This window comes from Colius striatus, chromosome 9, assembly GCF_028858725.1.
Source record: "Colius striatus isolate bColStr4 chromosome 9, bColStr4.1.hap1, whole genome shotgun sequence".
NCBI classification, from domain to species: Eukaryota; Metazoa; Chordata; class Aves; order Coliiformes; family Coliidae; genus Colius; species Colius striatus.
Genome location: NC_084767.1, coordinates 28,047,336 through 28,335,693, shown reverse-complemented (window position 1 = coordinate 28,335,693; position 288,358 = coordinate 28,047,336).

Here is a 288,358-nt window from a genome sequence, read left to right as displayed (position 1 = left end):
TTGAAGACTTGAAGCTCCAAATTAAGAGAATTTTCATGCTCATTTTCTGCTTGTAGATTAAAAATTTTAAAAGCTAAGGGCTTTATTTAAATTCAGTGGAGAAATTCTGATTTTGTGGGCTTTGGGTCTTGGTAGAGGTACTTAATTCAGTTAAATAAAGTTACATTTGGTATTTGTGTAAGGAATTGCACTCATGATGATAGGAATAAGACCTAGTTTTTCATCATGTAGTAGAAGCATTCTTTGAAACATAAATATCTGTAATGAAAATTATTACTGAAGTCAAGAAGGAATAAGCAACTTAGTGCATCTGTTTTAAATTAATTCTTCCCATTTGTGATTATGCAGATGAATATTTGAGAGCATTATGAAAACCTAATGAACCTAAGACCCCAATAGTAATAAAATAGTAGTTCTGTTTAAAGAATAATTTTATAGTTTATGGGGATAGCCTGTTAATTTGAAAGATTGCATTTAGTTTTGTTCATTTCCCTGCTGGCTGAATCCAAACTGTGAGCATTAATTAGTTACCAATGTTTTGAAAGGGGAGAGTAGTATTTAGTTTATTACTAAATGCTTTTGAGTGTAGAATTAAATCTTGAAGAAGTGTGTCAAATTTTCAATCTAATGTGAAATCAGTACTTTAAAAATCTATCTAATAAATAATATTGAGGAGCTTTGTTAACTGTCTCAGCTTTCACCTGTCACAGATTTTCCTCAATCTGCCTTATTACAAGACTGAGGACTAAGTCTAGAGCTTGATCAGCTTTTCTGCGTCTATCGGTTAGTGAAATGTCTGTGAAGACAGTTCCCTTATGGTACTGGTTTAGAAAATTGGAGAATATGCACTTGTAAAGAAGTATTGGAGATGATAAGTGAAATCCACTTTAAATAACCACAATAAAAAAATTATATCCTTTTCCTTTAGTAGCTAATTTAAGTTGCTTTACTGGCTCTTACACAATGATAAAAGGTTTTCCATTTTTTCCATGTCCCTAAGTACTTTGCCCACAAGCATATAAACTAATATTCAATTACTGCCATACTTATCTGGTGCTAGAACATTCAGTATTCTGTAGCCTACAGGAAAATGTCATAGAGAACTGGAAAAACACAGAATCAACTTAAAAATAGCACAATGACTCATTAGAAAGATGAGAGCTGTTTATATTCATAGTTATGAAGCTTTAAAATAAAATAGGAATGGTTGAGATAAAAACTAAACAGTGTAAAAAGACCAAATCAAGACACATTAATTAGTTTTTCTTGAATCAGAAAAGTAGACTTTTGTAACTGAGAAAATTTGAAGCAATTGAAAAAGCTGTGATTTTGGAATACTAAACAATACCTTACAAATACTTAGGAGTTAATTCTAATAAAATTGAAGTGTATTTTAATCCTACTTAAAGCATTGAAGAAAACTTCTGTAGTCTCAGAACAGACCTTTGTTTCCATTGTCAGAATCAAATGATGCTTTCATACTTATATAATGTACCATAGTTTCAGCTATCCTTTAAAATGGACTTATAACAGTTTTGATATGTCAGAACGCATTTTAGTACCTTCTGTTATAGTGACAGTTTTCCTTTCACAGCTTGGAAGAAAATGTCATTGAATGAAAGATATACTGGTTCTTTGTTTACTTGTTGGTACTGGAAAACATGAGTGCAAAGGTGTCTACAGATGAAATGAAAAATAATGTGATGTTTCAATGGCATGTAATTGTGAGCCGGAATAGGAATGCTCCTGGATATTGTGCCAACTGCTAGTATCAACTTTCTGTGCAGAAATTTATTTTGAATTTCTGATAATAGGATTTTTGAAATGTATTGAAATGATCTGGAGTTCTTAAGTTGCATCAGTGATTTTTAGATTTGGGTATAGGTAACATCAGCTACTTGGGACCAAGTAAAATTTGTTTCCTGTCTTCAACAATTTCACTTTAATTACACTATTTCATATGCTATCTAATTATTAGTTATCTTCCTTCTAAAATTTGGTTTTAAGCTTAAGCAGTTCAAGAAGACTTGATTTAAAAACTAAAACTGATACAAAAATACTTAAGCACAATGAATACATCTGATTTTGTGCCAAAAAAATAGCTTTTTACTATTAAACTTAATAATTTATTGGAAACTTATTTGATAATTTATTACTGTCTTGTATTTATGTGTATTTTGTAAATACATGAGCTGAATACATAGGTCTTTCACATAGGTCTTTTCTAAATGACTTCCCAATGGATTTTCAAGTCTACTTTTCCCCTTCCAACCCCTACCATTCTATGATTCTATTACAATATCTGATTAAATACGTATTACTGATGGTGACAAGCTGTAAAGATCTAAAGAAAGAATGTTGGTGTGAAAATATGAAAGCTTTATCGACAAAAAGGTTTTCTGCATCTAATAGTTAATATGATTACAGTATTACACCCATATTCATGCTCCACTTGCCACATACAGCTGTCTGCCTTTGAAAAGGAAATATTCTGTCAAGGTTTCCTTTTATCTTGATTTAAGCTGCTCTGTGATGTTCTGAACAAAACAATTTTCTTATGAACCTTACTGAAAAGTCCAGTGAATCAGAGAGACTTATAACTTGGCAGCTTTATTCTCTTGTTCTGTTAATTCCCTCTGTGAGCCATTATAGGATTCTGGACACCTGTGGAGCAATTTCTTATTTAATGGTAGCTATCACCATTTAGCTGCCACTGTCGCCCTTTTAACTTAAACGCTCTTTGGTATTTTTGATTGTCTAAGCATATTGCTTCAATTCTATAGTGCCTCATGCTTGGAGCTTGTGATGTTGCTTGCTAACAAAGATGGTTTCTCATATGTGTTATTGGTAGTGAAAATAAATACTTTTACAAAGAAGAGACAATATTCTGTATGCTTTGGAAAAACTATCATTTTTCTAGTTAATGAAGCCTTTGTTTCACAAGTCATGTCAGTCAGACATTAGATAATACAATAGTATTATCTAATTATCTAATTATGAGTCTATTTCTTCAGCTAGTGTCTGCCATAACTATGTCATCAACATGTAACTCAGGTCAAGTATTTAAAATTACACTAGTGTGCAAAGCTTGTGGGGAGGAGCTCCTCTGAACACTATTGTGTCCTTCACTTCTGTGTATTTCAGACTGTTCAAGCATTTTTGACAAGTCTTTTTCACTCTCTGTAACAGGAGATATCTGTGAAGAGTGTTTACAACAGTCTGATTTTAGGTAGCTAACCAGAGTCCTGGGATTTTGCTGCTGGGGATGTCTACTTCTATCTTCAGCTTTATTGGAAATGATATTGGCTGCCAATTTTATGCAGGCTGAAAGTCTAAATTATTGAAAGAGCTTGGGGATAGTGGAATGGAACATGTTAATAAAATTGCCAATCATTCTTACACATAAGGCCATTAAAAACATTACAGATGCATACTCTTTCTGTCAGAATTGTTGTCTCTCAATTGTCTAGGATAATGGTCCCAGATAATAGAAGCAAAAAAGGGGTAATCGAGGTACTAGAAGAATGTGTGTAGAGATATAGGAATGACTTAAAACTGTTTTCTTTCCAGGGATAAGTTACTCCAAGGAGCAGTATAGTAATGTTTGTGTGATGTCACATTTGCGTCTCACCATATAGGTCTGTCTTTCTGCTTGCATGTGAGCTCAAGAGTCTTCTAGGGTAATTCTGAAGGATCTACACTGCTGTGGGAATTAATGAACAGATAAGATGACCACAAAGTTGCAAGTACGTGTTGCTGATTGACAAATGCTTTCTTCACATATCATTTAGACTTAAATACACTTTAGAAAACATTTAACTGTCCGGTTTAGTGATTAAAATACAGGAAAATTGTTTTAATAGTAAACCTTTTGAACTAAAAAATATCAATTTGCTTGTGTGATTCAAATGAATTCGATGCTGAAAGTCCTTGTTATCGGGACTCTTCTGTTACACTGTTTCATCACTGTACCTTTGACAAGTGTAAGTGCCTCACAAGGCCTGTAATCATGTAGTGGGATAGCTTTTCAAGATAGCTGTGTGAAACCTGTCTGTGTCTACAAAGCTCCTGGATTTTGTAGTCTCAGTTATTGATTCTTCTACATCAATTTAAGTTGAAATGGTTAATGTCTTACTATGTCTTACTCTAGCTGTACAAAATTCAGTGTCATAGTACTGCCAATATACTTTCCAGTGGGGTGCCATAGGTACATCTCCAAATGATGAAAATTATGGCATTCAGCTGGCACTGCTGAATGTTAGCTGTAGTCAATAGAAGCGTGGGTATGTTGCTCTTCATTAAATTGTAAAGAATGCCTCTGCTGTAGTCAGGTGTCGGAGGCAATAACATTCCTGTATTGCTGACTCACTGACTTTTCTATGTTGTTTAGTGGACTGTCAAAAAATATTAGCATACACTGATCTAAAAAGCAGCACACTGAAGAGATTATTCAAGGTAGGAAGCTATTTCATGTTTGGGGGAATATGTATGCTTTCAACATTGGCAGTTTTGTGGAAACTAAATATAAACACATTCCTTCTAGCTAGGAGGAATGTAATGCTCTGTTTTCACATAGTGGATAATCTTAGATTGGAAGTTAGTTCAAGTCCTATAATGTTCTAGGAATGCCAGATATTTGCCAGGATTTTGTGACTTCTTCCATGCTCATTTTGAATGTAACTTGGATGTATTTTTAAATTACATGTTGATGGTATTATCTAGACCAGCATTGATATGACTGTGATTGCATATATGACTCTGTATACAGGTTTTTCCATATATTTCTATATGGTAATGGGATGAAGCTGGAACACAAAAAGTTTCACTTAAACATAAGAAAAAACGATTTCACTGTGAGGGTGAGGGAGCCCTGGCACAGGCTGCCCAGAGGGGTTGTGGAATCTCCTTCCTTGGAGGTTGAGACCCACCTGGACATGTTTCTATGCGACCTGATCTAGGTGAACCTGCTTCTGCAGGAAGGTTGGACTAAATGATCTCTGAAGGTCCCTTCCAACCCCTACCATTCTATGATTCTATGAATAGCTAGAGCCAAGATCCAGGTGTTACTAGATATAACCTGAATATATTTGGTAATATGAAAAGAGTTGCACTTGCTCATAGGAGGTAAATAGTAAAAAGTATAAAGCAAAGATGTTTAGCAATCGTTCTCCACTATCTTCTCCTAATCTGCAGCATCTATCTGCACATGTATGTACAAAGGAACAAAAAGATTACACTTGAGTTTATACAGTGATTTAAATGCTGATTTTTTCTAAATTATCTCCTGAACTGGTTAAGGTCATATTTGAGATAGATTATATTATTTTCCTTGTTAGTTAGGAACAATTTTATGGAGTGTTTATGTTATTATTGACAGATATGTATTAGATGTGTTCTTTAGCAAAGCAGGAAAAAATGGATATTGCTCCCACAACTGATGAGCCAAGAAAGCAAGTCAGAAGGATAAAGGAGGACTGTATTTGTTTGGAACAGATTTCATTGGAATGATACTAGAAGATACTCACCAGCCTTGTGAGGTACAACAAATTTGTGGTACTTAATTTGTTTTGTGAAACAAAAGTGAAAGCCAAGGGTCGTCTTCAGATGAAAAGTTTAGGGTATGAATACCAATAACTTTACAGATTATCTAATCCTTACATTAATTCTGGGGAACACACAGTCTTTCAAAAGTGTTTCTGTATTTGATTTTGACAGATTGCACATTTAATTTCTGGGGAGGACATTGGGTTCTCTGGGTATCCAGACCCCTGAGCCAGAAGATGGGGTCAGGGAACGGAATGAAGTGTCCTTAGTCCATGGGGAAATTGTTTGTGACCTGCTGCTCCACCTCAACACAATCACTCTCTACAGCTCCCTGAAAGGAGATTGTAGTGAGGTGGGAGTCAGTCTCTTCTCCCAAGTAATATGAAACAGAACAAGAGAAAATGGCATCAAATTGCCTTGGGGAAGGTTTAGATTGGACATTAGGAAGAACTTCTTCACTGAAAGAGTTATTAAACACTGGAACAGGCTGCCCAGGGAAGTGCTGGAGTGACTAGGCCTGGGGATACTGAAAAGACACGTATATGATGTGCTGAGGGATATGTTTAGTGGTGGGCTTCGCAGTGTAAAGTTAGTGGTTGGGCTTGATGATCTTAAAGGTGTTTTCCAGCCAAAGAGAGTCTATGATCTAACAAAATAACAGAACATCAAAGAGTCTACACTGCAAAAACTAATGTACTCTTCAAATGTCATTTTTGTTACTGGAATTTGGATTATACTCCTTAACACCAAAGTAGTATTAAGAAGCAGACATTAATTTGTTGCAGCACTGGACACATGGGGGATCACTCCACCTAACATGCATACTGTATATTGCATTTGTTACAGTTTATATTACCCTGTTACATACATAGGTATTGAATTTCCCAGAATGGTCATACATATTCACTCTATTTCCTGGAACTAATTATCATAGGGATCCACCTCTTTATGCATGCTCAGTTTATTGGGTCAGTGGTTGTGGTGTTATCTCAAGATCTTTGATGACTGCTTCTCAGCTGTCGTCTTGGTGAACTTCAGAGTTTTCTGCTTTCCATGGTCTGCCAGTTTCTGTTATATTCCAGTGTTTATCTCTTCATCTTGATACTAATTTTTGCTGGTGCCTCCCATGATGGGGTAATTTCTGCTTGTTCCTGTTCAGGGTTCACTTTGTTCCTACTCATCAAGAGTTTCAGCTAAAGTCTTAACTATCACATATTTGAAAACTGCAAAATGCATAAAAAGTCTGATAGTTTTTCCTGCAGAAGCCAGTGATTCTTATATCCTCAAGCAAATGTTGCATAATCCATAAAAATTACTAGTGAACTTGTTCTTGAGCTCCACAATTTCACAGGATTTGAGAGGTATTGATAGGATGTATTTATATATACATACAGTGGTTGTGTACAGTGTGCCACTCCATTATTAGGAACAACACTTGTGCTTTACCAGCTTGCTCCTCCCACAAAAGTAGAGGGTAGCTGTAAGCTCGTTGCTGTAGGAAGCAACCAAAGGAATTTGTTGTATGTTTGATTCACAATGGAAGCAAATTCAGATTTGTCAAAGGAACTACTTATGTGCTTAAAACATGGGGAGGGAAACAGAATATGATAAGCAACATTTGCTGCTCCAAGGCAAAATTACTTGTGTCTAATTCCTGCTAGTATTTAATTACAGTGTTAAACACCAAAGGAGTAAATTACTGACTCAACAAATTTGTGCTGAAAAACTGTCAATGACCAGTCCAGAAAATGGAAACTATGTGGTCAAGGACAAAGAGTTAGAAGAGAGCAGACTTATCAATTTTTAAATCTTTCTAGGTAAGAACTGAAGTGATGTACACTGAGTAAATTGTGGAGGTAAATTTTTACTACTAATAGCTAACACTTTCGAATTCTACTGAGTATGTTCAGAATATATTTTTAAAGGGTTTCCTTTCTAGAAAGTTTCCTCTAAGAGTCACAAAGTTCCACATAGTGGATATATATACAGCATAGACACTATTATTGACAGTTGCTTAAAAAATAAACACAGAATGTCATTGGTGATAGAGTAATTCTGTCAACAAGAAAGATAACAGTAACTTTGTCAAGGAACAAATGTCAATATAGTTTTCATTTCCATGACAGGAAAAACTATAGAAGAAATGAGCATGACCCAGAATGCCTACTGTCAAGAGAATGCCTAAGTATTTGTTGGGCTGAAATGAATATGTTGCTTGGCACTCTACAGTGAGAGTTTTGAGAAGTCATTAGGGTTTTGGTTTTTTTAAAATTTAAATACTTGTGTGTATGTATTTGATATAGGCATATGCTTTTTCTCATATGCATAAATATCATCTAGGATTTTTTCTTCTTAACTTTATCATATCATATCATATCATATCATATCATATCATATCACAATCAGTTATGAATTTTAGTACTTTTCTTATTCCCATTGTACAGCAAGTTTTGCCACAGCAGAGATTGCCATACTGAAGAGATACAAGTATTCATCTGATATTTTAAAAAAGATGTTTGATTGCCAAATCATATGCTGAGCATTACAAAACTTATTCAAAGTCCTCACATTGCAATCACTTGTAGCTACCAAGCATTTAGAGATCCTAGAAGGCCTCACTGAAGTTTACAGAAGTTTTTTTCATTGTCTTCAGTAGATTTTAAATCAGGTTGAAAATGCTGTCAGTTTTCAAAAGGAGTTAATCCTTTCATCATGCTTCAATCTAACAACCAATGATCAGAAATAAATTCCAACTTATTAAAATTTGACATCAAAATTTTGGAGGTATAAATCCTTGCTATTATCATAAGATAGATTTACGTCATGATTGGTTAGGACACTGATTGAATACATATAGTTTAATTTAAAGCTGATTGACTTTAACAACAAAATTTAAAAAGCCTTTATTAATATCATAATGATAGAAAGCATTTAATTTAGTCAAGAATTATCTGATACAATTATCTATAATTTACATTACCAATATCCAAATGACAGTAAATTAGATTTTATGCTCTTAATGTTTAAAAAGCTTACCTCACTTTAAAACCAGTTTGTTTTATTTTGAAGTATGGATCTTTAATGTTAATCTCCTTTTAAGTCTTTGTTTTCTGTATAGGTCTTATTTGTTTTGCAATGTGTTTGTGGAATGTTAATCAATAGCAGTATTTATGGGTGTCTCTCTGACTTGAGGATCTATCTATAGAATATCCTGTTTAATATAATGATATAAAAATGTGATTTATAGTGATCTGTCTCATAGTATAGACCAGGAGGTTAGGTTGTTATTTTCTCTTCCATGTTCACAACTACCAAGAGACACTCATGGCTCTAGATAGTTTGCAGCAACAGTATTGCATTGTCTGGTTTTAATTGCTCTTTTTTAAAATGTGAAGTATAAATTTATCCCATTATTAAGGAAGTGTGCAGCATATCTGATTATTTTATTCTGTTAGTATTGCTCTGCATCACAGTTGGTGATAGAAAGCTGGAGGAGAAGGCCAAGGATAAAGATTAAAAAGCCTTGGAGTAAACCTGAAAAGCTAAAGGTGATAACTAAAGTGAAAGTCCCCTCTGAAATCTAAGGGCTTCATTACAGGGGGTTTTTTTTGTGATTCATTCTGTGAATCTGCATTATCATTTTTCTATATGTATTCAAATATATGTAAGTAAATTTGGACTCTAAAGCATAAAAAACCGGTATTTCCTGTGACTAATTTCAAGTGTGACTACCACAGACTACTTAGAAAACTAGCTGTGACTTTTCCATTTGTGTTTTTGGTGGTTAAATTTTTAAGCTCTCTCAAGCCAATTTGTAATATAGTTCCAATTATTTAGTGATGCTACATTAACTGCTGTTTGCAACTCAAATGGAAAACCAAGAAACTAATAAAATAAACAGAAAATCCATTCCCAAAGTTGAATGAAGGCTGAGTTTTAAATGTGGTTTTGGTAAAACCTTGCATGTAATACGTGCATTGGTAGATTGTAGTCAGCAACTAGGATAGTCCATCATGCTCTGTTAATGCAAGCGTGTTTCACTGATGTGATTTCCTATCATTTTGGAGGATATCTGAAAGTAAAGTATAAGCAGATATAGGCTTCATTTGCCCTACTCGTCTGCTATTTTCCATTTAAAGCAGGGTGTTAGATAAAACCTGTCTAATCAAAATGGTGTAAAAATTGTGCCTTTAAATCTAAATAGAAGCCTGCTGCAATCAGCAGATGCCCACCTTTAGGAAAAATGGGTTACATATCTACCGTATAACATGTTCCTCTATCGCTATCTCATTGTGATCTTACCAAGAAAACAGTATGATTTGAATTATATTTACTGTTTTCTTTGATGCATTTGTTAATGCTGCATTTTCATGCTCTTGTCATGATAGATTCTAGAGGTAAAATATCTATTCTCTCGAATAAATGATAGAATACTTTTCTAATTCAGCAGGATTAGGTTGTTTAATACAAGGCTACTCCTCTGTAGTTACAATGGCCTACAAGCTTCATAGTGAGAATCCTAAAACAGATGTATGACTTCCCAAATTTCATACCTTTTAAATGGACAAATAGGAAATGAAATGGAGCTCTTGAAATAATTGTCAAAACTCCCCTAGTGAGCTGGATGCAGCTTTTTGCCCATTATTTCAGTTAAATTAACTTCAGTTTTTAATAAATTAAAATATTGGTTTTTAAAAATTTAATCATCAGTAAGGGGAAACAAAAGCTCTAAATACTAAAGCAGATTCTCAATTTCTCTAACTCCATGCAGCTTTATGGAAACAAGATGTGCATGTCATTAATAGTACTGAATAATTAAGCCATGGAAATGGCATGGAAAAAAAGTGAAAGGCTTTCAGAATTATAATCTGAGGACATGATAAAATAAAATTATAAATTATAATTATAAATTATAAAATTATAAATTTCTTTGGTGAAAGGAGAAATTGAGCCATAAATGGTAGTTGTGCTCATGAAAACCATCAGTATCAGAACTTAATGATATACTGGAAAAGTTAGTTCAATTTTTGTTAAGTGTGCAAAACTTCCATGATAAATAATAAATAATAGGGACGATCAGCAAGCTCATAATATTTCCCTTTTTATCCATTTTTTTAAAGATTGTTAATAAGGTTGCTGACATTGCTCATCTGGAATTCTCATGCTAAAGATAGACCCCAGTTGTAATGTTATAGGAACTAAGAGGCCCAAATAAAATGACGTAGCATTTAGCTGTGAAACTGCCAATTGTTTCAGACTAGTTGCCTTATAATACAATACTTTGTGTGACAACATGCAAGTTATGATTTACTTAACATAATTACCTTATTAGATGTTGAGACCAATTAATTTGAAATAGACTCCATTCCTGTGTTAACTTTTGACATAGGAAAAACTGTAATTGCCTTGTAAACTATCAGCATTTGGAATATTTATATCTAGAGTGAGCTGCAACCTGCTTTGCGTTTACCCTTCCATGGGAAACAGAGATTGAATAATTTTGTCATGTTGATTTATCTTAGGAAATGTTATAAAAGCACATAAAAGATTATAGAATATAATATTCATATAATATAGTCTAGATGGATTAGTACAGATGCATAGACCATTTAAAAACATTTTAATTTTTGCCAACTTTGTTATGGCTACTTGGATTCATTTATGAGATTCACTCCTTTTTGCACAAGTGGCATTGGTTTTGCATATCTTAAATTTTTAAGATCTTGTTTAAAACAAAAGTGATGAAATTAGGTTTTCTCTTTTTATTTTATCTTTTCATGTGACTTGTACTAGGTTTTTGATTCTACTTTATCGTCACGATTTTTTTGCTTTTCATTTGATATTCTCTGGATGTTACCTCTTTGCATATTAGTTTAAAGCATTTTTTCCACTTTAAAATGTCTTACATAATTGTAATTTATGCAGCTCATTACTCTATTGAATTACAAAGATGCATTTAGATTTTTAAAGAGCAATCAATTTAGCTGTTATAAAGTCTTTTCCAAAAAGAAACCCAAATAGAAATTTGAAGCTGAACATATGAGGTTGCTTAGCATTTTGTTTTCTATTGCTTTTTTGAGGAAATTAAAATAGGAGAGAGGAAGAGGTTATTACTAATAAGTATCAGCTATTATAATGAAAAAGAATCATATTTTGAATTTTATTTTTATTCTGACCAAAGCAGTTTAAAACAATACATGTTGTAATTGAATACTGTCTTTTATATTATGCTGTTAAAACAAGCTAAACGTTTCTCTTCATTTGCAGATAATAAAGCTGATGCACTAAGTTTGAGAATTACTGTACTTAAAATTTAGGATTTGTTAGAGTTTCTTATTTTTAATCTATGAATTGGACCGTTTCTGTTTATTTCTAGAAGTTTTTGATTTAGCTTAACAGTGTTACCTAGGATAGAACTTCAAGAGGATATAGAGATTCTGGTTCTGTGTTTTAACCACCAACAAAAATGGTCTCAGCAATTTCTAATTCAGATGATGCTGCTAGGTTTTGACCTGGGCAGTTGCCTCTTGTTAACTGTTTTCTGGATATTTTCACCACTTTTATTTCACCACTTTAACAATTATTTAATAATTATTACTATTCACATGCTTTTATTGCATGTTTTTGTAATATAGTGTATGTTTATTAAAAGAAATACCCAGATTAATTGCATCTTGTATGTATATAATAATTAGTTTATAGTATTTGAAACTGCAAAAGCAGCAATAATGTTTGTGGAAATGGAACCTAAGTCAACTAGTGGACTACACATATATCCCTAAACAGGTATTGGAACATCTTATCAAATTAATGGTCAAGAAATTCAGCTTTTTCCAAATGGAATTTTTATGAAGTAACCTTAAAAAATGTTTACTGAAAAGTTGCCTAATTACTGCATTGCCTGGGTGAACAACAGGGTTGTGTGTGTTTTCAATCACTATCAGGAATATCCTCCACTACACTGACAGGGATCTGTTAAAATGATTACTTTTGCTAGTACAAAAAAAATCACTGAGCATATTTTGAATATTGAGAAAATTTGTAAAAATAGTCTTACTTAACTGTAGCAGCTCGGAAATGATGGATCTATGTAATGAGGTCAAGCACTTGTGTATATCAATTCCTGTGTCAGCACGGTTACAGTACAGTGTTTGGATTTAGGGGCAAATGGACTACATGTGAAGAAAGCAATAGTCTCTCAGAGGTAGTTCTCCACCACTAAAGGTTGTGATTTGCAATTATTATTGTCCATGCAATGTCTATACAACAGACGAACACTAACAGTCAGTGAGGTGTCGCTGGGACCAATACTGTTCAGTATCTTCATTAATGATCTTGATGAGAGAACAGAAGACACTGTCAACAAGTCGGCTGACAATACTGAATTGGGTGAGTGGCTGACACACCAGAAGGCTGTGCTGCCATTCAACAAAACCTGGACAGGCTGGAAAGTTGAGTGGGGAGAAATCTAATGAAATTCAGCAAGGGCAAGTGTAGAGTCTTGCATGTGGGAAATATGAACCCCATGTACCAGTACAGGTTGGGGAATGAACTGTTAGAGAGTAGTGTAGGGGAAAGGAAGCGGGGGGTCTTGGTGGACAGCAGGATGAGCATGAGCCAGCAATGTGCCCTCATGGCCAAGAAGGCCAATGGCATCCTGGGGTGGATTAGAAGGGGTGCAGTTAGTAGGTCGAGAGAGGTTCTCCTGCCCTCTCTTCTGCCCTTGTGAGACTGCATTTGGAATATTGTGTCTAGTTCTGGGCCTGTCAGTTCAAGAAAGACAGGGAGCTGCTGGAGAGAGTTTAGCACAGGGACACAAAGATGACGAAGGGCGTTTGGCATCTCCCTTATGATGAAAGACTGAGGGAGCTGGGACTCTTTAGCTTGGAGAAGAGGGAGACTGAGGGGTGAGCTCAGTAATGTTTACAAATATGTAAAGGATGAATATCAAGAGGATGGAGCCAGGCTCTTCTCAATGATGTCCAATGATAGGACAAGGAGCAATGGGTACAAACTGGAACATAGAGGTTCCAAAGAAATACAAAGAATTTCTTCATTGTGAGGGTGACAGAGCACTGGAACAGGCTGTCCAGGTGGGTTTATGAGTCTCCTTCTCTGGGGATATTCAAAACCTACCTGGATGAGTTCCTTTGTGACCTACTCTACGTGGTCCTACTCTGGCAGGGAGGGTTTGGACTAGATGATCTTTCAAGGTCCCTTCCAACCCTTAAGATTCTGTAATTCTGTGGTTCTGTGATTTTTGAGTAATTTTAAGATGAAATATTGAATTGTATGACTGAAAAATTTTCTGTGTAAAATTATCTAAAGATATTCTAGTAATCATTCACATTCATGGTTGAATCAATTCTGAAAGCAGAAATAACTTTCACTAGCTTATGCTTCATTTGAAGAGTATCTTACTGCAGTTATTGTTGATAAAATGATTGAAATAATTTTATTTCCATCTGAAGTGGATCTTAGCTGTTATGGGTGGGTTGGGTTTTTTGGGGTTGTGAGTTTATTGTTTTGATTTTTTTAAGTAATAATTAAAAACTTCTCTCTTAAAAATACTTGAGAATACATTTAATTTAAGACATTTTTAAGTATATCTGGGGAAAAAAACAAGCCCTGTATTTGCATAGTTATGTTCAGGTCATTGCAAAGAAAATAAAATGGGTTAAGATCAAGTTAGTTGTTCCATTGTGTGATGTGTGTGACTTTCTTATCTTGATGAAGCTGAAAGGGTGTACTAAACCAAGTTAAAGATATTTCTACTTTATTGTCTTGTTTCTGGCAATGTCCATAACTATGCACCTGGGATGTACAATTGTCAAAAGGTCATCCCACAATACATTGAGAAGAATTTTGGTTCCTTTTGAATCTGTTGTCTGCTAGTTTAGTTTGATGTTTCCATATTCTTATGTAAAAGACAAGGAGCAATTGCTTCCTCTTCACTTTCTCTGTGCAGTTTCTTCATGGTCAATTGTTTTTTTTACCTCTTTCTTCAGTTATGTCTTCTCCAAACTGAAGTGCCCTCATCTGCTTAACACCTTATATGGAAGCTGATCAATAGCTGTAGCTAAACTGATTGCTCTACTCAAATTTTTTTTATTAGTTCTAACATCCTCTTTGAGGATGAGGCACTCACAGCAGACTTCTCAGGGTGTATTGAAGGAGAGCACTCATGCTTTCCTTTAGTAAAAGATGAGGTACTGCTACCAAAATCCAGGATTCTTCAGAAATGCACCCCTGCCTCCCTCCTTCCCATGGGGTTTTTTTTGGTTGTTTTTTTTAATTATTATTTTTTATTTTATGCTCTCCAGAAAAAGTTCCCTTAAGACAGATTTTAAGGATTTTCTGTATTGGTCCAGATTTTTTTCTTGTATTTTAATTTTGGATTGGTTTGCATTTGTTTGGAAATGATGTATATCTCTAATGACCTTATGTTGCTTATGGGCATGAACACCTTTCTTCCATGGGAAGTTCTAGTGAGGCATGTAAAACTCTTAATTATAGATTCTGAAGTTATGGGCAATGTTGAATGGTGCAGAAATCACCCATGAATGTCTATTTGGATGAATGTAGATTTTATGTACTTGGTCTTGATAGTGAAGTAACATTTTTGGGCTTCTTCAATATGTAAAACATAGAAGAGCCATGCAATCACAATTCACAGCTTTTTCAAATACAAAAGTTGAATTAGACTCCCATATTTAGCTGACTAGAAAGAGATACTAATAAAACAGCCATAGGAAGACACATAGATACTCAAATGATCAAACAAGTGTATATATTAGTAGACCCCAATACACCTATTAAAAAAAAATCATACTGTAAAGGTGTTAAAGTTGCACAACACTGTATCAGAAGAAAAATATTAAGAGGATAGTGAGCATAGGGTGAGTTCAGACACTATTATTTAAACAACAAAGATGAAGAGATAAAAAGCAAATCTTTTGCCAAATGTTATTGCAGTCATGCTGAACAGTAGGAGGAGATGCTTTGCATGACAATATTTGAACTAGCTCTTTTTCACAAAGTGCAGTTAACACAGAAGTGGACAGTGAATAAGGCTGGAATGATCTAAGATTTGAGTGCCACTGGCTTTTTCCAGTGCATTGGAACTCTTTTTCCAGTGCAGACTGCTATGATAATCAAAACTAACAAATAACACTGTGAAAGTAGATGTTAGCTATTTATGGGCCTTATATTATAGACCTCTCTTCTAAACAATGTGGCTGTTCTTTTAATTAGATTTCAGTTTAATATTTTACTGTCATGATTCCATTTCCACTGGTGTCAGTGGCTGAAATTCCATTTGTTTTGTGGCAGCAGAGTTAGGCTATATATTTGCGTAAGCCTTAAACCATGCAAAACCTTAGAAGAGAATGTTAAATGTGATGACAGCTGGTTGAGTTTGATACTTTCAGTTTTCTGAACTGAAACAAGCTCAAAGTGAAGATGACTAAGTGCTGTGTACAGCACAATCCAGGACAGGTTACATTAGCAGGGACAACTGCCATGCTTGGATGTCATGCTCTGCAGGGATTCAGCCCAATGTAGCTGCTATTACTTTGATTAAAATAAAATGAGGCTTTTACCAGTTAGAAGAGGATATTTAGTGAGTGTGAAGGCTAAGGCTGAATCAAAGTAGCCAAGTTTCTAGAATCTGCCAAGAATGGAATCATACTTTTCTCAATGCATCTTGAATCGTGCCTGAAACTCACAAATCTGATGAACAGGAGATTTTCACCTGTTTTAGTTGAAATGATTTCTGATGCATTCTAATTCACAGTCTTTTTGAAGTTTTGGTGCAGGGTGGAGTGGGAGATCTCAACTTGGGACGAATAATTTGATCAGTTTTAAAAAAACTTATACAACACATTAGGTCTGAAAGGGACAGATAAAGAATACTTTTTGTTCATAATTGTTTTTTGCATTAATAATAATTTAAGTTTCAATCAATAAGTATAATATAGTATTTAACTAATAGTACTTTACAGATTGTTTGTAAAAATTGGTATGAAATCATACAAAATTGTGTTCCTAGAATGCTTACTCTGCAAGAAGCTCCAGTTCCATTTTAAGGATGATGTGATGTGAAGAAGTTGCTGAGCATGGGCAAGAATGAGAGAAAAGTGAGAGAATCAAAACTTCTGCTGACTACAGATATTTGCTCTTCAGTCATTCTGAATGAGATTTTGTGTGTTTGTGTGACTTCCTTCATTTTTGCATTGCAAAAGCACAACTACTTTTGTCCAAGGCTTTTCACCCTTCTGCAATTTCATGTCTTTTTTTCTTTCAGATATAATTTCAGAGTAATTGCATAATGTTTATTTGATACCCCAATTTAATATTTTTTTACCAAGAAGTGCTGCAAAGTATTCCACATAAACACTTTTCTTCAAGAGTATAAATCAAACATAGAAATCCAGGACACAGAGAAGGCGTCTACCTTTGTATCTCTCTCTCAGTATCTCAGTACATGTGTGAGAGTCCCTGAATCTCTCAAGAACTACAATAAAAATGCAGTGCTCCTCAAAAGAAGAAACAAATCCATGGAAACAAAGATTTATGGGAGTTTGATTTTTATATATATTTTTAAAAGCTTTTATCCAGTATACAAGAAACTTCTTTAACTTTTAAAGTTTATGATTACAGATGCCTTGATCACAGCTGTTTAGAGTTACACATTAAAGAGTTATGAATTCCTTAGCAAGCCTTTTTTTTTTTTTTTAATATAAAGTGTATCTGTGAAATCTTTTGGAGTTGCTTTTATTTGGAGTTCTCTACTGGGAAATGTTTTCTGTAAAACATATTTTACAGGGAATGAAAAATGCTGGTAGACATAAAGATGGAATAAAGTCTTCAGGAAGTTATGTATGAGTAGTCTTCAGTTTAGAGAAACATCTTGAATGTGGGAAATAGGAGAGAAGTTTTTAAAATGTAAAGGGATTTTGGCATCCACCAATCATGTGCTTGTGCTATTTGTTTTGGATAAAATAATTCATACTTCATTCAAACACTTAGGTGCCTTAAGTGTGTTTAATAAAATACTCTAGTTTTATAAGATGGCTTTTAATGTGCTATTGACATGCACATTGACCAATATACAAGGAATTGCAGTTACATAGATTGCATTTAGTGTGGAAAAAGAATTTAGAGATCTCTGCTGGGTTCAATGAGCTCACTTCTGGCAGTGCTCACAAGCAAATTTCTGCACAGGAAAAAGTTAAGCCTATCCGATATTTCTTAATGCTTTTCCAGACTCCAGCTATTCTTGGAGAAGGGACTTTTTGAGTTACTATGTATTTTGTAACCTTCATCAGATTCCTTTTATATCAACTTATTCAGGCTGCCTTTGAGCTCATAAGAAAAAACAGCTATAGATTATAAAATGTGAAAATATTTTTCTTGGTGAATGCTTGAGAAATCTCATGCTTTTTAACAATTTAATACTTCAAGCCTGGGGAGTCCTGATCCCAGTGAAAATTGACAAAACTATGTCAATTATGGTTAGATTCATATGGTCATCTGAGATCATTTGTGCCAACCTCATAGTCACAGATGCTCCACATGTGAAGACATGTGATACTACTTATCCTATTTTTTTTTTTTTTTTTCCTGAAGGTCACAGGGGAAAAATATTGTCCATACCCAGAGCAGTCCTGAGACTTGTAACCCTTATTGTGGAAGTACCTTTCAACCTTTTTCTCCATGCTGAGATGATGGCAATAGGTCTTTTTAGAACTCAGATGTTTACTTCAAACTCCTGCAGCTCACAAAATTAATTTCTGTTGGAAGCAGAATGTTGTGACGAGGCCAGCTATTTTGATGGGGCTTTTACTTTTTCCCCTATACAAAGCAACCGATTTACTTTCCATTAATTATGCATTAAATATAGAAACCACCTGGTGTTTTTTTTCTTCAAAGCACTCAGCCATTAAAGCTTATTCTCAGGTCTGCTGTTTTGAAAAGTAGAGATGACAGGAGAGAGAAAGGGTGTAGTAGAAAGAGGCTGTCTTATCCTGAAGCTTAAAGCATGTCCCAGCTGTAGGATGCCAGAGAATTGACATTACATGTGAGGAATTATATTCTACTTACACACAGCACAATATTACTCATCACAACCCTTTCTTATTTAAACTCTATGGGCATAAGCAAAGGAAATTTAAAAAAACTTGCTTTTTAACTAATTATAAGAAATGCAATAACACTAGAATCTTATTCCTTTCTGAATAAATATAATGAGATTCAAACATTGCTTCATCAGGAGAATGACCTAATACAATAGTTTATTGAACCATGAAAGATTCATTAAAACTACCTTGTAATATTGGGTGGTTTTTTCTAAGGTTTTATATAGTATATTTCAGAGTTGTTCTTAAAAAAAAAAAAAACAACTAAGAACCTAAAGCACTTGCTGCATGCGTTTCTTTTTGTCCACTTTATAACATTAGACAACATGTTTGTTCTTAATTAGCTATTATGTTATAAAGATGGTTACAGAAAAACTTGCTTAGCTGATTTGTCCTTCATTTGTCAGGGGCTGAGGTTTGTAGCCAGGTGACTTTGCAAAGTAACTGGATGTTGTGGTCTGGGATTTTGCACAGATATGCAGGGGTGAGTGATAATTTTCAAAATTCTAAAAAATTTTTATTCCCAATGAGCTAAATGAATAAGATATCTTCTTTCCTGATCTAAGTTTGAGTGTCTTTTTGCTGAAAGACAGAGACCAGGACTGTTTCAGAATGTTTATCAAAGGTACTAAAATGTAAATTATGATTATTATTTTTTATGTTGAAATGTCATAATGTTTTCAGGAAACGGATCAGGATCTGAGTTTATTAATTTTTCAGCTGTGTGGTCTAATGTTTAGAGTGCCTGAGTGAGAGAGTGAATTCAATTGTATTTTGTCCCCTGGTATGTTTTGCTTAGGCTATTACTGAGCAGGACACTTTAAAGAGGCAAAAATATTTCAAATGAATCATACATCTAATAACTCCACCTGAGTTCTGTTGCTACGTGTAAGCTAATCGTTTCCAGAGATCCTCATTCAGTGTTTGCTATTGAGTTAGGGGTTTCTAGTTTTAGACATCTTTGAGTCAGAGAAGTTCAGTCAGGCACACAAGACAGGCAAAGTGAAGTCTTTCATCTTTATCCATTATGCTGAAATACTTGAATTCCTAAACCGATGTTCTTTCTCTTTCCTCAGTTTTATTCTCAAATGTTCAAAGTAACAGTACTTCTGTACAACTTTTGGGAGACAATGCCAGTGTTATGGATAGGACTTCACGTCACTAACTTGTGTCAATTTTACTCCATATACTCCCTCTAAAAGTTCCCAAAAGAAAGTTGTTATTCTACTCTTTGTGATCAATAGTATTCTGTCTTCCCCACAAGCTTTAGATATATGGGAAATACTGTTCAACTGTTTGGTTTTACCTCTTAATTGTCCAAGCGTCTTTGTTTTTCTACATTTGACCATTATAATAAAACTCAACAAAGGCAGTAGATGTAAACTAGTGAGTTCCATTCTTCCCTCTGATATAATATCTATATGATGGATGGTGACAATTCTGTTGACTTTGGTGAAATTCTGTCCTTTAAACAGCTCTGGGCATTAAAGCCAGAGCTTTTAAGCCATCAAATTTCCCCCTCTAAAACCCCTCTTTCCTGATCACAAGCTCACCTGCACTTTATCCTGGCAGTCTGATCTGAAATCAGTCCTAGGAAGGACAAGTCAAAGTAAGATAGGGTGGTGTCTCCACCAACACCCATATAAATTCTTTATGTTTTTAGACTATTAAAATATTTTTCAGATGTACCTCAAGAGGGAAGAGGCACATTTGTGCACATTTATAGGACAAGCCAAACACACACTCAGGCTTTAGTCTGTGCTGCTTAAATACATGTTCCAAATGTTTTCCTAGCTGGCAGCAGAAAGGACAAAATGGACAATTAGGCTGATTTAAGTGAATTTTAAAATTTCTTATTTATTTGTTTAGTAAAAAGTTAGGTTTTTTTAATGCATTTGCAAATTATGACTTTACATTGTTATTCAAGAGTCTGTTTACCTATCAGTTGCTACCAATCAAGATATGCACCTGTAAAAAGAATTATTACCTAAATTAAGAACACAAAATTAAATCTGATATTTAGTAAACATAAGAGAGCATGTGAACTTACTATAGATGTGTCTATTTTTTAACTATAGCCTTATTAAGACATTGTATCATTGTATATATCTTTTTAAGTCAGCTCAAACAAATTTTATCAGCTTAAGATTTCCTTATGCCTTTCAATATAGATGTTAGAAATTATTCCTAATATTTTATGATCAATAGGTTACCTTTTTTTAATACACAAGCTTTTTTGTAATAGTGTTTCAGTAGCCCACAAGTATCACGGATATCAAAGGGGAGCTTAAAATGTAATAATGTATCAGAAGTCTAATGAATACAAAGCTAATGGGTAAATGAAAATTATGTACCCTTCAAGATTATAATTGTTTTTGATAAGTAAACTTCTTTATAAATCTTTAAAAACCCAAAAATCTCTTGCCTCATAATAAACATATATTCCTTCTATTAGAAAATGACCTGTCCTTGAGATAGCTGGTAGAGTCACCCTGCTGATCATATGCAGCAGAGATACAAACTTTATTTAATGTATTACTTCTGCTTCAATATGTTATATCAAAGACTTTTATTAGTAATAGTGTTAGTAGTTACCTGTTTTTATGTTGAGATATTTAATAAACATTTTCATTGGAGAATATCTATAGCTCCTCTAGATAGTTAGACTGACAGTAATAATGGAAAAAGCTAAATGTCTGTCTGACAATGTTAGATAAGAACCCCCTAAAAATGAGGGTTTTTTAAAATAAACTGAATTGGTTTGGGTTTGTTTTTCAGACTCATTTTTCCCTTTCTTGCCAGTGAGTAATCTTCAGTGAAGACTGGATAATCACATGGAATATAATACTGTTCAAAAAGTATTTAGCTAAAATTAAAAGCCATTCCGCTAACTTTTTTTAGTTACACTGCTAACTTTCTGCATGCTTCATTGCAGAGTCCTGAAAATGTGCCTTTGATTGGGAGGAAGTGGTGCGCTTACCTGTTCTTAGAATATAGCCACCAACACAAATGTTAGTTTGCCTGGATTCACTGGTTTTGCTAATTTACTTCCATCCTTTGTAAAATGGCTATAAGTATTGAGAGGAAAATTTTGTTTGGATAAGAATTTATTCTGCAATGACAGATAAAGTGCTTTTGTACAGTGCTCTTAATAATCACTTCAGTCAGTATTGTATTTTAGAGCTCAAAGTCCTGGTAGCTCATCTTTTGGTTTGCAAATGCTCTTTAGGCTAGTATAACTCTTTAAGTTCAATTTAAAATACATCCAGCTGATATAGTAATAATAATAAAAAAGTTGATTTTTCTGTTTGGCATGGTTTTACTTTTTATATATTCAAAATTATTCAAAAGAGATGTAGTACAACTTTTTATGCATAATGGCTACCAGTTTTATGTGATCTAATTCAACTAAACTGACTTTATTCAAAAAAAGCTTAGAAAAACGCCAAAAAAACAGCCTAACACCAAAAGAAATAACCCACCAAACAAGAAAACATACCCTTATAATTTGCTGAATTTCTTTTGTTTGTTCTTACTTTTCTCTGAAGCCTAAATATGTTTCAGAATAATTAAATTTCCAAGCTTAAAGATATACTTTACCTGTTTTTTAAGATTTTCTCTGATTTAAGCAAAGTAAAGAATTATTTATTTATTCATTTGAACAAAAATTTCTAACTACTTACTTGTTGATGGAAATACTTGTTTTAAATTGTGAATTAATTCCATTTGTATAGTCTTTATGCATTTCACATTCCACTGCTGGTTTTTTTCCTGAAAAATATCATTCAAACCTGATTCTTTATTACTTGAAATACAGAGAGATTATTTAATTACACCTCAATTTTATCACACTCTGAGTTGTGGTGCAAAAGGATTCTTTATTGAATGTACCAGCTACCCTAGTGTAACATTGATGTTTTGGTGATATTCATATTGTATTGTAGGAGTTGCTTCTTGTCATATCTTTCTCCTAGTGCTATTTCATGTGTCCTAAATTCCATAAGAAAAGCTTTCTAACTGTGTGAAAACACTCATGGGACAGTTTTGCTGAAGTTAGAGCCACTTGGCAAAATTCTTCAGATTTTGTGAAGCCCTTCCTATCCTATTGAAGACAGTCCCTTGGGCCATATGGATAACCACAAAGCTTAGCCAGAAAAACTTCTTCAACAGGAAAACTACTTGTTTTAAAATTGAAGTTTTGTAGGTTTTAATTGACTTTTTTTTTTTTTTTTTTTTTTTCCAAACCAGAGTATTAGTGGACTTTTTATTTTGTTCCGGTACAGAACAAAACCTTCAATAGCTAATGTGATTTTTTTTTTGTTACTTCAGAATGTTCTACCAATAAATTTCAGAATTTCTTAACCTTGAGATGTCTTTGGGTTGTCAGTCTGGATAGACTTTTCAGCAGAATTCATTTCAAATTCTAAATAAGGTCATATTCATTTAACAACTTGAACTCTGCAACAACTCTGCAAGGCATCCTAGTGGAAGGATATTTTAAAAAATTATATTACTTAAAAGATGAAAATCCCATTCTGATTTAGAGAAATATAAATCTTTCTGAAATGTAGTATATTAATGAAGGAGTGTGTTCATTTTTCTACTACATTTTCTGTTTCCCTTCTGAAGAGTAGAAGTTATTGCAGTGAAGGATTTAAATGAAATGGCTTGAAACTATGAGATTCTCAGAAAAAAGGATGACTGAGAAGAAGGTGAGGAATCAGGGATGGATTTTTCAGGCTGCACATTAAACCAGTCAGCTGTTAGCACAGCTTATAGCCCATGAAGGGACTTAAATGATCCAAGATCAGAAGGAAGGAACTGGGCTCTCTGTAAGACTCTGGGGCCTATGGACACATAGGATATCTAGAAATAAATTCCCTGATAGCTGAGTGGTCAAGTGAAGATTTGGTCCAATGAAAATGATACGCAGTAGCTATTTGCCGTTGCTTGCAAGCATGTATATACAATCCTCTTCATGGAAAAAGCTACCATTTGGAATGAGCGCACACAAACTCCTGAGCAGTAACTGTGCATACAGCAGCAATTAGAGCATAGACTCTCAGAAGCATCTATATTGAAATGATAGAAACACAGCAAAACCAAATAGTTTGAACCCACAGCAAAAGTTATTTTTAGATACAGCACTTCTTAGGAAGGACTTCAAGTTGGGTAAAAAAGAAAACAGAAAGATTATCTTCTTTTGCTTTATCTGTATTCAGAAATATGCTTACTTTGCAAATGAAATGAATACCCAGACTCAAACACTGATTTTTGCTTCTACCTGCTGCTATCTACTAGATTCTGAAAATGACTATTTACAACAGAGAGACTAGGGGAAGTTTTCACACCAATGAAGTGTAATTTCACAGAAGCCAGGAGAAATGCAGAGTCATGGTGTCCCTAAAATATGGAGTTACTTAATATGTTGACAAATGATAGAGCAAAACCATGACAGTTAGAAAGCTTGAAATGTTTTTCGTTGATTTGGAAACTACATTTAATTGGGTGCTCTTTCTGACTTCTACCATAACTAGCAATTTTTTTATAGCTGTGCCAAAAGTAATATCATGTCCACAACATTGTATTGAAGAGAAATTCTATCATCTTTTTTCAAATCCTTATGAATGTAAGTGCACACACATGTATCTTGCAGTGTTTTTCAGGAGTCTACTGTGCAACAGTCCAGATTCAATAATTATAATAGCTATTCCGTTTGTAAGCATGGCTTAGGGAAAAAACCCCCACACTTCTCCTGCATAGACTAGAACGATTATATTATTTTTTCCAATACAAACAGAATGGTAATTTTAGCCATCAGAAATGTCTAACTTTTAAAAGAATAAAATCATTAAAATCCTTGATTCCACCCTAGGCTTGTCTTGTTGGAGGCTCTCAAACTTTTTAGCTTCTGACACTATTTTCCTAGTACTCTTATACTGACCTCTCATTAGACAGTCCTTTTCTCTGGCAAGCAGTTATTTTCATTAACTTAGAGTTGATTGCATAGATTTATTATAAGCTTATTGCCAGTTAACATGATCAAATTAGGAAGCAGGTGTTTTCTTATTCAGAACTGTGATCTTGATGCATTCTCCAGTGCTATTTCATTGTAAACTCTTTAGTACTTAATTACTATGGTTGTGTCCTTAAGTTAATAGAAGAATGAAAAGTTAAGTTTCTCTTTAATAATAAATTATTTGAAATCAGTTTGGATTCTAATACTGTATTATGAAAGAACAGTTTGAATTCATTTAATTTTCACAGTGCACATAGGTGATGCAACAGGTTGATTCAAGCTGTGAAGAAGATTGCTACTATTCCATGTAGGAATCATGACAAGATTCGATTTCACCTTCAGGCTATCTGTAGGTTTTTCACATTCTTTGTGCATAACATATCTATGGCATACCCTAACCTATCCATCCACATAATTGCTAGTCAGAATCCTATCATTTTGTAACTCCATAGTTCTACCTTTGACAAATTCACAATTTCATGCTTATCTCTGTGGAGACTGCTGCTGCAAGGATCATTTTCCTTACTCTTTTTTGTCTGTGTTATCTACTATGCAACTTCCAAACCTTTGTGTTGTCTTCTGTATTGTTATGCAATAATTGCATATGTTGTATATATAGTATATTGTATACAATAATTGTAATCGATATACTATTAGGAGTCTTTGCATATCTGAAAAATCCTTTCAAATTTGCCAGTGGAGAAGTTTTTCAAAGTATCTGCAAGACTACTCTTTTATCTCTTTTAAAAATTACTTTGAACTTAGGAATACCTGGACATCCACCTGGTGTACTGGTACTATCAATTCAGCCAAGAGATCTTCTTTTTTGGTATTCCTCTATCGATCTGGTTATAATGTCTGAATTTGTCTTCAACAAAATATTATATGATTATCAGTAATGTCTTGCATACCTGACAACTCTCCTTTTATTTTGCTTTTCTGTACTTCCTGCATAGTGAGGTCATGGCCTACAACTTGGAACTTGTAAGCGGTGTTGTAAAATAAATAAATAAAAAAATACATATGAGGGAAAATGAAGCGGTGACCAAGATTTAACACCTGTGTTTTGCAAAAGCATCTTGTGATTTTTATGAGTAAATGACATTTTTGATCTTGAAGGTTCATTTGTGACCGAACCACTGAATTTTGTTCACAGGGTTGTGTAAAAACGAAAAATCTTTTTATTATTTGTTTCTATAATGCTCCTCATGGTTCCTTAATAACAGGTCATTCTCCTTACTATTAGATCTTTTAGTAAGGCAGCCAGTATTTGTAGCTTTTTTTGGCATACTAGTTGCTAACAGACTCAGTAACACAGACTTTGAAGGAGGGATTTGTAGCTAAGCATGGTTCCTTCTTTTTGGTGTGTACAATCTTGAACAGCAATGACTAAACAGAGCTACAGACTGATGATTTAAAGGAATTTATTCAGAGAACAAAAAAGGGAACATTTTTATCCCAATGGAATAAACCAGGGGAACTATATTTATATGATTGCGAGGTTAAACTTAGGCCCAATTTTTAATGTTCAGTCACTTCAGATAAAGACTTGGTAACAGCAGTGCCAGTCTCTGTAGTTTTGCAAATCTCTTGGTTTAAAATTTACACAAGGAATTTGTTCTTAATAAGATTACTCAGATGATCGACGAGAAAAATTGAGCAAATCCTTTTATTTTTTTGGTAAATTTGCTCTTTCAAGCAAAGAGAATAGAGAATTTTATAAGTGTTTCTTCTTACTAGCTAAGAAATGCATCAGATTTTCTGTTATGTCAATATCACGCTATTTTGACAAGAAAAAGACAGAAGGGAGAATTTTGTCTCATATCCTTTCATGATATATAGCTGAGATGGGGAAAACTTTGTGCAACAATATGCTGCTTAGATGTTAATGTAAGTGTATTTTAATTATATTACAACAGGTGTTACACACTATGCTGAAATAGGCATAACATGAAATTGAAGCTTGCCTATGCCTAGTGTTAATTGTGACTATGTCTTTTGAAAAATTATTCACTATGTTTGTTTCTGAAGACTTTTTTTTGAAAGAATGCTCTGTTCTGCTTTGGTTTGATGTTTTTGTTTTTGCAGGAGTAGACTCATTATGTTGAAAAAGCAATTTGTTTGATTTTTTTTTGTCCTTAATTCACCATTTTTCTTTAATCTGATGTTTTTATAGAAACAGAAAATTCTTTATTTGCTTTCATAAAGTGAAAAGACTAGTATTTTAAGGAAAGTGAGCTGAATTCTACAGACTGATTCTATAATATTAGCAGAATCTGTTTACTTTCTGTTTATTTTGCAATGTAATCAGCTTATCAATTATTCGCATCATTAGATCAAAGCTTGAATAGATCTTGAAATAAGTTCCTCGGGACTGAAATGTGAACCTTTTGAGTGACTTGTGCAGCCTCACTAACTTCAGGGAAACTAGTTGAATGACTGAGCCCTTGCCAAACAAATAATGGATTTGCTATCCACTCCTTACTGCATTGTAAGGACATGCTCAGCTAACAAAAAAGAGTACAGAGATGTTAAAGCTAACATAATAGCATTCAGCATTATATTGTTTCTACAAGCACTCATATAGATAACTGTCTTAGTATGTATTAATTTTTATATATCAATTTGTCTTTTAAGGACCATTAAAAGGCAATATTACTGAACGTTTCTTTCAAGCCAAATGTCATAGTCTTTCTGGACACCTTTTTTTTTGGCCAAAGCTCATATTCTAAAAGTGTAACTTTTTAAGGGAATGAGACCAGACCCTTATCTGGTGTATACTCTATACAATCACTACACTATTGTTAAGTATTGGTTTGTGACAAATAAAACATTTTACAACTTTAAGAACTGGAAACTAAGCTGCTGTATTTTAAAGGCAAACACAATGAAAGGATGATTTCCTAAGTCTATAGGTGGTGCTCTTGTCACTAGAGAAAGACTTCATCCATGGAAAACTGCAACTATTGTGCTGGAGTTTTATTGTTAATATTTTTTAACCAATCAGTCTCGTGGCAGGATTAAATTCGTGGCAGGATTAAATTGTTACTTCTCATCTGTTTTTTTTTTTTTTCATATGAGGGAGAATGAGACTATTTACATCATAGTTCTGAAAAAGGTTGTTTGACTGCAGCATATTTCCCAATTACTATAGTAAGACTTATTTTGGGTGAGGAATTAGGTATTCACAGATTTCACATAATATACATTGCACATAACAGCCTTCTACCACATAAACATCCCAACTCTGATGCTTTTTCATGGCTTCAGTATTACCATGACAATTTTTAGACAATCAGTGATCATCAAGCAGTAAAGATTTCTCCTCTACTATATATTTGCAGATAAGTAGGAAGTATTGCAATTCAGATGGGTATAAATACATCCATTTTGCATATTACTATTTCTTTCTCCTGTTTTACACACTTGATGCTTTGCTGGAATATTGTGTACAGAGTATATTTTACAACAATAATGAAAATGAAATGACAACTTATGTGTGTGTATATATACACAGAGAAGCAAAAATGCATGAAAAATACATTAAGAAAAGAAATTTTGGGTGTTACTGCTTATACTAGCTCTTATCTCAAGGCTTTTGTCGGAGATAGGAGGAATGATGTGGTCAACATACAGGGACTTTTTGCTGTATTGTGGATTTTAATCTACTGACTAGATGAATTTTGTGTTTCTGTGCTCGGGGTATGTGTAGGGTTTTTTGTGGTTTAGTATTTTGTTGGTTTGAGCATTAGGAAACCAATTTTTGTGACTAAAATTCATTTTATGCTTGGATTGTAGTAATCCCCGTTACTTTATTTGGAAGTCTATATAGCTATCTGCAAATATACACTTAATCAACAATCATAAAAAAATTGGTGATGTCCTAAAGTTGTGCTGGCTGGCTGGTGCTTTGAAGTGTCTTGTATGTTATGGAATGAATGTACAAGTGTCTGTACGTTGTCAATGAACAGAACAATGCTGTGAGAGATGAGTTGCCTGCAACTCTGTGTTGCAATTCTGTGCTCTGTTTCTGGATATTATTTTGGCTGTGAAACATATAAAAGAGGATTTTAGATTTTTTTTTTTTTTTTTGGTGGGCAAAAAGCAAAATCTCATATTCCCAAACTGCTTTTGAATTGAATATTTATTCAGTACTGAAGTTGGTGAATAGTAAATAGAAACTATTAGTTTACCATCCAGAAATCTACCAACACAGTATTACTTTTGTAAGGCTTCTAAAGATCCATGATAGATTGAAGACTGATATGCTCGATCCTTAAATAATCTTAAACTGTCTATGTATAAGAGAGCCTAAAAAGTAATTATATCTATCATCTATTGTTTTACTAACTAAAAGGAAAGCGAGTATTTCAAAGTGGTAGCAGTATTTTTTGACAGTTGTATGAGCTAAAGATAGATTTTGTAATATATTAATATACATCATTTACCTTCTATAAATACACGTATGAGAAATCTAAACTTAGATTCACTGCAGGTTTTTAAGTACTGACACTTTAACTAGGATCATTAAAACCCCAAAACTTAGGATCATTCCTACTGTTGATTTTACAAGATTTTGGACAAGACAGTGTTTTCTTGGAATGCAGAAAAAGTAATTAAAATTTACAGTAAACTGACCACTTAATGTTTTCTAATACTTTTGTGCTTGTTAATGTATATGACATCAACATCAATCTGTTAGAATACAGTCTTTTTTCCTGCCACATTAAGGTAAATATTAGCTGTAGAATCATTGAGATTGGAAAGAACTTCTTGGGATCATCTAGTTAAACCTTTTGGTTCCAGTAGGGTCAGGTAGAGCAGAGTGCCCAGGTCTGCATCTGATTGGGTTTTGATTATCTCTGCAGACAGAGACTTTACAACCTCTCTAGGCAAACTCGTTCCAGTCTTTGACTAAAACTCATTTTGTGGCAAGTGCACCCACTAGCTAGTGTAAGTATAAAGTATACTTATTCTTATACTTGACCTGTTGTTCTCATTATAGTTAAGCAATGAAAAGATGTATTCAATGGAATTTCCCAATAAATGAATATTTTTCACATATTTTCTCATGGTTAGATTGATCTAGAAATATGCATATACATTTGTAGCTTAATCTACTTCAACTTTCATGTACCTGTATGCAGTCCAGCTCTGTATCAGGTTCCTCTGAACTGATGGAAACTTGTCTTTTCTCCATCAACTTAAAACTTTTCTCTACTTGTAAATTACTTATGTCTTGTTTATTGTTGTTTTTTTCCCAAACCATTATATCTTGAAATTAAAAAAGTTCTGTGCAAAATTTTTTGATGTTTTTGTGCAGTCCTGTTGTCCTGAACATTCACCACTGATTCCTACTCTGTGTTTGGTGCAGCCAGTTTGAGAATTGGTGGTGCATCCATGGAATTCAGAGATGTGGGTTTTAAGATGTAGTATTCCTATACAGCAGTATATCTAATTTGTATAGGATTTTTAGTGATATATTTTTTAGCTAACTTTCCTATGGGAAATTTGTGTTGACCCCTGCATAGGTATCGAGAAACATGTGAATCTTCCTGTAAAAAAAAAAAAGAAAAATTGAAGGTGGGGGCATGGGGGAGGACATACAGCTGTTTTACTAGCTTCAGAAACTAGCTAAACTTCACAAATTAGAGCAGTTGCCCTTAGGAGTGAAATAGGCTTCTGCCTAAGCTGAACTTTGAAATGGAAGTAAATCTCTAGTGGTGTAGGCTTCATAATTTGTGTCTAAAAGGTTTGAGCCAATCAGCCTCATCTAAAGTAGTCTCATAGCTTTTAACCATCACAATGAGCTCTCTTCAATAATGCATAGCCCTAAGGTAAAAAGTGTATTGTTTCAGATATGGAGAAGTAGAAAGTGAAAAGTAGTAAACATTCCTGTAGAGCACACTCAGTTTGCTTTGTTGTTCATTTTTCTCTTGGACTTAGAAAATTTCTATATGAATAGCATCCATTATGTATTTAACACTTTTGCCACCAGCCATCTGGGGTTCTGTGCAACCTAACAGTCCAATCTATCACACTCACCAAAGAATAGAAAATTTACAAAAAAGCTAGTGACTTCAGGGATTTCTTTTAAGGATTTTCAAAGTCTGTTTGGGTGTTATGTGTGTCAAGTGATCTGTAATTCCAGGCAGGCCAGTGGTGCAACCACTTCATCATCAACATATCAAGCTAGATGTTTGTAGGGTCAGGAGTTTCTAAAAATAAATATGGAAGAGTTTGCTGACCAGCTGAAAAAAAACTTTCCTTCATCCTACTCTATTACAGGATGCAGTAGATCTCAATACTGTTAGTATTGATTTTCCTTGGTAGGTCCTAGTGAAATCAATGAACTGACTAAGGGATAGTGTCTTAATTTAAAGTTGCAGTTTTGATTGGTGAATTTTAAAATGCAATGATATATGGGCTTCTCTTATTATGATACTGGCAGTTTAACTAATACTTACTTGCAATGTGCATAATTGAAATACCAAAATTTTCCAAATTATCTTGGGTAGCATTCTGACTTTTTTTTTTCCAAGCAAAATTTCAGAAGAAAAATTTCAGAAGTATCTTGTTGAAGTGTAAGGTGAGTTGTATGAAACGTATACTGCCTCAGAGAAGTTGTACGATGTATTTTTATCTATATAGCTTTTTATAGAAGTCTGATTTTGAAGGAAAATGAAGGATTGAATTTCCCTTTGTGGTATTTAAACAGTTTGGCAAAGAGTCCACAAATACTTGCATAATTATTTTTAGATTATAAAAAGACCCAACCTGGAAAGTACTTGAGTAGGTCTAGTGTACCAAAAAATATTTTACCAAGTTACTATATATATATTTCTCTTTTTTTGATCCTGGAAAAATATAACGTTGCTAGGGCAGAGAAGCTATACGAACTGAAACAAATTAAGATGTAAAGACTGAAGGTAATAAAATGTTCACAGAAGCAAAGCATTGTACTTAGATATTTTCAGTGGGTAGCATAGAAAGACATAAACCAAACTCTTGCTATTTCAAGAACGAAGTTTTGTGTGTTGCCTGGAAGAATCCACCAACCAACTGGCTCTGCAAGCAAAAGTTTAGTATTTTGGAGGAACTGTGGTCACCTGCAAACAACTGATGTATTTAAATATTTATTAAGAATTTTAGATAAGGAATATGACCAAAAGGCATCTGATTCAATGATTTAGAACATATATGGAGTGATAAACTTGCTAAGACAAACAGAAAACATGGTCTTGGTATATTTCCTCAGAAGGAGAGGAAAAGAAGAAACGTTTCATGGTTTAAATATCAGAAAGTCTTAAAGAAGTGATCTTTGACTTTCAGACTTAGGAAACGGAGTAGTTCAACCTAGCGGATTGTTGCATTGACAAATAATCCCTTGCAAATACCTGGAGGGGTGAATTGCTCTGTTTATTAGACTTAGGTTACTATAAGTAGGCAAAATCTTTGATTTTCTGCAAAAATAATTAGTTCAGAATGAGAAGATGGAGTGAGAGAGGAGTGGTCCTAGTAAGTTGCCATGTTTGCTCATGTTGTAAATACGACCATGTAAAAATGACCTCAATCAGAGATTTTTCTCTTCATAAAATTTGTAAAGATTTTCTTCAAGTTTTTAAAGTTTCTTGATTAGATTATATTATAAATCATGTAATAAATTACTGAAAGTTAAGAGAAAAATTATACCTCCAAAATCTTTTGCCATTCGTAACCTATTTTCTAATTAGCTTTCAAGTTTAATATAACATAGTCTTTCTGTATTAGTGGTTACTCTGATGATTAGGAAGAGAAATTGGTTACTTACCATATTCACTGTTCAAAAATAATCCCTAATGTCTCCTCAGAGACTTCTCATTAGTTTTCTTACTAGTAACACTAAATCATATAAGTAGTTGTTCCAATATATTTCCAGAAGAAATTTAGAAATTTAAAGGTGGAACTTAACTTTTTAACATTATTGAGTATTCCTAATATGAATATGGGTAAACAAAATTTTCATGCAGGCAAGATGCTTATAGTGGTAACAATGAATAGTCACTTACAGAAATTCTCATTAATCTAGAACATCTAACAATAATGAATTTAAGATTTTGTATGAACTTTTGTTTAATTGTTGAAAAAGATGAAATTACTTCAGAGAACATTATTTTTTAATGCATGGCAGACAGAAGAAAGTGTTTCTATTTTACTTTCCCTTCCCTGATTTTTTCTTCTTTATGTAACACAAATTGTGCAAATCTATGATCCCAATGAATTACTATATGTTATGTCACTAGAGACTTGATAGTGTATACTTAAGAACGATTGGAATATACCTGATTTTAAAAGTGCAGAAGATTTTTCATGGACTGTATTTGGATTTAATGATACTTTTGAAAGAGAAAGTGGTTATACTTTTCAACTGGAACAGCCCTGAATAATGTGTTTCTGCAAGATCCAGAGGCTTATTGTACTTTAATAGAATATATAAACAAATGTTTCCCGACGAAATTGGTTTCTCTGGTATTTTTAACATAGATCCACACAGCTGTTTTCATGGTTCTGAATTAGTACCCCTGAGTGCATTGTGAATGGAGAGCTGAGTTCTTGTACTTTGAACACTCTGCTGTACATAGACATAAAAGCTGTCATGCCATGTGTCTAGGACAAACATGTGCGTTAGTAGCTTCTTCAGACTTCAACAGCCTGATCTGCATATATTTATAGTAAATACTTTATCACGATGCTTATGAAAGGTTCCTGATAGAAGATGTTAAGATGTTAATTCATGCATCTTTTACTGAACTCTGACATACCTAATTCCAGACTTTCATTTCATTATTGTTAATTGCTCAGAATTAATGAATGTTTAGATTCCCATTAGAAAGACAGAACATAGCTAGTAATTAAAATGCAATAAGTTACCTGATTTTATTTTACTTCCACGTTTTCTTGATAACTTAACTAAAAATAGTTGACTCGTATATTTTAACTGTAGTACCTGATTTAAATTTGAAGAATTGGAAACGACATACAGCTTGGGAACAGATTACGTCCAAGCTGCCACTGTTCTTTGGTATGAATGCAGAAGATTGAAAGATCACATTTGTCTCTGGATCTAACAAACATATGCTATGGTATAGAAAGAAAGAGTTAAATTAAAAAAAAAAAAGATAAAAGGAAAAAATCTCCTGTTACAAAGTAAAAAGAAAATTTTACAGAGGAAAAAAAAAACAGAGAGCTGCTCCCCCCCACAAAAATACCAGAGAAATCCCATTGTTAAATATTAAGTGGACAGGCATGCACAGATCTATATATAAACACTGTTATGTATTCTCTAGCTTTAGTTAGAATGCCACTGCTAGATTGGCCTGATTTTTGTTCTGCGTGTTAATGGAAAACAATGTGATATGCTTGTACTGATTTCCCTTTAAAACTGTTTAAAGTACTATTTGAAAAAGGAACTTATATTCATATAATACCTCTTTTTTCAATCTATTTCTGCTGGTACATTTATGCCACAATGAGCAACCTAGAGCTTTAGTGATGTTTTGGCGTGTAGTTAAAGGTAGGAACTTTTGCTTAATTAGAAGCCATACGTGAAAACTGAAGTCACCAAACTTCATGATTATAACAAGTGTAAAAGAAAATATGATTTGATGTATTTAATTCTCATACATGAAATGAGTCTATGAGATCTTTACTTCTTTTTTAACATCGTACATTTGTTTCAGGGACTTCCACATATATGTTTTTTGAGTCTGTCTATTAGGCATGTGTGTATTTAAAAGGTGATCAAAAATACACTCAGAGCTTGTGAAACATTGTGATATTTTTTAAACCTTTCTAAAGCTTTCTGGCTAATGTATTGTTACTAATGGATTTTCACTTTGCCAACAAGTTCAGAACAGTCCCTCTTTGCACTGCTTTCTACTTCAGCTAAAGCATCCCCTTCAAAGTTAACACAAGAAGGAAACGAATGAGCATGGACTCTTTCATCATCTCTTTACCAATTAATTATTTAGGTTAAATAATAGCATAATTGATGAATTTCCAAATTATTCACGTTTACTACAGTACTATATCATTATTATAGGACATTGATAACTGCGGTCTTTTTTGTAGAGACATACTTGGACAGGGATATCTTTTAGAATGGAGGGCAGAGCAACAGCAAAATAATCCCCTTACCTTCATCAGTGAAAGGTACTCTAATTTCCGTAAAGCAGGTTTAGTCCTTGGGAAAGTTTTTTTCTGTTCTGCAAACAAAACAATATGAGCATTTCAGTGAAGAATACAATGCGTCTGCCATTTGTGAGTACATTGAGTTCAGTTTGCTTAGGCATCTGGAAACATCTAGTATGTACTTCACACATATAGACATTTAATATGGTTAATTTCATCTTTGAAGCAACAGATTACAAATTACTGAAGAGAGTCAATTCAGAGCAAAAATGTGAACAGAGATTTTCTATTTTAATGATTTTGTTGATGCTAAAGAATATTAGAACCAACTAGGAAACGTATACTGAAGCACCAGAAGTTCTTCTTATTGAAGCCAAGATTTTGTGTATTTCTAAAGGACTATTAAAACATTCCATATAACACAGCACAGCATATTCTGACTTAACAGAGATATAGAAAAGGTAGCATTATCACTGTGAAGAACTTTTCACCGAAATATCTTGTTTGCTGCCCCCACACAGGGCTTTATGTTTTTTTTTGATCTGAAAAGTATTACGGCCTGACAGATAGCAAAAAGGACTCAAATGCCATGTTACATCTACAGTTGTATTCGGAGCAATCCTGGAGAAGGGAACAGAAATTAGTCAGATAATCAGAAAGAACAATTTCTTTACATGTCTGTTTCCTTCTGTCATTATTACTCCACAAGCTTCTTAACCTCTTTTCCATTTACTTGTCCACTAGTCTCCTTTAACTAAATTATTTAACAATATGATACTAAAAGTTTCTTTAGAGAATTTATAGACTTATCTGCAGTGGGGATATAACATGGAATTTACAGATTTGTATTTGCTTCATATTAGTACACTGAGTAACATGTGGAAATGGAACTCTTCACTTGTTATAGGAAAATATCACTAATGATAACAGTATGTACTGTACCAAACCCTTTTAAAAATAAATTTCCTGAGGATCACTGTTGAAGTGTGAAAACTGTGTTGAATTTTACGCATGCAAAAGTAATAGAGTGTTATCATTAAATGTAAACAGATTATATGTGTCTGCTTTTCATTCCTACTCAGTGATCATCTGTCTTGTTAAGTACTAATACACGTAATTAATTATACATATAATTAAACTCATTAAACTAAAAACATTTCTTCGGTCAGTAGAGATCTGTTGCTACCATATTTATTGTTATATATTCTCAGTAATATAAATATGAATGGAATTTTATTGAAATATATAGAGAATCTGTTAGACTAAAAGGTTTATATAAAATGGAATTATCTTAACAGAAACATCTTTCTTCTCAAATTGTTGTGTAGCAACCATGCCATTTCTAAAATGGTAAAGTGTTATTGAGAAATATTTGGGGTTTTTAAATGCAGCTACTTGATGAATACAACTGAAATAGCCAAGATATGTAGCCATTTAGCTTGCTGACAACTACCTACCAACAGGTATATCATAAGCCACATGTTGGGAGAAGTTACAGATTGAAGCTGTTCATGCTGCTTTGTTTTCTTTTTTTTTAAAAAGTAATCAAATATTCCACATTAAGGAAATCAAAGGTACACGAATCTTTGTATACTGCATTCGGAAACAGTGTTGCTGCCTTCTTTCAGAAAAAGTTTTCTGAACTATCACTTCTCCTTTGCACATTTTTTCTCTGCTTTGCATGGATGTCTGTGACTTTGTCAGGTTTTTGTTCCTTTGCTTCATTTGTTACACATGTCTCTTAGTAGTCAGTATTTCTTCTGACTCCTGGAGTTTAATTTTTCAGACTAATCTATGGTGTCTAACGTGTTCTATCACATGACTCTTTCTAGACACTCCAGTGTCTAGAAAAACTGGAGAATGATAAACCTTGAGAACAAGTGAAGATTTCACAGGTATTATCTGTACTTATCCTTTGAGTAAGAAGGCAGTATGAGTACTTGAGGGAGCTTTGTTGACAAATTAGAAATTTTCCCTGTTGTTTGAAAAATTTACAAGTAATTTCTGATAGGCTGCAATATATCTTGAAGCAGAGCCAGCCAAGACCTAAAAAGCCTGTTAAAGTGCTTACTATTCATTTATTTGAAGAATAAGCAAATATACATTATGTCTGTGTTGTATACTCAGCAAATACTTTTCCAGTAAGAGAAAACACACAAATAACAGTAATACTTCTCAGATACATTGGCTAAACAATTGACTGTGTCTGTGGCTTTTTTTTCCTTCTTGGAAGGTCAATAAATAATAGTAACATATTATATCACTGTGTTAATGTAAAAAAAATTGCAATACACATGGTACATTAATATTTTACAGTATTATAATTTTTATTTTTTAAGTGCTAGATGACAGGCAATGGCAGACAGCTTTTAAGAAATGGTCCAAAGATCCTCAAAAACCTCAACAAGCAAATTATATTTCCTACCAGTTCTCACTGAACAATTTGGGGAAAAATATAATTGCTTTTAATGATTAGTCAACACTAAGTCACTGTTTGTTGCTGTATCTTGTATAAAGAATCAAGTGGCTGGAGATGAGGTTTCATTTTGGACATTTTTGTTCATATCTGTGCAGGATAGGATGGATTAGATAAACACAGCTATTGATCTTGTAATTTTAAAATGTGACTGCTGATTTTTTTTTTCTTACAGCAGGTACGTCTGTGTAGTAGCATTTATGGCAACATAGTGAAAGAAGTGTGAGACAACATCATAAATTTAGAATATGTAATAATTATTTGATTAGCTGAAAATTCACACCTTCCTTGATGTATGTTCTTTGCTTCTCTGTGTATTTCTGTTTGTATTCATCTGATGCAATGTTTGCAATCTCAGTCACTTTATTTAAATGTGATTTTTCAGGCTCTTTTAATGATCTGAGAACATATGTTATGATGAAATTCGTTCCACGTGGGAGAGAACAAATTCAAGTAACCTGTAGTGATTAAAGAAGCTTTTAAATCTAACTTAAGACTAGCTTAAACCTAACTTTTATCTGACTGATGGATGGTATGACGCAATGTCTGTGACATTTTTCTGTAAATCTCTGAAAGTGTTATACAGATTGTTGTAGGCTTTTTACTGAAAAGCTTTAAAACAATCTCAAAAATTAATGGAAAATATTATTGATATGGCCATAATACAAGTTGACCATAAAATATGTTAATTAAATGTCCTCTTTTGCCTGATATTTCATTTCTCTTCTTAATACCTTTATACATATATATACACACATATATACATATAAACTGTGAAGTCTGGTTTAATTTCCACAATACCATCTGTCCTCATCTGAATGATTTGCTGTTGGGGAGGCACTGGCTTAGTAAAAAGCATGGGATACTCTCACTAAAACTGGTATTGCTGACATCACCTGCTGCTCTCCTCTTAAAATGATTTCTTAAAACATAAGATATTTTATTAAGTCAGCTAAAATTCTGCTACAGCATCACTCCTCTGGATAACACCCTTTATTTTCCAAATTATCAAATCTCATTTTACAAAATCATATCATGTTTCTCCTTTTTTTCCCCTGTTTGACTTTAGAGCAGGTCTTTGTATGTTTCTTGAAATGATAGGCAGGATTTAATCTTTGTGAGAGAAGTAAGCAAAAGCAAAATCCCAAATGATGAGTAGAATAAGGTTGTATGATATCTACATATGTAAGTAATGGCAAGCAAAATGTACCTCAAAGGTTGATTGGGGAGGGGTGTTTGCTTCAATATCATACTCCTACCTGTTACCCTCATTGCTTGCTTTCTTCTTCTATTTGAGTTTTCCAACCCTATTCCTGATTTAAGGGTGATTTGAGAATGAGGATTTTTTGATGTGCATTTATGTGAGGACTCTGAGGTTTGAGATATAGTTTCGATATAAAAAATAGATATCTTGTTTAGAAGGTATGCAACTTGCAATAGTTTAATGACTGTTAGCATAGAAGGTTTTATGGGTTGCTATTGAAATGCTTCAGAGGGTGTCAGAGGACTCTGTGTGTATCTTACCGATGTGTTTTGGATTTTGTGTGTTTAAAATGACTAAATAAGAAACTATTAGTAATGTATGAACTTTAAAAATGTGAAGTCTGGAGGTTCTGTCAATCTAAATTGTGTTGGCAGAGTTAGGTTTGTAGAGTGCTCTCAGGAAAAATCTTGTGCTTTCTGGACTTATTATGCTTATATTATTCTAAAACGCTTTGTTTCTCTCAGTATTATGTAGCTAAACTAAGTTCAGAGATAGCTCACTGCCTTGTATTGATTTCTTCTGCAGTTTCAATGAGCATATCTATGGCTTTTGTTGTACTACAAAAAGTTAGAGTAAATTAAAAGAAAAAAACATCTACCATCACTGTTGTAATTTAAGAAATTATGTTTTCCTGGCTAAACTGTGTTTATCTGCAAAGATAATGGTAAGAATCTGACATAAACTTTCATTCAAAGTCTATTGGTGTAAATAGAAAGAGCTCTTATGACTTATATATGATTTGAATCAGATGCTTAAAACTGGTGTTACGAGAAAAAAGACAATCGCTAGACATATTGTGAACTTGTAGAAACAGCTATAGTGAATTTATTTCATACAGAATTTAGTTACCTGGTGCTGTGGAGACAGAGATAAGATATTCTTCTCTTAGTTGTTCATCTGAATTATTGCAGTGACACTGGTTGAGTAAGGAATTAAATGTACGATTTCACAGGTATTGATCTTCAGAATACCATCAATGTTTTGGGTAAGTATCTGGAATTTAAAAGATGCTCTGCTTGATCTTGGAGATGCCTCAAAGTTGTAAGAGATGGAAAATGAAAATACATGATTTGGGTAAGTACTTGGAATTTAAAAGATGTACTACTTGCTCTTGGAGATGCCTCTAAGTCCAGTGCAGGGCCACCAAGATGATCAGGGGACTGGAACGTCTTTCATACAAGGAAAGGCTGCAGGAACTGGGGCTGTTTAGTCTGGAGAAGAGGAGACCGAGGAGAGATCTTATTAATATTTACAAATATCTAAATGATGCGTGTCAGGAGGTTGGGGCATCCCTTCTTTATATGGTATCTAGCAACAGGACAAGGGGTAATGGGATGAAACTGGAACACAAAAAGTACCATTTAAACATAAGAGAAAACTATTTTACTGTTCCGGTGAGGGAGCCTTGGCACAGGCTGCCCAGGGAGGCTGTGGAGTCTTTTTCCTTGGAAGTCTCCAAGACCTGCCTGGATACATTCTTATGTGACCTGGTCTAGGTGAACCTACTTTTACAGGGGATTGGACTAGATGATCTCTAAAGGTCTCTTCCAACACTGCCATTCTATGATTCTATGATTTTTTTCAAACTAACCATTCTTTTGAGTTTAATATTATTTCTTTGGCAATATTGGTATAACCTTGCTTCTGCTTGAAAGGAGATAATTTGAATAATCTGCAGGGATCAATCACAAAATGGAACATTTTGTATCCTTTTGAAATGAGCAAGTCCCTCAAACTCTGACAAAAATAATGAAGAAGTAAGTTTAAAATCGAACAAACAAGAATAAAACCTAAGAAAAACACTTTTGTAAACCACTACCTATTCCTTTTGCCTAAATACTTTTTGTTTATATCATGAACTTTTGGTAAAGATTTTTCTTTTGAAATGCTGTAATGTCACTTTTGAGTGCAATTCAAGAAATTCTAAATTTTAGTAAATTGCATTGAGCTTCTTGGCTGAAAAACAGACTATAAATGTCTTCATCTGTATTATATGATGTGGTTATCTAATAATATTTTTATAATTGAAGTAAAAGATGTCTCTTGTTAGTATCAATTTTAATTTTATTTATTAGATCAACCTAACATGTTTGAGCTTTGTGTGGTACAGGAACTACTCTCACTGATATAGTTTATTATCACCTCTTATGCATCGGGTTGTTTGGCACTAGGAGGTGGCCCAGACCTCAGTGCGTGCCTGAGCTGCATCTCTGAGATTTGGAAGGATGTTGCTATAGCTCACTCTAGGTTATGTGCCAGGCTGCTTCATTTCCTTCAATGGCCAGATATAAGCTGTACCTCATATTTCCAAGAGAGGAAACCCCTCACCCCCAAAACACCCCCAAAAAATCCTCTTCCCAAAAAACTTGCATGTGTTATAAATGAATGTGAGGAGGCTGATGTACCCTGTGTTCTTTGTAAGTATTGAATCAGTATACAGAAACAGGCAACTGGTTTTCACTCTTCCTCAACTGTCTGTTCCTGTTCATACAAATCCTTACTTACCTTTTCCTTTTGCTATCAGCACTCAATTCCTCACAGAATGTATTGCCAGGTATATTATTTTCACATGTACCAATCTGTAAGAACTCTTGTGTTCATGTCATGCCTCCAGCAGATTTCAATAAATCTCCATAACTACTGTGATTCAAGTAGTGCTTCTATCTGCTAGGTCATTCTGCACCCACTGATGTCTATTATTTTGTTCTAAGGTGAACAATTTGTACCTTCAGTGGTATATGACACAATTGTGTAATTAGGTGTTGATTTGATACATTTCTTTCTTGGCATTAAGATGATAGGATGGTAGAAGTGATGAAGCTGGCTTTTGAAAATATTCTGCTCATTCAATAATAGGTTAAGGGAAGAGAGTCTTTCCTTCAGAAATACTTCTGATTTTTGACTTTTGGAAAATTTGACCTTAAATCTAAAAATAGGAAAAACAATTACTATTCATAGATAAGCTCTGTCACATCTGTGTACTTTGACATTGTATCACCATTTACCACCTAGATAGGAAGCTGTGGAAAGCTCTGTACAAAGGAGTAAAGTCCAAACTGTTGCCAAAGTTAAGATGCTTTTCCTCTCTAGTCAGATTATTGCTGATAATATTCAGGAAGCCTAATGAAGCTAAAATATTTATCACACAGCCTTAGTGCCAACCAGTATTCCTGTTGTGGCTATATTTATTTACACCAGCAGATGTCCAGACTTCTATGTTATAAGTGGAAGAGTTTTTACTTAACCTTTTTTTAGAAGTAATAACTAGTTATAAGAGATTTTTTAAAAAACATTTGTCAAATTTAACTAAAATATATTCATTTTTAAAATGAGAATATTTTAAATATTGTGAGAGGTGGTGTATTGGCTCTGAAGAGGAAAAAGGGACAAGCTATTTTTCTTTTTACAAATGGATATCTGTGTGACAGTGACCCTTAAGCTTTGCTGTCCATTAGCAAGGTATGGTCAATACCAGGAAAGTTGTCTCTGCAGCTGTTTGTGACTCTGAGCATAGCCGGACGATTACTGTTACGCACTGACTCTATTGAAAGATTTTGCACTGAAATCAACGAGTACACTAAGTTTAACACTCTCTAGCATTCATGCTCTACACAGCATAGGTAATGTTTTGTTTTGATTTTGCATGTATCATGCACATATACTTATCTGGGTTGACTATGAGACACAGGTTGTCTCTCTTCAGATGAGATTTCCAGAGAAGTGTACATATGCAGAAGGAAGCTGTGGCATAGCAGAATGCTGAAGGGGAAAGGAATTACAGTAATAATGAAGACTTTAATTTTATATTACATTCATTTGCTCATCAGCCAAGAAAGAGTGATTGTGCATAATAGAAATTCATCCTATAAACATGTTTGAATTCCTTAATAAGCACTCAGTTTCTTAGAAGATAAACTTTTAATTAAAAAATGTTGATTCACTTGGCAGTATGCTTTGGTGAATTCTTTTCTCCTTGCCTGATAAAATATTTCTGGAAAGTAGACTAAGTTTTCACAATTCAACTGTTTGTTTAAAAAAAAAGGAAAAAAATCAGTTTCCAATTTTTGTAACAAAAGATATATTTTCTAGGATGGGATATGTGTTTTGGATAGAATTTGTATCGATAAGTTGTAGAATTAGGTAGAAAGTAAGGTTTTAAAAAATATATATCTGGGTATAAATAAGATTTAATGAGGCTATTTTTATGTAAATGTTTGTTTGCCAGAAGGTTGAATATGTAAATGAAGATAGGTAAGAATTAAAGAATAAACCTCAGATTTTTATAAAACCCATCCTCCCTATTGGATTTTATATTCTCTATGTTCAGCTCAGGTAATATTAATAATCAAAGTAATTTCTCTAAGGAATATGTACAACTGGAGTAGTGTAAATTTCTGCAAGTTTAGGTCTGCCTAGGATTTTTCAACCATGTTTCTAGACATTGCAAGGATGGCAGAAGACATGGGTCTACACTTATCTTTGCTGTTCTTGTCAATACTTTCAGGAATTATAGCAGTTACAACAAAATGTAGTTATTTCTTATGTCATTTTAATGCTCATGGTTGTGAAGAGCGCTTTAGCTGGAGAGTCTCAGGTGTAACCTTTCTCACCTCAATGACAAATATGCTGTTCTGGAATGCCTGGGTGCTATGTTCAGTTTGATTTTTCTTTTTGATTTTTTTTTTGTTGTTGTTGTTGTTTGGTCTATAAAGAGTAGAGTACAAAATAAACCAGGAAAAAAACAGTAATTTTGTCTGCAGCAGGAAGATAAGCAACTAGGCTCATGGCTCTGCTTAGAAAAAGAAAGAAATTTGGATTTCACTTTTTTCCCTTACTCCAGCCTTGATTCTCCTTTGGTTTTTTTTCAATTAATATAGCTTTTTTTCAACACATTGTAGTGCAGTTTAATTGCCAAAACTTGGTTCTGCTCTCAGACAAACCCTTTAGGCACTGCTAAAATATTTACCAGGACTAGGACCTTGTTGTTTCAGGTTCTACCTTCCAAGATATATCTGAATAATAAATTTCTCTTTATTTCTATATGACTGCAGAAGTATTTGCTTCAGTCTGGTGAGAGCTTTATCTGAGCATCCATACACAGAATGCTCAAGTTAATTTATTTGTGTGTTACAACAATATATGAAATATATATATTTTCTCCCATTCATAAGGGTTGTTGCTTGTAAGCATGAATTTGAGAATTGGACAAACTGTGATTTCATCAGATTGTCTGTTAGCAACAATGTATTCTTATTTAATGCCAACAGAGTTTTCTTCAGTCATGTAAAATGCCCATTATCTTCTCAGACTCATTACACTATTATTTTAGATGTATACAATTAGGATACACACTGTGTATTAATTTTACAAATATAATTTTCATTCTATTATGCTCTAGTACTAGGAGGGAGAATGATCATTTTATATAAAAAATTCAAAATGGTATCTGAATATGAAGTTATGTAGGGAAAAAATGCTGTTTGTAAATGCACTTTCCTCTACTTCAGCAGAAGCCAAATCTGTGCATCTGTGCCTATGCTGATTTACACACTAACAGTTTAAATTATTTGGCCAACACATGCAATAGAAGAGATTTTTTCTATCCAGACTTCTGAGTACTATTCTGTTATTAGATTGTAACATCCTGTTAAAAACCTGACTCTGAATCTTCTGTAACTATAAATCCAATTTTGTGATGATGAATTTTGTTGCACAAAGGATCATCCATGTTAGGTTGACTTAATGCTTATTATTCCCAATATTTCTTTGAGATCTCTTCCACTGGCTGCATATGAGTTCTTAATTAGAAATGAGACTGTTATACGGAATTCTCTTCCACTTTCTAATGAGAGAAGATATCCATGTGTTCAGAGAGTAATGAGAAAACTGGAGTGTATAGAGTTTGGAGCACATAGACTGTGCCCGTTAATGAATTCCTGGCATCTCATTCTATCTACCTAGAGGAAAAATTCTCGTCTTGTATATTAATTAAATCTTCTAATTTGCTAGTTGCATCAAAATATGTTTAGTAATCTAGTGAATAATAATTGAATTGATAATCCATGTTCTGCTTTTGAACCAGTGCATCTCTCTGGAGAATGAATCCATTTCCTGAAGAGCAGAACTTATTATTTTGACATTATTTTGAATTGACTGTGAGATATCAGGAATCTTATCTAGTTATAGTATTGTGTGAAACCAAAAAAAATCACTGAAAATGTTAGTTGCCCACTTATGTTTCAATGACTATTTTTTTTTCTATTTACAACAAATAGAATCACAGAATCATAGAATGGTAGGGTTGGAAGGGACCTTCTAAGATCATCTAGTCCAACCCCCCTGCAGAAGCAGGTTCACCTAGATCAGGTCGCATAGGAACATGTAGCAAGGAAGGAGACTCCACAACCCCTCTGGGCAGCCTGTGCCAGTGCTCCATCATCCTCCCACTAAAATAGCTTTTTCTTATATTTAAGTGGAACTTTTTGTGTTCTACCTTCATCCCATTACCCCTTGTCCTGTTGCTAGATATTATAGAAAAAAAGGGATGTCCCAACCTCCTGACACCCACCCTTTAGATATTTGTAAATATTAGTAAGATTCCCTCTCAGTCTCCTCTTCTTCAGACTAAACAGCCCCAGTTCCCGCAGCCTTTCCTCATATGAAAGATGTTCCATTCCCCTGATCATCTTGGTGGCCCTGCGCTGGACACTCTCCAGAAGTTCTTTGTCCCTCATGAGCTGAGGAGCCCAGAACTGGACACAGGACTACAGATGAGGCCTCACCAGGGCAGAGTAGAGGGACAGAAGAATCTGTGACCTCTTCTTGATGCATCACAGGATGCCATTGGCCTTCTTGGCCACGAGGGCACGTTGTTGGCTCATGTTTAGTTTATTATCAATCAGGACTCCCAGGTCTTTCTCTGCAGAGCTGCTCTCCAGCAGTTCAACCCCCAGCCTGTACTGGTGCATGGCGTTGTTCCTTCCCAGATGCAGGACTCTGCACCTGTCCTTGTTGAACATCATGAGGTTCCTCTCTGCCCAACTCTCAAACTGATCAAGATCTTGTTGAATGGCAGCACAGCCTTCTGGTGAATCAACCAGTCCTCCCAGTTTGGTGTCATCAGGGAACTTGCTGAGGGTACACTCTGTCCCCTCATCCAGTTCGTTGATGAAGATGTTGAACAAGGCTGGCCCCAGAACCAATCCCTGTGGAACTCCACTGGCCACAGGCCTCCAACTTGATTCTGTGCCATTGATCGCCACCCTCTGGGCTCTGTCATTCAGCCAGCTCTCGATCCACCTCACTGTCCACTCATCCAAGCTACACTGCTTGAGCTTTCTGATGAGGATGTTACGGGAGACAGTGTCAAAAGCCTTGCTGAAGTCAAGGTAGATATTCTTCCTATAGAGCTTGACACTGTAAGATGAAATTATCGGCTGATGTGTCATACACAGTAGTGCAGATGTTATTGGCCCAAAATTACAATAATCTGCTTCACTGTCAGCTTTGTTTATAGCTCTCAGGTGAAATCTTGTTCAAATATAGGATGAGAAAGTTGCCAAACTTCTGTCACTGCTTTTTTACATGAGTCCATACATTGCATAAGTGCTATTTTGACCTACTTTTCAGCCAAATTGGAGTCATTGTAGAGAGTTTCAATTCTAACACAGAGACAGGATTGTTGAAATAGTATGTGATCACTAAAATGAGAGAAAATATGACCTTAAGCTGTCTGAATATGAAAACAGTCTTCAGTATAAACTATTCAGACCAGAATTTAAGGTCCTGACTGAAGCAGGATTAATTCAGGCCATTTTCTATCCACATATATTCTTCCTATGTCTGAAAGTTTAAATGTACTGTTTTGTTTACATTGATTACATGCCTCTTAACAAAATTATTTTTATACCTTTTTCAAGATGTATTTTTTAATATAGATCTCAGGAGACTTTATGGAATGCAATTTGACTGATGGTTCACGGTGTCATCAATGAATAGATTAGAAAGCCATCAATATTTCTTGTGTTAACCTCATTATTCGATAGTATCTAGTCACTGCTTTAGCAAATAGTGCTTCTTGATCTTGGAGTACAATCAATATGATTGGTACCTGATTTTTAAATTCATTTTTTGCCAAAAACATTCACAACCTTTTCTGTAAGAAACCACCAGTGAAGTTCTCTGCAGGGGTGTGAATCCAGGGTTTAAATTTCTCTAGAATCTCAGCATCAAGAGTGTGTGTCAGTTCCACGGAGGCCACAGCTACATAGAGAAGTAGAATGTGTGTGCCTCTCTTACCAGAAGCTTCCCTGTTCAATCACAGAACATAAATAATAAAGAAATCTAGTTTATCAACTGGGTATCTCAAAGAAATATGCACACCATTTTTGTCAGGAAACACAACTGTATTGGCAGCTATAGAAAAATGACTTTTTAATAAAAATAGCTTTAAACTAGGAAGCTCCTAGTATTTCACTAAAATTTCAACCCTGATCTATTACTGGAAATGTTACCTACTCTTCTATGTACACTGTTTCCAAAATATTAACATGTTCTTCTCCAATTAAACTCTTCAAAAAGTCTTTTATTTCTCTAGCTTTCCATATGCCAAAGTTCTTGTCCCCCAAACAACTGAAATTATATTTCTCTGTTGGCTGGATTAATTACTTTCAAAATGGACTGTGCTCCTCTGATTTCCACAACATCAGTGAGTTCCTGCCAAATTAATTTTCTGTTTGTAGATGGTCCATTAACTACAATATAAAGCCTCTGTCCCCCAGGCAAAAATGCAAGCAGCACATATACTCTTGTTTTGCTGTGCTGGAACAAGCAAATAGAGAATAAATACATCTGCTGTCATGTTGGATCCAGGCAGTTTTACCGTTTGTCTCCAAATTATGAACAGATTGAATATACTTTAAGGCTTCTGTTGACATTTTGAATTCACCTATTTAAAACAGATAATGGCAAATATATTTTACGTAGCATTGAACAAAACAATGCTACTGACCATCCTTGCCTCGAAGTCTACATTCCAAAAAATAAAGGAAGCCCAGGCGAAGGGATATAATAATTAAGACACCTTCTATAAAAGAACTGCAGCTCTCTCAAGCTTAACTCTCATTATCATACAACAAAGACAGTGATGTTTTCTGAAATCACATCAAGTGTTTTTTAAGGCTTTAGGAAATTTCACTTTCAGTGAGAGATAATTTACATAACTTCCTCAGCTTCTGCCTGCTGATGGCCTAACACAATAGCTTGCAGGCCATGTTAATCTAGTCTAATACTGGAATAAATTCATGAGTATAACAAATAATATAACCTCTTTGTGTTTCTAAACATGTTTTACTATATTTTAGTTTCTTTTACAGTCTTTAACCTCTGCCAAGATTAGGCATGATAATAGCTAATATTAGAGCAGCTCAGCAGCTGCAGCAAGTTTTGAGCTTTGCAAGGTATTTTTCTTCAGAGAGGATGATGCTGCTTTGTTATATACTGTAGTGCAATTTTTTTTTTTTGTAATTCTGTGAAGAAAACTGATCACATACAGTATAGAACAGTGTTTCCTTTACAGCCCAAGCAACCATAGCAGTTTCCTAGCATTACTTCTGCTTTGTGACCTTGTTCTACCTGGAGAGATTAAACCAGAGGAAACTTGTGACTGGAAACATCTTGAAGAGAGCTTGAATTATAGCTTTTTTATTTTCCCAGACTAAAAACAGAGTCTGCACAGAGCTGAAAGTTGTCCCACTGCACAAAAGCAGTTTACTGGACTCTTTTCCAGACCATACACACAAAAGATCCCATAAAAGGGACGGTAGAAATGCAATTAAAATTTTTGAATTTTCATGCTTGCAAGACGTAAAAGAAAGAAAAGTGAAAAAAAATCCCCTGGTGTGTCCTCAGTCAGGTGATTACCTTCAGGCATGTTAAGTGCTGAAATTAGTGGAACTTAACAACCCGTTTCACAAGTACAGGCAGAGTGTACCCAGTATTTGCCTGTCAAGGTTACATTCACTTCTCTTGGAGAAAGTGCCAGACTTCACCATTTTCATGTTGGCTCTCACTTGACCACTGCCTGACAACAGCCATTTGCTTGGCCATCAATATGGTCTATTTCTTAAAAATTTTGCTTGCTTTGCATTCCCTGCAAAGTCATTTCATTCACTTTGCATTCCCTTTTACTGAAGGACCTTCTCAATTTGGGTCTGCATTAGTGCAAATCACTGCTGACGTAAAGAGGATCAAGCTTCTAGATTTTATAACACAAGGTTACCAAATCTTAACTTCCTGCTTATCTGCTTTAAAGTGTCTGAGATAAACAAGACTGGGTTCATGTGGGCTGAGTCCAATAGGTCACTAGTGCTTCAGATATATCACATATACCTGACACAGTTGATGTACATGTGTGCACTATATCTGTACAAATTATACATACTATTCTAACTGGGTTTCTGGATGTATGAAAACTGTTTACAAGTGTCTAGATGTTTATTTAGGACAAAGTTTTCAAGTGGAAAATGATAATATAAGATTACTCCTTGATATAATTCTTTCCTACTTACTCTTTATAGCATGGATTTTGGTTGGTTATATAGCTTCTGGAAAGCACATCCTTCAAGTGCTGCGTTCTTGTTTATGATGGTGATTGTGATGCAGCAGCTTTCTTAATGTTTACTGGTAATAAAAGCACCATCTGAAAAGACTTCAAAGCTACTGCAAGGAATGATTAGGCATTGGAAGTCCAATGTGAATAATGTTCTCTTAATAGAATGAATTTTTATACCAAAAGTTTGCAAGTGGGAAAAGATAATAATTCGTCATTTTGCCTCTTTAAACTCCTATGCATAGAGCAAAATGTTACTGAAATAAATAGTGATATAATTTGGCCATAAGAATCCAATTCATTAGTTTTCTGTTAATAGAACAGTGACTAGTGTAATTGAATTTGTATTGTACTCTCTCATGAGGAAATAATGGTCATTATTATTTTCATGTATAATACAGAACATTGAGACTGTGAACACTGTTAAAAATTGAAATAGGCATATGCATTTCAACAGGTTTTTGAAAGAGTTATAACAGGCCAGTCTAAAGAACCCGTTTTGATGGTGCCTGAGTATGCGAATGCATATTACATGCGTGTGTATATAAACACATGCATACTGTCCTCCTTCTGATATGTCATTGTTTTCTTTATTTTTGGTAAACGCTTCAGATCTAAATCCTCTTTCACCTTCTTCTATGATATTGCTAGGCATAATGATGTTTTTTTTGACTTTAAGATTTTTTTCTGTGTGAAAATATCTCTTGAATTCCATTAATGTGTTTGGTTTTGGCAATATTCATTATGTTGAGTAATACTTTTGGAAAAGTACTGCAGAGAGGTTTAACCCATGCAGAATCCTAGAAAGTATTTGTAACCTTACAAGAGATCTCCTTGGCTCCAATCATCTTTTAATCTTCAATTGAAAATACAGTAATCTCATCCAAAACTCAACCAATCAGAAATCTTTTTTGCTCAATTACTTGCCATTTTGTTATTACTTGAATGAATGAAAATTTAGTCCTTTCACAAACCTCAGTGTTTCTGATTTTCTTATTTTCTTTCCTACTTCACAAAAGTTCATGACTGTTTAATGAAGACTGGAATAACATTAACCAAAGTAGTTCAAATGAACAATGTGATATAATTGCAATATTTGTATACTTTTTAAAAATTAAAAATAATTCTTGCCCTCAGTTAAGACCAATTGTGTCTATATGGGCTAAGATTTGGGAATCAATGTTATTAATATTTTATATTGGCAATGAAATTTACTCAAAAATTTTAACAACAATAACACTCCAAATACCTGTAATGTTACCTCTTTATGACGTGTTTGTCATCAACTGAAAATCTTTACTTTCAAGACAGTATATAAACGTATAACTGTTTAAATATATGACTAACATGTTTACTGGAAACCTGTAGATGTCTATGGCTTGCTACTTGAAATGGCACGTATTGAATTTTTAAGTGGAAAAGTAAGGCATAAGATTCCTAGCTGTATTTGATAAAGAGTATCTGATGCAGAAGAGTAATATATTCTTCCTTAACTGTGCTAAAGAATAAAAGGATCCCAAAACCAAAAAAGAAGGAACACAAATCTATCACATCTAAGAATGTTTGAGAGTCTGATTCCAATTCTTGATGGTGCTTTTGCTGCATACATTTTCAGAGATTGTAAATAATTTTATAGAAAGCACTAGAATTATAACACTTCAAAATTAAATGTCTCCTACTAAAATTAATTTATAGTATCAGAAAATATCAGAATATCAGAAAAGATAAATATACACGGGACAGCTTCCATGACTGGAGCACAGCCATGGAGAGCTATGTATTGTTCAGGAAGGACAGGTTGACAAGGCGAGGAGGTGGAGTTGCTCTCTATGTAAGGGAGCAATTAATGTGTACAGAACTCTGGCTGGGTGGGGATGAGGGGCAGGTTGTGGGTGAAAATTAAGGCCCAGGGCAAGGCAGGCGATGTTGTTTTAGGAGTTTTCTACAGGCCACCTGATCAGGAGGAGGAAGTGGATGAGGCCTTATACGAACATCTGAGAGCTGCCTCACGATCACAATCCCTGGTCCTCATAGGGTACTTCAACCTCCCTGATATTTGCTGGCAAAGCCACTCAGCCCAGTACACACAGTCCAAGAGGTTCCTACAGATTGTTGTTGACAACTTCCTGTCACAGGTGATTGAGGAACCAACGAGGAGGAGTGTGCTGCTTTACCTGGTGCTGACAAATAAGGAGAGTCTGGTTGGGGATGTGAAGGTTGGAGGCAACCTTGGCTACAGTGGCGATGAGATAGTTTAGAGTTCAAGATCCTGTGTGGAAGAGGCAGAACACAAAGGCAGGACTGTGACCCTGGATTCCAGGGGAGCCAACTTTGGCCTCTTCAAAGACCTGCTTATATGAATTTCATGGGATAAAATTCTAGAAGAAAGAAGTGCCCAAGAGAGCTGGTCAATCTTCAAGCACCACATCCTCCAAGCCCAGAATCAGTGTGTTCCAACACGAAAGGAAGAAAAAGAGGTAGGAGGCCTCCATAGATGAGCAAGGATCTGCTGGGACAACTCAGGAAGAAAGCAGCCGTCTATGAGAGGTGTAAAGAGCCTGGTTTCTTGGGAAGAGTATAGGAACATTGTCAGAGCAACTAGGAAGGCTAGAGCCCTTCTAGAATTAAATTTAGCCAGGGAAGTTAAGGACAGTAATAAAGCATATTTCAAGTACATCAGCAGCAGAAGGAAGATCCGGGGAATGTGGGCCCGCTGCTAAATACAGAGGCTGCCCTGGTGACAGAGGATGCAGAGAAGGCCAAACTACTGAATGCCTTCTTTGCTTCAGTCTTTATGGCCAAGACTGGCCCTCGGGAAATGCAGTCCAGCAAGGATAGGAGGATGGCCAGGACAGCAGAGGACTTGCCCTGGGTGGAAGAGGAAGAGGTTAAAGACTTGTTGGCCAAGCTCAAGGCTGGCTGATGTGATTACTAAGCCTCTCTCCATTGTTTTTGAACAATCATGGAGGACAGGCGAGGTGCCTGAGGACTGGAGAAAGGCCAATGTCACTCCTAGAGGTCCTAAAGGTCCCTTCTAACCCTACCACTCTACAATTCTATGTGCTTAAAGCATTAATGGCACAAAATGTGACACTAAAACATCCTTGAGATGTTTTACTGAAGTAATCTGATGCCTATTTTGGGGTAATAATAGACTTTTTTTCTGGAACTGACTCTCTAGATTACCTTCCCACAGAACATAGTTTGAGAGGAGGGAAGTTGTCTAGAGCAGTGGTAGGAAAGTGACAAGTTTCAAGCACAGATGTCATTGTGACTCCAAGATTCTGTACTGAAGTGACAATTCTGGACCGAGCTTGCACAGGGCTTTCTTATTAGTGCCCCATGGTTGCAAACCCTCCAATGCTCTCTGAAGCACTCTCTTTCAGTTTATGGAGCAGATGCAAGTCCTTCTCCCCGTACTGCCTCAACCACCCTTCTGTTGTACTTTTTCTGGCAAACTGTATCATCACAATTTTTATTTCTATGTTCTTAAGTTTTTTACATAAAAATTGAATCATTATGCTTCTGTTCTGATTTAAGGAAGTCCTTGAAAACACTGATAAATTACCCTGTGAACAGAAATCCAGTCTTTTGTTTGACTGCCCATGTGCTTTCAGGGGAACAATGGGTTCTTGTTGCTGGAAGAAGGATTAGTGTAGTACAGAAGACTAGTGTTGTACTAAATAGCAAAGTGGATAAAGAGCATGCTAGAGTCCTGAAATTGTGCTAAAAAGGGAATTTCAGAGATGGTAAGAATGTTACTGCTGGATAACCTCAATGAGCTGTTTTAGAGCTAGTCTTAACTTGTTTTCATTACTAATCTTAAGCCATAAAACTAGTATGTGCTAATCAAAATGTACTTTTAAAGTCAGCAGGGAATAGTCAGTATATAACAGGATTATAATATTGTGAGGGAAAAAAACAGAATGATCTGGAGGGATGGAGCACTGAAGAGGAGAAAATTGGCACTATGAAGTGCAAGGTAATAAACCCAGTTATGATTAACATGGGCATCTTTAAGTCACTCATCAGCTGTAGATGGATGAGGAGAACCATGTCAGGATAACTTCATAGAAGCTGTGGTGAGGGAAGAAGTCATAGCTGGAATGTGATGTACAAGTCCACACATGTTTTCCAAGAAGAGGATGATGAATGGAAATGATTACAAAGGAAAAGAGATGTAGATGCGTTATGACTACAATGCTCATTAAGAATTAAGTTTTAAAACACACAAATATTCTGCATCACTTTGTGCTTATCAGTAAGTAACAAAGTTAATGCATCTTATAAGTTTATGAGGTGTTTAGGTTGTTTGCCTTCATTATTTATTAAAACACTTTAAGTTTTCTGAATATATTTTTCCTGCAAGTGCAATGTAGCTATAATAAATTACCGTTTTGATGAATATTTATAATACAACAATGCCTTCAGTGCTACTACACATTATATTAGTCATGCTGGCGGTTGGAACTTCTGTGTTTTTACTAATGTTCAATATTGTTATGCTTTGACTTACATTAAGCAGTTCAAGACAAGTGGAATTGTTTATTTTTTTATTTGAAAACATTCCTTCTTGTTCTGGTTTAGCAAGGAGCAGCTTTTGGCTTAGTAACAGGGGGAGCGGGTTGCAGTGAAGACCCGGTAAAAAGAGTTTGCGGATTCTCCCCCTGCTCCTGGGTTCACACTCACCTCCGGCCCGGCTGGGCCAATCTGGCGCCTCTGCCATCACTACTTATGGGACAGGAATTTGAAATGCGAGGCAGGAGGTGTATGAGTGATACAAGATGGAGGCGACCACGTGGACCCTTCAGCCAGAGAAGGAGGAAGGAAAGAGAAGCAATAGACCAGAGAGCCCTCTGCAAGCCGTGGCGAGAATGCAAGCAGTGCCCCTGCAATCTTTGGAGATCCATGGCAGGACCCAGAGTTACCAGCAGCTCCATGTGAGTGAGCCCGGACGGGCGAGGGACTGTGTGGGGAGACGGCCATGGCCCAGGCCGTGTTGGAGAGCCTGCACGTTGCAGAGCAGCCCCACATGAGAGGCAGAGAGGAGCTGCAGCCCTTGGAATAAGTGCGAGTCGGAGCAGCCCGTGCAGGGCTGCCATGTGTGTGAGTTACCCCATGGACTTGTAGGGAGGACCCGTGTGGAGTTCACCCGTCCTGAGGAGGGACAAACGGCAGAAGCTATCGGGAACAGACTAACTGAAACAGTCTGAGCCCAGGAAGAGGGGAGGTGTGGCAAGAAGGTGTTCTTAAAAAGGCTGGTTGGACTCTTCATTGTTGTATTACTCTGTGTTGTTTTGTCTTGGTTATGTTTTGGGGGTATGTTTTAGTTGATGTTGCATTAAATTGTTTCTCTGTTTTCTTCTCCAAACCGAGTGGCCTGGTCTGTTTTGTCCTGAACCTTAAGCGGCAATTAAGCTCTCCCTGCCCATGAGCAATTCTCAGCCTCTTCGGTACTCGAGGCTAATCGTGGTCTTTGTTCCCTGATGGGCCTAAACCATGACACTTCTCTTTTTCAATTGAGGGATATTAGGAGTGCATTTTTGTAGACAAAAGAGCAGAAAGAACCTTTTTTCTAGTATTCTGACTTGATAGTCAATATTTTACTTAGTTGTCCACTTTATTATTGCACATTCTGCTTACATCAGGATCCAGGGAGCAGTAAAGTAGTTGATACATACTGAATCACAAACAGATGCCCTCCAGCCTGCACACATTTCAAATCTTCAGGTACATTTCTTCTCTTTTTTTTTTCCCCTTCAGTTTTGAAGATCTGATTATACAGGAAAATGTAGAGGCATAGCTTTTTTCGATGTGGCACAACTAATGCTCGTATTTATTTATATGTGCACAGAAGTTCAGATACAGTGGAGACTTTAATTGTACAAAGAAAAAAAATTGAGAAGAGTTACATGAGGAGTATTGCTTTTATTTCATCTTAGATGTCTCTTTCTGAGTGACAATGGTAGTCTGCACCATATGCACTTTGTGAACCAGCCTAATGGCTTAGCTTTCTAACCTAATCATCGACTCTCTCACAGTGGCATAGCACCATGTGTCTCCAAAGGAGTAAAGCAGAAAAGCTTCTTTAAAAAAATGTTTTCCTTGTACTGAATCATGCTTCCTTTATTTATATTGTTATGTTTTATACCTATGTTCAATACTGTGAGTCATGCAATTCCAAAAGGGATGACCTTCTGTATTCTTTTCTGTGCAGGGCTGTTTACTGCTAATGCCCTGACTTATTTAGAAATAAGATTTATTGCAGAGTCGAGGAATAAACAAAAAAAAGTATTTTATATGAAAAATAAGAACTAAAACCAATGATTTGTTTACCTATGCCATCTATAAGAAGATTGAATGTGTCTGCAACCGTTATGTTCACTGCCATTGGTGAATAACAGGTAAACCATTTTGGACACTGGAAGGATAATTCCCCAGTGCCATACTGCTTACAAGTGACAAGTGGTGGAATTTCCATGTAATCTAGGTAATGTGATATCTGCAGTAATAAAAGCCCTGTACTCACAATGTTAAGTGATAGTATTTGAAAAGTATTCCTAGGTCTGCTCAAATAACTTTGATTATCATGCTGTTCATCTAAAAATTGAAATGATAATCTATAAATCTTAACAAATAAATAGAAATACATAATGTTTAAAGATTTTCTTTGAAATTTGAACTGAAAGATAAAATCAAAATAATCACTAATCCAAGTGATTATTTGTTTGCTTGGACGGGTTAATTAATAGAAACAAACAAAAATAATACAACAGCTGAACTTCATAGAAGTATGAATAAAAATATATATTTTTTATTTATATATATATAGTGACTAGGATACAAATTATAATTGTGAGTCAAGGAAGACTTTATATTTTTCAATATTTAGCGAGATTATCTTGTCATGATTTTGCAAGGAGTTGTTTTTTTCCCGGTAACATGGGGAGGGTGTTGCAGTGCAGGCCTGGTAAAAAGGTCTTGGACTTTTCCCTGGCTCTGACGTTCAGACCCACCTCCGGCCTTACTGGGCCAATCTGGAGCCTCTACCATCACTAATTAAGGATGGGAATTTGAAGTGTGTGGAGGGAGATGGAAGGGAATGGCAAGATGGAAGTGACCATGCAGATCCTGCAGCCAGGAAAAGACAGGAGTGATGCCGGACCAGGGACGTCTTTGCAGCCTGTGATGAGAAGCAGAGACCCCATGCCAGAGAAGGTGAGAGCTGGTTCAGAAGGAGTGAGCAGTTTAGACCTCAACCCAGAAGAGATGAACTGGGGCTGCAATGCCCCATCAGAGTGGCCTATGCTAGGCTGCTTGGTGTGTGGGAGATCCTGAGCTGAAGCAAAGGAAAGCTGGTGAGGAACCCTTCTCCTCAAGAGTGTGATAAATGGCAAGAGACATCAGGAAAAGACTGACTGCACCTTCCACTACCTGGACCCAGTACTGGCTTGAGAGTTGGGCAGAGAGGAACCTCATGAGGTTCAACAAGGACAAGTGCAGAGTCCTGCATCTGGGAAGGAACAACCCCATGCACCAGTACAGGCTGGGGATTGACCTGCTGGAGAGCAGCTCTGCAGAGAGAGACCTGGGAGCCCATCCTGATCCTGGATGGGCCTAAACCACAACATATCTTTAAATTTAGCTTCACAGCATTAAGGGTACCACATACTTTTGAATCAAAAACATATTCAAATAAGTAAGTTGAGTCTAAAATGTTAATTTTTTTGCCCTGTCCTTCTAAGCAAAGGGTATGTAGTTGAAAAATGCAAAGGTATCACTGTGGATGCCCAATTTTCTGTCTACATATTACTTTGTTGCTTTGTGATCCCCTGTAGTCACACTGAATGATGACTCTAAACGTTCACAATTAGCATCACAGGTGGAAGCAAATTTGCCATAAATAATCTCCTAACAATATCAGAAACTGTAATTTTCCTAGCTATAAACAGAATTGCTCCCATTTGGTATGTGCTGCGATGAAGAAGAGCAGGAGATAAGCATTTACTAGTTCAGACGTTCACTCCCACTCACAGAGCACAGTGAGTGATTGATCACCTCAGATGCCATTAGCTCTGCCTGAAGTAGCAAGCTAATGCAATGTAAATTAGAGGGCCTGGGTTTGATCCAGACTTAGACCAAAAAGCATAAGGTAGCACTTAGCAATCTTTATGCTGGCTCTGCAGAAGACAGTATGACACAGAATGTGGAGACTGAGCACCAGATTCCAAAACATAACTATCAGATGTTCAGTTCACTTTTCTTAATAACCCAGAAATATTCTTATGTAAATAGCAAAGCACTTAAATGGAGGTGTAGTTTCCCAGGGAAATGAAATCTCTATTTCTTATTGCATTTATCATTGCTTCCCAGTATTCCCTGGATTTGGGAAGTCTTGTAGTCACTAATCAGCATCTATTATGTATGAATATGATTTTTAACATAATTAACTGTTAAGAGTCTGCAGCTACTAAAAGGTAGAACTACAGTTGTCTTTTGGTTTTATTTTAGGATTAAAAATACAATTCTATTTTCTGGGCCTTTCTTAGGAACTTGGACTTAGAGATCCCACATTCTTCAAAGACATCCTGTAAAATGCCTAGCTGTGCAATTGTTCTACTGAAGTCAGGGATATTGATCATTAAGTAAGGTTGAATTATTTTACAGTGCTCAGAAACCTTTAAGATTAAATCTATTGTTAGGCTCTTGCGTGGCATGTTATACAGTTTTGGGCTTGTACCTACCTTCATATCCTTTTCTGGTAGAAGTTCAAGTAGCTAGTTCAAAAGCATATCCTGGTAGAGGTGCATTTAAAATAGGAAAGAAACTTGATTCATTCTGTGACATATTTTTGACACAGATATATCCATTATGTCTTGTTTAAACTTATTGGCACGTCTCTCTCGTCTTTTTTTGGACTGTTTTCTGATCGTTCCTTTTTTTTCCTTCTTAGCTGCTTTAATTCTTTGTGGTTTGTTTCCATTATATGTAAACTGAAATGTTTATACTGTAAAACTTTAACATGTAATTTTTTACCAAATTACTGTTAAGCTTTTTCCTCTCTTTCATTCTTCTTTCTTTTCTAGTATGTGTTTCCCTCTGCTTTTCTTGGGCTCTTCGCCATTGGCCTTTTTAGGTTTTCCTCTCCCTTTTCTTACCTCCTCATTGATTTTCTTTTCTTCCTCCTCGTGTTTCCCTTTGTGCAATATATCATACACATATACACGTGTTCCTCTTGCTTATTCCATTGTAACTGCTAGGTTTTTTGCATGTCATTACCATGATGCCAAAGAGCCTGGCAATTTCCACAGAAAAAAATCCCATGAACTGATGTAAGAAAGCTATTAAACAATACCTTTTGCAGTAATTTTTCAAGATAAAGAAAAGACCTTGGTTTTGTGCTTAAAACCTCCTAAGGTAATGGTATTTGTGAAGCAGTATTATTTGTGGTAGAAAAGCTTTTTTTTTTTTTTATGACAATCACTTTTCCCCTGTAACTATATATTTAGATGTCTACAAGGAAAATGGGCAATTCCTTTGGTCAAATGTTGCCATATAATTAAATTTTGTATTTTTCTGTGCTCAGTTTTGTCCTCTTCAGAATGGTACTTTATCCTTTACAATGCTGCTCTAAGCATTTCTGAAAGATGCTGAAGAGTTATAAATAACAATTCATAAACCTTTCCCCAGGGAGTCTAAGCATACATCATAAATACTGTGGTAACTTAGCTTGCAGGAAAGATATTAAAATGTGTAATCACTGTTAAAGATTGTACACTCAGTAAGTTAATTCCTTAAAGTTTATGGGAGGAAATATCTCATGACAATGTAGATAGAACTCATCTCTAAGCAGAGAACTCAAGCATATGCATAAAACACGTTCTTCCTCTCCCCAAATCTTTCGTAACCTAATGTCAAACCACAGAGCTACTACTTACTGGAAGAGATTAGGACTAAAATAGACTACAGAATTCTCTTGTATACTTTAATAATATGCAGATTCAAGACCAGTTGTAAAATTAATTTTGATGACTTAGTATTTGAACTCAGATGATATTCCTGTACTTGATCATTTCAATCAATGTATTTCTTTTTCAGTAATAATATCCTAGAATTATAGAGTTGGTAAGCATATGGAAAGAAAGCTAATTGATATCAATAAACCAGGCTTATCTAAAATATGTTTCAGCACATCGGACAACTTCTTTTGGTCCTGTGCAGTTTTCCTGTGGAGCAGGATTTCCAGAGTTTCCTTAAACTTCCGTGAACGTTCAACACAGCTGGTGAGGAGATGACTATATAGATTTACATACCATGAGGCCCTGCTGCTTCACATTGTTGCTGCCAGTTGTGTAACTGCAGTTGCCTCCTTTGCCTCTATTGGTTTTCTAGCTCTTGGGAATGCTGCAGCTTTCTTTTCATTGTGTTAGCACATGTGGGTTGTGTAGGAATCCACTGAAGTCCATTTAAGCTGGTATCAAGTTCACTGATATCCCATTGGAGCTGGTAAGAGCCTTTTACAGAGCTTTCTTTTCATGCCACTTGATTCAGACTCACAAACTCCCGCTGTAGAGTTAGTGGAAGAGAATAATGAAGTCCTGAGGAAAAACAAAGAGAATTAGTTCTGGTAAGAAAAAGTGAGAATTATCTTTCTCACTTTAGTAAGAGGAAGGAGATAGAAAAACTAAATATGTGATCCAAAATTTTACATCAATATATTTAGATTGTGCCTTCTCCTGCAATGTTTATTGTTCATTAGTCTTTCAAGGATTTTTGTTTGTTTTCTTGGGGTGGTTTTTTGGTGTTTTTGTTGTGAGTCTTTTTAGTATAGTGATTGTGAAAATATATGACTGTGCAAAAAGGAACATACAGAGAAGTCAAAAGCCATAACTCTTAACAGCTATATGCGAGAGAACAGGTCTCAGAGGCCAAGACAGTCTGGGCCTTTTTCACAGCCTTCCCTCTTGTATGGAGGTAGGAGCAGCAGCTGGAAAGATACAGCCTTTTTCTGCCTCCACAGAACTTTAGTGATCCCCATCTTTGACTGGAAATAACCTTTCTATTCCAGTCCTGTGGTCTCCTCTGCTGATACAGCCAGCCATCCATAGTTGCTGTGCCAATAACATAAACTATTTTGCTGTAGGTAAATGTGCACTAGAATTAAAATGATACAGTAAAATTATTTTTCTTAGTAGTAATGGACAGGTGCATTCTTTAACATGCTTTACCATCTTATGAAACAATACCATACCACATTTCTGAACATTGACATTCTCAAATTTTAGAGCTGCTAAACTGAAACAAATGCCAGAGATAAGTGAAATGACCAGGAGTATTTTGGATTGAGAAGGACTGAGATACCTTGAAAAAACTGGGAAGGAGTAAGAAATAACAGCAAAGCTGAGACTAAATGGGACTGTGAAAAGGAGTCAGAGAATAAAGACAAGAATTAAAAACTGCTAAAAATTAAATATGTTGGACATAAACTTGAACTGCCAGTATACCCAGAGTCAGGTATAAATGCATCTTCTACTAAAGATACCAGTGGTGATGTTGATTACAAAATAGAGATGAAGACATAGTTGCTTTGTTAAAAGAATAGTTTAAAAATATTTCAATGTATTTAATGTACTTGAAAACCCTCAGATAATTCACTGTCTTGCTTTAAGACTAAATATATGAAAATCATCTTCTAGAAACAGTAAGCATTATTTTTTTTTTAGTTCGTCTCTCTTCAGGTAGTAACTGAGTTAAATCATCAACCTGTCACCTTGTTCAGTGCTCTCAGTAGGCCTGAAAGAAATTACAGGCTCTGATTGTTAACTGTTATTGCCAAAGTATACTTTTGTTCTAGATCATACATGTGAGCAGCTATCATTCTCAAACTTACCGTAGGTAATTTGTTTGGTAAGTGTTCCTTGTTCTTCAGTTTGCAGCTGAAGTCCTTCAAAAAGGGAAGCAGATGTCAAAATAAATTAATTTTAAGTGTTGATTCTTAGCAGAATAGCAGGGACTAAAATTGCACATGTAGTGCCAGCTACTTCCTACTGTGATGTTATTTAACAGCTGTGATGTGTTGCCCATCTCTGCATTCTTCAAAGTAAAAGAACAGATAAAGAAGTGATGTCTGTCATGGTGATCTTAACAGCTAACCTATGCATAGTGTAGAATTTATATGCCCATCAATGTGTTGTGTGCATCTCTGTTTTTATAACATTTTTGCTGCTTGACAAAAGACAGAGAATGCTGATTCTTGCTGTCTTTTCAGTTTGTATTTTCTTACTGCAGTGCAGTATTTCAAGTGATTGATTCATGCATAACACTGCTTTTATGCTTTAGCCAGTTCGCTTGCTATTACCTCATTTATTTGACTGGCAAGGTACAGAAATGATGTCTGCCTAGGAGTTAATAGTTGCTGCTTTGTGGGAGGATGATGCAACATTATATGAATGCTATATATATAGATGAACAAAATCATATGTCCTTTTTCCTATGTTGTGTTGTATTTTCTCTTGTTCTCCCCTCTTTGCAATTTATTGATCTATTTCAGTCTGTTTATTTAAAAAAAACCAACAAACAAAAACCCAAACAAAAAACTCCACTTCTGTGCAGAGAAGTTCACAAAATAAAGCTACCTGAAAGGCACTAGGTTTCTATGGGTGTAAACCATAGAGTATATTAATGGGTGTTTTCTTTAATCATAACAATTGTAAAAAGATAGATATATCTCAGGCTGTGTTTATCTTGTCTGCCACATGTTTACTTGCAGAACTGTTGGAGCATTCATGTCACAAGATTCTTCATTGTGAGGATGAAATTGCTGGGGCAAACATAGCGTGCAAGCAGGTGCAGTATTACTGTTTTAATAAGCAGATTGGGTTAATGTAACCATATTAAGGCAAATATCTGTTTTGATATGAACAACCCAACATTTAATAAAAAAACTATGTATCCCCCGCGGTCATTCAGGAGCAAGTAGCCACTAGAATTCAGTTTAGAGCCCTGTGGAAATAAGGAAATTGACTCATTGAGGGTAGACTTGTTATGTATTTTGGGTAATGTATATGCTCTATTTTGCAGTATTTAATCATAAACACTCTTGGGAAAACTAATTAATCTCAACAAGGATGGTTAGGGAAATGTCCTGAGATATATAAATGTTTTCAACATTGCTAATGCCTGGAGATAAGTTTCATGGAGTCTATCTTGCTGTACAGACACAGATGGGTATTTTGGGCCATGAGTTTGTAACCAGCCTTGATTTTGGAAATACTGATGCAGGAGAGATAGGCCTGGCTTTTTCTGGCTATATTTTGTTTCCAAAACAATAGAACCAGTAACCTGTGAAAAATGTAACTATACTCTTGCTCAAATCAGAAGTTTACAGTGCAACATAGTCCTACATTTTCTGAAATTGAACTAGATATGTTCTTGTTTCTTTACTGAAATGGTATTAAATCAAAACTTTCCCATCTATGGATCAACGAATAAAAGAAATCTAAAAGTATGTGGAATGTACTGATTATTTACCTTTGCAATTAATTTCTGTGGTGTTTCTGAAAATCTGCAAAATTTTGACTTGTGATGGCGTGAGTGGTACTCCTGTAAATGTTTCTGTCTCACTTCTAATCATTGAAATTCTGAGACATTTATTACTGTGTGTCAGGTTGTATGTTCTTATCAAAGACTTCAAATAGTTGTGATAGTTATAATTATCCTTTCAGGTTTGGATTCTTTTTTTTTTTTTTTGAAGGAGAGGTTGTTTGTATCAGTTTAAGAGGGAATTATTTCCAATTTCTTGGATGTTAAGACTAGCAACCAAATACTTGAAAAAAAAAGAAAAAACTCATTAAGAATTACTTACTGCTATTTGTCATGTTTACTATGTTTTAGTAACAGGAAGTCTTTCGTATAGAACTTCGTTAAGGGCACACAGAAGTTGGAGACTGTAAGGGTGCTTGATCCAAAAGCCATAGAAATAACGAGCCATGGAACAAACACCTTATGAAAATCTCATTGTGTTTTTGTCATCTAAGTAATCATAGAATCATCTATGAGAATCATCTATAAGTAATCATAGAATCATAGAATGGTAGGGGTTGGAAGGGACTAGAGATCATCTAGTCCAACCCCCCTATAGAATAATCCTTGTTTGGCTGGATCATATTTAACAAGTGTTTGGGAAGGGTAAAACCTTGAGTAGTCACGGCGGGGTGGTGGGTGGGAGTGGGTGGGGTGAGTGAGAGGAAGTTGCCAGAGACCAAAAATCAACAAATTCGTACTGCAGATGGCAAGCAAGTTTGCAGTAAAAAAAGGAATTAATGTAATCAACAAGAAAATTGTTGCTTGCATTTTCGACTTGAAAGAGTCGTTGTATATCTATCCATTCAGTGTTTTTTTTGAGCTACTCTGTTGAGTCTAATAGAAGATCTTAGTGATCCTTATAAACCTTGCCTCCTTAAATCTCTGAAGTGCAATTCCATGAAATACCACTTTCCATACAGATAGTTTTGTATACATACAGATTTTGTATATCTGTAAAAAAAGAAGGAAGGCCTTACAACTGGATGTTTGAAGAGATGTGGAAAAGTATTTTGTAATGAAGCAAGTGCATCTAATTTCTTGCACTTAGTTGCAGTTTGAGATGGGTTTACATATCTGAAGATGGGGAAGAAACAGAAGGAAACAGTCAGTGTTTTTTCCATCACATAAAGCTGGTGACCATGACATGGGTGAAAAAATGTAAAATACTGTTACTACTACTACTTCTATTACTAATGTTAAATTCCTTGCTTGTAGCTTAATTTTTTTTTTTTTAATAATTCAATATTATAAGATAGTTCACTTATGCATTAAAAGATACTCCAAAGGTGTGTAAAAGGACAGATGGTCTATAAAAATCTGAATTAATATACAGAAAAAAGAGTGAGAGAAAAAGAAGAATCCAGTTGTCTCTTATTCTTTTAGAGTGTTTTTAACTTATAAAACTTTCTGAAAGTTCTATTAAATCACTGTTTATTTTTGAAGTAGTCCTTCTTATAATTTAAATATATTTTTGCTTATTTCATTAGATATTGATATGTCACTGCTTGTCTCTAGACATTAGAAATTTGGATAGCTTTCCCATAGCATCAGTAGGAGCCTGATATGAAGCCATAAATAGCTTTACATGTTTTTCTGTAAGAGTAGACATATTACTAAGAATATAAGCTGAAAATTTTTAGTCAAGATTGACTTTACTTGTGTTGGAGGACACATGTCAATCTGCTGCTATCCTGCCTATTAGAATTTATGTAATTGGATACATTAAATACACCCAGTACTGTGAAGCATAATGAATTAACAGTCTTAGTATAATCTATCACAATCATTATTGAATGGTATCTAGTGTTTTGTGGACTGAGTAGATTTGGTCTAAGATGGGCATATTCAAATAGATCCTGGAAAAACTGTTGCGATTGAAAAAAAATCAGCCAAGATTAATCACAGCTTTATTTTTCTCTGTACAGACATCTTAATTAACTTGAACCTGGCTTTCCCCAAATATATTTTGACTTTAAGTCCCTGAAATTGTGTCTTTGTGTTATTTTTATGTATAGTAAATTCTGCATTATTTGCATGTTCTTCAAAGAAGATCTCTGCAGGTCTGATTTTTTTCATATTTTGAAGAAACCCACCAAATAAATCTGCTCTCTCTTTATTCAAATTAAAGTGTGTTAATGCACAGCGATGCTCTGGATTCTTATTTATATGTGACTATGTCTTGCTGACAAGTCCTGTTGTAAAATGAAGGAAGGATAACTGTGTAGGACTGATCACATGAAGTGGGAAAGTGTTTGTTGTGATAGCTTACCTAAATGCTAACTTATTAAGTTTAAAGTTGACCCTCCATGATTGAGAAATGTGTTGGGAAATGTATAGTGAGACAAAAGGAACAGAAAGCCTGAAGAGGAAAAAAGAAAGAAAAAGTCTTTTGTGTGAAGATTTCCAGCCTGAAATGCAGCCTCCAAAGAGTATATAGAATGGCATTTAGGAAGGTTGGAAAGAAATGTTCTTGAATAGGAAAAGGTTCATAGCAAAATATGTCCTAAACTTCAGACAGGAGAGATGGAAGGAAAACGCTGTGTACAACTTCAAATTAGAATGCAAGACTCTTTGGAAAAAGTTCAAAGAGGAATAAACTGCTATAAAGTTTAACAGTATGCATGCTCATAAAAAAATTAATCTATAGACATAAATAGGTGACAAATTTCTTTCTGGTGGGAGAATGTCTTTGAGAACATCAATGCATGTTCAATTATTTGATTCAAGTGAGTTAATGCCTCAAATATTGAGGAATTCTTGTTTCTCTTGGAATGTAGTGCAGTGTGGCTAAAAAAGCTAACCGTTGAAGAGATTTCAATTTCTGTGTTGCTGGAAAATAAGAGAAAAATAGATGATTATACTGATACAACTTCTGAGACACTAACAAAAATAACACTGTAAATTCAATTCCATTCAAAATGCCATACTGAACCTAATGCTTACCAGTAAACAGAAGTTACTTGTGTTATTCATGCGATCTAAGAGATGTTTACTGAGATGTCATGCTGAATGTTAAAACTACTGCAATCCCTAGAAGTTCAATAAGGAAAACCTAAGTCACCTCAGCTGTGATGTACATATGGCTTCTCATCCAAAAAAGAAGAAAATAATAGAAAAAAAGGAATAATGCCTTTTTCTGCACCCACAGATACCTCTGAATCTGCTCTGGTATATCAGAGAATGAGAAAGAAATACTATATCCTGTAGTATGTATTTCAGAAGAAGTATCACTTTCTATACTCCAAAAAGGAGAAGAAGTGCTTGGCAATTGTGGAGATTCTTGAGAAACTGTTATCCTGTTTGTATGTGTAACCTTCTATTTGTTATACACTTCTAAAATTATAAGATACTACAAAGAAAGGGAATTCAAAACGTATAAGGTTAAATTTGTTCTTGACAAACATATGCTAGTAGCTAGTATGCTAGTAGCAACACTGACAAGCTAAAGTATTGATGTTTCTAACTGTCCAGGAACATGCCCTTAGAGGACAAATGTTGAACTGTGTCATATCAGGAGAGACTCCTTCTTGGATTTCTGTGGGAGGAGTGATGTATGACAGATGGCAGAACTAGACTATTTACTTTCAGCCCTGTGCTATGTTAAAAGCTATGTCTCAGTAAGAAGGCCTGGAGGAAGACTGCCACAGTCTTGCTACAGCACTTCTGGGTGCTGTGTCACTTCTGGAGCCTTTGGCACTTAGAGAAGCAAGTTGATAACACAGTGAGAAAAAGTCAAGGCAGGAGAGAAAGAAACTTCTGAGGGGATCAGGGGATATTACTAGCAGCTATGCTAGCCAAGCCTCAGAAGTGAAGAAATTTTTTCCCACGCATCCACTAAAATGACCTTTTGGGCTTTGTTAAGCTCAGGCAGTGTGAAAGCTGCTGAACTGCAAAGCAAAATCAGAGCAAAAGTCTTACCCTCTATAGATGCAGTAGTTACAAGGACCTTTGTTTTTGAACAATTTTATGTTTTCCACTGAGAAAAATGAACTTTCTCTACTTCAAATTACATTGCTACAGTTGGCTATTTTTGTGATCTGTAAGAACCCTGTTGCAGCAAATGAAAGTAGGGATTGCTTCAAAGGAAACTGGTAGGAAGAAAACCATTCCACATCAAATGTATGTCTGATAACAGGTCAGGTACGAGCTTTGCCTGTAATGTTGAAATTCTGGTTTTAAAATATTAGTGTTGAAATCAACAGCTTTGTTATTATTTTCCTTATTGTGGCAGAGTTGTTCAAGTTGCATATGGTCTTTGTCTTTCCCAATTCTGGAAAACTGTGGCTATGGGATTACATGCATGTACTTGAAGAAAATGTAATATTTTAATACAGTTATGAACTCAACAAAGATTCAAAATTTGACAGTAGAAATTAAGACCTTGAGTTTACCTATAAACTTTCTACTGTTTAGCATCTATTTTGCTTTGTGGACTAAGATCATTAGAGTCATAAAAATTGTCCAAGATGTACTTCTTGAGTTTCCTCAGACAAATGATCCTGTTGCTGCTAATCATTAGCAGGCAGATGGTAGGTGATCAAGATTTCATTATCAAACACCAATTTTCTTTTGACACGAAAAAATGACCATCTGTTCCTAACATTGTACATAAGGGAGTCTACAACTGTGGTTTCGTTGATTACAAAACAGAGTAAGAGCCTTCTCTTAAATCATTGTTATATTAGATTTAAAATATATTATTTAAATTCTGCTAGGGTTTCAAAAGAGTGGAGGTGAAACTAATTATCAGGTGGATTTTGTCTTAAAGGTGACCATCTGGGAATGTTGGAAGAAAAATCCTCTAAGCTCAACTCAGAGGATTCCTTTTTTCTATAACAGGGAGTTACGTACAGAATAGAAAGCTTGATGAATTTTTTATTTAAAAAATGGATATTTCAATTCCAAATTTTGAAAACTTCCCTTACCTTGGGACAAACTTTAATTTCATTGATGCAAGATCCCATCTGACAGTGAAATCACTTTGACTTAAAGTACAAATTCTGCAGCTACATGTGTGTGGTAGAACTTGGCCTATGGAAATCTGGGAAAACAGAATGCTTTATTTTTTGCTCGTTTTTTTCTTTCAAAGATTAAGATTATGTAATTGAGTCCATCTGTGTGTCAATTATAACTTTTAAACCAATTTACCGCTGTTAACCAAATACAATTAGGGAGAAAATCAAAGAATCTTAAGGATTGGAAAAGAATAATTCTCTGTGATATTGCACCCTACAAGTTTTGTGACCTTCAACAGCTGTACAGAGGAAATGAGTATTCCTGCTAATGACTAGGCAAGCAGGTTTCATTATAAATTCTGTTAAGCAGCAACTGCTTAGGTAATCAATATGCATATGCAAATAGGTTGTAACTTTGGCATGTCTTGAGTGGCAGAAGTGTCACTGGAAGCACGGTGGGAAGTCGGTGTTACAGCCATAACAGTGATGCACTGCGGGAATTAAGACAAAAAACATCTGTAGAAACTTCATTAGCTTATTCTCTCAGAAGTGCAAAGCAAAGTTAAGCAAATAGTTGCTGACTAGAATAAAATGCGATGTAATTTCAATAATTTTTTTTGGTTTTCAATTGAAAATACTATTAGATTGATGGAAAGCTGAGTTCATATTTCTTTCTCTAACACTTGCAATTCATGTAACGTACATTTTCAGTATCGTATGATTTTGCATTTCTCTTAATCTTTTTATTGCTTCTAGTTCAAATTTTTAGACATACCTCTTTTTGTATATCTAAACAAAAAAAACCCCAGCCCACAAAACAAAGACTCATATGCAAGCAACAAACAACTGGATATTTTTGAAATAGTGACCAAATATCTATATACATAAACAATACACTTTCTGCTTTTCCTGCTATATACTTATCTGTGGGTTTGAGTAATGATAAGCTGGTAATAGGAAACTTCCCTAGACTGGCACAAAATGCATTTCCATGAGATTCTACAAATTCCTATAAGAAGGCAATCTTAAGTAAAAAAATATTGATAAATCTGAAAATAAATCCACATATCTGTAGTTAACCTGTTAAATGGTTAAGCTGAATTTATAAAATCCTTACAGATATGTGGAGATGTTTAGGACTTGACAGTTACGTGATTGTCTTGGTGATGAAACCAGAATTTGTGTACAAAAATTTATTACAGCTCTGATATTTTAAGAACTGGATGATGTGAAAAGATGTTTCCTACAAAATATTTGAAATTCCCATCACCACATTCTAAAAAAATCTGAGAATCTGTAGATCAAATAAGTGTTTATGGCAAAACAGCAAGTTCTTTATTTTGATTGATGTTCCTTTGATGTGAATCCAAGCTACTGCATCAGAGCAAAATGAGAAGGTAATATAAGTCAGGTTTGCTTAGTCAGTTTGCCTAGTCAGTCTGTATGATGTTGAGAAAGTGACTGTGACCATTAATTTTTCATTTGTGATTTTCTCGTTTTTGATGTTTGCATGGAGCTTTGTAGATTATTGTTGCCTGAGGCAGTGCTTGGGGAGATGGTACTTCAGTAAAATGCAGTGAAACGTATGCCAGACTGGTTTTGCCTTTCTTCTGCATACTGTTATTCTCTTGGTATATGACACATGTAAAACAACTACGTATATTTTACATTTTGTACAGCAATTAGAATCTAAACATAATGTGCTTTCAGTTAGAGAAGAGGAAGTTTAATAAATCTTATGCTACAGTTAGATGCAGCTTGAAAACAGAGAACCATGAATGGCTCTACTCTACCTGTGAATAGATAATTTACAGTTACTGATAAATAAAATAAAATATTTTTCGTTTGTTTGTTTAAACTACCATTTGTTGAAGGTACTCCTGGTTTTCCTTCTATCTCATTGTACTCTTTTGATTTTATATTACTAAGCAATAGTAAAAGCAAGAAACAAAACTTCCTGACTTCTGCAGCGAGGAAGAAACAAGAAAACAAAAATTAAAAGATTTGTTAGTGATCATTTCCCTATGTAAGTATCACAGAGTTTCTTGACAGTAGAACTCACAAAGAGCTTATCTGTAAGAGAGAGACTGTAATTGGCTTTTCCAAAAGCAGTGAGGTAAAAATGACAGCCAGCTCCAAATGTTATTCACGAGAAAAATAGTTTTAAAATTCAGATGAAATTCTGCCTTTTCCAGCTTTAAAATAGATCATATGCAATTTTAACTCACAAGGGAAAGAAACAATTCATTTGGAATGTACTTCACAGTTCTGTATTGAGTTTCATATATTTTCTCATCAAGGATTGACTCATTAATAGGCCAGCTAATTTTGAAGAAAGGATGAACTTCAGGTGAACTATTACAATCAAGAGCTTTAGAGTGCTTTAAGTCTTTGACAAACAGTAAAATTGTAGTAGAAAGTTTGAGTAACACTCTAAAATTTGGGAAGTTCAAAATTCTGATGCTATACTGTTGCTATAGTATATGAAGTATATGGTATATATTAGGAACTTTGTCCTCATGTCTGAGAGCATTGCAAAGCCGGTCAGCTTCTGTTTAGATTTCAGGGAATTAAAATCATATTACGTTTCAACCTCATATATCAAGACATTCTTTTTGTGAACAGTCCCAAATAGCTAATTAATCTAGATTAAATCTAAAATCTTTTAATCAGTTCCACTCAAGTTGGGATGAAGCTCATTTTATTTATGTACTATTTTTTAGAAAACATTTTCTGATTTTCCGAAGAATTTGAAATAGAATCGTGAAGAAAGTGTGTTGAGGTAGCCTGGCTTAGTGAATGTAATAAGTACTCAAAAGATTGATGAAATAGGAAAGTCAAATGCTACCTGTAAATTACATTTTTCTATTTACTAACATGGTAGTTAAATGGTCTGGAAATCACAGAGGAAAAACTCTGTTTTTTAAAAGCTTTCCCTGGAATTTGTGCAGTATGAGGTATCGATCAAGCTAAGTAATTTAATTTACATTCCTTTAATTAAAAAAAAAAGAAAAAAAGAAAAAACTCCCCCACCCCCCAAGCATCTGACTCATGTATTTTTATCAAGATTCTTTTGCATCTTTTCAGTCATAAAGAGGAATCTTTCCATTAAATGTATTTCTTCACTTACTAAAACAAAATGCTTCTCAGGTAAATCCTTCTTCAATTTCAATTGAAGAAAATTAAATTCAGGCAGACTTCTGTATTTTCAAATACAATGTTTTCAGTTCCTTTGAATCTGCCACTGTTGATAAGCTGTACCTGCATGTTCTTTGCCTTCCCAGCTTCTATGTCTGACAGATTGCACAGGAGTTTCACTTGAGGATCTGTTTATTTTTTATTTATTTTTGTATTTCCTCTATTAATATGGAAAATATTTAAAACTAAAAAGCATTCTGTCTCTTTCATCATAATTCTGTTGCTATATAATAATATTTTAGATTATAATATTCTGTGTATTAGGGATACTTTTAAATTTGCCTTTGTGAATAAGGAATGGATTCAAGCCATTATAGAGCTGCCTACCAAGTTCCTAAAGTTATTGATATTATATACTGAAAGAGCTTACAACTTCATTAAACATGTGTCCATCATGACTGCATAGGCTAGAATTAAGAGATAATGTTCTCTACAGGAACTACTCAAATGGGAGACTTCGCACAATTTAAAATTATTCTGGAACTGAAGATCTTAGGGACTAATACCCTAGAAATAACTAATATGATCATAAATTAAAACATTATTGCTCTTCACATGTCACAAGTGATGCAATGGTGTAACTAAAAATGCATATTCAAGAGATGCAATAATTCTTTTCCTTGTGTACAGCTTGGACCAAACAAGACCAAAAGCAATGAGTGGATATCACTCCATAAAGTGATACGATAATTTAGAGGAGTGGTGAGAAATTGAAATGTTTTTCTCAATAATAAGTTGCTTTGAAAATCACAATTTGTCTACTTAAAAAAATTAACAGCACTTGAGATACTGAGACCTTACTGACTGTATGTGAGACAATGAAATAATAATAATAATAATGAAAGAAAAAAAATCTTCTGGTTAGTTCATGTCCTTGCCAAAAGGCAGATGTGCAGTGACCATTTTCCTATGTAACTTTTCAGAGTTAATGTTTAAAATGTTTTCTGTTCTGTGTTACGTATTTGGAATCAACTGTTCAACTTAGAAGAAACTTATTGTAAGTTTTCTTTCAGAACTCAGACTTGTATGGTTTTGTACACAAAACTTTCAGTTCTTAAGAACCTGAATAGATTTAAATGGACTCACCGTAGTTTCAGTCATTTCAATATCATTGATGATTACTGCTTTGAAATTGCCCCCCTTTTCCTTTCAAAAACAATTTTTTTTCCCCCTCTTGCTATATAAGCAGTCAACATAAGTCTCAAAGGAATAAACTGTTTAACGGTGGAATTAATATGACATTCAGAAGAAAAACACAATTACATAAAATCTTGAAGGAAAATAGTTTTTTGGTCTCTCAGTAAAACAAATGTATTGTTGGATTGCAAGGAATACTTGCATACATACATGACTTTAAAAGTCTTATCTGCTAAATTTCTTGAAAACTGACCAAATATTTTTGCATTTTGTATTACGATTGAGCTTCTTTCTTTAGTTTTTCAGAGATTTTCTGCTCTGTTGGATTTTTTTCTTGTGTTTTCCATGGCTTTCATTTGCCACATTTTATGAAAAATTTCTTCCATGTTGCTACAGTAAAATGACTACAGGTAGGCATGGTTTTTAATCCTGGAGTCCACTAGTGTCTCAAAACATAATGCAATGGAATTTGCAATAGCGTGCAATCAGCATAGAAAATAAAACCCATTGAACTGTTTACAGTTTAATTTTTATAAAAGAATGATGAACTCTTCAGACTGTGTAAAGCAGTTTTCTCTGTATAATGTACTGAAATCTGCTTCCTAGGGCTTCCCAGTTGATAATTGTAGTTTTTCCCCCCTTCATTCCTTTATCAGGGATCCAAAAGTTTGTACCTGAAACAAGACATTTTACATAACACCTAAAAAGAATTTAAATGTACCTCAGCAAAGATTCCTGAAGTATAATCAATCTTTTAAGGTATATTTGGAGCCATTCTTTCTTAGTCTTGTTTAAAAAGATTTACATAGCTCTTACTAATTTTATCTTGAGAAACTTCTACAGCCATAAGGAAAATGAGAGCTACCTATGTCATATCCTGCAGAAATTGAGAGATGTACTTAAGTAGATGCACTGGATGTTTGAGTCTTAAGACACAAGATATTCTAGTGCCATGGCCTCATGGCTGTTCACATGGACATTGGAATCCCCAGTATGAGAATGTCTCACCTGAGCAACAGTTCACATTTACACCATGGGAGGTGCCTGGTGCACCTCTGAGCTGGCAACAGCAGTGCCTTGTCTGCACTGAACTCAGTGGTGGTACCCAGGGCTGAGCTGGGACCCTTGCCAGGGGCAGCTACCCACAGCTGAGCTCCTTCTTCTCTGCAGCGTAAAGGCAGAAAAGTTATTATGAAATGAAACCCCAGTGAGAAGAAAAACAGCAGTACCTCTATTAGGTTTTTGTTTGTTGTTGGTTTTGTCTTTTCTCCTATCTGTTGTTTTACTCCTTCTCTGTTGCTTTATTTAGCATACAGAACACTGAAGCACACGAAGTACATTATCAGGCCAGGCATGATTGCACCAGGCACTGGTACGTGAATAGCAGTTGCAAACTTCAAACAGCTGCTCCTGTTCCTTCTAGGGATGGTGTGTCCCAGATGTGTAGCACTATCATTTGCTTTTTTATTGTTTTTTACTGTCTCAGCTCCCAGGTAACATTCTGTTTTCTTTTATGGTTTCAAAACTAGTTAATATTTTAAAACACTATCTAGAGCTATTTTGATCTGTTTGAAAGTGACAGTATTTTTTTTCCACAGCATTTCTGAGGAATAGGTTGGTATATTCATTGTGGAACCCACATGCATAACACCTGATATGCACTTATTCAGTATGCCAAAGGACTCTTAGTGCAATTGATTTAAAATTTCACTTCCACTGGTAACATTTTGATGAAATAGAGTAACAGGTATAATCAGTAGTTTCCTTTCACTGAAAACAATTGAGGGTAGATTTTCAAAGTCAACTGAGAGATTTTGATGGTTATATGTAATTCCATTTACAGGTAGTGCTGTGACAGAAATTACACTCAGTGCTTTGAAAGTGCTTTCCCTACTGCTTCATATCAAACTTGTGTTAACAGGAACATTAAATTGATTCATCATCATAATGTCTTTTCTCTGACTACAGACTCAAACCCAAGATGATTACACAAAAAAAGAAGAAAAAAAAAAGAAACAAAGTCCTTAGTGCTACATCTATCCATTAAAAACTGTCAAGTTAACTAAGTATAGAATTTTATCTTAAACATTATAAACATGGGCAGGTATTCCTCATTGTATTGTTTCTTCTTGCTTCTCATATTGCTGGCAGTTACTCATAGCTATAATATGAGCAGCAGGTAACAACATCTACATTGAATTTGGAAGGACAAGCTTTAAGCAATGGCTTTCCCATTGCTATGAATCAATGTTTCATGGCAGTCTATCTGGGAATTCAGCTGGTGTAGCTGAGTATCTCTAGACCCAGTGCATACATAGCATCCGGCCTGACTTTGGAGTCTCTCTGCTTTCTTTGAGAGACTCTGTACATCTCTGACAGTGGCACTGGAATTTGTTGGGGACTTAGGTGCTCTCTATGAACTGTCTTCCAGGACAACTAGTGGTAGTCCAAATCCACCATCTTATATTGAAAAAGGTGGAATAAGTCCTAATCTTTCAGGCTTTGTACTTCATTAGGCAAATGGGACAAAGAAACTGTTCTATGTACAAGTTCTGTTTCCAACTCTTTCTTGTGAGTACACTTACAAGAGTCACTCATCTGCCTGAAACAAGATTTAGTATTGAAAGATGTCATACATATCCATTCTCAGTCTCAAATATTGAAGGTAATTTCAAGTGAGAAGCAAAAAAAAAATGTATTTATATGAACATAAAGTAAAACCTGAATATTCAGGTACAGAATAATCTTCATACCATTTTCTTTAGTCCTTAAAAATCAAGATGAAGCTCCAGAAAAAAAAAAAAAACCCTTGCATTCAATTTTCTTTCTCCTTTTTTTTTCTTTTAAAAGTGTTATCCACGATAAATAAAATATTAACAATCTCCTTTTATCCTCTGTTGAAATATTTATAGCTAATCTTACTCAGTGAATTGCAATGAAAATTTAATTATCTTTGTGCAACCAAGGCAACCATATTGATTAATATAGTAAGCTAGAGTCTCAGTATTTCACTGTAATATAATCAGCATCTTTATAGTGATGCAGTTAGTATCAGATGTATTTTATTAATTATTAAAATGTAAATATGGGGCTTGCCTAAATGACAGGGCAGGCTAGTGACAGGGAGAAACAAACTAATGGTAACATGGTCATTCTTCAATTGTTTAAGAAAAAATATGAAGCAATTTCACAATTGTAGTTCCCTTTGCTTCACAACTTTGAACCCTGGAGTTTTGTGTCTGTTACATCTGTAGATTGCAGAGTATTTGACAGTAAAATAATTGTGACGATTGTTAAAAATAATTCTGGATTAGACCCAAGAAACATGTAAACAAGCCTGCCTCACACAAGGCAAAGTTGGCTCAGTTTTTGGATCTCTCAAAAACTAGTAACTATGGGTCACTGGTCATTGTGAATGTGTAAAACTCTGGAGTCTAAGGATTCAGATAAATTATCTGAATGTTCAGATGATGGATTTGCATATCTAATAGACTTGGGGGTTTTGCAGCTAGTACTGGAGTCAGTGGGGCTGACACAGGCCCCATGGTGTAATTTGGAGTTCCTCTTGCTAAGCACACCCGAAGTGTGACCTGTGTGGGGAGTTTTGTGGAGACTTGGCTAGAGGAAAGAGGACATGATAGAATACAGTAATAAGCATTAAGCGATAAGATATTGGACTCTTGCTCAAGGACGTGAGAGCAAGAGAGTTGTATGATAACAGGATGAGAAAGCAGGAGCTCAGTTTGGGTTAAGCAGCCACAAGTATCTGGAGTATGTTGAAACAAGGGCGAGGTTTGCATCTAACTGGGACCAATGATGAGCTTAGCCTTTGAAATATGTATGAGCCTGATTATTGTATCTATAAAAGAGTTGTATCTTTGCAAATAAAGCTGAGACTTGTTGCACTACAGGGTGGGCTTGTCTCCCGTTGTCTTCAGCAGACCTGAAATTGTCTACCCCTCCATATAGAAAAAGGGCTTTACACTGAACGATAAGCTGGCTGCATGTTAGCTGCTTTCTCTCTATTGCAGCCCTACTTTGTTGTTTGAATTGCAACAGACAGCCTAGCACAATGGGAATTCAAGGACAGAAAGGCTGGGTTGGGATGTGGAGAACAGTGAAAGGGAAGAAAGAGAATACAGGAAGGGGGAACAAGGGTAAAATTTGAAGATACAGTACAAGCATTGCTTTATGAAAACAAGCACCATGTTAGATGGGAAGATCTGTCAGTTTGGAGTACGGTGGGGGCATAGGCTGCTCCAGCTGTGGGAAAGTGATGGGGAGCAAGTGCCTCACTGCTATGATGACATTGGAGTATACTGAACTAATGTAAAGAATATACTCTCAAAAGGTAAATAGGCAAATAGATGCATTGTGTGCATAAATGGTTTAATTAATTCACTGCATTTATTAGCTACAAATTATTTCCTTTCTTCATGACTACAGATATGCACATGTACTGTTTGCATGTTATAAGCTTTCTTCAGATGCACACTGGGATAGTACGCCACTTTGAAAAAGCAGTTAAAACCGTGCCTATCTAACTACAGGAGTTATCTCTATTCATAGTGGTTCTGCTTATAAAAATGGACATGTGAAGCTGAGTCCTTGCTTTATGTAGTGATATCTAGTATAACTCTAAATTTCTAGGAAGTGCTGTGGTATGCTATAATTCTATTCACAGGACATAATGTGCTGGAAGAATTGCAATAGCTACCATAATGGCTAATGGTGCCAGCAACATTGCCGTAGTACTGTAGCAGGTTGCATTGTTTCATGACAATAGTAAATAATTTCTGTCTGGTTTAAATGGAGAAATGACCCTTCTCTATGACTATTTACACATACATAATTGCTTCTAATGACTAGTTGGTAAGATGACAATTAATGAATATTTTAAATAAATCAAAGATATTCTGTTTAAATTTGAAAGTCTTATGGAAATGCTAATTTTTCATTTACTATATATGAACAAATAATGATTTCTCATCTTATGAAAGCTTTATGAGACAATATTGAGGGATTCAAATGAGGAGAAAAATGTCTTGAGCCTCACTGAAGAGAGACTGCAGTATTTTGTCTTGACCTTGTAACTTCAGTTTTATAGTTTTGTGTACAGCTGATTTGGTACAATGGATTACTCTGTACAGTATAATGAGTCAAAACCTTGTGTGTTACTAGAATACAAGTTTTTAAGCCAATTTTTATGAAGTGCTAAGTTTATAAGGTATTTACCTCATATATTGGCTGCTATCATAGGAAATGTCAGTGTAGCATAGACTTTGATCCATCTTGAGGCAATAATTTATTTGGTCATGAGAGGAAGGAAGGAGATTTCTTAAAGATCTCACGTTCTGTGGACTTCGTTAACTAGGCTAGGAAGCAGAAGGTGCAAATAGCCTCTCGAGGCTTTGTTAGGTCACATAAGTCCAGAGGTTCATTTCATTAGCTGCTTTGACACCTGCAGATGTTTGCTTTTCTGACTGGGGCAATCAGTTAGAAACTGTCATCAATCACCTTTAATTTCTGATTTGTATCTATTCATGATTGAAAACCTGGTTAGCAAAAGTAATGTAGAATTTTTTAATATGATGACAATTGTAAAGAAGTGGAATTATAATGAGTTTGCTGGAGCGCTTTCTTTTCTCTATGTGTCCCAGCATTTCACTTGTCAATCTATACACTCAAGTTCTGTATTCTAGACAGCAGGGCAGGCTGAGCTAGCTCCTTTTTAGATCTGATTGTGCAATCCTAGTTTAGGTAAGAATCCTGGCAAAGCCAAAGTATGACTTAAAATGACATTTCAAGGACCAGTCCCATTGAGAAGACCATCAATTTTCTTGCCACATCTTTCCAACCTTTTTGGTCATGTAGGAGAGGGAAGAAACACTTGCATATGTGAGCATGACTAAGAGGAAAATGAAAATGTATAACTTGATTATGGATTTTAATTATAATTGTAAATTAAATTTTATGGTACATATTTGTAGGGAATTTTCTTTAATAGACCTCTTTTACCATCTTTTTAAAATCAGTGCTGGCTGATGCATTGTTTGTGCTTTTAATATAGCTAGCACTCTTTAACATAATGGGCTTTGAAGTTTAATACCTCCTTCAGTGTACTGTTAAACATAGTAAGAAAAAAAGTATTTTTAAAAATTTAATAGACAGAGTCATCAAAATGAAAGAGACAGACTTCAAGAATTAAGGTATGGCTTCTTGTTTTCCTGACAATTATTACCCTTATAGGAGGAGGAAGGATTGCAACAATCAGGGGATCACAGCAGGAAACTGACTTTGAAGGCCGTTTTTGTTGTTTTCTAACATTCTCGAACTGAGTGATTTCCTCTTTCCACTGTCTTAATTCTATCTGATTCCAGAGTGAAGCTGTAAAGGCAAAAGCAGTTATTCAGGGGCCATGAGAATGGAGAAAGAACAGGATAGAAATGGTAGGAAATAATATCTTATCAGGTATGTCTCTAAGATTCAGTCATGAATACCTTACACTAAGATGACCACTCAGATGAAAGAATTTGAGAGACAAAATGATGAATGGGTTTATCAAGCTTGAGTACAAAATCTTTGGCTGAAGAAGAGACTAAAATCAGAGTTTGAGCTTTAATCCATTTTTATTGTCTGCACAGTATAACACTCTGAGACAGGCACTATTTGTTCATCCCTATTTGCCATGACACAAATGGGAAATTTGGATATATTGCAGTATAAATTAGTAACAATGGAAGACATTTTTAATACAAAACAAGTTAACAGCATTTTCCTCTGATTTTGATGGAAAACATGTAGCCAGCTCACTTTCCATTGCTTGGAAATTATTAACCAATACTCAATAAAGGCAAAGAACTCAACTCATTTCAACCTTCTTTTCAGAAATTCAAACCAAACAAACAAAAAAACCCATATGAAAAAAAGAAAAAGTGAATCTCTCATAAATGTTAATTTTTGCAGAATTTAATATATTTGTAAGTTTTTCTTCTGGGAAAAAAAAATCACAAGAGTTTTATTTTTTCCCCCAGCTTTTAAATAGACCAGATGCATTATATAATTTCATTCAAGCACTTGAGAGCATGTGTCACTGAAGGATCTTATCACATCTAGCTTACTTGAAAGTTTGTCCTAGAAGCAAAATGGTAGGTAGGCTTGTATAAATTATAGGACCAATAAAGTAATGTCTAGTAACATAGATAGGAACCTTCAAAAGTAGCTTTTGGAGCAGAAAGCAAAACTAAAAGTTACAAATAAAACCTCTCACCAAAATATGCGTCTTGTTCATCAGATTGAGGATGGATGGTATGCAGCATAATGGGGACCAGGATTCTCTGGTGTAAATAAAAGTTAATTTGATTGCAAAAAGTGATATAAAATAATGTTAAGTGAAGTGAGAGTCAGACTCAGCTATTTACGTGTATTTATTGAACTTGATTTCCTTGTTTTATTAATAAATATTTAATACTTCTGAATTAATCTTAATTTAATATTACTTCAAATCAAATATTAACACAGAATTTAAGGTTGAATTCCTCCCTGCACAGGACAATGATCATCGTAAAGATCTTTGAGTCAGCTGTTTGAAAGCTGCCTTTCTCAGCAGGGAGAGACTTGTATGAGTTTACGTTTGTCAGATGTGTTTTGGAGAAGTGACATCTTTTGAAGATATCAGCATTAAGAAGAGTTTTCCTATTTATCCTGCACCAGATCTGGGCCAGATTTGGATGGAGATCTGAAATTCCTGCAGCAGACCCTGCTGTGCCCCTCCAGTCTGGGCTTCCCCAATGCTGGAGACACCCTAGCCTGTGTCTTCTTTTACAGAAATTTTATCCAGCAATGATAGAGGGGAAAGAAGACAGCCAATTACTTCCTTAACAAATGCTTTTCAGTTCCTGTTATACTGCTCTCTTCTTTCAGTATTGTTATATCTCTTAATGCCTTTTTCCTTTTCTCTTTATTGGGCCATCCTCTTAAAGTATTTTTGAAGGAGAGAGTTCAGTGTTTAATTTCTCATATCAGATGTTTAACTTCTCAGATCAAATATATATGTAATTAAGCAAGAGTTTTCTAATAGTGACATGGCTTTCTTAGTTAAACTGTTTAGAAGAAGATGACTAACAAATACTTGATAACCAGGAAATTCTGAATGTGTTTTCTATAATTGTCCGCCTGTATTATTAAGCTGAAGTAGAGGCTTCTGACGAAGGCAAAAAAGCTAAGGAAACTTTTCAGTCACACAAACAGAAAGCCATTGCTTAGCAGGCAGCCTTTGCTGTGTCTACAATGTCATTTTTGCCAGCAGAGAGGTTAGAAAGTCAGAGGTGTTGATACTCTTGGCAGAAATATAGTACTTGTTCTAAACAGTATAGACTTTGTGGCTGCCAGAACTTTAATAGGAATAAATAATGATAGGATTGCATTTTAAGTAGCAATCATATTTTATCATGCGCTCTAATGATGTGTTTGTGACTTCATACGGAACATATTGTGCTTGAAGACTGAAAACGGAGGAAATATTGTGAATCTTCAGCTTTTGCCTACAGAAGACAAACTCAACAGTCTGTCCTTGCAAGAAGCATATGCTAAATCTTTTCATTTTGTATTGCTAGGGATAAGGGGTCTGCACACTATCAGCTGATAAGGGCTGATAGGTAACTACATAAAGCACTCTGAACTGCTTGCAATCACAAGGCCACATTCTAACAATAATTACATTCTCTGGTCACTGTAGCACAGAGAAGAAAATGAAAAAACAGGATGAAATAAGGGTCCTTCTTTATATATCTTTTTTCTTATTTGTAGCCACTACCGACAAGATCACCAGCCCGCCTGCACAGATCACTAAGCTCACCGACTGCTGAGGGGACAAGATCATTGCATACTCAATATGGATGATGCTTTATTCCCACTTTATTGCTAGCGCCATGCGCTTTTATCTGCTAACAAAAGCACCTTCTTTCATTCCACCCCGTGCCAGCCTCTTCTTTACTCTCCATCTCTTGCGTCACAGCCCGAGATTTTCTGAACGCCTACAACACTTATGAAATTGATATTTGTTCTACACAAATAAAACTGAATTTAAACACCGGATTGATTGGAGCTTTATTCATTAACTTGTTCCAAATAAACTTATGCCTTGTGTTGAAATTCTAAGCAGGCTCAAGCGGTAGGTGGTCAACTAAGAAGATGGTGTTTTTTCTCTCCCCTTCCACTGACCTTTACAAGATAATTGCTATAACATGCACTGAGCATGGTTATATGTGGCCATATCAGCATGGTTTTGCAGAGCGTTATTTCAATCTCCAGCAACATGGTTGTTTCTCCACTAATTCTCTTCATAGAACAAACAGTTAAATTTGCAGTGTTTACAATAGCTTGGAAAAACTTTCTGGAGTAATTGAATATAGAAATAAAATGCTGTTCTAATGGAAAATAATAAGTCTCAAATTTATTTTAGGTGTTCCTTTTCCTTAAGTAGAATCTCAAATCACATAGAATTTTCGCATTTCCTACCAGTCTGATGAACCATTTCAAAAAGACATTTGAACACTTGTGTCTACTGAAACTTGAAATGTTACCCTGGTTTACACAGGAGAAAATTCCCTACAGTCTAATTAAAAAGACATTAAAAACATAATGAAGTCTGTGAGAGACTTTATGACAAGATTTTAGTGGATTTCTGATGAGTCCCATAGATCTAAATCTATATTTTCTCATCTTTCTGTCGCTTGCTATATGAACATTCAATATTACTTTCAAATGAAGAAGAAATTTCTCATTTCATTAATTAATAAACTATAAATTAAAAAAAAAATGAGATACTTGTACCAGAAACACAATTGTTTTTTTCTGTATATAAAATTAAAATAGGAGCTATAAAAAGTTATTACTATCTATAGCTTGACAAGCAGACTAATTCTGTTATTACTGCTAAACATATCAGCATTATTCTTTTTTTTTTTCCTACTCTTTTCTCCCATGGAATAGTTATTACTTACTATTTTTTCCTTTGCCTATAGCTTAGGAAATCACATTTTGGAATGCATATGAAGTCCACTGAGACCAGAAGAAATACTGGTTGAATTAAATGAGATTTGTTTCAAGATCCAAAGATTAATAATTCATTAATTTGTTTTCATAGTTTCATTTGCACATTTATCTCTTCATTGATGCTTGGAACACTTTTTAATGTAGTATATTGATGAGAATTTTCACTGATTTCTTGTTTGTTCTGTCTTTTGAAATCATAAGATTGAATTCATACTATGCATCAGATTTAGAGGAAGCATCTAGTTATTTGCTTCAGATTTAAAATTATCTGAGAGCATTTTTAACATCTTTGAAAGTTACATGTATGTATCACAAAGAAATTTTCCAATATATTATAGTTTAATAATTCTGTTGAAAAGTGACAGGTACGTGGAAGGGCTTGTAGTAGAAACACAAACAAACTATTGTCTCTTCTTTCACATTACTCTAGGTACTTGATTCTCTACACAATTGGTCACTTTTTAATGAAGATCAAATGATGAGATCCTCATCTGTTGGTTTTAGTTAATAATCCATTTTCTATTCTTTATTCTTGGAAGCTTCTCAGACTTTTCTTAGCTTTTGAATAGAATAACTAGTGGAATTATCTCTACTTAAATTTACTTTTTTTTTCATATCATCTAAGTCCTGTATGTTAAACATTGCTGAATATTGCCTTAACAACTCCTATAACATGCAGTATGGGAAGTTTGGCTGTTGGTTTGGATAATAACTTCTCCACTGCTTGATGTATTAAATATCTTTTCTGTCTCCTAATATCTTAAAACAGATTTCAGAAAAAAAAAAATCATCCTCACCAACCTTTGACCTCCTCGTTTGCACATTTCTGAGAACATTAATGTGCCAGAGCCATCTTTTCTGATCCATGTGCAATACCTCTGAAGGAAGTACCTCTGGCCCTTAGCAATAATTTGTTAGTTTTCCAACTTTGATTTTCTCTTGACAGTTAAAAAAATTAATCTCTTTTTGTTGTCTTTAGTTCCTTTGCCTGCCCATAACATTGCTCTTTTTCTATGCCTTATTTTTTCACCTAAATATCTAGAACATATATTTTTGTTTGATTCTTTTCTTGTGTGTCAAATACAGATTTTTCTTTTAGCTTAAGCTTGTCTGATTTCCTTTGAAAGGGCATTGTTTGGTTGTCTTTCTTCTACCTTAATCCAAAGGGAATGTGTGATTTCTATTTTAAATATTTTTGGTGAAGTTTGTAGTTTGACATATTACTTAATTACATTTACAAACTAGTACTTTGACAAATTGACAATAATCACAGCATCATAAAATGGTAGGAGTTGTAAGGGACCTTTAGAGATCATCTAGTCCAACTCCCCTACAGAAACAGGTCAACCTAGATCAGGTCGCATAATGAAGATTGATTATTTGAGAAATGTAGCTATATCTAACGCACTCTGGAAGTAAGAGCATGTAAATGGACATATTGCATTAAAAAAGATATTGAACTATTTCATTAGATATTTGTTAATACAATTCAGTTCTCACAGACGGGTTAAGAAATTATATGATTGCTTTAGTTATAGCAATGGCCCACGGATCTCATGCCAAATAACCTTCTATTGCTTGTTCCATGTTTTTGACAATAGATTATTTATCCAAACTTGTGAACATTTTAAATGTTAAAGGGAGACTGTATAAAAACATAACATACCCGAATTGGTAATATACCATATGTCATGATTTTGGTGGATCAATGTGTGTGTTCAGTTATCCCTCAGCCATTCCAGCTGGTTACTGACATATGCTTTAATAGAAGCAATTTTAAACATTATCTTTTCCCAAGTGAGGTTGGCTATTAACAACTAGTATTAAGGAAAGACAATCTATTCTAATGATTAAAACTAGCTTTCCACCTCCTTCATGAGCAGTACTCATAGCCACAGAGAGGCACTGATACTCACCAGAATTGTTGGGTAATATTTGATTTTAGACTTGCAGTGACTTGAATTAATTTCTTCTCAAATTTATTGCTCAGGTTTCCATTGCATATCTGTGCCAGTAGCGGTTTCAGGACGTTGTTTCAGATTGATGGGTTAAGAACATTTTTCATGGAAAACAAAACAAAAAAATTCTAGACCCTGTACAGTATGATGGGAACAGATGTGTTAATGATGCCCATCTTACGATGGCAAACTAAAAATGGTTTTCTGCTAGAAGGCTGTGAAATACAGTTTTAGAAATCTATTAAATCTACACCTTAGGATTTAATCTAGTTCTATGATACTTAATGATATCTGAAAGGTTCGTATAGTGGGAATGCTAAATTGAGTCTCTTATTGCTTCCCTTTGCACTTTAAATTTGCAAGTTTTTTCCAATTACTTGACTTCTTCCAGTGACCTTCAGTGAGGCTAGCAGAGTCACCTAAGTGACAGAAACCGAGGAACTGAATATTATTGCTCACCATTGTAATGGGGTGCATCTGTTTTCACGTCTTTTTAGTAACATATCATTATGAAGCATGTTGAATATGTCCTTATGAAATTGAAGCATATAAAAGGACAAAAAGCCTGGTCTTTTAGTTTACAGTTGGGAAATGGACTGTTGAATTTCATCTTTCCATAGGTAAGCTTGATACTCCTATGCCCTTGAGTATAGAAATAAAAATGGCCAAGTGGTAGTGTCAGCAACTGCAGGTGTTGCTGGAACAAAAAGAAGCAACATTTGTTCCTATCAAGTTAATATCAATGAGATGTTCTCTGCTTGATTTTTATGTCTCTCATCTACAGTCTGAAGGGACAGATTTTTTTTTTGTTAATTCAGGGCGGAGGATGACTTGAAAGTACAGGTTTCAGTTCTGAATCATTATAACAGTACTTAATTTTGATGTTCAGGATTGAGTGAGGGAAGGAACTTCTGGTATAGTTGGTTGTGTTTGGTTTCCATAGAATCATAGATTCATAAAATCATAAAATGGTAGGGGTGGGAAGGGACTTTTAGAGATCATCTAGTCCAACTCCTCTGCAGAAGCAGGTCCACCTAGATCATAGCATCTGGAAAAGACCTTTAAGATCATGAAGTCCAGCCTTTGTGCCAACCCTATCAACCACTAGACCATTTACCTAAGTGCAACATCCGTCTCTTAAACATCTCCAGGGATAGTGACTCCACTACCTCCCTGGGCAGGCTGTTCCAATTGACAACACTTTCAGCAATGAAATTCCTCCTAATATCCATCCTGAACCTCCCCTGGCACAACATGAAGCCATTTCCTCTTGTTCCTTCTAGTTTTAATGCAACTTAGTGAATTAGAAATTGGATAGAAATATGTAGTTTTTGAAAAAGCTTTGGTTTCTATCTCAGTGACAAAGATTATAGGGTAGAAAGTACTTTTAAAAAGTGGGAAAACATTTTTTTTTTTTAAATGCAATGCTCTAATCAGTAAGCCTCATAATCCATTTCAGGCTTAGAGATCTTCATGCTCCATTGTCTCTTCCATGGCTTACTGAAGATGTGCTGTGGCTGAATAGCTGCACAGTGAATACTTCTCACACTTACAGGAATCTTGCTAGCAGTGCTAATGATAAGCTATAGATAATGCTCATCCACCTTTAAAATCAACATCCTGTCCTCCTTACTGATTCTTTGAAGAATATTTGCTTTAAGGATTTTTGGAGCACAGAAGTCTAACCTTCAGTAGTCCCTGAAGTTCAATTTCTGTCCCTTATTTTAAGCAGGAGATGTATTAGCTCTATTAGTAATTTTGAGTGGGGAAAGGGATTTTTTGGTGCAAGTTTTATGATTCAGGTTGGTTGCTGTTTGCAGCACTAGTAGAAAGATCTCTGTTTTATTGTTATTTCAGCTGTAGTAGCAATTTTGAGACAAAGATGAACTCTGAATTTGGTAATGGACTACAAGTAGAGGGCTATATTACAGCTCACTTCCACTGAGTTAGCTTTACTTCCTGTCTTCTAGGAGCTGCTTGTTTCATACTTGCTAATTCTGTTGTCTCATAAAAGAACAATGTGAAATCTAGTGGTTCATTGTTTGGTCTTGCAGGAGGATTATGTACCATATGGCAATAACTATGGCAATAACTTATAACCTGAGACCCGTTCACATTGTTTCTGCAATTTAGGCAGTGCACCAAGTCAAGTATTCTGGTTCCTATTTGGGAAAAAAAAAAAAATGTCGGGAAGTTGATAGGGAAAATAAGTGGGAGTGATGGATAGTTCTTCTATTTATAGATAACATAATTCATTCTTGCATAAGTTCACAGCATCATATTCCTCCTCATCCATATTTGTGAGGGAATGTGAATATATTGATTACGTGTCACCTTTAGGTAACGATTGGATGCAGGTTTTGTCACTATGATTTCCATTAATCAGTGAAGATGAGAAGCAATGTGTGTTCTTAGGAAAAGAACAGCACATAGTGTATGCAGCTGGGAGGCAGTTTGGAGACAGAGAAATTTGGCAATGAGTCCACTTTACTAATACATAATAAATTATTTCATGGTATTTATTTTTCTTTTTACTATTATCTCTAACTGTATGTTTTTAGTTGATGTGTTTAACTGATGTACTGAAAATGTGCTCAAGTTGTAACAATCATTATAATTGCATATTCAGCACATTTTCAAAAAACCATCTGCTTATTTTCACTGTGCAATATTGCACATATCTCACAGATCTCTTTTACCCTTTGCTGGATTGTCATCCATGTGTAACTTGTCATGAAAATGTTATTAGTACACACTCAAACATGTGATTACTGTGGTAAAGTATTGAGCTAGAAATACAGATGGGAAGACTGCAAAATAGTTTTGAGAAAATGTTGGGGTTTTTTTTGTTTAAAGACTTTGAAGTTGGATGTTTGTTGTATGTGAAACTGTCATTTAGTAAGAAGTTTTATGATACTTTTCATAAGCATTATACTGATTTCATATTTCTTTTACCCACATCTTAACTTTAAGATACTGAGAAAGTAGCGTAGAGAAGAGGGAATCACAGTATCTAGCCATTTGTGAGTGAATTATAGGTGTTACCTCTGTCTTGGTTAAATATGATATTTAGCGGGGGGGTTGGACTAGATGATCTCTAGAGGTCCCTTCCAATCCCTACCATTCTGTGATTCAGTGATTACACATGGAATCCACTCTATTATGTTGAGTATCTAGGAACAAGAGTGATAACTATGTAAATCGTGTTACATTTCCTGCATACTTGTTTCAAGAAGCCATGCTATATTTGCTTTAGATTGATGCTTCCTCTCTTACACAGGCTGGTACAAGTATCAGAGTGCATGGACAATTGTAAATATTTGATCTCTTATCCTGTACTTCAATCTACATGTGCATACGTATTTTAGGGCATGAAACTTGTAATAATGACTTTAGTTCTTTTACTTATGGGTAAAGGGTGTGTTTTCAAAAGCAGGATTAATTTCACTAGTTGATACATAAAAACTGATTGAGGATTAGGAAACTCATATGAAAAGCAGAAAATGCTCTTAAAATTCAATCAGTTATAATTTGTAATATTTGAGCTGACTCCTTTCAAATACAACTCCTATCAGAATAACTATTTTCTTTACAAAGTATCTTGGATGTTTCAATAATTCTTCAGTTTTATGGTCCCATAAGTCAACATCTTTCTGCAATATATTAGTAAACATTTTCCTAGATGTTTCAGGCATTCATTGTATGTGTTTTTGTTGTTATTCTGAACTAAACTGATAATTTCAATATTATGATATTTATATAAAAATAAATTTCCTGAAGATTGTATTTAATTTGAAATTATTATCATATGCTTAAATCATCTCAGACAGGTTTTTCCCTCCTTCTCAGCTTTAATCCCATCTTAAAAGCTCTATTTATCTCTGCTCTGATTTAGCTAGGCAATTTAAAACCGTTTACGTTCATGCAAACAGGACTTATTAAATGTTTCTGTCATGGTTTGACATGAAGCCATTTCTGGTAAGGACGAAGGGGCTGTAAAGACGGCTCCTGTAAGAAGTTGCTCGCAACTCTCCCCAGCTCTGAGCCAGACCCACTTCTGAGGCTGAGCCAATTACACGCCTCCACGATCACTTTTTAAGAAGAAACTGGAAGAGGAGGTTTCTTCCACCATCTCCTTTCCTGCTTCTTCTTCTTTTTCTATCCCTTCTTATTCTGGCTGGTGGTGGTGCAAGAAGTAGGAACAGTGAGAGAAACAACCATGCGGACTCCAAGGTCAATGATGAAAGAGAGGAAGTGTGCTGGAGCAGACTCCCCTGCATTCTACGGAGAGGACTGGTGAAGCTGAGGTTTATTTTCATGTCTTTAAAGAGCCAGCATCAGCGTTGGAGACTTATTTTGGTAATGACTCCAGAAAAGGGGCAGAGACTCATGTTGCTACAGCTGTCTCCAGACCAGGGGCAGCGATTCACTTCATTAAAGGCCCCGTGCCAGGGACAGTGACTATGGTCAGAGGAGGCCGTGTCCCATGGGAGGTACCCAATCACTTCACTACAGACCCCAAGCCAGGGCCAGCGATTTTCTTCTCTAAAACTATGGCAAGAGCAGGCCGTACCCCAAGGAAGGGACCCAATATCCACAGCTGTAACTGTGGGGAGGAACCCACGACAAAGCAGCTCATTAAACTTATGCCCAGAAGAGGCCTTGTCCTGAGAGAGGGATCCTATAGCTGCAGAAACTGCAACCGTGGCAAAGAATCCACGCCAGAGATATTCACCAAGGACTGCGTCCCGTGTGAGGGACCCTGTATCTGCAGAAGCCGCAGCTGTTGGGAACAACCCACACCAGAGAAGTTCGTTAAGGACTGTGTCCCAGGGGAGGAACCCCATGTTGGAGTAGGGGAAGAATGCCAGGAGTCATCCTCATCTGAGCAGAGAGAAGCAGCAGAGCCCATCTGTGAGAGACTGACCACATTCCCCATTCCCTGCCCCCCTGAGCCGTTGAAGGGGGAGGAGTTAGAGATATTGGGAGCAGTGAGCTGGGCTTGGGAAGAAAGGAGGGATGGGAGAGGGAGATCTGAAAGTGCTGGTTGTAATTTTCTCATCATCCTACTCCCTTTTTGCTTTTGTTCTGTTCTTTTTCTTGCAGGTAGTAGATTAAACATTCCTACTTTCCTCTCTAAGTTGAGTACTGGAGTCTGTTTTACCCGGAACCGTAATTGGCAGCCAGCCCTCCCTGCCCTTGTCTTAATCCGCAACAACCTTGCTTATCTTTTTAATCCAATTTCACTGGGGCCTCTGCCATCCTAACGAGGGTGGGGGTGAATGGGGGCACAAAGTGAGAGACTGTTGTGGTGCTGCTGTGCTAGTTGGGCCAAACCGCAACAGTTTCATATTATTAAATTAAAATATAATGGATATTGAGTGGCGGGATTAATTTTGCAGGTGAACAGTAGTGGTGCAAGTGTGGCGATTTAGCATAGATGGATGGTTACAATAAGGTCAGATACCTGAAGAAAGAAGGAAAGAGAGAAGTTGATTTGGAACTATGAGTATATCATTGATTTACAAGGCAGGCAATGTTGGCTGAAAAAGGTCTGGAAAAGATGAGAGTCTTGTTTGGAAGTTATAGATTTGTGTCAGATGAAATGACGCTGGCTGAAGATGACCTTGGATTAAAATATCTCAAGAGAAACAAAGAGGATGCTTGTTAGATATAAACAGAGGATGAAGGCAAGTGACACACAACTTTCTGTACCAAGGAGTTTAGTTCCCTGTCTGTGATGACTTCTGACAGCAAGTACAGCCTCACCAGATGACTACAGAACTCTGGTGACATTAAAGTCAATTTGGACAGCATTGAGGTCAATAGAGCAGAGATTCTATATTTCTCTGTCGTTGTTATTTTCTTCATTTGTTTTGCCAGCTTTCTCATCCAGCTTCTCTTATTTTCTTATAAGAAGAATAGCATTCATATAGCTCTTTTACTGGCAGAAGATAGAAGAGTTCTAGCTGTGTGCTTTTTTTGTTAGATAAATATTTTTATACAAATTGTTAAGAAACAACAAACAACAATTCTTGACACATCAAACTGCAGTTCCTTCACAACACTTGAAATCAAAGGAAGCAGTCTTTAAAAGAAATAATAATATATGTCTTTAAAGGCATCTGAAAGTCATTACCTTATAAAAAAAAAAAAAAGACAAAAAGTGAGACAAAATACCAAACCAGCTAAAACTGTGTGGTACTTCATATTACTAAAAGAATGGTACTGACACTTTCAGCTTTTGAGCACATTGAGTGAATCACAGTTTTAATGCATCATCTATTTCCTTTTTTTATAAATATGTATTTAGAGAAACTAGTGCTTTGAGAAGAAAACAACATCTGATGTAAAAATGATGCTAGTATTTAAGCTTGTGGAAGACAATAGTTTCAATATATGTATAAACAACTATTTAGAAACAAAATAGACAATTGGGATTATGCAATTTTGTACTGAATATGCAGATTCCTATTTCTGGTCCAATACATACACTGGTTTGTCCCATAAAAGAAAATTAAATTTCTTCTAGTATTGTTATGTTTTTGTTGATAGTAGGACAGACCATCTCTGTCAAACTTGAGACAATGGATTTGGTTTATTAAATTAAATTCCTTATATTATCTCATACTGTTTCTTCACAGAAACAAAATAAAAACAAGGAGTCGTTAGTCTCTTACCTATCTTGTTTCACGTCTCCTGCCTTGCTGACATATCTCCTTCTTACAGTTCATCTGTTTCTTTAGTATTTTAGTCTTGTTCAACAGTTTATTGAATATGTCAAAATATTTTAGTGTATGTCTTCTCAAGTAGTGCAGCCAGATATTCCCATGTCATTAATACTGTATAGCAGAGATTAAAAGCTTGACATACATTTAAATGTGTTACTTTCTGTCCGTGTCTCTATTTCTCCGGTGTTTATAATTTCATTCAAATATTCATTCTTGCTTTGTACTTTCTTACCATCAGATTTATTTTTTGTCAATTTGAAACATGTAAAATACTTAAATGGAAGATGCAACAGGGTATCAAATGTAGCAGAAGCTCCACTTCCCTGATAATTTACAAATATTTATTATTTGAGGAAACAGGAGATTAAAAAAAGAGATTTTTTCTCAAAAGTATATATATTAAAAATATAAATTAAGGAACAGACCGATAGATCACACTGTGGTTTTAGATCCACAAGCACTTTGATGAGAACTGTAAGCATTTTCTTACTGCTTTTTAGAAGGACAGGGGTTTGCTATATTTATTAGGCTAGATCCTGAGCTGCTTTAATCTGTCCTCGCTCTTACTGCCTTCAAATGAAACATGTCAGTTGAACAATTTAGGATTCAGCAGGTGCTATGCATTAATTTAACATTCATATTGCTTGTTGTTTTCCATCACAAATTACAAAGGTATTTTTTAATATGAAATACATTTTGCAGTGTGAGCTCTCAGATCCAAACAAATAACTTTAGATTAATTTACTATGTACACACAACACAGACCCAGGCCAGGGTCAGCTGCAGGATACATCTTCAAATTGGCCCTAGCCCTATCAGCTACAGGAGAACCTTCTGGCAGATTTTTGTTTCAAGAAGACATCCCTGTAGCTCCCCCTGCTATCAAAAAACCTAGCCCAGGCAAAATCACTAAAAGAATGTATGAAAAATCATAATTCTTTATATCTAACAGCTAGAGGTTAAACACTTCCACAAATTTGGCCTATTTTTTGTAATGTGAAAAGAAAACCGCCTTTAGTGCTAACAAGATCATCACCATATTAAAAATTAATTCATTACTGAATCTAATAGAGGCACTTATCATGAGAAAGTCTCTGTTCCTGGTGAGCATTTATAAATTGTGCTATTAAGATGAAAAGCATTTATTCAAATTACAAATTTAAATTATTGTACCATTAAATTCTTCTCTTATTTTCTGTCTTGTTTTTGTTCAGTGCTCAGGCTTGATATTGTGGCAGTAGAGGTGAGAATTTGGTAGCTCAAGTCAAGTAAAATAATGTCAAGTCATGTGCACTTAATTCACAAATTCATTAAGTTTGTGTATAATATTAAATTAGACAAGATAATTGTGTTTGCTTTTCTTAGTCTAAATAACAGTTGGTGGACTTTACCCTATAGAAGTAGGTTTAAAATGTATTGGGAGTGGCAGGAATAATTTTAGAGGCCCTTTCACATCATTGTATTTGAAGATTTATTAGCATTTAAGTTTTTATTTTTGTTACTTCTGATTTTGTAACTTTTATGTAAAATGTTACTTGATGGTAACTCTTGCAACAGAAGGTCTCTGCATCAGAGCAATTTCTGATTAAGTAATATTTGAAAAAGAATGGAAATACTATGTTATGTTTTCTGTATGAAATTTTTGTTGGCTACAGCTTGGTTCATTGTCTTAAAGGCATGAAAATTTGCTGAAATATGCCCAAGTTTTCCTCTATGTGCGACACCTGTCACAGCACTAAAAATTGCACATAGTTGTTTTGGTCTTTGGCATTTCCAGAGTCAACCCTGATTTGTGCTATACAGAACCTTTCTTTACTCCCTGGTGATGGAGCAACAGGTGAAAGTGTTCATGCTAGAGCAGTTCTGTCAGTGTGGGCTTCAGACTTAGGAATGTCAGCAAATGGACTTAGAACAGACATTGTTCAAGGAAAGAAATATACTCTCCTACAAGAAATACATACATACATAGGCTTGCTAATGAATGTAATCTGCTTGAGCATATATTGTTGGGAGGCAATTACAAGATCTCATTAACTTTTAAAGGATCTTATCAAAAGAGTGAGTCACCTTTATATAAGCTCCTTTCAGGTAGTTGTAGAGAGTAATAAGGTCTTTCTTCAGCCTCCTTATCAGAGGAGTTCTCTCGGTTGCTTCCCAACAGGTTTATTCTCTCTTCACCAGCTTTGTTGCCCACCTCTGGACATGCTCCAGTACCTCAATGTCTTTCTTGTAGTGAGAAACCCCAAACTGAACATAGTATTTGAGGTGCAATCTCACCAATACTGAGTAGAGGCGTAATCACTTTCCTAGTCCTGCTCACCACATTATTTCTGATACAGGCCAGGATGCCATTGGCCTTCTTGGCCACCTGGACACACTGCTGGCTCATATTCAGACAGCTGTTGATTAACACGCCCAGGTCCTTTTCTGCAGGACAGCTTTCCAGCCACTCTTCCCCAAGCCTGTAACGTTGCGTGGAGTTGTTGTGGCCCAAGTACAGGACCCAACACTTGGCCTTCTCGAACCTCATACAATTAGCCCATCAATCCAGCCTCTCTGAAGACCCTTCCTGCCTTCAAGCAGGTCTACACACACAGACAGTTTTTTATTATCTGCAAACTTCCTGAGAGTGCACTCGATCCCTTCATCCAGGTCATTGATAAAAGTATTAAGTACGACAGACTCCAACACTGAGCCCTGGGGAACACCAAAGGTGACCAGTCATTGAGTGGATTTAACTCCATTCACCACCACTCTATGGGCCCAGCCATCCAGCCAGTTTTCCATCCAATGAAGAGTATGTCTGTCCAAACACTGGGCAGCCAAAAGGATGCTGTGGGAAATGCTATTGATGACTTTACTAAAATAACACTAGAGCAGTCTGTGTTTCATACAGGAGTCCTGTCAATGTCCAGGAAAGCAACAGTTCCACTCTGCATTGGCTTCTGTCTCAATTGTTAGCAGACAAAGGAAAAGACGTCTTATTACTCATCTTTGCCTAGTGTGTGAGCTCAGGAGGAGCTGATTGTAAATCTTTCCCAATTCACTTTGACAGTTTTATCATTAAAAAACCCATTCTCAGAAAATTCACTAGAATGATTAAGATGTTTACATCTGAACATGCTCTGTCCCATGAACATGTCCCTCCTCTGCTAGGTGTGTTAATGTTACAAGCACAACCTGAAACTGCAAAGACAGGACTAAAGATAAAGTTATATATTCAAAACACAGTTAATACCTCAGCATCTGTAGGATACAGCCTTTTGATGTGTTCATAAAATGTGCATAAAGCCATCATAGGGATGAGACAGTAAATGAGACCACCATGGTGGGGTGAAAAAGTTTCTTGTAAGGATGCTGCCACTCACTGTGGGGTACTAGGAGAAAGAATAGTGGAAGTAGAGTAAAATGTTCATGTGGGATGGGTAGATATGCAAGAGTGGGAAATCCTGTTTTCTACTGAAAGCATTTTTGAAATCCCTCTGACCCTTCTTAACCCTTTTTGTTTTCCTGGCATTCTACTGATCCAAATTTTCTATTATCCTTTAAGGATCAGCTCTGCCATTTCTGTAGAATTGACATTTTACCCTCTTCAAAGCATGGAGAAAATTTGACCAAAGGAAAATTAAGCTCTGCTTACACTGCTGAGAAACCATGAGCTATGTCTACAAAGATCATGCTCCTCTGATATGAGGAACAGAAAAACAGGCCTTTAACTAGATCTTTTTTATACTATGTGACCGCATCAACCACCAGCCTTTCTGTGTTTCCTTCTTTCTAGTTTATTGTGAGGAAAAACAATCAAGACAATTATTTGGGTTTTGTTTTAATAAGAAACAGAACCCCCCCTGAAATCTCACTGAAGGTTTGTGGAATGAATGTATCAGTGCACACTGGAAAGAAGGATATCTGTTTTACTACTGATGCATAGATATCTCTTTCTTAGGTTAATAAATATGCTTCCTGAAGGGTTTATTGGTTTTATTGCTAGCCATCATTAATGTGCTTTGCTTATTCTATTAAATTCCATTTGAACATCTGCTGACTGGATTTTTCACATGGATACAAAACAAACTGTGCTTGACATAAAATTTATCTGGATGAAGTGTTTTAGATTATGGCAGTGAGTCTAATGAACAAAATTTAATGGGTCACCCGAGGCTCTATTAAGTTGAGTACATCCAAACATATTTTCTTTTCAGGGTTTAGAGGCCTTCTGTAAAGCTTCTGATTCAAATTCACTGGAAAAATTTCTTTTAAAAGAGAGCTCAGCTTTTCAACTGCAGTATAAAACCTTGACAGGTCTTTTAAAAAACAAGTCCTTTTTTCAGCACATGGTACAATACCCGTATCTAAAACTTACAGGATATTCTCACAATAAGTGTAGCAATATCATTATCTTTTGGACCAGTCCATCTTTTTTTACATCATTTTCCAAATGATAAAACTGGACATAAAAATGTAATGCTTGACAAGTCTTGTAAATTCTGAAAAATCTGGAAGCATGTGCTCTGTTAAATGATTAGGTCATAAACTTTTCGGTTTGGCTTTATATGACAATGGGAGGCAACATGTTAAGTCTGTCTGAATATGCATGCTTGTATTTTTCACTGACTTGTCCTGTTACATTTCAAGTCATATAGCAACAACAAAAAGAATAAATGTTTTATTCTTCAGGTACCATGTTGTTATGCATGAATTGACAATTCAATAGGAATTACAATAGGAACAATTATCCAGTGCAAAAGTGATAAAAAGGTTGGATGCATAAGGATAGTGGTTCATTTCCAAGAACATTTTGATTACACATTAGGAAGAACTTTTTTACCAAGAAGGTTATTAAGCATCAGAACGGATTGCTCAGAGAGGTGGTGGAGACATCATCCCCAGAAATATTCAAAAGACACATAGATGACATGCTGAGGGATATGGTTTAGTTTAGTAATGGCGTTGAAAGTGTTAGGTTACTGGATGATCTTAAAGGTCTTTTCCAACCATAATGATTCTGTGTTCCTTGTACCATTAGTGCTGTGATGAAATTATTTTAGATGTCTTCTCAGAGTTGATTTATTGGAAATTTATACTAAAGTACAGGCTGTTGTGAAAATAGCTGTGTAGGGAAGAAGCTCTTGAATAATGTGTGTTGCATGATTCCTACACACGTCTGACATTCTTGAAAGTCTTTAGCAACATTAGAACTTCCTACAGGTGTGTTATGAAATGCATGAAATTGTAGCTAAGTCTACTGTTTCTGAAGGAGTGATAGATTCTGGATGTCCAAAATGCTGTATATTTTCACGTTACATATAAAATGGAATTATTTTGAAAACTTAGGTCTGAATCCATTTCATCTGAGATGAATAAAAATCTGTGATTACAGCGGTAAGACTAAGAGATGGTAGTCTGGGAAATGCCCATGACGATTTTCCCCTTAAGCTAGTTGTAAATGGCTGTACAAAGAGCATAGGCGAAGTTAAAGCATTTTTATAATAAATTGTAATTATATAATATCACATAATCTCAGTATTATTTACAATCTGAAAGTGTTGCTCTGTATTTAAAACATAAGTTCCTGCTTCAAATGTATTCTTACGAGTAGTGCTCAAGAAAAAGATTAAAAGAGAGGATAGAGGTCAGAGTGATGCAAAGTAATAGATTCAAGGAGATTCTCAGGAAGACTCATATCAAGAAACTATCTTTACAGACTTTTTTGTTTCCTTTCACTTTTAACAGGTATAGCATTTCATGTTTTTGTCTCCTCTAACAGAAGTTTAACAGCATCAAAAAATTGTATACTTCTTTGCAGTAGATAAAGGACAACATCTAATGGGGTACAATGAGCATGCTATTTTAGTCTCTCTAAATGCTTAGTTTTTGATAAATAGAACTGTCCTCAGAACACAGCTACAAAAAATCCCCAGAAACTGAGACCAAAAAGTACTCATCACACAAGGAGGTAATTTACAATTCACCACAATGCACTTTGCCTTGTCTATAACCCTACAGGCTTTTGATGAATATGGTCTTAGGAGACTGACAGCAAATGTTTTGTTTATTTACATAATATTAGTCTATTTTCAAAATCTGTTAGAGGACTCTTAAAATGATTTGGAAAACTGCTTGAAAGGTGAAATATATCTTAAGTTAACATGTAAGTGAAAGCATGGCTTCTTAGCCTAAAATTAAAATAACTTCTAGTGGCAAACCAGAAGATTGTCAATACACCTGCTTTCCTTCAGCACTTTTATGACCTAATTGAGGCTTTAACTCTCTTCAAAAGAAAATACTTTAAAAAAAGTAGTGTTGTAAGCATGAAGAGGATGTTGCAATGACATGAAGAAGGACTTAACACTTCTGAATTACAGATGATGGTGGGCAGAGGCATGTTTTATTTCTCAAAACTCCTGAAAGTAATAGTTTCTACTCTGAAATCCATGTCATAAGCTCAGACTTAATAGACATTAGGTTGAGGGAGGTTCTACTCCGCTTCTACTTTGCTCTGGTGAGGCCTCATCTGAGTCCTGTGTCCAGTTGTGGGCTCTTCAGCTCAAGAGGGACAGAGAACTGGAGAGAGTCCAGCACAGGGCCACCAAGATGATCAGGGGACTGGAACATCTTTCATACGAGGAAAGGCTGCGGGACCTGGGGCTGTTTAGTCTAGAAAAGAGGAGACTGAAGGAGGATTTTGTTTACAAATTTCTAAATGGTGGGTGTCAGGAGGTTCTATGGTACCTAGCAACAGGACCAGGGGTATTGGGATGAAGCTGGAATACAAAGAGTTCCATTTCCTGTTCCTATGCAATGTTCCTATGCAATCTGATCTAGGTTGACTTGCTTCTGCAGAGGGGTTGGACTGGATGACTGCTAAGAGTCCATTCAAACCCCTATCACTCTACGATTCTATGATTCTTTAAGTTGAATAAAGGTCTTAGTGAATGGAAGGAGAAAGTGTATGAAAATTAAAGCTTTGCTTGACTTGAAATATGTTCAAGCTAAAAGGACTTAAAATCCCACACAACAGAACACAGAACATCTGGGTATAACCTCTCATATTAATTGTGAGTTAGTATTGATAGTTAACCTCCCATACACTAGTTATATTTCTAACAGTCAAAAGCATTGAAGTCCAAATAATTCTGAAGCTAAAAATTACTAATTTTATCCAAAACAGTTTTCTTCATCTTACTAACTACTCTACTGTTTAAGATTTGTGCCAAGGTTGCTTAGCCTGAATTACCGATATTTTTTAATGATTTTTGATAGAGTACAGGAAAAAATAGATAGTATGACCACTTCTAATTGATTTGACCCCAAATTCTTGTTCTGGATTTTTGGTTTTGTGTTTTAAAGGTGATAACTGCCATCTAGAGCTTCAAAGCAAATTCCAAATCAAATAATAAATAATTTTCCTATCAAAACTTTAATAGGAGGCACTGTACTAATCAATGCAACTTAATATTTTATATTGAAAATGTTTTAAACTACTCAGGTATTTGGCCTCATAAAGAATCTGCTAGTAAACATTGCTGAGAAGAAGGAGTAAGGATTATTTATTGTATATAAATTATAAACAAGAATTGACAGACTAAGTGGTACTTGCCAAAGAATTAACAATTAAAAGGATTAATTAACAATTAAACACTAAAATTAAAAATTAAAATGAATCCTAATTAAAGAAAATCCGCTGAGCTGGAAGTAGTTAGAGGCTAGATGATTATGAAAGGGAAGTAGTCATATATGTATGCCCTGGTTTCACCACTGTTCCAGTTCATGTCCTTTACAGAGGAATATTTTTGCATCTTCTTCCCCGCCCCCCCCCCCCCCCCCCACTGCCCAGGATACTTCCAGACTCCTAACGCTTCTCTCTGAATGAATCTGAGTTTCTTCCAGGTATCTAGTCTGAGATGATATGGGAGATTAGCAGTCTTGTTACTCCATTTTACACATTCAGAACTGAAGTATATTGAGATGAATTTGGGAAAGGAGAAAACTGAACATAGGATTTTTGTCCTACTTAGAGGCCTGAGAAGTTTTACCTTCTCAGTTCATTTACTTTTCTTTTTTTCACAGGTGTACTACATATTTACACAAAATGCCCATGCAGTTCTGCAATGAGTCTTGACTGAGATGACAACCTATGCTGTCTCAGAGAACGTTAATTCAGCTAAATACTGATCTCTTAAAGTTTTGACCTCTGTGTCTTTGGATGGTTATGACACAGGGATGATTATCCAGTGAAATAAAAACAAATATGTGGCAGACATATAGCATGCACCTCTCATCTCATCTTTTTGGAATCGTGTTTATTGGTATTCTGCTGCATTAATATCCATGGTTAATAAAAATGACTGTGAGTTATAACTCACTTGTTAGAAAGGCATGAAAGCTCATTCAAATGAAAAGAGAACTGTAGTCAAATAGTTAAATGATGCACAGATACCAGAAAATATCATGCTACACATCAGCATTTGATTCTAAAAATTTATTTCATTCAAATGGAATTTGATATGACATCTAGAAAATGAAAAAAGATTCTCAGATTGACTGATGGATAAGTGGCAAAGAAAATTACTTTTTTTTTTATTTTCAGGATAGATTCGTAAGCATTTAATGAATTTGCCTTCACTTTCTCTTTCATACTCTTGTATAGCATTAGAAGAGTAAATGTAACAAAATAAAATTCCTGATTCCTAGTGTCTGAGGTGAAATGTCTCATTGAAGAACTCTCATTGGTATGAATTGCTGTGTGAAAAAACAAACATTTCATTATCTAATATTTATCACCCAGTGAGCTAAAAAAATACCTAATTAGCATTAAAATGGAAAGACTAGAAAAACTTCACAATTTTCTTAAAAGCAAATGTTCAGCACAAGGCCACAAAGATGATTAAGGAGACTCTCCCTTATGATGAAAGGCTGAGGGAGCTGAGACTTTTCAGTTTGGAGGAGACTGAAGGATGGTATCATTAGTGTTTACAAATATGTAAAGGGCGGGTGTCAGGAGGATGGAGCCAGAATGTTGTAAATGATGTCCAATGATAGGACAAGGGGCAATGGGTATAAGCTGGAGGTAAAAGAGGTTCCAAAGAAATGCAAGGAAGAATTTGTTCACTGTGAAGGTGACAGAGCACTGGCACAGGCTGCCCAGATAGGTAGTTGAGTCTCCTTTGGGGACATTCAAAATTCTTTCTCGAGTGAACGAAACCTATTTCCACTTTCATTTAACACAAAACAAATTACTTAGAGATTTAACTGGGAAGAGAGGAAGATGGACTGCTTTGTCCAGATCAGGAAACGATCCCAAAATTAACATTTGTAATCATACTCTCAGAATGCTGTAAGGAAGAAGGACTTGGGAAGATGGTAGTTACAATTTTGCAGCTTGTTCTGGTGAAATCTTCTCCCACTCCAATTATATAATTTTTCAAAATCGCTACTAGCAAAGATAAAAAGGATATTTCTTTTGAAATGTTTGTTTTGAATGCTCCCAAATAATTCTGTTTACAAATTTATTACGAACTTTTCATTTTTTAGTAAGAACATTGTCGTAGAATCATAGAATGGTAGGGATTGGAAGGGACCTCCAGAGATTATCTAGTCCAACTCCCCTGCAGAAGCAGGTTCACCTAGATCAGGTCACATAGGAACATGTCCAGATGGGTCTTGAAGATCTCCAAGGAAGAAGACTCCACAGTCCCTCTGGTCAGCCTGTGCCACAGCTCCGTCACCCTCATAGGTATAAGGAAAAAAAAAGAAAAAAAATATTTTTTTCTTATATTTAGGTGCAACTTTCTGTGTTCCAGCTTCATCCCATTAGCCTTTGTCTTGTTGCTAGCAACAATAGAAAAAAGGGATGTCCCAACCTCCTGACACCCACCCTTTAGATATTTGTAAATAAGATCTCCCTTCAGTTTCCTCTTTTCTAGATTAAACAGCTCCAGTTCCCACAGCCTTTCCTCATATGAAAGATGTTCCAGTCCCCTGATCATCTTGGTGGCCCTGCACTGGACTCTCTCCAGAAGTATTCTGTCCCTCTTGAGCTGAGGAGCCCAGAACTGGACACAGGACTTCACATGAGGCCTCACCAGGGCAGAGTGGAGCGGGAGAAGAACCTCCCTTGTCCTGTTGGCCACACTTTTCTTGATGCATCCCAGGATGCCATTGGCCTTCTTGGCCACGAGGGCGCATTGCTGGCTCATGGTTAGTTTATTATCAATCAGGACTCCCAGGTCTCTCTCTGCAGAGCTGCTCTTCAGCAGTTCAACTCTCAGCCTGTACTGGTGCATATGGAGTTGTTCCTTCCCAGATGCAGGACTCTGCAGTTGTCCTTGTTGAACCTCATGAGGTTCCCCTCCACCCAACTCTCAAGCTGGTCGAGGTCCCACTGAATGGCAGCACAGCCTTCTGGGGAATCAGCCAGTCCTCCCAGTTTGGTGTCATCAGCAAACTTGCTGAGGGTACACTCTGTCCCCTCATCCAGGTCACTGATGAAGTTGTTGAACAAGACTGACCCCAGAACCGGTCCCTGTAGAACTCCACTGGCCACAGGCCTCCAACTCAATTCTGTGCCATTGATCATCACCCTCTGGGCTCTGTCATTCAGCCAGCTCTCGATCCACCTCACTGTCCACTCATCCAAGCCACACTGCCTGAGCTTTCTGATGAGGATGTTATGAGAGACAGTGTCAAAAGCCTTTCTGAGGTCAAGGTAGATGACATCTACTGCTCTGCCCTCATCTAGCCAGCCGGTTATGCACTCATAGAAGGATATAAGGTTGGTTAAACAGGATTTCCCCTTGGTGAATGCATGTGGACTCCCCCTGATAACCATCTTTTCCTTCATATATTTGGTAATAACATTCCAGGGATGGACGTGAGGCTGACTAGCCTGTAGTTTCCTGGGTTGTCCTTCCTGGCCTTTTCGAAGACTAGAGTGACATTGGTCTTCTCTGCATCCTTTGTCACCAGGGCACCCTCAATGTTTAGCAGTGAGCCCACATTCGCCTTGTCATCCTTCTGCTGCTGATGTATTTGAAAAATGCCTTATTACTGTCCTTAACTTCCCTGGCTAAATTTAATTCTAGAAGGGCTCTAGCCTTCCTAGTTGCACCCCTACATGCCCTGGCAATGTTCCTATACTCTTCCCAAGAAACCAGCCCCTGTTTCCACCTCTCATAGATGGCTGCTTTCTGCCTGAGTTGTCCCAGCAGATCCTTGCTCATCCATGGAGGCCTCCTACCGCCTTTTCCTCCTTTCTGGTGCATTGGGACACACTGATCCTGGGCTTGGAGGAAGTAGTGCTTGAAGATTGACCAGCTCTCATGGGCACTTCTGTTTTCTAGAATCACATCCCATGAGATCCGTCCAAGTAGATCTTTGAAGAGGCCAAAGCTGGCTAGTCTGAAATCCAGGGTCACGGTCCTGCTTTGTGTCCTGCCTCTTCAACACAGGATCTTGAACTCTACCATCTCATGGTGGCTGCAGCTGAGATTGCCTCCAACCTTCACACCCCCAACCAGGCCCTCTCTATTTGTCAGTACCAGGTCCAGCAGCACACCTCTCCTTGTTGGTTCCTCGATCACCTGCGACAGGAAGTTGTTGTCTGCAATCTGTAGGAATCTCCTGGACTACATGTGCAGTTTCTACTTTGTGCAAATTAGAAATACTTGTGCAAAGAAGTGTGCAAATCATTTCTACTTTGTGCAAAGACGTGCTTCTTTCTTGATAAGATCTCACATTGCTTCTCACATGAAATAATATTTTCATGGTGGTTTTCTAAAAGTTTTATAAAATAATTTTAAATCAAGCAAGTATTTATGCGTCTCTTTATTGTGATCGCACTCATGGAAATACAAAAGCCATGTTAAGCAGCTGGCTAAGCATCTGGTTTTCTTGATTTGGTGAAAGAAGCAGTCTTACGAAGTGTACTAAATTTAGCAGTGTGAAATGTGAAAGTTATTGGGACCCTGAGTTCTGGACTGTAGTATTTTATTAGCATAACTTTTTCATTCCTGAGTTTTACCTTGTACTGTAAGATTGAAATCCTTGAATGTGTCACTGTGGATATAAGTTTTTCTATAAAACCCTAATGCTGAGACAAACTCCCTAAATTAAAAAACTAATTGGAATAGTAGATTATATTTCATCTGTCTGTTGACTTGACCAGACTAGTTGGAGAACAATCAGAACTTCCTTCTGAGTGTCCTTGCGTCCACTGTCATTTGGTATTGCTGTAGATCTCACTGGAGTACTTCAGGGGGCATGAAGAAGTGCAACCTGGCCCTGGAATTTAAATAAAAACTACGCATCTTTCTCTTCTCAGGGCATTAAAAATGTTTCACTTGGGTCTGGTGTATTTTCAGTACGTGTGCATTTTGCTATATGTTTTCATTAATAATAGGATGATGAAACTTTACATAATGTATTTAAAAGATGTAGCAAAGAGAGAAACTGATGTGAAGTGTAAATCTATCACGTTTGAAACAGCAGTAGAAAAATGTGATAGTAATTGTGGTAACAATGATGGAAAAGGCAGGTAGAGAAGTTACAAGAGCTATTTTAATACTCTGGGAAGTAATAAAGTATTCTCTCTTGCTTCTTGCCCCCATCCTATCATGAATTCTGTTGTGATTTGTGAAATTTCTCTTTCCTGGCAGCATGCATAGAGTTACAGTGTGTGAAGATGTTTAAACATTTTGCCCCTCTGTGGCAACATTCTCCCTCTTGTTTTCCTCCTCTACAAGGTGGAACAGAGATTTTAAACATAATAACTCTTCCTGTCCTGAAGCCAACTAAGCTTTGAAGGTTTCAGACTTTCCCAAAGCTTTATAAGTTTTATTAGAGATTTGAAACAAAACTATTATCATATTCCTGTCAAAGCTATGATAGGAATTTATTCTTTCTATAAATATAAGTATTTGAATTTTTCCTCAGATCTTAAGATACCTTCTTTTCAGTTATCTGAATAAGATAGTGATAAATGAGGAGTTGGACTTATCTAATGATTGTACCATTATGTGCCTAGAAAATATCATCAGTTTAAAATGCTGATATAATTCACTATTACACTACTTCATTTTAGTGAAATAAATCCAGTGTCTTTTGCTGTCAGAAAATTGGAATGAAGGCAGATTAACATATGCGCCAAGGCTGAAGATTTTTCAGGGGAATAAACCTCCTTCCCGCTCCAGTTAATTGGGCCTGGCTCAGTAACGTTTCATTGAGGAGAGACAGAACAGAATGCTTATGGTGCTATTATGTGCTTTAGGTGAAGAAGAGAGTCAAATTGGCATAAATATTAAATTTTCTGTTCATTTTACAGAGCTCTGTATTTGCCAATGAATTGTTTTTCCACAGGAAAGATAATATTAAGTTTATTTTATCTTCAGACCTCAAACTCTGAAAAGGTACCTCAAGTAAAACAAATTTATTTGAATGCATGTTTCTAGCAGCGTTCAGCCAACAGATAACAAAGCCATATGTCACGTATATTTTATGTGGTGATGTTGTACCTATGATGGTCTAAGGACAACAATCTGACTAGTATAGTTTGAAAAGTTAGCATATTTCTTCAGTTTTAGAGTAGACTGTCAGCAATGAGAAAATGATAAAAACTCTAACCCAATAAAGAGATTTTGGTATCCTGGTTGCAAGCACTCTGTAGGATGATCACTGTAGGATTCCCACAGTGAATTCACAAAGTAGGTCAAATTCTCCATTTAATGATCAAAGTAATCATCAACCCCAAGCTTATGAAAGTTGTCATTCACTCAGTGCACAGAGCTCTTTTATCCTCAAGGACCAAAACAAAGTCTTTGTCCATACAACAGGAAATTAAGCATCTAAAGAATTACCATGATTTTGGCAGTAGAATTTATAGTATTTGGTAGTCAAAGAATAACCATGATTTTTTTTTTCCCCCTATTCAAACTTGATTGGATTTCACTACACAGAGAGGCTAGAAATAAGCACCACTAATGAATCATAGAGCGAGAAACATAATGGAACAGAAAATTTCTTCAGGATCTTGCTAAGCTTCTTTTTCAAGTCAGTTTTCCATAAACTACTATATCCTGTTGTAAGGCACTATTTTAGTATGAGGAAGACCTTTGTCAATCCTGTATTACACTTTTCAAAAAGATGCAGGCAAACAGTAATTATAATTAAATTATGATAAAGAATTACTAGCAGCAGTCAACAAAACAGGCGTGAATTGAATTCTGTGGTGAATACATGATCTCTTTTTTGTTTGTTCTAGACACAAAAAAGTTTTGTTGTATCTTTTCAGCATGTTAAGTATTTAAAAACTATAGTAATGTAGACTATGTAAGAATGTAATGGAAAAAGCAATTGTACTGTGTTGATAGGCTCCATAAATACTATTTTATGAGAAAGTCAAAGGACAGAAAATATTTCTATTACTACTGGAACTCTTGTTGAATGTAATGATGAATGGTAATAGTCTTATTTTCACCTGATATTCTTGCAAGAATTTAGAGGGAAGAAATGTTTTAAATTAAACACTTCTTAAAAAAACCCTAAAGAGTTGAAAGAAAAGTTTCTGAGAGTTAGGTGCAAAACAAGTGTCTTGAAAAGTTATCTACCTACTCAGGTCATGGTCTTATGTGCTGTTGTGCTAAGTGGAAAAATCAATCAAGGAAGGTTTTTAAACCAGGGTGTTGAATGAATGTTAAAACAGTAGGGCAATGTCAAGGACCTGGAAAATACAAATGGAGCTGATGAGGCTTTCTAACTCCTTCTTCACAATCGCTTTTCTTTCTCTCTATTTGGACTGTGTTGTCTTGTTTTTTTTTCATTCTTATAGAGAAGTACTTAAGTTCATTCTTTCGTTGCTTCTTATAACAATGATGTTGGAATCTCAGTTTAACAGCCAGTCAAGGCTATTTCTGACATCAAAACCCAAGAGTCCCAAGAGAAAAATTCTGACTATTATATAAAATGTTGAAAATACACCCCAAAAAAGTATATATACTACATTTTCAAACAGTATTAGGGGAACTGATGACTGTTAATGTGACATTTGAACTGATGGCTGTATGGAAAATATAGTCCTCTGTGCATTTTAGCAGTTGCAGATAAAGCCTGGAGGATTTAGATTTGACTAAATCTAAAAGGACTAACATATAGTTTTCTTAATTTATGCTTGGCTGAATTTAGGATACTTACTACTTACAGTAAAATAAAAATACATTATTCATAAATTAAAATAGCTATAAAATAGCTACATTTATCAAGTCATTAAATATAAATTAATTTCCAATAAAAACATGCTTTATTTTGGCTAAGTCCCTCGTGTTTAATATAACTGGGTTTTTACTGCCACTGTGGGTCATGTTTTCAGCAGCAACTGCTTTAATGGCTTGCAAGGTACGGACTAAATGGGGATGAAGCCTTACGAACAGTTTGAAACAGAGGTTCTTGAAATATCACACATACCAAGCTGCTGATTTATTGAACTGCTTAGAAAGTGCAATGCTGTAATTGGCTGTATCTTTTATCCTGTTTTCTTTGATCCGATCTCACTGGAGTGAGTGACTGCTTGCCATTTTCAAACAAGATCCAGTCCCTGAAGTTGCACAACCAAGGCTTTTATTTCAGTATGAATTTAAGCTGAGAGGAGAGTGTAATGGAACATTATCCATTTGGGATTGCCAAGAAAACTGGCAGCCTGCCCTCGTTTTGATTATGTTAAAGTCTTCTTTTGAAGAGTGATACCTGATTGCTCTTCAAAACTGTGTCAGTTAGAAAACCCCTTTGGGACACTGAGAGCATCACAAGTACTTTTCATGAAGGACAGAAATGATAAAAATGTAAAAAGGTATTTTCTCTGATTACAGTATTTGGCTTGTTATAATGTTTCATTTAACTGATGTCAAGCTGAAACATGATGAATGAAATTGCTAACTTGCTGAAAATTGCTTCTAGTTATTTCTGCACTTGACCAGATTTGTTCTACATTTGCTTTTTTTCTAAGACATGGTAAGAAAAGCTAAACCAGATGAATACATTTAAAAAATAACAAGTACATGGTACTTCAATAAATATCTTCTATGCACTTTTATTTCCATGACTGTGAGATTTTGAGAATCCTGAGAAAAAAAATATATTCAATCTTAAAAGTGAGATCTAGACCAGTAGGTTAAAAAACAGAACTTTTTCAGAGGTTGTCAAATTTTCTGTATTCCCAAGCAAAGGAATTTTTAATTAATGAAATGGGGTTTTTTATAGCAAATCTGTCACTGATACAAGACTGAATTCTTTCTCTTAACTCTTGAACTTTAGGTTTTCTTTGTTTTTTTTAATTTTTTTTATTGTTTTGGAGGAGATCAGAGAATGTTAGAGTACTGTGAAGGGAAAAAGTAAATACATCTGACTCGCTGCTTTTAGAAAATGGACAGTGAAGTTGCTCAGAGATCTGTTATGTTACAATACATTCTGGGGCCCCTGTATTAACACGTGATGAAGTCAAATGTGGATGATAAATATGTTTCAGACAGGACTGTGCAATTTATTGTTTGGATATAGGCTCTAAAAAAATTATTTCTGTATGACATAAAACATAAACTGATCGTTAGTACAAATTGCATGAATATTAGGCATACAAAATGCTGTTCTTTGAATTATCATTTAAAAATGCATATGGATACTGTTAAGAACCAAAGCAGCGCATTTGGAATTCTTGGATGGATTCTTGTCTTTTTCTCCTCTAAACTGACTAGTTATTGAAGATACGAGTTTTGCATACATAATCAGAAGAATATAGAAGAGATAATTTCAAGAGGTCAGAAAATATCTTCAGTCAGTTGGAACTGACAAAAGCAGTCAGTTTTACAGACTAGAATCATAGAACGGTAGGAGTTGGAAGGGACCTTTAGAGATCATCTAGTCCAACCCTCCTGCCAAAGCAGGTTCATCTAGATCAGATCACACAGGAATACACCCAGGCAGGTTTTGAAGACCTTCAGAGAAGAAGACAAACTGCCTGGGCAGCCTGTGCCAGTTCTTTGTCCCCCTCACAGTAAAATAGTTTTCCCTTATGTTTAAATGGAACTTTCTGTGTTCCAGATTCTTTTCATTACCCCTTGTTCTGTCACTTGACACAACAGAAAAAAGGGATGTCTCAACATCCTGACATCCACCGTTTAGATATTTGTAAACATTCATGACATCCCACCCCAGTCTCCTCTTCTCTAGACTAAACAGCCCCAGTTCCCGCAGTCTTAGTGGCCCTGTGTTGGACTCTCTCCAGAAGTTCTCTGTCCCTCTTGAGCAGAGGAGGCCAAAACTGGACACTAGAATGATGTACAAAAATTTACTAAATACAAACTAGCAATACAATCATGGTTATAGTGTAGTAAAGTATGCTTAACTATACAGTAGAATATATGTAGTTTGCTGTCCTCATCACAGAATCCTGGAATGGTAAGGATTAGAAAGGACTGCCAGAGACCATCTAGTCCAATCTGCCTGCTCAAGCAGGTCCACTTAGATCAAGTCATATAGGAACGTGTCCAGGTGGGTTTTGAAAACCTCCAAAGAAGGAGACTCCTCAACCTCTCTGGACAGTCTGTGCCAGGGCTCTCAACCTCACAATAAAGAAATTTTTCATTACTGCCTTGTACAGCTGGAAAATATACTCTACTCCTAATTACATAAGATTTATATCTTTTTTTTTTTTCCCCAGAATAGATAATCCCTTGAAAAATATATTGTTGATCTTTCTGGTATCTATTTGACTAGAGAAAGTGAATACATAAACGAGTCCTCTTTCAAAAAAGTGTGGATACATAAAAACCACCTGCTAGTGAAGAAGAAAAAAGAAAGTTCTGTGGATGCAAAAAAATATATTCATAACAAGATATTTGTACTAGATTTTTGGTGCATATTTAATGGCACATTTTGTGATGATTTCAGACCAAAACATATATCTCCGTAAGAATTTTTTTTTCCAAGGGAGACAGTAGGATTAGAATTATATTCCTTATATTGCTAGTTCACTAATTTCTAAGCAATTTTGTTGTTTAGCTTATTGACTGTCCTGAGACTTTTTGTTTTATCCCATATGATCTTATATTCCACTATTGTAGAGAAGATTAATATGCAGCATCTTACAACAGTATTAAAATAGGTATTTCATTAATTTTAGCATGGATTGTGGCAATTTAATTTAATTTTGCAGGGTAGAAATACCAGGGAACAATAGCAACAGAAGTTTTGTCTCTGAAATACAATGCATTCAATGTCCTGAGCTGCCATTGAAATTGTTATCTTGAACATTTAGAAAAGTGTGGAATGGAGACAATAACATAGTGGTTTCATCACTAATAAGAGGTGCCACATTTGGAATGTTCACTGGTGCAAGAAACAAGGGCATTTCGTTTCAGTTCGCCTTAATAATTCAAATCTCAGTTGTCAATAGGTATATAGTTCTCATTGTAAGTCTCTTTATGAACTGCTAAAGTGTAAAGGAATTGAAGTCGGTGAGAAAAGAGAGGTTTGAAAGCTCCTTCCATCTGGCATGTTGTTTGGACATGGAATTGTGTAAAGCAGTTATTTTGCTTTTCTATCACCTCCAAACTTTCCATCCCTTAACAACTTAAAGAGTCATGACTATAACTCTTTAACGTTTCCTTTTGTCCTTACATGATCCAAAATGAATCTCTTTGCACATATGGTTTGACGTGACAGTTTTTTCTGACAAAGGGGAAGGGGCTGTAAAGATGGCTCCTGTAAAAAGTTGCTCGAAACTCTCCCCAGCTCTCTCCATGATCACTTTTTAAGAAGCCAGAAGAGGAGGCTTCTGCCTGTTTCTTCCTTCTTCTGTCTCTTCTTCTTCAGTGGCTGGTGGTGGTATAAGGAGTGGGAAGAGAGAGAGAAGCAATCATGTGGACTCCAAGGTCAGTGATGAAAGAGAGAAGGAGGTATGCTTTAGCAGAGACTCCCCTGCATTCACCAGAGGACTGGTGAAGCTGAGATTTGCTTGCATTTTGCTAAAAACCCTACATCAGTGGCAGAGACATTTTGATAATGACCCCGAATCAGTGGCAGAGACTCATTTTTCTGAGAACTCTGAGCCAGGGGCAGTGATTCTCTTCATTAAAACTATGGCTGGAGGAGGCCACGTCCCAAGGGAGGGACCCAATATTCACAGAAGCTGTGACTGTGAGGAGGAACCCATGACAAAGAAGCTCATTAAAATTATGGCCAGAAGAGGCCATGTCCCAAGGGAGGGACCCTGTATCTGCAGAAACTGCAACCATGATGAAGAACTCACGCCAGAGATGTTCATTAAGGACTGTGTCCCGTGTAAGGGACCCTGTATTGGAGCAGGGGAAGAATGTGAGTCATCCTCATCTGAGAAGAGAGAAGCAGCAGAGCCCATCTGTGAGAGACTGACCACATCCTCCATTCCCTACTCCCCTGAACTGTTGAGGGGGGAGGAGGTAGAGATATCAGGAGCAGTGACCTGGGCCTTGGAAGAAAGGAGGGATGGTGGAGGGAGATCTTAAAGTGCTGGTTGTAATTTTCTCATCATCCTACTGCCTTTTTGCTTTTGCTCTGTTCTGTGTCTTGTAGGTAGTAGAATAAACTTTCCTACTTTCCTCTCTAAGTCGAGTACTGGGGTCTGTTTTGCCTGGAACTGTAATTGGCAGCGAGCCCTCCCTGCCTTTGTCTTAATCCACAACAACCGTGCTTATCTTTTTACTCCCATTTCACAGGGGCCTCTGCCATCCTAAGGAAGGTAGGGGTGAATGGGGGGCACCGAGCAAGAGACTGTCACGGTTCTTCTGTGCTAGCTGGGCAAAACGACAACAGTATAAAACTCGGAGCACCATGTGTGAGGTAAGAAGGGACCTCAAAAGAGTGTTAAGGGCATTTGTTCTGTTTCAAAAACAGTATCTTGTAGTCTTTACACATTTGAAATTTAGACCTCATTTCTGTGTTCCTCTTTCTAATTGGGAAAACATGAAACAATTCCTGTAGTTAAGTGACTCTCTTATCGTGCAAATTCAAAAAGTACTTACACTTTATAATTTGCCTTTCACATCACTCAGGTCAGTTAATCCATATCTTCTATAGGTACATCTCCTTGTTAAAATAAGAACATGTGTCTCACATTGCTAAGTTGAGCTATGAAAACATTGTTTTTAAATCATAGAATCATAGAATGATAGGGTTGGAAGGGACCTTTAGGGATCGACTAGTTCAACCTCCCTGCAGAGGCAGGTAAATCTAGATCAAGTCGCACAGGAACATGTCCAGGTGGGACTTGAAGGCCTCCAAGGAAGGAGACTCCACAACCCCTCTGGGCAGCCTGTGCCAGTGCTGCATCCATCACCCTCACAGTGAAATAGTTTTTTCTTGTATTTAAGTGGAACTTTTTGTAATGCTTCCATTCTTGTCAACAGGTTTCTCTGAGTGCAAATAGGGAGTAGATGTGAACAGAACTTGACTGTGATTTAGGATTAGGGGTGATGACTTCAGTAACAGAAGTTGAAAGCATTCAAAAGCCTGACTGATTTTCCAAAGGAATTGTTCTTATATGTATGTGTATGTGTATGTGTATGTGTGTATATATATACACGCGCACACACACACACACACATTTCAGATTTAGGATACTCTGATTTTATTACTGAATTTAACAATTGAATGACATGATGTTCTGACTCTGAAAAAAAAAAAAATCTGTTGTGATGTAATTATGATTTGTTTGTAAAGCAGACACTGAAAAGATAGCATAAAATCTTACAACGTACCAGTTGCTTTTATTTTGCTCCTTGTATGCATATCATATGTATCAGAGAGGAGAAAGCAGACAAAAAATATCTGAAATCTCTTTTTAATAGTCTGAGATAACTTGACAAAACATCTTTAATTAATATCCAAAATAATCATAAGTTCATGTAGATTTGCTGCAATTTTATATTATTTTTATATGTCCAAAGCCAATTCTCTTTAGTCAGCTCTCCTACTCAACATCTTGTTACTAATGTTTCTGACCTGTGCATACTGGGGATTGGCTTTCTACCAGAACTGCTAGATGGTATGGGTTAACTCTTTTCCTGAGGCAGAACCCATGAAAAGAGATCTCTCCAGTAAAAGAGCAGGTATTACCCTGAGTTTGTTTTCTCTCACTCACTGAGGACAGTTGTTTTTGCTGGGAACATGCGGTATCCATCTGCCTCTTGTTCCCTTTGATGTAGCCCCTTTAGAAGTTATTAAGTATTTTCAACAATTTGTCTCTCTACTGTTTTTATTTTCATTTTGTTTAATAACATTAAGGACATTTTGTATTTAACAATAATACGTTTACATTTTTGTCGTGGTTTGGCCCAGCTAGCACAACAGCACCACGACAGTTTCTCGCTCGATGCCCCCATTCACCCCCACCCTCGTTAAGATGGTGGAGGACCCAGTGAAATGGGAGTAAAAAGATAAGCAAGATTGTTGTGGATTGAGACAAGGGCAGGGAGGGCTCACTGCCAATTATGGTTCTGGGCAAAACAGACTCCAGTACTCGACTTAGAGAGGAAAGTAGGAAAGTTTATTCTACTACCTACAAGACACAGAACAGAATAAAAGCAAAAAGGGAGTAGGATGATGAGAAAATTACAACCAGCACTTTAAGATCTCCCTCCCCCATCCCTCCTTTCTTCCCGGGCCCAGCTCACTGCTCCCGATATCTCTACCTCCTCCCCCCGCAACAGCTCAGGGGGGCAGGGAATGGGGGATGTGGTCAGTCTCTCACAGATGGGCTTTGCCTCTTCTGTCTTCTCAGATGAGGATGACTCCTGGCATTCTTCCCCTGCTCCAACACGGGGTTCCTCCCCCGGAACACAGTCGTTAACAAACTTCTCTGGTGTGGGTTGTTCCCAGCAGCTGCGGCTTCTGCCAATACAGGGTCCCTCACATGGGACGCAGTCCTTGGTGAATATCTCTGGCGTGGATTCTTCACCGCGGTTGCAGTTTCTGCAGTTGCAAGGTCCCTCTCTCGGGACAAGGCCTCTTCTGGGCCTAAGTTTAATGAGCTGCTTTGTCGTGGGTTCCTCCCCACAGCTGCAGCTGTGGATATTGGGTCCCTTCCTCGGGACAGGGCCTGCTCCGGCCATAGTGATAAAGGGCCCCTCCTTTGGGACAAGGCCTCCTCCGGCCAAAATCACTGTCCCTGGCTCGGGGCCTTCAATGAAGTGAATCGCTGCCCCAGTCCGGGGTCAGCCTTAGCAAAATGAGTTTCTGCCCCTGATGCGGGCTCATTATCAGAATGAGTCTGTACTGCTGATGCGGGGTCTTTAAAGAAATGAAAATAAATCTCAGCTTCACCAGTTCTCTCCATAGAATGCAGGGGAGTCTCTGCTACAGTACACCTCCTCCCTTTCATCACTGACCTTGGAGTCCGCATGGTTGTTTCTCTCACCGTTCCTACTCCTTGCACCACCACCAGCCAGAAGAAGAGAAGAAGGGGCAGAAGAAAGAAAAGAAGATGGAGGAAGACACCTCCCCTTCCGGCTTCTTCTTAAAAAGTGATCGTGGAGGCGTCTAATTGGCTCAGCCCCAGAAGTGAGCCTTTTCTGAGCTGGGGAGAGTTGTGAGCAACTTCTTGCAGGAGCCATCTTTGCAGCCCCTTCCCCCTTACCAGAAAAGGCTGTCATGTCAAACCATGACAATTTTGTAGTGAGCAATAGCGAGATCTTGTGGATTTCAAAATCACGATCTTGAACAAGATAGGGCATTATCTTAAAGGAAGATGGCCTTCAGTCTTTGCCTGTTCCTGTCAGTCCTTTCTGCAACACCTGTAACAGCTTTCTGCCTTAGCCTCTTTGGATAACTGCAAGCTCTTCTCTGCAGAACATTCCTGTGCCCCGTCTGTCTTCTTTCTTCACAGAAATGCAGTGATAAGGCTGAAATTTTTATCTCCCTAAAATCCAGCAGAACTGCAAGATTTGCATCCCCTTCTTCCTTCCACTGGTGACAAATCTAGGATTGGATGTGTAATTTAGGGCAGCATTTAGAAGATGGTACAGCAATGAAAATATCTATGAATATTTGCTTGCCTTTGAGCATTGCATTCATAAGCTAACTGTGACTATTGTGTTGTAAAGTGGGTGGACAAAAGGCAAAATATTTCTAGCAAAAATACAAGAAAAATTTGGCTTTTCTTAAATCAAAAGTAGATTTAAAAAAAAAATGAAGAACTAAGAACTGTGCATGGCTAAAAAAATGCATTAATTTATTCAAACTGCAGAGAATATGCTCATTTTTCTCTAATACAGTTCTTTGAAATAGGATCCTATTACTGATTTCTGTCCCCTTTTTCAATGTGGGAAGGGCTGAAAACAGGAGAGAGGATGACAGTCAATGCTGAAAAAAATCTTCCTCCACACTTCAAATCAATAACCTTGTATATTTGTTCTAGATTATGAAGGCAAAATGAAACCTTTACATAAAATGTCAATAAATTCTTGCCATTTAGCTCATTTCTTTCCAATTCCTGAACTGATACTTAATGGTATTGTTTAAAATATTTTTTTCTAGAAAACATTTTCTTTAAAATGTTTTCTGGCTTCCCATATTTATCAGGATGTCTGTCTGAATCAATGCATCTTAAATAAATAAACAGCATACTTATATTTCAGTTAACATCCATCACCTTTCTTCCCCCCTTTGGGACTTTCTCCTCAAATGCAACCTGGTTTTGATGTGGCTTAGCTAATAATGATTGTAAAGGACAGATTTTAAAATCAATACCAGTGTAAAACCCTTCCTAAGTGTCAGACAACTGGTTCTGTAAGCTAATATGTTATTAATGGCTAGATATGACACACAATATTCCTTTGAGCGTTTAAACTGTTCTTCACTCTGTAATATTGGCGTAAGAGTTTCACACAAGAGAAACTTCTTCTTTGGACTGAATCCATGTCTATGTTTAAGACTATACTAAATTTTTTCTACTGTTTTCTACTGACTCTCATTGTGTTTAAAAAATGGGATGAGGGTTGTATACTAAATCCAAGACGCAGTTCCTTTTGTCAAGCTTAATCATGTCTTTAAAAGGAATAACACGATGAAATAACATTATTATTTAGATAATTTTTCAGCTTTCAAAATTCTGCTTAAAATACAGTATTCTTAATGCTCTGTCTTTAGAGTTTTTATTTGTAAAATTGTATTCTCATTGGCAGATATGTTTATGTAACATTATTTTTATATCATAAAAAGTAAAACCCATTCTTAGCAAATATTTTTTGAAATTACAAGAAAGTATCTTCTCTCTTCTCAGATGAGGATGACTCCTCACATTCTTCCCCTGCTCCAATACAGGGTCCCTTACACAGGACACAGTCCTTAACATCTCTGGTGTGCGTTCTTCACCATGGTTGCAGTTTCTGCAGATACAGGGTCCCTCCCTTGGGACATGGCCTCTTCTGGCCATAATTTTAATGAGCTTCTTTGTCGTGGGTTCCTCCTCACAGTCACAGCTTCTGTGAATATTGGGTCCCTCCCTTGGGACGTGGTCTCCTCTGGCCATAGTTTTAACAAGCTACTTTGGTGTGGGTTCTTCCTCACAGTTAAAGCTTCTGTGAATATGGGGTCCCTCTCACCGACCTGGCCTCCTCTAGCCATGGTCACTGTCCCTGGCTCAGGGTCTTTAACAAAGTGAGTCATTGACCCTGGCATGGGGTCTTTAGCAAAATGAGTCTCTGCTGCTGATGCAGGGTCTTTAACAAAATGCAAACAAATCACTGCTTCACTAGTCCTCTCCGTAGCATGCAGGGGAGTTTCTGCTCCAGCACACCTCCTCCTCTCTTTCCTCATTGCCCTTGGAGTCTGCATGGTTGTTTCTCTCTCTCTTCCTTGCACCACAACCAGCTGGAAAAGAAGTGACAGAAGAAGGAAGAAACAGGAAGAAGCCTCCTCTTCTGGTACCTTCTTAAAAAGTGATTGGTGAGGCATCTAATTGGCTCGGCCCCAGAAGTGGGTCTGTCTCAGAGCTGGGGAGAATTTCTTGTAACTTCTTACATGAGCCATCTTTACAGCCCCTTCCCCCTTATCAGAAACAGCGTCATGTCAAACTATGACAAGAAGAAAATAGAGATTTCAAGCAGATCAGTGTGAGAGAAGCAAAAGAATGTAGATATTTAAACATGCGTTTATAACTGCTCAAACGACACTAACTTTCTGAAGACAAAGGCTATTATTGTGTTCAAGGTGAGCTTTGCAAATTTCAGTAATGTTCACATACATTTCCTCTTCTATTAAATAACCTTCACAGAAAAAATAATGTCTAATTTAAAATATAGGACTATCTTTATGCTTAAAAATATGCCATTGTGACAGCTTTCATCAAAGACTTTTGCGTTTGTGTTTGAAGGATAGAAGATGGTTTTGTTTTTATTTTAGCCAATTTGAGCTAAGGACACAGAAATGGAGGTACTGGTGAAGATGAGACTCCTAATCATAAGTTCTTCAACACTAGACTTGATACTTGGAGAGGGAAAATAATGTCAGATCAAGTATCAGAATGATGGCTTAGCTGATATGTCCTCTCATCTGGGATTTCTTGCAGTTGTTTGTGTTTGTTAATAGCTCTGATGAATGAACAAAAGAAGTTCTCCCCAGACACTGAAATATGATTCAAAAGTTGCCTTTCCTGTTCCACTTCATTTGTCAGAGGCAATATTAAATTATGTTTATATAAAGTCTCTCTAAAATTTATTTTATTTTATGACAGTGGTTATCTTTGCAATCAGTGTATAGCCTTGCAAAATACCATATTGCAAAATACACATATTTAATTTCAGGAGATCAGATTCTATTTGTTCAATTTCTTAAAGTAGCAGCCATATCAACTAATATGACATCTGTATTACTCAACATCATTGCAGGCAATGACATATGGTGAAACATAAGGACAAATATGCAAATATGCATTTTATCAGAGACAGGGCATTGTCTAAGTTTGAACAAACCCTTTGTTAGCACAGCTGTACATAAACAGCAGCACACTATCCTCAGTGTTTATCTGACAATTTCTTCTTAGGTGAACAAATAAAATCTCTCCTCTTGAAGATTGTAAAAATAGTTATATACTTGTAAAATAGGATTGCTAAGAACAGCTGAAGGCTTCACTGATCTCAGTAAAAATGACAGTAGTTAAAAAATATGTTGAACAGTTGTCCATGTTCAAGTTTTGAGGGGGGAAGAGATGTGACCACTCTCTACAGCTACCTGAAGAGGAGTTGTAGTGAGGTGGAGGTCATAGAATTATAGAATCACAGAATGGTGGGGATTGGAAAGGACCTCTAAAGATCATCTAGTCCAATACCCCTGCTCAAGTAGGTCTGCCTAGATCAGGTCACTCAGGAATACATTCAAGAGGGTTTTTAAAACCTCTAGAGGAGACTCCACAACCTCTCTGGGCAGCCTGTACCAGTGCTCTATCACCCTTACAGTAAAGAAGTTTTTCCTTAAGTTTAAGTGGAACTTTTGCATTCCAGTTTTTGTTCATTGCCCCTAGTCCTATCACTGGACACTGCAGAAAAAAGTATTGTCCCATCCCCTTAATGTAGACCTTTCAAATACTTACAAGTATTAGTAAAGTCCTCCCTCAGTCTCATCTTCTCCAAGCTGAACAGTCCCAGGTCTTGCAGCCTTTCATCGTAAGAAAGACACTCCAATTCCCTGATCATCTTGGTGACCCTGTGCTGGAATCTCTCCAGAAATTCCCTGTCCCTCTTGAGCTGAGGAGCCCAGAACTGGACACGGGAGTCAGATGAGGTCTCACCAGAGCAAAGTAGAAGCGGAGGAGAACCTCCCTCGACCTAATGTCCACACTCTTCTTGATGCAAACCAGGATGCCATTGGCCTTCTTGGCCACGAGGGCACATTGCTGGTTCATATTTAGTTTGTTATCAACCTGAACTTCCAGGTCTCTCTCTGCAGAGCTGCTCTCCAGTGGGTCAGTCCCCAGCCTGTACTGGAGACGGGGAGGGAAGGAGGAAAACAGTTAAGTGTATTGCATTAGTTCACTTTTTGACTACATCTTCCATTTTATAAATAAGCCACAGTGCAGTGATGGTACCCTAGGGGAAAGACTGGCCTTCAACTGAGATAGCATTTAGTATTTGCCATGCCACAGTTTTTTAAAGGAAGATAGAGTGGGGAAAATATCATAATATTAGAGAACATAACCCTTAATATTTTTTTTAATGATGAAAAATAGTTTCAAAGTTTTTACCCTTTTCTGTTTGAAAAATAGTAAAGTAAATGTGGTTTTAGGAACCTTTTATTTAGTAACAGATATTAATACATTTTGGAAATGGACTTTAAGAAAAGACCATATTTTAATTCAAATGTATTTGATGATTTTGGTGAGGGCTGCTGACTGTGAAAAGAACCTACAATAAAATATATTCTTCTTGACAGAATATACTTTATGCTTTCAACTGGGAATTCTAACTCTTTTTATTGAGAGCAAGGTATGAGATTCCTGGCTTAAACAGTTTATAACATTACCAGTGTTGCTTCTTGGGAACCATGAGCAGTAATTCATCTTGGTGTCCTGCCTCAGTGCCTACAGCAAAATAGAGCACCTAATCTTGCGTTGGCCACAGAGCTTTCCAAGCAGAAGCACTTTTTATTTATCACCTGGAGGATACAGGGCTAAACTTCCCTCAACTATCAACAGGCCCACTCATTCAGATGCATTTTCCATTTCCTGCTCATCTCTTCTCTATCTTTCCTAAATGATGCAGCCTTCACGCACAGCGTACAAGAGCAAAATGTTTCCCATGTCTTTAAGATCTCAGTTTTATGTGTAGCTTTACATTTACCTGGGTTTAGTGATGTGAGAGAAACTTCGAAAGAGCAGGAATAACAGCACTGTTATCTTTTCCCACAGGTCTTTTTCTCTGAAGAAGAAAGGATAGTCACTCGGTTGTTGTTCTGAGCATTTCTTTAGCCCTGAAAATATTGTTTTTCTGTCTGCTTTGAGCCATCAAAGCAGTGCAAAACAACTGAACTGGGAATGTGGCCTGGTCGCAAAACTCTGTCAAGTTCACAATCTGTGTACTAGTTGAAGTAATATAAAAGTCTTCATAAACATGTTGGTAAAACATATTTAGTGCTATGTACCTTCTAAACCAATTAAACAAGATAGTTTAAGCTTGCTTACTATTATTTTCCTTCCTCCTTATCAAGTAAAGATCATATGGTTTGAAAAGTGGTCGGTTGCCTTCAGAGGATTCCAGCTCAATAGTGAAGTAATTCAGTATTAGTATCTACATCCCCACAGAAACACAAGGCAAAATGAAGTATTCTGCATGAGTTAGTATATACTCCATATGTTATTTGTACTTATTCCTTGAGACATTGTGTTATAAATAACAGAAGCTGAAATGCAAAGTAGCATTCATTGAGGACAATAAAACTAATAATTCAGAGATTCATTCATAAACATGTCTGTAAGGGACATGTTATGGTTGCAGAGTTTGATCTTCTGCAAGATAAGAACATTGCTTGTATTAATTTCTGCTGAAAATAAGTGCAGCTTTTTACTTATACAAAAAGTACAGAAAGATGGGTTTATTTTGTGGTGAAAAAAAACGCACCTGTCTTTGAAAATTGATTTTATCACTTAGTAGCTCAGAGAACTGAGATAAGCTGATTTATTTGAAAACTGAGCCACATTAGTGTCAAAAAGACTTCCCAGGCTTATTTGAACTCTACTTGAGCTCTTAACTTTCTTCATAGCATTAAATATATATATTAGTATAAATGTTCAATTTTTATTTAGTACTTGAATAGAACATTGAAATAAGAAAAAAAACCCAAAATTTGTCTCTTAAATAAGCATGTGTTTGGAAGAAACGTATGTTAGCTAACTTAGTCTTAGATTTGCTATGCTCCACCAGCAACAGGTAATGGGCACTGTAAAAAGAAGTGAAAAGTGCTTGAGGTGGATGTCTCACTGTTAAGAGGCACTAAGAGACCCATCTGTCAGTCAGATGAGGAGTCACGAGAAGTGTGCTTCTTGCTGGGAGCCAAGATCCGTGATGTGTCTGAGTGAGTGTTATGTCTCATCAGGGATACAGGGTACTATCCCCTACTCCTCTCCCCCGTGGGGATGAATGATGGAATGAGGCATGATATCTTAAGAATCTAGGATTTTAAAACCCTGGGGGAGCAAGTGACGGGTAGGGGCACAAGTTATTTTATCTTCCATCCTGCCCACTGGAGAAAAAGGGGAAGTCAAAAATGCAAAAATTACACAAGTTAACTCCTTGCTAAGAGGCTGGTGCCGGCAAGGTTTCAGTTTTTATGACAATGGAAACTTCTTTGGGGACTGTAATTTGATAGGACAGGATGGAATACACCTCTTTCACAAGGGCACAAATATTTGGGACTAATCTGGACAACTTGAACAAGAGGACTTTAAACTGAAGGACTTGGGAGGTGGAGGGAGAAATGACAAAGAGCAAGCTATCCTGTCTCACAGGGAAACAGGGCACAGCAGGGAATGCAATGATGAGTGCTCATCAGCTCCACACCAAGCAGAAGGCTGACCACCCTGAGGGAGTATCAGATCAGGGAGGATCCTCTTGCATCCATCCAGCGAAACCTGTGTGTTTGAGTAAGCCTCTGCATTGCCTCTACACCAATGCACGCAGCCTGGGGAATAAGCAGGAGGAACTGGAGATGTGGGTGCAAATGTGGGCTATGACCTCATTATGGTTACAGAGACATGGAGGGACAGCTCACATGACTGGAGCACAGCCATGGAGGTCTATGTATTGTTTAGGAAAGACAGGCTGACAAGTCAAGCAGGTGGAGTTGCTCTCTATGTGAGAAATCAATTTGTGTGCATTGAGCTCTGCCTGGGTGGGGACGAGGGATGGGTTGAATGCTTGTGGGTGAAAATTAAGGGGCAGGATAATGTAAGTGATTATGTTGCAGGACTTTGCTATAGGACACCTAATCGAGATGAGGAAGTGGATGAGACCTTCTACAAACAGCTGAGAGCTGCCTCACAGTAACAATCCCTGGTCCTCAAGGGGGACTTGAACCACACTGATATTTGCTGGCAAAGCCACATAGCCAATCACACACAGTCCAGGAGGTTCTTACAGAATGTTGTTGACAACTTCCTGTCAGAGGTGGTTGAGGAACCAACAATGAGAAGTGTGCTGCTGGACCTGGTGTTGACAAATAAGGAGGATCTGGTTGGGGATGTGGGAATCACAGAATCACAGAATTTTGAGGGTTGGAAGGGACCTCAAAAGATCATCTAGTCCAACTCCCCTGCCAGAGCAGGACCACCTAGAATAGGTCACACAGGAACTTGTCCAGGTGGGTTTTGAATGTAGTCTGTTCCAGTGCTGTTTAGTGTAGAAAAGAGAAGACTGTGGGGGAATCTCATTAATATTTACAAGTACGTAAATGGTAGATGTCAGGAGGTTTGAGCATCACTTTTTGTCTGGTGTATCTAGTGACAGGACAAGGGGTAAGGGGGATGAAGCTGGAATACAAAAAGTTCCATTTAAACATAAGGAAAAAACTATTTCACTGTGAGGATGATGGAGCCCTGGCACAGACTGCCCAGGGAGGTTGTGGAATCTCCTTCTCTGGAGGTTTTCAAAACCAGCCTAGACATGTTCCTGTGTGACCTGATCTAGGTGGACCTGCTTCTGCAGGGAAATTGTACTAGATGATCTCTTCAGGTCCCTTCCAACCCCTACCATTCTATGATTCTATGATTCAATGTTATCTGTGATTTATGACTTTTATGAGACCAACTGCAGGAAGATCTGCAGATTATCAAGCATCTAGCATAGAAATCCACATTTCCAGCATCCACATTTTCCAGCAGATCCAACATGCAGCCTGATTATGTCCTGGCTGCATTTCAGGGCATAATCTGGATCAATCTCCTCCTTGGATGCTCTGCAAGGAAATCTGGAAAGATATCTGTCCCAGCATATCTGCTGGGATGGTTTTTCTGTGGACAAGAGGGAACACTATGAGTGCAAAAAGTCTGCTCAGCTTGAAATAATGATATTTAGGTAATGAATATATCTAGTTCTGCATCTGTCTCAGTAGTGTTGTCTTTTTAAATTCTTTCTCACTGGTTTGGTTTTGGTTTGCCTTTTTTTTGTTTTTTTTTACATTGCCTTATTTCTAGTACTTTCCATAGGTAACTGATTGATTCAAGCATGTGATTTTCTCAGAATAGCCTCATTTAATGACCTTTATTCTGTCTAGTCTAAAATGGGTTTTTTAAAACATCAGTAGCAGTTACATCTATTACAAATTCTTCATTTGGTTTATAGATTCTGTTAAACCAGAGTTAGAACTTAGATTTATAGGTTCTGTAATAGATTACATTGCATTCAGGAAAAAAAAATATTACTTATTGAATTTTTCTTAACTGCTTACCTTTTAAAAGTCTACCTTATGAACAAACAATATCTTACTTTAATTTGGTGGTCTCTACGTATAATCAGACAGAAATAAGAAAAAACACACAAGTCTCTATAATTTAGACTACATTAGTTTGGAAGGCTTATAGGGCTTAGAAAGGTATAGTAACTACATATATATATACCAAAGTTACAGATAATCACATGACATTTATTGACTCATTTTAATAACAATTTAATAGCTAATTATTAAAATATCCATAAATCTTCAAAATTCATAAGAATAGCTCTTTCTGCTATGTAAGATGATGATTTATAATCTATATGTCAGTGTCACTGATGTGATACACTTTTTATGTTGGCTTCAAGTAAATTGAGTAGTACTGGTTTTTGATAGCTGTAAGAAAAATGATCGCATTCCTGCATGCTATGTCAGATTTGGAAGGGTTTTAAGGGTCTTTCTTGGACTGTATGAAGAACGTATAATGTGAATTCCAGTTATCATGTGAAAAGCTGTGTCATGATTTTGTGTGGAGCTGTTTCTGGTAATGGGGAAGGGACTGTAAAGATGACTCCTGTAAAAAGTTGCTCAAAACTCTCCCCAGCTCTGAGTGAGACTCACTTCTGGGGCTGAGCCAATTAGACACATCCACAGAAGAAGAAGTTGGAAGAAGAGGCTTCTTCCTGTTCCTTCTAGTTCTTTGTTTCTTCCTTCTTCCCCAACTGATGGTGGTGCAATGAGATGGAAGAGACAGAGAAGCGACCATGAAGACCCCAAGGTCAGAGAGGGAAGAGAGGAGGAGTTGCACAGGAGCAGAGACTCCTCTGCATCCTGTGGAGAGGACTGGTGAAGCAGAGATTTATTTGTACTTCGTAAAAGACCTCGTGCCAGGGGCAGTGACTATGCCCAGAGGAGGCCATGTCCCAAGGGAGGGACCCTGTATTCATAGAAACTGTAACTGTTTGGGAAGAACCTAAACCAGAAAAATTCATTAATTACTGTGTCCTATGTGAAGGACCGTGTATTTGCACAAGCTGTCACTGTTGAGAAGAATCCACACCAGAGAAATTCACTAAAGACAGTCCCATGGGAGGGACTCTCTATTGGAACAGGGGAAGAATGCGAGGAGTCATCCTCCTCTGAGAAGGGAGAAGCAGCAGAGAACTTCTGTGAGAGACTGACCTCATCCCCCATTCCCTGTTCCCCTGAGCCGTTGAGGGAGGAGGAGGTAGAGATATCAGGAGCAGTGAGCTGGGCCTGAGAAGAAAGGAGGGATGGGGGAGGGAGATCTTCACATGCTGGTTGTATTTTTGTCATCATCCTGCTCTGGTTTTGCTTTTTATTCTGTTCTGTTTCTTGTAGGTAGTAGAATAAACTTTCCTACTTTCCTCTCTAAGTGGAGTACTGGAGTCTGTTTTGCCTGGAATTGTAATCGGCAGCGAGCCCTCCCTGCCCTTGTCTTGCTCCACAATATCCTTGGTTATCTTTTTTTCCTCCCATCTCACTGAGTCCTCTTCCATCCTAATGAGGGCTCAGGTGGATGGAGGTCAGTGAGCAAGAGACTGTTTTTGGTTCTTAATTGCTGGCTTGGCAAAGCCATGACAAACTGCTATATGAATCAGACTGCAAAACATCATGACTCCCTGATACTAATATTATCTTTCTTGATTCTCCTATCTTTTGTATACAGAAAAAAAAACCCCAAAACAGTAGTAGTAGTAATGAAGTTTTCCAAAGTTAGAAGAAAAAGTATTCTGAAATATTGATTACTAGTATTTGCAAAATTTTTGCCTGCTATATCTTTATTCTACATTTAATACTTGAGGAAAATAATTATATGTAAATAGATGCACTAATAATGGCTGATTAAAATGCATTAATTTTACATCATCAAATAATCATCATTAATTTAATTTCAGTACACCATAAAATGGCTAATTCCTCTTCAACCGGTTCACATTTAAACTGATAAAGGAGATGAAAGTGGTTTAGAAAATCTCATTAAGTGTGCAAAAATATATTCTGATTTTTTGTGTGTGTTTATTTCTTTAATCAATTAAAATCTAATAAACACCATGGTAAGACAATGCTGAAACTGCAGAAGCAAACACAAATCTAAAAATGCAAAGTGAAGCATCTCCAAGTAACAATAAGTCTCTCAGTTTGTATGCAGTGGGTTTTTTCGCTAGGGGCTACACATTTAATCCACTATGCCTAAGCACTGGTATTAAATCCTGAGCAGACTTAGTAATATACCTGTAGCTTTAATTTATAGCTGCCATATTTTGAGGTCTGTACAAATTAGATAGCATTTCTTATCTACTTCATTGTCATGTGCAGCTTTTTTTTAAAAATCAGATTATCTGTTTTTTACTAGTTCATGCTCATTTTTTGTCACACCAATTTTTGAAAGTCCTTACTGGGACTTTCAAGTCACACTTTTTCTCTAGCTTGACAATTGCCCAAAAGCATCTCTCCTATTCTAATAAACATTATTTATCTACTTCTTCATGCCCTTTGTTCTGTTAGAACAACCAACATTTGCTCATGAAAGAGGGAGTTAATTTGCTTAATGTGTCATTCTGAATGGCTTCCATAGATCTAATTTATTAATAATTCAGATGATTACTCAAATGGCTGCCTTTAGTTTGTGATTGCTTTTCCTACTCTCTGTATTGGATACAGTAGCTGCTGTGTAATGAAAATATCACTTAAAGATGTGGATAGTAATCTGTAACTGTTTTTAGGAGACTAGATAGCATTATTCACGTAGAGATTTGTAAACTCAAAAAGAGGTGATGTGAATCCAATGTTCAAAATATATGTAAAGGTCTTTAGAAGTCCTAATTTCTTATTCCTGTTTATCATCTATATGTACATAAGGGTAGGCATTCTTAATTCTATTTTTTAAAACAATTCAATACACCTGATGAGTGACATCTTTGTCCCTGAGATAACTCATACATGGCTATTTTCTTGGCTGACAAGACATAGAACTAGGATGTGTTCTGGTAAAAATAAAACTAAAAAATTCAGTGTTTAGGTGGGATTTAGCAAATTAAATTTTTTAGAAATCAAAGAATCATTTAAAGCCACACAGAATCTTAATCTGAACTTTCAAATACTTTTGAGAGTATTCAGACCAGGTGTCGAGTTCAGTAACTTCTGCGATCTGTCATAGGAACAGAGTTTCTTAAAATCATTGTAAATTGTAGTGTTTTAATTACAATAAAAGAGATGGAAATGGGAAAGGACAAACAAAAAAACTTGGTCCCTAGATCTACACCATCATATTTCTAAATAGAATTAGAATCTAAATTTATTGAATTATTTGTGTGATTATTTTACTCAATCTGTTCTGTATTCAACTGTTATCTCTATTCCTACATCATGTAGGTGTTTCATGTTTTTGAAAATGGAAATCGCACAGCTAAGTAAAAAAAAATGAAGAGGTTTTATCCATTCTTGTATCAAAATAGAATATGTTGTCCTTTTATTCAACCACATTTCTAAAACCACATTTGAAATGGTGAGAAAGTGAGTACAAATTGTGCCTAGCCAGAGATCTGTATAAATTCCTGTCTTCTGATCTTATATTCATCTCCTTCTCCAGTTTTATTACTACAAGAAGTTTGAGATTTTTACAATGCCTCAACTAAAAGGCTCCGAAATAGAGCAACTTAGCAAACTTAGCAACTTTATTTTTATTTAGCTAAAATAAAAATAAAAGCAGTATCTTATGATGAATGTAGCCATTTTACTATTATCAAATTTGAAAATATTTAAGTATATGAAATTGGGATATTGGCACGCAAAATCTTGTTAAGAAATCCTATTTTGGCTCTGTAACCTCTGTCATTATTAAAATGAAATTCAACAGTCATTATTGTAGTCCCTGGTGCTAGAAAAAAAAATTAATTTGTACATCTTAGAGTGGCAGTTAAAAATCCTTGTGGGGAATTTGACTTGAATCCTTTATAACAGCAGCATAAACTAATATATTCTAAGAAAGTTATATTGTCTGACTCTTCCAACAGTATGTTAGATAAATCCCAAAGTGTCACTTCTTAAAAAAGGCATATGATGGGTTGCGAAGCTGTAATAAGATCTGCATTTTAATTGGTCTGCAACATTTTAAGGAAGAAAAGCACATTACGAGTTGGTATTGCATTGTCTGTGTTTATATATATCACTGCGTTGTATATAACACATTTAAGTTTATACTTTGATTACACAAATATTGGAGCCAATTCTGTTAAAAAGATTTAAAGCTACTTGTAATGTTTGGATTGGCTACACATGCTACTCATTCATACATACACATATAAGCAAAGCATTAGATCTTCTGGATCTCCACAACTCTAGCCATCAGAGCTCTGGTTTGCTTACTAGTTTGATATTCTCCAAATTGCACCATTGCTGTTCAAAGCATCCCTCACAATGGGTACTGATGTTAGGTGTAAGCAATTCTATGTATGCCCAATACTGAGCATGGATAATATCGAATCTCTTTTTCTAAAAAATATCTATGCAGCAGTCTGTGTAATTATTTTTCTGCCTTGCATTTCTCTCTTGTCAGAGTCCCTAAGATTTTTCTTGTTCCTCATGTTTATATTGTATGATGCAATCAATGATGACTGCATTTCAAATATCAGTGCCAGTTGTATAAATGCTTGCTCCAAATCAAAGGTTCAGGTTTGGCAGACCTCAACACTTCTGTTGGAGACTGAAAGTCAATCCAAAGCCATGTGCTTAGTAAAAATTGGGAAATTAAAGCATTTATTTTAATGAATAGGCTGATAGATATGTCATTAAGGAGAAGATGAGGTATGGGTAGCCACCACTAATCATGCCACATGCATACTTTGCTGATGAATTTCCTTTTTAATATTTAGTGATCCTGAATGTTTTGGTGAGAGAAGATATGTGTGACAGTTTCAAATGATTTTAAAAATTATTTCAATCTATCAATTTTAATTTTGAATAGAGTCTATATTTTGAAGGTTTTTTTAATGATATAACTGTAGTAATTTACAAAGATATTTTTATAGCATTTCATTATGTCCATAAACTCCAGAATTGTTTTGAAAAGTGAATTTAAAATGTTTTTTCCGACAAAAAGTCAATATATCAGATTTAACTGAAAGCCTTAGGAAAACGATCAGATATCTTTAACAACACAGAGCAGAATCTGGGGAAAGATCATTTATCTCCAAGTCTTCCAAATATAAGAATTTATATATTGTATAATTTTGTTCACAGGGAATATTTACTGGTAAACAAGAAGTATTGCAATGCATTTTTCAATATTCTTTAGTGGTATGTTACAATCAGAGGTATTGAAGCATAGATGTCCAAAGAAAGAAATGAAAAATGGCCACTTAACACAATCAGAGGCCTTTCTGGAACACAATTATAGCTGTGGTTTTACTGATATAGCCAAGGAAATATACAAGGACCATTACTTTGCCATATAAATCCTATTTCACAGTAGCAAGCAGTGCAGTCGGAAGTTCTGTTGACTTAGGCACTAAATTTCCAGATACTGTGCCTCTTTCTATATGTAGGAAATGAGGTAGCCCACATTATATTCTAAGTTTTGAATGTATTTCTAGGATTTCTCACAGTTTATTTCATACAATCCAACAACAGGATGTAATCAATTAAAATAATGCCCGTTTCCTTCCTTCTCGTGTTCCTTTGTCTCATCCTTGGAAAAAATATGTCTGTGTTTTGTTTTGTTTTTTTCTTGATATTTTATGTTTTAATGAACATTGATTTAATTTCTCTGGAAAAAAAACAACAACAGATAAAACCAACACAGAAAACATTTCTTATATTACATCTTGCTATTAAGGATAATGTTTTAGAAACCCCGGGGTTAGGGGGAGATTTTACGAACATGGAGTATGATTGGGCTTTGCTTACTGATTGCAGTGTCTAAAGTGGTGAGTTTTGCTAGCAAGAACTTTCCTGAATATATTAATAGGCTATGTCACATCAGTTACAGAACTTCATTTTAGCCAACAAATCAAAGACCAGTAGACAGATGACTGACTCCAGCAATCTGAAAATTGTCTCCCTGTGTTTTAGAATATGAGTTCAAAGCTTCGCTGCCTGCTGAAATACAGACCTGGCAGTGGTTGTTCCCATGAGTAGCCCTTCAGAAATTTGAAAATTCCCTTCACTGTAAACTAAATAAATACATAGGATGGAAATTAAGCAGCAATTCATAATGAAATGACCTCTTCAGTTATTAACTGGCAAACATCCCAAAAGCATTAGGGTAAATGAATTCTAGCTTAAATCAAAAAGGAAAAAAATTATAACTTGGGGCTTATGCTTTATAAATTTGCTTAAATATAAATGGATTGGTGAAACACTGTATGACTTCCTATACTATTATTGCTAGAAACATATTTAATGATTTAGAGATAGAAATTGAATTCTATTATTCACTACTACTTTCTTGTTTTCCCTAAATAGTATCAGTTGTCACTTTAAAATTTCAGTCTCTGCAGAGTGCATACGCCATTGCCAATTTAGCCCATTTTCCAGCTGTTCATATATAAAACCCTATGTGGGTTTTAGATTCATTTTACTGCTGTTGCTTTGCAGAGTCTTTCATCAGCATGAATTGAATGAGGGAATAAATTTTGAAACAATTAGAAGAAATAGAATAAATGTCTTCAAAATGAGCATTGAGCAACTTAGAGAGTTTAACTACTGTTAGATTGTGACACATTGCTCTACTTTGTTAACCGAATATCAAACTTCTAAGGCATACTGAGAAGTTCTGTGTCTGACCTTTCTTATCTGAGCTTCGTATATCCTTGAGTCCTTCAGTGAACTACTCCAGCTAATAAAATGGATGAATAAAGGAGACTGAAATAATTGCTCTCCTATTAAAAAAAAAAAAAATCACCCTGCTTTTAAATGTTTCCAAAGAAAGTACATAATTCTTAACATTCCATGATTAAAATCTTTAGGTCTATTTTTGAGACCTTTGTCAGTAATACTACAAAGTAGTTTCAATGGAATTTTGTAGAAAATAACAAAATGAAACCTGTCTCTGAAATGTGTTACAGAAAGATTAAACAAAATAAAAGGAGAAAATAGATCAGTTGTGTAATTATTCACAGAATTTCTGCCTCAAAGCTGAATTCTACTCATCAGAATGACGAGTACTCACAGCAAACTGAATTTTTACATCTTCCTTAGTAGTCAGGAAAACAATCTAGTTACATGAAGGCGTTATGTTTGGATATCCAGAAAGGGCTGACAGAGTTCACTGAACAGCTGATCTGCCCTGGCATAGTGAATGTTCTTTACCATCTGTGTAGATCAGAAAGTGGAGAGGTAATTCAATTTAACTGGAATATGGCATATATCATCATATAAATTCTTTTTTGGAAACTTAACTTGCCTTCATTTGCCCTGTTCTGTGATTAGAATAGTATTCTCACACTTTACAGGAACAATAATTTAATTAGAATATAAAATAGCAAAAGAATGGATACATAAACTATCAGTGCTTTCTTTTGGATATGGTGCTTTCAGAATGCACAAAAAAGGGGAAATGCACGTGACTTTAAAAAACAGTACTTTACCTGTATTTGATACTTAGTATAGTTTTGAATTTACTTTTGAAAAAGTTAGTCCGTATGCCAGATTATTTTAAGTCTTTTTCTGTATGACTATCTTTAGAAGCTTAAATGTGAGAATTCCTAAATACATACTTTACTCCCCAAACTGATGTAATCCCTTGAGGAGAAAGTATTTGTAAGTATGCTCTTACAGAGGGACTGGTATTGTTGAGGGAAATGTAGGTGTAGGTAGGTGCCAGAAAACCAATTAAAGGTTGGCATTCACCATTCCCTCTCCATTCCCATTCACGTATGTATTCCACAGTAACAGACAAAATTTCTGTGAAATGTTGTACTGAAGACAAGAGTAACTAATTAGCTGACATGCTGTTGGATAAGATGGATTAAGAGACCTATATACTCCTACCTCTTCCCATTGCATTCATGAACATCCATATCTGCTCACACATATCCAAAATCTCCAGAGAGTGTAGATGACAGAAGAGATTTCTAATATGAAAAGTATCAGAGAAAGCAAATCCTAAGTATTCCTGTCAGTTATCAATTTTTCCATTTATTTTCATTTCATTTTTCTCAATAGAACACAGAAAGAACCAAGAGATGTCATAAATAAAAAGTAAAACTAAATATATTGTTATTCTTAAGATTTGTGGAAGAAAAAATGTAGCACAGAAAAAATAATCCTTTACACTTCCCAAAAAATGAATACGTTTTTTGATATCCTCCAAAACATTTAATGAAACTATACACTTAAAAGAACCTAAGTAAACAAATTAAAAAAAATAATTTCCATTAATTTATTTTACTGGAATTCAATGAAAAAAAAGTAAATGACCAGTAAAAGAGCTGTGATATTTTTCTTTGTGTGTGCTATCAAAGTGGTCTACTTTTGTGTTACTTTCACATGCAAATTCCTACTGAAGCCAACAGAATTTCTAGGTGAAGAATATATCTAGATCGACCTGATAATTTAATCAAAATGTTGAAGTGTGAGCATTTCCTGAAGTAAGCTGTAAATCAAACTGACACAAGAAAAAATACTTACTAAAAAGCATAGTGGTGTGGTAGAGAATATGGATGAACCTGAAATAGTATGACTTCAGTTACACAGAGGAAATCTTATATGTAACTGAAATGGTACTAAATTAAACCTAAATCAATCCTATCAACTAAATTGTAAACTGAAATATGTTGTTAGAATCATTTAACAATTCATAATTTTGTTCTGATTATTGAAAATGATAAATACATTTTATGATACAAACTGTTGCTATGAAGAAGACAAAAAATCAGGGGTAGTCTGCTCTTCTATTTTGTATTTTACTGACTGTGAATACGTTAGCTCTGAAAGCACTGCAAAGTAGCACCATACTTGTGAATTTGATGATTACTGCTCTGAGTTACGATGAATATTATCCTCAGCAGACACTGGCTGTCAGTAAGTGTGCAGTACATATTTACATCTTTATAGCTGAAGTTTAATGAAAAAAATTTTCAATGTGGATTAGTGTGGAGTTTGAAAGTCTAGATTTGAATTTTGGCACATGCTTCTCAAAATAAAAGGACACACAATGCAAGCATTTCACATTAAAGTTCATATTGATATGAGTGGATTTTGAGATGCTGGATACTGCCTGTAGAAATTTACAGAGACAGAGAAGTTAATATACTGAACCATAAGTTTCTTCTGGTGTTTGAAAGTGCACTTGATGTGTGTAACTCCTGAAAAAAAGACATATATGTGAACCTCCTTGTAGGTGATTCTTACCTTCTAAAACATAGCGAGCAGCACAACTGATCTGAATGTTGCCAAGAAAGGGCTGTTTGAGTTGGTGACATCCCTCTGTGTTCCTTTTTCTGAGATTTCCTACAGTGAAAAATTAAAAAGTCTCTCCTGACATACATGTACAACATGTTTTGGTTTAATTTATTCTTTTGATTTTGGAGAGGTTTTTTTGTTATTGTCCTCATTTGAAGATGCTTTCAATCTTTTACATCCTTTAAGTCTTTGTTATTAGTATTAAAAAGCCCCAAAGCTTACTTGGAGGTCTATGACGTTTCGTATGCTACCGATGCTCCAATTTATATTTTAAAATCAGGATAAAAACTTGCTGCTTTTGCTAATCAGTGTAAAACAAAAAAACTCTAAATAAGTCTGTAGATGTCATAATGCATATATTTCGCTTAGATAGTTTGCAACCTTGATAAGATCACAGAAATAAGTGTGGGAGGCTGTTGCCTGTGATACAGAACCAATAAACTATTCTCCTTTTAGAAAAAGCAGCGATCACAACATCTCACATCTGTTCTTGTTCAACCTTAGAGCATAAAAGGAAATTAGATATTACAGGGATAAAAAAACCTGCCAACAGGTCAATGTGATGCTGCACTGGATTTCAGATTCTACAGTTTTCTCCCTGCTGTGAAATCACTTTCCATGCTGGCTTAGAAATTATAACAAATGTAGCACTGTCTTAGATATGTATTTAAGTACAAGGCAGAAGTAGAGCAAACTGCTGTGAGATTATCTAACAAAAGGCTTCTCTGCAGAAGTCAAAGGATGTTTATGACCTGGTTACCCCTGGTTATACCAGTGAGTACTGATGACAAATGTTGCTTGGAAAGGAAGAGACTTTCATGTCCCCTTCATTTAAATATTAGTTCCATGTAAAATCAACCTGCTTTTCTTACTCTGTCAGTGTTTATCATTTACCTACCTAAAACATACTCCAGGGATTACAAAACAAATACATTAATCTTGATTTCTAAGCCACAAGGAGCCAGTCATATTCTCTGATACATTAATCTGTGGCCTATATTGAGATTTTAGGAGAGGATCAGCTTTGCCTTGCTATTAAAGAGTTAAACTCAGATATCAAATATCTTGACTTTTGCTCCTGAAGTTACTAGGCTTTGAAAGTCTAATTTGCCCCCTAAAATTTACAAAAATTTGATGGACATATTTCAGCATCTTCATAGAGACGCGTATCAGAACAGCAAATAATCACTTCTCCTTGAAAGAACAGATGATATGAATGAAACCGATATTTAAGATATCTGAAAAAAATGTTTTTCAGCCTTTATGAGACAGTTTACTAGTTTAAATAGGTGGCACACAGAGGGTAATTTTTTGAGGCTTACTTCTCTTAGGGAGATTAACTCCTAAGTAGGGGTATACTGTATTAACACAACATGGAACTGCTAAAACCCAATTTTTGACTCTCATGGGCAGAATTTCATTTTCTATTTCATTCACACTATAGTTTGTGACTTAGTCTTTCATATGGTTCTCATTATCATGTTTTAAGATCTTTCATTTTCTGCTTAGGTAGAATGTTTTATCAACTAAATCTTCATTAGCAAATCATGGGGTGCAATAGCTGAAATTTATGGAGTAAAACTGTGGGTGGTGAGAAGGTCCATGATGTATGATGTTTCAGAGCTTTTGCTTTTGACTGTTCTTCTCTGGTTAGATAAAAACTGTTTTGTGTAGGTGGCAGCTGCTAAAGAGTGTCATTTAAACCTTGCCCCATAAAAATTTTGTGAGCTCTGTAGGCAGATTAATTGTCTAAGAAACAGATACAAAGACAAAAATAAACATCAGTTCAGTACATGGCTCCTTTATGTGTTTAATGATTCAGGCTGTTAAAGAACTTTAAAAAGTGCCAAACATCATCTATAAGCAATAGAATTTAATGTAGTGCAATGAGATTCTTTAACTCCCCTAGCAAGTTTCAAAAATTGCAGTGTGTCATGGTTTAGCAAGGAGCAGCTTTTGCTTGTTAACAGGGGATGTAGGTTGCAGTGAAGACCTGGTAAGGAGTTCTTGGACTTTCCCCTGGCTTCTGGGTTCAGATCCACCTCTGGCCTGGCTGGGCCAATCTGGTGCCTCTGTGATCACTATTTAATGAAGGGAAGTGCTTGGGAGGAGATGTAAGAGTGGTACGAGATGGAGGCAACCACATGGACCCCACAGTTAGAGAAGGAGGAAGGAAGGACGAGCACCAGACCAGAGACTCCTCTGTAACCCGTGGTGAGAACTCGGGCTCTACCCCTGCAACGCATGGAGTTCAATGGCGGGACTGAGAGCCATCAGCAGCTCCGTGTGAGTGCACCTGGATGGACGAGAGACTGTGTGAGGAGACGGCCATGGTGCCGGCCGTGCTGGAGAGCCTGCGGGCCGCAGAGCAGATCCACACGAGAAGCAGAGAGCAGCTGCAGCCTTTGGGATGAATGAACATCAGAGCAGCCCATGCAGGGCTGCCATGTGTGTGAGGTACCCCGCGGAGGTGTAGGGAGGACTTGTGTGGAGCCCACCTGCCCTGAGGAGAGACAAATGGCAGAAGCCATCAGGAATAGACTGACTGAAACCCCCATTCACTGCCATCCCTTGAGCCGTTCAGCAGGGTAGGTGGTAAACACAAGGGGGATCTGGGCTCTGAGTCCAGGAAGAGGTGAGGGGTGGGGAGAAGGTGGTCTTAAAGGGCTGGTTGTACTCTTCATCGTTGTACCATTCTGTGTTGTTTTGTGTTTGTGTTGTTTTGGGGTTTTATGGTTATGCTTTAGTTGGTGTTGGATTAAATTATTTTCTGTTTTCTTCCCCAAGCCGAGTAGCCTGGGCTGTTTTGTCCTGGACCATAAGTGGCAATTAAGTCCTCCCTGCCCTTTGGCAATTCTCAGGTGTTTGGTACTTGAGTCTAATCGTGGTCTTTTGTCCCTGGATGGGCCTAAACCAGGACACATGACTTTTGACTAAATTATTTGGATTTTTTTGAAAAATATGCTATTCAATCTAAATGAACATTGTTTTATTAAAATGTTTAAAAGCTGTTATTTTGAAGCAATGCTTATAAATTCAAGGCATTTTTTTCTTCTTGGATTAGAGGAAGCTAAATGTAAAGAACAGCAACTGGCTTATCCAGAGCAAAGATACATTTCAGAAAACTGCATTTAAAAGCTGTTTTTCTTTCCAGACACTTATAATGAAAATATCCTTTAAAAAATAACAGCCAAAATTCTGAAGCACTAAGTCTATTGTACTCCCATTGCTCTCAAAAGATAAAGTTTTAGAGAAAAATACAATTAAATATTTTCATCATGGAAAAATCTAAGTTTACAGCTTTCCTGTAGTGTAGCTTTCTGCTTCCTTCTATCAGAGTGCTGAGGGAAAGAAACAAAGAGTCCCAGATGCTCAAGGTAAACATAACTGGTATTCAAGAAAAATGTTGAATATCTTTGAACAAATAATGTCATAAAAAGGGAATGAACTAAGATGAATCCATATTTATGTAGTGAGCAGAATTGTGAGTAAAACAGAGGAATTAGAAAATTCATTAGCTTGATATTAACAAACTGAGTTCCCTTTACCAGTGGGAAAGGACAGGGAATTAAAGAAGGGAGGGACAAGCCATAGCTTACTTTCACAGAAACACAAACTCAATACCTGTTTCCTGTCTGGGCTGCAATAGACAAAAGCTGAAGAGAGCTGCCAGTTATCTGAAATGATACCTACTTGGTTTGAATAAATAAGAGTTCTATAATTTATTTTGTTGAGCTCTTTTCCAGTTGTTTGTAGCTGCCACATTTAATTGTGATTGTGTAGTCCTTTAATTTGCATGAAAGAATATAATTGAAAAACTCAGGAGTAAGACAAGTTCAGATTACTAGCAGAGGCAAGTTAATTTGTTATTCATTAAATGCTAATGAACCTGGCACCTATGTTTTATTTGTTTCCCCCTGTTTGAAATTGGAAAGGTCTTGTAACATAGCTAATTCTAGGATACACAGAGATGTTAAATTAAAATGTTGTTTTCCCCCATGTTCCACCTGAATAAGCAAGTTTGTAAAACTAGGTAACTGTAAATATATGTGTGTGGTGAAGCATCCTCAAAAAGGAAGCCTAAACCAGCTAGGAAATGATTCACATATTCAGATTCCTTTGAGAACCATAGCTGAGCTTTTTGACCTTTGGGGGAGTTTTGGTACAATTTTCATACAAAAAGATTAAAATGCTAATGCACTGCAGCTTATGCAGCACTTCCATCTTAAAATCCAGGGGCAGATTCAGGCTTCCACATCTATTCACAGTTGGGTCACCAACAAGGCTAGAGATCAGTACATGAAATGGTCTTTTATTATCATCAACACTCCTAATAATGCTGCATAAATGGCTAAAACTAAGTCTGTGGTTGTTCATAGAAGTGTTAGAGGCATGTAGAAACCTTTGGCTTACTACCTTTTAGAATGATAAAAGGAGTTTTGAAACAATTCTTTGAGTTCATACAAGTTAGATAATTTTGGCCCTTGGTGTCTTTGTTGCTTAACCCTTTAAAGTAGGAATAATGATACTTAGCCTTAAGGGTTAAATTGTATTATTTACATGGCTAATTTCTATTATTGTGTTATTTGTGGTATATTGTTATACTGAAGAAGCAAATCGAATCTTCTAAAAATTTTTTTGAAATAAAAAACACAACAGTTTGCTGTCTTCCTCTTCTGAAAAGTTGCTTTTCTTTTTCCCTATTCTTTGTTTACTGTATCTTTGAAGAATGAACAGCCTGCGAAGCAAATAGAGAAAAAGTCTAATTGAATAGTACTTAAAACATATCTCTAATGCAAATATATTGGAAAATATCCACAGACATATGTCTACAAATCATGATTTGACTGAAGGGCAGTTCTTGTTTCTGAATGTGGAATAAAAGAAATAAAATACAGAATGAAGTAGACTATGGCACCCTACTAGTTTGATTCATCAACAGTGTGCATACACCAAAAACATTAATATGGTTGCCTTTGCTTATCTGGAAATGAGTGCATATTGACTAGAAGTTGAATAGAAATCTGGCTTATTCTATTTGTGTGGATCAGGTAAGATTGTATGAAAATCTATTGTATGAACTCAATTAAATTTGAGTTGTTTCTGTCTGAAGCAACACATTTAAAAAATTCAGGGAAAAAACATTACCTATAATCTATGTACTTTGACTCAGAGTTGCTATTTTAATTTGCAGCAATATCTTGTAAACAACTTGAACCTCTGACTCCTGAAATTTGAGAATGTATTTGCAGATAACCCATAACCTCACAGACTTGCTTAAAACTTGAGGTAGGAGAAGAAAGTATTCTGGTAGGGAAAGGGCTAGAAGAGAGAGGACTCAAATGAGATTTCCCTCCAATTTGCTTTTCAGTGCATATTCTCGCTGCTGAATCACAGGTTTTGAACAAGTAATGTGCAAGTTATGTATGTGAAAAATATGATAGCCAGACTGCTTTCCCAGTTAGTGCTCTGGTCTTGGATCAGGATATCAACATGCTGGGTTGCAGAAGGTAAACTAATGAGCATTCAAAATTTAGTTGTTATCTAAGCTTTAGCCCTACTATATCATTCTGTGGGATATGCACAATGAACGAACAAAATGATAGAATTGGATTCCTAATTGTTTCAGTTAAGAATTTTTTTCAACCACCTCACCATGGTTCTTATCTCAGCTATAGCTACAGACATAAAAATTAAATGGTCAATGACAAGCTGAAAATATATATTTTTTAATTTATAAGCTACTGTGGAGATGTAATTTGCTGCTTATTCACTTTTGCTACAAAAGAATAGAACAAGATGGTTAATTTGAAAACTAAGTTTGTTCTCTAAGTTAACTTGTCATGCTGACAATGGAAAAAAATTACATAGATTAATTTGAATTATGGTTAACACTGTGTTAAGAAGAAAAAGACAAACTTTAATAAGATCTAGTATTTGATCTAGTATTTCGAGACCTGCTTCTCTAACACATCAATGTTAGTTGTATTTAAAAGCAAATCTCTACCTTTTGAAGCCTGTTCTTCGTACAGTGTTTCTTAAATTATCTAAGCTCTAAAGTAACATTTTTTTAATTTTTATTTTTATTTATTTTATTTTTATTTTACTTTAATCCACCCCTCCTGTGCTGATACTTTGTGTACACTTACTTGCTGTGTTTGTGTCTCTGTTGAATGGTGATAATGGCTGTGCTAGTGACTCCATGAAAAAAGAGAATCCACTTCTAAGATGAAGAAATTGACATGTTTTTGTGCTAAATCAAAGAATTTACTGTTATCTTTGCCCTTTCTTGTAGTGTGGAGCAAAATCTGCACAAGAGTTTTTGTCAAGAGCTTGGCTCTCCATCATAAGTTTTCCTGGATTTAACAGCCCTCTCTGATAACATGTGTATGTTGATTTTATATTCCTTGTTCATTTTCTGACACATTCTGGAGTAATGTTGCTTTCCTCTAAGACTAGACAGAGATTCTCAGACAGCTTTATCGTACCATCCAGTACTCTCTTATCACCAGACTTGACTTTCCTGTGCTTCTGAATCTCCTTGTTTTGAAGGTGATATTTATTGTGATTACATTAATTATTTAAAAATTACCATATAAAGTGAAGACATTCAACCTTCAAGAGGCCTCAATCTGACATTTTCTAAACACCAAAGTAATGGAAAAGCTTTAAGATCACTTTAAATAGCATTTCTGTTGGTACCTCTTTCATGTGATACTTTTGGGTTCCTTGAGACTGGAGATTCTGATTTTGTGTAGCTGTATAACTCGTTCCATTGGGATTGGTAGGTCAATGACTGCTGCACTTCTGTTCAACCACCATACTTTTGATGCCAGCCTACCTATTGCACATAGTCAGTAGATACTGTGGCTGTCTTCACTGAGGAAAATTCCAAGAAGCCCTGGACAAACATCTTGCACTGTATCCCATTACTACTTTTGTTATTAGACTTAATTGCATTTCTAGTAAGCAATGAAATGTACAATCTTATTAACATTTTCTAGATCATAACAACAAACACATCTGCTAATATGTAAAAGTAATATCTGAACAAAGCTTTCATAAGAAATGATTGTGTAATTTCTTCTAGTTGGCATACATTTAGTCCTGGTTTAGTGTCAAAATTAGCCTTTAAAATTCATCCTGGGTGTAATGATATGGGTGCAATATAATCTTTTTTTAGAGTTTTATAATGCATCTCAATTAAAAAAAAAAAAAGCATTAAATACTAAAGGCCCAAATTCATTTTGTTTACTAGAACATTTGGCTTTTTAATAATTAGTGTAAAAGAGTGGGTTTAAAGAAGTAAGCGAGATCACTTTTTCAGAGGCAGAAATAGGAAAAAGTTTTCAAATATTGTTCTTAAATAGTGAACTGTACACTAAAATATTTTCAACTAAAAGCTAAGTCATAGTAGTCTCCAAAATATTTCCTCAATTAATAGTGCCAGTCAAGAAGGTATTCTCCATTGAAGCTCAATTGTTAATGCTTATAAAAATAACATCTTTTAGGTATTCTTTCAAAGAAACTGAGCTGCAGAATTGCTAAATAATTTGTTATGTCATTACCAGTTGATATGACAATATCTGAAAATTTATCTGAACTCTTTAAAATCCTGCAGTTCCAGGGATCTTTTTCTCCTTTACAGACAGATGTGAGTGTTGCAAATCACAAGATCACAATTCACTAATGAAAATAACTCATTGGAATTACTGGTCAGATGTAAGCACTTTGAAGTATATACAAAGTACAAAGCATAGTGACTATTTCAAAGATGACAGAATCATTTTACTATTTTATTAAAGAAAATGTCATGGATGAAATGTATTTTTTTTTGTCTTCAGGTTGTGAGTTTGAGGGGAAGAAGAAGAAAAATCCATCTTCTTTCCAATTCAGTTTATTCCATTCTGTTTTTTTTGCATCTCTAGACTAAAACTATTTTGTCATGTTTTCAACAAAGACTTTCTGAAATGTACCTCATGAACTGAATTAATGTAATAAAAAATATTGGCAAATTAAAAAAAATAGATAAATTAATGGAAATATACATAAGTAATTTAATATCAGTAAATTAAAATAGATTAATTTAAGGATTTATGCATGGTTGATAAATAGAGAAAATGTGAAATTATTGTTATAATATAATATTAAAATGTCAAATAAAGGCTGTATAATTACATTTACTCACTGAAATTATATGAATTAAAATAACCTGATTTTCTAGTTTGGAAATTCTTCTTTTGATCAGCCTTGTAGTACAGGAGACTTCAGTTATCTATGTATGTGACAATTTGATTAATTCAAATTTATAAGGACTTGTTTATCAGCATCTCTCATCTCAGTAATGCTATCAATGATGGAGAAAGTACATTAAATGCTTATTTTTCTATCTGACTAAACTATTGCACATTAGTGATCATGAAAAGACTGATTGCCATGAAAAGGTCATGGTTATGAGTCTCATCATTAAAAGCTATTGATTATTCTTTCAGGTTTTCTCCATTTTTCCAATTTTTCTATCTTCCTCATGATGTTCCTTTTTTTTCCTGAAAAAATTTATGTACAGTACCCTTTCCTTTGTTCTATGATGGTTATTTTCTAAGCTGTTGCAATGTTTTTTTTATTCCATTTCCTCAGAATTTATGTCTAAAGCATGATTCTTAGATACTCTTTTTTATTTTCAAACGATTAAAAAAGTAATTGACTTTAAAAAGTGATGTCTTGAGCAGACTGCATTTTAAAAAATATTTTTAAAATGAAGGTTTTGTCCTTAAGAGTTACAATAATTCAGTAACATTGAAAATATAAGCCAGACGCTCAATAGTTGTAAATCAGTGATGCTCCACTGGAGTCAGACAAGAACCTGAGATAAAATGTACTGCTATACATTACACTGATCTGTAGCTTCAACTTAATTTGCTTTGGGTGACAGTGTAGCACCTTTCATAAGAACATATGGTACCCTTTAATGTTAGGTTATCCTCTTTAGAGGAGCAGTTTAGTAAGGGTACTGCAGACTTCCCTTTAAAAGGTTACAGTAGCACAACTACTTTAGAATAAAAGTAGAGGAGGGGAAATAATTTAGTGAGGACATTTGCCGTCTGTCTCAATTTGGTGAAGCATATTATCTGATTATTAATTTTTAAAACATCTTTTCTTGGTTTTAGATAATTTTCTATTTTAGCTTGTCAGCTGTCTGTTGCCTGACATAGACTCCCTGATAAATGTTGGCCCTCTGCTAAAGAAAGAAGCTTCCTTTAGTTGTCTCACTTTCTTCTCACTCTAGTCCAATTGTTCAAAATCTCTATAACAGAGTTTACCAGGGAGAAGTATAGCTCAAAAAGCATAATACACTTCAGACCCAAAACCTTTTGGACATCAAGTCTCCTTCATACAAGATGCTGAAGGTGAGAGCAACCAAGATCATGCCATAAAAGTGCTATCAAAGCAGGCATGGATTGGTGGTCTGTAGGTGTGACACTGGGTTTAAGCAGGACTGCGAAATATTTCAGAGATGAAGAGCTATCACTCTCTGTTGGTAACAATTCCAGAGCCATTTGAATTTTTTTTAAAAAAAGAAAAATAAAAATTTTTGGAGTTACTATCTCCTCAGGAAAAAAAATAGCATTCATCTCAAAAGTAGACATATCTCTCATTTACCAAATTAAAGCTTAGAAGAGACTTGTATATTTTCATTTACTTAGTGTGGTTTCACAACTACCATTCTGTTCAATTACTCTGTGTCTGTATAGGCAGATAAAGACCTGGTATCTAAATTAATTTCTAGAAAAATCATTTAAGAGTAAGGAAGAGGATTTAAGATTCTATATCAAAAGGGAGCAATGAACATAACTAACTCTTCAGTGAGATCAATTATACATAGATTTCATGCCAACTTTTTTTAACCAATAAACCCAAGTTATTAACAAGTTTATTACAGGTCTGGGCTTAAATATGTAATCATATCCACACAGGTAAGCCACTGAATCCATAGAGAGCCACTGCATTCAGTGCAACTTTTTACATATCATCTAAAAGTAAAATAATATATAGTAGATGTAAAGCATAAACAGGCTTTACCTTATTGTAGCTACATACAGGTAATGCTATATCCCAGTTTGGGACTCACCTGAACATGTGTCACTTTAAAAACCATATAGCTTTTTCTATGCTGTACAGGAAAGCTCTGAATTGTGATGCTTTGTCACGTGGCTTTTGAGACTGAATTTCTGCAAACAAACCTGGTTAAATCATGGCTAGGAGGCAGTTCTCTCTCTTTCTCATTTTCTCTACAACATCAATAACCTGAAAGAAGTCTTTACTGACGCAATTCTGTCTTGTTTTCTTGTAGAGCTGTTTCTGGTAATGGCGAGTGGGTTGTAAAGATGGCTCCTGTAAGAAGTTGCTCAAAACTCTCCCCAGCTCTGAGTCAGACTCACTTCTTGACCACTTTTTAAGAAGAAGCTGGAAGAGGAAAGTTCTTCCTGTTCTTTCTTCCTTCTTTTCCGGCTGGTGGTGATGCAAGGAATTGGAAGAGAGAGAGAAGCAACCCTGTGAACCCCAGGGTCAGTGAGGGAAGAGAGAAGGAGATGTGCTGGAGCAGAGGACCCCCTGCATCCTGTGGAGAGGAATATTGAAGCAAAGATTTGTTTGCACTTTGTAAAAGACCCCGCATCAGGGACAGTGCCTATACCCAGAGGAGGCCATGTCTTGTGGTAAGTACTCTATATTCACAGAAGCCATAGCTGCTGGGAAGAACCCACACTGGAGAAGTTCATTAATGACTGTGTCCTGTGGGAGAGACCTCGGATCAAAGGAGGGGAAGAATGCCAGGAGTCATCCTCTGAGAAGCAGCAGAGACCATCTCTGAGACACTGGTCACATTTCCTATTCCCTACCCCCACCTCCCCTGCCCCCTTACCATTGAAGGAGGAGGAGGTATCAGGAGCAGTGAGCTGGGCCCAGGAAGAAAGGAGGGATGGGGGAGGGAGATCTACAAGTGCTGATTGTATTTTTGTCATCATCCTGCTCTGGTTTTGCTTTTTGTTCTGTTCTGTTTCTTGTAGGTAGTAGAATAAACTTTCCTTGCTTTCCTCTCTGAGTACTGGAGCCTGTTCTGCCCAGAACAGTAATTGGCAGTGAGCCCTCCCTGCCCTTATCTTGATCCACAACATCCTTGGTTATCTTTTTTTTCCTCCCATCTCACTGGGACCTCCACTGTCCTAACAAGGGTGCGGGTGGATGGGGGTGAGTGAGCAAGAGACTGTTGTGGTCCTTCATTGCTAGCTTGGCAAAACCACAAGAAATTCCATGTGATTTTAAGATTGATTTCCCCCAGTGAAGTAAGGATATACAATTCTTAGAAAAGTACGTCTTACATTCATCTCTTGTGATTGAGAGCGTTCCCAGCTCTGTTGGTACTGCTAGATTTATGTCATGGAAGAAAAATAACTCATACATATGCCCTTTTCTCTTGTCTACAGTATATGTACAAGACTGTAAACAAAGAACTTTGTCACAATGCCCCATATTATTCTGTTTCTCTCAGAGGATCCATTTGTTTATTTTCTCTTAAGCCCAGATACATGTATTATATTCTCATCTGTTGCACTCTCAAAGGAGGTGCTGCTTTTATTATTGTGGTGTCTAAGACCATGGCCTCCTAACTCTGTGTACCTTCAGATAAAATAAAACTCAGCATTTTTACATGAGTTGAATGAGCAACTTCTCTTCCATCTGTGAAGAAGCAAATGCACAAATCTCATGAACTCATTCAGTAGTGACTAAAGCAAGCTGTGATGTAGCGGCAGTCCTGGAGCTTTGTAACAGTATATACTATGACCTCTGTGTTATTTAAATGTACTTGCTAGTATTCCTGTATTTTTCCTGCAGCTTTTAGGTCTGTGGCAGCAGCTTCTTAAATGACCTTGCCTGCTCTTTTGGCTGCCCATGCAGCTGACTGCTGTGCTGTTTGTAGCAAAGCCTGCAGTCCTGGTGACAGATTTCTAGCACAGATTTCTGATGTACTGGTTTTCCCTTCTGGATATCTCTCATTCTGATTCAAAAAGGTTGAGGAGAATATGGAATATGGGATTTTGACTAACTTTATCTCTGCTAATGCTTCACAAAACACAAATCTGGAGCTATTTTTATGATACAAGTGTATAGAACATTTTCTGCTTGTAGCTAAGCAGATTTCATATGGAGTTTCTAAATAAAAAGCTTTTCTTAACCTGCCAGAACTTAGTCATTAAACACAACCAAGGTCACATCCCCAGAAAGTAAAAATAGAACATTATAATAAAATATGCACTCACTAAGCAAAGGCAGAAAAAAACAACAGTAGTTTGTTGCAGTATGAACTTCAGTTCTAATGAAACTGGTATATATAGATATATATGTAACAGGATAATGCATGAATTCAGCTATACTATTTCCATATGCACATATGTTTATATGTGCATATAGACCAAAAGCTTAATATCAGCACTGATTAGGAGTGTGCTGCTATCGCTAACTTTACCATCTTGTATTTCAGGGTGGAAATGTGTTGTAGGGATATATTATATTGGGCTTTTGCTCAGAACTGGGATTTTAGTTTCATTAGTTACATTTAGTTAAATTGACTCTTAGTTAATTGTCTCTGTTATTACAGGATGGGTTGTGGTATAGCTGAGTTGGCACCAAAATATCTAGGACTTCTCCAAATAATCAGAAGATAATACATGAAAGAAAAAGTACATTAAGAATAAGACTTGGTCCTCCTTCCTCTTTGAGTACCTATGAAGCAAACTCTGGGGTCAGCTGAACAGCATGTTTCAAGTCAAAGAGGTCTTTAGTTTTGCTCCTGGAAAGAAAATTTTTAATCTCTTCCTGTCACATATGAACTTTAAGTAGAAATTTTCTTAGAATGGCCACTAGCTAACTGGCTTAGATTTATCCATGTGTTAAAGCACAGATATTCGTGTATGCATGCATATGCAGTGACATAGCATAGATAGAAACAGATCTTTGTGCATATGTGAGTGTATACAGATATGTATGATGTGCTGTGTGCTCAGCTTGCAGTTCAGAACTAATGAAAAGCATAAATTAGTTTTATTAGATTCCTCACACACAAAAAAATGGCTGACAAGAATCTGAGAATGTACCTACAAAATATGACATAGAAAATTAATTTTCTTGGATGTAGGCTTCAAAAGCACAGCAAAAACAGATATAAAAGAGTCACTCTGGATTATAAAATTATAATTAATGCTGATTGAAGTAAGGATAAAGATTTTATTTTTAAGGCAATCCTTTGAGGAGGAAAAAAAAAGATAAACTCAAAGGTCAGATGATTCAGTTACTTTTACAAGGAAACTGCTGTTACATATCCTTTCTTGCTTCTTTATATTTTACAAAAGAAGAAAAAAAAACACACACAGGCTCTATATTGTTCCGTAGAACCCTTCATTAGCTGTAGAAGTTCCAGAGTCTGGAAACTTAACAAACCTTGAACCGTTTGGCATGGGAAGCATTCTCATTTTTCAGATAGATAACAAAAATTTATCTGTAATATTTTTTCCATAGCCAGGTAATGAGGCTTATAGAAACATGACACAAAGCAACAGAACTAATAAATCAAATTGTATGGAAAAAGCCTCAAGGATCTGACAGTAGAAATCACAAACAACAGAGAGCTCTGCAACTTTTCTCATTGTCAGTTGAAACCCACTTCTTTCTCTGCTACGTAGTATTTTAAGACCATATCCCCTCAGCATTGCACTGCCAGTGCAGGCTAGAGACTCCAAGAGGTGCTTAGACATCTACAAGGTTCATTTTGAGTGGTATACTGGAAAGCTGCAGATGAAGAAAGACGGATTGACTGAGGTTTCTATAAAGTATTTACTTTGTAGGTGATAGTTTTACACCTTACAAAATGTTTATTAAATACAAAAATGCTTGTAACAGACACATGGAATAGAATACCAGAGAACTCCTCCCTAGAAAGGAAGGGGAACTGAAGTAGTCTGATCAGGTCTGATGGCTGATACATATCTCTGGTTTGTCTTCAGTATAGAGAGTTTGCCAGGACAAATACCAACGAGGAAACATCACCCTTTGTTTCCAGCAGCTTTTCACAACCACTCTCTGTTTTAATGAGCATGAACCGAAATATAAATGGATGTAAATATCAAGCAGTTTCTTCAATCTATCAGAAAGGCTGTGAAAAGTGGTGAGTAGAATGATGATTCTATATGTTCATGGTGTGCAGCAGAGTTGTTCAACTGTTTTTCAAGGGAAGGGAATAGAATGACAATTAGAAGTCAATGGCCCAGATCTAAAGAAGAATGAGCTCCAAGAACATCCTGATGCATTCAGACTCTGAAGACAGCAGGCCTGTCCAGGCTTCCCTCATCTGAAGACGGCTGCCTCTCCTCTGGAGGAAGGGAGTTGGCACCTTGCTGGCAGCTGGGGCTTTATGGGTCACCGTCATCAGAGATATCTGGCAGTGCTTTGACCTGTAGGCTGTTTTTATAAAAGATAGCCTGACAATTATTTAAAGATATTTGTAAAAGTACATATAAAAATTAGGATATTCTGTTACTGCACCAGTTATTTTGCTGCTTTGGCTAAAAGCCATCTTAAGTAGTTGCATGGTAACAATTCTCATTTATGCTTTTATATTAAGTATCACCACTGAAAGCTTTGTTTTCAGCAATATTTAACTTTGTGTGTGAGGTCAAATTTCACAATAGGATTCAAGAAAATTTGCCTCCCGTTAAAGCCAGTGCAAACTAACAAAATCAACCAAAGCCTTGAGTTCTGCTTGTCAACAGAGACATTTTGCTTTGGATGGGGATTTTAGCTAAATTTAATGCCATTATAAAACATATTCAGGTTTAGGGTTTTCTGGTTTTCTTTTTTTTGAATGCTCAAATAAAATAAAGTTGAATGTACAATTGTATTTATATGTATCATGTTTCACTAGTTAAACTTTTAGTTTATATTTCATTTAGACCTTTTGCTTTTAAGTGGGCACGAAAGCCTACTTGACAAAAAGTATCAGTTCTTGTTCAGCATTACATGGTTTCATGCACATGTCACTATCTGTATTTAAATGGATTTCTATTCTGGTTAGGAAATACAGAATTTCATATCCATTCTGCTGTAGTTTAGTCATAAATTTTAAACTTTAAAAAAATTCGTTACTACAGTTGTGATTATTGGAAACTCCTTTATGTCTGCATTAAGATTTCTGACAGAAAATTGAAAATGGAACACTTTTTTTTTTTCTGAAGGGATGAACACAAATAAGAACAAACAGTTCAAGTGACTAAACGTGCCTGTTATACATACATGTAATTTATTTTGAGTTCATCAGACTAACACTTTTATAATATTTATTTGATGTTGAACTTTTTATATAATTCTTAAAGATGCAGAGTTTTGTATCACCTACAACACAAATAATGAGAAATCATGACTGGAAAATTAGGCCAAAATTTGATACATCTTTAATAGGATATTTTTTTGGAGTCAGAATAGAATTGTATGAGATAGTTCATATACTTCCTGGAAGCTAAGCTAATCAATGGGAAAACAGGAACCTAGTTAAGGATACAAGACTATTCCTCTGTGTGTTCCATTCATTGTATGCTGAGATCAGGCTTATACATTTCTTAATTTGAAAATATGGTTTTCATTGCTTTGGTTGGCTGTTGTTTTTTTTCCATTGTTTTGTTTTAGTGCAAGCAATCTAGATTTGACATGTCAGATTATGTGCATTTATTTCCGGCCGAAAAAATCTTTAAATCCTGCTGAAAATCTTTATGATTTTCAACTTTGCTTGTTTTGTTCAACAAACAAGCAGGTAGGGATTGTGTCCCTACCTGGTGTGTACACAGAAACTTCTTTTCTCCTTCTCTTTTTTAAACCAACTCATCCCCCTGTTACTCCTTTTTTTTTATTTATAGTTTTCAATTCATCCAGTTCTGAAGCAGTAGAACAGGCTCTCTGGGCAGCTAAAGGAAAATCTGTGATCGTGACTGCTTTGTGCTTGCTAATACAAAAGACTTCAGGGTTTTGATTTATTTGGAGTCTTTTTAAAAGACTCCAAACTATTCAGAATAAAACCTCCAGCCTTTAAAGCAAAACATTAATATATACATATTCTTATTGTAGTTTAAGAAGAAACTGCCACTTTTTTTCCTTTTTTTTTCTGGTAGTGGATGAATACTCTTTTTAAAATTAGGTTGGACAGTGAGAAGTTCCAAATTATGACTCTAATGTTCCTCCTATAAAGCAGTTTAATAAGTTGCCATTATAAACATGTAGAATTGGTTTTATTGTATCAAGAGGCAAAATAAACTCATTACACAGACAGCTTCAACAAACTGAAGCTTGCCTAAATATAATCCAGTAGTTTAATTTGTAAACCTGATTATTGCTCTTAACAGAGTTCATTAGTACCTCAGAGTCCTATAAGACATTTCAATGATACTTGTTATAATTAATATTTAGTCTGTAATACTGTTCAGAATTTCACAAACTTTCAAAATCGCTTTCTTAATTGCATTTTAAAAATATGCCAGCTGTGCAAACTTTACTAAATTACAGGCCTATCAGCCTCACCTCCATCCCTGGAAAGGTGATGGAACAACTCATCCAGAATGTTATCACTAAAACATATATAGGAAAAGATGGTTATAAGAGGGAATCAACATGGCTTCACCAAGGGGAAATCCTGTTTGACCAACATGATATCCTTCTATGAGTGCATAACTGGCTGGCTAGATGAGGGGAGAGCAGCAGATGTCATCTACCTTGACTTCAGCAAGGCTTTTGACACAGTCTCTCATAACATCATCAGAAAGGTCAAGCAGTGTGGCTTGGATGAGTGGACAGTGAGGTGGATTGAGAGCTGGCTGAAAGACAGAGCCCAGAGGGTAGTGATCAACTTGGTGATCAACTTGGAGGCCTGTGGCCAGTGGAGTTCCACAGGGATTGTTTCTGGGGCCAGTCTTGTTCAACATCTTTATCAATGACCTTGATGATGATGTTGCAGATACACAATTATTTTAGTTAACAACTTATCATCACAATAAGGAGTCAAGCATTTGTTAAGCACTTGTTAATCATCTAGTAATAGTTCAATCAATTAGCTAAGCACTTGCAAATAACTCAAACACCTATTGATTAAGTAGGTATTTATTTGAATTACATAAGGATCAAACTGCAAGAGTTACATACCACACCTGATGGGGACCTGTTACCTTAACTACAAGACCCTGGTGAATCCATTTGTTAGGTTACTTTGGCTGTTACTTTAGTTGTTACTAAAACAAAGGGACTGATATCTTTTTTTGACCAATCACTGTGATTTTGGAAATTTTGTGTTTGTTGGAAACCAATCAAGGTGAAGGATTAAATTGATAGATGGACATTTTATGCATGCTTGTGTTGGCATTCCTAGGTAGATAAGTTTTTCGAGATTGCAGATCCATCAACAACAGGACAAAGTGTACCCTCAGCATGTTCACTGATGACACCAAACTGGGAGGACCGACTGATTCCCCAGAAGGCTGTGCTGCCATTCATTGGGATCTCAAATGGCTTGAGAGCTGGGCAGAGAGGAACCTCATGAGGTTCAACAAGGACAAGTGAGTGCAGAGTCCTGCATCTGGGAAGGAACAACCCCATGCACCAGTACAGGCTGGGAATTGACCTGCTGGAGAGCAGCTCTGCAGAGAGAGACCTGGGAGTCCTGATTACTAACAGACTAAACGTGAGCCAGCAATGTGCCCTTGTGGCCAAGAAGGCCAATGGCATCCTGGGATGCATCAAGAAGAGTGTGGCCAGCAGGTCAAGGAAGGTTTTTCTCCCCCTCCACTCTGCCCTGGTGAGGTCTCACCTGGAGTACTGTGTCCAGTTCTGGACTCTTCAGCTCAAGAGCGACAGAGAACTTCTGAAGAGAGTCCAGTGCAGGGCCACTAAGATGATCAGCGGATTGGAACATCTTTCATGTGAGGAAAGACTGCGGGACCTGGGGCTGTCTAGAGAAGAGGAAACTGAAGGGACATCTTATTAACATTTACAAATATCTAAATGGTGGGTGTTAGGAGGTTGAGGCATCTCTTTTTTCTATAGTAGCTAGCAACAGGACAAGGGATAATGGGATGAAGCTGGAACACAAAAAGTTCCACTTAAATATAAGAAAAAACTATTTCATTATGAGGATGCAGCACTGGCACAGGCTGCCCAGAGGGGCTGTGGAGTCTCCTTCCTTAGAGGTCTTCAAGACCCACCTGGACACATTCCTATGCAACCTGATCTACGTGAACCTGCTTCTGCAGTGGGATTGGACTAGATGATCCCTAAAGGTCCCTTCCAACCCTACCATTGCATGATTCTATGATTCTATTGCTACAAGGATACAGAGGGACTTCACAGATGCAACATGGAATTGCATTGATTAATTAACCATTTCTGTTCTCCCACAGTAGAAGATTAAATACTCTTTCTGAACAACATTTCTTCTTCTCATTCACAGCTAAGAATTATTCCTTTATCCATATTTATGTCATTTAATTAATCTAGGGATATGGCTTGATGGACTCCAAGAAATGACACCATAACATAAATTCTGATTCTTCACTGAATTTCAGGGAGTGTAAAAAATCTTGGTGGCGTTTGTACACTTGAGTTTCAAAATCTAAGAATGAACTAACTGAATACTTGTGGTATGCTTGGCATAAAACTCTGAAGTTTAAAGAGTTGCAGGATCTTAAGATCTTAGAGTGGTCATCTCTACTTTCTTGCTTAGAAACAGGGAAGAATCAAACTCCCATTAGCGTGTCTTCTTCTCTGCTCCTGCAGCTTTTAAGTGTTCTAGAGGTTTTTTTAATGACTCCCTGGATTTCTGCTTGCTCTGCTCATAAAGAACTGCACCTCAGCAAATAATAATGCCTTTGCCTCCAGTGTCTTCCAGGCTGGAGTGATCATGACTTCCAGCTACTAAGAGTCTTACTCCTGGATTTGATTGATTAGTATGGGACAGCAGTGCTTCCCTGTTGTGCTTGTGTTTTGTGACATCATCTGAATAATTGACAAAATGACGTGGCTGAACAGTGTGAAAATACTTTAAGAAGTATAAGTTACTTGTTGTTCATTGCAATTGATGTCCTCATGATACTTATAAAAGCTCATATGGAAAGTGCTGCGTAAGCAGTGGAGTTGCTTTGTCTAAGGCAAGTGGAAGGGGCAAAACCTAAGGGGATGCCATGGTTCCTGTCAAAACAAAAGATGTGGTGATACATCTGCTAATCACATTCTTTTTAGATGAATATTCAAAAAGTCTGGTTGCAGTTATAACCATGGGGGTTTCTCTGTTGACACAGTAAAGAAGTGTAGAAAGTCTTTTTTACAACTAGATGACTTAGGGACAGAACTTCTACCTGGTATGGTGTTGAATAGAGAGGAAAATGTAGGTGTCAAATTCTTGCTGTTCCAGTGGGAATTCTCATCCTGTAGGTCCAGTGTTAGGAATTAAACATCAGGGCATTGTTGTCTGACTTTTTGTTGCTGCACAAAGCATATTAAAAATGGACGTAATTTAATTGAAAATAAAATGCTATTATGTTTTGTTTGTTTTAACAAAGGACTAATATATACAATTTGAAATTTAGACAATGGTTGTCAAAGTACATAGTCAGATTTCACAGTTAAATGTTTTACTTGTGCATCAAAATAAGATCACACAGATCACCTCATAATTCAGGTATTGTGGAGATTTCATCTGAAACCCCTAAGCCTTCTGAGGTTTAGCCTTTCCTCTTTTTTGATAGCAGCATAAACTTTTAAACATGGCTTGAAATAACCACACTGATTATAAAGTATTTCTAAATTCTACATTTATTAGATCTTTACAGGAGTTTATCCCAAATTAGAGTTAACTAACTCAATTGTTTAACTCAGCAATTGACAGAAACATTTTAAAGTTCAGCATAAGACCTTAGCTATCTTTTTGCCTGCTGCTTTTGTTTTCCTCCACTTGGAGGCATTTTAAATGTAGCAGTCAACACTATTTCTGTTCAGCAGGGAAGTGAAATTAGAGGTCAGCTCTTGTTCAGACTGTCTTATAAGTGTAGAATATATAGACTCCTTTTATTCCATTAAGTAAATTCTCATAAAGATATTAATTCTTTTTTCATTATGGTGTACAGGAAGTCTGACAGAAGCAGGAATGTATCTTAGTTTTTTTAATGTGATTTTACATATAGATTTTCATAAGGTTTGCATCAAACAAGACACAGGAGGTCAAATACTACGTTGATGAGAATTGGTGTACTTAAATTGATGAGTAGTAACATTTTTCCATAGTATATGAAAAAGGATGCCAGCAGTGCAGCATGGCCATTATACCAGCTGGAGTTCTCACTGATGCTGTGTCTTTTTTCCTCCAACTCTGCTATTCCCAAGATGATAGAAGCAGACTCATTCTAAAGCTCTTATCTCTAGTTTGCAGATGGAGAAGAGAAGCAAGCAGTATGCTAAGGGTGAAACTTTCAACAGAGATTGGTAAGTTGCTTAGGTGCCTAACTCCTATTTTCAGAAGTGATACAGGGACTTTTTAAAGCAGCTGTTCTGTTCACAAGAAACTAATCTACTTAGTTACTGCAGGAAACATGCAGCTTTGTATTAATTATCCAACCAAAAGGATAAAGGGGGAAGTTCCACAGAACAGATAGGAAACGAGACAGGAAAAAACATAGCTCTATCGCTTATCATTTTGGGCAACTGGCTGACTCTGTATCAACTCCTTTCATATTCCTAGTTTACAAATGAAAAGAGATTTTTTAAAGCTACAAGGACATTTTTTTTTCCTCTCAGCTGGGAAGAGTTGCTCTCTCTTACCTTATCTTTTACTCTCTCAGTTCTATAGACTCTCCCAGTGTCTGGTGTTTCCAAAAGGATGAAATCCTCTTGGCCTCCCTTCAGAAAATCCTTAAGAAAAGCAAAGAACTCTTTCACTCCATATCCCTTCATAAGCAAACTCTGCCCTGACATTTCTTTATAAGTAAAACCTTAGCATAATTCTCTTTGAATAACAAGGATCTAGTTTATTCCGGAATGATACATGGCCTACTGGAGGGCAGATAGCTCATGAAACATTTGATATATGTCAAGTTCTTTTGGCTTAACTCTTTCTTCAGAGTAATATACACAAACGGATTTTAAAAAGCTTGTGTCACAGTTCTCTCACCACTCTGGCTTAGCTTAAATCTGAATGAGTTCTTGTCTTCCTTTCCATCTGAAGCTGTTGAAGGCTTGCTCTCATCAGAGCTTATGGAGTTACACAGCACCTAAAAAGAAATTGCTTTGTCAAAACTGCTTTTAATAATTTCTTCACCTCAGCCTTTAAAAAAAAAAAAATCTAGGATCTGGACCTTGTAACAGAATGAGGATATTTGATAATATATTGTTCCATTCTTGTTTCAGGGGAGCTTTAAAACCTGGAGTAGTGCCAGTGACTGGACCTCCAGAGGAGTATGTTTAAGAAAAGTTTGTCTGAGCTCTCTGTTGGAAGCAGCATTGGTTGTCAAGATCTTTCAGTGACCTTTTAAGTCTTTTAAAAATGCAGGTGTTCTAATACAAACAACGTGCCAGTAATACAGACATACAGAATCTACCTTGTGGCAGAAATCAGATGTTCATGAGCAAGAAGGGTCACCAGGCTTATAAGCTTTTTCTGTCCTATATAATGCTGCTAATGTCTCTTTGCTGTTATTTCCAGGTCTGCTGTGTACTGAATTTAAAATTAAAAAAAAATGCCAGGTAGCTGAAGTGCAGACAGTTCATCTTGTTTTGTGGGGGGAAAATGTTTTTTTGTGCCCCACTGCCTATGTTCATTTCATAACCTTGCTTCCGTACTTCTGGTCTTGCCCTTGCAGCATACAATAAATATTGCTGCTTTTGAGACATATTAGGATCCTTACTAACCCTAATGGAGAAGAGTTTTAGAGGTATCTAGTTATAATCTTCTGAGAATAATACAATCTCCTTAAAACAAACACAGAACTAGTTTAGAGGAATAGAGTGAACTTGTACTGGCACAGTGCTGTCCACTCCCTGTGATTTGATTGAGTTTCAAGAAAAAGCTGAGTAGTATGCACAGACAGCTGCTTTGGCTGACTTCACCACTGAGTATTATCAGTCATATATGACATGTCAAGCTGGTAAAAGGGATTTCTTACAAGTCTAAAAATGATTGGTTTGTGGTTGTGTTGGTTTTTTCTTTTTTTCTTTTTTTTAAATTTTGCTGCAGCTGGGAAAAAAGCACTAGCTAGAGAGATGAGAATATACTCAGCTAATGATTTCTTGATATTTTTCATGTTGTACTGAAAAACTGTCCCAGACATACAGAATGAACAAAACAAGATTAATTATTTGTCCAGAATTGTATGTGCCAAATTGTATACAACATGACCAATATTCATTCAGATCATGAGCTTGTCTTTCATAGGAACAATTTTCATGTTTTTCTTGGGCCAGTAGTTTAAGTGACACTGAGACCTAGCTGCCATCAGTTTTTATAATATCTTCATTAATCATGGCAGATGTTTAGCACTGCTTTCGGTTGAGATAAGAGTATTGTCAGTCCTTACTTCAACAGGCTGGATAGGCATATTTTCCATGGCTGTATGAAAAGTCACAGATGCTAACAATATTCTGTATGGCAATCAGTACTTCCCTTAAAGCACTACATTGTCTTAATCTCTAACTGAGCTTGCTAGTATGCTTGTAGCCATGAAATTGCACAGGTAAAACAAAGTTGTCTTTTTTTCTGGCCCATTTACCTCAATCAGTTTCTTTTTCTCTGAGGTAATAAATAATTCTGATTTCAGGTGTTTTAGCCAGACCTCGTTCTGAAGAGAACTACTGGCTTTTATACTACGCCCTCCAACTGTCTTTAGAAGAGCTGAATATATATGCAAGAATTCTTGAATGCTAGGACTTTGATGTTGTGGTAATTTTGAAGATAAAAGTCACTTACTGATTTTCTTTCTCATAATAATATTGCTTAATTCCTTTTGGTACATCAGTTTTACAAAAATGAATACAAGACCTATTCAGTGAGTCATTCGTGCATCTACAAAGGCTTCCTGCTTCATCCAGATTTTGCTTCCTGTTTCTAGCCTAATCACAAGATAGCAGAAGCTCTGATATTGGCATCCATCATTCCTCTACTATAGGCATGAGCCCACCTTATATACATTTAACAGCTGGTATGTATCAAGTCCTCTGTGTGTTTCAGCTTTGAATAGTAAAATTCTTAGAGCTTTTTTCACCTTTAGACCCTTGAGTTCAAACCCTTCGGTTAGAAATATTCTTTGATGTGTATTTTAACATTTTCTGGATAAGTGCCCTTGCTTAAAGCATTTAGTTACTTTTGATGCTTAGATATTTTAATTTTAATAGCTGATTAGATGTTAATTCTCCTGTGACAGAAACACACATTAGAAGCTGGGGCCTGTTCCATTACTCTTTTTCATTTTCATTTGAGATTTTCTTGCTGTTTGTGTGCAAATCTCAAGTTATTCAGTGCTTACAGTGTTGCTGTTAATCATTCTGTTTTTAAGTCCTCATCAGCTCTTCTAATTTTGTTTACAGTTGCAAAGAGATGTCTGAGCTCTTCTGCTGCAAAAGAGCCTAGAGGAAGTCTTAAAACTCAAATATGTACCTATACCTTTAAAAGTCTGACCACCAGTGCCTGTCATCCACTGAACAGCATCCCTATGCTTCTGAAAAATGTAACAGTATATACATTTCATGACAATAAAACATTGGCACTTTACCTAGGGACATTTGGAAATGACAGAAGGAGCATCCCTTTGATGCTGGCACTGAAATACAGGTGATTGTCTGTCAAAAGGCCATAATCACTCTGCTCAACTCCAGAGGATTTGTAAAGAACAATACATACTTCCAGAGATGACTGAACCATCAGCCTCTCTATTGTCTTCTGGGCATTGCCTCTGTATATTGACTAGGGTAAATTCTGAAATATTAGTCGTGTTTAGACTTAGCTGGACTTAAGTCAGACCCAACAGAGTTATGCAAGTTGGGAAGCCAAGTATGATGTTTGGCAATAATTTTGGAGTGAAATAAGTTCTCATTCAGGAATGTATTCATCACTGTGTTTAAATATTAACATTCTACATGAGAAATGTCAAATCTAAAGAAGGATTTTTAACATGTCTTCATTGTTATTACATAATATTAGAGCAGTAATGCAACTATTTTTTTTCTCCCTAAATATCAATAAGCACCTACATTAACAGATAGTTTTGCATACATGCTTCTGTTACAATTCACCAAAAAAATCCATGCAAAAATACTTGACTAACTGGATAGATTCCTTTCTAGTGATGTGATATCAGTCTCCTGAGGAAGAAGTTTTTTGACAGGTAGGTAGGAGACATTCCCATACTATCAAATGATTGACACACTGTCACATGAAAAAGGATAAGGAGAAAAGTTGCAAAAGTGGAATTTAAAAGCAGGCACTGGATTTGGGAGGAGATAGAAGCAGAGCAAGGTTAAATAAATGAAGGTACTGAACAACATGATTAGATTGTCTACCTGACAAAGTACTGAAAAAGTAGATTTGTTGTGCATTAGTTTTCTTTCAATCATCATGGGTTTTTAAAATAAGACAAAAAAATATGATAAAAGTGGTAGTTTCAGAAGTTCACTGTCTAGTTTTGCATCCAAGATCAGTTTTTGTTTGTACATATTTAAAATATATAAAAGGCTCTAAAAGTGCAAAGGGTGTGTATTCCAAATGTTGCAGTAATTCTCTACAGTGATTTGTAGATAGCCTTGCAAATTATTTGTTTCCTCTTTCCTGCTTCAAAAGAGAAATATCAAAGGGAGCAAACAGCTAAAAACTCTTGTTCTGAGGAGACAGGCATTGTCTTGCATACAAATTACTGTGTAATTTCTTTTTATTTTTTTTTAATCCATGATTTTTCGTAAAGGAGGCATATTCAAGACACAAACATAGCTGAAGTGTGGTTCTGTGAGCAAGTGATAGCAACAGAAACTGAATGTTGGGACTTGTATCACTGAAGCTTAAACCCAAGGCTTGAAAAAAACCCACAGAATATGCTTTGGTTTTGTGCAGATGCTTTTTATTTGTAGGTTAAAATGGTCGGTTCAATACATTTTTTAACCCTGAGGATTTATATTCATAGTTCGTATGCAATTTTACTGACACATCCAAGGTGAGATGAAAAAAATACAAAAAAGAAAAGTAGATGAAAAGTAGATTAAAAGCAGTAATAATTTTATTAAATGTTAGCCATTTAGCAAGTCCTGGTTTTTTATTTAATTCTCACTGCAGTATGTCTATGAGAAAGGAGGTAATGAAAGCAAGTGCTTTAATATTATTTATTTTAAAGACTTGCAACAAAACCCAAGATGTATGAGTATCAGATACTGAACAGTTGTGAGGTGATTCCATTAGACTAGTGCCTCTATATTCCACCAATGACCCTTCCAGGAATGCTTCACCTGTGAAACCTTTGTATAATGTGTGCACACAAATCCAACTTTGATGAAATACACTTTTTAAACATGTAATTTCTATAAGAATGCTAAAAATATCTGAGTTGGAGACCTAAACTGTAAGTTCTTTTGAGGTTCCTACATAACTGAAAAATGCAGGAAAATTCTATTCTGGTAGAATGCAAATTAAACGATGAACAGTCTCCATTCTGTTTGACTGTTTGAGACTGAGACTCCAATCTGAATTCTGAAATGCCATAAAGAAGCCTGTCCTCAGTCTTACCTCCTTCCAAATTTGATTTCTTGTTGTTTGAGGTAAATAGAATAAGTAACTAACCTAATGGATGTTCATAAAAGGTCAAGCTTTTGAATTTTTTTTCGATTTACAGATTTTTTTTGTAAGTGATTTCTTTTATTTTTGCTCTTTACTACTGTGACTTGTGTTCCGCTCTAAGAACACTAATCCATTGTATTATGGAAATGACATATTTCTAATGTCAGAGTCATATTGATTAATATGAAGTACAATGGTCTGTGAAAGTATTTCTGTTAAATACCACCTACTAGTCTAAAATGTCAAAATATTAATTAATTCCTGTTTAGAGAATTCATGTGAAGTATATAAAAAGTTGACCTTGTTGCTAAAACTCACAGGTCTCTTCTAAATCCTACTGAAGTCTGCAGGGGGTTCTTCAAAGCAAGTAAATTCTTTATAGCTCTAAGACATACATTGCTTTCTTAGCTTTTCTAATTCAGATAAAATGGAGCCTGAACTAGGCCTACAAGCCATAGGATCGCATAACATTTTCATATGCCTCCAATTTTCAATCCCAGTGGATAAAAATTTAAAACGATAACAAGCCTATTTGTGCACTCAGAGTAACTCAAAATGCTGGGCAATTGTTTGGAAGTTTGGATTGTCTGTTCGTTGCAAATGGCATCTGTGCTCAATTACATTCCATCCATTAGGAGGCAGGGCTTTCAGAGGTAATAAAGGCATCTTATGAGATAGCTTGCACTAGAGAGCTTATGATTTCTGAAACAGACAATTGGGTTAATTCCGCAGGTACCGCAAAACGGAAAATATTCCAGGTGAAATGGAAATTATTTCATGAGTCATCTCAGGATTTCACAGAAAGAAGGGAAGTATTTTTACCAATTATTGCCTATAAAATGAGTTTAGCAACACAACATCATCTAAATAGGAAAAGTGAAATGTTGCTAAATTGGATATTTAAATTTTGCTAATGAGAATGAAATGAATTGATGAATGTTGAATCACTCCTTGGCAATTTGAAAACAAAGATTATCATTCATTCTCTTTCTTGTACTGACAGATGATGTTGAAACGAGGCTTCACGACTTTTGATAAAGACTGCTGAAAATAGCATTCTCCTGCTTAAGCTGTATGTTCTGTTTTAACATGTTGCATTAACAGTCATGGGATGACAATTTGGGATGCTCTGCAATCCTCCACCCTTTTGAGGGATTTGGGTTTTTTTTGTTTGAAGCATGATATGCACCATGATTTGCTATATCATAATTAATTTAAAAGCATTAAAAAAAATATTTTAAAAAGTAATATTTCTTTTTTTTTTGTTTCCTTAACACTGTCTTGAGAAAATACATACTGAATCTCATGTACTATGTTAAAATCAGGCAACTACCTTGCTAAATGTGGTTTAACTTTTACTTGTCAGTCATAATTATCTCAAAGGTCTTGCAATGCTTTATTACAGTGATAGATGATGTTGAGTGACAATGTACTCACATTTTGGGATGCTACCAAGGAAAATCAAAGCTCTCATTTGACACTCATTGGAGCCAGACAAGCTGATATCCTCTGTAGAGGTGTGTTGTACACAAGCCTACAACAGAAGTCAGTGGTTCACATTTTGGACAATAATATTCAGGACAGACTCTGTTTTTAGCAGTGCAAAATTTTCTCTTGGAATTATAATTGAGTGACTTGTCAGAAAAAAAAAAAGAAAAAAAAGCAAAGCAAATAAAAAAACTACAACCAAACCCTACATTCTGTTTCAGCAATCCATACAAATACTGTGTAGCCTCTTCTGTCTCCTAAAAGTAGGGGACTGATAAGTTAAATTGGCCTATCGGGTGTGGCAGAATGGACAAGGATAAAGGTAACATTCCCTCTTGATTTGGGAAGTAGGTGAATTTCTCCTGCCTTCAGATCCATCATTGCTTGTCTTCTCCTGGTGGTTGCTTTTTGTAACATGTAATTTGCACTCTCCAGGTAACAGCAGCATGTAATAACCACAATGATGTTAAATATACAATTTAAAAAAATCTATATGCTCCTTTTTACATGTGCTGTTTGTGTTTATTCATACATATCTGAGGAAGAGTATAAGAAGCTAGAGCTGAGAAATTTTCCTACAAGGAGAACACAAATTCAAGGCATAAACTTGGAAATGGATTTCAGGATTTTTGGAGCAGACTGTGTGTGGATGTAGACAAATGCACATGCATTATCTCTTTGGCTTTGTGTGTATCTCTGTTATTCACTAAAAAATGCATTCATTTATAGGGAATAAAAGATAAAGTGTTTTGTTTACTAGTCAAAAAAAAAAAAAAAGAGGGAAGGAAGCATCATGCAGGCACTGAATCAGAAAGCTGCCAGTTATCTAAACTTAGAAGGGAGATTAAAATGTCTTAGAAAACCAGTTAGATATTAATTGTGACAGAAAGAACATAATCCATTGACTGAATTCGAATAAAACCTAATAATTCTGTTGCATTTAATCTGAGAGTCAATCTAGTTTTTTCCATTAGTAGCCCAAAAGCTTTATAGAACATAGGAATCCTTAAAGTTTCTCTGCTTTTGGGGGGTTTGTTTGGTTGTTTGTCCGTATTTTGTTTGTAAGAGATTCCAAAGAGGGTCAGTTAATAGTCTTTCTGCAAGTAGAATTTAATTTGAAATGTTTTGAAATATCAGTGAAATGAAAAACCACTAATGTATTCAAACTAGTTTATGTAGGAAATTCCTTCATTTTCTACTTCCTGTCCCTCCCTCATTTCACTCTCTGGAAAAACAAAACAAAACAACAAAAAAACACATTTTGTTCATATATTTTTAAATTGCCTGGAGTGCCTTGCTCTTTGCTGTATGGACAGTTTGGGCGTTCCACATAGTTTATACACAACTGTTATATATGGACGATTGTGACATTTGTACTTCTTTGCAGCATCTGAAGTGGCAGAGCTTTGAATTCATTTGGGAGTTCTGAGCGCAGATGTCTTACAAATAACATATATTAAAAATATGAGTGCAATAATTAATTTCCACTTTAGCATACCATGCTGTGTATATGACATTTAAAAAACAGTCTCCCACTAAAGTTTTCTTACATATCCATTCATAGATTTAGTAAGGCAAGATAATAATTGCTTTCTTCACACTTCTAAAATAATTGAAGTCCATTTTTTACTGAGATGAAACCAAGGATGTAAAATGGATGGGTTCTGGTTTGTTTTTTTTTAAAAAAAATAAAGATTGAGGCTGGCTTTCAGTCATGTTGACTGGTCAACAAAAATTTTTGCACTAAAATTCCTACACATTCACATCAATTCCATCATCCCACCACATCCTACAACTTCTCTCTCTTGAAATAGGAGATGATACATCAAAAGCTTACAATGATGAGACTAATTACTGCAAATCAGTCAGTGGCATCATGTTTAATGAATGCAAATGAATTGTGTTTAATGGAAAGCCATTTCATTAAGGATTTATTAGAATATTATTTTGAGAGTGAAAGAGTTAATGGCAGATAAACTGTACAACAGGTAAATGTTCAAGGTGGTATAGCTCTTTTCTTGAAAAGTAATGTTGCTGACTCTTGTGCCATTTTTTGGGAACAGATCAACATTTGCAGAAAATCCTGCATTCTGGCTGACAACCACTTAATTCCCTGCTTTTTGTCTTCAACGTAGCATGGGGCTTATCAAGGCTTCTTGTTCTGTTAGTAGGTAGCACGAAATAGAAGCCTGTGGTATAAGCTCTCTTGAAGGTATGGAGGATGACTATTCTGGATGCTTTCTATGGAAACATGGGGGTTTTTTTAAACAAATGTTTAGAGTGGTATCATATCTGGAACCACTAAAATTTCAGATGTTTAAATGAAATTTAGCAGAGAATTTTATTTTAAGAGGAGTCACCATTCTCTGCTCATAATGGTCTGACTGACCTTGTTAATTCTGTTCAATTACATCTAATTACTCTTTTATCTTCAGTTCACAATTCGGTTCAGCATTGTGTCTACACTTCACTAACCAAAAAAACCTCACTGAAAACAGTATGTTTGATAAAAAATAGTAGGCTAAATCTTTGCCTCTTCACTACATCTTTGTCAAGTAATTCACACTGAAATATCACTTCCCCACCCTTCTCTATATTTGCAGGAGCGTAGGAGGGTGGGTGTTCATCATGTAGTCCCATTTTTATTGCCCTCACAAGTTTCTGGCAAAACCTTCTGTTCCTCATCTTGTGCTTCCAGTTTGCAGAAGTGTTAACCAAATGCTTAGGGTGAAATAACCAACAGGTAAATTACCTGTTGATTTTTCAAGAAAGAAAGTTAGAGGTTCTCACTCATTACCACGCAGTTTAGAAGCAAACTTATCTGGGTTTCGTCTGTTTAACTGAATTTACCCTTGATCTTGCATTGCTTACTTTTTGTTTTCTGAATATAAGTACTAATTAATTTTGATTTTGTTTGGGAAAAAGAGAGAAAAAGAAAAAAAAAAGAACACAATCAGAAAATGTTGAAAATATCTCTCTATATTTTGTTTCATTCTTTTAGAGTGGCCTCATGTTGAACCCCAAGTGAACTAGTGAGAGATCAGTTTATGTGTTTTCCCTTGTGTTTCATTTTTTGAGAGAAATGACATTAATTTATCACGAGAGCCTGGATTTGACAATGAGCATGTTCTACCATCAGAAGAGACCAGACAGGTATTTGTACCCTTTCTAGGAACGATTTCACTGAGAGTTCTCATGTAAACATAGCTCATGACAGTGTGGAATAGCAAAGGTAATGAGAGACCAGCAGGCTGCTGATTGATAAGCTGTTGAGTGGTGTTGGATACTTGTGAGCCTAGTGCATATCTTTTCTTGAAATTTAACATTACTGGGTCTGCAGCAATCAATCCACCTCTCTCATTTCATTATTTGATCTCTAAACTGTCAGTGTTGTAGACAGTGAACTACACATTACAAATATCACTTCAGATGTGCTTGGGCACAGTTTTCAGCATTGCCGGAAAAAAAAAAGGTAGCCAATGCATTACAGATAAAGAAATTTTCTATTTCTGTATGGAGCTTGGAGCAGGGACAATGTCTTTGTATAAAGACTGAGATCATAGTTTATGGAAAAGCTGAAGCCAGTGGTCTTAATATAAACTAAGATTCGCTAGAACAGAAACATGACATTTGATTAAAGGAAAAATATTATACAAACTGATATAGCATTGAATAGATTTAAAGCTTTCAACCGAGATAAGTCCGGAACAGTTTATCAGACAGAGAAAGTTGTATAATCGTAAGGCTGAAAGCAGTGAACCCTCTTATTGTCTGTATTGGCTGCCTTTTGCCATCACAGTAATTTTAGAATAAAGGCATTGTATCAATATCATGCAAGGAGATGAGAGTAGACATCTATTGCTTCTTTAAGCAGCTGTTGTATTCCACATCTGTCATAGGATCTCTGGGGTGGTTTAACTTGAATTTTAAGTTGGAACGTGGCCGGCTACTAACTTTGCATATGTACATCTATTGTACAGGTAATCCAGACAAAAGATTCAAGGAAGAAATTTGGTAGCAGTTAAATATTTTAAGTCAAATCGTTCTGATAAGAACGGTCTGTACCAGAGCAATACACTGTAAATAGCACAGAGTGAACACTTATTAATACAGCAAATTTATTTGGATGAGTATGAACAAAAAACTATTAACTGGTTATTTTTAGAAAACTAATATCTCTGTAAAATTTCTAGGCTGAGCTGGTACAGAAGTGGATTGTTACTACATTTTTCAGGAATTAGACCAAAAAAGGAATTAATAAAGCAGCATGTCATTAGGTAGACTCTGGACTCAGCTCAGAAAATACCAATAGAACAGACTAATCTAATTTTCATCATAATAAAAAACACAGAACTTGCAAAAAATAATTTTAGCTGGAAGGTATCTCTGAGAAATATTATATGTGATATAGAATCCATTACTGCTGCTGATTATTTTTTCAAATGATTAATTGTCTTCGCTGTTTAAAAATAATGCTCTCTATTTCTGGTCTAAATCACATTCCAACTTCCAGCACAGCTTTACACAGATTAAGTAGTTATTTTTAAAATATTTTTTCCAGTAAGGTGTATTTAGTTGTAATAAGCTCATCTTTTAACATAATCCTTGAGTATTTTCACCCTCACTATAGTGTTGTAATTATTTATATCTCTTCATCCATAGCTCTACTCTGCACCAGCTGCATTTTCCCTCCCTGAAGCACACCAAAGTGTACGACAAGGTTCTATGCCAAAAAAATAACCTGCCACAAAACAAAAGAAACAATTTTCTCAGAAACTGCTATATGCTTTAAAATTGGAAAGCAGTCAGAAGAAATTATCTGTTTTTACAGTGAAATGGTTAGTATTTAACATATTCCTTTCCAATGAAAAGAGATGAATAGGAAAGTTTGCTGACGATAGTTTCAAGACTGAGGATGATTATAGACCATTCTGTCATCTCATGGATGCAGCAGATCACAGAATCTCAGAATCTTAAGGATTGGAAGGGGTCTCGAAAGATCATCAAGTCCAACCACCTTGCTAGAGCAGATCCATCTAGAGTAGGCCACACAGGAACTTGCCCAGGTGGGTTTTGAATGTCCCCAAAGAAGGAGACTCCACAACCTATCTGGGTAGCCGGTTCCACTGCTCTGTCACCCTCACAGTGAAGAGTAAATGTTTCCTTATGTTTTTTTTGGAACCTCTTATGTTCCAGCTTGTACCCAATGCCTCTTGTTCTATCATTGGAAATCACTGAGAACAGCCTGGCTCCATCCTCCTGACACTTGCCCTTTACATATTTGTAAACATGAATGAGATCACTCCTCAGTCTCCTCTTCTCCAAGCTAAAGAGCCCCAGCTCCCTCAGCCTTTCATCAGAAGGGAGATGCTCCACTCCATCATCTTTGTGACCCTGCACTGAACTTTTTCCAGTAGCTCCCTTTCCTTCTTGAACTGAGTGGCCCAGAACTGGACACAATATTCCAGATGCAGTCACACGAAGGCAGAGGAGAGGGAGAGGAGAACCTCTCTAGAGGTTCTCTCTACCCACACCCCTTCTAATATACCCCAGGATGCCATTGGTCTTTTAGATCACAAGGGCACATTGCTGGCTCATGCTCATCCTGCTGTCCACCAGGACCCCCATGTTCCTTTCCCCTACACTACTCTCTAAAATTTCATTCCCCAACTTGTACTGGTACATGGGGTTATTTTTTTCCCAGATGCAAGACTCGACACTTGCCCTTTTTGAATTTCATTAGATTTTGCCATGCCCAACTCTCCAGTCTGTCCAGGTCTCATTGGATGGCAGCACAGTTTTCCGGTGTGCCAGTCACTGTCCCCAGTTTAGTATCATCAGCAAACTTGATGACAGTGTCCTCTGTTCCCTCATCAAGATCATTGACGAATATATTGAATGGTACCAGTCCCAGAACCAACCCCTGAGGGACTCCACTAGATACAGGCCTCCAACTAGACCCTGCCCCATTGATCACCACTCTCTTCCTTCTTTCCTTCAACCAGTTAACAATCCACCTCACTACCTGATTATCATCCAGCCCACACTTTCTTAGTTTTGCTGCAAGGATGCTGTGGGAGACAGTGTCAAATGCTTTACTGAAATTCAGATGAACCACATTCATTGTACTACCACCATCTATCCACCTGATTACATCATAAAACGCTATCAGGTTGGCCAAACATGACTTCCCCTTGGGAAAGTCATGTTGACAGCTCATAATAACTCTCTTGTCCTTTAAATGCCTGGAGACAGCACCCAGGATGAGTTACTCTCTCATCTTTCCAGGTGTGGATGTGAGGCTGACCCGTCAGTAGTTACCGAGGTCCTCCAATCTCCATTTCCTGGTGCAATTCAACATTGATAAATAAAAAAAACCATGCACACGGGGCAAAACAGGGAAACACACAAAACCTTCATATATCATAGCAGGTTCTAAATATGCCATTTTTGAAAGAGAATTATAAGCCTATCTCTAGTTACCTATACATATTACCTTTCTCTTAGGTGGTGGGCAGGAAAGTCAAGGTGCTATAAAATACTGTTCCTATACAGTTTTGGGAACACACTTTTGAATTTATGCCACAATTCTGTTCACCTCATTTCAGAAAAAGATACAGTAACAAAAACCACTGAGAATAATAATTAGAGGTACAGAATATCTTCTTCATGCAGAGGAAATGAAATAACTAAGACTCCATAGCTTAGACAAGAAATGACTGCAAATGGTTATTATAGAGATCTATACTATCCTGAATGACAGAGGGGAAGTCTTGAGGAAATTATTATTCAGTATTCAAAGCACTTAATCCAAGGCTCATGACATGAAATGATCAGGCAGACAGTTTATGTTGAATGAAAAAAAAAACCTTTTTCATGTTGTGCATAATTGAGAAACTCATACACCTTGATTATTTTAGATGCTACAAGTTTTGATGGGTTCAAAATATTATTAAATAAATGATGGACAGTCAGATAATCATAATACCATTGAGGCGTCAGTTTGGGAGCAGTTGGAAGCTCAGAGACAGGGGAACTGTCACTCCATCCTGGGCTCATATACACCCGAGCCTCCATGAAGGACTTTTTCTAACATCCAGATTCTAGGCTTAATAAATCTTTCATCTGACTAGTAAAGTCATGCCTATAATCTCTAGATGTCTGGCACAAATTAAAAATTCTAGTATGCTAGTAAATCTGTCAAAGACAAAAGAATCTTTCCACTTGTGTGGAATATTTCTCTAGCCCAGATAGGTTGTGGAGTCTCCTCTGGGGACATTCAAAACCTACCTGGATGAGTTCCTATGTGACCTACTCTAGGTGGTTGTGCTCTGGCAGGGGGGTTGGACTAAATGATCTTTTCAGGTCCCTTCCAGCCCTTAAGATGCTGTGATTCTGTGATTATTGCAACCATCTTGGTTGTGACATCATACTAGAGCCCAATTCCTCATAAACTCCAGGAAGATGTTTGCAATAAATTCAGTCATTTATCTTTAATTGTTAGTTGTATTTACATTCCTGGTTAGCTGTTCCTTTACTTTACTCAGTCATATTCAGGCTAATAGATACATAGATATTCATAACTGAATCAAGTTCAGGAAAAAAATTACTTTTTATCTGGCTTTAGTCTGGATTCACATGGCATTTAAGTAGTCATGATGTAGGTTGTGCAGTCTGTGGACAAACCATGCTTATTGTGCAGTTGCATTTTGAAAGTCTAGTAACACTGCATGTTTGGTCATTTATCTATTAATTGGTTGAAGCTTAATCATTAATCATTTAGCAGTCTGCTTTGTGAAGTGCTTTTATAGTCCACTCTTTTCTTTCACACTTCCCAAACTCAGACTATGGTGTTTGTTCACAGCTGTTGGTTTGTTGGTTTTTTTTAATGTTAAAGTAACTACAAGGAGCACAGATAGCCCACAATATTGAGGGTTTTTTTCGTATTTCAATATTCTTTATCAGACTATCATAGGAAAGCAGATGTCATCTTGTATACAGCTATGCCTCTCGTGTTTGCTCTGTCTGAGATCTTGCTCTTTTTGATGGTTTTATTGCAGTATGGTTGGGAAAGACAATGTATACTGTCCCTATGTATTTAAACTGTATGTATTTCTTGAGCTTTTGCATGCATTTTCCCACTATTCCATTGAACCTTATGACGAAAAATGTTTTGCTGTCTATTGAGTTGTAACTGTCACTGGTACATTCAATGGATACTAGTCTGTACATAAGTTCCTTGGCTTCTCCTGTAGTCATATTAATATTTATTCGCTATGTACTGCTGTGCTAAATGTTTTTACTCCAAAATCATGGTTGCTGCAAGATGTTACATCCATTTATCTCAGCTTTCAAATTCTATTTATTGAATAAGTGTAGGAGAGATTATGATATTTATTATAAGAGAGCAAGCAATTTTTAGAGCATTGTTAAGTTCTCTATCAGTTCTCAAAGACTTTGATAAAGATGAAGCAGAGCTAATATAATCAGTAAAGTTAATGGGACTCCCTGTCACATCTTTGGAAGTTCCATGAAATTTTTAGTATATGTGTTACCAAAATGTTGTGCTGAGGAAAAAAACCCCAAGGGTTGATCTCCACCAGTCTGCAGACAATTAAATCAATGAGTTCTCTCTGAGTGACATGACTGAAGCGCCAACCTAATTTGAGAGCCTGCCTCAAAAATTCTTGAGACAGAAAGGCAATAAACTGCTGCTGACTCATCAAAAGCATTCTGCCACCAAAAAAAAAAAAGAGAAAAAGACCTTCACATGGAACAAGTGGAATTATTTCCTCTATGTTTAGCTTTTTGCTAAAACAAACAGCAGTAGTTGTTCTGGGGAATGAATACTTGTATGCAAACACACTAACAAAAGTAGAAAAAAAACCTGTTTAGTACTTACAGTTTCAAAATATCTGAAAGATTAAATCAGATTGTGTTATTATTTCTCATTTTAAAACTGCAGCAGCTCCTAAGGCCTCTGCTTAAGTTGAAGTTTCTGTTTTATGATGATATCTGAGGGCTCAGGGGCATAATAAAGACTGTGTGAAGAATTACTAAAAAAAAAACAAGGGTAATGTGGTACTTTGTCCACAATATACTTTACATTGATACCAGTAAGAATTATTCTTGTGTGTGAACATATGACTGCCTGTTTATTACTGACAGATCAGAATTCATAATCGCAGACTTCCCAAACTCAAACTAAGGTTACTGTCTGGAGGACATTATTTTCATCACTACCTGTTGTCATAACTGAATTTAGGACTGTGAGCACTTTAATATGTTCAAATAGATGAACATTAGGGTTTTTTTAAATAATTTCAGGAATATTGAAAAACAAAAGCAGAGAAAAACTTGGATTTTGATACATTAATCCTTTGTTCCTCCTTTTATATCCATCTTGGCAGAATGCTAAACCATGGTAAGCTGAAGACACTGGCTACGTGTCTGAGGGTCAAAACTGCAGTGAACTAAGAGGCAGCCTCTGACGGATGCTGTCAGGGACAACAATGCACGATGGATTTTTTATTTCAGCTGTAACAGTCAGTGGGGAGCTGGACCAGGCTGGCAGAGGCTCACCGCTGCCAGCTCATCACTGCCAGGGAAAGTAAGATTTTGCCTAATCACTTCAGTGTGATGGACAGCCGTGATACTGCACGGGTCCTTCCCTCAGTGTGATCTGAGAAGAGCTAATGTTGGCAATATGTTAAACTTGTCTGACCTGCAAATAAAGAATGAGGGTGAGGAAGGAACTCTGTGCTGAAGAAAAATGAGTAGTCTGCCATGTTGCGTTGCAAGTATTTGAATACTCATTATGGCTAGTGTTTTATGTTACTAATTGAGATCTTTGGCATTTTACCTTTTTTTTCCCTGTAAACTATCCATGCTTAATTTAGAATATACCATGTAAAGAATATACCATGTAAAGCAAGAAAAGGCTTTCTAAAACCCAGCCTGGCCTTTTATCTACAGTAGGGATGTCAATTAGTGGAAACACTTGACCTTCCAACTGATTCTAAACTGTTTTCAGGTGTCAAAGTAAGGGATCATAAAATGTGATCTTATTTTTATGTAGCACAGTGTATCCATTCTATAAAGCTGGAAAAACAAACCTCCATAAATCCATTTTTAAATAACTACCCAGAGTTCTGAATTTCACAACAAAAATTAAATTAAAAAATAAACAAATTAATTTTTCAATTATTTAGTTTAAGTGAAACCAAATTAATTCCAGAAGCAATAGTGAATAATGAAATAACAGAAAGTTTGCTTCTTCAGTTCCGCAATAATCACATCTCAAAAACATTTGTTAAAATCAGTTACTGAAAGTGATATACAGTTTAACTTTTCTTATGTTTGCCTTGCTCTCAGACTATTTTTGGATGGAGGAAGGAAGATGTCACATGGGACACAACAGAATTATCAAGAATAGCTGCTCCTCTCTTGCCATTCTAATCCCAAAGGACTGATCAAGCAGTGAACCCACAACCTTGTAAGTATATAGTATACACGTATCTATGGTGTCACAACCACAAATTTCTATATTCCTTTGCCTGACCTTAGAAATCAGTTAAATAACACCAACTGTCACAGTCTTCTGTCCCAATAGCCAAGCAGAGATCCTAAACACTCTGTGTCCATCTTTGAATGTCAGTGCTTTGTTTGTCTTGTCCCTCTTCCCAGAAAGGATGGTGATATTGTTGAAATTCCAAATTTCTAGTAAGAAACTAGATGTCAGTAGCAGTTGTTTTAATGCCACTAGAAATGTTATTTTGTGAGGATTCTTCCTGTGGTCACAGAGGAAGAGCAGTTCCTTTGCATTTGGATATCTTCTGATAACCAAGATGTGCAGATTTGTGCTGCATTATATTCTGCAAGCACTGTAGGATTGTCTTGCCATCTGGTTTTACATCCTAAGGATCTGGATGAGTAATTATTCACCCAAACTTCATCTCGTACAAAGCATTGCCTAAAGTAATCCTTGACCTTAAGAATTAGACAATTCCTTCCAAAAGCAGTATGCACACACGCTCAAAAAGACAAATGCAGAGAACCATAATAGAAAGGCTAAGGTCAATGCGAATGAGAAATTGGTGGGAATGTGTGGACGTGGGAGTAGTAAAGGGGCAAACAACAGAAAAGAGGATCTCAGAATGGCTGCTGTTAACCCACCATGGTTGGTATGCCTTCAAGACACCAGTGCATCTACTTGTAATTTCATAAGACACTCAGCTTTGGAGACAAAGGACAGTAATGACTCCTGATGACTCCAGAGGTGGGACTGGATGGAGCCACTCCTCTCTATTGGCTCCAGAAGGTCTCAGAAACATATTCAAAACCCAAACCTTGTTGCCAGCCTACAATAAACTGCAGATATGACAAAGACTTGACAGCTGCCATCCCTTGCCTTTCCTGTCATCACAACAGATCCTAGACCAAACACAAGTGGACAGGAGCACTGGGGTGCCTTACCACTGTCTGGACCGTGTGACCACCATGCCCTGATGACTGGAAAGGATTCTTGAACATTAGATATCCAGTTGTTGGTGAGTATGAGTCTCTGAGAGCATGAGTGAAACCTGTTTTATTTCATGCTTTAATTTTAAAATCATCTTCCTCTCCTTTAGATTCTTAGGTGGATATTTGTTGTATTGTTGGTACAGTGTTCCAACAGTATTTCCTACACAAACATACCCCCAAAAAATCAGGAATATGCCTTAATTGTGTCTATTTAAATATGAAGAATCCATACCAGATCCCCAAAGATCTGATTAAAAGCTCTTCCCCCGGGGACATTCATTCAAGACGTCTCTTTAAGAACCCTCTTAGCAATTTATCAAATGCTTTAAAGTTACTTTGCCCAAAAACTCCCATGGTGGTGCAGGCACATATACATTTATTAAAATATGTATATATTCATTTAATTCTCATGAACTTCTGCCTTGTTAGCAAAATCCAATTCCCCATATGCTGAAACAATGACCTTTATATTATAAATTCAAGGATTCATAAAGCAGATGGTCGAGACATAAAAAAAGAAGAAAAAAGACAACAAAAAAACCCCCAGCTTGTCTGGCCACAAGGACTAAAGTATGAATATTAAAATAATCCTGGAAAGCTGGCTGTGTTAGCTAAACCATATGGGCTTAGTTATGTTATATGATACCCTTGAGTTGAAACTTGTTAGCATCTCCACTTCTGCTGTTAATGAATAACATATAAAAAGCTATGTCATCATGACAATGAGATATTTCACATTAGCAAGTATCAGGATTCATGGGATTTGATCTGTTTGTAGGATTCAGGATTCATACTAACGTGACTGTAAGTATGGTGCTCAATAGATGTAAGCTTTATATGACAAAAAGTTCATATTTTTTTTTTCAGTCAGTTGTTCCTGTTAAAAGATAAACTAAACTAAACTGCAAGTAATTAAAGGGGAAAAAAACCCCAAACTGTCATTAGTTCATGTGATTGTTTTTTGAAGTCTTGTAGGAGGCTTCTGAACTGGTCTCAGAAAGGTGTCCTGCTTTCTTTTGTCCTTAATCCTGAGTATAAGGACTTGATTTGTGGGTTCTCTTCATTCTCTTTTATCAAAGATGAGGTCCACATAGATTTTTTGTGTTTTTTTGGGAGGAGTATGTTTTTGGTTTTCTTTTCTCCTATTGGTGTGCTTTCCTGCCCAAATGACAAGAGCTCATTCCTCTCATATTTCAGGCCTTCTGAACATAAGCCAGTTCTAGAGTAGTACCTGTCTATTTTTGTCCATGTACTGCTATGCTAAGCTAGTAATTTCTGCAGAACAGAGATTCTTTTGCTTTTTGAGCATGGCAGTTTCTAGTCTTTAATGACTAATAGTTTTCTGGGGTTTATGTATCAAGAACTATGAGGGATGTTATATATACTTCTATGTAGACATATTAAGCACTCTAAATCTGTCTACAGATTTCTACTCCTAGAATTTGCAATTGCAGTGTGGAGTCCAGCACTTTATAAATTATCTGATGCAAATAAATGTGATGATTGACAGAGTTAAGATGGTATGCAAAAGAATCAAAATCTGAACTATAAGTTGATGATGGAGAAAAGAAAGAATGAATGTCACAAAAAAAAATCTTAATTTTTTTTCAGGCCTTGCCTATTTCAGATGTATTTTTGTCTTATATGTTTCCCACTTTCTAAATCCTGGCTTGAGTGTGACAGAGTAAGAGATGGAGATTTAAACTTAAAGTTTTTTGACAGAAAGGACAGCACTTGTGGGCAGTCAGACAACTTACCAACTGACAGCGTAACTTTGTCCTCCTGAAGTTTTCATTTCTCTTACAACTAAAAAGAAATCAGTGTGGGTTGGGTACAGTGTCTTACACTGATAGCTGTATTTATCTGGCCTACTGCATTATATTAGTATGCTACCGACAGTACCTTCCTTCCACAAATAAAACCTAAATGACGTCTTTACTTTTCTGCTATGGTATCCAACATTAAAAATAGTCATCCTTAAATGTATTTGTCACCTTCATATTGTTCTGTAAAGGCAAGAGACAATAATGCTGCAATTATCAGTTATATACCAAAGATCATTACTGACATTCCACAAAAAAAAGTGTCAACCAATTTTTTTTCAGAAGAGTAGAAGGAAAAAGATTTAGTATCTGTACAATGGTGAAATTAAGATATAACTTATTTCAGTTAGGACCTACTGGACTCTTGATAGATGGATCAATGAAAGAGCTGACCTTTTTTGTCAAGTTCAAGGTCTCTCTTTTGACTGCTGTAAAAGTATTTCCAATAAGAGCACAAATCTTTTTTCTGTTTTGCTAGACAGTAGCAGGCTCCTTGTGCTACCCTTAGTTGGTACTTTGTATGGTAGTAATTTTATATTATGGGTGTATATATCTGTCTTTGGCATTTAGTTTATACATCTTAATTCATTTTATACTGTAGTGTTAATTTTGATTTTGCTTTAATGCTGCAAAACCTAAACCATTCAAGCAAAAATTTACATTTGATCTATCAGAGGAAATGACTGACATCTGTCATCCCTGTTAATTGTTTTGAGGCCTGGCAAGTTTTCTATCTGAAAAATTCAGATGTAATGAAAATTGTTCAAGGCTGCCAGATGTAGCATCAACAGATAAAATGAATCTTAGAATAACAGTTGATATGCACAGCAACTTGCAGGAAGTGATGGTTTGGTTTTATTCTGTGGCTGATAAAGTATGAAAAATGAACTAAATATTTTCTGTTGCACAAATGTGAAATTCAAAGTGCTTTAAATACTCTGAAAGTGCTTTTAAAATACTGACTATTAATTTTGGAAAAAATGCCTCAATTCTGCATACTTATTTCCCAACTCAATTTTCAGGAGAAATATGCATCTTCTATTTAGTTCTGATATTTTCTGTTATTGATAGAGTAACTGTCTCTCTAGCCCCAGGCACTGATGATACCCGTTTGTTCTCCTCCTGGCCTTTTTGTTGATAATTGGCCAAACAAAGGGAGAGTGATTACAGGGTCTCAAGGCTGGGGATGGAGTAGAGAGTGCAGCAAACAGGCAAGTACATGCTAAGGGAAAATCAGGGGTGCAGAGAAGAAATATATTATAGCAAATACAGCAGAAATTAAACAGCCACCATTGCCCAAAAAAACACTAACACATTCAACAACTGATAAAGAGACAGAAAGAAACAGAAAAAAGCTGCCATAGCAAAAATAAATTAAATCTGTGCATCTGCTCCCTCGTGCATTTAACAGCTCTGAGGCTCAGGTTTCTTCTTTGATTGCATTTGCCTATATCAGACATGATGGGCCAGTTTTTAGTGTTCCTTAGAAGGCTGAGGAACAGTTTCATTTTCCAAAACTATCATGTCCCTATGTGACCTTTACCAAACAATGTAGGGGCAAAAAAATCTTCGGCTGGTTTAAATCATATTAGTTCCACTCGCCTTATTGGAAAGTTAGTGGATACTCTTGGTTTTAATGGAGCCTTCACAATTTGCGTCAACTGAGGATTTCCCTACAATCTCCAGCTTTTTGTGTTTTATGAGTAAAATGTTGATAACAATGCTTCCGTGACTCACAGGGACATTTTGAGAATAAACACATTAAAAGAGTGTAAGGTTCTTAGATACTATGCAGATGAGAGCTATTAAAGTCCCTCAGATGAAAAACCTGAGCTATAGCAGTTCTGTGACCTACATCAACCATCTCTGTTCCCATCTGAGCTTAGCCCTGCTTGAGCTCAGCTCCCTCAACTGTGTAATTAGCTGGTCTCAAATAACCCTAAAAACTTCTAGAAGCTTTTACAGATCTCCCTTTTCCCTTAAGGTCTCAGTGTGCCACATTTTCAGTGATCTACAGTTTCTGCCTAGTTTTTTTTTTCTTTCTCACAGTTGCTCTGCTGACACTGTATCATTCAAACACTGAAAAATTATTTAATATTTTTTTATATTTTGTAAGGCAGAATTAGAGCTTCTCTAGGGGAATCTCATCTCCGTTGTAATGTCTCTTGGGATATGTGGGAGTTTAACTGAGGGAATAACTTCATCCAGCTCTTGATATAGATACTGGAAAATAAGTCATGATCACAGAACTGTTTTTTTGCAATAAACACTTGTTTTATAATTTGTTCTAAATATAGAAATTAATGATGCATATTGCAGGATTCTTTAAATCCTTATTTTTCATGTACTTGCTTCCAATTCTTAAGACTAGCAATTGGAAGGGTTATGGAATTTCCTGTCTGTACCAATTCTGACTTGGTACCAATTGAAGGAAAATATTGTTACAGCTGAGCTACTTTTATATCCTGTAGATGAGTGTTGAAGACAGATGAATAATTTGCTAAATCTAGTAAATATAATCCATTGCCCATTTATGCCAAGTGGAGCCACTTACTAAATTTGATTTAGAGAGCTTTCATAAAAGCATTCTCTTCATTCCTACCCAGTACCATCAGCTTTTCTCCTATTTCAACCTCAGAAATGGCCTTGTCTCTTTAGTCAGAGTGGAATTGTCTCTGTGCTTGAGGATACCCCTGTGATCACACTAAGGGCTGCCTAATGCAACAGCTGTGCTGTTGGAGGTTCCTGAATGCAGTGGTCCCAAATCGCTCTATTTGTATCTCCCACTGGGAAAAAGCTATACAAAGTAACGATTATATTTCATGGATTTTTATGAAGACATTTACCACCATTTCTCCAGGCAGAAGTTCTGGAAACTGCTGACAGATACACATTGTGTAGAAAGAAATTTCTCTTTTAACCAAGTGATGCTTATATTTCTCTTTGAAGAGTTATGATCTGCCACCATTGGACTCTGTCAACACAGTTCAGGAGTTTTGTGCTGCCAGCAAATGGCATCTCAGAAATTAATTAAGAAAGGAGTCTACTTCTCATCACAAGATCAAGGCTTACACTGGAGTCAGAATGACCAAGATATGAACTACCTTTCTAGTCCTGGTGAACCTTTCTAGATCAGGACAGAGATAGAAATAGAGAAATATGGTAAAATTTTCCCTAATTTTTTCACTAGATGTATTTTTTTCTGGGAAATGTAACCATTTTTAACCCCAAATATGACCTCTGAAGACTCTTCATTAATAGCATATCTTCACACAAATGAAAAAAAAAACCCAAAACAAAACAATCCAAAATCTGGAATGAAATTGTTTTTCTGCCACTCCATGAAAATGGGAAAAGTCTGCGGAAAAAAGAAAGGAAAAAAAAAAGAAAACCCACACTTCTATACTAAATCAGTTGTGATATTTTATAAATAAAAGAAAGCTGTGAGTTGCAAAATAAAGACTATTTAGTGTTATCTTTTGTTCAGAGTGAGAAAATGACTTTTACAAATTTGTTCTGTTTCTCCCTTTTAGAAAGGATTAGTTACTATAGCAACTGATACATAACATGACATGCTTTTCTACTCCCAGGATCTACGGAGCCAATTTAAAGAGGAAAAAAAAAAGTTAATTAATATCTAAAAGAATAAGAGACATGAGGCCTTTCTGCACTGTAGGGAAATTGTATTGTTATTTGATTTTCCTTTACAAGTATCTTGTAAAGACCATATGAGGGACTTGTACTTTCATTAATCACAAGGAGAAGAACTGGAAGACTGGTTTGGTTCTGTTCAGACTTCAGTGAGAAAACCTATAACCTGGTCAGCTGAAATTTTGCCTAAACTACACAGAGGTCAAGTGAGTTGCAATGAGAGTCTCACTTCTAATGCTACAAAGTAATGCAGCATCCCAGTAAATTTGATTCTCAACACTGCTATACACTAAGTGCATGACCACAAGCAAGACATACTCATCTTCAAAGTGCTTTAAATATCTAAAGTCTGGGAGAAAACACTGGGACATACCTAGCAAGGATATTATAACTATAGAACCTTTTAGGTTGGAAAAGACCCTTGTGGTCATAGAGTCCAACTGGTATAAGGATGTTGGGTCATAATTTTTTTAGCCAAGAGTGTTATATCAGTATAGGGAAAATAATACTTCCACATAAACTCTCCAGTGCTCTCTTGACCCCGTTTCTCTGGCCAACTGATGCGGGGATCTCTTAGGACTAGGCTAAAAAACTTGGCCTGAACAAGCAGTTTACTCACGCATGGGACCCTATAACCTCAGAAGCACTTCAGTATCCCCCATTTTAGCGTATAGATGTTTGAAAGAGGAATGTATCTCAGATCCTTTAATCCCTTCAATTAAAAATATTTCTATGACACAATGTGTGCAGATAGCTCTTATTCACTGTTCTTGGTGAAGAGACCCCATGTACAAGTGGTTCATATGATGTTCTTTGCACACAGTGTGAGAACTGCATCAGTCTATAGAGCTGGGCTTCTGGCTGCGATGAATGGATTTTTCCAGTGGTTCCCAAAGGGTATGTACTACAAGTATCTCTGAATAAGGCATAACATTCTGTCCCAGAAACTTGTTTTGATGGTGATAATGAATAGGGTGTTGTGACTTTCCACTTCCTTATTGTATGAAATGTGTTAGCTGATACTGCCAAGAAAGCTGTTAACTCATGATATAACACAAGATGACAGTACCTCCTTGAAAGGCATGTGCTGCTCCTAATAAAAAGTCTAGTGTGTAAGGTTTACTCTCACATGCAGGTCCAACAACTTATTAGTCAGAGGAAGAAAACCACTCATGTACAATACTTTATGCTAATAGTCCAGTGAAAAGACAAACTAGGAAAGGCCCTGGTTGGATAACGCATCTAATTTTTCTTGTGGGTACATAACACAAGGGAAGGAATGAATTCTCCTCGCTAAAAGCCTATAGAGCATGGGGAAAAAAAATCTCTTGTTATGTCTCATAGGATATTTTCCTGAATAGTGTTAAACTAGTAATTGGACATTTTACAGCTCTTAGGAACAATTTTCAGACACTTTTTACCTATTTTATATCAAGATTGTTGGTTTAAAATTAGAGTACTTAGAAAAATATTATCTGCTGACAGTTATGCATAATAATTTTCTGTTTTTTACATGTGGCTTTGTATCCCAGGAAACTGAAAATCACAATGAATGACAAATCCTTGCTTTGTGCTTGATTTCAAAGAAATTAATATATTTTCTACTTAACATTCATCATCAGTTCTCTGAGTTTACCCAACCCCTTAGTAAATCACATTAAAAAATTCACAGTTCATTTACTTACAGTTGGAATTAGGCTACCCTAGATATTTTGGAAAAAAAAAAAAAAAGAGATGCTTTTGGAAGATGTTTGTCTCGATCAGGACCACTAGAAAGGCCTTTGGGCTAAATTTTCAAATATTATATGTTGTTTTGTTTTGACACATTGATGATCCCACTGTTTGTGTGTCACATAATTCCTCCTGAACAGATGTAAATAGCACAAAATCTTTTATACTTACTGCTTTTCTGACTAGGAGTTAGGATTTCTTTCATGCTTAATATAGCAGAGAAAATAAAATAGATTGTTTTACTTGTTACTGTAAAAGCTTGGTTTGAATGAAGAATCATTAAAAGGTTAATACTTTTTCCAACACTTTAGGAACATAAAATTCACTGTTCCTATCACATTCACATACTGAATTCCAGCTGATGAATAAACAGACTGGAGATTATCACACAGGATACATTCATGTGTAAAATGAAATTCCTATTAAAGTTCATTGCTTCAAATGAAATAGGCTTTGTAGCTCTTCCTGTGGAGTTTCCTGCTGAGTTCTGTCATGATATACTGAAATCCAGTCTTTCTTCTCTCATCCTTCTTCTTAGCCCTAGAAGAAAATGAGGCTTTGTAAAATTTTTTGACAGAAAACATAAACAAACTTTCTCTGAAGTAGTTCTGCAGTTTAAATATTATATTAATTTGTATAATGCCGTAATCTGAGAACTGAGAATAATGAAAGTTTGCAGTGATGTTACTCATACAACATTAAATATTTCTTAAATCCGTTCCCTTTAAATAATGGTATATTGCCATTGATGTTCATTTGTGATACAGTATGTTTAATGAAAATGAATGTACACAATTGCTTGCTTAGCCAAGTATCCTTTAGAAAAGAATATAAAGAGAGATCAAGAATGAAGATCTGTACAAGTGTCTTTGTTTGTTCCAAACCTATGGAATCAAACTTCTGCTTATTTTGCATGGTGGTTAATCTTTCTTGTTCTACAATTAGCACTTCCATGTAGCCTGCATCTTTAGGCTTATGTGATGAGCCACTGCTTTCCTGAGTCATTTCAAATTGTTCAAACAGGCTGGAAATGTGCTGTCCTGCATACTCTGTTTTAATAACTGTAATTAGTATTTTAGAAGTATTCCTGAAAATCATAATCTATATCTCTATATTTCATGTGAGACTGAGTAGTTTTATTTTCTTTAAATCTGGTGGACATGTACATGATGCAGCTCTGAACCATCTACGTTAATGTGATGGTCTAGAGGGTATGTCTGCAAGGTCCAAGTCTCACCCAGGTATATACCCAGTTTACAAATCACATTCTTGTCTAGCTAAGTATAATTATGTCTATTTTAGGTGTCTCTATTACCTTCAGCACCTACTCAGTTATTGTTTTAGGTTGTTTATGGTAGTTTCCACTGATGCCAGTTCTGAGGGATGATTTCACTTCCAGGTGAAGGATTTCACCTCCAGTTTCTTCTAAGAGATGCCTGAGGCAGAAAAAACCCATGGGTAAAAGTAGTGGAGGGTATTTTTTCTTCCTTTGAGGATCCACTAAGCAAGGAAGGACTATTCTGAAATCCACGAGGTATTTCAGTGATTTGCAGTAGCCAGTTAGGACTCTGCAGCAAGAAGCAGCATCAGAAGAGATGAAGTGAGTCTCCTGAAGTTGGACAGGACTGGCCAGAATTTGCTTTAACTCAGAAACTCAGTGGAAATGCAAAACGTAGTGAGCAGGCAGATTTGTTTATGGATCTTTATTTCTATTTGCTCTTGCCCAGTTCTTTTCCGGACTTAAAATGTTAGATATATTGGCATATATTCTAGCATACAGGAAAGCTGTATTTATTCAAACATTCTAGTTTAGAAATCTTTTCATATCTCTGAGAGGACATAAAGGGTATGTGCCAAAAAAAGAATGTCTGCATAGATCTACCCCTAATCTGAGAGCAATTTGTAGTCATAAAGCACTGACCTTTTCTAATAGCAATGTGGTACTTTTTATCTCCACATATGAATGTCAAAGCAATCACTTCTAGACAACTATCAGGCTCAATTTTTGTCTCACCATCAAAACGCAGGCTTTTTCTGGTACATCAACAACAAAAGGAAGATTGGAATATGGGCCCACTGCTGAACACAGAGGGTGCCCTGGTGACAGAGGATGCAGAGAAGGCTGAACTACTGAATGCCATCTTTGCACAAGCACACAAGGCATGAATGTGACAAGTGCCGACTTAACTTCATAACCAGTGATACAACCATATCATAAGCTAGTGTCACCCAATATATCAGAACAATGGTCTTCATCCTTTTTCCACAAATGATAAACACTATCAAAGGGAATGCATAATTCATATAAGAAATCATATAATAGAACCATATTAGCATGTAAACCAACATTGTGACCAGCAATTATTTAACTAGTATAATAAACGTACACAAGAAGTATGTTTTTAGCCCACTCTGTTCTACTTCAACCCTGTGAGTCCCACATTGGGCACCAATAAATGTGATTTTGCCCAGCCCAGAAAAGGAAAAAAAACCCCATGACTCCTCCCCCTCCTGGGGGAGTGGGGAGGGAGTCAGAGAAAAGGGAAAAGAATGCACATAGGTTGAAATAAGAACAGTTTAATAGAACACAACAAGTGAAGGAGGAACAGTTATAACAATAAATGAGGGAATATACAAAGAGGACTGGTGAGTGACAGAGTTGCTCACCATCTGGGACTCAACTCGACCAACTGCTCTGGATTGGCAGGTGAAAACTGCAAACCCAGAAGAGAGCTCCTTCCAGTCAGTTCCCCATGTATAGACTGGACATGACATCAGAATGATATTGAATACCTATTGTCCAGCCTGGGTCAGCTGCCCAGGCTGTCCGCCTTCCTAGTTCCTCATACAAGTTAACTCTTTCCTAGCCCAAACTAGGACAATCATTATTTGCAAACAGAAAAAATTCTGGTATCCAATGATATTGTTTTCAGTAGCTAAGATAAAATCTCTTCAGATTTCTTTTTTTGTAGCTGCTGACCAGACTGTCTTTGTTTTGTCTATTCTATCTACAGCTTTAGGTTATTGGCTGAGGGCTGAAAGGTCTCTCAGTACCTGAAGTGTTGAGGGTAAAGACAGTTACAGCTCACGTCCCAGAATTATTGAAATATAATTTACTTATTTTCCATTATCTGGCCTGGAAGAAGGAATCAGATTAATTTTATTCATGTTTTGCTTTTAAATCAATTTAATATTTTTATCCCCATTTTTATTACAATTACTGTACTGCATTAAAGGGAAGTCACTTCTCTCTCTAGTGGCAGCATTTTTAACACTCATATGAAGAAAAGGACTCAAAGATGACTACTACAGAAAAACCCAACCCTGTGAGGCAGGGGGAGGGTTGTAATATGATTAGGAAAAGAGTAAGGTCAGTTTTTAGCTGTATTTCCCCTTTGGCAGTTGCTAAAGGGGGGAATATTAGAAAAAGTTTGTTAGCAGGTAGCTGAGGGATGGGGACTGAAAGGGCGTGTGTCTGGTGATGACAGGAAAATGGATAAGAGTGTCTTTACAAGGAGATGAACCAGGTAGCTTAGCAGACCTCAACTGAACTTTGCAGAGCAGCGGCTTATCAGGCCTCATTTGGGCTTTGCAGAACCATACCATACCAGGAAGTGGCAGGAATTTGCAAAAAAACACCATGGGGCAAACAAGTTTGAAGACCTATTCACCAACTGGGGCCAAGTGAGACAAACATCAACAAAGTAGATTATTTTGACCTCTACATATTTCTTGAAGTTGAGTTTAATAGCATGCTTAATAGGTTTATACATAATAACTTCTCTGCCCTGAGTGGCATTAAGTTGGAGATAATGAGACGTATAATGTAAGATGTGGGGGAAGGATACATATTATATTAGAGCAAACATGTAATAGGCAGATTGGGAAGTCTGTACCCTCTGAGTACCTCAGCCAAAGCGGAAAAGAGGAGAGTCTCAGGTGTTTGGGAAGTTAGGATAAAGGAGGCTGCACTCTCCAACAAGTTGAGAGACCCCATGGCAGAATGCCCCAGTGGACTCTATTGGAATAAAGTTTACAAGACTCCTCAATTCTGAACACCAACCTCCGGTCACAAGATTTTTCCGAACAGTGAGGACAAGCCAGACAGTGGCATTATTAATGCATTAGCTTTGTGTCTCTGTTAGCGTATCTTTGTTGTACATGTAAATCCACCTGTGAAGGACCTTGCTGGCACTAGTTTTTAACCTGATGAATCTTTTCATTACTTCACGAAGTTCCCGAGACTGTCATGACTGGGTAAACAGGTTACTTTTTGTTCCACAGCAACAAAGCCCAGAAAGCTGAATTTGTTCAGAGATTTGTACAAGGCATGTCAATGCCCAGGTGCTAGAATACCTAGATAATTGACAATGGCTGAGGTGACCTGAGGATGCCCTGTCCTGCCTGTCCTCAGACTGCCATTTGCAGCGCTGCCATCAAGAGCTGAGCTGCTGAGAAGAGGCCTTGAAATGGCACAAGTACTTCTCTCACTAGAAAAAGCACAGGATCAACACTAAGGAGGATTTTTTTTGGTTTCTGAAGCAGAAAGATTGCAAAACTTTTGAAGATAGAGACCTGAAGAGCATAGTAGGTTTCTCAAAGACCAGAACAAATTTGGTCCTGAGTGTCAAGAAAAGCTAAGGTGGTGAGTAAGGTGTGTTTACTCTTTATCAGCTTGCCAGATTTATCTTTAAATCAAAGTGATATTTTGGAATATGCAGTGTAGATAGAGCTTTTCCTTTCCTGCTTCATTTTTTTTTAAAATCTAGTATACTCCAATTCTGGTTGAAGCCTGTGCGTTTTCTTTCTAGCATTTCCTAGGCAAGGGAGGACAGGAGGTGGAGAATGTGTTGGAACATTTTGAAACATTTTTGGTCTTTCATTCAGCTGTGCTCTGCTGGATACAGTTTTTTAACTTTTTGTTGTTATTGTTGTTTTTTTGGTTTTTTTTTGTTTTTAAGCATGCTTGGGGCTCTTGCATTCTTAAGTTTCATAACACGTAAGTCTCATTCATCTTTGGAAGAAATTGCATGAAATCATGGCTGCCCTCAGTAAACCATCTTGGGGCATGCAGAGAGCCTCTGCAAATAGTAACCCAGTGGCAAGGGCTGACGCCTGTAAATCAGTGAGTGGAACGTAAAGTTTCTGCTACTGCTCATTAATTAATGCAGTTAGCTAGATCTTTCTGTACATGCCTCATTTCCTGGTATTTTAGGAGTATGTTTTAGTGTGTATGATAGCTTTACTGTCCTCTGGGGGCTATGATGGTACAGCTGATTCCTATGGAAGCTATCCTCCTCTAGGTAGATGGATCATGTTTGATGCCTTGAACAAAGGTTAAAAGATAGAGAAAGTGTATGTTTTATTCTTCTTTGCTTTGTTACTATAAAGGTTAGTAGTTAAAAGAACTCTAATATTTTATTGTATGTTTTATAAGGCAAGCTTCTCTATTGCAGCGCTGGATGCATGGGGGTAGTTCCTCCTGACTTTTTTGCCGTATGGTGTATCAGTCACAGCTTATATTGCTGTTACATACATGTACACTATATTTCCTGGAATAACTACGTATGTTCATTCTTTTTCCTGGAACTAAATATCTTATTTGCCTACTGTTTCGCATGCAGCCTGGGTCCTCAACCCAGGTCTTCAGCATTCTTCAATGGGAATCTTTGTCATTACTCTGTTTGTAGAGTTCTCAGGTTTCTTGTCTTGGTCTTGCTGTGTTGTTTGCATCCCCTCAAGACATCCCAGATATAGTTACAATCTCATCTGAGACCCTTTGTGACAACTGGGAGTCAATTCACATGAATTTCTTATAAAAAAAAAATCTCAGAACTGTTCAAGCAAGTATGATAAAATCATCACAGCAGACCAAACATTTTCAGCCTATGCTCAAGGCATGAGCTTAGATGGTACCAGACCCCAAAGATTCAAGACTCCTATAGACCCCTTCTTATTTACAAGCATGATTTGAGCTTTGAGTTGAGTGATGAATACTGAGAGAATTGGAGGCAAAAGGTTTAAAATATCACAGAATCACAGAATCATAGAATCTAAAGGGTTGGAAGGGACCTTGAAAGATCATCTCATTCAATCCTTCAGCCAGAACAGGATCTCCTAGAGTAGCTCACAGAGGAACTCATCCGAGTGAGTTTTGAATATCTCCAGAGAAGAAGGCTCCACAACCCATCTGGGTACCAGTTCCAGGGCTCCATTACAGTGGAGACTTTCCTTATGTTTCTTTGAAACCTCCTATGTTCTAGCTTACACCTGGTTGCCCCTTGTCCTATCATTGGCCATCATTGAGAAGAGCCTGGCTCCAGTGCCGCTTGAGTGTTGTGCAGACATCCTCAAGTAGGAGGCTACAAAGTCAACATGAGAAGCAGACGAGGAAGGGAGCCTTATGGCGGCGGGACAGTTATGTTGTGTCTGTAACAAGTGGAACAGGGCAGATAAACAACTTTGAAACAATTTCAGCAAGGCCACAGTGTCTGGAGTGAGACCTTTTTGTCCTTAACTGAGAAATTAATGTTACACTTAACATCCCTTTGAAACTCCTGAGTATAATAACGAGCTAAAAGAAGTACATGCTAAACATGACTACATTTCTCAACTCACACTGTATTGCAGTATGTATTAGATAGGCAGTAATAGTGTAGAAAATGTGTTTTTTGCAGTAAACAGATTGTTTTTGTAAACAAAGCTGACACGGCAGGAACTAGGACAGAGAACCCCAGTATTAAAACTAGTAAGAACTGGTTTTGTGGTCAAGGATCAGGATGTACTGTTGAGTAACTGCCAGATAGCTGTAAAATCTTAAAGTACTTCACCTGAGTCCTTTATGAGAAAATTTACTTCTTTTTTTACATCTGGGGCCTCATCTGGGCACCTAAGTATTTTTTTCTGGGGACCTCTGTCACAGAAGGACAGAGAGGAAGATGCATCCTGTTGATTTCAGTTGTCTTGTGAATCATCAGCAGGGGTTCTGGAGGATACCAACTGGATCCTGAGAATAAGTCTAAAGGCAGACTCAGTGAACTGCAGTGGAAGGATAGGAATAGTAGGCACAATTGTATTGACCAGGCAACTCCGTGCATGGACCAAGGTAAGAAAATGGACTGTTATAGTATTGTTGAGTTGGGTCATTCTGAGATAATTTTTTGGGTGAGTGACTGAAATGTACAATTGGTATGAAACCAGTGCAGAGTACAAATTTACAGTTCTGTTTTTCCACGAGGAAAACAGCTGGTCTCAAGAAATCAGAATGGAAAATAAAAGTGCTAGGCCTAGGGAAAATAAAAGGGACTAGGGAATAAGTCCCAGGAACATTTTTCCAGACAGTCCTTTGGGAGGATGGGAAATAGGGAAGACATCTTATACAAGAAACAAGGATAAGAAAAAGATAATGCAATATTGTTGTTTCATCTGGGCCAAGGAAAGACCTGTCAGGCATTAAATTGATGAATAGTAAACAGCCCTTTTCACAAGAGTCAGACTATGCTTTATGTTAGGCAGGCCTAGTAAGAGGCTAAAGAAATGTCCCAATATCTAAGGGGAAGGATTGTAACAAACTTTTTAATGTATGGGGAAATTAATTTCCAAAATTTTAATAATTAATTGGCAGCTTGTTTGTGGACCTTAGACTCTGTTGTCTGCAAACATCCAATTATTAGTGTTGAGTAAATTCACCTGAAAACAGATAATATGCTTGTACAATATATAGATGATTAGGTGCATTACCTTGCTTATTCCCTTTGTTGCTTAAAAATAGAGTGTATTGGGCATTGAATGCATTTCTGTGACATTTTGAAGTAGACAGTAAAGTGAGACTAGTCTTCTTGTTGGTGTTTGCGTTCTTTCTGTCAGCTCATCATTTGGCAAAATAAAATTGGCACCTGGGAGAAGATTGTTTTAAGTGTCACTTTTTCAATATAACTGAAGACTGTCCCTATATTTCGCTGGCTCTCAAGTGGGCTAAGGTCAGAATGATAGCTATGTGGTTTGTAAAATCAAATTGTAATATCATAATATAAAAACAAACTGCTAATGAGTTGGACACTTTTCAGACTGTAGCAGAAAAGGCTGCAAGTTGAGTTGCGTAGTACAAAAGGAGAAGGAAGCTGCAGCAATTGTGACTACTCTGAAGATACCTGCAGAGCTGGTCTCTGCATCCTCCTCTCTTTCCCACTGCATGTCCCCCTCCGCCAGTCTTCACTGTTTTTACAGCCAGTGTGTCTGTGTGAAATGTTTTGTAACCACTGTGTGAGTGTGTATGAAAGGTTCTAACTCCTTTTTGTGTTCTATGTGTGAGGAAGTCACTATGTGTTGTTATCGGTTTTTTTTTGTTTAAAATACATTCTAAAGTCGATGTTAATATGTATGTGAAAATTCTTTTGTCTGGAGAGAAGGAAAAGATAACTGACAGGAATGTGGGATAAAATATTAATTTAGCCTCAAAAGGACTTTAAATTGGGATTAAAATGATCAAACAGATATAATTTGTCAAATAATGGTTAGAAATTTAATATATGTAATTAGAGTTTAAAAAGAAACAATAGTAAATGGAACTAAAATATAAAAATGTAAACAGAGAGTGGAACCAATAATGTAGCAAGGAAGAGGAACATAGATGAGAATGAGAGGAAGAGGCATGAGAGGAGCCAGAGGAGAAGCGTTGAACAAAGTAGAGGGCAACCCTGGCAAGCAACCTCCTCAATGGGATGTTAGCAGTATGGGAAAGTAGGATATTTTAAAATAGAATGCCTTGAGTTGAAAGGAAAGGGTGTTGTCATTAATGACTTTTAAAGATATTGAACAGGGAGGTCAGGGGTTTCTTAATTTAAGGTCTCACCAGGAGCCCTTGATAAATCTAAAGATGGGACCCTGGGAAGAAGAGGTCATGTTCTTGGCTGACATGGGAGCTACTAGAACCTTATTAAACTTTATACCTCAAGGGGCAAAATTATCAAATCAATAAATAATAGTCTAAGGAGATAAAGGAGAAGGATTTTCTGTCCCTGTGTTTGAACTGATGTTATTAAGATTAGGAAAATAAGTAATATAAGAACAAGAACTGTATATTCCAGAAGCTGTAAAGTTGAAAAAGTGAACGAAAAAAATAAAATGCAACTATTGAGGTTAATCGTAGAAACTAAACTATACATAGCTTTATTAAGAATTTGAACTTCCCCTAGAAAAGATATAAGCATATTGCCCTATGAAATATTATTTGGATTGCTTTATATGGGTAAAAGAGATGACTTTCCCGTTTGAAACCAAAGGTGTTGTAAGAATTAAATACTAGGCTTGTCATCTTCTTTGTCTTTTATCAAGAATAAAAGGCTTTTGGCCCAAACGTCACCTCTTGAGTGTGTGGTCCACGCCATCCGGTCTGGAGAGTGGGTCTTGATCAAGTCCTGGAAAGAGGCCAAACTGCAACCGGAATGGGAGGTCCCGTTCCAGGTGTTACTAACCATTGAGACAGCAGTAAGAACACTGAAAAAGGCTGTACTTGTTACACCAGACTCAAAGGACCAGTGGACCCTCCACTCAAGAGTGGATAGTGGCTTGTATATCCAACCAAAACCCCCTTGTGCCTTAAATTAAACAAACAATAAATATATAACTAAAAAATAAACAATCTTAGATGTTAACTGATGAAGTGGTGATAGCAGAATTTTTGTTTGTGATTTTTGTTGGGTTAATATTTGTTGTATAGAAAAACATAGGTTATGGAGACATGAGAGAAAAAGAGAATGATCTGGCAAAAATGAAGGAGACTGTCATAATAGTGAGTTGTAATCTAATAGAAATTCGGGGGATAGATTTGAGATCTCAGGACAAGTATCCAGTTAAGCTATGGAGAGAATTGCAAACAAAGGACTGAAAGTATCAAAAGTGCCAGTGTCATTTATTTGTTAAGGAGACACCTATGCGTGAGAGGTTGTAAAGTCAGCATGAGAAGCAGCCAAGGAAGAGAGCCTTATGGCAACAGGACAGTTAGATTTTGTCTATAACGAGTGGGACAGAGCAGAAAACAATTTTGAAACAATTTAGCAAGGCCACAGTGTCCAGAGTGAGACCTGAGAAATTAACATTACACTTAATGCCCCTTTGACACTCCTAGTTACATGTACATGCTAAACATATGACTACATTCCTCAACTCTCCACCCAAAACATGCTAAACATTACCCTGTATCGCAATGTGTATTAGATAGGCAGTAATAGCTGGGTAGTTTATTTTCTGAAATGTGTATAAGGAGTGTTCCTTTGCCTCTTGGTGTGCAAGCTAGGAAGAACTATCCTCCATGCATCCAGTGCTCTAGTAAAGAATGTTTGCCTTATAAAACTCAAAAATAGAGTCTTAAAGAATTTGCCAAAATTTACTTTTAAGGTATCACCTGCCACCCCAGTAATGCTTTAGCAGTAATTTATTATTTTATTATGGAAAAAAAAAATCTTAATTTGCTTGTGTGGCATCTTAGAAATTTCTGACCACAAATAATTTTTCAGAAACAAACGGAAGAGGTCTTGGACTTTAAATCTTGTAATGTGTCTCTCCTATGAAGAAGTTAAAATTGGCTTTACATTTTTCACTTAAATGTGTGACTTTAAAACCAATTTGCATACCTGCCATTTGCTTAGCAGAGCTATGAGTAGAAAATAAACCCACGTGTGCCTTCCACATTACCATAAAAATATGAAGTCCATTTTTTTCCTTTTTTCTTTTTTAAAATTTCAGTAAGATGCTTCAAAAAGACACATTTTTTCCTTTTTCTTCCAAATTTGAAAAAAAAAAAATCCCAATCTGCTAGTTGCAATGTTTCTGCAAGTGTTTTACTCTCTGTGTTTGTACGTATGTGCCCTCCACTGCTAACCAGCTTGCAGTGCACTGAAGTCTCCCTACCTTACAGTGGGATGCTTCACACCTCACTGCATCTGAAGATCTAGAACCGGCAAACTTCATAGTCAGAGGCTGGAAAATTTGTGTTTCCTCAACAGTAAGATAATTGTACTAACAAACATTAAGTGGTTGAAGTCAAGAATTTATTTTGACAAAATGTTTCCATGTGTATCAATTCAAGTTAGATTTAATGGTGTTATGGCTATACCTCTAGCATTTATTTTGTAAAAAAATAACAAATATTTGGTTTCTTTGGATGGCCTACAGCTTCAAGATAATGAAAAAGTTTAAATAAAGTTCTGTTAGATGTCTGAGTGTTGATGTTTGATTACACTAGCAGCTGCCAGCTTTCTTGAAAGGTCGGGTAGGAGTATCATTGGCTCTTACTGTCTTGTTTGTTTGTTTGGTTTTTTCCTGTTTCTTATAATTATGTTATTTAACTCTAACTTAGTCTTATGCTGTGACTGTCTCCCTCTATATTAGTGAAGTTTTAATGCGATAATGTCATTTCAGGTTTGAAAGAAGTTGTACAGGACATATGTAGATCTAGTAAACTTGCTGCATTGGAAAAGTGGGGCAAAGAGGTTTGGAATTTAGCAGGCAATGTGGTATTTACATGAAATGCGACTCTAGAATTTTCTGTACACAATTTTCGCCATCAAAAAGCCTATTACCCATCTATGTATCTGGGACAATTTCACAATTAAGTATGGTTAAAAAATATATATATGCACAAATCCAGTACATGGTTAAATACTTCCTGATTTTAACTTTGGCTTGCTGTCAAAGTTAATTTAGAAAATCTTTATTTGTGCAATTTATTTTCCTTGTACTATACATTTATGATCTTTAAAGAGGATTAACTTACTATGTATTCTCTTCATGGCAATCATTTACATATTTTATATATACACAGTTAGAGGTTCAGAGCTGAAAACTCATCTTCAATGAGTTTTGTTTTTCTTTAACTAGTGTTTACCCAGACCAATCACTTATCAGAACGTATAACAGGAATTTTTACAGTAAACTTGATTTCTCTTCCCTGGTTTCTTTTACAAGATATCTTTGTGCAACTATTTATTTAAAAGACATTCTGTCTTAAAAAGAGAATGGAAATGAATGCTTTGGGACTATTGATACACATGTGCATATACCATATTCAGTTTTGTATCTGATGTAGATTTATCTTAACCAATCCATTGCTCCTGATAGTCACTGCTGGTCATGTTAGTTTGTCCTGTATGCTGTCAAGATTGTGATTTAGCACAGGAAACTAACAGAGAATTTTTAGCTGTAGAAGTGGAAACTAGAGACTTACCCCAAATTATCCACTTACATATCCTGAATCCTATCCCAGAGAGGTTTTTTTGCTTCTCGTTACTCTATCTTCTCTCACCCAATAAGATATTCAATTTTCCTTTTTTATCATTTCCACTTTAATTGTGTCTTTTTGAAAGTTTTGTTAGTTGGAATGAGTTAACTCAAAACTCCAGAAAAAAAAAATAATGAGGAAAAGTTTACTAAAATTTAGTGAGAGTGGTACATGTAGAGGTAAAAATTCTTACCTTCCTCTGTCTGCTTAACCACATTTAGTCTCCCTGCATGAGATACAAACATCTCCCAACCCTCTTTCCCTGATTGAAATGGAAATTTCTGTAAACAAACAGAAAACACTTTTACAAGGTAGTTCTTTTTTTTTTGTAGCAACAGGAAATACAATAGACAATTGTACTGCAGAGAAATTTTTCCATGGTATACATTTAATATGCATAAATACAGGATCACTTGCTACAATCTCTGCCTACCTGGTTTTAAAGGCTTTGGATTATGTGTGTTAAACAGTATGAAGCTAAAAAGCACTTTTCTGAACATGTCTCCAATAATACAAAAGATTTAATGATACAGTGGTGCTAAACATATATATTCATTTACTTGATTTTAAAAGTTGAGTTTAGAGTAGGTAGAAACCTCCTATGTGTCTTTGTCTCGTTGAAAGCAAGTTATTTCGGGAATATATTGAATTATACTTTTTTTCTGGAGTGTCTTAGCACATCCAGGCAGATAACAGCACTACACAACTTAAAGTGCAGTTTGACTTCTTGACAGAAAAATCAAACTCATTGCTGAAGCTCATTTCTTTTTCAAAAATTGCATACATGAATCATTAGCACCTTTAACAAGCTGGAAGGTCTCCAAGTATATTTGGTCAATAACTCTCAGCTTCAAATAGAAATCTGTAGTAATTTCTTTCAGGGCCTTGGCAATGTGTCTCACAAAACTGATGAGTATGTTCACAGACACTTTCACTTTACAGTGTGACATATGGAATATTTTGTGTTGGTGAGTTTCTTTGATATAAGCTCTCTGGCACCATTTAACATTCTTTCAATGTAGTGTTTTGTTTGAAGAGGAAGATAATGTCTTTAAGTGCAGCAAATGTGTTCTAGCAAATTTTTTGTTAAGGCAATAAGGGAGGAGAAATGGTATGGTATTTCTTCTTAACCTGTTAATGGGTAGTTAGTCTTTTGGGATACTTTCAGTGAAAAATCTAGGTAACAAAATATATGCAAGTAAACATATACATCCATTACTTTACAGTATGCTACAGAGTACTTAGAATCATAGAATCATAGAATCACAGAATGGCAGGGGTTGGAAGGGACCTTAAGACATCATCTTATCCAACCCCCCCTGCAGAAGCAGGTTCTCCTAGGTCAGGTCACATAGGAACATGTCCAGGCGGGTCTTGAAGACCTCCAAGGAAGGAGAATCCACAGCCCCTCTGAACAGCCTGTGCCAGGGCTCCCTCACCTTCACAGTGAAATATTTTTTTCTTATATTTAAGTAGAACTTTTTGTGTTCCAGCTTGTTCTCCCTTGTCCTCCTCACCTGTCCTCCATGATTGTTCAAAAACAATGGAGAGAGGCTCAGCAATCACATCAGCCAGCTCCCTCAGCACTCTAGGATGTATTCCATCAGATCCCATTGACTTATGAGCCTTAAGCTTGGTCAACAAGTCTTTAACCTCTTCCTCTTCCACCCAGGGCAAGTCCTCTGCTGTCCTGGCCATCCTGTTATCATTGCTGGACTGGGCTTCCCGAGGGTCAGCCTTGGCTGTAAAGACTGAAGCAAAGAAGCTATTCAATACTTCGGCCTTCTCTGCATCCTTGGTCACCAGGGCACTCTCGGTATTTAGCAGCGGGACCACATTCTCCCTGGCCATCCTTCTGCTGCTGATGTACTTGAAAAATGCCTTATTACTGTCCTTAACATCCCTGGCTAAATTTAATTCTAGAAGGGCTCTAGTCTTCCTAGTTGCACCCCTACATGCCCTGGCAATGTTCCTATACTCTTCCCAAGAAGCCAGCCCCTGTTTCAACCTCTCATAGATGGCTGCTTTCTGCCTGAGTTGTCCCAGCAGACCCTTGCTCATCCATGGAGGCCTCCTGCCTCCTTTGCCTCCTTTCTTGCGCGTTGGGACACACTGATCCTGGGCTTGGAGGAAGTGGTGCTTGAAGATTGACCAGCTCTCTTGGGCACTTCTGTCTTCTAGAATCATATCTCATGAGATCCGTCCAAGTAGATCTTTGAAGAGGTCAAAGTCAGCTCACCTGAAATCCAGGGTCACGGTCCTGCTTTGTGTCCTGCCTCTTCCACACATGATCTTGATCTCTACCATCTCGTAGTGACTGCAGCCAAGGTTGCCTCCAACCTTCACATCCCCAACCAGACCCTCCTTATTTGTCAGCACCAGGTCCAACAGTATACTCCTCCTTGTTGGTTCCTCGATCACCTGCAACAGGAAGTTGTTGTCAACAATCTACAGGAACCTCCGGGACTGCGTGTGCTTGGCTGTGTGGTTATCCCAGCAAATATCACGGTGGTTGAAGTCCCCCAGGAGGACCAGGGATTGCGATCATGAGGCAGCTCTCAGCTGTTCATAGAAGGCCTCATCCACTTCCTCCTCCTGATCAGGTGGCCTGTAGTAGACTCCTACAACAATATCACCTGCCTTGCCCTGGCCATTAATTTTTACCCATAAGCACTCAACCCGCTCCTCATCCCCACCCAGGCACAGTTCAGTACACATTAATTGCTCCCTCACATAGAGAGCCCCTCCACTTCCATGTCTTGTCAGTCTGTCTTTCCTGAACAATACATAACCCTCCATGGCTGTGCTCCAGTCATGGCAGCTGTCCCACCACGTCTCTGTGACCGCAATGAGGTCGTAGCCCCGCATCCTCACCCACATCTCCAGTTCCTCCTGCTTATTCCCCAGGCTGCGTGCATTGGTGTAGAGGCAGTGCAGGGGCTTACTCAAACACACAGGTTTCCCTGGATGGGTGCAGGAAGTTTCTCACCAGTTTGGGTCTTCCTCAGGGTGATCAGCCTTCCACATCTCAGTCCAGTGTGCAGATGAAGGGCACTTATCATTGCATTCCCTGTCCTACCATTTCCCAGCTAGAGGAGACAGCTTGTTCTATTTTGCTTCTCCCCCTACCTCCAAGTCCCTTACTTTAAAGACTTCTTTATTAAGTTTGCTAGCCTACAGCCAAATATTCCGATGCCCTTACAGGAGAGATGAATCCCATCCCGTCCTATGAAGCTGTAGTCCCCAAGGAAGGATCCATTGTCAAAGTACCCAAAGCCTTCCCGCCGGCACCAGCCTCTCAGGAAGGAGTTCACTTGGCTGATTTTCCATTGCAAACTCCTCCTTTATCTCTAGTGAACAGGATAGAGGAGAAAATAACCTGAGCCTCTCTACCTTTTACCTGCTCTCCCAAGGTTTTAAAATCCTTCTCCACAGATGGGTCTCTCAGTGCCCCTTAGCAGCGAGTCACCCACAACAAGCACTTGTCTCCTCTTCCTACGATGTCCATTACCTATTGCAAGTGGAGCAACTAATTTGTTTGATGGGTTTTACCCTTTTGGAGCTTGCTTGTCAAAGTCCCTTGTCACCAGTGCCTCATACTTGTTTGTAGTTAACACTCTGGAAGGAGGGCTTGGAAGATGAGCCTTTGTCCTCTGTTTTGTGTTACCAGGGTCCAAGGCTTGTTAGATTCACTAGAGGCTTGCACCTGATTGTGGAAGCCTCTGTCTTTCTCCACTTCTGCCCCTCTAATACTACAGAGCCTACTTGAGGAAGATGTTTCAGTTCTCAAGGATTGAGATATTTTTCTCAGAAGAGGCTTAGTCTGGCAATAGCTCTATGCTACAATCAGAGCTTGAAATGATTAGATTAATGTCAAGGAAGCACCCCATTATTACATTCTTCATAACCCTGTGGTCCAGCTCTGGAACTGCAGTCTGTAGGTAATATTTCATGTGATAGAAGAATTGTTTTTCTTATTTCCTTGTGTTATGGTATGTTCCATAAATATTATTTTTCATCTATCTCTTTATTGTCTGGTCACTCCATCATGGAAGATGGCTCTGAAATTCTCCACAGCAATCCCAGAAGTGACCTCCTTCTGCCAAGTATTCTATTTACTGAGGACAGGATGTGGGCAAAATTACATGTTTTGAGAAATGGTCAGTGAGGAAACATTCACTTACGATTTGGAGGCTAGTCCTGTAGTCCAAGAAATGTAAAGTTTCTTAAAAAAATGCTCCTTTAGAAACTATAATCGAAAATTTTATCAAAGAGGGGAAGACAAAAAAGATTTTTGTTTTTTTAAAAAAGGTAATCAAAACAATGAGGTAGTAATCACCTTGTTCTGAGTCTGACAGAGTTCTGAGACTTACAGAGAAACTAGAACACTAATTTCAGTGTCAAAGAAGCATGAACTGAACAAGGACTGTCGTATTTCCAGGAACAGTTTTCCTGAAAGTACCTGTGATGACCAAGATTTGGTCCCATTGAAAATGATAGGTCGCTACCATTGATTTAATCTGTAATATGTGCTTTACAAAATAGAAGCATAAACATACTTTGAGGATCTCAGGGTCTAAACCGGAGTATAAGAAGACAGTTTATCCAACCTTGATAAAAGTTGTGCTCATTTTCTTGAGGATTTTTAGCTGGCTCATGCTGTCTGCACCACTTCAAGTATTGTTGGCAGAGCTGTGCCACTGAGAGAAAGCTTGTTGTAGGATTTTTTTTCTGTTGGCTGTGTTTGCTCTGCCTACAGTATATCATAAAGGGTGAAGGGTATAGTTACTCTTCATTTGAAAATCTTCCTTTAAAAGGAAGGCAGGGGACAATTGCTGTGTCAAAATCAGGGACAAAAGTGTTATTCCAATGATCAGGAAGCAATAAAATTGTAATTTTTGGTGATTTTTATTATCATGTAATGATGGGAACCTTGTGTTGTGACAAGCTGCTAAACTTCCCTTTTAACAACAGCCTAAAGCCTCCTAGACCCAAGTTATGCACTCTGAACTAAACAAAAGTAAAAATAGGGAGAAAGTAATGGAAAACACACCATTTTAAGACTTTCTTACCTTTTAAATGACATATTCTGATTTCATAGAATCATAGAATGGTAGGATTTGGAAGGGACCTGAAGAGATCATTTAGTCTAACCAAACCTGCCAAACCAGGTCCATCTAGATTAGGTCACATACAAACGCGTACAGGTGGGTTTTGAAGACCTCCAGAGAAGGAGACTCCACAACCCCTCTGGACAGCCTGTGCCAGGGCTCACCCACCCTCACAGTAAAATAGCTTTTACTTATGTTTAAATAGAATTTTTTGTATTCCAACTTCTTCTCGTTACCCTTTGTCCTGTCACTAGATACTATAAAAAAAGGGATGTCCCAAACTCCTGACACCCACCATTCAGATATTTGTAGATATTAATGAGATCCCCCCTCAGTCTCCTCTTCTCCAGACTAAACAGCCCCAGTTCCCGCAGCCGTTCCTCATAAGAAAAATGCTCCAGTCATCTTGATGGCCCTGGGCTGGACTCTCTCCAGAAGTTCTTTGTCCCTCTTGAGATGAGGAGCCCAGAACTGAAGTGCTCCAGATGAAGCCTCACCAGGGTAGAGAAAATATGGAGCAGAACCTGCCATAACCTGCTGGCCACACTCTTCTTGATGCATCCCAGGATGCCATTGGCCGTCTTGGCCTTGAGGGCACATTGCTGGCTCGTGTTTAGTTTATCATCAACCAGGACTCCTGGGTCTCTGTCTGCAGAGCTGCTCTTCAGCAGTTCAATCCCCAGCCTGTACTGGTGCATGGGGTTGTTCCTTCCCAGATGCAGGACTCTGCACTTGCCCTTGTTGAACCTCATGAGGTTCCACTGCGCAACTCTCAAGCTGGTCGAATCCTCTCAATTTGATGTCATCAGCCAACTTGCTGAGGGTACACTCTGTCCCCTCATCCAGGTTGTTGATGAAGATGTTGAACAAGACTGGCCCCAGAACCGATCCCTGTGGAACTCCACGGGCCACAGGCCTCCAACTCAATTCCATGCCATTGATCACCACCCTCTGGGCTCTGTCACTCAGCCAGCTCTCAATCCACCTCACTGTTCACTCATCCAAGCCACACTGCTTGAGCTTTCTGATGAGGATGTTTTGGGAGACAGTGTCAAAAGCTGAAGTAAGATATATCACATCCACTGCTCTCCACTCATCTAGTCAGCCAGTTATGCCCTCATAGAGGGCTATCAGGTTGGTCAAACAGGATTCCCCCTTGGTGAAGCCATGTGGACTCCCCCTGATAATCATATTATCCTTCATATGTTTAGTGATGATATTCAGGATGAGTTGTTCCATCACCTTTCCAGGAATGGAGGTGAGGCTGATAGGCCTGTAGTTTCCTGGGTCATCCTTCCTGCCCTTTTTGAAAACTGGAGTGATATTGGCCTTTCTCCAGTCCTCAGGCACCTCACCTATCCTCCGGAAATGTTCTAAAATGATGGAGAGCAGTTTAGCAATCACATCACCCAGGTCCCTCGGCACTCTTCAATGCATCCCATCAGATCTCACTGACTTATGAGCATTAAGCTTGGCCAACAAGTCTTTAACCTCTTCCTCATCCACTAAGGGCAAGTCCTCTGTTGTCTTGACTGTCCTACTGTCCTTGCTGTACTCTGCTTTCTGAGGGCCAGCCTTGGCTGTAAAGACTGAACTAACAAAGACATTCAGTAGTTCAACCTTCTCTGCATTCTCTGTCACCAGGGCACCATCTATGTTAAGCAGCAAGTCCACATTCCCCCTAATCTTCCTTTTGCTGTTGATGTACCTGAACACGTCTTCTTGTTTTCCTTTTCTTTCCTAGCTAGGTTTAATTCTAAAAGGTCTTTAGATTCTGGTTGCACCCATGCATCCTCTGGTAAAATTCCTATACTCTTCCCAAGAAACCAGGCCCCATTTCCGCTTCTCATAGATGTCTGCTTTCTCCCTGAGTTGTCCCGGTAGATATTTGTTTTTCCATGGAGGCCTCCTGCCTCCTTTTCCCTCTTTTCAACATTACTGTAGTGGGTCTGGGATGGTAGTGATTTTCCACAGCAGCTCCTGCAGTGCTGGGCTTACTGTTGATATCAATATTATGACTACCACTCGCACAGCATCAGGGCTGTCCCTCCAGCATTCCTTCCCCCACCTTCACCAATAGCTGTGGGTGGGCACTATCTTGGGAGGGACTATGGCCAGGACAGCTGACCCAGGCTGACCAAGGAGATATTCCATACCATATGACGTCAGCTCAGGAATATAAGCTGGGGGAGAGGAGCCTTCCAAAAGCAACCGCTACGCGTACTGCAGCTCTGCTTCTCGGGAGGTGGCCGGACATGGCTGCTGATGGGAAATAGAGAGTAACAGCTTTATCTACTCTTGCTTCGCTTCCCACGTGTGCGGCTTTGCTGCTTCTTTATTAAACTGCTTTTATCTCAACCCACGAGACTCCCATCTTATTTTCTCCCCTTCCCTGGCTTGCTGAGGAGGTGAGAGATAGAGCGGTGTGGTGGGCACCTGGCATCCAGCCACGCTCAAACTACCACAATTACACACTTAACCTTGACTTGGAGGGCACTTCTACCATCCAGGATCATATCCCATGAGATCCCTCCAAGCAGGTCTTTGAAGAGGCCAGAGACAGCTTTCCTGAAATCCAGGGTCACAATCCTGCTTGATGTCCTATTTCTTCCACATAGGATCTTGAACTCATATCATCTCACCGTCACTGCAGCTCAGGTTGCCTCCAACCTTCATATCCCCAACCAGACCGTACTTATTTGCTAGCACAAGATCCAGCAGTACACATCTCCTCGTTGATTTCTCAATCACCTGTGACAGGAGGTTGTCATCAACATTCTGAATGAATCTCCTGGACTGCGTGCGCTTGATTGTGTGGCTTTATCATCAAATGTTTGGGTGGTTGAAGTCCCCCATGAGGACCAGGGTGCCCCATGAGGACCAGGGATTGTGATCATGAGGCAGCTCTGAATTGTTTGTAGAAGGCCATGATTTCTTTTTGAACATGGAACTATGACCCTATCACTTATATTTTTACCTTAATATCTTAGTGAATGTTAAATAAAATTACAGTAAAACCAAGGAGGATCTTTAGGGGCAAACAAAATATAAAAAAGGTTTTGATACAGATGCTGTATGGAAGCTATTTATCTTTCACTCTCTGAAATCAGATCACCTGTTTTGCCTTTGTGGTGTTTTGAAGAGAAAATGTGTGGCAGGACATTAAATATACAGGTAATAACATGACTAATGGATATATTTTGATTTCTGTAATTTGTAGAGACTTTTCCCTGTTAGGACAATTTTGTGAGTGTCTTTTGTTCTATAGTTTAAAAAACAAACCACAAAGCTCCCTGGAATTGGACTGATTAGACTTCATGGCTCCAGGTCAAATACAGAAGTTGCAAAATTTTGAAAGAAGAATTATGTAAGATTGGACTGGGAACAGGGAATTGAACAGTCTGGGTAAGGATGGAAGCAGTTTGTTTGTTTTTTTTTCTGTACAATAGATGAATAAAAAAAGGTTTCTATCAGTCTTTTTGCAGCTCAGGCTGAGATACTTGCATGTTTTGTTCCCAGTCAACTCTTGGCAATTACTATTTCGAGTAAAGATGCAGGTTTAGATATGTGGTTGAAGATGGCAGCAGTGTTTCATTTCTAATGTTTGCAATTGACTCAAAGTCATATATCACAGAAGAATCAATAGTGCATGTTCTGATGGGTTTTAATTGTCAATATCATATATAATTCTTTGTGCTCCTGAGTGCCCTTTACTAATGACTACTGGTTTCAGAGGTTATTGTTGTGTTAAATGCTTCTTCCAGGTTATGGACAGAGATGGTCAAAAACTGCTTTAAAAACTCAGATGTGAGTGGTGAAGACAGCTCTTGTGTGTACTAGCATAAAAACTGATGGCAAATGTGACTGTCATTTTCATCTAATTTGAAATACCTGTACTTAACTGGGCCATCATCCAGTGACTCTTTGATCTCAGAACAATTTTGCAACTTGATGTACAGTAGACACTATGTTAATACATGCTGTTGCTAAACTGTTTTGTTAATAGAGTACATTTTATACTGTTACCTCAACTCTTCTAGACCTCAATCTGGTAATGGAAAACTGACAAGATCAACATTATTCCATCACAGGTAGCCTGAAAAGATTTCAGATGTACTTTTCACTGGGAAAATATTTCTGATGCTAGAAATACATAATTAAGGATTGGTATTTTGTGTGTGTGTGTGTTTTGTGTGGATGGGTGGTTTTGTGGTTTTTTTCTTTAAATAATACCTTGAATTAATGGACAATCTTATTTTGGCTTATGCAAATGAAAGCTGAGACATTATTCCTTGTAAAATAAAAAGTAAACATTAAATATGGAAATTAATCTTTTGACTTCAGTGGATCATCTCCCTTAGGTTTTACTAGACTAGGGAATGTATTTTTTTTTTCCTGTGGTTTTCTCCCTCATACCATCTTTAAATGTCTGTAATTAGCTTCGTCTAAAGATACTGTTTTCAGCTGCAACTAAAATAATTTGTAATGTATTAACGACAGTCAGATGTTTTCCATATTAAGACTGTAAGTGAGCAACTGGTACCTTTTTAAATGCAGTCAGATATGTTATGGGAGGAGACAGGTTATCATGAACAAAGCATTAGCTTCATGAACTTGAAACAAAGTCTAGTTCACTTTTGTCACAGGCAAGAGTAGCAAAGAGAAGATGATAATGCCTCAGATCTCACTGTTAATAATGCAGCATTGTGAGAACTTCTTAGCTTGAGTTTTGTTTTAAAAGAGGAAATATTTAAAGTTTTGCCTAAATATGCCAAAATGTTTCCTTTTAAGTGGTAAACAGCTGTATCTACCCAAACAGCATTTTATAGTTGCTATATCTATGTGGTTTAGTTACATATTTTCTTTATTTAATACACATTAAACGATATTTTCCTTGACTGTTAAAATGACATTAAGGTTAAAACAGCTTGTCTTATTAAAATAAACAAATATATTTATTAGACTATAGTTTCATAAAAATCATGCTGTGAACAAGAAAATTGATGCTACTAGGAGTGTAGTTTACATTCAGCTTTCCTGTACTAGCTGGTTAAATGGGTGACAGATTGGGCGTTATACGGAAAAATTTTAACTATGACTCAGAAGCTATGCATATTCTTCTTAACACCTTTATGTATGTGAATAGAAACATTTGAATTGAAACAATTTCATTGCCAGATTTGACAATGGAATACAATTAGGTTTACTAGGGAGCTTAGGACTAATATGTTTGAAGTGACAGGTGAGATTATGAGTAGATACTTGCAAATGTCTACGCACCATTTTATTTGGAAAGCTATCTTCATGGGTGAGATGCTACTTTGGGTACATCTAGCAATGGCAGCAGTAGGCTTAGACTCTAGAAATTGCCATAATAAAGGAGAAATTGTAACTGGTGTCTGGAGCCTGAAGTGCTGTCCATATTCTACACAGCTAGATGGCAACTACTTGGAGACTCAGTTGGAAAGCATCTTAGTGCAAACAAACAGGAAAAGGCTTTTTTAGTTTTGTAGATCTTACTATTTTTCACCTTTTATTTTGGAAACTTTCTGAAAGTTCATTCATTTTCATACTCATGACTTAGTCTTGAAAACATACTAATAGAATAAGCATTAAGGAAAGTAGTTCTAATAGAGTAAGGAAATAAATTAGTCTAGGATGTCATTCTTGGCCTCTGGGTTTGATCTAGAGCACTGTAAATGGTTGATTATTTCAATCATTGGGAGGGAAGGGGAAAGGTCAGTTTTCAGCAAGTTCACACTATTTATCCGGTACCAAATGATCTTACTAGATAATCCCTAGTGTGTTGGTTTAACCTTGTCTGTGTGCCTGGTGCTCACCAAAGCTGTTCTTGGTTTTAGCTTACTACTTAAAAAACCTACCAAGGTAGATATTTAATATAAAAATATTTGTTTTGGAAATGTGACTTTGTAAAGAATGTTTTAGGCAAAATAGGCAAATTGTTTCCTAGAATACTTAAGTGTGTGAAAGTGAAGTTGTCTTTTGGGATAGAAAACATTTGTTCTACTCCAAATTTAATACTTAGTAAGACCTTTGAACATACTGTATGTGCCACTTTTGTATTGGTCACTTTAACAGCACCAGTATGGTGAAGGAAGAAAACAAATCTTTGAAGTGGGAATTTTCCAACTGTTGTGGCTAATTGTGTCTCAAGTCAAGTTCAAAATCCTGTAAGTGATCATGTATGTCTTCATGGGAATGTTGGGACAAGATCTGTATGATTAACATCAGCAATACTAAAGCAAATTAATGTTATTGATAGTATGTGACCAGTAATTGCAAGCATTAGTTTAAGTTTCTTAGGAGGAAAAACGATTTGTTAGCTTTCAGAAAAACATGAGTGTAAGAGAAAACTTTAGCTGTTTAGAATCTGGTTGGTATTTTGAAAAATGGTGTTAGACTAGGCAATTGAAATACTCAGCAAATAAAAAATTACACCAAGGCTCCAGTTAGAGTTGACTGAGTTTGGAATCTTTTTCCAAGCATTATACAGTGCCTGAAATGCAGATTCTACACCATACTTTTTCATGGAAGTAGTTTGGCTATACTGAACTGAAGAAGTCTCTGTGCTGTGCCATCCAATGTGCGAGGCTGACACATTGGCAATATTTTTGAAATATTTCATCTCTACTAGCCTCCAATAAAAGATGTGGTTAACTCATTTGAACTTAGTGTCTTGGTTTAGCCCAGCCAGCAATGAAGCTCCACAACAGTCTCTTGCTTGGTGCCCCTCATTCACCCCCACCCTTGTTAGGATGGTACAGGCCCCAGTGAGATGGGAGGAAAAAAAGATAACCAAGGATGTTGTGGATTAAGACAAGGGCAGGGAGGGCTCACTGCCAATTACAGTTCTGGGCAAAACAGACTCCAGTACTCGACTTAGAGAGGAAGGTAAGGAAAGTTTATTCTGCTACCTACAAGAAACAGAACGGAACAAAAAGCAAAAAGGGAGTTGGATGATGAGAAAATTACAATCAGCACTTTAAGGTCTCCGTCCCCCATCTTTCCTTTCTTCCCGGGCCCAGTTCACTGTTCCCAATATCTCTACCTCCTCCCTCCTCAATGGCTCAGGGATGGGGGTAGGGAATGGGGAATGTGGTCATTCTCTCACAGATGGGCTCTGCTGCTTCTCTCTTCTCAGATGAGGATGGCTCCTTGCATTCTTCCCCTGCTCTGATATGTGGTCCCTCCCATGAGACACAGTCCTTAACGAACTTCTCTGGTGTGGGTTCTTCCCAGTAGCTACAGCTTCTGCAGATACAGGGTCCCTCATATGGGACATGGCCTCTTTTGGGCATAAATTAATGAACTTATTTGGCATGGGTTCTTCCCCACAGTTACAGCTTCTGTGAGTATTGGACCCCTCACACAGGTCATGGCCTCCTCTGGCCATAGTCACTGCCCCTGCCCCAGGGTCTTTAATGAAGTGGAGTCACTACCCCTGATGGGAGGACTTTAGCAAAGTGAGTCTCTGCTGCTGATGCAGGGTCTTTAACAAAATGCAAACAAATCTCAGCTTCACCAGTCCTCTCCACAGCATGCAGGGGAGTCTCTGCTCCAGCACATCTCCTCTTCTCTTTCTTCACTGACCTTGGAGTCCGCATGATTGCTTCTCTCTCTTCCCATTCCTTGCACCACTACCAGATGGAAGAGAAGAAAGGACAGAAGAAAGAAGGAACAGGAAGGACCCTCCTCTTCCAGCTTCTTCTTAAAAAGTGATCATGGAGGCATCTAACTGGCTCAGCCCCAGAAGTGGGTCTGGCTCAGAGGTGGGGAGAGTTTCAAGTAACTTCTTACAGGAGTCATCTTTACAGCCCCTTCCTCATTACCAGACATGGCTGTCGTGTCAAACCATGACACTTGGGTATTAGGAAGCTTATTCAAAGGGTTATTTTCTTGACTTCACTGGAATCAGCAGATGCCAGGATAGTCTGGTAACACTTACTGTGATTCTGGGCTTCTACATTCTTCCATAAATTATTCTGTCTCTTACTTCACTTCTAATAACTGCACAGCAACTATCAGAGTTCATTTAAATCAAAATATATCTAAATTAAATTTACAAAAAAACCCCACAAACTCAAATGTGCAGTACATTTTAAAACACAGGAGCTGTGCACCGTCATGACAAATTATATTTGTTAACTGTGAGCAGTTCACTTTTTGCATATTGCAGTATTCAGAGATGACTTGATTAGCTATTTTTTTATACAGTAAACTTTGTTCAGATCTGCAGCAACCTCTGAGTCCTTGAGGCTATCAATAAATCTGCATCTTTACTGTATCACTGCTATAGGTGTTGCCATTAGAAAAGGTTCCAGATGACCAGATGAGAAGAAGAGACTGAGGGGAGATCTTATTAACATTTATAAATACCTAAATGGTGGGTGTCAGGAGGTTGGGACATCCCTTTTTCCTATAGTAGCTAGCAACAGGACAAGGGGTAATGGGATGAAGCTGGAACACAAAAAGTTCCACTTAAATATAAGAAAAGACTATTTCACTGTGAGGGTGACGGAGCAGTGGCACAGGCTGCCCAGAGGGGTTGTGGAGTCTCCTTCCTTGGAGGTCTTCAAGACCCGCCTGGACATGTTCCTATGCGACCTAATCTAGGTGAACCTGCTTCTGCACAGGGTTGGATAAGATGATCTCTAAAGATCCCTTCCAACCCTTACCTTTCTATGATCCTATGACCTGTGATGGTGGTTAATCAAATTTATAAGTGGCTTATTTATGAGTGACTCAGACAAAACTGCCAAAAAACTTGACCAATAAACCACTTAAAATTGTTGGAATGAAATTTCAGTTCATAGGGGAAGGAAAAGGATGCAAATGGGATTGATTTTTATTTTTTTAAATATCTCTCCTTCCCAGTGGCTTTTCATTATTGTGAGGGTGTGAAGAAGAAGGAATGTAAAAGCAGAGGAAGTATAACAGCCAGGAGCACATCTCAAAGTCAACATCCCTAAAAACTAAAAGGCTCCTAAGCAATAATCCTTGATATTCTTGGCTATGGAGAATAAAAATCAAATGCTGCTTAATTTACTAAATAGAACAATGATGATTCTGTACAGTTTTTTTGCTACATATAGGGTATAGTTGTGCACTATGACATGTCTTGACTGTCAAGGCTAAGGGCAATTCTTTCCAAATGTACTTCTCTGACTGAGGTTTTTAATTCAGGTAATTCTAGTATGGTTAAAACAATCAGTAAAATAGTAGAATTCACCTCCACCTGGTTTTGTTGCAACTTTTTGTAATAAGAGTATGTCTAACATCTCTCTTCCTTGGTACAGTCTATAATTTTCTCTGCAATTAGTCTGACTGTACTTTGGAAATATTTGAACCATCAACTCATTATGCTTATTTACAGTTTGGATTGTGTGGTAACTCTATTGTGTGATGTCTTGTGTTCTATACCAGTGCCTAATTTAAGCCTTTCAGCTAAACGAGTGCTTGAATGTCTACATATAATGGTAGTGAAAAGGTTAATGCTACCCAATGATTTTTCCTGCTTACTGAGTTATCAATACACGATGAGTGAGTCAGAATTGATGAGTTAATTGTTGAAACTGGTCCCACAAACAATGAGGATCAGCATAATCTCACTGTTTGATCAAGTCAATACAGCTTTAATAGAGGGAAGACTATTTGAGGAGAAAAAAACCAAGGAAGATGGAGAGGTTTTCAAGACTTGTGAATACTCATGATGGTAGCTTGTATAAATTGTGGTAAAATGGATGTTTCACAATTAACTTCTCCTGTGTTGTCTGTTTCTGAAAGAAAAATAAATTATAATCCCGCCCATATATACGGACCAGCTATGCACAAACTGAAGCCAGAGCACTCAAGGCCTTTTCCCAAGGAATGTAAATATCAATGCAAGTTTGAGTTTGTGTCTTGAGTTAAAAAAACTATTAATATGTTTTCTTCCTTTAACAAAAGTCAACCCTGTCATGCAAATTGTGAGTCTACTTTATTTTATCTGACCTTAAATTTTTATCTCTTTCACAAATCTAAGTTCACTACTTTAACTATAGAATTAAATTTACGTTTATCAGCAGTACTGTAGTACGAACACATCTCTAAGACCACAATAGAAAAATGATCTGGCCTTGTATATTTTTTCCTGTGGATTTGTTTTCGTGAACTTTTCCTTTATCAGTATCGTCTTAAAAAATCCACTAATAAAAATACAAAAACTGTGTGTATGTAAATTATGGAAGCTACTCTGCCTATTACAAACTGTATTTTACTTAGTTAAGCTTAATGAATGTTCCTTAAAACTATTACTTCCTTGTCTCTTCATGTGTCTCATTTGTCTTAAGCTAGCTAAATCAATTATGCATGACTTAATCTTTGACATAATCTATGAAGATACAGTCTTCCCAGGTATAAGATATTTATCTTCATTTTTTTAAAGATTTTACCTAGATTTTCTATTGCCACAGGTTCTCAAAATTAATGTTTCACATTTTCTGCCTCTGTATTTTCCCCTGACCTCAGCTTCAATGGAATGTGAGTCTCTACTTTTTAAATGCAAGCTGCATATGTATAAATATATTTAAATTTCCATTCAATATGCCTGTTCATCTGTTTACTGTGACCTAATCTTCTTATCTTTATGGAGATCAGTATGAAATTTGTAGCCTAGTGAAGCCAATGCATTACACCTGTTTTTCCCCTCTTAAAATTGAGAGAGATACTTTGAAGGTCCTTATCTTACAGTTACTGAAACGTTATTTAAAATATGGCACAACATTCAACCTTTTAGTTTTGGGAAGCTAATTCCTTGACCGTTGCCCTCTTTTCACTCACCTTCCTTCCCTTGTGTCAGTGACAGTCTTGCCATTAGCAGCAAGCTCAGGTACCTAGACATGAATACTGGAGTAAAAATTGTACTAGAATGGTTATCCTCAAGGAAAGGTGCTATCATTAGTAAGACTAGTGAAGATCTGATAATTAAAAATGGTCATGTCTGTGGTACTATCCTCATGAAATTTAGCTTAAACAATCTAGATTCTAGCAGTGGAATAAAAATTAAGTGTGGCGAAAGTAACGTGAATGTAGTTGGTTGGTGCCAGATGGATGAGTAACCAAGTCTGGCAGCCTGGTGATCAAAGCCTGCTGAAGCTGTGCAGACAGAATAGATATAGCTTGCATCTCATCTCTGTGCTGAATGTTGTGTTTATCTCTGTCACCTTGTCCTGTTCTGACACTATTCCCTGTACACAGGGAGCTGGCATATCTATTACCTGGCTTAGCTGTGCTGATCAGAGGAAATGTGTCAAATTGGATGGGAGATAGAATCCCTGTTCTGTGAGACTTGTAAGTGGTAGTGTCACAGAAGGGAGAGGACAAGCTTTGTGCTCATGGGTTAGTGAGGACAGGAGTCAGGGCACAGAGATCTCCATCTGGATAGCACAACTGATGTTGGGCCAATACAGTTGTTACTACAACTGGATGAAGTGCTCCAAGAACAAATCTTGGCATCAGTTTGGAGAGGTGAAGATCTCCATCTGTAGCTTTTCCTTGAGTATTCCCAACACTACCTGAGCCCTGCAAGCCCCTCTGAGGCCTCCTGAGATGCCACATACCTGTGGTATAGAGAAGCCGAGCTTCTGTCCAAAACTGAATTCTAAACCAGATGATAATGAGAGCGATATCGATTGCTTCATCCGCCTTAGGGGGAAAAAATAATGTTTTTACCTGATTCTTGAAACGATCTCATTTGGGCCAAAAATGCCTCAGTTCATAGCTTAAATAAACTATAAGAAATTTCGTGTCTTGCTCCCAAAGATCTCCAGTACCAAGAGACATAATTTCTGGTTAGCTTGTATTGGAAATGGGCACATTTTGAGAAAGGATACTAATTTTACTGTAAAGAAATATTTTGTTTTCTATAGAACTGTTAATAATAATTCCCAAGTTGCTATCAATATTTTTCTCAATTTTATACCTGCCATGATGTTAACAATGCTAAATATTTCTACATATAAAACAATATTTTAGGATTTATGGCACTATATATGTCTGGGTTTTGATAAAACAGGCTGCTAGTGCTGTTGGCTAAAGAATGCAGAGGAATCTCTTTACTATGTGGCTATGGAAATGTGTGTTTGTCAGTTTAATTGGTTTGGAGTAATTTTGTTAGCCTTCCTATTTGTGTGCAAAACCATTAGGCCAATGAGCTTGTTGACATATTTGATTAATGATGAGTGAACGATTCTTAAACTGAGGCTGAAATTACTTTAACAGAACCTTAATGGTATTTGAAAAGTTTTGATTAACTCTTCTTTTGGGGCAAGTTTATAAGTGCTTGTCAGTATTTTTTCACTAAAACAGAAGAGAAGCAGGAAATTAGCACTTAAAAGTCTTGCAAGGTCTGTTTTTCTTGGCTTATTGTCAACAGTGTAGATGACTCTCTTGTCTTATGTGGGCAATACAGAAAAAGGCATCAACCTTTACTTCTTGTAATTATGTTTTCTGCAGAATTTGTAGTAAAATATTGATTGAGGAATTATGGGGCAAAAAAAAGATTGAAACAAGCAGTTCTTCTGGCTGCAATCATAGCTGAAGGTATTTGGGATGACTTAGACCATATTGGTCCACCTGAAAAGTAATTATGGTCATCTTAACCTGAAACTCCTTTAGTTTTCCTTTCTTATGTACTTCTAATGCATGTGACCCCATCTCTCTTTATGCAACCCCTTAGAATCCATTTTGGACTGTAAGACTCTTAGTTGTAAGTTAAACTGTTTCCGTTTCCGTAGGTCATATTTTTTTTTATTCTCAGGCTGTAACTTAGATGTGTAGTGCATGTCAGACATGGGCAAGGTAAAGCTAGAACTGAACTGAAGTCCTGAAATAACCTGTGCATATTGCACATTATTATTATTAGTGTTCATATGTATGAGAAAGTATTCCTTAGAATGGAAATGAGGTATAATGAGGTATTTTTGTGTGTTTTGTGTATATATATATATATAGAAAATGCCAGGCAGTCAGGACACCGTTAACAACTCATTGGGGATCTTGTTTTTGTAGTGATTAATAGGAAATGGAGCCTGGCTGAGTGACCCAACCCCTACTAGAGGGCGAACTGATATGCCAAGAATTTTAACCTGTGCACCTCAAAGCCTTTATTGCTTGAAATAAATTGTTAACAAACCAAGTCTAGCTGCCCCAAACATGTCTGTCTTGTCTTAAAAAGTCTTACTAAAAGCTTTATTAATACATCTGAATGATGGAATCTGGCTACTTTATTTGGTGCTCAGACTGATGGAGCAGAGGTTGCCTGAGTCATTTCACTTATAGGTTTTAAATATAGCCACAGCCTTTTGGAGACCCTCCAAGCTTACAAGAATTATTGAAAATCAATTCTGTATCTTCAGATGACTCTCTTAATTTGTACTCTAAAGATTTTGTTTTCATCAAGAGCTTTCTAAGTCAAGATAGGAGTGGGAAAGCATTGCATCAATCTTGTGGCATGATTAGTCTAGTCTTTGTTTTTTCTTCTTCCAAACATGAGCTAGGAGTATTTGTGGCTCTTAGGTCTCATAGTAAGATTATTGACAATTACTAATGTACTATTACTAGTATTCTTTTTACTGTTGTTTGACAGACTCATACCAGGGTTCAGTATGGGACAGCTTTTTGAATCTCATATTCAGACTCTTCTGTTATTCAGTTTTTCATTTCTTCCTTCGTTTCATAAAAAAATATGTTGTAAGTGGAAGCCAATCAAACTATAAAAATCATGTGCTTCTGTTTTGCAAGTTAAAAATCTGAAGTTCTTTTTATATTGGGAAGCTTTTATAATAAAGCAAATCATGTTCAAAATTGTGACCTTGATATTTTAAACTACTTCTGTAGAGACCTGGAAGCTGTGGCTGCACTGGAGTCTCTGTCTGCTAAAGTTTTGTAAGGTGGACCCAAATCTTGAGTCCTGGATGTATTGTACATCCTGAAAGTCAGCTTTTGAACAACTTAGTAGTCAAGCACTAAATTCGGTCCTCTCAGTCATGCTTACTACTAGTTTGCATGTTGTCAAAACCTACTTCTTACATAGATTGCTGTCACAGCATTTGTCCTGTGAATTTTGGGAGATTCATTGTACTGAAACTTGATTTCATGAGCTCATTGGGTTTAAAAAATCCCACTTCAACACCATACAAATCAATCAAGGACTCAGTCCCCTTCTAACTGGCCAGTCTAACATATGAGTTCTCAAACTCACAACTGGGTTAATTCACAAATATGTTGCATTTTACCAAGTAAGTGGTGTCTCTTTGAGCGAAACAGTTCCTTAGGTGAGTATGCTTCCTTCCTCCTCTGCCATGGTACAGTCATGCTGTGCACTGTGCTGGGAGAACCAGAGCCTCAGCAGTCACTGCTCCTGCTGGATCTGCTTCAAAAGCTTTTTGGGTAAACTGGCATATATATACCTTCCAGTTGGAAGTTAGGTTGATAGAATTTCTGTAAGTTTGTGGATTGCAATTACTATGCAAAGCTGCAGAAGACAGCAAGCTGCAGGTGATAAGTGCTGTACAATAGTCCTTCCTCTTGTTGCCTACGTCCTATGCACATGCTGCTCTGACATAAGGCCACTTTGAGAGTCAAATTATAAAAATATTTCCCAATTGATATAAATAAATGAGAAACTAGTGTACTCTGTTGCAATACTAGAGTTTAATGAAGGTAATTATTGTGAAAGAGGATTATACTTTATTTCTAGAATAAAAAATTATCAGCAAAACAATGCTCCATTTTTTACTATTAGTAACATGACTTTGCAGTCTCACAACTGCATTGGTTTTAATAATATTGCATTAATCTAACAATACACTGTACAGCAAATAGTGATAGTGGCAGAATGGGAATAGGGTAGCAAAATTGGAAGCATTGTGATGGACAATATATATTAAATTATCTTTTTGTCCCTAATGTTTTGGTTTAATTAGTCAGGAGCTCTTGAAGTAGTGCTGTGCAACAGTGAATGAACTATTAAAAGAAACCCCAAATCAATAAAAGAAAAAAAAACCAAACAGAAACAAAAAAACCCCAACAAAAAACAAAACAAAACAACCAAACACATTTGACCTCATCTTGCTCTGAGGACTGCTTGACATTTAAATTATCTGGTTGTCTTTATGTGTTGTTCTAGTAGTATAACTTAAAGTAACAGATATAGATTTTTTTTTTTTTTAATGTGAAAAGCAGGGAATTTGAATAAATAGTAGGTGGTTACTATATTCTTAGAACACAGATGACACATGGAAAAAGACCATTATCAATGGACTGAATGTGTATGAGTGGGATACAATGGAATAATTTAAAAAAAACCCCAAACCTTTAACTGAACATCATACAGCAAATATCATAGACCAAAGTTTTTCTTTTATAGTGCACTTGTTCTATGCTAATGGACATCTTTATTTAGAAATAGGTGATTTGTTTTAAAGAGGGGTAGATAGGACTTGAAAACAGAATCTTTGCAATTTTTGCTGTCTCCAAACAGTTGTTGCTCAACTGAGACTGCAGAGTGATATTTAATTGATGTTATGTGATGTAATTAATTAATGTCTTTAAGAATATAATTGTGTTATATAATTAACTTTCTGTAGAAAATTTTGAATGTTCTGATTCTTTCTGTAGTTTGAAAATAATTACATTAAAATACCCTAATCATTAAATAACTTGAAGGCTTTATTTCAACTCCAGTTTAGATTCCTTTGTGTTGGGATTATAGCCTTTCATTTCCTTCAATATATCAGCAAAGGGACATTTTTTAGGATTATTAATTTTGTCTTCATTTTTTTTTTTAGGATAGGCATCTTCTCAGAAGTACTGTTCTGTGAAATACTGGAGAGGGGAAAAAGACATGTATTAGAATAAATCACTTCGAAATGGAGCTTTTGTGGGCTTGCCAGTCACACAGTTGTCATTAACCACTCCTTAAGGACTTGGTAGATGAACAGAAATCTAATCAACACAATTTTTACTTTTTTTGGCATAACAAAACCCTCAAGACCCATACTACAAATTTATCCTCTTGGACAAAGACTGAGGTGCCAGGAGTCAGGCCTGGTTGATTGCTCATCATTTAGTGCCACCTTTCCTTCTTTTTCCTTTGTATGGGTGCTCACTGTACAAGAAACTATACAGCTTTTTATCTTCTGGCCTATTGCAATGAACTTAATAAGGCCAGAAAACACCAAAGAACAGTAGAGGAAACAGCAAGACTGGCACTGAACCTGAGGTGAGAGGGACGGCTTTTTCTTTTAGTGATTGCGGGTTGCTTAACTCTGCCCCTCTCATAGAAGTGTCATATTTCTCCCTGGTACAGGATATTTAGATGTAACATTCACTTTGTTTGTGGCTGTACAGCAAATATGCTGCTGCTCCTGCAGGCCTTTACTCTGCACAACCTGCACCAAATGTATGTAGTTGCCAGTCTCCAATTTATCTTTGACTGCTGACCTAGAAAAGCTTGTAGGACTTCTGGGTTCACTTCACTCACAACAAGGAGAATATTATGGTGGATATTTTTAAACAATGTGCTTCCTTGGTTGTGGCCTTGATGGAAAAACCAACAGTGTTTCAGTTTAATACACAATTTGCTTGTCATTAATATTGGCTCACTGACAATTCAACAAAAAAGACTGAGTAAACTATTGAGAAAAAAGACAGTGAAGTCTGGGTTGTTATTTGTTTGTATTTTTTGTCCTTAATTTTTACGCTCCTCTTCCCTCTTTTCTTGCACCCCGACTCTTTGTATAACATTAATAGCTACAGTGCACACAATTTTAAGGTTGCCTTGTTACGCCTGAGCTGAAGTGCTGCCTTTTCCTAAATCCTAAGCTAACCATAGGTAAGTATGCAAACAGTACTTTGAAACTTGTAAATTTGAGAGTTCAAAGAAAATGTCATTTTCTGAGGGTGCTATGTGTTCTTGTATTGCTTAATCAGCTGTGATCACCAACTGTTTGGGGGGTTTTTTTGCAAGACACAGGAAAATCTATTGTAATGGCTTTTGTTGCCCTGATTGTGCTGACTCAGCAATTCAGTCTGCAAAGTTAATTGGAGAAAGAAATTAAATTGGTGGAATTTGAAGGATTTTAGTGTTCTAAGCCTTAGGCCCTCAGGCTTCACACAGAATGAAACACGTAATCAGCTTTAGGTAAGCACTAGTTTTCATTAATCATAAACTGTTGGCAAAGTTAGAGCTTGCAAATTTAGGTCTTTTATTATTGTTTCATGTTAATGACTATTATCTCTTTTTTCCTATTGTATATGATTCTCACAGAAACTGTGTTAGCACAGATGGCTGAAATCCATAGCAGAAAAGTAATCATCATTTGTGAACATGATGCATTCAAAATAAATGACAGAGGAGGAAAAATGTATTGCTTTAGGAATTAGGAAGCAGATTAAACTATAATAATACATGTAAACACATCCAGGAAAGCAGGCTGCAGCTTTGTTTTCGACACAACTAACTTCAGTATATGTAACCTTCTGTTGAATTTATTGATGGGATAGGAAGCAAGTTAAATTAAAATTGGAGAGCAATTGGTTTAATATCAGTAATTTGAAATGTTCTCTTTTTAAAACTTAACAAAAAGTGATATAATTGGCATAGATTAGACAGTACTGTGAAGAAAAAGAAAGGACTTGTCATCCTTCAGATCCCAATTATCAGATTTCAACTGAAATGTGACAAAAAGTTACAGCTGTTCACAAGCACTTTCCTTTGATCAATGTGTATAATATTAACAGAGTTGCAAGCAGCCTTAGATTTAAACTCAATATATGCTTTTGACTTCTTAATCTGGAAATAATAGACTGAGAATTGTTCATATGCCCGTAGTGGGGATTATGGGAGCATAGCCCTTGAGTTTATATGACACAGACTGCCATTCCTCTCATCAGGAAAGAACTGAAAGACCTGTGGCTAATTGCTTCAAATTATAAAACCTATATTGCAAAAGTAATTCCTGAAAGAGCAAGCTAAATTATTATAACCTCTCCTCTTTCCTTGAACTTTGTTATCTATGGCTTAAACTAAATGCTAAAACTGAATTCATGCCATAAACTGTAAGCTCCATCTAAATGTCATTAAAGCCTAAAGCTAAAACATGTTTTTCTTAAAAGTCAGCAGCTTTTTTTTTTTTATATATACTTTCTGTGGTGGTTCCCTTCCCTTTCCACCCCACTTTCTTCAATATGTGCTTATTCCCTGAGTGAATGTTCGCTGGTGTTAGGTGTTGAAGTTTGTCTTCATGTTTGTTGGCCCAGAGAAAGCAGGCAGCAAGCAAGGAAGGAGAAACACAGCAAGAGTGAAAGCCACTGAGGGGAAAAAAAGTGGACATTAAGTGCAGGAGTTTAGATTTATGTTCTTTTATCTAATAAATAATAATGAAAGCTGTTAAAAGCATTGACTTACCTTTCTTGTAGTATGTATTACCACTTTTTTGTTGTGGTAACAGATGGGTCAGCATCCAGTGGTGCATCCTGATGTGAGCCTTAGGGGTTAGGGGATATGATGAGTATAATACTGTGAATGGTGAGGAAAGGGAATGGCTTCATTTGAAGAGCTGAAATTTGTCATGGACAAATGCCTCAACTCTTCCTTAACTATGTGTATATTGATGGGAAAATTTCCAACACTTTCTTCTCTACTCCCCCAGCTAATGAGAAACACATTGATAGCCCTTCTGTAGGCGAAGAAATTAAAACTTAAGGCTGACTTTCAGAACTACAAAGTTCTACTATATATATATATATATATATATATCTATATATCTATATATATCAGAGTATTCAATTGTTCTTCTGAATATACTAGGGGGGAGGTGAGGTGCTCTTGAATTTAGGCTTCGGCTTCTCAGAGTTACATATAAAAATTATTTGATGGTCATGGCTTTGTAGGTGAAAGTTGTCTAAAAGGAATCTTATTTTTGCTATGTCTCTAATGTTTTAAGTATTCTTCCCTCAAACTTTTGGGAATCATAATTTAAATGCTTGTACTGTTTTTGTACCATTTAGACTCTTTTAAGTCAAATAATATTTGGTTTAGAGAAGGCAATTTTACTGATTGTATTCTTTCAGAATTCTGTAAATTGCAGTTCAGGAAGCTTGATCAGTGACAAGAAAATTACCGACTTTTTAAATGACCTTGAAAAACAAAGTTTTCAAAAGCATTGTTCCTATTCAGTGTTCATGAAGATATTTTCCTTATCACTTACCTCCTTCCATCCAAAAAAAATATTCTATAGTAGATGCATTGCCTGTTTCACAGCTACTGATTTTTTATTTTCCCCCACAGGTCTGTCTTTACTATTGCTTTGGAGCTTTCATACATCTTAGCTATTTAAATGCTGTATGTCACCATGAAAAAGTTATTGGGCATACAAATGGTAGAGTTACTGTGCTTCTTGGGAAGTTGGTAACATACAGAGTTTCTTAAGAAACATTCTTCTAGCAGAAACCACTTCTTTGACCATTTTACTATTAAGTCAACACTCAAGTTCTACTCATTTAATATTGTTTTCCAATAAACTAGAGAAGAAGAAAATAATTAAGGCAATTTACCATAAATGATGTCTTATACTGGTTTTAAATACTCATCCTTTGTAACAAAAATGAAATGGGTATTTGTGCTCTAACAGATGTTAAGCTACACTGCTGTAAGATATACTCCTGCTCTCTCACTTTAAATAACGGCATTGAATTTTATTTTAATTCAGAACTGGCACAACTCATCACCAGTGTGTGGTTTAGGCCCATCAGGAACAAAGGATTAGGATCAGCCATAAATATCAAGAGCCTTTGAAACCCCCTAAAGACAGAGAGGGCTCACTTGGCACTTAAGGTCCCAGGCAAAACAAACAAGGCTACTCAACTTGGGGAAGAAAACAGAAGTTAGTTTAATCCATCATCAATCAAAAACATAAACCCTCAAAACATAACAAACAGAAAACACCACAGAGTGGTACAATGATGAAGAGTACAACCAGCCCTTTTAAGACCACCTTCCCCCTACCTCTTCCGCCTTCCCAGGCTCAGGGCTGTGATCCCAGTGTCTTTACCTCCTCCCCTCCAAATGGCTCAGAGAGACAGGGAATGAGGGTTTCAGTCAGTGCTTTCCTGATGGCTCCTGCTGCTTGTCTTGCTTCAGGGCAAGTGGACTCCTCTGGTCCTCCCTGCTCCAGCACATGTTCCCTCACACACGCCGTACCTGGCAGCCCCACATGGGTCACTCCAATATTTGTTCAGCCCAAGATCTGCAGCTCCTCTCCACCTCCTGTGAGGGTCTCTGGGACCCGCAGACTCTTCAGAACAGCCTGCACCATGGCCACCTCCTCACACAGTCTCCTGCCTGTCCAGGAGCACTCACCTGTAGCTGTTGGTGGCTCTCTGTCCTGCCATTGCCCTCCATGGGTTGCAGAGGCACAGCTATGTTCTCACCATGGATTGCAGAGGGGTCTCTGATCTGGCAGTGCTCCTTAAATAGTGATGGCAGAGGCATCAGATTGGCCAGGCTGGGCTGGAGGTGGATCCATCTTAGAGCAGGGAGATGTCTCTAGAACTGCTAATGGAGCCCCCTCCCCCTCTGTTACCAAGCAAAAAAGGGCTCCACACAAACCCACAACAAGCAGAAATTTCATTTCTAAAACATGTGATATAGTTTAATCCTTTTTTCTGGGTACAGAGGAGAAATCTCCAGAATACGAGACTATTGCAGCAGTGTCATACACCACTTTATAAGGAAACAAGCTATGTTTTTTCTACTTGCTGGTTTGTTTTTTTGTTTTGTTTTTTTTGCTTTCCGGGCAAGCATTTTCTTGTTTCATGCCCACAGAGTGTCTTTTATCTGAGAGGTCACTTTGCTCAATCAGCTTCTACTGAGTGAAGAGAGGTTCTGCAAACAGGATATACTTGTGAGTCTAAAGCAATTATTTATTGGCTAAATATGCAGTAAATATCTAGACCTAACTTGATGCTGCACTAACCATCCCAATGAGACTGGTGAACTGTTGCCAGACTCCTGTTATCAATCAGGTGGAGAAGTTAGTCTTAATGGTTTTTGGGTTTGGGTTTTTTTACCTCTGTAGTGGTTTGACCTTGGTCAGATGCCAGGTGCCCACCACGCCGCTCTACGACCTCTCTCCTCAGCAAGCCAGGGAGGGGCAAAAATAAGATGGAAGCCTTGTGGGTTGAGATAAAAGCAGTTTAATAAAGAAATGGCAAAGCCATGTGCATGAGAAGCAAAGCAAATAAAGATGTTACTCACCACTTCCCATGAGCAGCGATGTCTGGCCACTTCCAGAGAAGCAGGGCTTCAATACATGTAACAGTTGCTTTGGAAGGCAAAAGAGAATCACAAATGCACACCCCCCCCTCCCCCCGCCCTTGATGCTTCTCTCCCTGAGTTCATATTGCTGAGCTGATATCATATGGTATGGAATATCTATTTGGTCAGCCTGGGTCAGCTGTGCTGGCTGTGACCCCTCCCAGGATCCTGAGATTCTACTGCCAAATTCTGCTTTATTCTCTGAGATAAGAGAACTGTCTTAATTGAGAAGTTTAAGTCAAAACATTCCCTGAAGTTTTTGTGTGTTTCCTATCCTGTAAGAGTTCTTAAGAATATAAACAACTTATAAACTAGAACTCATTTGGATCAGTCATGCACTTCAATCAATCTTTCTTCTCAGTGGTTTGTTCTACATCGATATATCCACAACTCTTCCCCACTTCTCACTCCCTATAAAATTGTCCTTGAAAATGGAAGGTTAAGAAAAAGAAAGTATCAAGGTATATGAGCTATGGTTCATGTAAAACTTGTTGAACCGATACTAAATTCAGACAAAACTTATGAATCTGAAGACTCAGAATTTCAGTTCCTCTAAATTTATCTGGTACTCCATTTATGAGAAATTGTGAATAGGCATGTTATACATGATTATTTTATACCTGTGAATAATGGCTTGCTGCATGTGACTTGAATGTTTCATTGTATCATATATGATTTTTATGTTCTGATAACCTTGATTGTCTGTTACAATCTCTCTGAATTCAGTTATTAAGCAAATCTGTTTAATTTGTTTGTGTTAATGCACACAGTGCATACATAGACATAGCCAGCTGAAAATATAATCTAAAAACTAAGACCCATTTTTGGGTTCCAGTATCAAGTTGGATTACAAATGATTTGAGGGGGAAATATCTTACTGATTTATTAAAAAAACTTTTTTTGAAAAAATATTAATAGACTCTCTGACCAGACTTGGAAAACTGCTCTTTTTTAATATTGAAGATTCTTACCAGTCCACTTAAGTTGTTTCTTAGGTACCAAGCCCTTCAGTACAGATACCTGACATAGGCTTGTTAGCAGCCGATGGATGCCAACAGATGCAATTACAACATAGTAAACATAGTAAAGCTGTGCGTTTACAATGGAAATAAAGATACACACGCTGATATAGAGAGACTGTATGTATGATAAATAAAATTTTATCAGAAAAGTTTAAATGCAGGAGTGAAGGGTGCAACCTTGACTTGTCGTTGGACATTCTGGATTGATCATAGTTATTGTAGAAGTTAAATTTTCCAGATGCCTTTAATAAGAGCTATTAATTCTGTGTCCTCTAATGATATTAATTGTCCACTACAGAACACAAATAACTTGCCCTTTGAGAGAAGCTTCATGCGACAATCTGTGTGAAATATTTTGTTACTTATGCAACTGTTTCTTTTAATTATTTATTTGTTTCTTGCTGATAATGGTTTGTAGCAACACCTGTACAGTAGGTCATGTAAGTATGTTGATTGCTATGTGCTGTATCAAGAAGTGAAGCAAAGATTCATTCACTTTAATACTACTTTCTAGTTAAGCAAAGATTCATGCACATTGATACTGCTGCATAGAATGTGGTATTAACTTCACAAGTATTTGCTTAACATTGCTATGATTTTTTTTCTCTTGTGTCTTTTGACCAGTAAGTAGGATACAGTATTTGTAAAAATATTTAATTAAATCTTTTACAACTTCATCCCTCTCATTGTGGAATTTGTCACCAAAAATTGTGATGAAAGACTAATGGTTCATCAAGACATCTTTTTGCCAGCACTGTATTGTTTACTTTTGTGAGAAAGATTTTTGTTTTTCTTCTTGAAACAATGTTATGGTTTTGATTTGTTGGGTTTTTTTAGTGAAAAGCAAGACAGTGGAAAATGAAACTTAATGAACATCCACAAGAGAATGTTTATGCTGGCTTCCACATTTCTCTCCAGTAACTAAGTTAACATGGTATTTACATGGGGTGTGAGTGAAGAATTGAATTTGGGGTACAAGTGAAGAAATTAATTCCCACTTTGAAAATACTGAGACATGGCCCATCTGTCTAGACAATTCAGCTTTTCAGAGTTGATCTACTCTAGTCTAGCATTTTTTAATCTCTCCGAATGAAGCTTTGTTAACCACATGAGTTTTTCAGAAGAAATGTAAACATTCACTTAGTTGGACAGAATTACATTAACATGATGGACTCATTAGGGAAATGGAGACCTAGAAGTGAGTACCTAGCAAGTGGGACCCTAAGATCTAGTCTGTATTCTAGTGGGTATTTAATACATATCCAGAAGGGAAAAATGGAAACAGTGATAAACATGAACACTTCTCACCAGAATATTGTGAGGTGTAGAAATCAGAGTGTTACCTCTACAAATGAAAACCTTGAAGGGATGAAAAAGTGTCGGGAATTGCATCTCAAGACCAAGTACTTAAACACAGGGTTAGTGAAAAACACTATTGTTTTATCTATCTCACTTGATGAATTTTTGCTTGTTACTTTTTTTTTTTTTGTGGCTCAAGTCACAAAGTTGTAAGTCAGCGAAAATGTTTAACAGCAAATATAAAAATCTTTTTAAATGAAGATGTTATGAGCAACACACAGTTAGAAATTACCATTTTGATGAGCCATATGTTTTCAAATGTATACTTGTGAGTAAACTCTCTTGTAAATCTTACAGTGAATATTGGTAACACGGACTCCTTATAATTCAAGCACAAACTTGTTTCTTATGCCTCTTATTTCATTTAATTATACATCACTAGGAATTTCATTACAAATATAAATACTGCCAATACCCATTGGCTGTATATGGTAAAACTAGAAGGCTTGTGTGGTTGCGTTGCATATTCTTTTGACTCATTTTGGGTTTTATTTCATCCAGGATACAGAAGTCTGATTTGCATAGAAAACAGTGGTTTTTAACTCTTCTTTAAACCCTATATGAATTAGGGAAAATGAGGTTAATCTTTGTCCCAGACCTTTTGCTTTGATTGTAACTGCAAAAAATAAAGAAACAAAGTGAAGCAGTAGTGAAGGAAACTCCTTGTTTGCTCATTCTAGATAGAGTGAGATGGTGAGTCTCACTTGTAGGACTACCTGATGATTTGGGATGTTGGGGAAACTTCAGACTGCTACAGGTAAGTAATGCAGTTGCATATTGCAATCATTTGATGATTGTGTTCTCTACAACAGATAATACTTTTTTTTTTTTTTTTTGGTCAAAGAATAAAACTTCCTGCATTTCTCACAAGTGGAAGATTAAAGCTTATGAGTCTACTAGACTGACATACTGCTGACAGAAATAATTTGAGGGTTGTTTAGTAGAGCAAAATAGCCTAAACCAACAACACATGAGGAGTAAAGTATTTTGAATTGGCAAGCTGCTCAGAAGATTTTAGTTTAGAGGAGGCAAAACAGTCTATTAGAATACCGATGCCTAATTAAGACTGTCAAGTAGTGAATCTTTGAAATCGGAATGAGTGTGAAACTGACTGTTCAAGTTGCTTTACCATGCTTTGCAGGTAAAATACTATGTATCCCTGGTCTAGATGTGTAATCTTAGTAAGATCTTGTTTTAAACATTTGTATCTAATGATGTCATATGGTGGATGTGAAAGGCTGACTTCAAAACTGACGTGACCTCCTCTAAATGATATGACAGAGGATATTAAGTCTTTCCTGAGATGGTTTTAAATATGTACTGTTTCCTGTGATGGGCTTAACCACATGAAGATGAGATGATAAATCAACTGGATAATTCCAAGTATATATTAACCTTTACTCTCTGAAAAGCTCCCTGAGAAGATGTTAAAAAATTCAGAATATATGCTTAATCACTGTACAATCACAAATGTATTAAAGCATGAAAACACTCATGTATATATTATTTCAGATAACCAACTGTTTATAGAATACAGTACTTTTTCACTGCAGACATCTTACATTTGTTTAGTATTATGTAACTACCTGATGATGGGCAGACATTTTGAGATTTTTTGTTTGTCTTTGGTTTTGGTTTTCTTTTATTTCCCTAGTAGTGAAATGTGTTGTCCTTGATGTGGTTCATGTAGCTTACTGTATAGATGGCACTTGGCTTCATAGATGCTTACGTATGTGTGTTTCTCTCAGATGTAATGTGGCCAGTGGATTCCTTTCTTTGAACACTTCACCAGAAGAGACTATTGTGGAGGAATTTCTATCTGAAAGAGGCCACAGCCTGGTAACAGTGAACAACTCATGCTTTGAGAACTAATGTGCAGATTATCCTTGAGCTGCTCTCGACTGTGAGAAAAGAAGAAGAAAGAATGCCTACATGGTAACAAGCTCGAGAAAGGAGGAGGCTGAAGCAGTATGTGAAATCACAAGGCTTATCACAGCAAGTGTAGCTGGCTTTTCAAGAAAGGACCAATTAGAAGCAGTGTAAACATGCTAGCTTTGCTGCTGATTATGAAAGTCTGATGCTTGTTAGTAAAATTGGAGTTATGACCTAACCATATTGGTGTCCGTCATTTCTCCGGTGGTGCTCTCTCCTACAGACTATCTTTACTGGAGTCAAAAGAATTTATTTATTCTCTATCTCCATTCATCTGATGATCTGAAGGTGAAAGCCTGTGGTTGGAATTTTATGAAGCCATGTGTAAGTCCTGGGCTGTAAGGGCTACTGTGGTCTATATAGGTTATTGAGTAACATTAGCTGGATGACACTTCTCTTAAGAAAGATCATTGTTTATGGAAGTGGTATATCCCTGGAAGAAAAGTTGTACTACTTATTTTTTAAGTCCCAGTTAAGAAATTGTCTCTACATATGTCAGTCTTTGTGGTTTCCAAAGGGGCAGCTTCCACTTCACGCAGTATGTGTGTATCTCTGACGTTCCCTTCCACATCAGTGCATTAACCTCCACCTCTAGATGAGATAAAACAATGAATAAGTTTTTCTCTCTGGTATGGCTGAAGTCAGAGATTTCCTTTCTTTGCAGCTAAGAGCCTGGGTAATCATCTATTTTCTTCTAAATAAAGGTGTAAATACTGCACCAAAAACCAAGGGCTTGATCATTAGTGTAAGGTGTGCCATCACATTACTAAGAACAAAATGAGACTGCAGCAGGAAGAAGCATGAGAAACAGTGGCTGTATAGTTTGCACAGGTAAATGGGCAGATTTACTGAGGAAAAAATCAGTGTGCATTAATGAAAAAGATACTGACCAGCAGTAAGAGACTGCTTATCGTCTTCCACCAAGCTGCGGTCCGTATGAGAAAACAGATAGCATAACCACACGAAGAAATCTCTCTGGTGAGAATCTCATCAGCACTTATGCAAAGTGCTTAACATTAAGTCTTTAGCTCTCAAATCTTGTAAGCTAAAGACAGTGCAGAATAATTTAGAAATCTGAGAGATAAGGTGCAATTTTTGCAATTTATGACAGTTGCAGACAGCTGAACTGGTAGTTTAGCTACCTTTGTGTTAGATGTTAATCATGAAAAAGCCTCTCTATTGCAATAAAAGTATGAGATGTTCAGGAAAAAGGACAAAGCAAAATTAATCATCTGCTTTGCTTACAATAGTTAATTTGATATTTTTTTTAATTGGTTTAGTTGTAGTTTTTGTGTTGTGGGTTGTTTTTAACTCATGCTGACTGGATGGAAATTGCTCAGTCTATACCTGCCTGGCTTACAGCATGCTATCAGAATTTTTCTCATCTTGACTTGACCTAGAGAGCAGTAAGACAGAAGCATTTTCAGAGATGTTGAAAGTGCTAGTACTGTTTATTAATTTGTACAGGTATGTCCTGAAATTTTGAATCACTGGGTAAAGCAGAGGAAAAGCATTTCTAAGTGAAAAGTGGTAGAAGCAAAAATAATCTAATCTAATTTTCTCTTTCTTCTTTTCTTGATTGTGATAAATACACAGGGCAAGAGAAATTTAGCTCCATTGTGTATGTGCTTATGTAACAACTTAGCAACTAATGTCATATATTACAATAGGATAAAATTTAAAAATTGATGACATTAGCAAAAATTTCCAGTCTCCTGGAAATGATGCATACACTACAGAAGCATGAAACCACACACAGTCAACATGAATGGATCTACTTCAGATAATGAGTATGGTAAATGAAGTTTGTGGGGTGAATTGGTTTTGGTGTTTGTTGTTTTTGGTTTTTTTTGTGCTGAGTGTAAGCCAAATATGATAGGTTTCTCAAGCCATTGAAATGCTACCTCTGTGTAAAAGTAATTTTTATTGAGTTAATAATGGAGAAGAATTTTTGCCAGAATTGGTATAGAAGCTTTTTTCTCAAATTATTTATTATGTGGATTTATATTGTTTTCTGGCAAATCATCAATCATACTGAACCTACACAGGCATATTTAGAGTTAGGATTTAAATGCAGTCGAGACTCAAAATCTAAATTGTACATAGCAGAGTATAGCTTGTTTGCTTCATAAGAATAGGAGGAAATATTTTCCCTACTATTGTGGCTGCACAGATTCCTTTAAGACAAGGATACACCAAAATACTTTATGGATGTTGTGTAGAATGAGAATAAAATGAGTTCAATCCCTTTCTCTTCTACCAGATTATTGATTTTGATTTTTACACAGGGCTCTCAAACAATTTCCAGTTTATCCTAGTACTTTTGGTTTTTTGTTTGCAATTTATGCAGTCAAGTGAAATGTAACTTCTAAATATCATGAAAAACTATATACAAATCTTATGCTCTGGGAAATAAATTAGTAATAGAACTTACATAATGGCAAGAAATAATAATTTGTCATTAAGAAAGCATTCAACTTGATCCTTCCCCAAGAGGAATATAGTTGCTAGTGCAGTTGTCTGATCTGTCGTCTAGTCCTCAAACCAGGATAAATTTTAGATCTGCAATATAATTCTTCAGTTTAGTTGCCATGGTGATTTCTATCACAATTTTAGGGGAAAAGATTTCTATGGAAACAAATCTTATGTAGTCTTTATGTGTAATTTGTCATCCCTTTCCTAAATAATGATTCAGTCTATTGGCTGGATTTGGTCAAGGTTATCTTGAAAATAACTGGCATTGTTTTGCATTGTATCTTAGACTTTATTGTAGTTTGGTTAAAAGGCACAGCTTGTTTTAGGAGGTGGCAAGAGTAAAGACTATAGAGTATACTGACAACACATTTTTCACTGGTTCCTTCATTTAAAGGCAGTATCTGACTGTATAGTTCTATGGAAGGACAGATGTAAATAGGAGAGGAGGAAAAATACTCTGCAGTGACTTGCTGTTTGAGCTGCTGTGTTAAGCGTGGAGACTAATTTAGTGCCTAATGGGCATACTTTCAACAGCCTCTGGAATGCAGTATTAATGCAGATAACAGGGCAGCTCATGATGTCATTTAAACATTGCCTTTTTTCCCCCAGAAGTGGAATTGGTCTCTTTTCAGAAATGAAGCGCGAATGAAAAAAGACTAAATGATGTGATGGTTGTAAGAAGGATGGCATGGGGTGGATAACCACAGCAGCGAGAGCAGCATGTTGACTAATCAATTCAGATCAGTTGACATCATTGAAGTCTATTCTGAATGATCAACAGTACTGAGCAAGTGTTATGAAAACCTTGGAGAGTCTACAGGAGTAACCATCCAGATTTTTAGCTTGCTTTCTAAATTGACAACAACTAAATCTGCTGGTGGGTCAGGATATAATTGAACTGTAAGAGGGTATGTGAAAACAATCTTGACAAACATAAATTTGAAAGAGTTATAGTAGTCATAGCACTGCCATGCAATCATTTCTAGCAGTTCTAGTTATTCTATCAACTGACACTGTCTTTTGATTATGGAGTTCATTAACCCTGTAATATTTAAGCATAAGTTGGTTTTATATATGACCAAGCAAAGCAAGTGTAGCATAGCACTTTTTTTCTTTTTTTTTAATAATCTTGCAAGTCTGGGACTAAGCAAACAACTTAAGCTTGGTCCAGCAACAGTATACAGCTGTAGAGTTATTCATTTGAAATTGCTAAATAAGAAAATATGCATTTTTTCTCAAAAAAAAAGGAGAAACTGAGAACTGGCACAGTGGTTGAGCTGTATGAACTCTGTTATTTGACTTGAGAAAAATTATATTTCTTCGGCTAAAGTGGCCCCGTTTTTCTGAATCAGTAATAATATCAGATTTCCTATTTAATTTAATATATGTAATTCAGAAGTGGTTTGTCCTAATTTCAGATTTGGATGGTCTCACCTGGTATAGCCTTCCTACCTGTAATTTTAACCAAATTGCTTAATTTACCATATACATTCCTTTGTGAAAACAAAAATGGAAGTACAACATATTTCTGACCTTTAATTTTCATCAACTTTCCTTAAAGTTAAAGAGACTGTGACAACTCATGGTGTTTTCACAGTAATGGTAATACTGATCTGTATAGAATTTTTGGGAAATGGTTCTTCAAGTAAATAGAGGAAAATCAAGTTGTAACAAGAAAAGCCCACCCTTAATTTCTGAGTCACAAATTCAAACTGATTATTTCATGTTTTTGAATCAGACAAAATCCACAAAATAGTGAGGAACAATTGAGAGTTCTACTAACCATCAATAGAAATAACCATCAGTAGTAATTCCTCTACTCCATCATTTTTTGAACATTCACAAAGTACAAATGAGATGCCTGAGGACTGGAGAAAGGCCATTGTCACTCCAGTATTCAAAAAGGGCAAGAAGTACGACCTGAGAAAATACAGACTGGTCAGCATCACCTTCATCCCTGGAATGGTGATGGAACAACTCATCCTGAATGTTGTTAGTAAACCTACAAAGGAAAAGATGGTTATCAGGGGAAGTCCACATGGACTCACCAAGGGGAAATCCTGTTTGACCAACCTGATAGTCTTCTACAAGGGCATAACTGGCTAGCTAGATGAGGAGAGAGCTGCAGATGTGATCTACCTTGACTTCAGCAAGGCTTTTGACAGTCTCCCATAATATCCTCATTAGAAAGCACAGGCAGTGTGGCTTGGATGAGTGGACAGTGAGGTGGATTAACAGCTGGCTGAATGACAGAGGCCAGAGGGTGGTGATCAATGGCACAGAATCGAGTTGGAGGCCTGTGGCCAGTGGGATTCCACAGTGATCAGTTCTAGGGCCAGTCTTGTTTAACATCTTCATCAAGAACCTGGATGAGGGGACAGGGTGTACCCAGAGGACTGGGTGATTCACCAGAAGGCTCTGTTGCCATTTCAGCAGAATCTCAACCGACTTGAGAGTTGGGCAGAGAGAAACCTCATGAGGTTCAACAAGTTCAGAGTCCTGCATCTGGGAAGGAGCACCTCCATGCATCAGTACAGGCTAGGGCTGACCTGCTGGAGAGCAGCTCTGCAGAGAGAGACCTGGGAGTCCTGGTTGATAATAAGCTCAACTTGAGCCAGCGATGTGCCCTCATGGCCAAGAAGGCCAATGGCATCCTGGGATGCATCAAGAAGAGTGTGGCCAGCAGGTCAAGGGAGGTTCTTCTCCCCCTCTCCTCTGCCCTGGTGAGGTCTCATCTGGAGTCCTGTGTCCAATTCTGGGCTCCTCATCTCAAGAGGGACAGGGAACTTCTGGAGAGAGTCCAGTGCAGGGCCACCAATATGATCAGGGGATTGAAGCATCTTCCTTATGAGGAAAGACTGTGGGAACTGGGGCTGTTTAGTCTAGATAAGAGGAAACTGAGGTGGGATCGCATTAATGTTTACAAATGTCTGAATGGTGGATATCAGGAGGCTGGTGCATCCCTTTTTTCTATAGTATTAGGTGACAGGACAAGGGGTAATGGGAAGAAGCTGGAACACAAGAAGTTCTACTAAATATAAGGAAAATCTATTTTACTGTGAAGGTGAGGGAGCACTGGAACAGGCTGCCATGTGTAGTCCCCTTCCTTGTGGGGTTTTTAAAACCCACTTCGATGCATTCCAATGTGACCTAGTCTATGTGGACTTGCTTCTGCAGGGGGTGGACTAGATGATCTCTTCAGATCCCTTCCAACCCTACCCTTATATGATTCTATGATAAGAAAGTTTATAAGCAGGACTGTGGCTCTTGAAAGTCACAAAGGCTAACAGCATCTGTGGTCTCAATTTGCCATGTGAATTCCACGTGGAAGTGGTTGAACTGATGTCATAACCATATTCTTGCTGCTTTGGAGAATTTTATCTAATATCCTTAAAGAGCACCAATAGGAAGAGACCACTGGGTTTCATATTTCATATGATTTGCTTAGGAATTAACCATAAAGTATCTTTGTCCAGTAATGCTTCGTTTCTTGTCCAATAGTGATTCTAAACTTTATGCTTACTTTGTCATCAGAAAGTGTGTTAATTATTTGTTGTTAAAATAGTGAGCTGAATATTGAGTTTGAATCACATAGTATTTTCTTCCATCTTGTTATTTAACTTGGAATGCAACATAGTGAAGCTCTAAACTCATGATTGGTCATCAAGATGTCTTTTAGGTTGTATATCACCTTGGCAAATGCAGGTAATGCTGGACAGTCAAACATTTTGTCGTCTTTTCTCTTGAGAAGGTTTTACTGTACTCTACCTATTATATTACTACTACTGGGTTGACTATGATACCATATTTATGGTGCCACTGGCCTTTTAAGCATTTTATTATTGCAAAATGTTTGGGATACCATTGTAAAGACTAGGTCAAATGGCATGCTCACAAAGTAGAGGCAGTGTTTTAAGGAACTGTGGAATGAAGCAAACTTAGACACCAAAGAAACTACTGTTTGGGTAAGCTGATTGCAACTTATATCTATTCTTTTGTGTCTTGACACAGTAACTACATATAGATAAATCAGTAACTCTCATAAAAGTTGGAATGATAGCAGTATCACAAAATTCATGCATGACTTTCATTTTATTTTTTTAGTGAACATATATTTTGAACAAGTTTATAATCCCATTTGCCTACGAGGAACTGGAACTCTTGCAATGCTCTGGGACTGTTGTTAGCTTTCAGGGAGAAATATGACTGACTTCATGCCCTAGGCAGCTTGGAGTGTCCTAATATTCTTCTGGCTTCCTGTTCACCCCTCACTGATACAATCTCATTTGTTACTTTTTCCCCCTCCTTAAGTTCATGTTTGTTGTTATGGTTTTGATGGTTATGTTTGACCTTTTCCTGAATTGGTTGTGCTGTTCAATTTTATTTCACCTTTAATTCCCATCTTTTGAGAAATTATTACCATAGATAATCAATGTTATTGAGAGTTAATGGTATATTTATTTCATGATTCAATTTTGTTTTGTAATAACATAATTTACAGAAGTAGTATTGGAGTTCTCTTTGGTCATTTTTGGCACGTATGGCAGAACTGAGGAGAAGCTTTGGGTCCCTAGATAAGAAGAATAAGCCTGGTCTTGGGCATCTTAATCTTCTGATGGTAGCTGTGATTAGCCCACTGGAGGACAGTTTACATTACATCACTATTGCAAGTTACAAGATAAAGAGTTGTTGAGCCTTGTCTCTGTCCAGAAGTGTAAGTGATCCAGTAACCATGAATTTGTTCCATTGTACTCTTCTTGTGTTGCTTTCTGTATATCCAGATATAAAGTGACAGTCTAGATGCTGAATGTATTTGGAAAATATAACAAAATACACACACTTCCTTATGAAAGTAACTTTTTGTTCCTTCATGTTAACAGGCAGCATATTATTCATAACAAGAAAATTCAGTCTAAAATGTCATCTTTTCAGAATGTAAAATGAGAAGACTGACTCTGGAGTTACTGTAGCACTGCAACTGTCAACACACTCAACAGGGGTGCCAACCAGTGTTAGTATAGGTGGTTCTAGATGAAAACAATGTGAGAAAAAAAGGTATTCTGAAACTTCATTGTTGTTTTTCTGCTTTATGCTTTGATCATAAACAAAAGCTTTATATAGAAGATAATTACAGAGATAAAATTTATAAATCTTATTCAAAATTGGAAGCAAGTAAAAGATGATAATTCCTCCTTTATCTCAAGAATAACTTAAAATGTCATTCATTTAAAGGAACAATATCATTCATTCATATACAACCTCACTAAGGTGGGGAAAAGAATCTCTTCTAACAGAAGTGTTTCCCCTCCTCCCTACTCCTCAAATCTAAACTTATAATAAATCAGACCTTATATCAGGTAATACTCAAATCATCTTAGGGACACTGAAAAGTTTGTCATCAGTCAGAAAGACTGTACTTGGTAACAATTAGTTTGATAGCTAAGAAACTCAGATCAGTTTCTTTATGCAGTCTGTGTGAAAATTCTTCACAAGCAAGAACTGATCTGTTAATTGCCCATGAATATAATCTGATTGCACCTTGGTTTAATTCCATGTGGATACTAAATGTTCATTTTAACTATGATTAAGAGATCACAAAATTTCTTGCAGGGAAACAGAAAATAATTTGAATTCATGTGAAAGAGAATTATTTCTTTAAAAAAAAAAAAGAAGTTACATATTTACCTTCAACAAACTTCAATTTTTTTCAATAATGGTAATATTTAAATTTTTTAAACTCCACTTTAAACTGATATTTCAGTTATACAATTGAATATGGTTACTTATCTCATTACTAGAATCTCCAAATAAATTTTTCTTCTTTTATAATACAATTTGAAGACAGATTTTAGTAAATGTAATGTTTTCGCAAGGGAGGAAATGTATAGAAATTATTTCCAATTTTTAACAACACTGCAGTCTCTGCATATCTAAGATTACTGGGGAAAAGTTGAGAGTTGTTAGGGGTATGAAATAGCATTAACTGTTTTGAACTATCAGAAAAGTAAATTTAATGAACATATGCTGCATGTCACTTTTAAGCACTTCAACTGGAACACTGATTTTATAAGTTGGTTTTGAAAAGCCTCAAGGGGAAAAAAATCTAAAACTCTGTTCTTCAAAGACAGTTGAAACTTTAAAAATAGTTCTCAAAAGCTTAGTGTTTGGGTTGTGGCCAGAACTGCAGATTAATATCAAGTACAAACTTTTGAAAAAGTTTGAACCTATATAGAGGCTTTTGTTCCATTGTAGAAATAGGACAGTTTCAGTAAAAAGTAAGAAGTGACCTGTAATTGTTTTACTTCACCTGAGTAGTCTGGTTTTTTAGAACTACTATACTTCTTAAATACTTCCTTTCTGAAAATAGTTGTCATTTAGACACTTTTCGGCAAGTCAGGATTTAAATAAAAGGAGAGATACCATAAGAAATACAGTAACTGCTTTATAATGATACAGTTCTTGATGAAAAATAATAAAAAGGTTTGATATTCCAATTGTTAATAGATAATTCAGATGGTATATGTTTCTTTTTATACAATGGTAATATTGGTGAAAGATGCTTTTTCATTCAGCCAAAGCTGTATCCTAATGGTTCTGAAATCGTAATTTAGATGAAATTCTATATTTACTTAGAGAGATATGCCCAATCTTAATGGTGAAAAATATTTCTGTGAGAAAGCAATTTTCAAGGTATGTGAGTTGCAGGCAGGGCTTTGTTAGGAGCCCTAATGCTGATCTGTTTGGTCCCTTCACTGGTTTTCAGTGTAAATACTTGTAAAATATATATTTATATATTTATATAAATATAAATATATTTTTTATGACAGCATGCAGAATAAATACTGTGCAGAATGTTTGCTAAGTCTGAAATATTCAATGGTTTAGTAAAGAGAAAGACAGTGAATCCCTGTATTTTCCTGTGTCCATTGTGTGGATTTTCTCCTTGAGTCCCCTCTTCTGTTCCTCTCTGGAGTATTTCTTTTATATCTTCAGGACCAGCCACCCTGTTAAAAAGAAATGACAGAGATGCTGGGTATTGGGGTGACAGTGAGCACCAAACATCTACTTTCAGACCTACTGAAGATATTGATTGTGTAACACTAAGAATCTGCCCAGTGGAGAGCTATCAGAGGCTGCACAGGTAGGACAGAAATAAAGCTCAGCTGCTGTGGAAAACAATTCCTAAATATGGCCAAGAATTTATAAATCACTTTGATAGAAGGTCTTTGTCAACCTATTGTCACCAACATTGTAAGGTTTTGTCTACATTTCCAACTGCTATTAGAGGATCAAATAACAGCAAGTGGCCAAAATAACCTTTTATCACCTTCCCCAGAATATGAGGTTCTGACAGTGTATGTATCTTGCTATTGTGGTTTGTGCTTTTGTCACTTTAGGATTGAACTGTCACAAACTAAGCAACAGTATCATTTATGTAAGTTCAGAGAGAGAAGCTAGTGGAGAAATGATAACTGGAATATTATCAGGCACTTCTTACTTTAAAAGAAGACTTTAAATGCCTGCTTACATTTTCTAAATATGTATGAGATAAAAGTGGATGCTTGCAGATTTGCATGCACTCTGAAGAACCACTCTGAAGAATCTGAGTGAATTCCATCTTGGAAATGATGTGATAGGGTGTTCGGACCAATTTGTGTAGCCCCAAATAAAAAGGATCATGTGATGCATTATCTCTTTACCACTACAGTCACATTGTATACCGGCATTTCAGTAAGTGAAAGACAGTAAGTCCAAAAAAGATAGGAACTCAAAGGAAATCTCTTGTCTCCCACCATCAACAGCAGTTGTATTACATAATACTAGATGATTTTTCTCACCTTGCAAGTTCATAGGCTATTGCAGAACCTCAGTACTCTACTGACTGGCAGCCTTATAATTTACAGCCTATATATATTGATGCTCCTCCAATAGTCCTTTGTTCTTGTCTTGATATTGCCTTTTCTACTCCTTGATGTTTATCTTCCTGAAATATTTGTGCTAAGTCACCACCTCTTTTCTCAATTTCATTTTTAGAAGACAAAACTCATTCTGTTTCTGCAATATTTTCTCATTTTTCACTTCTGTTCTTATGTACTGTGGCTATTTTTTTTTAAAAATGATAACAGTGAAATCTAGCCTGCAGCGAGGGGAGAAGTATAATTCAAGTATCATTTATAAAGTTACATTTTTTCCTCTCCATCAATATTCTAAGTCCAGATGAATTGAGAAAGAACATATGAAATAAGATTAGTATAAGACAGTTGTTGCCTCCCTGAACATACTGGTAGCCAGCACTCCCAGTAAAGTGAACATGCAAGGAGAAATTAACATCTTTGATACATAAGATAGTTGATGAAATGTGTTTGAAAAAGCTGTGGAAAGCACTGAACAAAAATGTGTTTCATTTGTTCACCATTGTGTCCCATGCACCATGAATCTCTCCCTTCAGTGACTCCTGCCTGTTAGGATGAAAAATGGCCACCAGCTGAGGTATGCTATAGTTTTGCTCTGCACAAGAGCTGCAGAGAGAAGAAGAGGTCATATGCCCAATGTGTTCTAAACAATTTTAAAACTAGGATTTCTTGGGAAGAAAGGACAGTCTCTCTGTTACAGTGTACAATGTAACTGTCCAGGAAGAGTTCTGGTATGGCTGAGGCATAGTAAAGTACAAGATATCTTCTGAAGATCCTTTCAGTCCTAATGTTAAGAAGTCCTAATGCTAAGGTTAAGTTATAGGTGATTTTTTGCTTATGCTTTTATGAAAAAAAATTATATATTAATTATGAAAATAGCCTCTATGTATTATAACAGTAACTGGAATAATATCTTTCAGGAATTAAGTGCTTTCTCCCACATGTGACAATTTCTTCTTTGATTGGATTAATATTCTGTTCTTCTGCATAACTTCTGTCTGGAATAAGCTATGTGGCTGTTGGGAGTACCCTCAGTATTGTCATAATCCACGTTCCTGTTCCGAAGAGTATGGTAGTCATTATAGAGTCTGTTTTCCATCTTATTGATTCATCTCTCTTAGATACTCAGTAGTTGAAACTTTATCCCTGATGAAAAGCCATATTGATATATTAGAAAAGAATCTTAAACTATCTCAGTAAAAAGAAAATAACCATCTCTTACTGTAAATTTTTCCTATTACTGAGGGGTTGGTTTGAAACCTGTGTTTTAAGTACTCACAAAACGTGGCAAATACTAGAAAAGGGGAAGAAAATTCACTTGGCAATGTAAAAGGACTCTTATAAAAATGCTCACTGAAGTGCTTTGTATGACAAATGGGGTAAGTATCATCAGAGTAGGTTCCTGATTACTGTCATGCAGCACATGGCTACATTGCATAGGCTTTACCCCTTTAAAGCAATTACAAGAACTAACAGGACAGAGATACGAGTGTAATTTCATATATCTATCTAGACATATTAAGTCATCTAATAAGCAAGTACCCTTTGATTAATTAACCCTGTGAAAATCATCTGTCACTTGAGCTTAAGGTAGAGTAGAAGACCCTTGCTCAGTGAGGAGATATTCTGGGAACATTATGAATAAAGATTCATTTGAAGCGGACAGTTTCTACATTGAAGGCTTGTAGCAAACCATAACTCAGTATCCTTCACTGTTCCTTGTGTTCACCCATTCATGCCACACAACAGGTAGCTTGTCCATATGAAAATGTCACCACGAGATTTTCTATTCCCCCTTACAACTCATCACCTTTGTGATGCAAACGGACAAATAAGAAATCAAATTTCCATTGATTTGACTTCTTTGCTGTACTTTATGTCAACTTAATTATTTGTCACTGTGTTTCTTTTACTTAAGAATGCAATATGAAGAGAAATAAAGCATTGAAAGAGTTGTCAGGAAGTCAAAATGTGGAACAAAAAGTTGAATATAAGGAGCTAATATGTGTTCCAGTTTTTCAAGGCTCTGATCTTGAAATCTTCATCTCTATAGAGATTACCTTCCTTTAGAAACACTAATAGATTCTTTACAGGTTTAATAAAATCTATTTTATCTTTGTAACAGAACATTGTAAATACTGTGTTCAGGATGTAGGGGGTTGTGCCTGTGGTTTTTGACATGCTTCCATGTAGGTCATTTTACTTAGTTGTTTGCACCTAAGACAAAGTAGAAATTCGAAAAATTAATACTGATAATTATTGCTTCTCTCCATTAAAGAGAATCAGGCTTCACTGAAAAAGCAGTTAACAGTATCTCATTGCTTAGACTGGCTGAAAATGGCAATAGGTATCTATGTCACTAAACTGAAGCAAATGCTGCATGCACAAATCACATTGCCTGTATTTTTTTAATTAGCATCCTTAAGGTTTTTGCCAAAACACTTTAATGTGCATTGTATCTGGTCTACAAGTGAATGAAAATCAATATCAACTTGATAGTAGTTCCAACTGATTAACAAGTAATAACTCTCATTTTTAAATAAATATGAAAGTATATCACCATTTCTAAAAATCTTTTCCCCACACTTCTATGAAACTAGAAAGATATTTCATACAACTTTGGATAATTTTTTCTTAAAGTACAACTGTACCAACTGAATAACCATGATGTCAGCCACCACAGGAGCTATCTTTCGGGTAAGTTAAATCTGTAAAAGATGAATAAACTCATTTTTATGTTATTAAAGCTCAAATATTGCTTTTCTCAGACGGCTATAGTATATTTTTCTGGCAGTCTGTATTGGGAAAATACATGCTTCTTTGAGGACCTCTTCAGAAGCACTGAAAAAATGGTTTGCAGAAACTATTTGAGTTTTCTTCAGGACTGTATAATAAAGTAGGATACTTTGTAAGAAAGTTTTGCAAACTTACTTGTAATTAAAATTTGTAAAATATTTTGAAATTGGGAGGATAAATATTGACTGTGATACAAATCCAACATGAGTTATATTTTCTTAAACACTAGTGTACATTTTTCATAATTTTACCTGTAGTACATCATTAGCTGCAGTAAAAACAGAAGTGTGTGTGTGTGTGTGTTTGTGTGTAACCACATGGAATTATTTTCTTGTCCTGCTCCTGGATGCTCGCCTCCCTCTTACGCACACATATCCCAAAAGGTTGGCGAAGGTCTTCAAGTCACTCACTCTGTATAAAGACTTATTAGTTATGGGCTTTGCAAGGAAGCCTACTGAGGCTTATTGTCTTTACACCGAGAGACAGTTTTGCCTGCTCATCTGTTTTATTGGCCTGCAATTCTAACCTCTTGCCAAAACTGATATTGCTGTATAAATTGAGAACATGTTGTTGCTTCAGCTTCTCAAAACTCTCTAATTATAAATGCTAGACATTTAATTAAAAAAAATACTTGAAAAAAAACCTTCCCCTTTTTCATGACAGTGCCATTCAGAACAATTTATGAAGATACTATAAGCTTGCATCAAGCTTAACTTGATATAAATTTTGCTCAGATTTTTTTCTAATAGAAGGAAAATACCTTTTTTTCCCCCTCCCTCAGCTATGCAGGTTAACAGATTAGAGGCACTACCGAAGTTCTTTGAAAACATTAGAAATACCTCTTAATAATAGTCTCATAAAAGAAAACTAACAGGCATGTCAGATACTCTATTATACAGTTTTTTCTATGTGTTTTTCCTGGAACATACTTAAAGAGTGGAGTTCTGTGCTTCATAGTATACTTCTTGCTTTCTCAAGTTCTCACACTTACATCCAGTCCACTTGGCTTCTGGTTTTGATGCCACCAGCTTCTTTGTGACAGTAACCACAAGAGTTTAAATTACTCTTGAGTGCTCTGGAGAAAAAATCCTCTTCAATAAAAGCTTCTTCTCCTTGTAGTGTGCAAACACCTAAGTAAGATGGGTCAAATATCCCCATATTTAAGTAATGGTGTGGAAGCCTTTTTATAGTACCAGGAACTTGATGGTCAGTGTTGAAGATCAGAATGGAACCACTTGATGTTTTTCAGTACCATGCGCTCTGTATCCCAATTAAAAAATCAATGCTGAAGTCTGTTTGCTCTCATTAAAAGAACAGGACAAAAGATAATGTCAGGCAGCAGTCTGATGCAATTCAAAATGAGACTGTTGGGTATTTTAACTATTTTGCTCAACTGTAGATAAAGAAATGCATCAGGATGGAAAGCAGATACACAAATTGCTGCTCACCATGACTTGTGGGTTTTTTGTATGTGGGGTTTTTTTGTGCATTAGCTATTGCCTCAGTATGGCAAAAGTGTTAAAGGATGCAGTACTACTAGCTTTTGTTTGATTATCTTTAACTAGCATATAAGCAATAGTAGAGTGCCGCTTCTATCACTCTTATTTGAACTATAATTATGTTTAAAATGTAGCAGGTTTTTTATTTCTTTTTCAACTAAGGAATTTTTCCACGGGAAAATCAACTGAGAAGTGTGTGAAAACTAAAGCATGTGTCTAGAATGTACCTGTAGTGCTAGAACCCTGTGGGGTTTGCAGTCTCCAGTGTTAGAAAAGCACTGATATAAAGCATGGTGTCTAGATTGTATTTATGTATACTAAATCACAAACCAAAGAGAAACATAGCACAGCTCAGGATAGATTCCTCTATCTGAGGTATTATAAAGAGAAGGTGTGTGTCACTATTGCATCAAGCCTTGTGCTGGTTTAGTCCTGGCTGGGTGCCAGGTGACTCTCAAGTCGCAGTATCACTCCCCCACCTAAACTGGACAGGAAAGAGAACAAAATATGAGAGGATTGTGAGTCGTGATAAGGACAGGGAGATAGCTCAGCAGCTAGGCTTACAGGCAAAACAGACTCAGCTTGGGAAGAAAAGGGTTTGATTTATTAATGAACCATCAGAACAGGGAAGGGAGATGAGAAATGAAACTTAATCTTAAAACACCTCTCCCCCGTCCTCCCTCTTCCCAGAACTCTCCTTCCTTGCCCCCCCAGAAGCGCAGGGGATGGGGGATGGGGATTGCAGTCAGTTCATTGCAGATGGACTTTGCAATGGCTTCTTCTCAGGGGGAGGCCTCCTTGTGCTTCCCACTGCTGCACTGTGGGGTCCCTTCCACAGGAAACAGTCCCTTACAAACTTCTCCAGCGTGGGTCCTTCCCATGGCTATAGTTCTTTATGAACTACTCCAGCACAGGGCCTCCCACGGAGGCTGATCCTCACACCCTGCCCCAACGTGGGTCATCCACAGGGAGAACAGTCCTTCAGGTACCGACTGCTCCAGCCTGAGTCCCTCACAGGATCACAAGTCCTCACAGCAAACGTGCTCTGGCCTGGGCTCCTCTCTCCCCACGGGTTCCCAGGTCCTACCAGGAACTTGCTGCAGTGTGGACTTTCCACAGAGTCACAGCCTCCTTCAGGCATCCAACTGCTCTGGTGTGGGTCCTCCCTGGGCTGCAAGTGGATCTCTGCTCCCTGGGGGCCTCCATGGACTGCAGGGGCACAGCTGCCTCACCATGGTTCTCACTACAGGTCATAGGGGAGTCCTTCTTTCAGGACCTAAGCATGCTCCTCCTCCTTCTCAACTGTCTTTGGTGTCTGTGGAGATGTTTTCACATTCTCACTCCCTGTCGCCGCTGCAGTTTAGCAACTGCGCAGCAACTTCTTCCCCTTCTCCAATACGTTATTCACAGAGGCATTACCTCAGTCACTAATTGGCCAGGCCTGGGTCAGCTGTGGGTCCATCTTAGAATTGACTGGCTCTAGCCCTATAAACTACGGGGGAAGCTTCTGGCAGATCTTCATTTAAAGAAGCCACTCCTGTAATCCAAAACCTGGCCCTGGCAAAACCTCTAGAAGCCTGCAAAATATGTTCTCTTTTTTTCCTGCTTAGATATTCTTGAGCCCTGGTGACTTTGATCCTCCTCACCAAATACTGTTTCGGCAGTCATCCTGTCCACAGGTCTGTTTACTCTCTTACTATTTTTCTGGCTAGTGAAACAATTCAAGAAGATTTTTAACAACTTCAGAACAGCTTTGCTTAGAAGACTTTTTTTCACAAGATTTGACAGACATAACAGGTCCACATCAAATATTCAGTACCACTTAGGATAGGTATAAAGGATGGAAAGGATGGAGCAGCAATAGGGGTGGTCACATCATCATGAAGGTATTCTGACAATGCTTCACTGTGAACTGAGAGATATTAGGTTGGTAACATAATGTACATGACTGGGAAGCTACCTGAAACAAATATCTGTATACCCTAGGTTGGATTCAGGCTTAACTTTAGTTAATACCCTTGTTTTACCCTTTGTGACTTTTCTATGTGCATAGTAAAAGAAGTCACAAGTTTAAATACTCTTCCTATGTTGCTTCACCTTACTGATTGTCTTACCTTTAACGCTGAAGTAGAACTCGACCTGTTGGATTAATCTTCTGTATGGGTTTCTGCATCTGAATTCTCAAATTTTGTATTAATAGCTCCTTCTTTCTTTCATGAAAAATGTGTTTTGTCGTTGCATAGTTGTGAATGACAGCCTGGATAAATTCTACTTGTTGACTTCTCTGAAAGAAGTAGTTTAAAAAAGACACTAAAAACTAAATCCAAAATCATGTAAGGTTTTCACTTGTTGACTTTTATACTTGCCTCAGAAATCATACTGAATTGCTTTTTCTTAGGTGTTTTCATTTTTGATGCTAATTGTAAAGAGCAGTGTGTGTGATTCCTTTTATCCTAAACAGTGGAAAATACCCCTGAGGACTATTTATTTAATCTTTTTCTTTAGATGTTTTAGGTTGTGTTAAGTCGAATATTGTTTAACTTGCATCATCTCATGTGAATTAATCATAGAATCATAGCATCGTGGAATAGTAGTGGTTGGAAAGGACTTTTAGAGATCATCTAGTCCAAGCCCCCTGCCAAAGCAGGTCCAACTGGATCAGGTCACACAGGAACACATACAGGTGGATTTTGAAAACCTCCAGAGAAGGAGACTCCACAATCTCCCTGGGCAGCCTGTCCCAGGGCTCCATCACTCTCACAGTAAAATAGTTTTTTCTTATATTTAAATGGAACTTTTTGTGTTCCAGCTTCTTTCCATTACCCCTTGTCCTGTCACTAGATGAAACAGAGAAAAAGTGATGCCTCAACCTCCTGACAACCACCATTCAGGCATTTGTAGATATTAATGAGATCCCCCCTCAGTCTCCTCTTCTCTAGACTAAACAGCCGCAGTTCCCACAGCATTTCCTCATAAGGAAGATGCTTCAATCCCCTGATCATCCTGATGACCCTGCACTGGACTCTCTCCAGAAGTTCCCTGTCCCTCTTGAGCTGGGGAGCCCAGAACTGGACACAGGACTCCAGATGAGGCCTCACCAGGGCAAAGAATAGTGGGAGGAGAACCTCCCTTGACCTGCTGGCCACACTCTTCTTGATGCATCCCAGGATGCCATTGGCCTTCTTGGCCACAAGGGCACATTGCTGGCTCATGTTTAGTTTATTATCAATCAGGATTCCCAGGTCTCTCTCTGCAGAGCTGTTCTCCAGCAGATCAATCCCCAGCACTGAACAACTCCACTGGTGCGTGGAGTTGTTCCTCCCCAGATGCAGGACTCTGCACTTGTCCTTGTTGAACCTCATGAGGTTCCTCGCTGCTCAACTCTCAAGCTGGTCAAGATCCTGCTGAACGGCAGCACAGCCTTCTGGTGAATCAGACAGTCCTCCCAGTTTGGTGTCATCAGCGAACATGCTGAGGGTACACTCTGTCCCCTCATCCAGGTTATCAATGATGATGTTGAGATAAATGATCAATTATTACTTCAGAAATGGCCTGCATTTAAATAGTATCTAGTGGAAAACATTACTTTCTTGTAAATAGCCTGACAAAGAGATAACTATGATGTAGATTTCCTGAAGTTGTAAAGGGCTCCATGATGAAATGTGTTTGTGTAGTAACTGGCTGAAAAGAAAGAGATTTGGGTCCTCTCATCCCTAACTATAAGTTTTCAGAAGTTTTAAAAATTAAGACTTGAGAATCAAACCTTCAGCCATGACTACAAAACTAATGGTATGGAAGCAATGGTGTGGAACTATATTAGTCTGAGGAGCAGGATAAAACAGTTCATTTTAAATAATACTTGAAAAATAATAAAGATTTAAAGATAGTCCTCTATCTACAATTATTAAAATTATTTGAAAGCATTTATGCAAATACAGGCCCTACTACACTTTTTCTCTGGAGGTCTCCCCTGCTGTCTAGGGAAAGGCTTCTAACTATTGCATTAGAACTTGGTACACACAGTTGTTCTTAGCAGTAATGAATGTCAATCTTCTTTAATATTTCGTATTCGTTTATGATTTCTATTAATATACTGAGGAGTGGACTGTTAGAACCAGTATTATGCTGTCAATAAAATTTAGGGGAAGCATTTAAGTAAATTCACCAAGGCAGCAAGCTAAATAGAGTATTCTGACTAATTTGACTGAAAGAATTGTATTTATTGCCCATAGTTATTATTTTTTTCCTTTTTTTTTTCTTTTTTTGAAATACTGTAAGTCTTTATGAATGTATTGGAACTGAAGTGTCATCGATTTATTAGAATTTTTGATAACTCACAGTTAATACTGTAAGCAACATCAAATAACAAATCAGTGAAAGATAACACTGTTGTCAACACATTTGTACAGAAATTAAACAATGACATAAGACAAGTAATTAGCTTGACAATAAACCGAGTTAAATCTTCTCAGTATTTGCTTTTAGACTGGTTGTGAAATAATTAGTAGATGAACGCTGAATCAGTGCTGAACATGTGTGGTTTTTAAATGAGAAGTCATTAAAATGTGAAGAATTTTGATTGTGATATTTGTGATATTTGATATTTTTGACTTGAAAAATAAAGAGACATATGATGAGAAGAAATTGGCCATTGGTGAAAAAATGATGACTTTGTATTCATCTTTAAAGTCTGGAGAAGTATTTGAAGCTATATAGATGGAAATCACCATTTAATCACCATTATCCTGGAATATGCAAGAGCATTAAGTTTGAGAGACCCTAGAAGGCTATGGTAGTGATTTTGGTGACTAAATACAATCAGGTTAGTATTAAAATACCTCCTTCTTTACCTTTCAACTCCTGGCTTTTTTTTAAGAAATGACTTCTAACCTATGTCCATTAAGTTCCAAGTATATACAAGGTTTAAGAAAATTCTAGAAAGGCTTTTGTAATGTGAGGATGAAGGGGCTTGTATACTGACAGATGCTAGAGATTTTTTAATCTTATTGAACAGCAAGTACTAGTATGCATAGGCAATGCCAAAATACAAATGTTGCTATATTTTAGAAGACATTTAGGGCTGGACTCCTATTTTTTTGATCTCTCACTATGGTGTTATTGTATATTTTAACATCTATATTTTAATGTACATTTTAACAGGTTTGGTGGTTTTTTTTGAGGGTCATAGTCTGTCATAGCATAATCCCAGCCAGCAACTAAGCACCACGCAGCCACTTACTTACTCTTCCCACTAACAATGGGATGAGGAAGAGAATCTGAAAAAAACCCTAACCTATAATTAATGAAGATGAAATAAAATATAATGACAAAATATATTAAAATCGCATATAGTTATAATGAAAAGAAATATAGCAAAAAAGGGAGACAAAACCTGAGAAAAAAACCCCAAGAAAGACAAATGATACACAGTGCAATTGCTTACCACCCACTGACTGATGCCTGAGCACCTCTCAGCTGACTGGTCCCAGTTTAAATAGTGGGCATGACATGCTGTGGTGTGGAATAGCCCTTTGGCTAATTTGAGTCAACTGTCCTGGCCATGCTCCTTCTCAGATGTACATCCCTTTAAAAACACAGCTGCACACACAAGACATTCTCATACAAAAATAGATTATACAAATTATTCTTATTAAAGTAATAATTGTGACATCCAACATAAATCAGTGTGGCTTTTTCTCATGTATAGGCACATCTGATACTACTCAAATAGTTCATTACAACCTACCGAGGAAGCTGTGTCATTTTCAATTCACAATTTGCATAATTTCCAGTAGATTTCTACATAACTCATTACTGAGAAATGTGATCAGAAGTCAGACTTGTTTTGTTGTTCTAGTCTTGCAAAAAGAGTGACTCAAGTTTTCCATTATATTTTTTTTTTAAAATGTCCTTTTGACTGATTTCCCATGGCGAATTCTATTTCATTGAAGCTGCAAATGAACATATTTCACTTGTGAAAAACAGTCTATTCTGTATCCTCTTGGAGCATTAAGTAAACCTAGCTCAGGCCCCTCTGGTACCTTTTTACTGTTTTTGCTGAACTCTGGCAAATTATCTGTTCCTGCTGCTCTGAAAATCTCAAGTTGTATAACTCAAACAATTTTCTGGCAGCTGTTTCTAGGTGATTTGGAGCCATCTAATATCTTTTGAGAAAGCAGCTGTATTTCTACTCTCCTCCTAACTAGCATTTCATTACCGAGACTGTCACATGCAGGCGATGTAAGCATTAAACACAATGGCACCATACCTGGTACTGACAGCTGTGCATATCAGTGCAGCATTCAGTGACATCTGCACAGTTGCTATCTTGCCTAGTTCTCAATTAATCTAATGAGGAAGATGTACCGTTCCTAATGTACAAATCATCTAGAAATGGTCCCATTGTTTCCTGTTTGCACCAGCATGTTGTGCTTTTTATATATTCATATATTTGCATACCTAATAGCAAGAAATGTTTTTATACATTGAGTGTCTAAGAACTTATCTGTAGTGCACCCATTCCATTTTTTAAACCATGACTGTAGCTGCCTCTGTGTAATAGGAGATGTCTGTCTTTTGTCTCCTCATGCTCCCTTTCCTCAGTTACTAATCTGGATACCATTAGAAGATGTCTTTTTGGCAGGGTGTAGCCCTGATATGCAGAAGGAAATAAGAAATCTGGTAAAAAAATCTGGAATTTTTATACTCATATGATGGCAGCTATTGGGGGATTTTTACTCACATAAAATATGTAGAAAAAGAAAGGTTGAAAAAAGAATCAGTACATTTTATACTATGTGAGATGTTTAAAAATTTATTTTAGTGTTTTAGGAGAGCAAAAAAAAATTGAGTAGTTTTACTTCTTTTAAAAAGCATTTCTCTGTTGTTAATAATGTCATTTTCTTTAGAAAATTTATTTTTAAGTCTTGGAAATGGAATGAGTAAAAATAATTTCATCTGAGTTATTTGTAGAATTACAAAATCATTATGATTGGAAAAGACCTTTAGGACCATCAAGTCCAACCACTACCCTCACACTGCCAGGCCCATCACTAAAACTAAACCATGTCCCTCAGCACCTCATCTGTGTGTCTTTTAAATATTTCCAGTGATGGTGACTCCACCACCTCCCTGGACAGTCCGTTCCAATGCTTAACAACTCTCTCAGTGAAAATGTTCTTCCTAACATCCAATCTAAACCTCCCCTGGCACAACTTAAGCCCATTTCCTCATGTCCTGTCGATCGACACTCACCTCACTACAACTCCTTTCAGGGGGCTGTAGTAAGTGATCATATCCCCTCTCAGCCTCCTCTTCTCTAGGCTAAACATTTCCAGCTCCCTCAGCCACTTGTTCTCTAGACCCTTCCCCAGCTTTGTTGCCTGTCTCCAGGAACACCTCAATGTCCTCTTTGTGAGGTGCCCAGAAGTATTCAAGGTGCAACCTCACCAGTGCCAAGTACAGGGTGACAAAATTACTTGCATGGTTTTACTATTCCAAGTAGTTTGTTTTATGGGATACTTTAGTGGATAATTTGTCTTTCTAAAACCTTCACAAGAACCAGCAATAAATATTCAGTGATTTTATTAGTGGCTGAAAGAGAATAAACAAAACACTCCAGCAAGGAAAAAAAAACCTACTGATTTCTTCTGTGATTAAGTAGCTCGACATATATAATATGTTCAGCACCTATACAGCAGATGAGCCACATCCTTATTTTGACCAGTATTTGTGTAGTTTTTGAAGGCTGGAAAATAAGCTCTTATAGCTCATGTGTTTTGTGAATTCTTAAGTTCAGATTTTTCTATTGCATGCTTTTTGTACATTCAGAAGAAAAGATGAGATACTTATAAAGGCAGAATGATCTCAGGAGTACAAGTTGGGCTTTTTGAAACACAGTATTTCAACTTTTAGATAAATGTCTGTTCACGTAGCACCATAGTACTCAGCTGCTTGGTCCCGGAATTGTGTAAATGTTCAAGTAAACTTCCAGTTGTTCTTCCCAGACTTTTTCTATATTGTCAAATAGTTGTTTCTTTCTGCTTGTCTTTACATTGTGTGACTTAACACTGTTCATCACTTGACTGCCAGCACTGCTAGATTGGAACCGGTGATGTGCTCTTTGCCTTGGTATGATTAGCTGATGAGTGGTGGAACCCAAGGTGATTAGAAGGAAAAGGAAACGCCATGTGCTTCAGAAGCTGTTCAGGGTTTATGTTAGGAGAAGTCAGACTGCAAGGCACACCGTGAAGACCTTTAAAGTGGTTGTAATTGTTGCTTCAGACTTTGGGGCAGATTTTTGCTTTCTGAAAACAGATAGCTTTGCTTTTAGAAATCTCTTTATAGTAATATTTAAAAACTTGTGTCCACTTGGATTTCTAATAATTCAGATGTGATGATTTAGATGGCATGGCAACAATTTCTATATGGAGCATGTCTCCATTTACTTTGTAGTTCTTAATACAGTATGGCTAGGAGACAGGTAAACAGGGGATTTACAGTTCGAAAATATGGTTTAATTTAACTTTTTATTATTAGAAAGTTTGCTCAAGTCTTTCAAAAACATTTTTTTTTTCTGATGGGGTGTCCCAATTTGCCTGCCTGCAGGGGTATTTGTAAAATATCTGTTGCTGTATTACTGTGCTTTTGTGTTCTTAGAAATGTGTTTGTCCTTTAACAACAACTATCAGAGGACAGTGCTGGATGACATGAGTACCAGTAACAGCTAACTTCATATTACAGTAATGCTTGCTCAGTTAAGATGTGCTGTAAGAATTCTGTACTCATAATACCTCAGGTGTCCAGCTTGAAAATTGGAAGTTGTTTCTGAACTGAAAAATAAGGAAGAAAACTGCATGTTCTATGATATTCATTTGTACTGAAGGATAGAAACTCACTTTCAGGATTCCTTGTCTTTGAGGAATGACATCCTGTGCATCACCATTGTAGAGTCATTAGTTCAAAGACACTGTGCTCAAGTCGTACTCCTTTCAAATGTCTCTGGGTTAAATCTGTTCATGTGGAACAGCCATCCACACTGGGTATGTACCATTCATGCATCATTTCTAAGAAGTAAGTCTTTTTTGTAGTTGCATTTGTTTCTTGAATTATTACTATCATTAGATTTCATTAGGCTTTTTTCTTTTCATATTAATAAAAGGCCTGGTTGCAGGACCCAGTCTTACAAACTCTTTCAGGTACTTGCTACTCTTGACCCTGATTTTCAGGATATTTTTTGCAGAACCTAGAAACTTACCTGACATTGTCAGAGTTTGGGGCATTCAAGTACAGCTTTTGATATGTCAGAAAGTGCACATGTAAGTTGGAGTAGGATGCGTAGGAGCTTATTCTTAATTAGAAACAGTGTGGAGGTTACAGCTTTCCCTTGTTCTGTTTTGTTTCCCAAATTACTTTCAGAATGGCATTCATTTAAAATGAAGCATTTTATGCCTGTACTGTCACTGAAGCTCTGAGCCAGTCTGTTTAATAACATTATTTAATGAACCATAGACGTTCCACATCTTGCTACGTTATCATAACTTTTAAAAGCTTATATTCACACAGCAACAAGGGAAAAGCACATCACCCCCCACCCCTTCAGTTGCACTGTGTCAGTCGTGTGGTATCAACAACTGTCTGAACATCCCCTCCAGCCACTGGGAAGATTGACATGAGGTCATGGAGTTCTCTGCAGGTGTCAGGGAATCCTCTCTGGGATGTTGTACCTTTGCCGTGTCAGTAGATGTCAGCAGCCTCTGAACTGGATGCTTGCCTCCATCACCCTGGCCCAGATGCTTGACACATCCTTTAGGATGCCTTAAGGTGGAAAGCTTTTATCTTTTTAATCTCTTGGCTAACAGCCCTAAATGGGATAATTTTTTGTTTTGACCTATTTGCTATCTGGATTGAAAAGGGCAAATGCTTTTCCAAGGAACCAATGGGAAAAGAAATGAGTGAGAAGTTTAAAGGCTGTAAACACCTAGCTGTGATAATGACTGGCTTAATTAGTGCTGATCCAGCCTGTTGCTACTCAGCAGCAACACAGACTACTAATGGCTGAACTGAAGAAGGATAAATGTACCTGTCAGTATTAAGTGTTGTTTTTTTCATTAATTTTCTCTAATTTAGCCAACTGTTCCCTTTTCAGTAGAGTTCAGAGTAAAAAAAACCCTTTAACTGCTTCATTAGTGTACTTTGTACTGTCATGCTTAATCCTGAAGTTTGGTGGTTACCTCAGTGATACCCAGTTATTTGTCAACAGCTCAGTTGAAAATGTTGAGTTTTAGAATTTGCCAACATTCTTGTCACAGAATCACAGAATTACAGAATCACAGAATAACAGAATCTTAAGGGTTGGAAAGAACCTCAAAAGATCATCTAATTCACCCCCCCTGCCAGAGCAGGACCACCTGTATTAGGTCACACAGGAACTCTTCCAGGTGTGTGTTGAATGTCTCCAGAGAAGGGGACTCCACAACCCATCTGGGCAGCCCATTCAAATGCTCCACCACCCTCATAGTGAAGAAGAAAATTTTCCTTATGTTTCTTTGGAACCTCTTATGTTCCAGTTTGTACCCATTGCTCCTTGTCCTATCATTAATATCACTGAGAACAGCCTGGCTCCATCCTCCTGACACTCACTCTTTACATATTTGTAAACATTGATGAGACCACTCCTCAGTCTCCTCCAGGCTGAAGAGCCCCAGCTCCCTCAGCCTTTCATCATAAGGGAGTGTCATGGTTTAGCAAGGAGCAGCTTTTGCTTGGTTACAGGGGGAGTGGGTTGCAGTGAAGACCTGGTGAAGAGTTTGTGGACTCTCCCCTAGCTCCTGGGTTTACACTCACCTCCGGCCCGGATGGGCCAATCTGGAGCCTCTGCCATCACTATTTAGGGACAGGAACTTGAAGTGCTGGCATGTAGTAGGCATCCGGAAGAGCTCGGGTTGTAACGTGAGAGGTGGAGGGTACAGAAGAGGTGGGCATGGGGTGGAGTGGGAGGAGGTGCTGGTGCTAGCAGATAAAGGCACATGGTGTAAACAAGAGGTTGGAATAAAGTATCATCCATGCTGAGTGTGTGGTGATCCTTGTCCCCTCAGCAAGGTGGGCTGAGTGATCTGTATGGGCGGCCTGGTGGTGTTGCCACTAGTGGCAATACTGGCAGGAGGTGTAAGAGTGATACAAGATGGAGGCGATCACGCAGACCCTACAGCCAGAGAAAGAGGAAGGAAAGAGAAGCAATAGACCAGAGACCCCTCTGCAAACCATTGCGAGAACTCAGGTTGTACCCCTGCAACCCATGCAGGGCCACAGCAGGACCGAGAGTTACCAGCAGCTCCATGTGAGTGAGCCTGGACGGGCGAGGGACTGTGTGGGGAGACGGCCATGGCCCAGGCCGTGTTGGAGAGCCTGCACGTCACAGAGCAGCCCCACACGAGAGGCAGAGAGGAGCTGCAGCCTTTGGGGTAAATGCATGTCGGAGCAGCCTGTGCAGAGCTGCTGTGAGTGTGAGGTACCCCACAGACTTTCAGAGAGGATGGATGCAGAGCCCACCTGTCCTGAGGAGGAACAAATGGCAGAAGCTATCGGGAACAGACTGACTGAAATCCCCATTCCCTGCCCCCCTGGGCTGTTCAGGGGGGGAGGAGTTAAAAACACTGGGATCAGGGCTCTGAGACCGTTAAGAGGGGAGGTGTGGCAAGAAGGTATTATTAAAGGGCTGGTCGGACTCTTCATTGTTGTACTACTATGTGCTGTTTTATTTTGGTTATGTTTGGGGTTTTAAGGTTATATTTTAGTTGATGTTGCATTAAATTATTTCCTGTTTTCTTCCCCAAGCCGAGTAGCCTGGTCTGTTTTGTCCTGGACCTTAAGCAGCAACTAAGCTCTCCCTGTCTTCTGGCAGTTCCCAGCCTCTTTGGTACTTGAGGCTAATTGTGGTCTTTTGTTCCCTAATGGGCCTAAACCTGGGATGTTCCACTCCCTTCATCATCTTGGTGGCCCTGTGCTGAACTCTCTCCAGAAGCTCCCTGTCCTTCTTGAACTAAGGGGCCCAGAACTGGACACAAGATTCCAGATGCAGTCTCACGAGGGCAGAGTAGAGGGAGAGGAGAACCTCTCTCAACCTACTGCCCACATCCCTTCTAATACACCCCAGGATGCTATTGGCCTTCTTGGCCATGAAGACCCATTGCTGGCTCATGGTGATCCTGCTGTCCCCCAGGACCCCCAGGTCCCTCTCTCCTACACTGCTATCTAACAGTTCACTCCCCAACTGGTACATGGGGTTATTCTTTCCAAGATGCAAAACTCTACATTTGCCCTTGTTGAATTTCATTAGATTTCTCCCTGTCCAACCCTCCAGCCTGTCCAGGTCTTGGTAAATGGCAGCACAGCCTTCTGGTGTGTCAGCCACTCTCCTCAGTTTAGTATTGTCAGCAAACTTGCTGACAGTGCCCTCTGTTCCCTCATCAAGGTCACTAATGAGCAGGTTGAACAGGACCAGTCCCAGCACTGACCCCTGAGGAACTCCACTAGATACAGGCCTCCAAGTAGACCCTGCCCCATTGATCATAACTCTCTGCCTTCTTCCCTTCAACCAGTTAACAATCCACCTCACTACCTGATTATCATCCAGCCCACACTTTCTCAGTTTTGCTGCAAGGATGCTGTGGGAGATGGTGCCACATGCTTTACTGAAATCAAGATAAACCACATCCATTGTACTACCACTATCTATCCACCTGGTTACATCTTCATAAAAGGCTATCAGGTTGGTCAAACATGACTGTGTCTTGGTAAAATCATGTTGACTGCTCCTAATCCTCTTGCCCTTTATATGCCTGGAGACAGCGCCCAAGATGAATTGTTCCATCACCTTCACAGGGATGGAGGTGAGGCTAACAGGCCTGTAGCTACCTGGGTCCTGCTTCTTGCCTTTTTTGAAGACGAGTGACATTTTCTTTTTCTCCAGTCCTCAGGTACCTCTCCTGTTCTCCATGACTTACTGAAGATGGTGGAGAATGTTTTAGCAATGATTTCCACCGGCTCCTGTATTTTATCAATCTGCAGCAGTGTCTGAAAATAAAAACACTGGAACAAGGCTGTCCTCGGGGAATCCCTATCCAGGTTCCCAGTCTAAGGCCATTAAGTACAACTGTGCTAAACAAAATCTAGATGTAGTTTGGAAATTGGGGTATGTTGGCAGGACTCTGTGTAACTGGTGGAAAAATCCTTTTTCTTGCTACATTCACTATTTGCTTCTACTGAGAAATACAAATATAGCACTTCACAATTTCTTTTAGATATATTTCACATAAAAAGCAATATCTTTATCACAATGAACTGTCATATATTGGGAAATAAGTAGATGTGTTATGTTTAAAAAAATTATTGTATTTCAAAGGTTTTAAAAAGCCTAGATATTTTAAAGAGTTCAGATGTTCAAGTGTTGAGTGTCATTTCTCAGGGGTCAGTTTTGGAACCAGTGCTGTTGAACATGTTTGTCAGTGACATGGACAGTGGGATTTAATGCAGCCTCAGCAAGTGGTTGACATGCTGGAAGGAAGGGGTACCTTCCAGAAGGATCTGGACAGGCTTGAGAGGTCAGCTTGTGCAAACCTCATGAAGTTCAACAAGGCCAAGTGCAAGGTCATGCACATGGGTCAGGTCAATACCAAGCACAAATACAGGCTGGATAGAGAATGGTTTCAGAACAGCCCTTAAAAAGAAGGGCTTGAAGATGGTGGTGGTTGAAAAACTAAGTATGAGTCAGCAACGTGAGCTTGCAGACCAGAAAGCCAACCATATCCTGGATTGCACCAAAAGAAGAGTGACCAGTAGGTCAAGGGAGGTAATTGACTCCATCTGCTTGGCTCTCCTGAGACCACCAGGAGTATCACACCCAGTTCTGGGGCCTGCAACATAAGAAAGACATGGAGCTGTTGGAGTGAGTCCAGAGGAGGACCATGAAGATGATCAAAGGCTGCAACATTTCTCCTGTGAAGACAGGTTGAGAGAGTTGTTGTTTAGCCTGGAAAAGAGAAGGATACAGGGAGACTTTATTGCAGCCTTCCAGTAGCAAAAGAAAATTGGAGAGACATTTTACAATGGATGTAGTGATCTGACAAGGGATAATGGCTTTAAACTGAAAGAAGGGAGGTTTAGTTTAGACATCAGGAAGGATTTCTTCCCTGTGAGGGTGTTGAGGCACTGACACCATTTGCCCAGAGAGGCTGTGCATATCTCATCCCTGACAGTGTTCAAGGCCAGGTTGGATGGGGCTTTGAGCAAACTCGTCTAGTCAAAGGTGTACCTGCCCATGGCAAGTGTTTGGATCTAGATGATCTTTAAGGTCCCTTCCAACCAAAACCGCTCTCTGATACAATTCATGAGCACATTGAGTGGCTGCTTTAAGGCACTTTTGAATGCAGAGTACGTTGCTTTGGTTGAGCCTTGTAACATCAACTTACCAAAAAAGACAAGTGTAAAGGAAATTAACTCATCTTAGTTAATATCATAACTAGCTATATAGCTATAACATATAGCTGGAAAATATGCAGAGACCATTTCTCCAGTTCCCTCTTGCCTGTTTTTTCAAACATTAAATAAATTGCACACATAATATATTGTTAATCTCTGAATGGAGGTAAAGTATACCTCTCTTCCTTCTATCAGTCTTGATTTTTTGCAGTTTCACAAATTGTCTGTTCTCTGTAGGTACTATGAAAACTTGACAACGGTATTCTGAAGCCACAAGACTCTTTATGTTGCATCATCTGTTCTTTGCCAAGTTTCTGTGTACTACAGACACTTGACGTTTGCTGAGTGAGTGAATGACTGGGATGTATCTGAGACTGACTGCCTGTGTGACTTGAGCTACCTTTTAAAGACATCAGTCTCTTAGTTTTGGTCTGCAGATCCCTCTGTGAAGCTCTGGGGTATTCCAAGTGGAAAAACTTCTAATTTGTACAAATGAGTAATCCCTGGAGACATGGCTTGAATTTTACTCAGCAGAGTAAATGTCCATTGAAAGCAAGGAAAAAACTTGGGATGGGAGGAGATAGTATGACTGGAGATATGGAAAGGAAAGAAGGGAAAAGAAAACTGAGAAGCAATGAGGAAAATAAGGTAGGCTGCTATCAACTCTCAACTCAGCATGTGTAGGCTGTATTTTTTAATGTCTTGAGCAGCAGGAGACACAAGTAGGGCTTCTCTGTCTCCCCTCAACATACCAGGTTATCAGACAATATGGAATGTGTGCTACTTGTACAAATATAGATAGAAACATAAGTGTGTCCACTTCTGGAGTGGATTTAGTCATGATAATACTTATCAGATCAATGATGTTTCTGCATTTTGGGATGAACAAAAGTATGATGAGATGCATCATATATTGTTGTGCTGACTGTTTGGGTAGGAAGCACTGGGCTACCTGTGGTTTCATAATATTTTCAAGTAGTCTTCTGTAAAACAGATCACATCAGTACTTTGATCTAAATGTTGAAGTCAGCTGTCTTTCCTGAACATTCATTAAAATGTACAACCGCCTTCCTGAAATTCCAAAATGAGGGCGAAAACTGCAGCTTCAATCATTATTTTTCCTTTCCCAGTGCAACAATGATTTTATTCAAAAATTCATTTAGCAGCTTACAAAAAATGTGCAAAACATTCTGTGGCATTTTTGTTACTTTGTATACCTAATTTACAAGACAGGAAACTGATCTGAATAAACAGTAGTACATAATGTAAATAACATTTGGCAAAAACCTTGCCATCAAGTTTCAGTCAGATATAAATTTAAATGAACAAATCTGTTAGCCTCCTCAAACAGACCTGTAACAGAAATCTGTGGACAGATTTGTACACATATAAGCAACATTAGTCACCTCTGTAATGGAAGATGTCTAATATCGTGCATACATTTATCAGGATAATTATGTTGCAAAAAGTAACCAGATGGCACAGAGGTTTATATAGTTTTCAAATGAATTAAGTTTGTGGGAGCCCAGAGAGAGGCTGTTAAAAGGCAATTCTATACATAAACTGTGAAATCTAAAATAGTAAGCAAAAACACTCCTTGTTGAGGGAATAGTTAAAATAATTACAAAACGAGTAATGAAACTCTGAGGATCTGATTTGTTCTGAACATGAACATTAGCATAGTCTTGTTAACATGCTGTTTTCAGGATTATAGTATAATAGCAGTTGGAAAAAAATACAGTCCCTTTCCTTAAAACATGCACAAATATAGAATAAAAATAATCTGGTAGTGACCAACTATTGCTTTTGAAAGAATTTTGCTCTGTTGATGTCTGAAATTTTCTGCATAGTTTTCATTGCTGGGGAAAGTGATCAAATACTTGTATTGTTTAACCTGTTTTCCTGGTTACTGAGAGTCCTATGCCACATCTTTCTGAAGGTTAAATAAATCTTGCATTAGTGAAATAGTGGAAGCAGTGATAAGTTTTGGCAGCTGATGGAGCAGTGAGGGAACATCAGTGTTTTGGTAATGGATGTGTATCTTGTGTATGTACTAATGCCAACCAGGAGATTATTCCATGTAGCTGGTTTAAAAGTCAGTTTGGACTTGAAAGCATGGACAATGGAAATGGCACTTAAGGATGAGTGTAACAACGGCTATGAGTCTTTTGAGGAAGGCTGAAACAAAGGAGTTGTCAGTCCTGGCCATTTTTCAGAAGATACTGATGATACTTCTGAGTTGTATGACACGTGCTGGGAACCACTGCAGATGACTGTCAGTCTTTCATTCATGCATCTGTAATGAGCCAAGTCTGCATGTGTTTTTGAAGTTAGATAAGAACTCAATAAAAGCAAAGGAAATTCTTGGAAACATATTTTATTAAAAATGTATTGCAAATATTTGGTTTATTGTCCTTTGGGAAACTATTGAGCTAGAAATATACGTCTCCAGATTATTCAGAAACTGTCCCAAAATCATGAGTATAATGGAGGAAAACGTTCCAAATACATACAGACCACTAAATCTTTGACAGATTCAGAGTCCGATTCCCAAGAAAATTCATCAGTGATTGCATCTATTTGCTGTGTTGGACTAGATTTACTACAGAGTCATGTTACAGAATAGGTGAAAATCTGGTAGTCTTTACCTGCTTATTTTCAGAGCACCATTCATTTTACAGTAATTATAGTCATATGTTGCTGAATTTTTTTCCTGATAAATATAACAATCAGTGTCGTTGTATTAGATAACTGGAGAGACTGTAAGCCTGAGCTGAGAATCAGATAATACAGGCTTTTTCCCTAGATTTTTTTTTTTAATTGGCCTTTGTATGTCTGGAGACAAATAATTCACTTCTGTTCCCAGCTCTTTCATCTGTTAAAATGAAGTTAATGATAGTGATTTCCTACATTAAACACCTTCAGATCACTAATCCAAGCTGCTACTTAAGAGTTAAGTATTACTTATTACTAAATTCCCCACTTCTATGATGATCCTTGTGCAGGATGTAAGCTTTGAGCACATGCTTCACTGACTTTCTAAATTGAAATAGGCTGAAGCATATGTTTAACATCTGTCTTTAGCTGGGGACTATAGATGGAGAAGCAGTCATGAAGCATTTTGAGGTCTTTGAATTCTAAATTTGCTTATTTCTAATGCACACCAAAACTCAAGTTTGTTCATCCTCAGGGGAATATTACAAAGCTCATCTTTCTAAGCAATTTTTTCCAAGATGAGCAGTGTGCACTATCTAAAAGTTTTGTTAGCAAAATCAGTTTGTGACTATATCTAACTACTTACCATTAACTTAATAGTTTCCTTACTCTAAAGCAGAAAAATAGTCCAATACTCTTTACTGTTCTATGGTTTTTGGGAGTTTTTAGATTGAATCTGTATTATTTCCCTCATTAATTAAATTTGTTAATTCTCTATTGGTTTTCGCCTATTGGATGAGTTGAGACTGATCTGTTGTAGAGTTCTCACTTTTAGATATATGGTCATGAGGTAAATTGGCTCCATTTTGTCTGATCAGTCTCTTCTTACACCGTAAAATTTTATACCAGATAATGATCTCTGCTGCTTCTGACTCTTTTGAAAGCACTAATCTAATTGTTAAGTGGATAGAAACTTAGAGACTGTCATGCTGCTTACTTAGTAAATGAATTTTTTTTGCAGGGATGCTATACAGAAATTCAGTACACTAAAGCTTATTGAAGTTGCTGTAATGTAACTAAGAGATTAAATGCATTACCTTCAATGTGACAGCTACATTTTGTTCTCTAGAGAGTGTTTTGAAGCATTTATCCAGTGCCAGTAAAAAGCCCAAACTTCTGGTCTGAGGTAGAGTTTTGCATAAAAAATAATAGTGTAAGATTAGTAACCCTGATAAAGATTCATTCAGGATTTCTAATTTCATCTGAAGTTTGTCTTTACAAAGTAAGTTAATGGTAAACTTAATGGTAAATACTGATTTAAATGAGATAATAGACTTTTAGCTTCACGAAAAATTTACATACTGGGACCAATTATAAAAATGAGATCAGTGCTAAAGTTCTTAAACTATTAATTTTCTATTCAAACCGTTGAACAATTGACTAATCACCAAGAAAAATAATATTGATTGTGGAGAATGTTTTAAAAGAAGAGTATCTAGTGACAGCAAGTAGCCCTTGTGCAATGGGATTATTGAAGCCATTGAATAGCCTGGCCTGGACTAAACCAAGAGTTTATGCAATTAAGCAGACTAGTTTCATGTTTAGGAGAAATTAGACTCTTTATGCACTTCTATCGTATGAAATATGATGTAGAGTGAAGATACTATGGTTCTAAAACCAGACTAGCAACTCCTTATCATATAAGTTATGAGTTGGAATCAGAAGCCTGAAAAGAAAAAAGGAGATTCATAGCTGCAAACTGTTTATGGGTCCCTTCAGGGAGCAAATAAGCATTTTGGCATTCAAAGGTACTCCATCTACTTTCAGTTCCAGAATAATGCATTCACTGCAAATCCAAGTTTCATTAAATTGGAATTTGTTAAACAGGGACTTCTGTGGCTTTGTTTGTTTTGTTATAATTTTGTTTTGTTTGAAATATCACTGTTTTATATGTGAAAAGACAAAGAAAATAAAAGAAAAAAAGTATGAATACCTTTTCTTTCAAAGAAAGACTTTGCTGCCACCTTTGCTACATTGCTAGCTTCTTCTTAGGGTATACTCCTGTTGGAGACCAGAGGGTTTCTGAGTAGAAGTTTATCTTTCAGAGTGAAGGTAACAGGCAGTGAGCCTCTAAGTCTGAAATTAAAGACACTGAAGCTCTATGCCTGCTAATATAACTGATACCTCATTGAAAAACATATATTTTCAGAATTTTCACACTATTTCAGAAATGTGAAAATTTTATAACATGAATCACAGGCAACGTGATGGTGAGAGTTAAATCTAATGAGACCATCATGTGAATGTGAAATGAAAATTGTGTTGGTAAATTCTTAAACCAGTTGTGAAAATACCATTCAAATGTGATTATTTTTTCTCTTCAGATGCTGTCCTGTGGCACCAGTTACAGCCTGTCAGCAGGTGGCATAGCTATGGATGCTTCTGTGTAGCTATTGGCAGAGAGAGTTCACCACTACTCTTATTTGCTGGTGCACCACGTGTTATGTCAATATTTCAAGGAAAATAATGTTTTCTTTTTATCATTTATTTTCTTTCTTTTTTTCTTTTTACATCAGGAATGTGAGTTGTCTGTCCTGTTCTCTGATCTGCACTAATTTAGTCAGCCAAGTTAAGCACAGATCGAAGCTCTCAGGGAGGTGAAAAAATATATCAACATATCGCTTGTCTATGTCAGTCCCAAGACTGGTATTTATTATGCAAATAAGAACAAGTTGAGTTTAAAATATTTCCCTGCCCTTTGCTACTGGTAGAAGGAGGTCATCTGCAAAGTCTGAAAATCTATTTATACCATGTACAGGATAATGTTAATGTCAGGATATCAAGTAAAAATACATGATCTTAAATGTGGCAATAGTTGGATTGGAAGTTAAGATCACTTCTGCATTTAAGCCTGTGTGTAAATGTGTAGAAGAAAAGCGATAATTATTGGGTGGATGTGGGCATAAACATTTATATACTCATGTTAATAGTTACACATCCAAGCTTTTATGTAGATATAAATATGGACTGTATTAATACTTAATAATTAATATTAAAATAAGAGAGCAAGAAACATACTGCCTCTAAGAAGTCTGTATAGCAAATTTGAGAATAAACAAAAACTCAGGCTTGGGAAACTTGCTGGTAAATATTTAACTGCTCTTTTGGATCTTCTGTATTCTGAGCATGTAACTAGCTCTGTTTTTTATGTTCTCTGAGCCTTGTGCATTTTAGTAGCCAGAACAGTGGTAAATTGAGTGTCTGACAGCTCTTGAAAACCATGTGCTGTTGCTTTCAGGTTGAATACATTCTGAAATCAATGAAAGAAAATGTACAATTTTTATACATGTTTAATATATTTCTACAAGAAAAGGTGAAATCAAGTGGAACATTTAATTTTCAGTGATCTCATGTTTGTGGTGGCAGATGAGAATTATGTTGATTAGATCAAGTTGGTAGACTGAGCTGCTCTTGCAATGGGTAGACATGCCTGAGTGGGGAAAAAGGTAAGATAAATAACACCAATACATTAACCTATGCACTTAAACTACTGCTTGTAGTTCAGTGTGCTCTACTTAATTACTTTTATGTTGAACTAGAAGTTTTATTTTGCAACAGCTTAAGTGTTAGAGCTCTATTTTCTATCACTTGGGAAGTAGACAAGGTTTCAATAGAGGGGTGCCTATGCATGCATATATATAGATGCATGCATGTTCTTAAGGCATCTTCCTCTGGATGGCAATAACATCTAAAACATCTGTTTCTCAGCATAATGTTTGAGGTAACTGTATCAAGTAATCTGTTTTCAAGTGTATGGATGGAATTACATTGACTTGAGTAATACAAAATAAAGTGCAGGTAACTAAAAGCTACTCTGTCAGATTTCATATAGGTTTTAGTCAGTAAGAGAACTTGTACAACATATATCATGGAACTTCTTTAATTAATATTTTTGTTTGGTTTTATCTTTTCTGCAAGAAGAGAAGAGACTTTCACTAGCTTCAGTTAGCAGAAAGTTCCCTGAAGACAGCGATGACATGAAGGAAAATGACAGGAATGGGTTTCACTGTTGTGGGGTTTAGGAGAAACATGATCTCATAAGTAAAATTAACAGTTATTGGTAGAAGAGAGTGGATATAAAATTTCTTGTCTTTTTCAAATATTGAATATGCAAGTGGAGAGAACTAAATCAAAAAAGTTCAGGTCCAGAAGCTCAGAGCTTTCTGGAAGTCAATAATTTTGATTGTCAGTGACTCCTGCTTCCTTGGGTTTTAATCTGAGGTTCAAACAGCTGAATGACCTCAATTGTGCTTTGGGTTTTTGGATGCAAAGTGAAGTCTATCTGCAAAAGCTTAAGACCCCTGTGAAGAAATCAGTGCTGAGCTGTTGTTTTGTCCTGTCTCACTAGTGTTGTAGAAATACGGCCTCTTCTCAGAGCTAACAAACCATGGAAATTTTACCAGCCTATCAAATTTTACATGTTGGAAGTTGCAGTGTATTCCCTGGATAAGTAAAGATATTTTGCCCTGAATATTCAGTGAGTCACACATGCTTTTAGAAGGGGAAATACAGTTTCTCTGACAGACCCACTCATCAAAGTACTAGTGTAAACTTTTATCTTCAGTGACTGTTGTGTAGACCTTTATCTGCCCCTTTTCTACCTGCACGAACAAATCACTTTGTGCTACTGAACAGATATGACAGATTAACTGGGAGGAATAGACATAAGTTGAGAAATCTCAGTCTGAATCTTAACATTTGAAGGAAAGATAATTACTTCTGTGTATTGCAAGGGGAATTATTTTGCGTCCTTTGATCCTTTGATACTTGTGCAAAGTTTCAGCAGGTGCAAATTTTTTTGTATGAGAGAAGAATGATCTGATTCACTTTGTTTTGCTGATAAAGGACCAGAATCTGTTACCTGAATGGTTCAGAAAGAGCACAAAATCTCTCAAGTGTAGCTAATAGATTCTTCCTTTCATCTTCAATGCTTTTTTCAATCAGGTTAATTCAACATGTACCAGCAGATAGTTTTTTCCATTTCTCTTTCACAAAGCAATGTTTGTGGTAGCTGTTTTGAGCAATGACTTAAGTATTTCATCATGGGAGGGGACTCTGTAAACCAGTAGTAACCAACTTCTGCATGATTGGCTACTATTTTTTTTTCCTCCTTAGACATTAAGCACAAAGGTGTCACCAAGCAGATCCCAAACTTTACACCCAAATCTTTGTTTTCTAGACTTGGTATAGATGACAAAAAAAAAATCCAAGGTGTAGGATACGATGGGGAGTCTGACATGAACCTTATTCATGGGGAGTTTGCTCAGGCTCATGGTAATTATTCTTTCTTTAGTGCTCCATATTTCCAGTTTTTGGCAGGATTATTAGATTCCAACAAAGGAAAAGCTGCGAACACTTTGGCTAAGTATGTTTTTTCATCCTTGACCCATTTCTTTTACTCAGACTATCTCAGCATATGAAGCACTAAAAGGTACCATGCTGACTCCAACCAAGAGGTTTTGCTCAGTTCAGTCAAAGGTCACCAGTTTCAGTGCTGCTCAGAAGGCCTGGTTCAACTACTGAGCACAAGCAAGCTGCTCCTGGAAGCACTATAGCTATCTGTATGTCCTGAAAAATCCTATGGACTGCATGTGTCTGTCATGGCATCAGCTATGTCTCCTCCCCTTTGCAAATTCACTTCTAGAGATTTTTCTCCTTCTGTTCTCCACAGCATGGGCTGTGTTACTCATGACTCTTGGGTATACATAGATATTCAGATTCTGTGATTCTGTGGCCTTGCAGGCTAACAGTTCTTGGACTCCACTACCAAAAAGTGAAAAATTAACAGTAGAGTAGGTAAGTGGATTTCAGAGTTGAGCTCACGATAGTATATCATAAAGTTTTAAAAATATGAATCTTGATTCTTGTAGAAGGCTCAGGTGTATAAGCTGTGCATGTGACTACTGGTGGAAATGATGATAGAAAAGGAAGTAGTCCTAGAAGTATCACTACAGTTCATTAAAATCAACTATAATGACTGAAGACCGCAAGCTGTTATGAAAGTAAGCACCAGGAGTAATCATAGAATCATAAAATAATTTTGGTTGGAAAAGACCTTTAAGATCATCAAGTCCAACCTCTAACCTCACACTGCCAAGCCCATCACTAAACCATGTCTCTCAGAATCTCATCTATGTGTCTTTTAATATCTCCAGGGATTGTGACCCCACCACCACCCTGGACAGCCTGTTCCAGTGTTTTAACAACCTTCTTGCTGACAAAGTTCTTTCTAATGTCCAAACTAAATCTCCCCCAGAGCAACTTGAGGCTATTGCCTCTTGTCCTAATGTTGTGTAAAGTAACTTTCTACAATAAGTTTAAGTCTAAAGATTTGAATATTTTAGCTCATATTTAATTGGATAAAATTGAATTAAGTAGGAATTTGAGACAGGTGAAAGACAGTTGTAATACTGTCAGGATCTCTCCGGTTCAGTTTTCTACAGTTTGTTTTCACTCCTGGGGAAGAAGAGGGCTTTAATGCAAATTAATAAATGAGCTTTATGGAAGTAAATTTTTGAGATGAATTCTACTTTGTAATTCACTATTCAATGCAGAATACAGTCTAGTGGGTATTAAGCTATTAAAAACTACCACTCCTACGTATAACCCTAGTGCAAAAATTTGAGTAACGTACAGAAGATTCTCTGTGTACATAGTCTACATATCTGGCTTTAGGCAGATGGATTCAGCCCTTTTCCTTCAGTATTCGTTGTTCTTGCATCGGGTCCTCTGACCTTTCTGCACAGGACTTTGTGGCTGCTTGTGATTGTGAATGGAAGTACTAGGCCTTTCCATATAGTAGGTAACCACTGGTGGATTTTATACAAATTTATGATAATTAACCATTATTAGAGGAAATGAAAGTGTTTGCTCATCTCATTGGAATACTGAGCTCACCATCTCCTTGAGATTTAATCAGTACTTTAATTGCCATTTAACTGATATGGAAGGCTTTGTACTAAAGCAATTCCAATATTCAATGTATATATTTTTGTGTGCTTCCTTTACCTGTCTTAAAGTCCTTGTAAAATTCTGAATGGTGTTGCTCTTTAAAAAAAGTGCTCAAGATTTCACTTCAGCTCAGAATGTATAAAACATGGTATGTAGAAAGATATTTCTGGAATATATTTTTGTAAACCTTCATGGCCAAAATGTGCAACCCCAGGGTCTTCTCAGTAGACGGAGCTGTGTTATACTGGAGTATTCTGTGGGACTCTTACACTATCATGTTTCATTGTCATGACTGAATTTTTACTATAAAGAACCCAGGCTTGATTAAAAACCTAATGTTTTTGAAAAAAGTTATTCTGACGGCAGATGCTCCTCTCGTGCTGGCAGCAATATGAAGCCTCTGCTTGGAAGGGTGGCTCAAGTGACAGGAAAATCCTGAGCATCATGCAGCTTAAATTGACTTCTAGAATGAGACTAAGTTGCTACCGTGATATTTTGGAGAAAAATATTATGACTCAATTTTTTTCATTCTTTGTGTTGACACTGAGTATGACTTTAATATTACCAAGGGCTGGAGTCTAGTAACACTTTTTTCCTAGTAATATCTATTTTGTGAACAGGAAGGTCCAAAACAACTCAATTTTACAGGAGGAGATTTTTATAGGAGTTTATTCATGGTAGGTGATTTTCAGACGCTACAGACTCGAGTTATTATTGTGTCAATCCTTAAATGGCTTAAATCTTGCAAATATAATTTAAATCTAACTTTTTTTTTCCCTGAGCTCCTGACCCTCACATTAGGATGCATAAGGCCTCATTTGAAACAAATTACTTTTAAAACTAAAGCTCTTTTCAGCCTCAAGAGATGTACATGATTAGAGAGTTACTAAGCACTTTAACGCAATCCTTCAGGCAATAAGAAAGAAATATATTAATGGAAGAAGATCAGCAAGAATCAATAATTTGCTGGAAGACCTCAGAGACAAGGAAAAGAAGTCCCTCTAGCTTTTAATTTTGGAATTGGCATTAAGAATCAGCATTAAGATGTGCTGAGTACTCGTAATCCTCGTGAGGTTTGCCTTGCATTATTGTCAACAGACAGGATGATTTTGTTTGTAAAAAGGTACATATGAAAAGAATGGAGGGAAAAATGCAAAGATTTAATTCTTGAAATGATTTGAAAAAGCCTTTGAGTTGATGACCTTTTTAAATTAAGCTCATCTTCATAGATAAGACTGATTAAGGTAAGCAAAACATGTGGCCATGAACTTTGAGTTACATACCAAAAATCCTGTGATATCTCCTTCTTCCAATACAATCATCTATATGATCTAATAATTACCCATCTCATACAACATAATTTGGAGTTTTATGAGATTATGTTTTCCAGTAGTTCTGCAGCACACACACACACACACACACACACACACACTCTTTTTATGGTTGCACTTGGCCCCAGAAAACCATCTGGCACAAAGAGATTACAGAACTGCACTAAGTTCCTTGTTCCTAGCTTTAATATTTCATGTTTACAGCTACATAGTAGCTGTGTGTGTGATAAGTAATAATTTACTGTATTGCCATATTGTGATTGGAAAAAAAAACCCAACAACTCCCATTTCACAGGTAAAGAAGTAGGAAATAAAAACATTAAGGACTCTTGAAATCATTTGGAAGCCTACGAAAAAGTCAGTACTAAAAAAATCAGAATTGCTAAGTATCATTTCAGTATCTTAACTGTATAGTCCTTTCTATATGTGAGAAGCTCTATATTCCCTCTTTCTGGAAGTTGTTTACTAACACATTAGAAGGATATTATGGACTGTTCACATCATCAGGAGGAATGACAGAGGAAGTTACAGAGTTTGGTCTAATCTCCTTTTATTCACAGTCTGAGTTAGTTTTACCTTCTTTCTAATCCTTCTGTAACACACAATTATAGGTTACTTATTCCACTCCTTAATGTCTGTCTGTACTGGAGCAAGTGCTTCCAGTAATAGACACACACTGATTTTATTTTTTATTATTATTATTACCTTCTGACCTGTTTCTTAGATTTTATAAGAGTTGGCATAATCTCATTATTCCTCTAGTAGGCAAAACGATCACCAACAAAATAGTAGTTAGTGTAACTAATGTATATAGAACTTATCTAAAGTTATTAAAATGTATAGGAGATGATGCAAAATGACTGAAAAGCATGCATTTAACATGACTCAATTCAGTAATACAATGCAATCAGCTGTGATGTGACTGCTCCCAACCTGGTGTAGTAGCATGCATGTTTTTCACGACAGGTCCAAACAGAGCTTTTTACATCTGAAAGTACAAGAAGGATTTATGTAGCATGAATCAGTAATTTTCCAGGCTTTGGCCAGTAGTATGATATAAAACTCACCACTTACTGAAACTTACTGCATAATCTCTGGCTAAACTAACATAATAGAAAATTCCTAGTCTAAACAGATATTGATTTTGTAATGCTCAAACATTACAAGAAAGTAATGGTAACTGCAAAATTGCAAGCATCCAGATTCTTAGGAATATGCTTATTTAACACCGTGGTGGCCAAACTGGTTCCTTAGCAAGTATAAACAGAGATCCCATTGATGAATGGCTTCAGTATTCACTTTGGACTTAGTCTTCCTCTCAGTCTTGATAAGTATACTTCCCATGCATTCACCTCAAACTACTGTTCTCAACTATAACCCCTATCTTATCTATTTATTCCTATATGGAGAGTTTATTTTTGGAAAGCAGAACATAGCTAGTATTGCATTCTTTGTGCCCTGCTGTTATTTTCTCCCTGAGAAGAATATTCATCTCTCTTTTTGACTTTCTCTACTATCCCCTGTACTCTAGTTGTGGTGTTTTTTTAACACCTAATATCACTTTGCATTACATTCACTTCAAATCAGTGTGCATCCTGATGACCTACATTAAATCTAATGACCTTTCTTGTAGCCAGAGAAAATCAAATCAATACCAGGACATGAAGGAAGCAGAAATTCCATTTTAGACTTGAATATAATAAATAGAAACAGATGTGTCACGGAGGTTACTGACTCAAAGTTAAACCTACTGAGAAAAAATCTGGGAGCTCCAAACTCAGTCTTACAACAATTTGATTCCTAAGGAAGTGGAAAGAAATCAATAGGCAGTTAGCCATCCATTTTCACAGAGGCCTTACTTCATTTTAGTTTGTACCTTCCTGGCCAAGTTTCTGTCAGTATTAGGTGAATCAGACTGGCATTCATCTCTAAACATAAATAAGAGTTGTTCTTGTCCTTGTATCTCTGAAAGCTTTTTCTCCTGTTATGTGATTGTCACTGGTGTTCAGACAAATAGACCACTTACTAATTTAATGGATGCTTTAGCAGGGATGATTTTTGTGTAATATAGTTAACAGATATTTAATTTCTCTATTCTTTCTCATTTTGTGTATTCATTCCCTCTCTTACTCTACTTTTTACAAAGTACACATATACATAAATAAAATCCTTTATATATTACAGTAGGTCATGATACACTGTGATGTCAAAATCTTAGGAGTTGTGACACTGCATTTCTTTTGGCTGACAAATATATGTCATAATACTTTCACAGAATCACAGGGGTTGGAAGAGACCTCTAAAAATCATCTAGTCCAACCCCCCTGCTAAAGCAGGTCCAGTTAGGTCAGGTCACACAGAAATGTTAACAAGGCAGAGATAAAATAATTAGAAGAAATCCTCTCTGCAGAGTACAAAAGTCCTTTTGGCAGCAGAAAGAATGAAATTACGTGCAGATCAGATGAGAATGGTGATGAGAACATTAATGGACCATGCTGTGGTGCAAAATCAAGCTTTTTTCCTAGCCTTTTTGTGTGCTAGGATGTTGGATTTTGTGTGCTAGGAATGGCAGATATCCAGCCATCCAACCCCTACCATTCTCCGATTCTATGATAGTGCCATTTCATGCTCTATTTTCTGATCCAGCTCTTCCCACTTTTGATCCATGGCTGGTTTCCGTTGCATTAGAATACATTATTTTTTTCTACAAAAGACACACATAGCAGGGAGGACATGGAGTTTGCAGCTAGCTGTATGAAGGCTCCGCATGTAGAGTTTATTTTTTCTGAGTTAATGCTCTGTTGTCAGTTGGTTTCATCATTTACACTGTCAGGTCTGGAATAATTGTAAAAAAAAAACCTGCTTTTCAGCTTCCTTTCTCTTCTTAGCCTGAGATTTAATTACTTTCTATGATGTTTTAGTATATATAATTGAAGCTTTTGTGTACATAAAGAAGGAGCTTTAAGCACAAACACTATAAACCGTCAAGGCAAATAATACCTTAAGCCAGAGAAAGGGATGAATTTCATGCTGTTTGTTGCTGTTACATGCTTTCCAGACTTTGGTAGTTCAGTTAAATTTTCCATTGCAAATTCAGTTCTCGCCATCTCTGAAGAATAGCATGGTCCATTCCAGGGATAGGAAAGCACTGATGGTAGATTTGGGGATTGGGTATTTTTTTTCCCCTTTTTTTTACTTGCTTTTGGTTTGATTGGTTTTACTGCTTTGTTAGGGGAAAGATGAGGATGATTACAATTGCAGTTTTATAAATGGATGTTTATTGGTTTTTTAACTTTCAAGATTAAGCCCTGATGTTCTGAAGTTAATGTTAAAATGGGGTAACTAAACACATACCTTGTCTTTCCTTCTGTTTTTCATACACCTAAAATAGCAAAGGCTAATGATGCCACAATTATTATATTTGCTGAGAGTATTATCATGTTGTTCACTATTTTGAGTGTTTGATTTTAACCTAATTTCACTGATTTTAACCTATTTTTTTCTGAAATAGAATAAAATCCAAGTTTGATTTTTTTCTATTTCTAAGTGAGAGTTTAAGATGAAACTGCATATATTTAAGAGTTGAAAAGTAACAATTGAAAAACATGAATGTAAGACTTTACTGTGCAATGTGACTGCACTGATCTGGAACTATTGCTTTATGTTGTATTATAACAATATTTTATCCAGTTCTCGACAGTGCTTTGCTTTGTACATCAGTAAGATGTAATGAAAGACAGATATTCCCCGGAGCTTTTCTGAAATCTTTAATTTACTATAATGCTCATTCAAGCCTTTTGATGGCCTATGTTCCGGGCTTCTCCTCAGCAGTAGCACATGACTTTCTGCTGAAAAGTAACTGTCAGCAAGAAAATACTTCTCTGTTTTGTTGGGTTTTTTTAGTACTTAAACCCAAACCAAAACCCAGAAAACTTTACTCTGGCAGGCTGGAGGAGGCATTTGCTGTATTTCAAGAGGAGTGCATGAGTTGTTTAGTTTCTCTTAAAAATAATCTTGTCTGCACTTTTCTTTGGCTTTATGTTTCTCTGGTGATGTACCAAAATACCTTAACACTTGCAAGGTTAGAGAAGAATTATGATTTTTTTTTTTTGCCATTTCCTTTATTCTCTGTAGCTGCATTTAAACAGCCAGCAAACTTGTGTTTGCAAAAGCTTGACTTAGGTTGAGCTACAGTGCTTTTAGAAAATGTAAGAATGTGACACTCAAGATCTTCCACATGCAAGAGAAAATTCTTGATATACTATGGTCTTTGAAATATATTTGTATTTCACATAAGAGAAAAATAGGTGTCTGTGGTAAATTTTCCACAGAAAAATAGATATTTCTTGATGGAGAGGCATAAAAATTATGTTGATAGAATTCTATTATCTGACTTTTAAGCTGCTCTTTGTGCTTGTGCTATGTCATTCTGAGATACTTTCACTTGAAAAAGCATTGATTTTCTTGTACTGCAGAGAAGTGAAATAAACCTTTGAAGTATAGAGAGAAATATGAAGAGCCTGGTACAACATAGTATGATAACTTCTAATAATTTAGACTAGAAAGTCCCAGTACTAGAGATCTGCAAACACAACGATCATTTCAGATTGGTTTTGTGGTGTTTTGGGTGGGGTTTTTTTTAACAAATTAAAGCTATTAAATTCATAAAGATTTTTGATTTGTATGTTTCTATTAAATCCTGAAAAGCAACTTGGGGGGAAGTTACTTGTTTTCTCACTGTTTTGAAAAACTAAACAAGGCCAATGAGTAACAACATTTTTTATCTGAAACCAAGGTGAAAATTTTTCTTTTTGTCCAGTTTACCAACAAGCATACTGGAATGGATGTAGTTTTTCCTAATGGATGTTGTGAGGAAAGCATCTTACACTGACAACCAGAGAGACACTGACAAGTGCCTAAATTTAGTGCATGTAATTGCATCCCAAATCTGTATTTCTCACAAACTGAAATATCCCAAGGAACTTCTGGAAAGCTTGGCTGCTGGCAAGAAAGGGAGAACCAAGAGAGGATCCAGACAGTGAGAAAGTCATTGCTCAGAGTGCCAGGGTGAGGGAATGGGGAGAGTGGGCTGAAGGGCTCCAATTGTATTTCTGGACAAAGAAATGGCTTTGTGGTTGGTGTTTGTATGTTTACAGGATGTCTATCTTTGGAATTGCAATGGTTAAGAAAAGGTTTTTCAAATTGATTAGATAGATAAGTAGCCTCATTGTAGTCTGCTGAAATGTGTGGGTGAACCTGAAGAGTTCATGCTAACAAATTTGAGGGAATTATGTAATCTACCACACCAAACAAGTTGCATTTGAAATGGGAGCAAGAAGCTTGATGGTGATGTAGATGTGTGCTCACTTAATGAGTATTTTTACTAACCAACAATAGTGCATGTTTTCTCTGTTTGCTAAAATATATTACAACTGTTTAGCATAGGTTCAAATTCCTCCAGATTGTAGTCATAGAATGGTAGGAATTGGAAGGGACCTGTAAAGATCATCTAGTCCAACCTCCCTGTTAAAGCAGGACCACTTAGATCAGGTCACACAAGAACATGTCCAGGTGGGTTTTGAAAACCTCCAGAGAATAAAATTCCACAACATCCTTAGACATTCTGTTCCAGTGTTCCAGTGCTCCCTGACCCTCAAAAACCACTCATTGGATTAAGTACTGCATCACCTGGAACTTTTCCTATTGACTTAAGTGAGTTTTTTGATTTTTTTTTTTTCTTTGGATATATTTGTTACTCTGGACCAATGTAGGAGTGGGTAGTAGAACAAGGCATTAATCTTTCTTCCTAAACTTTGACATAAAGTATGGCTCATTTTTTTAGTTAATCTCTTTTCCACCGTTTCTCTCTTCTGTGATTTTCTTCTCCTTTGACTTTAAACTTTCAGATATATAGTGACTTTACCAGGCAGAACATCTTTCTGTAATTGTATGTACAAAAGCGTATTTCTCAGTAAAAGCATGTTTTATATTTCAGTGTTTCCTTCCTGACTGTATTGCACAATGTAATATAGCATAGCTGATGGACTTCATTTAAAACCTTGGAGCAAAGTCACTAGATTTGTTTGCTCTGTAAGTCTGACTCTGTCCTGTTAGGTGGGAGATGCAAGATGAAACTGAGCGGGATAATTATGATATTTGTTGATTACAAACCATATTTGTAAGAAATTGAAACCTTAATTGACTAATAAATAAACCACTGTTAGCAATAGTATTGATACAGAACTACATTTTGATAATAAAATATTATAAATTATCTATATGAGCACTATTAAGTTGCCATGCTATTTCCTTTCCTCCTGCACTGGGTGTTAAGATATAAGTCTATTCCTCATAGCAGATATATGCCCTCTTATTTCACCTCTCCACACAGAGACTTTCAGATGTGGGCCTTATGGAGGGCTGTATAGCTTTCCCTCATTAGGTCCCTGTGGTGGTTTAGGCGCATCTAAGAATAAAGGACCATGATCAGCCATAAGTACCGAAGGCCTTTGGAACACCTTAAGGACAGTGAGGACTCTATAGCTACTTATTGTCCCCAGCAAAACAGACAAGACTACTCAACTTGGGGAAGGAAACAGAAATGAATTTAATTCACCACCACCTAAAAACATAAAACCCAAAAACATAACAAACAGAAAACATCTCAAAGTGAAACAGTTATGAAAAGCACAACCATCCCTATAAGACCATCTTCCCCCTCACCCCTCCCCTTGGGCTCAGAGCCCTGATCCCAGTATCTTTGCTTCTTCCCCGCATGCCTCACAGGGGCAACGAAAGGTGGTTTCAGTCAATCTATTCCTGATGGCTCCTACCACTTATCTCAAGGCAGGTAGGCTCATCAACACTCCTCCCTGATCCAGTGTCAAGTCCCTTACATGCCAGACAGCCCTGCAGGCCCACTCTGACATTCAGCTCCTCTCGGCCTCCTGTGTGGATCTCTGCAGCCCGCAGGCTTTCCAACATGGCCTGTGCCATAGCTGCCTCCTCACACAGTCTCCTGCCCATTTGGGTGCACTCACCCAGAGCTGCTGGTGGCTCTCAGTCCTGCCATTGCCCTCCATGGGTTGCAAGGTGTGGTGGTTTAGCCCTGGCTGGGTGCCAAGTGTCCACCAAGTAGTAATATCATTCCCCTTGTAAAATAAACAAGGGAGAAAGAAATATAATGAGAGGTTTATGATTTAAGGACAGAGAGATCACTCAGCAGTTAGCATCACGGGCAAAATAGGCTCAACTTGGGGAGAAAAATGTTAGATTTATTAATGAACCATCAGAACAGGGAGATAAGAAACAAAATCGAACTTTAAAATATCTCCCCCTACCTCTTCCTCTTCCCAGGACTCTCCTTCCTTGCCCCTCAGCAGCGCAGGGGATGGGGGATGGGAGTTACGGTCAGTTCATTACAGATGGACTTTGCCACTGCTGCTTCTCAGGGGGAGGCCCCCTTACATTTCCCACTGCTACACTGTGGAGTCCTTCCCCACGGGAGACAGTCCCTCATGAACTTCATGAACTTCTCCAGCATGGGTCCTTCCCATGGGCTACAGTTCCTTATGAACTGCTCCAGCACAGGGCCTCCCACAGGGGCAGCTCCTCACATCCTGCCCCAACGTGGGTCATCCACAGGGAGAACAGTCCTTCAGGTACCGACTGCTCCAGCCTGAGTCCCTCACAGGATCACAAGTCCTCACAGCAAACCTGCTCTGGCCTGGGCTCCTCTCTCCCCACGGGTTCCCAGGTCCTGCCAGGAACTTGCTCCAGGGTGACCTTCCCAGAGTCAAAGCCTCCTTCAGGCATCCACCCTCTCTGGTGTGGGGTCCTCCACAGGCAAGTGGATCTCTGCTCCCCGGTGGCCTCCATGGACTGCAGGGTCACAGCTGCCTCATCATGGTCCTCACCACAGGTCACAGGGGAGTCTTTCTTTCAGGGCCTAAGCACCCTCCTCCCTCTCCTTCTCGACTGACCTTGGTGTCTGCTGAGATGTTAATCACAGAATCTTAAGATCACAGATTCAAAAGATCATCTAATCGAATCTCTCTGTCAGAGCAGGATCATCTAGAATAGGTCACATGGGAACTCATCCAGGTGGGTCTTGAATGTCTCTAGCGAAGGAAACTCCACAACCTGTTCCAGTGCTACATCACCCTCACAGTAAAGAAGTTTTTCCTTATGTTCGTTTGGAACCTCTTATGTTCTAGCTGTACCCATTGCTCCTTGTCCTATCATTGGACATCAGTGAGAAGAGCCTGGCTCCATCCTCCCGACACACATCCTTTATGTATTTCTAAACATTGATGAGGTCATCCCTCAGTCTCCTCCAGGTTGAAGAGCCCCAGCTCCCTCAGACTTTCATCGTAAGGGAGATGCTCCAGTCCCTTCATCATCTTTGTGACCCTGCACTGAACTCTCTCTAGCAGCTCCTTGTCCTCCTTGAACTGAGGGGCCCAGAACTGGACACAAGATTCCAGATATGGTCTCATGAGGGCAGAGTAGAGGGAGAGGAGAACCTCTCTCAACCTACTGCCCACACCACTTCCAATATACCCCAGGATGCCATTGGCCTTCTTGGCCACGAGGACACATTGCTGGCTCATGCTCCTCCTTCTGTCCACCAGAACCCCCAGGTCCCTTTCCCCTACACTACTCTGTAAGAGTTCATTCCCCAACTTATACTGGTACATGGGATTATTCTTTCCCAGATGCAAAACTCTACATTTGCCCTTGTTGAATTTCATTAGATTTCTCCCTGCCCAATTCTCCAGCCTGTCGTGGTCTTGTTAAATGGCAGCACAGCCTTCTGATGTGTCAGCCACTCTCCTCAGTTTAGTACTGTCAGCAAACTTGCTGACAGTGCCCTCTGTTCCTTCATCAAGGTCACTAATGAGTAGGTTGAACAGGACCAGTCCCAGCACTGACCCCTGAGGAACTCCACTAGATACAGGCCTCCAAGTAGACCCTGCCCCATTGATCACAACTCTCTGCCTTCTTCCCTTCAACCAGTTAACAATCCACCTCACTACCTGATTATCATCCAGCCCACACTTTCTCAGTTTTGCTGCAAGGATGCTGTGGGAGATGGTGTCACATGCTTTACTGAAATCAAGATAAACCACATCCATTGTACTACCACTATCTATCCACCTGGTTACATCTTCATAAAAGGCTATCAGGTTGGTCTAACATTACTTTCCTTTTGTAAAACTGTATTAACTTCTCCTAATAACCCTCTTGCCCTTTATCTGTCTGGAGAGAGCACCCAGGATAATTTGTTCTGTCACATTTGCAGGGATGGAGGTGAGGTTGACAGGTCTGTAGCTACCTGGGTCCTCCTTCTTGCCCTTCTTGAAGACTGGAGTGACATTTGCTTTCCTCCAATCCTCAGACTCCTCTCCTATTATCCATGACTTACTGAAGATGGTGGAGAGTGTTTTAGTGTTCCACCAGCTCCCTCAGCACCTGTGTGTGCATCCCATCGGGGTCTATGGATTTATGTATATCCAGATTACTCAACTGCTCCTCATCCCAGTCTTTGTCAACCAAACAAAATTCATCCTTTGACCTAATTTCCTCTGGAGTCTGGGGCTCCTGATGACAGTTACTGGCAGTATAGACAGAAGCAAGGAAGGCATTCAGCAACTGTGCCTTCTCTGTGTCCTCTGTCACCAGGGCACCTGCCCCATTCAACACTGGGCCTGAATTGCCTCTAGTGTTAGTTTTGTCTGCAATGTATTTGAGGAAGCCCTTCTTGTTGTCCTTAACCTCCCTTGCAAGGTATAACTCCAACAAGGCTTTAGCTTTCTTAGTGGCCTCCCTACATCCTCTGAAAACAGTTTTTTATTCATCTCAAGTGGCCATCCCTTCCTTACATAATCTATAGACTCACTTCTTCCACTTGAGTTTGCCCAACAGTTCCCTATTTAACCATGTGGGTCTCCTGGCCCCCTTCTTGATTTCCTACCCCCTGGGATGCTCTGATTCTGAGCCTGGGAAAAGTGATCTTTGAATAAAGATCTTGGGACCCTTTATCCTGTAATACCCTATCCCACAAGATGTCCCCTAGCAATTGCTTGAAAAGGCCAAAGTTGGCCCTGCTAAAGTCCAGGGTTTTGATCCTCCTTGGCGTTCTGTTCCTGTCACACAAGATCCTGAACTCCACCATCTTGTGGTTGCTGTAGTGAAGGCTGCCCTCAACCTCCATCTCTTCAACCAGACCCTTCTTGTTTGTGAGTACAAGATCCAGTACTGCTCCTTTCCTAGTTGGCACATCCACTATTTGAATCAAGAAGTTATCACCAACGCACTGAGGGAACATCCTGGACTGTAAGTGGTTAGCTGTGTAGGCCTTCCAGCAAATGTCTGGGTAGCTGAAATCCTCCATGAGAAGTAGGGCCTGTGATTTTGAGGCTGCTCCCAGCTGCTTGTAAAAGGCCTCATCAACTTGCCCATCCTGATTAGGTGGCCTATAATAGACAACCACAGCAATGTCCCATATGCTCGCCTGCCTCTTAATTCTAATCCACAAACTCTCAACTTGCCTCTTAGCCTCACCTGGACAGAATTCAGTACATTGCAGTTGTCTTTCGCGTAAAGTGCAACTCTACCACCTCACCTTGTTGTCCTGTCTTTCCCTGTCACTCCCTGTTGCTGCTGCAGTTTAGCACATGCACATCAACTTCTTCCCTTTCTCAAATACATTACCTTAATCACTAATTGGCCAGGCCTTGGTCAGCAGCAGATCCATCTTAAAATTTATTAGCATTAGCCCTAACAGTTACAGACGAAGCTTCCAGCTGCTCTTTGTTTAAAGAAGCCACTCCCTTAGTGCCCTCCCTTACCCCAAACCTGGCCCAGGCAAAATCACCACACAGGGGCACAGCCTCTGTTCTCACCATGGATTGCAGGGGTGCCTCCGGTCTGGCGCTGTTACTTCCTCCCTCCTTTTCTGACTATGGAGTCCACATGGTCACCACCATCTTGGAACACTCCTCCACCTCATCTTCCAGCTCAGATTTCCCTCTTTAATTGTGATGGCAGAGGCATCAGATTGGTCCAGCCAGGCTGGAGGTAGGTCCACCTCAGAGCCAGAAGACGTTTCAGGACCTGCTTGCTGGGACAGCTCTGCAGCCCCCTCCCCTTGATACTAAGAAAAAAGTGACTCCACACAAACTCATGACAGCCCCAATTCTCTTTTTATTGATACTAAAAATCAGTGTTTCTGATGCTAACTTAGGCAGTCAAACAGCTACGGCTATGCAAATGAAGGCAGTTTGCAGCCTGAGACTCCTTTGTTTCCTTTTGGTCACACTAACTGTATTTCATCTGTTTATTTACTCTTTGTATATAATTATCTTGTTTTAGCCTCAACTCCTCTATCTAGTTTTAATTAAGCACTTGAAATTTCTTATCTTGTGTGCAGATAAGATTGCAAACCCAAACAACTGTATAACCCATTTTGTGCTGACACCATGTCACCCTTCCCTCGAATAGTTTTTGTCAACGTCTGGTTTCTATCCCAGGCCTTCATTAGACTGAAAGTCTGCAGTTTCTGCAGTATCTCTTTCTCATACGTTTGTAAGTTTGAGATCCTTTAAGAACAGTAGTTAATAACTGTTTTCAAATTGTTTAACCTTTTAACTAATGTTAGATGTGCATAGAGTCATAGAGTCATAGAATGGTAGGGATTGGAACAGACTCTAAAGATCATCTAGTCCAATCCTCCAATAAGGACTGTTATTGTCATCATCATAATTTGTGCCTTATTTTCAGTATTTTTGTCTTACAGAACCATCAAAAATGAAGTTGAAAATCAATATAGTTAAACAATACTGGGCATATTAAGAGCTCTGAGTAACTTCTCTGATCTCTACGGATCTGAATGCATAATTGTCATTAATATTAATATAAGTTACAGACTTTAGCTCAAGGACACAAGACCCAGTAGAAAATTAAATATTCATAAAAGGAACACCATCATTAGCATTCCAGGCAGCATGTTATTAAAAGTTTGTGACTGTTTAATCCCTCCTTTGGATGTAGTGGAAATCTTTTCATTATGTTTTGGACTGGATTTGCTGGGAGAAGTAGTTATATAGAGGGAATTCTTAAAAAGATCCATTTATCTTCAGTCTGTAGCTCTCATAATAATTAGCTGTTTCCTCTATCTGTGTATCAGGTTCCCAGGACATGTCTGAAGCAGGATTGCTGCAAACATTTATTTGCCCTTAATCCACTTGCTTGGCTTTTCCTAAAGGAGAAGTTCTGCTGCTTGCGATTTAAAAAAATTGAGGGTTTTTTTTTTTTGGAGGTTGACAGTGTGCAGTAGAGTGTTAAGTGTTTTGAAGAAAAAATATAGAAGTATTATATTGTCCATAATTCATACATAGCATGGAACAAATCAATGGCATTCTCACATTTTAGACTGACGGGGTTTTTAGTAGGCTGTAACACAGCTAGACCATATTTTTTATTTTTATCTAAGTTTATTATTTTAAGTACAGTGGTAATAGCTGGGGCTTATACCAATTAGTTTCAGTTAACTCATCTTTGTGAATAATATTGTCTAATACTTGATATTTTCCATTTTGATTGGTATGAATGTGGCAGCTTTGATCTACTTCTTCCACACTTATTGTCAGGGCATTACACAGGGCACTGAATGTGGTATCCTTGGAATTTCCTCTTTGATCTTTTAAAAATCAATCTATACCTGATTTGTATGAGATCAACTGTTTGGAAAATGTAAGCAAGTGCATTGAGAGTCTCTAATAATCTTGCTTTCATGAGGTGGGGAAAAAACAACATGCGATCCCTGCTATGTTCCTACTTGTTCTCTTTTGTTTGACATTAATGGTAAGCTTGTCATTTGTATGTATTTAAACTTTGCCAACCTGTAAATCATTCATCAGATAAAATGCCGCTTTTACATGAATATCCCTAAAGGTAATTATACCATCACAGAATAGGAGAAAAATGGGAAAATTCATTACAGCACAAATCACCCAAATGATAGAACAAATGGAATTCTCATTTACGTAGGAGTGTACTTCTTTACAGCTGCAGTTTTTCTTCACTGTTGTTCTGTCATGTGAATAAGAAAAATCCAACAAGGCACTATGTAAATTGTGTAATAAAAAGTATGCAGATGATTTTTTAGGCTCAGGTCCCATGAATGGATGGAGAAATACCGTTTTTTGTTTGATCTGACTCTGCAGATAGGACCTATTTAATCTAGAAGGAGATGATGTACTCCAGTTTCAGTTTTGGACCCTTGTGTAAACACATTGTAGGAGAGATCTGTAATAAAAATGGTAACATTTGTGAGAAAGAAATACTAATAGGAAGGTAAGGCTGTGGAAGTCCCAGAAAAAGCAATGAAAGAAGGATAAATGAGGCAAGATTTGATGGCATCTAGAGCAGCAACATCACATTACAGTTACATAAAGGCTAAGGGAAGAATGAAATAATGGACATGTAGAAGTTAGGGAATTACAAAGGGAAGATAAAGAACAGGACTGTAACCATCAGACACTCACATAATAGAGACCAAAGACAATGGGTAAATAGGTGACATTGTCTTACTTCCTTAGAGGTGGGAAAGAATGGAGGACTAAAGTTCAGTGACCTTGTCAACTCCTAAAAGATATGACAAGCAGAGCTGTATCCTCTCCTTTGTGAGAACAGACCTGCAGACGTGAAACATTGATAGTTGGTGTCTCTTTTTCTCCCTAGCAGCATAGGTGATGATGAGCAGACTACTTCAATGCATGTGTTTGTGTGCTTGGGAAGGTGTGGATGTGTGAAAATGGGTGCAAATGATTTTTTTTTATGTAATTCATTATTAAGTAGGATCATCTTCCCCTTTTACAGAGGCTTCCTACATTCATTTAGCTTTGTTGTCATAAATATATTTGCTGTGACATTCCAAGCAAATATTATTACAGCCTCAAAAGCTGTCCTGGTTGATTTATAAATAATTACAAATGCTGCTTTACTGTTGAGAAATTAGTATAGTATAGACAGCTGAATGTATCTGAGGCAGGCTTGTCTTTGTCTGAGACTCCTCCATAGTGTCTGTAATGCATTTTATACAGTTATATCACAATTGCAATTAAAAAGTTTGAAAATATTAAAAGTTTGATATTTCTCTGAAAACCAGCAAAACACTTTGCATTTTTTCTCTCCTTCACCTTTTTTTCAGTTGTGCTATTTTTTGAGCATCTCTAATTACAACAGCTTTTTAAAGTGTATTCCTTGTATAGCTAATTGTCTGACTTGTAGAGTTCTTGTACTCACATGTGTAACCACACTGATCTTGCTGTGAATTGTATTAAATCTGGAATTGTGCTTTGCTCCTTGATTATAGTTCTCCAGTCATATGATAATTATAGATTATGATTACAGATATCAAAATTAATGACAATATTTCAGTTACACTGTTTTTACAATGATGCCGTTATTTACATAATAATGTAAAAATGCTTGGAAATATATTGATAGGAAAGGTTAAAAAATTTCCCTTCTCCTGGAGTCTTTGCTTGGGATTCAGTCAAGAAAACAAGAATAAGAGTAGAGAAGACAAAATATAATTTAGTCCAGCTCCTGAGCAGAGCAATGGCACACTGATTTTGTTGTATGTGTGGATCAGTGGTTTCATAGAATCATAGAATGGTAGGGGTTGGAAGGGACTGATTCATAGGTAGATAGGTAAGTTTAGGTTATGGAAGCTTGCTACAGAAAATCACACATTTAGTTTTATGAAACTCATAGTCTTGTAAGCCCACAAACAGAGCTATTAGAAAGATACAACTATTTCTTGTAACATAACTATTGCTTAGCACTGATAGTTTCAAGGCAGATATGTACCTAAACAAAATTATTATGGCGAAGCTATTATGTTAGTTCTGCACTTGAACATTTGGACATTGTACAAACAAAACTCTTAGCTAGGATGGCAGAGGTTTTAGGCCAGTTTTCATCCTGTCCAAGGACCCAGGAATAAAAATACATTGCAAGGAAAGTTTGTATCTTAATCCAACAGCGATCCCTAATGATCACTGAAGGAAGTATGAGGACACCAAAAGAAATAAGACAGAGGTGTAACTTGGGTGGACCAAGTCAGGACTATGGGTGGGCCCTTTCCTGGAAATTTGGTGAATATTCAGGTTTGTTGTAAATATAAGCTGAAAATCCAAAGGCTGAGGTGGGCACATTTGGTGGAGAAATCCCTCGTGTTCCCCAGAGCTGCAATAAAGAATACGTCCTTAACAGTCACATTGGCTATTGAGTCCTGATGGCTTCTTCACGGCATCAGGACCTTTAGAGATCATCTAGTCCACCCCCCTGCAGAAGCAGGTTCACCTAGATCAGGTCGCATAGGAATGTGTCCAGGCAGATTTTGAAGACCTCCAAGGAAGGAGACTCCACAACCCCTCTGGGCAGCCTGTGCCACTGCCCCGTCATCCTCACAGTGAAATAGATTTTTATGTTTAAATGGAACTTTTTGTGTTCCAGCTTCATCCCACTGCCCCTTGTCCTGTTGCTAGCTACTATAGAAAAAAAGGAACGTCCCAGTCTCCTGACATCCATCATTTATATACTTATAAATATTAATGACATCCCCCCTCAATCTTCTCTTCTATAAACAGCCCCAGTTCCCTCAGCCTTTCCACATAAGGAAGATGCCCCAGTCCCCTAATCATCTTGGTGGACCTGTGCTGGACTATTTCCAGATTTGATCATTATGTTGATGAACTGGGCAAGACAACTTTCAGAACCACCAGTTTTTCAGAGGTAGCTGTTTGAGCAAAAATCCCCAAGAGGCTGAGCTTTCTTTGAATCCCTGAAAGTTTGCCACTTTCCCTTCTTCAGCTGCTTGCAACATTAAGTGCCTCTTTTTTTGGTGGAACTACAGATAGGTTCTGTGTAAATGCAACACAGCCACACTTCTGTACATTGTCTCTGTTTCTTTTCTGACTATGTTTATCCATTACCTGTTTTTGATGTTTAAGCATGATGAAGACTGTAGCATGCTTATATTTAACATTTTATTTATATTTCATTATTTGGTTGTTTTTTTCCTTTCCTATAACACTTATTTGCATATGGGTTTTTTAACTCAGCTGTCATTAAAATAAATGAAGTTACTTTTAGTCAATGTGAATGACAGTTTGTGTCAAAACAAAATTTGTTAATCTATTTTACCTTGTAATGAAACTTGTATGCTATATTTGCTGCATAACTAAGAACATTATGAAAATTAACTACTGCACCTGCTCAGTATTTAATATTCATTTTATCATGAAAATATCTAACTCATTTCCAGTATTTTTTCCCAAAACACCCAAAGACCTGTTCTGTGGATGCTTAGTAGACAAATTCTAGTCATTTTAATTTAGGGGCTCTCTTTTATTTAGAGAGGAGAAATAGCCTCAACAGTCGTGTTTTGTGAGGTTCCAACATGAAAATCCATTTAATAGATTACATTGTTTTTCTGATACCTCGCTGTACTAAATTTTAGTCTGCTGAGATCTGAATCCATTCAGATAGTGACTCTGCAAATCTGTTTAAAAAGCAAGTAGCACTTTAACCTTACATGTTGTACTGCTGCTACAAGAAAACAATAGCATTTTGAGGTCAATTAATCTTTTCTCTAAATAAGATGTCAGTAAGCAGATAGATGTTAAGTACACCAGGGGCTTGACAAGTTTTTTTATATAATTTAATCCCAAACAATGGTTATTGCAGAACATTAAAGATTACATAGCATTTCCCCATAGTCATTGAAGTTTAGGACACACTATAAGCGTTCTTATTAAATTTGCACAACTTCTGACTGATTTTGCTTTGCCAGAACGTGCAAGCAGATAACAGCCTGGAAGAGCAATGATATGTTGTAAGGAGTCAGTGAGTAATAGGTAGAATTGAAGGAATACATGATGAAGCAGAGAGGTTTTTTAATCGTATCTATCTGTTGTCTTGAGGTCAGATTATGCACATGCATGTGTGTAGTATAAAAAAGACTAGATGATATTACTGTGCCTGACTTAGTGTATTTGAGATGAACAGTGTAAAAAGATTTTGCACCTCAGCAGCCTCCAGTGCTGTTTGTGGAGAGACCAAGATGTACAATATTCTGAACTCATTTAGCAGGTCTGCTGCCAGGTACAGGGTCTTACTTTCATGATCAAGCACATCTCCTCAGGAAGATTTCTGAGATTCTGAGACAGAGCTTTCTTTTAAACAGTACCTTCACAGCTCCGTGGACACTGACTTTGGGTTTATCATGCAGTTCTCCCTTGACTGCATTTCTCTTTAATTTCTCTATACTGTTTTGATTGCATTTTTTTATAACTACAACATTACTGTTTTGTTGTTAAGTTAAAATATACATCCTTATCTTGCCTTCCTGATACCTACTGTTTTGTATATGGATTTGTGTGTGATGTGCTGTAGAAAGGACGATTTCTTTAATTCTTCCACAAGAAAAACAGTTGTTAAACAACCCCTCTATCATCAATAATGCAACTTCTCCCTTTTCATTTTTCAAGGAGCTCTTCAGTTGCTTCTGATTGCTATCTTTGGTAGTTTTGTTGGGTTTTTTTTAAGCTGTGGTATCTGTAAAATCATCTTGCATCTCTGCTATCCCTCCTTCAGTTTGGTCAGTGATTAGTTCTCCTTTCTGTTGTTACTCGGGCCAGTTTTTGTGTATTAGTTTTGTATTTGGCTACATGCATTTACTACTGCAACTTTTTGCTTTCAGTCAACTTATGCAGAGAGCTGCATTCCCGCTCCAACAAGGTGTTGTTATGCTGCTCTGCAGCAGACTTCAAAACCTGTGCTTTTACTATGTTAGCCAAACAGATCTCTGGGTATATTAATGTTAATTCATTCCTCCCAGCACTACAATTGAAGCTTGTAGTAGCAGTAGCAACAGTAATATAAGTGCAAAGAATAACCTATACCAAGGAACTCATCTCTTCATATCACAACCTAAATCACACTTAGAGCAACTTGACTGGTTTTCTTCACAATATATTGAAATAGAATTCCAGAATCTGTCATTCTATTTAAAATTATAAGCCTTTTTTATCTTACTTCTAGTTTTAGTAAGAGCTTAGAAATAACATAGTAATCAACTTTTGATTAACCCATATTAGGGGTTTTTGCAATACGTTGTTAGTCCTGTATTCATGAGCACTGATCACAAGTGAATATGGAACCTGCAGCATTTCTCTTACAGGGGTCTGGTCAAACACTGTATGCAGCAAAAAATGAGCTCCATTTGAACAGAGTAAACAGATTAATTTTATCATGTACTCAGTTTGAGAATGAGAACAAATAAGGAGGAAAGGTGAGATGTGAAGGGCTGAAGTGATTGTGCTAGAGGTCTGATAGCTGGGTGGAGGCTGGAACTTTTTTCATGTGTGATTCATAACCAAAAAGCCATGATTATCCATATGAGAACAGGAAAGGTATATCTGCCTCAGTTATCATCTGTAGTCTATTGCATTTTGGGAAGATGGAAAAATTAATATCAAAGAATCATAGAATGGTAGGGGTTGGAAGGGACCTTTAGAGATCATCTACTCCCATCTGCCTGTAGAAGCAGGTCCACTTAGATCAGGTCACATAGGAATGTGTCCAGGTAGGTCTTGAAGACCTCCAAGGAAGGAGACTTCACAACCCCTCTGGGCAGCCTGTTCCACTGCTCCGTTACCCTCATAGTAAAAGAGATTTTTCTTACATTTAAATGGAACTTTTTGTGTTCCAGCTTCACCCCTTGTCCTGTTGCTAGATTGACACCATCCCCTGTTGGGTTTAATTTGGCAGAAGTTAAACCCCCTTGCTTTCCAACCAACCTCGGACAATTCTGGGTGTCTGGGAGTGACTGGGGCTCCTGAGTGATGTTCAATCAAACAGGTTGCCGTGATCAGGTTTCCTATATTCTTGGGAACAGAATTAAGACTTGAGACAGAGTCAAGTGCTAAACTACTTCATTTTACCCACAATGAGAAGAAAAAGAGAAGATGAAAAGAAAAGAGTAAAAGAGATAGAGAAAAGCACAATAGTCACAACCACGAGTCTACATGGAGTGTCCCCGGCAATCTGTTTGTCTGAGAGCTCTGCTGCTCTGTCTGGTACAGTAGGGGAAAGAGAAAAAAGAGAAGAGAGAGCGTGCCTCCACTCATCCAGTTCTTATATACACTCCTCTCTCTGGCACATGCCCAGTACAATCTCTGGAGGGTCTTGGAAAGTTCTGGAGGGTCCAGGAGGGTGTTGAAAAGACCCTAAAAGTCCATGAGGATTGCAGCCCCTTGACCCTGGGCCCAGGCAAATGCACAGAGGCAGTATAGCCTGAGACAGTGGGACATGCAGTGCAAGGCAACACCTTCAACAGGCAGAATCGTTGTTGATGGTGGTGAACTGTGCCGCCAGCAATGTTGAGGTATATTACTAGTACCTTACATAGATACCATAGAAAAAAGGGATGCTCCAACCTCCTGACATTCACCATTTAGATATTTGTAAATATGAATGAGATCCCCCTTCAGTCTCCTCTTTTTAGACTAAACAACCCCAGTTCCCACAGCCTTTCCTCATAAGGAAGATGCTCTAGTCCCCTGATCATCTTGGTGGTCTTGTGCTGGATTCTCTCCAGAAGTTCTCTGTCCCTCTTGAGCTGAGGAGCCCAGAACCGGACACAGGACTCCAGATGAGGCCTCATCACAGCAGAATAGAGGAGGAGCAGAATCTCCCTCGACCACACTCTTAATGCATCCCAGGACACCATTGGCCTTCTTGGCTAAAAGGGCACACTGCTGGTTCATGGTTAGTTTATTATCAACCAGCACACCCAGGTCTCTCTGTGCAGAGCTGCTCTCCAGCAGGTTAACCCCAATTGACTATAGAGAGCATTAGGTCTCTTTCCCTGATAGTGTGTCCCTATATTGGTACATTGGATTATTAAAAAGCAAACAAGTGTAAAAAACAAGTGTAAAAGTTCCAGTTTTATCATTTATGATAAATGAACAGTTATTACAATGTCACTAAAACGATCAGCTCTGACTTCTGCCTTCAAGTGAAAAACAGATTATTTGGCTGACATGGTACATTTCTTATAAATTACGCACAGAATTTCTCTTTTAAAAAATTAATTCCATTGAATGTCAGATTTTAGGTATTTGTCTTTCTCAAGGCAAGACCATGAATCTGTTGGACATAAAACTGCTTAGCATCCTCTGAGTGTGAGACTGTAGGTAGATTTCCGACAAAAGTCTGATTCAAGATGCTATAGCTCATGGCATGATAATGTATAGAGATAGATACTTGTTTGTAAAGAATACTAATGGTAGCATTGGGGAAAAATATAGGAAAGAAGTTGTTTTATGTATTCAATACAAGACATGGGTATGGACATAATGAACTGGGCTGTCTTTAACTTCTTAGTGTATGGAAATCATCTGGGAGGAAATCCAATGTTTTCATAATTGTGTCACAATTGTACAAACAAGAAGTAGAATTCAGGCTGCACAAATTCAAATATTTTCCTAGCTTTTGGCAGCACTTTTAACCTTTAACTTGGAATTATTTTTGGAAGTAAATATTGGATCATATTAATTGGAAGCAAGGATAAGGACTGCTGAATGGCTGTCATGGGTTGAGAACACACCATGTGACAGCTGAGGTCACTAAAAAGAGGGAGACATGCACAGATTGGACTTGAGCTATAAGAAGCTGAAAAGTTCCTGCGTTTTTTGTGCTTCCCATCAAAAGCAAAACAATATGTGAACCTTCAAAGGTAATCTCAGGTTGCTGAGAGAGTGCCACCTCTTGCAAGAATGCAGTCTACTGTCCACTACTGCTCTCCCATGTGGGCATACTGATGTGATAAGCCACAACCTAAGAAATCAAGGAGAACTACAAAGCCATAGAGGAAAAAGTGAAAACCAGTGAAGCTCAAACTATTTTCTTGTCCATTTTACCAGTCGGAGGAAAGCGGGCTGACAGACATAAACAAATAATGAATGTAAACTCCTGGTTACATGGCTGGTGCCAACAAGGTTTCAGTTTTGTATGTCAATGGGAGCTTCTTTGATGACTGTAATCTCATAGGGTGGGATGGAATATACCTGTCTAGAAAGGCAAGGGAATCTTTGGGAATAGACTAGCCAACTTGGAACAGACTGGCCAGTGGGCTTTAAACTGAAGAACTTGGGAGTCAGGGTGATAAATGGCAATGCTCATGCTATGTCATCCAACAGGGAAATATGTCAGACCAACAAAAGAAGTGATGAATGCTCCTCAACTTCAAGCCAAGATGAGAGGCAGAAGTCTGACCATCCCAAAAGAGTATGTGATTATGGATGTTCCTCTTGCATTCATCCAGAGAATCCTACATTTTGCATTAAGCCTCTGTGATGTCTGTACACCAACACACACAACTTGGGGAATAAACAGGAAAAACTGGAGATGTGGGTGGGCTTGCAAGCCTATCATCTCATTGCAGTTACAGAAACATGGTGGGACAGCTTGCATGACTGGAGTAAGTCATGGATGGCTATGTGCTATTTAGGAAGGAGAGGCCAACAAGCTGAAGTCATGGAACTGCTCTTCATGTGGGAGAGCAATTGGAAAAGGCAAAGCAGGTAAGAGGGTTGCATGGATGAATAGGGAGCTTCTGAAACAACTCAAGTGGAAGAAAGAAGTCTATGAAATGTGGGAAAAGGATCTGATCACTTGGAAAGAGTATAGGAATGTCATCAGAGTGTGCAGGGAAGAAAGAAGGAAAGTTAAACACCTCTTGGAATGGAATCTGAGAAATTATATGAAGGAGAACAAGTAAGGCTTCATCAAGTACATTCACAGTAAAAGAAACATGAATATGGAGAATATGGGCCTGATGCTGAATGAGTTTGATGCCTTGCTGACAGAGAAAGTAGAGAAGTCTGAGCTGCGGAATGCCTTCTTTGCTTCAGTCTGTATTCCTAACGCCAGCCCTCAGGAATCCTAATCCCTGGAGGATGATGAGTTGGATGAGTGGATGGTGAAGTGGACCAAGTAGCTGAATGACAGAGACCAGAGAGTGGTGATCAATGGCATAGAATCAAGTTGGAGGCCTATGGACAGTGGGGTTCCACAAGGATCGGTTCTGGGCCAGTCTTATTCAACATCTTCATCAATGACCTGGATGAGGGGACAGAGTGTACCTCAGCAAGTTCACTAATGACACTACACTGGGAGGACTGGCTGATTCCCCAGAAGGCTGTGCTGCCATTCAGCGGGATCTTGACTAGCTTGAGAGCTGGGCAGAGAGAAACCTCATGAGGTTCAACAAGGACAAGTGCAGAGTCCTGCAGCTGGGGAGGAACAACCCCATGCACCAGTACAGGCTGGGGGTTGAACTGCTGAAGAGCAGCTCTGCAGAGAGAGACCTGAGAGTCCTGATTGATAATAAACTAGACATGAGCCAGCAATGTGCCCTCATGGCTAAGAAGGCCAATGGCATCCTGGGATGCATCAAGAAGAGTGTAGCCAGCAGGTCAAGGGAGATTCTTCTCCTCCTCTACTCTGCCCTAGTGAGGTCTCATCTTGTGTCCAGTTCTGAGCTCCTCAGTTCGAGTGATACAGAACTTCTGGAGACCGTCCAGTGGAAGGCTACTAAGATGATCAGGGGACTGGAGTATCTCTTGCAAGAAAAGGCTTCAAGACCCAGGACTGTTTAGCCTGGAGAAGAGAAAACATGGTGAATATTATCAACACATAAAAAAGGACAGGTATTGAGAGAACAGGGCTAGTCTTTTCTGAAGTACCCAGTGCCAGAACAAGGGGTAACAGTCACAAGCTGGACCACATGTAATTCCCCTTGAACATGAGGAGAAAATTCTTTTCTGTGAGGGTGTCAAAACACAGGTTACCCAGAGAGGTTGTAGAGTCTCCTCTAGAGGTTTTCAAAACCCACCTGGATGCGTTCCTGTGTAACTTGATTGAGGTGAACCTGCCTAAGTAGGAGGGTTGGTCTAGATGGTTTCTAGAGGTCTCTTCCAACCCATATCATTCTGTATCGCTCTGAAGACCTATCTGTAAAACAGTTGCTTAACACTGGCAAATCTTGAGTTTTCCCAGTACCAATCTGCACGTACATTATTCTTACTCAAAATTGCCATTCCTGATTTAGGCACAAAATTTTGCCCTTGTCAATAGTCATGGTCGCTACATGGAGTGCAGAAGGATTACTTTATTCTAGTACTATTTCTTTCCTTGGGACTGAAGTAGAGAATATGATGCAGAAAATAGCTCTGTGAAATACCAAACCCTCCCTTATCCTCTCTTTCCCTAAGTTTTGACTTAATAATAGAATGTGCTTACTTGATGATGGAAATAGCAAAAGATATAGCAGCAGTAATCAAAATGTAATATATCTGTTTTGAAATGATTGTGTGTTTGCCAGATTTTCATGTCAGGCAGAATGAAAGCCATAGGTCTCTAGCTCTTGGAACGTCAGTGATTTCTTAGGTAGTAAAGTAATAACTGAATGTTGTTAGCTTTGAGGCAGTTTGTTTCCCAACTGCACTCTAATATTAAAAAAGAACAAATAAAACTCACCTTCCTTATAATCCAAAAAAAGTTTACAAACCACTTGTCTGTCCATCAAACCAAAGAAGCTTTTCTGTTGTGTTGCTAGTGAATAGAAACTGTTGGCTTGTATAAACAGAACATCATCTCGTCCTAGTCCCCAGCAATGAAGTAGAACAATTCCCAGAAAAATCTCTCTTTTGCAATTTTAGCAGTCTTCTCAGCACATATAAATCATCGCTGAAAGGATATGCAACTTCTCTCCTGTTTTAGGATGTAATTACAGGTATATACTCTATCAGGTGTATACTGTAGGTATAAGTATATATAACTAAGTCATGTAGTTAATGACACATTATTCTTAAGTCAAAATGTAAATTTGATAATGTACCACTGTGTTTTTTTAAAGTAGTACCAAATAAAATGGACCATTTAGTAGTTTTGGTGATGCAGCAGCAGCAGCTGTCACATGGCCAGTAAACAGGACAGATGTTTGATTTTCAAGTACCATCTATAGTAAAAATCCTGTTTAAGAGGTTAAATTTCCCCAAGCAATTGGAGTTAGTGGGAAGAAATTTTTTGTCATTCCCATCTTAGTTTTTGCCATGGGGATTCCTGCTGCTCAAAGAAGGAACATCATATGTGGTGTGGAACAAAAGGATGTAGTATAAAACACCAACCTGTCCTGTCAGCTTTTTTTTATCCTCTATTTCTGTCATAGTTCTTTTTTTGTCATGCTGTGCCCATAACTTCTTGTGCAGCAGCTGAGGTAATTTGTTGTTGGAGGTCAAGTGACAAGAAATTTCTCTTGGAGATTAAACAAAAGCTGTTGTGTGTAGTTCCTGGACATGTAATGCTATTTTTCTTTGGTTTTGTGTGCTGTTTGAGTTTTTTGTTTGTTTGGTGGTTTGTTTTTTGTTGGGTTTTGGGGTGGTTTTTTTTGCTTTTCAGCTGTTTATGAAAACTAAGACTATTGCTTCAGACAGTCCCTTATTATAGGATACTTATCTAGATGGATAAAATGCACTTGCAAGATTTTGATAAGACTGAGTATGGAGCACCTTAATAAGAGAAAGGGCTAATTTCTTTCTTATTTTCTCTATGCTTACTGTCATGAAGGAGGCATTACTGCTTATCCTGAAGTATCTCCAGCTGAAGCTTCTTGAGACTTTGAAAGGATTTTTCTCTTCTCCAAGTCTTGCTATATTATTTATTTGTAGTGGATGCCTTAATTTCTTTCCTGTCTGCCTAGCAAAAGCTCTGCATTGAAAATGATCTGTCTACAGTTTGCCATTCTTTCTCATTCAAGCAAAGAAATTGCTTTTGTATGTTGGCTTTTCCACATGCACATGTGTACCTGCATGTGTTCCCTACTGCACATGGAAATGAAATTTCAATATGTGGAGCTATACCAAATTGCTATTAACATCAGCTAACTTGAGTGAAGACGTGGAGTAATACCATAAGCGTTAGAAGTCTGGAGGATGCATACTTATCTACACTATAGTTCTCTCTAGCATTCCCAAACCTAGAGTTTCATGGTTACCCTGGACAAATCATCTATAACAGTTCTTGTCTAGATGACAGTCTAGTGATTTTGCAGATAGACCATAAGTGATCTCAATGTAGGCTTGTAAAAAACCACAAAAACTGGTGGGTTGGGAAAACCCAAAAAACCCAAAGGCAGAATCGAGTTGCTGTCCTTGTCAGATTGCAGCCATGGTCTTGAGGAGGGGTATGTCTGTGCAAAGAATGGAAGCCCTAGGTTTCTGCATTTCTATGCTAAGTGTTCTGAAACATAAATATGGGATTATTGAACAATATACAGTATTATGTATCTACTAATTTTTCAGATGAAGCATGTCCCAAAAATAAATATGATTGAAGATGCTGTGCTATATCTTCAGTAGTCAGTTGGGAGAGAATAGAGGTATCTAACAACAGTTCTATGCTTGCCTAATCCAGGTGGGACTGGAGAGATCCCAAGTATAATTTAGGAATTTCTGGGAGTCTGGTTTAATGTAATTTCATTAAGACTGTCTTGTTAACTTCTTGTGGTGGTTTAACCAGGTGTCAACCAATTCATAATTCACTCCCCTTTAAACTGGACAGGAGAGAGAGAAATAATAATGAGTAGTTTGTGAGTTAAGGACAGAGAGATTTTCACCTTCTCAAATACATTATTCATAGAGGCATTACCTTCATCACCAATTGGCCAGGCCTGGGTCAGCTGTGGTAATCATCTTAGAACTGACTGGCATTAGCCCCGTGAGCTACAGGGGAAGCTTCTGGCAGCTCTTTGTTTAAAGATGCCACCCCTCTAGCTCCCCCTGCTAACAAAAACCTATCCCAGGAAAAAACACCACTCTTCTACATCAGAGTAAGAAATCTTTGCAGTGTTGCGTGGTGCATGGGTCCAAGACTAACATACCCTTGAAGAGTGTGATTCTACTCGAAAGTTATTTTCTTACTACAATAAAAACACTTACAAATGTACTAAATGACCATTTTGAAAATTGCACGTTTTAAATATCAATATTTGGTGTGTTGTACTTTACCTTTGCCTCCTCATCTGTGACTGTGTGACTAGCTGAAATGACCGACTGACTTTTTTTTTAATTTGTCAGTTGTATTTATTCAATAACTAAAGTGAAGACAATGTGTAGAGTGATGATAATTCAGTTTCCCAGAGAGGACCATTAACTCTGTCACTACAAGGGCCAAAAGAGGTCCAAAGGAAGATCACCAAAGAAGGGCCAGATTTTCAGATTGAGGACATCAGGAAGCAAATCTGTGACTTGTATAGCATTTACACTAGAGAGAAAGCCTCACCATGACTGTAAATAAGACTTTTAAAAGTGTTTTACACAGCTATATTCCTAGATCACATTCCTAGAACTGGTAGTGATCTAATGCTGTTGCTTGATTCTTTTGTTTCAAACTTTACTAAGAAAAGTAGAACAAAACTTAGAGACACTGTAAGCTGAATTACCTCATTATTACTATCTTAATAATTTGAGGTAGTTCTAGGTATGCTATAAAAACATACCAGAGAGATCTTGTTTTTCTTAATATCACTTCTTTCTTAACACTACTTGCTGATTTTGTTTGTGGGTTGGTGGATTGTTTCCTGTTTGAGGGGATTTTTCTCTCTACTTGGAGATTTTTATTGGTGCTCAACATCACAGTAACACGTTTTAGTAAAAGTAGCAGTAGATTGTCATAAAGATCTTTTAGAACTGTCATTTTCTGTCTAGCACAAAGTTTCTTGGATTCTATAGTGCAATCTGTGATATACAAGGAAGTTCTTCACATCTGTATCAGAGATTCCCTTACATACAGGCCTGGTCAGTTTGCTCTGCTATTACCACTGAAGAGAAAGAAAAATGAGAGAAAGGGATTTTTTTTTTTTTTTAATTATTTAATACAGAATTAGAATTGTGAAGCTTCACAATTTGCCAGTATAATTTGTAGGTGGTGAAATACTACTTCTGTTTTATGGAATTAGATTTTAAGTTGATGAATCTAAAAGGAGGCAATTTTTTCCCTTAATGATGGCACAAGAAGTACTAATTGACATTATGATTGAGTAGATTGTTGTGTTCTCTATAGCAAATTTATCTTCACTTTTTTTTTTTTTTTTTTTTTTTGGTAGAAAACTCCATCCTCTAAAAAACTAAGCTAACTTTATTTGTAAAGATTCAACTTTCATTTAAAGTCC